The sequence below is a fragment of the Mesocricetus auratus genome, unplaced genomic scaffold (assembly GCF_017639785.1).
Source record: "Mesocricetus auratus isolate SY011 unplaced genomic scaffold, BCM_Maur_2.0 Super-Scaffold_15014, whole genome shotgun sequence".
Classification (NCBI taxonomy): domain Eukaryota; kingdom Metazoa; phylum Chordata; class Mammalia; order Rodentia; family Cricetidae; genus Mesocricetus; species Mesocricetus auratus.
This window is the reverse complement of record NW_024429186.1, coordinates 32,576,685-32,863,231: the sequence shown is the minus strand read 5'-3', so window position 1 is coordinate 32,863,231 and position 286,547 is coordinate 32,576,685. Positions and strand designations below refer to the sequence as shown.

At 42.2% G+C, this 286,547-nt stretch overlaps 9 protein-coding genes across 20 annotated transcripts; 6 read left to right on the top strand and 3 right to left on the bottom strand.

The window, feature by feature from the left end:
• The first annotated feature begins 17,865 nt into the window (after window positions 1-17,865).
• On the top strand, window positions 17,866-44,914 carry Ptgr2 (prostaglandin reductase 2). Of its 3 annotated transcripts, XM_040742773.1 has the most exons (11): window positions 17,866-18,015; window positions 21,349-21,470; window positions 22,706-22,790; window positions 24,337-24,455; window positions 28,421-28,612; window positions 31,314-31,484; window positions 35,146-35,355; window positions 37,093-37,214; window positions 37,834-37,921; window positions 40,826-40,865; window positions 44,752-44,914. In XM_040742773.1, exons 3-11 carry the CDS (start codon window positions 22,754-22,756, stop codon window positions 44,826-44,828), a joined length of 1,056 nt encoding a protein of 351 aa, XP_040598707.1. In that variant the 5' UTR covers window positions 17,866-18,015; window positions 21,349-21,470; window positions 22,706-22,753; the 3' UTR covers window positions 44,829-44,914. The 3 variants fall into 3 exon arrangements, with proteins under 3 accessions (XP_040598707.1, XP_040598706.1, XP_040598708.1); XM_040742772.1 differs by lacking the exon at window positions 21,349-21,470; XM_040742774.1 differs by lacking the exons at window positions 17,866-18,015; window positions 21,349-21,470; window positions 22,706-22,790; window positions 24,337-24,455 and adding an exon at window positions 26,407-26,520.
• Window positions 44,915-48,098: 3,184 nt separating this feature from the next.
• On the top strand, window positions 48,099-77,931 carry Znf410 (zinc finger protein 410). 5 transcript variants are annotated; one of them, XR_005876215.1, is made up of 12 exons: window positions 48,099-48,390; window positions 53,781-53,962; window positions 54,911-55,046; window positions 58,628-58,846; window positions 60,426-60,617; window positions 65,240-65,390; window positions 67,266-67,447; window positions 68,363-68,452; window positions 71,992-72,117; window positions 72,643-72,783; window positions 73,048-73,251; window positions 74,118-74,245. XR_005876215.1 is itself a non-coding variant. In XM_040742767.1 (12 exons), the coding sequence occupies exons 2-12, from the start codon at window positions 53,930-53,932 to the stop codon at window positions 77,382-77,384; spliced, it is 1,437 nt and encodes a 478-aa protein (XP_040598701.1). In that variant the 5' UTR covers window positions 48,106-48,390; window positions 53,781-53,929; the 3' UTR covers window positions 77,385-77,931. The 5 variants fall into 5 exon arrangements, 4 of the variants coding, with proteins under 4 accessions (XP_040598701.1, XP_040598704.1, XP_040598703.1 ...); XM_040742767.1 differs by lacking the exon at window positions 73,048-73,251 and adding an exon at window positions 77,346-77,931 and having other exon boundaries at window positions 48,106-48,390; XM_040742769.1 differs by lacking the exons at window positions 48,099-48,390; window positions 73,048-73,251 and adding exons at window positions 48,438-49,222; window positions 77,346-77,931.
• Window positions 77,932-79,678: 1,747 nt separating this feature from the next.
• On the bottom strand, window positions 79,679-95,384 carry Fam161b (FAM161 centrosomal protein B). The gene is made up of 9 exons (XM_005086408.4): window positions 95,223-95,384; window positions 89,542-89,861; window positions 88,003-88,553; window positions 86,880-87,229; window positions 86,039-86,166; window positions 83,062-83,226; window positions 82,742-82,841; window positions 81,011-81,153; window positions 79,679-80,425 (listed from the first exon to the last, which is right to left on the bottom strand). Exons 1-9 carry the CDS (start codon window positions 95,274-95,276, stop codon window positions 80,395-80,397), a joined length of 1,842 nt encoding a protein of 613 aa, XP_005086465.2. The 5' UTR covers window positions 95,277-95,384; the 3' UTR covers window positions 79,679-80,394.
• Window positions 95,385-95,423: 39 nt separating this feature from the next.
• On the top strand, window positions 95,424-106,733 carry Coq6 (coenzyme Q6, monooxygenase). Of its 2 annotated transcripts, none has more exons than XM_005086391.4 (12): window positions 95,424-95,737; window positions 98,600-98,734; window positions 100,072-100,130; window positions 100,529-100,652; window positions 102,953-103,083; window positions 103,680-103,787; window positions 103,866-103,928; window positions 104,206-104,313; window positions 104,999-105,201; window positions 105,276-105,391; window positions 105,510-105,676; window positions 106,603-106,733. In XM_005086391.4, the coding sequence occupies exons 1-12, from the start codon at window positions 95,566-95,568 to the stop codon at window positions 106,630-106,632; spliced, it is 1,416 nt and encodes a 471-aa protein (XP_005086448.1). In that variant the 5' UTR covers window positions 95,424-95,565; the 3' UTR covers window positions 106,633-106,733. The 2 variants fall into 2 exon arrangements, with proteins under 2 accessions (XP_005086448.1, XP_040598698.1); XM_040742764.1 differs by lacking the exon at window positions 106,603-106,733 and adding an exon at window positions 106,307-106,596.
• A 155-nt stretch (window positions 106,734-106,888) lies between these two features.
• Entpd5 (ectonucleoside triphosphate diphosphohydrolase 5 (inactive)) lies at window positions 106,889-147,039 on the bottom strand. 2 transcript variants are annotated; one of them, XM_040742299.1, is made up of 15 exons: window positions 146,956-147,039; window positions 143,435-143,504; window positions 128,094-128,376; window positions 127,016-127,095; window positions 126,088-126,231; window positions 121,350-121,425; window positions 121,003-121,038; window positions 120,382-120,470; window positions 120,028-120,107; window positions 119,364-119,425; window positions 118,425-118,526; window positions 116,653-116,793; window positions 114,942-114,998; window positions 113,665-113,780; window positions 106,889-111,444 (listed from the first exon to the last, which is right to left on the bottom strand). In XM_040742299.1, the coding sequence occupies exons 2-15, from the start codon at window positions 143,441-143,443 to the stop codon at window positions 111,358-111,360; spliced, it is 1,362 nt and encodes a 453-aa protein (XP_040598233.1). In that variant the 5' UTR covers window positions 143,444-143,504; window positions 146,956-147,039; the 3' UTR covers window positions 106,889-111,357.
• Window positions 147,038-174,448, top strand: Bbof1 (basal body orientation factor 1). The gene is made up of 12 exons (XM_013125481.3): window positions 147,038-147,223; window positions 150,111-150,339; window positions 152,149-152,214; window positions 152,783-152,926; window positions 160,815-160,895; window positions 163,829-163,899; window positions 165,255-165,399; window positions 166,963-167,456; window positions 168,343-168,444; window positions 170,368-170,439; window positions 170,598-170,709; window positions 174,002-174,448. The coding sequence occupies exons 1-12, from the start codon at window positions 147,168-147,170 to the stop codon at window positions 174,014-174,016; spliced, it is 1,587 nt and encodes a 528-aa protein (XP_012980935.1). The 5' UTR covers window positions 147,038-147,167; the 3' UTR covers window positions 174,017-174,448.
• On the top strand, window positions 156,222-157,871 carry LOC121139295 (E3 ubiquitin-protein ligase RNF113A). Its single transcript, XM_040742765.1, has one exon. The coding sequence runs from the start codon at window positions 156,618-156,620 to the stop codon at window positions 157,629-157,631; it is 1,014 nt and encodes a 337-aa protein (XP_040598699.1). The 5' UTR covers window positions 156,222-156,617; the 3' UTR covers window positions 157,632-157,871.
• Aldh6a1 (aldehyde dehydrogenase 6 family member A1) lies at window positions 171,055-190,318 on the bottom strand. Of its 2 annotated transcripts, XM_005086387.4 has the most exons (12): window positions 190,175-190,317; window positions 182,965-183,021; window positions 181,369-181,443; window positions 181,046-181,207; window positions 180,549-180,627; window positions 179,230-179,532; window positions 178,688-178,809; window positions 177,369-177,558; window positions 177,013-177,194; window positions 174,637-174,816; window positions 174,132-174,230; window positions 171,055-172,739 (listed from the first exon to the last, which is right to left on the bottom strand). In XM_005086387.4, the coding sequence occupies exons 1-12, from the start codon at window positions 190,223-190,225 to the stop codon at window positions 172,635-172,637; spliced, it is 1,605 nt and encodes a 534-aa protein (XP_005086444.1). In that variant the 5' UTR covers window positions 190,226-190,317; the 3' UTR covers window positions 171,055-172,634. The 2 variants fall into 2 exon arrangements, with proteins under 2 accessions (XP_005086444.1, XP_040598697.1); XM_040742763.1 differs by lacking the exon at window positions 171,055-172,739 and having other exon boundaries at window positions 173,964-174,230; window positions 190,175-190,318.
• Window positions 190,319-190,615: 297 nt separating this feature from the next.
• Window positions 190,616-272,991, top strand: Lin52 (lin-52 DREAM MuvB core complex component). 3 transcript variants are annotated; one of them, XR_005876214.1, is made up of 7 exons: window positions 190,618-190,845; window positions 194,509-194,583; window positions 196,441-196,478; window positions 199,105-199,171; window positions 201,849-201,932; window positions 259,906-259,966; window positions 270,141-272,991. XR_005876214.1 is itself a non-coding variant. In XM_040742766.1 (6 exons), exons 1-6 carry the CDS (start codon window positions 190,815-190,817, stop codon window positions 202,065-202,067), a joined length of 333 nt encoding a protein of 110 aa, XP_040598700.1. In that variant the 5' UTR covers window positions 190,616-190,814; the 3' UTR covers window positions 202,068-202,082. The 3 variants fall into 3 exon arrangements, 2 of the variants coding, with proteins under 2 accessions (XP_040598700.1, XP_005086443.1); XM_040742766.1 differs by lacking the exons at window positions 259,906-259,966; window positions 270,141-272,991 and adding an exon at window positions 202,030-202,082 and having other exon boundaries at window positions 190,616-190,845; XM_005086386.4 differs by lacking the exon at window positions 259,906-259,966 and having other exon boundaries at window positions 190,627-190,845.
• The last annotated feature ends 13,556 nt before the right edge of the window (window positions 272,992-286,547 follow it).

The window sequence follows — 286,547 nt, the reverse complement described above, 5'->3', positions numbered from 1 at the left end:
CCAATTAGGAAGCAATTTACATCTTTAATCGTTATCCATTATATGGACGATATTCTTATTTGTCACAAAGAGTTAGATGTTTTACAAAAGGCTTTTCCCATGCTGGTGGCTGAATTAAAACAGTGGGGATTAGAGATTGCCTCAGAAAAGGTTCAAATTGCAGATACAGGGCTCTTTTTGGGCTCAAAGATTACTCCCAAAAATATAGTTCCTCAGAAAATAGAAATTCGCAAAGACCACTTACAAACATTAAATGATTTTCAGAAACTTCTGGGAGATATAAATTGGTTGAGGCCCTTTTTAAAAATTCCATCTGCTGATCTAAAACCCCTCTTCGATCTCCTGGAGGGTGAGCCTCATATCTCCTCACCCAGAAAATTTACCCCTGCCGCCCACCGAGCCTTACAGATGGTGGAAGAGGCCTTACAGGAAGCACAATTACAACGAATTGAGGAGTCACTACCTTTTAATCTGTGTGTTTTTAAGACAGCTCAATTGCCAACTGCAGTCCTGTGGCAACATGGACCATTACTTTGGATTCATCCAAATGCTTCCCCTGCTAAGATTATTGACTGGTACCCTGATGCTGTTGCACAGCTCGCGCTTCGCGGAATAAAAGCAGCTGTTACACATTTTGGCAGGGATCCTGATTCCTTGATTGTGCCTTATACTGCTGCACAAGTTCAGACCTTGGCAGCCACATCTAGTGATTGGGCAGTTTTAGTTACTTCCTTTTCAGGACAAATTGATAATCATTTTCCAAAGCATCCAATTTTACAGTTTGCCCTAAACCAGGCTATAGTGTTTCCACAAGTGACAGCTAAAGACCCACTCCCAGATGGGACTGTGGTGTACACTGATGGATCAAAAACTGGTATGGGAGCTTATGTGGTCAAGGATAGGGTTATATCTAAACAATATAATGAAACTTCACCTCAAGTTGTAGAATGTCTGATAGTACTGGAGGTTCTTGAGGCTTTTCCAGGACCCCTCAATATTGTATCAGATTCCTCTTATGTGGTTAATGCAGTTAATCTCCTTGAGATAGCTGGAATAATAAGATCCTCCAGCAGAGTTGCTAACATCTTTCAGAAGATACAAGCTGCCTTGTTAAATAGGAGATTTCCTGTTTTCATTACCCATGTCCGAGCACATTCTGGACTCCCAGGTCCCATGTCCTTAGGGAATGACTTAGCGGACAAGGCTACAAAGCTGGTGGCCGCTGCCTTGTCTACCCATGCACAAGCAGCAAAAGAATTCCATAAGCGCTTTCATGTGACGGCTGAGACCTTGCGCCGTCGTTTTGCTCTATCCAGGAAAGAGGCTAGGGAAATTGTTACTCAATGCCAGAATTGCTGCGAATTCTTACCTACTCCCCACATGGGAATAAACCCACGTGGCATTAGACCATTGCAGATGTGGCAGATGGATGTTACTCATATTCCCTCTTTTGGAAGGCTTCAATATGTTCATGTTTCTGTTGACACCTGTTCTGGCGTAATGTTTGCCACACCCCTAACAGGGGAAAAGGCCTCATATGTGATTCAACATTGCCTTGAGGCCTGGAGTGCTTAGGGAAAACCCAGAATTTTAAAAACAGACAATGGACCAGCATATACCTCTCAAAAATTCCGACAGTTTTGTCGGCAAATGGATGTTACCCATCTAACTGGCCTACCTTATAACCCTCAAGGACAGGGCATTGTGGAACGTGCCCATCGTACACTCAAATCATATCTGATTAAACAAAAGGGGAGTATTGAGGATGTTCTACCCTCGGTACCAAGAGTTGCTGTATCCATGGCACTTTTTACCCTTAATTTCTTGAACTGTGATGCCCAAGGCCACACTGCGGCTGATCGCCACAGTTTAGAGCCTGATAGGCCAAAAGAAATGGTAAAATGGAAAGATGTCTTGACTGATCTCTGGAAAGGCCCGGATCCTATTCTTATAAGATCCAGGGGAGCTGTGTGTGTTTTTCCACAGGAGGAAGAAAACCCCCTGTGGATCCCTGAAAGACTCACTCGAAGAGCTCCTTCACAACTCCAGAATAAGAAGGATGGAGGCCAAGTGGGTGATGAAGACTCTCCTACTCGGGATGATGGTTCCTAGTATGATGGGAGAGTTACGGTGGGCCATCATGTCTACCTTCCCCTACCGATGCCAGTGATGCAGAATGCCCAGGTGTTCCCTAGATTTTTCACAAATAATAGAGAGTTGGGGCTTGCCTTTTTGCCTTTAGATCCTCAGATACAGAGTTTTCAGGATGAGAGAACCTTGTCATTAGTAGGAAGCTTGTGCTTTACTGTGATTTCTTCATTAAAGGATAATTTTATTCATATGGATCCAGAAAGATCTAATGCTAATCCTTTTGAATTAATGGAAGCTGTACTGATCTTTCTCCTATGATAGTGAGAAGGGACAGATTACTTTTGATTGGAAAGGGGCATTAGGCAACAGTCTGAGTGAGGGACAGAGCTATGGATCATCTGATTGGTCCTCCTCCAATGTTAAGTATACCCCTTTTAAGAGAACTAATTATTCAGCTGCCCTTTATTTGGGTTGTGAGTAATGATACCTTAGGTAAGAATCAGAAAGAAATAAATTGTTCTGCTTAGAATTGTTTTTATGCATTATGCTGGGATGCTATTAAGCACCCTTTTGCTTTGGTAATGCGCATGCCTCGATTTATTCCAGCTCCTGTTGAGGCGCCAAGTAATTTGAGTTTGTTTAGGGAAAAGCGAGATTTTTGGGATCTCTGCTATCATTGTGGGCCTGATAGCCACCGCCGCGGTTACTGCTTCGGTTACCGCCTCGGCCCTTGCACTTTCTGCCACTGTGCAGACAACTCAAACCATTAATGAACTATAGGCCACTGTGACCATGGTCCTAGATAAACAGGCCACTGCCAATTCTCAGATACAAGGAGGCCTGATGTTGGTAAACCAACAGATTAATTTGGTTCAGGAACAATTGGATATATTGTGGCAGATGGCCAAATTGGGATGTGAACAAAGTTGCCTGGCCTTTGTGTCACTTAGTACAATATGAGAATTTTACAAGAGCAGCTAACCTGTCAAAAGCTCTGTCTCAACATTTATTACAGAATTGGACTTTTGAGTTTGAGCAGACACTCCGTGAGTTGAGAATGGCGATCCTGCAAGTGAATTCGACGCATCTGGATCTTTCTCTGATGGAAGACCTCTCCCCCTGGATTTCATCTGCATTTTCTTATTTTAAGGAATGGGTGGGGGTAGGATCATTTAGCCTAGTTCTCTGCTGTGGAATAGTGTTGATGCTTTGGATGGTGTGTACGCTCAGAGCCCAAACAAAAGGAGAAAGTGGTGGTGGCACAAGCACTTGCTGCCTTAGAACACGGAGCATCCCCTGACATTTGGTTAACCATGTTAAAGCAATAGGTCGCTGGCCTCCCAGCTCTTGCACCCCACGAGGCTAGTCTCATTGCACGGGATAGAGTGGGTAGGCTTCAGCAGCCCAAGGAGTTGCAAGGCTAAGCACTGCACAGGAGAGGTCTGCGGTATAACGACTTTCTCCTGGGAGATAAGTCATCTTGCATGAAGGTTCTATGTCATGATCTCCTTCCCCCAGAAAAAAGACATCGGACTGGTCAGGACTTCCTCTGGGGATAAGACCCTGGAGAGGAGCTTTGTACATGTTCCGAATTTGCACATGGGGATTTGACCTCTATCTCCACTCCAAAGTTGTGGGTGTCCTATTGCTTCAAAAATAAATGAATAGGGGGAGATGTGAGGAGCCGCCCTCGCTATCGCTATTGCCGTTAGAAGATGGCGCTGACATCCACTGTCAGTTGGAGTTAACTGTCGCTGTCAGTTGGAGTTAACTGTCGCTGTCAGTTGGAGTTAACTGTCGCTGTCAGTTGGAGTTAACTGTCGCTGTCAGTTGGAGTTAACTGTCGCTGTCAGTTGGAGTTAACTGTCGCTGTCAGTTGGAGTTAACCGTTTAAACTGTGCCTCTCCCGTGACGTCATCTGGGGTGATGTGCAAACCACCAATCCCGGCTCTACACATCTCACTCGGAGCTCCTAGGCTTATATAAGGGGCTGGGTTTCTTAGCTTGGGGTCTCCCTCTAAGAAGCTGATCATCTATCTCTCAAGATGCATTAAAGCTTTACTGCAGAAGGATCCGAGTGTTCTGCGTCGTTCTTGCTGGCGAGACGGTAGCGCGGGACAGTCTAACACTGTGATTCTTTGTTTGTCTAAAACAGTGGATGGTCTAGTGAAGAGCTGAACAGCCAATAGCAAGGCACGAGACCTATAGGCAGGGCTGGCAGGCAGAGAATATAAACAGGAGGAGAAATTTAGAAAGAAGCAAGATAGACCAAGGAGAGGATATCAGGGGCCAGCCACCTAGTTACACAGCAAGCCCTGAAGAAGTAAAGAAAGGGAGATAGGCCAGGCAATGGTGGCACATGCCTTTAGTCTTGGGAGGCAGAGGCAGGCAGATCTCTGTGAACTCGAAGCCAGCCTGTTCTACTGAGCGAGTTCCAGGACAGCCAGGGCTACACAGAGAATCCCTGTCTTGAAACCACACTTCCAAAAAAAAAAAAAAGAAGAAAGGTATACAGAAATAGAAAAAGATAAAAATTCAGAGGCAAAAGGTAGATGGGATAATTAAAGAAAAGCTGGCTAAGAAATAAGCCAAGCTAAGATCAGGTATTTATAAACAAGACTCCATGTGTGATTTCTTTAGGAGCTGGGTGACCCCCCCCAAAAAAGCAAAAGAGTAAAAACAAAACCCCAGCATATTGACATTCCAATGTTGGGCTAGAGTGAAAGAAAATCCAACAACAATGGAGGAGGGCCCAGCCCATGTGGGTGGTACCATCCCTGGGCTGGTGGTTCTGGGTTCTATAAGGAAGCAGGCTGAGAAAGCCATGAAGAGCAAGCCAGTAAGCAGTGCTCCTCCATGGCCTCTGCATCAACTCCTGCCTTCAGGTTCCTGCCCTGCTTGAGTTCCTGCCCTGACTTCTTTAGATGATGAACTGTGATATGGAAGCATAAGCCAAATAAACCTTTTCCTGCCCAACTTGCTTTCGGTCATGGTGTTTTGTCACAGCAATAGTAACCCTAACAACAACAGTCTCCAACATGAAAAAGAGAGAAGAGAATAAATGAGACTAAGTGATTCCTAGGGACCAGTGTCTGGTCAGGGAGTAACTAAGCACCTTTTGTGCAATTTGCATGTAACATTACCCTAAATCCTAAGAGTCCTACAACCAGAGACATTAACAAGGAAGCCATAACACACTTATCTAACCACAGCTTTATATAATGAAGATCCAAAGACACAGAGGGTGAAGCTCAATTGGCAGAGTACTTCTGCCTAACACGTAAAAGGCTGCAGTTGGATCCCCAGCACTCCAAACAGGGCGTGGTGTGTGGTAGCACACACTTGTGATTCCTGCACTTAGGAGGTGGAGAGGGAGGTGGGGAAGTGTGGTTCAGAAGATCAAGGTTATCTTCAGTAACATTGCAAGTTTGAGGCCAGCCTGGGGTATATGAGACCCTAATCTCAGAAAACAATATCAAGAATTGTAGAGTGTAGTCTTCCTTGCCAGTCTCCTGGGCCCTGCCACGCAGTCTGAACCCCCAAATAACACACAGGACACTATATTAATTGTAAAGTTGTTGGCCGTTTGCTTGGTTTCTTACTGGCCAGCTTTGGCTTAAGTATTTAACCCATAATTGTTAATCTAAGTATTTCTCTTACCGGAGAAAGGGTCCGGACCTCTTACACCTCTGGAAGCTACATCACGTCTCTCTGTCTCTTTCCTAGAATCCTCCTTGACTCCTAGTCCCACCTATCTTGCTTCTTATTGGCCAACAGTGCTTTATTCAACAACCAATAAGAGACACATTTACAGAATGACACCTCCCATCATCTCCTCTTTTCTGTCTAAATAAAAAGAAAGGCTTTAACTTTAACATAGTCAAATTACATATAACAGAACAGTTATCAAATAGTAACTATAGTCACAATATTTAGTTCATTAACATTTAGTAAGATTTCGGCCGGGCAGTGGTGGCGCATGCCTTTAATCCCAGCATTTGGAGGCAGAGGCAGACGGATCTCTGTGAGTTCGAGGCCGGGCTGGACCGATAGCCTCCAAAACAATACAGAGAAACCCTGTCTCGTAAAAAACAAAAACAACAACAACAACAAAAAAAAACATGTAGTAAGATTTAAAGAAAATATCATCTATCCTATTTGTGTGAGTCTAAACTCTTATATGTAGCTTGTCTTTTATCATCACTTAGGAAAACTATGATTATAACTATCTGTCTTCAACTCCATCAAAGACCACAGAAGGATAATATATAAACACTAGAATTGACAGAGACATCTTGATACCTGGACAGTCACCCGAAGTTCTGCTGTAACATTGGGGCATCCATCTTCAGCCCACAGGCCACAGTGTGTCTGGAAGACTTCTCAGCAAAGCAGGAAATTTCAAGCTGTCCATCTGCATTGGCAGTCCATCAGTCATTTTCTGTGTCCTGCAGAAAGTCTGGCAGACTCTTCCATGAAGCAGGAACCCTATAGGAGTGTTTGAGTTTAGTAGTCACTTTCCTGTGGGTCCTGTTTGTCCAGTTTATACAGCAACAGTCAAGCAGTCCAGGCAAGAGCAGTTTCTTGCCCCAATGGCTAATCTTGCCATGTTGAAAGCAGACTCCATAACGAGTTTCTTCTATGCCCATTTTCCTCTTAGCCATAATTAGTGCTGCCAGGAGCAGACATTTCTCATTGTCAAGAAAAAACCCTAAACCATTTTATTTTATTTTATTTATTATTAAATATACAGTGTTCTGCCTGCATGCCAGAAAAGGGCACCAGATCTCATTACAGATGGTTGTGAGCCACCATGTGGTTGCTGGGAATTGAACTCAGGACCTCTGGAAGGGAAGCCAGTGCTCTTAACCTCTGAGCCATCTCTCCAGCCCCCCCCAAACCATTTTTAAATGCCATTTTCTGAAGGCCTTTGAAAGGTTTGAAGACTATCTATCTTAAATATAACTCTGTATCTAGAAAACCTAATTAACCTAACTATAAATTCTGACTATTATAAGTAACTACCTATAGTCTGTATTTAATTATGTTTTACGTTTTAAAAGATCAGTATAAACACAATACTTAATCAATAGGAGGAATATACATATCACAAAATTGACCTTGAATTTGTATCAATAAATGAAAAACTATACCCATACCAAGTATTCATTTCTATACCATAATCCCCCTTTTACCATTAAAAAGAGATTGGTTGTGATCATTAACCAATTATAATCAACTCCATTCAAATGAAAACAAAGATTTATAAACAATATGGGAATGTGGACATTGCTCATTCCAAACTGCTTCCTGATGATAGGGGGCATTGTCCATACCATGGTGATCATGACAAAACTCAGAAACCTGGCTAAGTCATTGTTTTTGTAGTCCATAAGGCTGCATCATCTCAGCAGTTTTAGATGTTGGATCGCCCGGGACATTGCTACAGGAGGCCTTGCTTCATCAAACCATATTAGTCTGAAGGGAATCCACAGCTTTTCATTTTCTGTGGAAACTCAAATGGAATCTCTTTTCTCAAGTAACCTGTCCTTATATTTAAATTTTGAAGTTAAAGCGTTTTCAGAAGATACAGGTTGGATTCATTCAACAGCATTGATAATCAAATGTACTTTAACAGTTGTTCCTTCTTTAGCAATCAAAAAACTGAAAAACACAATAGCATACAGTATCCAGATTCTCTGTGTATTTTCCATCTTTACGTGGCTTATATTATTCTATTTGTTCTATTTATTTTTCTCTGAGACAGGGTATCTCTTTGGAAATCTACCTGCCTCTGCCTCTGGAGTGCTGGGATTAAAGGCATGCCTTCTAACATAGCTTCAGTATGTGACGACTGAAAAGGCCTCTGGGTGCCTCCCTCACATAATACCACCAAGTAGAACAAAATTGTGTTCTAGACAGCCACCTGTGTGCTCTAAAAGCCAATTTGTCTTCTTTAAACATTTCCAAAAGATGCTGGGTGGTGGTGGTGCACACCTTTAGTCCCAAGCACTCGGGAGGCAGAGGCACGAGGATCTCTGTGAATTCGAGGCCAGCCTGGTCTGCACAGTGAGTTCCAGGACAGGTTCCAAAGCTACAGAGAAACCCTGTCTCAAAAAAACTTTTAAAAAAATTTAAATTTTTACTTGTGTGTATCGGTGTTTTGCCTGCATATATGTATGTGTCCCATGTACATGTCTGGTGTCTGTGGAGAACAGAAGAGGATTCTTGGAACTGGAGGTATAGGTAATTGTGAGACATTGTGTGGGTGTTGGGAACCAAACCTGGATCCTCTGGAAGAGCACCACTGAGCCATTTCTCCAGCCCCTGTAATTTGCCTCTTCTATCCAACACTATGTTGTTAGATCTGGTTTTATGTTCATTACAAAACAATGGTGAATGAGTAGGAGGTGTGTCTCGGGTGCAGAGAGCTTGCCTGGCATGTGCAAGGTCTTGGGTTCATCCCTAGCACCAGGAGGGTAGAGAAAAGAAAAAGAAGAGATGACTCAGAAGTGAGTAAGCTCTTTGCTTCATCTTTGTCTGTCACTGTAATGGTGCCCATGAATGTCCTAGTTGATGCTCTCATGCTCTCTACAGCATGGACAATGCCAAATAGAAAGGCAAATGTCAGACTTACTGGGCTGTGCTCCAGAGTCACCTACATCAGACACGGTGATGATGAGGCACAGTCACACTGGTGGAGCTGAGATCATCAGTACTCACAGAGCTGCAGCCATTGCTGGAAACCTGGAAGCAGTGCTAAACCAATGTGGAGTGGTTCACCCCAGATTTAATGTACAGCTCAGATCCCTGGAAAAATGGCAAAAAAGTCATTCCTATCCATCAGTCTGGCTGCTTTGTATGGGTGACCGCTGGCAGTATGGACCACAAAGAAGCAAGGGAGACACAGGGGGAAACCCTGGGATTCTTTGTTTAGGAATACAAAACACACATCCAAAAGAGGCTCATCAGTGCAAAGGAAGGGAAGAGATAGAGGGGAGGAGGCAGACATGGAGGGGAACAGGGAAGAAAGGAAAGGAGGGAATACAGGTTTGGTTGGTACCAAGAATAGGGACCACTTGCATAGCTATGGTCCATTATTATTATAAAGTTCCAGCTACCTATTCACAGAAATCACACACACATTCAAGCTCAGAGGTGATCAACACATGGCAGTGAATTTAATAATTTAGAAAAACAAAAACTCCTAAGAAAGGTAATTTTATTTAAGCAAACAGAAGGATCATTTGTGGTAATTAAAAAAAAATGAAGTCATCAATCCCTATATTGAGATTCTGAAGCAAGCCTAGGATAAATTGAGGATTCCAGGCCAGCCAGAGTGACATAATGATACCCTGTCAAAACAATCAAAAAACACAAAACTAAACAACCAAACTAGCAAAACATGGGTCTCATTATGTAGTCCAGGCTATCCTCAAACTCATATCCTCTTGCTGTAGCTTCCCAAGTACCTACAATTACAGGTGAGGCAGGAAAAAGTAAGTTTAACAATCTGGGAGTGTTCTTGGATTGCGTTATGTACAACCTCCTCTTCTAATAACATACCTGGCAACCTAGCTCCTTTACCTGCATATACTATTCATACACGTACACACACACACACACACACACACACACACACACACACACACTCTCGCTCCCACACAACCCTCTCAATAATGCACCTAGAATCTTACACACCTACCTGTATCAGACTACAATCTTCCTGAATAATAGTATGTTTCTCTGCCCCTAATGACAATCCAATTTATACTATTTCTATTCAAATTTACTTCCAATATATCCTGGAGTGATCTAACCTGATCTGGTTTGGGGTGCATGTGCAGTAAGAAAAGCTATGTCCTCAAGTAAACTTCTAGGGAAAATCTTTTATTCATTATCTTATGTCTATGCATAAAATCTGATGCATTATGGTTAAGAAGAACCACCCTCACTTCCCCTGCTAGCAACTAAACTCTCCTCCTGTCTTTTATAAAAGGATGTCCTTGAGTATCTGCTGCTTCCTTGTGTCTTCTGGTCTTTTTTATTGTGTTGCTTCAAATAAATTTTCTGTGCTACTTGGCAATCTGTGTGGGTTTTATTTCAGTTCCTTGAATGAGAGTCCAAGAATCTGGAAAACCCTCCTGCCCAGCCATTAGCCACCATGTCTAGCCTCTCTTTTCCCTTCTTTTCTGTAATGCTGGGGTTGGATTAAGGGACACTTTTTCATTTAAAAAATTATTTTGCAGACATTCTCTTGGGATATACTTCTGTTTGTTTGCTTTTTTTTTTAAGATTCTCATTATATAGCCTTGGCTGAACTTGGAACTCACTACAGAGGCATGACTGGTCTCAAACTCATAGTCACCTGCTTCTGCCTCCCAATGAAAGGTGTGCACGACCACTATACCCAGCTAGGGTACACCTCAAAAATCTCAACTTTCTCTCTAGATTATTTGAGAATCAAAAATTAATTAATCTTGTGATTATGGCCAACTGAAGAGATCAGGAAGTTCAACTCCTTAAAAAATCAAAACAATAAAGATGGTTAAGTTTATCCTGAACAGTCATCTTGTGCTCTGAAAATAGACCACATGCATAAACAATCTGAGAAGATTGTATGCCTGAAGAACCGCTGGACTCCTGCTAAGAGTCTGAGGAGTGTAAGACGTTCTGGTCAATTTCCTTCCTAACTCACTACAACTCAATGTGTAAGGTTTTGCCAGGGTAGGACGGGTCATAAATAGACAACTTGCAGGACAGTGGTGGTACACACCATTAACCCCAGCACCTGGGAGGCAGAGGCAGGTGAATCTCTGAATTTAAGGCTAGCCTGGTCTACAGAGTTCCAGGACAGCCAGAGCTATACAGAGAAATCCTATCTCGAAAAAACAAAAACAAAGAATAGACAGCTCTTCTGCAGTTGAAGGGAGTACGACTTAGAAGTAAGGGCCATGTCTACATTTGGAGACTGTCAGCTAAAGTGACATCTTACAGGCAGGTCAGCGAAAGGAGATCAGAGGGCTGATTTACTAGCCTCAGGGTTCAGTTGTGGTGGATTTGCACATTACCGAGGGTGAACAGCTGTAAAGAAGGCTGATGCACTGCTGATGCTGTGACTGCACCTGTATGATATTGATCCTAAAACCTTTTATTCAGGGTCTACTTTAAGAAACTAAATGGGGGAAATGGAACATCAAACATAAAATTGGTTAAAAATCAGAAGAGAGACTGGGTAAGTACTTCAAAAATAGAGGACACACTTAGCGCATACAATGGCACGGGTTCAGACCTCGGCACACGTGTGTGCTCACACAGGACTCAGCATCTACTTCAATCTCCATGTTCTCCCTTCTCCCATCCCCTCTCCCACTTGATGTGGGGATGCAGCAGGTATTTAGTACACGCACTTTAGTTTTTAGTCAGTTGCTGGCTCTCTCGTTGGCCTAACACAGTCTCGTGGAGAAGCTCATACAAAAAGGATCTGAGACAGGATGCCAGGCAATAAGGAACTGGACCTTCAACTAATCTAACAGCTCCTGAATAGAAGACCACGTAAGAAAGCCTGGAAGCAAATCTTCCTGAGTGTTTTCATGAGACCACAGCCGAGTTGACAGTTTGATGGCAGAGACCTTAATAGAGGTATCCAGCTAACAGTGCTCCTGGAATCCTGACCCAACCCTAATAAATGTTGATTTGTTTTGTTTTGGTTTTTCAAAACATGATTTCTCTATGTTGGCTGTCCTGGAACTCACTTTGTAGACCAAATTCATAGAGATACACCAGCCTCTGCCTCCCAGTGCTGAATTAAAGAAGTGTGCCACCACCGTCTGGCTTGAAGTGGTCTTATGGCAGATAAAATTGCCATCACTAACACAGGGGAGAGGAAAAATCCTACTGAGCTTTTGCCAATTTTGAAAACCTTTTTTTTCTTTAAGTCTAGGCATTGCTTTGTATTGGAAGATGACCTTAAACTTAGAATCATCTAATGTGCACTGCCATACCTGGTTCAAGAGTCTCGATTTTTAATTTATTTTGTTTGTTTGTTTTTTTAAGATTTCATTTATTTATTATGAATACAACATCCTGCCTGTACGCCAGGAGAGGGCGCCAGATCTCATTACGGATGGTTGTGAGCCACCATGTGGTTGCTGGGAATTGAATTTAGGTCCTCTGGAAGAGCAGTCAGTGCTCTTAACCTCTGAGCCATCTCTCCAGCCCCCCGTTTGTTTGTTTGTTTGTTTGTTTGTTTGTTTGTTTGTTTGTTTTTTGAGACAGAGTCTACATAGCCTGGCTGTCCTGGAACTCACTATATAGACCGGGCTGTCCTTGAACTCACAGAAATCTGCCTGTCTCTATCAGAGTGCTGGGATTAAAGCTGTATGCCACCGTGCCTGGCTTAGAGTTTGGATTTTTAAGGTCAAGTTCTAGATTCCATTAGTCTATCTACAAAGCGAAACGTAGGCTAGTGAAACTAAATTTTACTGGCAGAAGTAAAAGAAGAAGTGATATACTTTTATTAATAATATGGGAATGGAGAACTTACTATAATAAGTCTGCAAGACCAGTCTTGCATTAGGAGGTATGGGAGAGAAAAATTACAGTATGAATGATTAGATTCATTAATACATTGACTGACTGGAAGCAACCAGGGAGATTTCAGGTCTAATCAGGTCCAACAGGTGGCAACCCTGCGTGCTTTAATTCTAAGCTCCCACAGCCGGCTGCCTGTGGATTCCAGTTCCTGCTTTTGCTCAATCCCTCTCCCTCCTTCATGGTGTGGGTGGTGAAGGCATTCCCTAGTGAGAAGCCAGCACATTAAACTTCTGCTTAGGGCTCACTTCCCAGAGAAGGCACCTGTGACAGGCATGATTTTCTCCTAGAGGCGGACTGATTTCTGGGTCTTTGAGGCCAGCCTGGTCTAGATAGTATGTTGCAGGATATTATTTTAAGATGTATCACATGTGTTTATGCTGTGAAACATTTGTTTTAAGGATGCAAAGATGTTTTGTATTCTTTTATGTTGCATTCGTTTAACCCTGTGCTGCTGTGATTCTTGGCCTGTCTAAAACACCTATCGAGGCAGGAGAGAGGATATGCGGGACTGGCAGGCAGAGAGGACAAACAGAAGGAGACATTTGAGAGGAGGGAAGGAAGAGCAGGAGGGAACAAGGAGAGGAGAACACTAAGGGCCAGCCACCCAGTCACACAGTCAGCTTTGGAGTAAGAATGAAAGTAAGATATATAGAAGTAAGAAAAGGGCCAGGCATTGGTGGCGCACGCCTTTAATCCCAGCACTCGGGAGACAGAGACAGGCAGATCTCTGTGAGTTCAAGGCCAGCCTGGTCTACTGAGCGAGTTCCAGGACAGCATCCAAAACAATACAGAGAAACCCTGTCTCAAAAAAAAAAGTTGGTTAGAAATAAGCCAAGCTAAGGCTAGGCATTCGTAAATAATAATAAGTCTCTGTGTGTATCTATTCAGGAGCTGGGTGACAGGCCCCCAAAGAGGAAAGAATAAAAACAATCAACTACAATAGTGAGTTACAGGACAGTCAGAGCTACATAGTCACACCCTGCTTCCAAAACAAAGCAAGCAAACAAAGACAATTTTCTGGGGCTGCAGAGCTGGCTCAGTAGTTAAGGACACTTGACACTCGTTAGAAGGACAGCAGCTTGGTTCCAGCATGCATGTCAGATAGCTTACAACCATCTGTAACTCCATCTCCAGAGGGTCCAATACATAAAAATAAAAAAAATCTGGCTCAGTAGTTAAGGACACTTGACACTCGTTAGAAGGACAGCAGCTTGGTTCCAGCATGCATGTCAGATAGCTTACAACCATCTGTAACTCCATCTCCAGAGGGTCCAATACATAAAAATAAAAAAAATCTTCAAAACAATTTTTTTCCTAAATGCTCAATTTGGCCAAGACTGTACACTTAAGCATGAATTTAGAATTGTATTACATCATTTTTTCAACTATGGTACTAAGTTCATGCAATAATAAAAGATAATGTACAATCTTTTGTAATAATAATTTATGATAATGTATAAAGCAAGTCTGTGCGGACAAAGTTGTGATTAGTGGTTGCCAGGAGCTGGAAAAGGTACTTGATAGTAGGCAGAGAGTGATAAAAAAATTAGGCAATCAGAAAATGTGGATGGTGACTCAATGTTTTGAATATTCTAATTGCTAGATTGTGCAATAGGTAGAGTTTGGGCTGGAGAGAAGGCTCAGCAGTAAAGAACTCTTGTTGCTCTTGCAGAGGACTTGGATTTGGTTCCTAGCACCCACATGGTGGCTCACAACCATCCATAAGTCTAGTTCCAGGGGATCTGATGCCCTCTTCTGACCTCCAAGGGCACCATGTATGCATTTGGTATGCATACACTCAGGCAAGACAATCAAACATATAAAATAAATGTTGGCTTTTGATATGTGAATTATATCTCCATTAAAAAAATTAAACACATTACCTTTAGTATTTTCTATTCTTAGAGGCAGGGTCTCATTTTTTGTTGTTGTTTTTTTGTTTTTACGAGACAGGGTTTCTCTGTATTGTTTCGGAGGCTGTCGGTCCAGCCTGGCCTCGAACTCACAGAGATCCGCCTGCCTCTGCCTCCCGAGTGCTGGGATTAAAGGTGTGCGCCACCACCGCCCGGCCAGGGTCTCATTTTATAGCTGTCAATTGCTTCCAACCTGCAGTTGTCTTGTTTCAGCTTCCAGACTGCTAGGATTACAGTGTGTGCCTCCATGCATAGCTCTCTAGCACACATATGTATTTTTCCTACTTATTTTTTTGTGGGTACATATGTTGGTGGCCCAAGGTTCATGTTAGGAATTGTCCTTAATTGCTTTTTAATCTTATTCATTGAGAGAGGGTCTCTCAATAACTTAAAGTCTTCATAGCCAGGACTGGAGAGATGGCTCAGTGGTTAAGAGCCCTGGCTGTTCTTCCTGATGAACCCAGGTTCAATTCCCAGCACCCACATGGCAGCTCACACCTATCTGTACCTGCAAGATCTGACACCCTCACACAGACATACCTGCAGGCAAAATACCAATGCAAATGAAATAAAAGTAAATTTACTTTAGAAAAAAAGTCTTCATAGCCATTTTGCTCTCGGGATCCTCTGTCTTTCCTGCTAGGCCTACCTGGCATTTCTGTGAGTTCTGGGGAATCTGAACCCTGGTCCTCACACTTACAAGGCAAATACTTCCAACCACTGAACCATTTCCTCCCAACCAGTAGCATAAAATTTTTGACATAGTTCTTGTGAATATTATACAACTGACATTTATCAAGCACCATCTAGGCCAGATCTAATCGAAAGGAGCTGGGAGGTAGAGAACGCAAAGTCAGCAGTAGTACATGGACCTTCTCGGCATTACAGATTAATGAGAGACAGGTGTGGTTTTTGTCTCCTATTTGGGTATGCTGTTTCTTTAGAGCATATGTTTGGGTTTGCATTTGTGTCATTATGAACAATTATCACTTCCTTGAAAATGTATTTGTTTAGCATCAAATTATCTGATGCATGGAGTGCTATGTATCAAGCAGGTTGGAAACACTTTAATTCTTTCTCCTGAGTAATCTGCAATCTGGAAGGGATGACTACACAGGAAGTCAAATGAGGTCATTTTAATAAAAAAAACACAATTAGTGAATGAAAATATAAACACATCAGACTAAGTGTTTATGTTTATTACTAATGCTTGAGTGACACAATTATTACCATAGTCACTGTGCGGTAGGATGAGGTGAGAAATGTTGACACTACCCTTTAGTGAAGTCTGGAAAATATTTATCTCCAGAATTGGGTACATGATGAAGGGACAGCACAAAGACCTATGGAGAAGGAAAAGGGAATTCCGAACGCCCAGCAAGTGTAGAAAAAAGAATTAGGTATTTGGTCTCATTTGGGGACTTGTTCCTTTACTTATTAGTTACCTAGCGCTAAACTGATAACCTCCATTTCCACATTAGCGAAATGGGACTGACAGTAATACAGTAACCTTGAAAGTAAAATCAAAGCCAGTGGTGGAGGCCTGTGCCTTTAATCTCAGGACTCTGAAGGAAGACACAGGTGGATCGCTGTATGTTCAAGGCCAGCCTGGTTTACATAATGAGTTCAGGACAGAGGAGGTCTATTTAGGGTCATCCTGATGCAAAAAAAGGAAGCATGAAAATTAAATCAAAAAAGGAAAAAAAGTCGTATCACACTTGGTATTGATCCAAGTTAAACATCACACAAATGACAGCAATCCTAAGAGATAATCTAGACAGGGAAAAACAAGTGAGAATATACCGGAATGCCTCCATTTATTGTTTTAAACCTCTAGGACATGGAACTCATTCTAGAAGAAATGAGAACCTCACATCAAGAGCTCAAACCAGGTTTCTTCTCTCTGAGTCTACCTGTATTTTCTACTACCAGTTTTATTCTGTTCGAGCATTTCCTTTTTCTCCTGCTCACTCGTCCGACCACTGAGAGATCAGGACCTGCTGGGAGGTATCCATAAAGTGGTACCATTCTTCTAGCCCTTTCCTGAGGTTTTTCACACGAAGTTGCAGTTATTTGATGGCTGAGCATTCTCTGGTTGATACTCATTTTTCAGCTACTCTTTGTTTTTTCTTCGAGACAGAATTCTCTGTGTAGCCGAGGATGCCCTGAAACTCTCTCTGTAGACCATGCTGGCCTCGAATTCACAGAGCTCCACTTGCCTCTGCCTCTGGGACCAAAGGCGTGCGCCACCCACCGCCCGGCTCAACTACTTACTCTTCAGACCAGCATTAGAGCTCTGCCTTTAGCTCTTGCTGGGATACAGTGATTCCTACATCCGCCTAATTGAGAACTGTCTGTTAGGGTTTGCAGCTCCTGGAGACCCAAAGTCATCCTGGAAACAAGCCCGGTTTAATCCAGTTCAGTTTATGAAAAGGGACTTAATGGCTGAACTGAGAAATCAATACACGTTCGGTGCAGTGTGCGTGCGTGCAAAACTCCAGAACTATCCATAACCGGCTAGAAGACGGAACCACTTCCTCAAGGGACTAGTCCAGTGTTTATCAACCTATGGGTCGTGACCCCTTCGGGGTCCAATGACAAGCACAGATATTTACACTGCGGTTCATAACAGTAGCAAAACTACAGTTACGGAGTAGCAATGAAATGATTTTATGGTTGGGGGTCACCACACCATGAGGAACTGTGCTAGTGTTGCAGCGTTAGGAAGGTTGAGAACCGCTGCTCCGGTCCTCTCGGCCGGTTCCCCACCTACAAAACGAGGGTTAGGCTTGACGGTACCTGTCACTGTAAGACCTCAACCTAAGGCTCAGAGAGAGCAAGAGTAAAATTCCTCCTAGGGGCTGGGCAGTAGGTGAGTGGCAGGGCGCCTGACTCAGGACCGGGTTCGTCTCTGGGGGAGCGAGGAGGACACCCACCCGGGACTCGACGAGAAGTCGCAGGTCAAAGTTCAGCGTTTGCTCCCCGGGTCCAGGCGGCGGGGGCAGCCACGGGACACCAGCGGGCGCCAGCTTATGTATACTCCCCGCCTAGACTAGCAACGCGTCACGTGTTTCTTCCACCTCTCCCCGACTTTGGGAACGCTGGGATCTCGGCTAAACTTCAAAGTCCCCGCCCCCCAGAGGGGGCGAGCCAGGTTTAGTCCTGCGCTTGCGTAGTGTGGTTTTAGGGCTAAGGTCGCCGCCAGCCGGCCCCTCGCTGCTCACCAAATCCCGCGAGATCTGCAGCGGACAGACGCACGGTGGGTCACTGCATCGGGCGCCGCTGGAGGCTGGTTGACGCCGGCAGAGAAGGGGACAACTCCCAACTAGAGTACCTTGCGAGCGTCCTCACCGAGCTCCTGGCGACACCAGCGGTACAGCCTGGGACTCTAGACTAGCGAATGCCCAATAAGCAGGTGCTCTTCGTTTTTGAGAATTGTCAGGGTAAAACAGCATGAAGTCTGGGCATGATTGTTTGAGTTGCCACAGATTTGAACACCTAAGGAGCACCTACTGTGTGCATAAAGAGCTATACCTAAATCATGTAAAAAACCTGACGCATCTTTATACTCTTGGTGCTGAGGATCTAGGCAGTCGTGTTGAAATTCTGGTCAGGTTGTTAGTTACTTCTAGGAAAGTGGTTGTGTTTCCGAGGAAGGCGAGAACCACGTAGGAGTCTGCAGTGGCAGACTGGTTCAACAGGATACGGCCGAACGCAAGGCGTGCTTTATTCAAAGATGCCGGGTCCGGATTCGATCCCACAGCAGCGTGTTAGGAAGCGCCTGTTGTAAAGTGGTCTGTTAGAATGGGCTCAAGTGGGAATTGTGCAACCTTGGGCAAATCGGTCAGCCTCCTTATATCTTCTGGGAAGAGGAGACAGCATTTTCAACTTCATCGTGGTGACGTTTGAGGAGCGAGTTGTATTTAAGCAAGCAATTATTAATTTAGTTTCTGTGCTGGGGATTGAACCTAGGACTCCCCCTCACGCCATGCATGTTAAACAAATGTTGTCGTTGTTTTTACTACTGGGCTGTATCTCCAGTTTGTTTTTCATTTTCATTATGAGACAGGTTCTCATGAATTCACCCAGACTGGCCTTGAACTCGCCATCCCAATTCTGCCCAGTAACCGGGATTTCAAATTTACAGTACTATGTCCAGGGCAAGCAAAACTCACTCACCCAGTTTTTGGGCAGTTGGAAACATTTGGGAACTAAGCTGAAAGAAGACTTTTCCAAGGTTCTGCTTGTCCAGAAACAGAATATGTTCTCAGCTCTTGTGAATCCCTTACATTGGGCTGCTACATAGAGACACTCAGGACATTTTGTTTTTTTTAATGACTAACCAGTGGTATTATTTTGGAATAGTAACACCAGTTACAAACCCACTTACTTTAGCAGGCAAATGGGATTTGCTGAGGTCTACCCTCCCCCACCTCCACCTGGTATGTGATGACTCTTAACCCACTGCCCTTCAGATCTTGAATTTGGTCTGTCTTACTTTAGATGGAAAGTCTGTGAGTAAATCAAGGGTTTTTGTTTGTGGGTAATTTGAGAGTGTCGATTGTTGCGCTTTGAGAGATATTGCAGTTATCTTTCATTAATTGTATTTGGCACATGAAGATTCTGATTTGAAACAAAAAGAAGGAACTATAATACCCTTTTCATGATGACAAGCAGTGTTTAGGCAAACCTGCCATATCATACTCATTTCTTTATGTGGTGCCGAGTTAGTGGAATGCTTTGCATGAGTTCGGAGAGGCTTCACCACTGAGCTACACGCCAGGCCATAGATTCTCTTTTGTAGATAGGATCTCTTATGTAGTCTAGGCAGCCTTCAACTTGGATCTTCAGGCCTCAGTCTCTGGAGTCCTGGGATTGCAAACATACTGTATTATGTTGTTTTCTTGAGACAGGGTCTCTTGTAGTCCTCAAATTTTGTTATGTAGCTGAGGCTGGCTTTGAACTTGATTCTCTTGCCTCCACCTCCCAGGTGCTGGGATTTCAGGAGGAAGGCATCCCCGTTGGCTCTGTTATGCATATTTTAGAGAAATAAAGCTTAATGCTGACAGTAGAGAGTGAATAGGAAAGTGCACTGTGTGTCAGTTAACACTGATTGTCAGGATCAGGAGTCACTGGAGAGAGAGGCTTCAGTGCACACCTGTGAGGAATTAGTGAGGTTCTAAATCAGGAAGACTTAGATTGGTGGCGTCATTTCCTTTGTTGGGTCCGGGATTGACTAAAAGAACAAAGCTAGTTGGACACCAGCATCCGCTGTCTCTGGTTCTTTGTCTTGTCACCAGCTTCCTCAAGCACCTGCTGTGTCTCCCTTCGATGGACGGCGCCCTGGAATAAACCTTCCCCTCCTAAGTTGATTCTGTCAGGGGTTTCATCACAGCCACAGGGAAAGAGGCTGAGACCACTTGGAAACACACCTTTGACAATTCAGCTATCACAGTCAGACCGACTGTATTGGAATAAACTTGCTTTTCAGTTTTTATGTGAGTTCTGTACCTGGTGATTGCCCCTGGTCGTGATGAAGTGCACTTGCAGTCAGGGCTAGTCAGGAGGCTGAGGCAAGGGAAACCCTGGAATGGAGCTCAGGAAATTGAACACCTAGCAGCCTCATCTCAAAGAGAAAATCCCCACAGACTAAATGATGTGGTGAATAAGATGGACAGCACCGCCTTGAAGATTCCTGTGCCCGCCCCCCAGACAGAAGCAGAAGCACTTGCCTCCTGCCTGCCAGGAGCGGGTACAATTGATAGTAGTGGAGGGAGAGAGAGGAGTCTCACCAGGCCTCTAAGTGAGGGAAGAAAATAGAAGAAAAAGTCACGGAACGCTGAGGAACCGGTCAAGACACTCTTCAGTCAAGAGAGCGAAGCCACAAAGCAGCAACGACATAAAATAGGGATGTGAGCCCCATATGCAGTGTGCGAGCCTTGAGTCCTGATTCTGGTCCTCAGCTGTAAAAACATCCACCAGGCGTCTGGGCAGTTTGACTGAGATGTTAGGGGGCCAGAGGTTACCAGTGCTGCTGATTCTGCTAGTAATGGTGCAGTATTAGTGTTGCAGAGGAACAGCTGAAGGAGTTTTGAGTGAAACAGGATGGTGATAGGATTTGCTTTAAGGGAAAGCTGGAAGGTATCCCAAAGGAAAGAGTGAATTTGAGAGCAGCCAGCCATTTCTGCCAGCACTGGTGAGATTGTCAGTATGTACATTAGAGAAATGAAAAGGGTAGTATTTGTTTCTGTATTCACCATCCTACCTTACTGAATGTTACCAACATCAGACATTTAGTCTTTTTTTTCACTTTGGGTCCTGGGTTTCAGGCCTAGGTCCTCATACTACTCCACCACTCAGCAGTGTCTCCAGGCCTAAACACATCGTTTTTAAAAATGTACTATGAGGTTTGCCTGCATGGATGTGCATCAAGTGTGTGTCTTGTCCCCAAGGAGGTCATAAGAGGGTACTGCGTCCTCTGGAACTGGAGTTATAAATATTTGTGAGCTGCCATGTGGGTGTTAGGAACTGGACCCATGTCCTGGGCAAGAGCAGCAAGTGCTCTTACCCACTGAGCCATATTTCCAGTGCTGACATTTCGTTGGAGGAAGAGAATGGACTCTTCCAAATTGTCCTCTGACCACCATGTATACACCACAGTGTATGTGTCCCCCCATAAGAATGTAAAAAAATAAAAAAAACCAGCAAAAACCAAGCCTAAACTCATGAAAGCTCATTTGTAATCCAGGCACTGAGAAGGTGGATCTCTGGGGCTCCCGGCCATCGGCAGGGAATGGATGAGCTGCACTTCAATGAAGAGGGTCTGTCTTGGTAAACAAGATGGATGGCTCCTAGGGAACACCACCAGAGGTTAGCCTCTGTCTCCCAATATGTCTGTACACATGCATCTGCATACACACACATACACAAAAGAACCTTTGGGAAGTTGGAGTTGAAGAAGGATTTTTTTTTTTGTAATTTTGAGACAGGGTTTCTCTGTGTAGCTCTGGCTGTCCTAGAACTAACTGTAGACCAGGCTGACCTTGAACCTGTTGATCCACAAGCCCCTGCCTCTTAAGTGCTTGGATTAAAGGTGTGCACCATTATGTCTAACTAAACAGTTGTTTAAATTTTTTTAAAATTTATTTTGTGTGGGTGTCAGGACCGTCTGTATGCCTTGGCACATGTGGAGATCAAAGGTTAACTTCAGAAGTCATGTGTGTCCTGGAGATGAAACTCAGGTTGTTAAGCTTGGCATCAGGAGCCTTTAGCCACTGAGCCATCTTGCTGGTCCACGGGGTTAGTTTTTTGTCTGTGGTATCTGGGATCCCATCCTGGCTGTATATGTTAGGCGGGCGCTCTACTGCTGAGCTCTGTGTCCAGTTCCTGTGTTAGTGCTTTTTGTATATACAGCTTGACCAACTGCCTAGTTCTGGTGGAACAGGAAACGGTTGTGGATGCTTGTTTGTAATCAAGTATTAGTTAAAATACTTAACCCTGATGATATGAAGACAGATCTCCCAGAATTAACCAAGACCAAGCCACTTTTTTTTTCTCTTTCAATCTTCAGTGAACTTGATCCTATTAGCTAAGAATTCTAATTGGACTTGGTTGTTTTTCTCCATATATTTATGTTAGGATGCAAACTGACAGGAGAGTATTATATAACTTTTTAGCTTCTGCTCTTTTTAGTTCATGCGTATTAGTGGTTTGCAATGTGTATGTCTGTACACCACACACATGTAATACCTGAGGAGAACAGAAGAGGATGTCAGATCCCCAGTGCAGGAGCTGTGAGCTGCCATGTGGGTGTTGGGAACTGAAGAACCTTGAAGGTTCCTTTGGAAGAGCAGTCAGTGCTCTTAACCACTGAGCCATCTCTCTAGCTCTTTTTTAGATTCTAAATATGACTTTTTCCTCTCCACTCAGAAGCACATATGGAGTTTTAAGTTTTCTTTCCTTGGTTTTTCGAAACAGGGTTTCTCTGTATAACCCTGGCTGGCCTGGAACTCACTCTGTAGATCAGGCTAGCTTTGAACTCAGAGTTTTAAATATTTTTAATTTATTACTTCATATTTTTCTAATAATTTTTTTTCTAATTATAGGATTTATTTTATGTTGAAGTCTTGTGAGACCACTGCACAAATAGAGTGATGATTATACAAAGAGTGGTATTGAATTCCCGGCCTGGTATGTATTATTGTGTGGTAAATGAACAATTTTGGGCTCTGGTAATTATTACTTGAAATGGAAGAATAAAAACCAGCATGATATCAGTGAGGTAAACTAAGATAGTAAATTAAGATTAGTAAATTTCAGATCTCTCAGTTTGAGACCAGCCTGGTCTACAGAGCGAGTTCCAGGACAGCCAAGGCTATACAGAGAAACCCTGCCTCAAAAAATAAAAAAACAAAAAAAGTCTAGTAAATGTATTAGAGGAAACTTTTTAAACAATGCCATATTCATTTTTCAGATATTAACTTGGCAAGGCCATTTGAATCATTGTATTTGAAAGGTTATATTGAAAGTGTATAATTTTGGGTTTTTTTTCCTTGTGGTAGGTATAACTGACTATTAAACAGCCCTTGGAGAAGGCAGAGACAGGTGGATATCTGTGAGTTCGAGGCCAGCCTGGTCTACAGAGCAAGTTCTAGGACAGCCTCCAAAACAATACAGAGAAACCCTATCTCAAAAAAACCAAAACCAAAAAAAAAAAAAAAAAAACCAACCCTGACTATTAAAATTTGTTTTTCTGTTTTATGTGACATATGCCATATTATGTCAATACTGATAATCTACCTGATCATAGAAACAGAGGTGTGGAAGTAATCCAAGAAGTGTGGGCCCACTCTTCTGTGGCCCTGTTTTGTTGCTCACCTGCTGTGTTCTCTGCCCTTGGCTTTTGTGTTGAGAACAGTTAGTCTGAGACCTTTTCATTGGATCCCATCTTGGAGATCTAATGGTTCTTAAAAGGAAGTTTGTGCATATTAAACATAATTCAAGATGAATACACTTTAGTGATGATAGCTTTTGCTTAAACATTTTTCTTACACCTGGAACTCACCCTGGAGACCTTGCTGGCCTCAAATGCAGAGTAGAGGCCTCTGCCTCCAGTGCTGATATTAAAAATCTGCCCCACCACCTGACCACACAAGAGAGTGAGATTTTTTTTCTTTTCAGAGTCCTATCATTTTGAAACAGAATATGTTATTTACCTGTAGTTATTTTTAAAAAACAAAATTAGCTTACAAGAGTATTTATGAATTCAAATTCAGAAGTGATAGGAATTATTTGAAACTTTATGCTGAGTTACTCTTGTTTGAATTAAAAGGGAGTACTTTAAATCCTAGGGGTAACACTAGAAAATAATAGGTGTATGAAAAGGTAACTTTCGCCGGGCGGTGGTGGCGCACACCTTTAGTCCCAGCACTGGGGAGGCAGAGGCAGGCGGATCTCTGTGAGTTCGAGGCCAGCCAGGCTGGACCAATAACCTCCAAAACAATACAGAGAAACCCTGTCTCATAAAACCAAAAAAAAAAAAAAGAAAGAAAAAAGAAAAGAAAAGGTAACTTTCTTTTCCTGGGCATGGTGGTGCGTACCTTTGATCCCAGCACGAGATGAAGAAGCTAGTAGATCTCTCTGAGTTGGAGAACTCAGCTAAGACTACAGAGTGAGACTGTCTGAAGAAAAGGAAAAAAGCAATGCTTTAACTTCATATTTTTGCTTGAAATTTTAGGGAAAAATGGTAATCCAGTGGCAGAGAATTTCAGGATGGAAGAAGTCAGTTTACCGGATATTATCAAGGAAGGACAAGTTCAAGTCAGAACTCTCTATCTCTCTGTGGACCCCTACATGGTAAGAAGCAGGGTGTGCAAACTGATGAAAATAATTCTGTTCTTGTATTTTACCGTTGTTGCATCAGAATTTTATTGTGCTTTCTGTATGACTAATAAATATTTGAGAAATCATGTCTTTTTGTTTTTGGTGGTGGTGGGGGTTTTTCGAGACAGGGTTTTTCTGTGTAGCCCTGGCTGTCCTGGAACTTTCTTTGCAGACCAGGCTGGCCTCAAACTCCCAAGTGCTGGGATTAAAGGTGTGCACCACCATACCCAGCTTAACACTTTGTCTTTTTAACACTTATAGACATTCTGTGGGGTGTGAAGAAGTATCTCATTGTGGCTTGGTTTTTTCTTTTTCTTGATGACTAATTTTGAGCATATTTCCATGTGATCATTGGCCACTTGAATGTCTTTTTTTTTTTGAAGAAATATCTACCCAGAATACTAGAGCATCTTAAAATTGAATTATTTGGGCTGAAGAGATGGCTCAGCAGTTCAGAGCAATTACGGCTCTTGCAGAGACTTGTGTTCTATTCCCAGCACCCACATAGTAGCTCCCAGCTGTCTGTAACTCCAGTTACAGGGGGTCCAGTTCCCTCTTCTGAACTTTTCAGGCACCAGGTACATACTTGGTGCACATACATGCATGCAGGCAAAACATTCATCACATTAAAAAAAAAAAAAAAACAATAACCCGGGCGGTGGTGGCGCACGCCTTTAATCCCAGCACTCGGGCGGCAGAGGCAGGCGGATCTCTGAGTTCGAGGCTAGGCTGGATCGACAGCCTCCAAAATAATACAGAGAAACCCTGTCTCGTAAAAACAAACAAATAAACAATAAAAAACAATAAATCTGAAAAAAAAACACCAGAAAAATATCTCAAGTTTCATGGAAAAATTTAAAAAGTATCTGTATTATTGAGTTATAGTCTTTGTTTTCTAGATATAAATCCTGGTATCTCATATTTGTTCTGTAAAAATTATCTCCTAGCCAGGACAGCCAGGGCTGTTATACAGAAAAGCCCTGTCTTGTAAAAAAACGAATACAACAACAAAAAAGAAGCGTCTCCTGTTTTGTGGATTGTCTTTGTACTCTATTGCAATGACGATACACTTCTTTCTCACTGAAGCACAAAAGTTGTTCATTTTGATGACGTCCAGTTTACTACTTTTCCTTTTGTCACATATGTTTGGTCTCATATTTAAGGCTTTGCCTCACTCAACATTATGAAGATTTAACCCAAATTTTTTCTTTTAAGAGTTTTATAGTTTTAGCTCTAAAATTACACATGTAGCCCATTTTGAGTTATATGTGGTATGAGAAAGGGATCTATATTATAGTTCTCCAAGGAGATTGAAACTGTAGGAGACAGATACATTTATAGAGACATAGATAAATTAGACAGGATTTGTCAGGGCAAATTTATCAGCTACCACAAAAGTCCATCTATAAATCAGAAAACCAGAGAGGTCTGTATCCTGGCTAATCTATGTCTGAAGGAGACCTGAGAACCAGAGAAACATAAAGTTTTACTCTGAGGCCAAAGGCCTGGGAGCCTGGGAGGCTGCTGCGATTGTCTGTTGGAAATGTGAATCCCAGAGACCAAAGGCCAAAGAACTTGCAGTTCTGAAGTCTAAGGGCAGAAGAAAGGCGTCCACTCCAGATAAGGAGAGGACTCTTCCATACTCTAAGAAGGAAAGATGTCCACTCCAGATAAGGAGACGACTCTTCCACATTCTAGGGTATATTGGTTTTATCATCCAGCCCCTTGATGGTGTCTTCCTTCTTCCCTCCTTTCTTCCTTTCTTCCCTCCTTCCTTCTTCCCTCCCTCCCTGCCTCCCTCCCTCCCTGCCTCCCTCCCTCCCTGTCTCCCTCCCTCCCTCCCTGCCTCCCTCCTTCCTTCCTTCCTTCCTTCCTTCCTTCCTTCCTTCCTTCCTTCCTTCCTTTTTCTTTTCTTTTTTTGTAGTGCTGGGGAGTGAACCTAGGCCTTTGATGTCAGGCAAGCATTCTACCATTGAAGTACAACCTCTACTGGCACCCCAGATAAATCATCACAGGGTTCAACTTCAGTCTTTTGCAGGTGGATATACAATTGTGTCACTATCATTTGTTGACAAGACTATACTTTGGGCATTGGTGGGGCATGCCTTAATCTCAGCACTTGGGAGGCAGACGCAGGCCATTCTCTGTGAGTTCGAAGCCAGCCTGGTCTACAAGAGCTAGTTCCAGGACAGGCTCCAAAGCCACAGAGAAACCCTGTCTCAAAAAACAAAAACAAACAAAAAGGGGGCTGGAGAGACGACTCAGAGGTTGAGAGCACTGGCTGCTCTTCCAGAGGGCGGGAGTTCTATTCCTAGCAACCACATGGTAGCTCACAGCCATCTGTAATAAGATCTAATGCCCTCTTCTGGCTGCAGGCATATGTGCAGGCAGAACACTCTACATAGTAAATAAATAAATCTTAAAAAAAAAAAAAAGACTTTGTTGAAAATCAGTTGACCATGAACTGGACATGGTGGCTCATACCTGTGCCCCAGCATTTGGAAAGCTGAGGCAGAAAGGTCACTGCAAGTTTGAATCATACACAAGAGTTACTTGTAGACTCAAATCTTATTCCATTATTAATATGTGTGTTTATCCATATGTGTCTTACTGCCTTGATTGTTATCACTGCAGTGAGCTTGGAAAGTAGCAAGCATGAATCTTCCAATTCTGTTTTTGTTTTTTGTTGTATTTGGAAGTTTTGTTTATTTTTATTTATTTATTTTTTGTTTGGTTTTTTGAGACAGGGTTTCTCTGTGTAACAGCCCTGGCTGTCCTGCAACTTGCTTTGTTGCAGGCTGGCTTCAGACTCGATTGGCCTGCCTCTTCTTAAGTGCTGGGATCAAAGATGTGCGTCACCACTGCCTGCCAATTCTGTTTTTGTTGTTGTTTTTTTTTAATGGTTTATTATATTATTTGTGTGTGTGTGTGTGTGTGTGTGTGTGTGTGTGTGTGTGTGTGTGTGTGCGTGCCTGTGAGTTGGCTAGAGAACAACTTGCAAGAGTCTGTTCTCTCCTCTTATCATTAGGGTTCTGGGGACCAGTCTTAGGCTGTCAGACTTGGCAGCAAGCACCTTTACCTACTGAGCCATCTCACCAGCCTTATGAAATGAATTGGAGTGTTTTCCTTCCATCTTTGAGTTTGTAAACCATTTGTATTAATTATAATCACTGAGTCGTCTCTCCAGTCCCACCTTATTTTTAAATCAGTGTGTATGCATGTGCATGCATGTAGCATACATGTGGAGGCCAGACGACCACTGTGCAGTCAGTTTTCTCCTTCCACCTTTATTTGGGTCCAGGGACCAAACTTAGGTCGTCAGGCTGACTGGGAAGCAAGCCTCCAGGGTCTGCTTGGCACCAGTCCCCAGCCCCACCCGGGCAGAGGTTACAGACACACACTGCTGCACCCAACATTGAATCTTTAAAACTTCCAAAAGGAAAAACTGGACCTTAGATGGTTTCCTAAATGAATTACACTTACTTAAAAAATTAAAACTGCATTTATACGTGTGTGGGTTTGTTTGTTTTGTTTTGCCCACTTGTATGTGCTCATGCATGACTGCCATGGCTCACACGTAGAGGCCAGAGGACAACTTCTGAAAGTTGATTCTCCCCTCCTTCTGCCGTGAGAGTTCTGGGGATTGAACTCAGGTTGTCAGACAGGCTTGGTGACAAGTGCCTTTCCCTGCTCAGACATCTCAAAGGTCTTATTTATGTGCCTTTTTTAATGCCAATATCATACTGTTTTGATTAGCACACTCTATAAGAGATCTAAATTTCTTTTCAGTTGTATTTCTTTAATGGTAAGAGCTAGGTACATGGCTCCCCCAATTTTTGCAGAATTAAAAAAAAATGAAAGGGCTAGAACAAGAGAGACTTACATGCCTTTCATCAGGTAAATTAAGCTTCCCGTAATGACGACTTTCTTTTCTCCAGCGCTGTAAGATGAATGAAGACACCGGCACTGATTATTTAGCGCCTTGGCAGCTGTCCCAGGTGGTTGATGGTGGAGGTATTGGAATTATAGAAGAGAGCAAACACCCACACTTGGCTAAAGGCGATTTTGTGACTTCTTTTTATTGGCCCTGGCAAACTAAAGCAGTTCTCGATGGGAATGGCCTTGAAAAGGTAATGTGCGATATAACACTTTCTGATTTTTCTTCCTTTATTCTCATTTCTGCATTCATATTATTTTGTTAGAGAGTGAATGACATTTTCTTTTAGATAGCTGCCAAAATGTGGAATTCCTTTGTCCTTTTTACTGTTAGCTACCACTAATCACCAGAGAATGCCATAATCTCAAATTGAATGTGTAAAGGAGAGCTATAAGCACAAACATACTTAATGCTAAGAACTAGAAATACCCCTACAGTTAAATATATGCTAGAGTTCCCTGAGAAATAGCTACAAGAGGACTATATTTACTTCATGATTGAAATTCATCTCATGTCAGAAATCAGAGTTCAGCCACTGAGCCATGTAAAATGACCAGCATTGTTTTGACCTACGAAACTTCACTACTGCCGGGCGTTGGTGGCGCACGCCTTTAATCTCAGCACTTGGGAAGCAGAGGCAGGTGGATCTCTGTGAGTTAGAGGCCAGCCTGGTCTACAAGAGCTAGTTCCAGGACAGCCTCCAAAGCCACAGAGAAACCCTGTCTCGAAAACACCAAAAAAAAAAAAAAACTTCACTACTTTATGTAATCTGACCTCAGTGATGGATCATAGGGAAGATACATTACTTCTTTCAAACTCACAGACCTGCTGCCTCTGCCTCCTCAGTGCTGGGATCAAAGGTGTCTGCCACCACCACCTGGCTATATCTTATTTCATCCTATTCAAGTTTCTTTTTTTGTTTGTTTAATTTGTTTTGTCTTTGTTTTTTAGAGATAGTCACTCTACATAGCCCTGGCTGTCCTGTCACTAGGTAGACTAGGCTAACCTCAAACTCATAGTGATCTACCTCCCTCTGCTTCCCCAAGTGGTAAGATAAAAAGTGTGCACCACCATCTGGCCAAATTTCAGTGTTTTTGTTTTGTTTTGTTGTTTTTTTTTCAAGACAGGGTTTCTCTGTGTAGCTTTGGAGCCTATCCTGGCACTCGCTCTGTAGACCAGGCTGGCCTCGAACTCACAGAAATCCACCTGCCTCTGCCACCGCCACCGCTGCCACCACCACCCAGCAAAACTGTGATTTATTTTATATGTATGAGTGTTTTGTCTGGATGTGTATCTCTGCACCATTTGTGAGAAATGCCAGAGGAGACCAGAAAAGCGTCTCAGATCCCTGGAGTTACAGTTGGTTGTGAGTCACCATGTGGGTGCTGGGAATTGAACTGGAAGAGCAGAAATGCTCTTAACCACTGAACTCTCTCTAGCCCAAATTATAGTATTTTTATATAATTACAAATTCTTAAATTAGTTTGAGAGAGCTGATAATGCATGTTACCACTTTTCTTTTCCAAACTTAACAATGAATTGGACAGCCATGAAGGAAGGGCTCCCAAGAAACTGTAATTGTGATAAGAACTATTTCAGAGTTGGGTGTGGTGGCACTTATTTAATCCCAGTACTTGGTAGGCAGAGGCAGGTGGATCTCTGTGAGTTCTAGGCCAGCCAAAGCTGTATAGTAACACCTTGTTTTAAAGAGAAAAAAAGAACTATTGTAATGATCCTAAAAACCAAAGCATTGCAGGAAAGTCACCTGTGGGGAAGATGCCTACGTGTCAATTGCTGGCCTCATAGTATCCTAGGTATTGATCATTATAGTCAAGAATAACTGCCTTAAAATGACTTTCCTCATTTTTCCTTTAAAGTTCTTGCCTCAGGGCTAGAGTTCAGTTTAGTTCAGAGGTGCAGCATTTGTCCAGTTCTGGATGAGAGCCCGTGTGTAATCACCAACACTGCAAAAAGCAACAAAATGACAAAACCCTTGTCTTTTGTACTCTTTGAATGTTGTCATGAGCCATATATTAAAAATTATAATTATTTGTTTTTGTTTTGAGACAGTTTTTCTATGTAATGTGGCTGTCCTGGAACTTACTCTGTAGACCAGACTGGCCTTGAACTCACAGAGATCCACCTGCCTCTGTCTCCTGATTGCTGGAATTAAAGGTGTGCACCACCACCAACTGGCTTTTTTTGCTTTCATTCATATATATTGTGGGTCTGTGTCTGTGATGTATATAGGTGCATGTTGGTGTTCATGCACATGTAGAAGTTGGAGGACAACTTTGGGTGCTACCTTCAGGAGCGCGTTACCTCCTCTATCGCCATTTGAGATTGAGCCAGATTGAATGGCCAGTGAGCACTGGGAATCATTCCTCTCGTCTCCGGGTGTTGAAAGTGCAATAGTCTGCCTGAAATTTTTATAAGGGTTCTGGAGGTCAAACTCATATACTCATGACTGCAATGAGCCAGCCATCCCCTTAGCCCTCACTAGTTTTTACTGTTTACAAATGTGCTAGAATCTTAACAAGACCAAAGAATGGACTACTGAAAAACACCGTGAAATCCGGGTAGCAGGGACTCACTTCCTATTCTGAAGTTTAAAACCCCAAGATTGAGGTTCTGGAAAATTCGGTTTCTGGTAAGGTCTCTTTTAGCTTTCAGGGAAATGCTTTCTTGCTGTGTCATCCAGTACCCTGCCAGGCAGTGAGGAGTGTTTCATCTGTTTCTTTTAACAACATACATCTTGATCCAGTATACTTATAGGGATATAGAGACTTGACATATGAAATTAGGTGTGAAACACTATTCAGTCCATAATTCTCTAACTTCTTGGCATAAAATATAACTTCAGTATTGTTTAAAATGTACATCTTCTGTTTTAGGTAGACCCACAACTTGTGGATGGACATCTTTCGTATTTTCTTGGAGCTATAGGTATGCCTGGTTTGACTTCCCTGATTGGAATACAGGAAAAAGGTCACATATCTGCTGGATCCAATCAGACAATGGTTGTCAGTGGAGCAGCAGGTGCCTGCGGATCTTTGGCTGGGCAGGTAAAGTGTCCAAAAATTATTTGACTTTTCTAAAATAGAAGGCATGAACAGATCACAGAATACATGCATATAATTTAGAATATAAAATTGAAGACTGGTGACATAGCTCAGTCAGTAGAGTGCTTGCCTAGCATGCATGAAGTTCCAGGTTTGAGCCCTAACACTACGTAAATCAGGTGTGTGATACACACCTGTAATCTCAGCACTTAGGAAGCAGAGGAGGAAGATCAGAAATTCAAGGTCATCCTCTGTTACGTAGTGAGTTCAAGCCCAGCCTAGAATACATAAAAGTTTGTCACAAAAAGTAACTAATTAATTTTAGGTTAACCGTTTATACGTTGCCCATGATCCAGCAAATAACTGCACATGCAAGCAACACTGATTAAACTTAATGCTTATTTTCTTAAAGACATGAAAGTAGGAGGGGGCTATTACAGTAAAGAAGGAATTCCAGAGGAATGGGAGAGGGTGAGAAAGGAAATGTGGCTGACTGCAGCCAAACATAGGATACACATATATGAAGTTAAGGAGAAAATTATCGTAATTAAGAAAAGATTGGTTATTTTTGTTTGATGCTTTTGTGTGAGCACACGCATGTATGTTTGTGTGTCAGATCCCGTGGGACTGGAGTTAAAAGAGGTTGTGAGTCTCCTGATGTTAACGTTTCAGACCAAACCCAGGTCTGCTCTAAGAGTAGTAAGTGCTCTTAACTGCTGAGCCATCTCTCCAGACCCCTTATTTTAAATTTAAAATTTTTTATTATGTCATTATTTTGCACATTGTTGGCACAAATGCTATTACCTGTTTAGATTCTGTTGATAACAATATGAAAAGACAGGTTTTTGTGTCTCTGTTAACTAAAAGATGTGGCAAATAATAGAGTAATTCTGCCATCCATATAGCGATGAAAATCGTAGAGATCTGTTTGTAATTCCTTGAATTAAAAGACAGATAAGCAGGGGCTAAAGAGATGGTTCAGTGGTTAAGAATACTTCCTGTACTTGCAGAGAACCCAGGTTCAGTTCTCAGCTCCACAGAGTGGCTAAGAACTCTCTACTCCAGTTCCATGTACCCAGTGATGTCTTCTGGCTTATTGGGCACCAGATATGCACATAACGCACATACAAACATGCAGCCAAAACACACAAATAAATACATACACCTTGGGGTGATTTTTTGTTTATGATCTAACAATTAAAGCTTGCCTGAAGATCAGAGTGCAAAGCTAGCCACACTAGTTAGCCATAGAGGCCAGGCAGTGGTGGTACACACCTTTAATCCCAGCACTCAGGCGACAAAGGCAGACAGCTCTGTTAGTTCAAGGCCAGCCTGAGTGACATGAAATTGATTCAGTCTAAAAGAGAAACAGGGCTCATACAAAGGTGATCTCAGCACATGGGATCCCATGCCTTTAATCCAAGAACTAGAGAGAAATATAAGGCAGGAGGAGACAGGAGCTTAGTGCAGTCTGAAGCTTGGTGGAGACAGATGCAGTCTGGAGATACAGTCTGAGGACAGGATCTCCCCTTTGGTCTGAGCATAGGTAGAGGTGAGAACTCTCTAGTAACTGGCTGATTTGCTTCTCTGATCTTCAGCTTTAACACCAATATCTATCTCTGGGTTTTTATTACTAAGAACAATTATAATTTGTGCTACACATCTTTACAAAAAATGACAAGGAGGGATGTTGGATTGTAGTTCTAAACATGCATGAAGTTCTATGTTCAGTTGCCTGTACCAAGCAATAGCATAAAATTAAACCCTTATTTTGTTTATTTTTGAGACAGGGTTTCTCTGTGTAGCTTTGGAGGCAGTCCTGGAACTTGCTCTGTAGACCAGGCTGGCCTTGAACTAATAGAGATCCTACTGTTTGTGACTCTTGAGTGTTGGGATTAAAGGCGTGTGCCACCACCGTCCTGCTAAATTCTTTTTTAAAAGAAATTAATATGAATTCGTCTTCCTCAAGAAGGTTATTTATTTATGTATATTTTGAAACAGAGTCACTTGTCTACCCGGATGGCCCCAAACTTACTCTGTAACTTAGGCTGGCCTTGAATTCCTGTCCTCTTACCTCCACCTTCCACGTGCTGAGATAATACTGCAAAAAGCATTTATTGAATTGTAGGTATGTAATAAATGTTTTGAAGGAACTGTATAAAGTTCAATGTTTTATAAATAGTAGCTGTATTAGTCTTCTCTTTGCTGTAATAAAATGTCTGACAAAGGCAACCCAAGGAAGGAGGGATTTATTTGGTGCACAGCTCCAGGGTATGGTCCGTTATGGAGGGAACGTCATGATGGTAGGAGCTCAGGTAGCTGGTCACTTGCATCAGCACTCAAGAAGCAAACAGCAGCGAATACTTGCACTCGGTTTGCTCTCTTCTGTGTCTTCATATGGTGCTCCAGCCCACAGAATGGTACCACATTTGGTGGGTCTTCCCTTTTCAGTTAGCCTAATCTAGGTAAGTCATTACAGACATGACCAGAGGTTTGCAGTTCTACATCTTGTCACGTTGACAGTCAAGCTCAGCCATCATAGTGGCTGTGTTGCTCAGTTGGTGGTACTGTTTGGGGCTGTAGTGCTGTCTTGCTGTATGTCTGTCCCTGGGGGCAGGCTTTAAGAGTCCATGGCTTCATCATCCTACTTCAGTTTGTTTTTTCCTCTTCCTGCTTGTGGCTGAAGAAGTGATCTCTGTTTCCTGTTCCTGCCACCATTCCCACTGTTTGCTGCCATGCTTCCCTCGGGAAATGTAAGCCCAAATAATCTCTCTCTTTAAGTTGCTTTTGGTTATGGTGTTTTATCACAGCAACAGAAAGTAACTGATACAGTAGCTTTTATAGCATGGGAAACAAAGTACTGTATTTTAGCTATTGAATTATTGAATTTTAAGGGCAATATTTTGGGTCTGATTATTTATTTTGAAAATTACACTAAAGTTCTGAATTTAAAACTACATTTTATTGTTTGTTTAAGAATCACATTATCTGTTCTTAGTCTCTTTGGTTTTATTTTTTTCTCTCCTTTTTTTTTTTTTGAGACAGTGTCTTTCTATGTATCTTTGGCTGTCATGGAACTTGTTATATAGAATAGGTTGGCCTTGAACTCATTGAGATACACTTGCCCGCCTCTCCAGTGCTGGGATCAAAGGGGTGTGCCACCACACTTTAAGTTTTTTAGTTAAAAGCACTGTAATCAAGCCTAAATTGTACGAATACTATATCAGGGTTAATACTGATATGATGAAACATCATGACCAAAAGTAACTCCGGGAGAAGTCTGTTGTGCTTACATTTCCAGGGAACAGTCTGTCACTGAGGGAAGTCAGAGCAGGAACTTAAACAGGGTAGAAACCCAGAGACAGGAGCTGAGGCAGTGGCCATGGAGGAATGCTATCACTGCTTTTCATGGACTCCAGGTCCACCCCTTGCAATGGGCTGGGCCCTCCCTCTTCAGACACTTACTAAAGAAATGCCCTTACAGACCTGCCTACTGTCAGATTTTTATGGAGACATTTTCTCAGTTGAGGTTCCCCCCTCTCAGATGATGCTAGCTTATGTCAAAAATTAGCCAGGTCAGATACTGTCCTCTACGTGTGTACTTTGACATCTTTATGTTTGTGTGACTATAACGTCATTTAATTTTCAAACAATTCCTCCCTAGATTGGCCACCTGCTTGGCTGTTCCAGAGTGGTGGGAATTTGTGGAACTCATGAGAAATGCCTCATTTTGACCTCAGAGCTGGGGTTTGATGCTGCAGTCAATTATAAAAATGGGAACGTAGCAGAGCAGCTTCGAGAGTTGTGCCCAGCTGGAGTGGACGTTTACTTTGACAATGTCGGAGGTGACGTCAGTGACTCAGTGATAAGTCAGGTTGTTTGCTGATTTGTTTCTGCTTAAAACTGATACTATGTCTTATTTATTGTAATTATTTTTGGTTGATACTAAGGGGAGCTATAAAAATATGGTGTTCATTTTGATAAATAACATTATTCTATTTGTTATACAGAAGATCTTCTTGACTTCTTGATACTTTCATTTGATTACACATTTATGTTCTGATTTCAATTCCTGCTTAGCAATATATTTTCACTCTCAATTAACTTTTGTGAAAAATTAAGAGTTGCACTCTTGAAATAGTGAGATTCTGACCTGTAATTCACCATTCACTAATTACCTCACAGCCATAACCCCCAGGTTGAGTGGGGAGGTGGTTTTCATAGATTATAAATGTTATGTATTTTTATTGACAATGTAGTAAAATATCAACAGTTGATAATAAGGATAAATAGATCTTGACTGTATGTAAAATTACTTGCAGGTGAGATTATATTATTTAAGTATAAGGAAATACATTACTGGGCTGGAGAGATGGTTGGTTCAGCGGTTGAGAGTGTGTCCTGCTCTTGCAGAGGACCTGAGTTTGATTCTATGTCAGTGTCTGTGTCAGGTGATTCAAACCACCTGTATCTCAACCTCCAGGGAGAATGGACCCCTTCGGCCTTGTTAGGCACATGCCCTTAATTACATGCATGTATCTGTTGTGTGGGGGGGTAGCCACCAGAGACATCTGCTTGGACATGGGTTTAAGCCAATGAAAGTCTTTATTAGCTGCCCACTGACTACATTGGGTGTTCAGATCCCAGTGTAGCCTGGAGCCTTTCTCAGAGTGAGCTTTTAAGCACAAAAACCATGTTCTGGGTTGACACACACCGGTTAACAAGAGCAGTTAGCCAGAAGCGGAACCACAGAAGCCAGAAAGCAATGTTAGCACACTTAGAGGCTTTCCCAGAACTATGGACTTTGATGGATTAGGCCTTTGTTTTGGAAGGTGGTGCTGTCAAAGTGCTGAGCTTTACAGCCTGAATGGAATCAGTTGTGGTAAGGTCTTGTGGCCTACTGAGGTCTGGGGACCCATTACAGTACCTATACACAGACCCACACATATACATTATTAAAAATAATAAAATTAAGCTTTAAAAAATAAATATAGTACAAAAAAGCAGCAAGGTCAGTGGCAATTAATGTAGTTCTTTTGGTGATTATCAAACTTCTATTCTCCATTCCTTCAGGGTGGACTTAAAACTTGTAGAGGCTGGAGAGATGGCTCAGCAGTTAGAGTGCTGACTGCTCTTATGGAGGACTGAGTTTTCATCCTGACACCCACACCAAGCAGCTCAAAACCATCTGTAATGCCGGGCGGTGGTGACGCACGCCTTTAATCCCAATCCCAGCACTCGGGAGGCAGAGGCAGGTGGATCTCTGTGAGTTCGAGGCCAGGCTGGACTGATAACCTCCAAAACAATACAGAGAAACCCTGTCTCGTAAAAACCAAAAAAAAAAAAAAATCTGTAACTCCAGTTGTAGGGGGATCTGAGACCCCCCCTTTCTGGCCTCCACATGTGGTGAACATAAAACACATGCAGGTGCACATGCATAAACACACACTTAAAAATGTGAAAATACTTTTAAATAGATAAATCTTCAAAATAAATTAATTGGCAATAAAGGTTTAAGTGTGGTGGTTAAATAGGCTTTCATTGATGTAGTCATAAATCCATCGATAGGAAGGGTGTCTGAGGGCGTAATCATCAGCGTTTCTCTATACAGATGAATCAGAACAGCCACATCATCCTGTGTGGACAGATTTCTCAGTACAATAAAGACGTGCCATATCCTCCTCCCCTGGCCCCAGCTACAGAAGCGATCCAGAAGGAAAGAAACATTACAAGGTGTGTTCTTTACCTTTGCCCTTATTACCACTGTCACAGGGGCTGGGGTGTTAAATTTCATAGATGTGAAATGTATTCATTTATAGTTTTTTCCTTATTAAATAAAATTGAAAAGTATATATTTAAGGAGGTTCAATATTTAAATTTTGGTTAAATGGTTCTCAGGAAAATACTTCTGGTGTTGACTGGATGGGATCACGTGAGGGGAGGGGAAGAATGTTATCCACAAAGGAAAAATCACAGTACTGTTGCCAAATAGGGTTGTAAATGATAAGCAGATATAAACAGTCAGTGTTTAGTGTACTTACCCCTTACCTACACCAAAAACTGTATCTGACCAGACTCAGCATGGCTATATGCTAGTTTAAAAACTCACAGGTCTTACCATTTTGAAGGATTTGATTTTGCTGTTTTGTTTTTTATTTGTAAGATGGGTTTCTCTGTTTAATAGCTCTGACTGTCCTGAAATTCTCTTTATAGACCAGGCTGGCTTTGAACACACAGAGATCCCTGCCTCTGCTTCCCAGGTGCTGGGATTAAAGGAGTGCGCCACCTCCACCCTCGGGTTCTCACTCTTGAAATATTCTCTAATCATTATTCTTCTATTCTCTACTTGCAGAGAGAGATTTACCGTGTTAAATTATAAAGATAAATTTCAGCCTGGACTGCTACAGCTGAGTCAGTGGTATAAAGAAGGAAAGCTAAAGGTAAAACCTTTTTTGTTTTTTGAAAACAGGTCTCAAGTGACCCAGGCTGGGCTTGGACTTGACAAATAGCTGAAAATGACCTTGAACCCTTAGCCTCCTACCTCTGCTCCACTAGTGCTAGAATTATAGGCATGCTTTACCATACCAAATTGATGTGATGGTGGGCTTGAACCCAGGACTAACCAAGTCTTCTATCAACTGAGCCACATCCCCAGTCCAAATTTCTATTAACTATAAAGTATATTTTTCTTCCATTTGGCATTCTTTTATTTTATTTGACTTTACTATAGCAAACAATTGTTTCATTACAAAAAATTCTTATAAAAGATGGGCTAGAGAATTGGCTCAGTGGTAAAGAACACGTTGCTCTTGTAGAGGACCCAAGTTTGCTTTCCAGCTTGTATGTCAGGCTGCTCACAGTTGACTGTAACTGCAGCTCTGTGACCTTCTCTGGACTGCCTAAGCAACAGCACTCACGCGCGTACTCCTGTTTGAGAAACCGTTTTATTACCTTTATGCAATATTTTATTAAGCTTGGGATTGTAGAGGCTGCTCAGTGGTTAGGAGCACTTGCAGAGGACCTGGATTTGGTTTCCAGCATCCATACGGCTACTACAAGCTGTCCATAACTCCAGTACCAGGGGATCCAGTAACCTCTTCTGGCCTCCAAAGGGACCAAGCACACAGTGGTACATACATATACATACTCAGCCAGGCGTTGGTGGCACACGCCTTTAATCCCAGCACTTCGGAAGCAGAGGCAGGCGGATCTCTGTGAATTCGAGGCCAGCCTGGTCTACAGAGCGAGTTCCAGGACAGCCTCCAAAACAACAGAGAAACCCTGTCTCGAAAAACCAAAAAACCAACAAACAAAAAAAAAAAAACAAAAATAAAAGTTGTGTAAGCTCATGCCAGAACACTCTTCAAATATTCTATTTTTTATGGGAATTTGTTAAATTTTATATAACTAGAATGAGTCATTACTGCATTTTAGAAAGTACAGAAGAGTTGTAAACCCAGCAGTACAATCATGTTACTTTGGTTTAATATAACCTATTTTCTTTTAATTTTTAATATATAATTTATTTTTATTTTATGTTCATTGGTGTTTTGCCCATGTGAATGTTTATGTGAGGATGTCAGAAACCCTAAAACTGTAGTTACAGACAGATGTGAGCTGCCCTGTGGAAGCTGGGAGTTGAACCTTTGGAAAGGTGGCCAGTACTCTTAAATGCTGAGCTTTCCTTGTGATTTTTATAGATTTCAGTAAATATCTTTCTTATACTCATTTCTTTTGTGTTATTTTGATTTTAGTTGTTGGGAAAAATTAGAAGTACTATTGTTAGGGACATGTTTCTCTGTGTAGCTTTGTAGACCAAGCTGGCCTCGAACTCAGAGATCCACCTGCCTCTGCAACGAGTGCTGGAATTAAAGTGCTGGCCACTGTTATTATTTCTTTGAAACAGAGTTGTCTGTGTAGCCTTATCTGAACTGGAACTTGCTCTGTAGACCAGGCTGGCCTCTAACTCATTGAGATCTAATTTCCTCTGCCACCCAATTACCGGGATTAAAAACATGTGCCACCATTGCCTGAAATTAGAAATTATTAATCTGGGATCCAGGTAAAATGTTCTTGAAACCTTAAAAATGGTAGGCAGACTTGTAAACGTGTCTGATAATTTTTTTCCAAGAGGGCGTATATGGACTGTCGGAATAACTTGGTAAATTACTTGCTTAGCCTGCATGAAGCCTAGTCCACCCCAGCAGGGAAAAACAAAACAAAACAACCAAAAACTGGGTGTAGTGGCACAGGCTTGTCATCCCAGAACTGGGGAGGTGGGGGCAGGAAAGAATCTTAAATTCAAGGTCACAGTCAGTTTAGGAGTGTGTAGCCTGTGTAGTTTAGGAGTAGATGGGGTAGGAGGGCAGCAGTGAGATGGCTCAGTGAGTATGGACACTTGCTGCCTGGTGGGTGAATTGAGTTTGATCCCCATATGGTAGAAAAATAGAAAGAACTGGGCTGGTGATGGTAGCTGACGCCTTTAAACCCAGGAGTGAGGAGAAAAGGCAGCCTGATCTCTTTGTGTTTAAGGCTAGCCTAGTCTACAGAACAAGTACCAGTTGTCCTTGTTATGCCCAGATTGCAGAGTCCCCCAAAAACCAACAAGGAGCCCAAATCCTGTACGTAAAAGCAAAGAGCTTTTATTCAAGTTGGAACTTGGACTCTCCATGTGTCCAATGCATGGCACTATCAGAGAGCCTGGAGCTCAGTGCGGTTTTTATCATAGCAGGTAGGGGTGAGAGATTTCTAAGGTTCAGAACTCCTGATTGGCTGACATTTGTCTAGAGGTGTCTTAGTGAAAGGGATGGATGTGTGTGCTGGGCTAAGGGATATCAGGTGATCCTGTCTACAGTGATTGGAACGTTAGCAATTAGGAATTTCCTATGGAACGTTAGGTACCTTTTCCTTGGATGGTCCGTTCCTGGGTGGTCCCCGGGTGGTCTTAGTTTTCCTGGACTCTCAGGTGTTTCTTTAGGGTAAACTGAAAACTCAAGCCTACGTGAGCTTTGGCACTGCAGCAGTATAGCAAAGCGGCAGGTGTGTACCGAGTTACCCTGGGTCTTACGGCCCCAACTTCACGAACATGCTGCGACACATGCAGTCACCCACAAAACAAACAGTGTAAAACATAGTTAAACGACCGTACAACAAAAATATATGATCAGGATTTTATATTTTTGGTTGTGAGCCTAGCCTTTAACGGCTGAGCCATCTCTCCAGCCCACGATCAGGATTTTATAGAAAAGTGTGTGTCCATTTTTCTACTGTATTCCAAGTTCTAAATTCTATTGCTTTCTTTTATGGAAATCATTAATCCTAAATCTAGCTATTTTGATTTACAGATCAAAGAGACTGTGATAAATGGATTAGAAAACATGGGAGGTAAGATGAAGATTTATTCCATTCATGTGCTCAAATGTATTGATTTTTCAGGAGTTTTCTTCTTCTCATGCTGTAGAGGATGAACCTATGGTCCCTTTCATGCTAAGCCCACTTTACCAGTGTGCTAAGCCCTAGCCACTGCACCCCTTCTCTGTGGAGACAGGGTCTGTGTTAACTGAGAGACAGTGCTTTCGTTAGGCAGCCATGGAGAACTGAACCTGGAGTCCTGTGCGTGGTAGGCAAGGCCCGCAGACTGAGCTGCCTCTTCTTCCCTTTGTTTTTGCTTTTTTTCTCGTTTTTTGGAGGGAGAAGGGGAGTGGAGCAGAGCTTTTCTGAGACTGGGTCTTGTGTAGCCTTGGTTGGCTTTGAATTTGATAGGTAGCTGAGGCTGACCTTAAATTCCTGACCTCTCAAGTGCTGGAATTACAGGCGTTTGCCACCACACCCACCTTATTTTCTTGTTAATAATTTATTGCTGGGGCTGAGGAGGTAGGTAAGTTGGTACTATGAATGAAGCAGTGTATAAATCATGCATATTATCAACCACTGTAACCCCAGAACTCAGATGGTAAAGGCAGTACAATCAATTTAATATCATTATCAGCTAATGAGACTGTCTCAACAATACATAAAATAAACTGGGCAGTGGTGGCCCATGCCTTTAATCCCAGCACTCAGGCAGCAGACAAGTGGAGCTTTGAGAGTTCAAAGCCAGCCTGGTCTATAAAGCTAGTTCTAGGCCAGCCAAGGCTACACACAGAGAAACCCTGTCTTGAAAGAAATCCTAACTAAATTGATTAAATAAAAATTATCTCTTCTTGGGCTGGAGAGATGACTCAGAGGTTAAAAGCACTGGCTGTTCTTCCAGAGGGCCAGAGTTCAATTCCCAGCAACCACATGGTTGCTCACAACCATCTATAATGAGATCCGGTGCCCTCTTCTGGCATGCAGGTGTACATGCAGACAGAACACTGTATACATAATTTTTATTTATTATCTCTTCATGTGAAACTGTCCTGTATTTGTAGGTTTCCTTATGTATTGTAATCAAACACCATTAGAGTTCACTTTAATGATATTTAATATGTGTATTAGTTACTTTTTAATCATTGTGACAAAATACCTGAAAAAAATTTAGGGAGGAATTATTTTGCTCATGATTTTAGAGGGTTCAGTTCATGGTCACGTGGCTCCATGTACTTGGGTAGGGCAGATCATCCTGGTTGTGGGAGTACATAAAGGCAGTCGTCACATCATGGTGGACAGGAAACAGAAGACAGGAAGGGCCCAACTCTACTACCTACTTTTTCCAGTTAAGTCCCACTTCATAAAGTTTCCAGAGCCTCCTAAAATAGTGCCACTAGATGAGGGCCAAGCACTTAAAACATGGAGGTGCTTGTTACAGACATTTCATATTCAAACCATATCAAGAGGCAGTTTTCACATTTCAAATACATATTTCTTTGGTCTATTAGAGAGCTTTTAAAAATACAAGGCCAAGGCCTCCCTCCATTCCCAATTAAAGACATGAAGACTTCTTATTAATTAAGAAAGCTTGGCTTTTAGCTTAGGCTTGTCTCAAGTATTTCTTTTTTTGTTGTTTGTTTTTGTTTTGTTTTTCGAGACAGGGTTTCTGTGTGACTTTGGAGGCTGTCCTGGAACTAGCTCTTGTAGATCAAGCTGGTCTCAAACTCACAGAGCTCTGCCTGCCTCTGCCTCCTGAGTGCTGGGATTAAAGGTGTGTGCCACCACCACCCAGCTTCAAGTACCTCTTATAACTTAAATTAAACCATTTATATTAATCTATTTTCTGTCATATGGCCTTAAAATTCACTCATCTTGTACCTCCTGTTTCCTCTTCATCTGGCTGGTGTCTCCACCTCTCTTTTTCCCAGAGTTCTCTCTGTCTCCAGAAGTTCCACCTAACCTCTTCCTGCCTAGCTATTGGCCATTCAACTCTTTATTAAACCAATCAGAACACACATTGGCAAAGATACATCTTTACAGTGTAAACAAATATTCTGCAACAGTTTCTCAGACATAATATTAATCAAATTCCACTTTTGTTCTTGTTTTTGGCCTAACATAGACTTACATATTCTCTTGCTTATTTCAAATGAAAATACTTAAGTCAAACTGATTTTTTTCCTTTTTCAAAAAAAATATATTTCCAAACCAGTATTTTGTATTTCAACATAAATTTTACTCATTTGGCTTAGCAAGTATATACTATATTTACTCAATATAGTTAAGATTCTAAATTTTTGAATTATTTAAAATTGTTTTGCTAACATTTTAGCCCCATATTTATTTGTCTCTAATTCTGTACCTTTATATGGATACCAGTTAGATATTTCCAGTTTAGGAAGCAGTAGAGTCTTTGTTTTTTTTGGGGGGGTTCTCTGTATTGTTTTGGAGGCTGTAGATCAGGCTGGCCTTGAACTCACAGAGATCCGCCTGCCTCTGCCTCCCAAGTGCTGGGATTAAAGGCATGCGCCACCAACACACGGCCGAGTCTTTGTTGTTTTTCAGTCTTTTTGAGGCCAGGTCTCATGGAGTCAAGGTTAGGATGATCCTGAACTCTGATCTTCTTGCCCCAGGCCCCACAGGAATCACAGTCCTGGTTTATTAAGTGGTGGGGGTTTAGCTCAGAGCCTCTTGTATGCTTTGTATTTTATATTTTACTTGTATGTTTTGTTTGCATTTGTTTGAAATGTGGTCTCCTTTTTTCCCCCTCTTCTTCCTTCCCTCACATTCCAAAATACATTAACCCTTGAGGCCAGGTTGGGTCCGGTCCCAATTTACAAGCTTGGTGTTCCGATGAAATGTTTCCCCAGGTTTCTAAGATACAGCATATCTGAGGGAGGCAGTGTGTGCTCTCTCCTGTCCAACTCTTTTTGGTTGTTTTGAATCTGTGTAGCCAGATGGCCTTAAACTCCTGATCCTCCAGCCTTAGTTCTGGAGTGCTGGCATTACTGTACCTTGAGAGTGTCCTTTTGTGGGTAATATGTAAAAAGCACGGAGAGGTGGCTCACTGGTTAAAAGCACTTGCTGCTCTATCAGAGGATCTGGGTTCAGTCTCTGGCACCTACATGGCAGCTCGTCACCACTTCTAGGTGATCTGGAGCCCTCTTCCGTCCCTACTGGCACCACACACATACTGTGCACTTACATACATGCAGGCAAAACACTCATACAAATAAATCTTTCGTGTGTGTGTGTGTGTGTGTGTGTGTGTGTGTGTGTGTCTTGCCTGCATGCGTGCATGTGTACCACATACATGCCTGGTGTTCATGGAGTTCAGAAGACTATTGGATCCCCTGTAGCTGGTGCTAGGAATAGGAATGGTTATGAGACACCATGAGGGTGCTCAGAAGTGAACCAGTTTCCTCTGTCAGCAAGAGCAACAAGCACTCTCAACCACTAAGCTGTCTCTCCAGCCCCAGATAAAATTAAACTTAGGTGAGCCCCTCCACCTACAGGGTTTCTCCGTGTAGCCTTGGCTGTTCTGGAACTCACTCTGTAGACCAGGCTACTACTGAACTCACAGGTAATCCACTTGCCTCTGCCTCCCGAGTGCTGGGATTAATGGCGTGCTCCATCACCGCCGGACCCAGTGATTTCTCTATTTTAGATTTTTGCCAGGATGGTGGTAGTGCATGCCTTTAATGCCAGCACTAGGGAGGCAGAGACAAGTAAGTATATCTCTGTGAGTTTGAGACCTACTTGATCTACAGAGTGAGTTTCAGGATATCCAGGGCTAAAAAAACCAAAACCAAACAAAGAAAACTCACTGAAGAAATTATTCAAACTAATTTTGTATGTCAGACCTAACAAACATATAGTAACATTTCTCTTTTCAGACAGTCTTTTTTTTTTCTTTCAGTTGCATTCCAGTCCATGATGACCGGAGGCAACACAGGGAAGCAGATCGTCTGCATCTCAGAAGATTTTTCTCTGTAGTCATTGTGTATCTTCATCAAGGAAACCCTACATTTCCTACTGTGTACAAAGATTCTTAAGATCTATTTTAAAATAATCTTACAGCACAGATGGTTCTTGATTTAAGTGTGATCATAATACATAACTGATGGGGAAGTCCTGTGTGTATGTCAATAAAGCACTGTTGGCCAATAGGGAAGCAAGATAGGTAGGGCTAGGAGTTGAGGAGGACTCTGGGGAGGAGAAACACAGGGAGTCATCATGTAGCTGCCATAGGGGTAAGAAGTCTGGACCTTTTTCTCCGGTAAGAGAAATACTTAGATTAACAATTATGGGGTAAATACTTAAGTCAGAGCTAGCAGTAAGAAACAAGCAAGGCCAACAGCTTCATAATTAATACAGCATCTTGTGTGTTTATTTGGGGACTGCAATGTGGCAGAGCCCAGGCGACTGGTGGGTAAAAACCAAAGCGGCTAGCAAGGAAAAGGCTTCACTCAACACATAACCTTTTTATCTTCAATATCATATATTACCTATGTATCTAACGTGATTGCTAAGCATAATACAATGGTTCTCAGCCTGTGAATTATGACCTCTTGGGGGTCACCTATCAGATATCCTGAATATCAGACATTTACATTATGATTCACAACAGTAGCAAAATTACAGTTATGAAGTAACAACAAAATAGTTTTATGGTTGGGGGGGTCACGACAACATGAGGAACTGTATTAAAGAGTTGTAGCATTAGGAAGGTTGAGAACCACTACCACAATAAATTGAAATTAGAATCATCTGTTTTTCTTTTATTTTATTTTTGAGACAGGATTTCAGTATGAAGTCCACACTGTCCTCAAACTTGGGATTCTTGTGACCTGACCCTGCCTCCTGAGTGCTGGGATCACAGGCATGTACCACTATGCCTGATTTATTTTTCTTATAATAATAAATAGTGATAATAATTATTTTGGAAATGGATCTGTTAGTGTAGCTCAGGTTGGACTGATCCCTCAGGTTCCCCACTACCAGTATCTCTGGATTACAGGCACATGCTATTCACTATACTCAAATAGTAAAAAAAAAGCCCTGGATAGTTAATATGGCTGTTAATAGATCGTATATATACATCTTTAAATTATTCTTGAAACTGAGAAAACATACCACTAATTCTAAGATCAGCAGCAGTTAACATTGTTGAACTAGGGGAATTTTAATGTGCTTCTTAAAGTGAGAGTATTAGAATTAAAATGGGATTTCCATATTTTATATGGAGGAGACTTTAAAAATCCTATGTATCAGTCCGGCGTTGGTAGCACACGCCTCTCGGGAGGCAGAGGCAGCTGAATCTCTGTGAGTTCAAGGCCAGCCTGGTCTACAGAGCAAGTTTCAGGACAGCCTCCAAAACAATACAAAGAAGCCCTGTCTCAAAAAACAAAACAAAAAATCGTATGTATCTACATGACTGTCTGTACACCTCATGCATGCCCGGTGCCCGCAGAGGCCTGCAGAGGGCATTGGATCTCTTGGGACTGGAGAGAGTTTTGAGCTACCATGCAGGTGCTGGGTCCCTGAATGCAGGTCCTCTGGTAGAGCAGCAGGTGCTCTTAACTAAAGAGCTACCTCTCCCCAGCCTGACAAAAGAGAGGGGTTTTCATGGTATAAGTACATAGGGTTGGGGGGCAGCATTGGGAGTATCAGATTGTGGAACAGTTGTGGGAGTAGAGGAGCAGAAGTTTTGGGTTACCAGTGGTATGAGAAGGTAAATGAAGTCAGTTGAGTTGATGGGAAACTCAAGAGACCAGATTTACACCTAGAAGAGGATCTATTTATGTTCTGCCAAATTACTGTGTAACAAGCCTAACAAAATCTTCTATTTACTTTAAGAATACTTTTTGAGACGATCCATTACGTAGTTAGCTATGTAGCCCAGGCTGGCCTGGAACTCAAAGACCTCCACCTGCCTGTGTACCTCTGGAGTGCTAGTGTTAAGGCCCTGTACTTTAAGAAACTTATGGAGGGCAAGTAGATATAAACAGCACTTGGAATTCCATTGATTAAAATGGGCTGGAGGAGCGATCAGGGCAGAACACTGCTCAGTAGTCTAGGGGCTTTGAGGTCAGTCCCCAATAGCAACCCCCACTCCCGACAAGCCCCAAGTAAAGCTTCAGAAAATGATAGGACTAAGTAATTTAACCAATGGTTGTAGACATGAAAATTACATAATAGTGATGTTCCTCATTTGTTTTATCAATTGTAACTCGACCTTTAGAAAAGTGAATCTGAAGACGTTTTCTAAGGGTGGTTTACGGTGTACTTTATAGGTGACACTCGCAACAAACATTCAAATTGTATTAGCAATCACTCCATCCAGTTTTGCATCCATCTAACCTTGTTTACACACTTGCTTGCCCTGGACCAGCTTCTCCTTCTGGAGGGTTCTTCATCTATTCATATCCTGGTAACTCCCAAATCTACTGTGTTCCAATTCTTACTTGAACTTTAGGACCTTAGCTCCTAGTAAACATTTCCTTACCACCGTAAGGTTTTTCTCAGATACTGTGTAGCCCAGTTGTCCATATGGCAATCTTCATATGGGATTACAGACATGCTTCTCAGTGCCCAGCATGAAACTGCCTACCGAGGAGTTATTTTCACCCAGAATGTTTCGTGCCCAAACTACTACTGCTACTAGCTCGCTTAGGTTCCTGGTTTATTTCTAAACATGAAAACAAATGCTGCAAGAGAACATTAATTTACATGGGCACTATCTTTAATCCCCTACTCTTATACCACATCATGCGTTTTTGTTGTTTCGGGTTTTGACTGGGTTTCATTATGTAGCACTAGCTACCCTGGAACTCCCAAGTGCTGGGAGTGATGGGATTACAGGTCTAGGTCACCACGTCAGGTCTTCACATTTCACGCCCTCAGTCAAACACAAAAGTTTCATCAAGTGCTATTATTCAGCTTGGAACTCAGGTATTTTAGCCCTCAGGACATCCAAGATCTGGGGAATTGTTAAATGTTCCCAAAGCTGTGCATGTGCCTAAATTCATACCCATGGGCAAGGCAAGGCTTGACTGTGCAGGTCCTCTTCATGGAGTTTTGGTGTTTTGGGAGCATTGTCCCTCGTCACCTGTGTCATAAAACTCCTCAGTTCCGGAGAAAGCTGCCCACCTGTCATTTGCGCCTCGCCACCGCACACATCCACCTCAGCGGGAAGGCGGTGACGTCACGGCCAGTCTGCGCCGACCTGGTTTCAGACTCGTCCGCCCCGAGAGTCCTGAGGGCAGGGGGGCGGGTACGGGTGCAGCGGTTCCGCCGGCCACAGACTGCTGTGTGTGTGTGAGAGAGAGAGAGAGAGAGCGGAGGGGGAGACCGGCACAAGCAGCTGCCCTAGGGTCCGCACCTCGACCTGAGACACACCCGCCGGGCGGAGAAGAAAGCCGGTGGGTTCGCTCGTGGGGGGGTGGCCAAACTTCCTGTCCCGCTCTGGAGCTGCTTCCGGCGGGAGCCGGAAGACGCCGTGTGTGGACGGAATTCGGGACTGACTGACGGACGGCCAGCTGCCCTGGACTGGAAGGTGAGCTCCGGGCTGGGGCTGGCCACGCCCGCTCTGCTAGGTGGTCCCGGAGAGGAAGGAACCCCCTGCAGGCTTGGGGGATCCAGAGCCGAGTGTGCCCCCAAAGGGCACAAGGAAGCCGTCCGCACTTGGGCTTCCCCCACCCCCGGCGTCTGGCGGGCTAGGAGCGACCAGTCCTAGCCCGGCGGCTCCGGCCCTACCCGTCGCAGGATTTGGGGCGCGCTGTTTTGGTTCCTTGGCTTGTTTTTGCGGGAGGGTGCTCGGAAGCCCGATTGCCCCCAGAAACACGGAGTTAGCGAGTCCCCGAGCGGAGGCTCCGGACTGCACCCGCATCGCGGACCTTCGGGCCCTCGACCGAGGCCTTTGTGCTGGCGGGAAGGCTTGCCCGCGGTGCCTCGCCGGCATCTCTCCCACAGCTACCGGTTCCTTTTCCGGCGTCCGCCCACTGCCTTGGTCTGGAAGGGGGACGCCTGAGGACCAGGGCTGGACCTCTCCTCCACCCGCCACTTCAGGCCCGTGTGTGGGCAGCGAATGCTGGTAGCCTGGATGTGTTTTGTTCATTGAACTCGTCCTCAAGTTTCTCAGAAGAGGATCCAATTAGTTTGTTAAACTTTATCCCACTCGTGCATGAGGCTCCGAAATGTACTTAGGTACCACTTGGAAGTTAAATATTACTGAGATGGAATTCAGAATTCATACATTTACATCAGACGTTGGCACAGAAAAAAAATAGAAGTAAAGACGGACAATTCTTGGTGTTTGGCATTGAGAAATTACACTTTGTGTTATCGCAGTGTTTGGCAGAATACAGGGCAATCAAGCATCAGAAGATGTAGGTTCTGATTTAAGCATTGGCCGAGTAGGTGTCAAACTTGGGATAAATTGTGCACTTTCTAGTTTTTCTTGAGGGGGTGTGTCTGTCAATAAGGAGGTTTACCCTCATGGGTTTGACCAATATTTCTGAGATACTAAACTTTGAGTATGAGGGGTGACAAACCTGTGTCTTGGAAAAATAATGAGTGTTTGGGTAAAAGATAGATTGGGAGGAGGGATTTGTTTTGTTTTTATTTTTGGATTTTTGAGACCGGGTTTCTCTGTAGCCTTGACTCTCCGGGAACTTGCTCTGTAGACCAGGCTGGCCTCTAGCACACACCTGTCTCCGCCTCCCGAGGGCTGGGATTAGAGGTGTGTGATGTCACTGTCCTGAGAAAAGGGTAACCTTTAAAGGTGACCAGTAGAAGCCTGTTTTATTAGTGTAGTTGAAAGTTATGAGAAATCTAAGAGCATCACAGTAGGAGTAAATAAGTATTAATGGCTGGGGTCATTTATTATGGAGAGTGAGAGACACTGCTAGGTAGAATTTGCAGATGAGTGGGAAGAAGATTGGGCAGTAAATAAAAGGGATAATTCAAGAAGAACAGGTTTGGGGGGGAGATGATAATCTGGGTTTGGATGTGCTTTGGTTTGTAATGCTGATGGATATATATGTGGAATTTACTCAGCAAGTAATTCATAATCAAGGTTTGGAACTCGAAGAGAAGAGTAAAGGGGCAGGGAATTGGGTATCATTTGTCATGTTACTTTATCCTCTGTCTGAATGTCTATCCATTGCTTTTTATATGCTCACTGGGAAACTTGCATGAAGTCCTTCAGACTCGTAGTAATGACTACTTTAAAAGTGGATAGTACTTCAGGGTTTCTTTTGGAAAAATGTAAAATTAGCCAAGCATGGTGGTACACACCGTTAATCTCAGTTACCGTAAGGTGTAAGGAAGAGACACCAGAAGTTAAAGGCCAGTGTCAGAAACTTAGGGTTCCAGGACAGCCTGGGCTATGCAATAGCCTATCTGAACTCTCCCTCCTCCAAAAAGCAAACACACACAAACAAAACTGATTGTGTATGTGATTGTGCAACTATGAATATACTAAAGACAGTTTAATTGTACTTTTCAAAATGTGTGAGAGTGGGATCTGGAAAAACGGCTCAGCAGTTCAGAGCACTTGTTGCTCTTATAGAGGACCTGGATTTAGTTCCAGCACCCCACATGGTGATTCACAACCTTCTATAAATCCAGTGCCCGAGGATCCAGCGCCCTCTGCTTCCTTGGGTACTTATATACCTGTGTCATACAAACCATTTCGAGGCAAAACACCCATGCACAATAAATTAAACTAAAAATATTTTTTAAAAAGTTTTATATTATGTGAACTGTCACAGTGAAACTTTAAGACGAGGTCTCACTATGTAGCCTTGCCTGGCCTGGAACTCACTATGTAGACCAGGCTGGCCTCAAACTGCTAGAGATGTACTTATCTCTGCTTCCAGAATGTTGAAGTTAAAAGTGTGTGCCATCATGTCTTGCCCAAAACTTTTTTTTTCAAAGATTTGCATTGTCAGAAAAAACTTTACATTGCAGCTTTTGAAATGGATTGACTAGGTAATGGAATTGGAACTAGCAGCAAACCAAGCTTAAGTATTTACTGTTGTACTGCTGGCTAGTTAGTGTGCTTAGCAAGCAAGCTCTTGTGTTACAGATGAAGTCCACATAGAAGACTTGAAAACCACTGTGCTCTAGGACAGATTGTTTTCTTTTCCTTTGAGATATGATCTTGCTGTGTATTCCCTAGTCTCTTGCTTCAGTCTCCCCATTGCTGATATTACAGATGCCTGCTACCACACCTGACTCTTGAACAGATAGATTCCTGAGAGTTCAACCTTTTCTAGTGCGTTCTACTTTATTTGTTTATTAAGTACCTATACAAGCCAGAAATTTGGGTTGTATGACTGATTCGGTTACAATATACATATTGCAGTTCCAGAATAGCTTTACTTGTTTTCAAATATTATTTACTTACTTATTTGTTTGTTTATTGTATGAAGTGTTCAGTCTGCATGTGTGCCTGCACGCCAGAAAAGGGCACCAGGTTTCATTATAGATGGTTGTGAGCCACCATGTGGTTGCTGGAAATTGAATTCAGGTCCTCTGGAAGAGCAGCCAGTGCTCTTAACCTCTGAACCATCTCTCCAGCTCATTTTCAAAGATCATTAAAAATTAAAATACTAAAATCAGGAGATATAGTAGGTAACACCTAATGGTCTGTGAGCTGTCTCATTTCTCAGCGATTCTGTAATTCAGGAATCTCAAAGTTGGATGCACTTTAATGATAACCTAAACAAACATCTGGTATCATCTTGGGTTGTTATGTGATCTGGGATTGGGGAAGAGGAATTGCTAAGCCCTTGAAATTTAAGGTCAAATTTAGATGTAATCATTCCCTGTTTGTGTCAACTATGCATGCCAACTTGCTTATGCAGCTTAATAACGTGATCAAGTGATTTACTGGCCCTTGGTTTCTTCCTCTCATGAAGATGAGTGGATAAGCCCTATTAAGCTGTGGTAGTGCTTGAGGAAGAAAAATGTATGTAGGAAGAAAAATTGAGCATTTAAAATACTTTGTTTTATATAATAAGTAAAAGGAACATTTCATATATAACTTATAAACTGGATTGCAGGCTGCTATTAACATCAACAAATAAAACTTTAATTCCAGTATTTCTCCTAAAACTTAGATGTGTGCACATATGTGGGGGTCAGAGGACAACTTGTGAGAGTTCTCTGTCTATCACCTTGGTCCTGGGGATTAAATTGAGGTTGTCAGGCATGGTGGCCACCTTCACAATTGGGCCATCTTACAGGCCTAATTCTAGTATTTCTTTCTTTTCTTTTTCTTTCTTTTTTTTTTTTTTTTCGAGACAGGGTTTCTTTGTGTAGCCCTGAACTCACTCTGTAGACCAGGCTGGCCTCAGAGATCCATCTGCCTCTGCCTTCTGAGCACTGGGACTAAAGGCGTGCGCCACCACTGCCAGCCACAGATATTTCTTAATATCTAACTTTCAAGTCTACCATGGTATTAATGGAAAACTTCCATCCTAGGTACATTTTTTTAACTGTCTTTATTGATATCAGTAATTACCAGTAATTACTCCAAATTAAGTGAATTCATGTGCCAAAGCACTGGGCTAGAGGGGACTCGAGCAAGGTCTATTCTTAGCATGGATAAACCTTAGGTTCAGTCTCCAGTGGCGGCCAAGGAAGGAGGGAAGATGAGAGGGCGGGCATGGACATGGATTGCTTCTGTACTTACAGCCCACCCCACCGCTGCTGTTGTGTTGGAGGTGCTGCGCCTGTGCTCTACCGTTGAGTTACACCTCTAGCCTTGACCAAACTTGTCTTTGTTTTTCTGAGAAAGAGTATCAGTGCAGCCCAGACTGGTTGTGAATTTGCCATACAGCCCATGCTTCCTGAGTGCTGAGATTCTAGGTGTGCACCACTATGTCCCTACTAGGCTTATGTTTTAGACTATCAAGACAGCATAATTGCCTTTTAGAGCCACGAAAAGAAAAGTGAAGCCACACTGGCCTGTTACACAATATAACTACTCTCACATCTGTGTGGATTCCTTTACTTTTTCTTATGCATGTTGTAATTAGTGTTAAAATGGAAAATAGATTTGTAATCAGTTTACTCTAGGAACTTCACAATATCTGTGTGAGTGTGTGTGTGTGTGTGTGTGTGAGAGAGAGAGAGAGAGAGAGAGAGAGAGAGAGAGAGAGAGAGAGAGAGAGGAGAGGAGAGATGCAGTGTTGTGAAGCTAACCCAGGTATTTGCATATGCTAGGCAGATGCTCTACCACTGAAATATATCCTAGCCAAACTTGTATTTTGAAGTGATAATGCCACATTTAATTATATACTGTGTATGTGTTCAGGTTTTCTACAAGGTAACTGTGTGTTACTTTCAGTTTTTTGTCATTTTTGATGAACATCTTTGGGGATGTAGCTTTTCCATATTTAAGACCTTTTTATAGCCAGGTGTAGTGATATCTATAATCCCAGCACTCGGGAGTAAGAGGTAGGAGAATTGACAGTTGAAGGCCAACCTGATCCATATGTGTAGTTCAGGCCAGTCAGGGCTATGTAGCAAGAATCTGTCTTCAAAGGGGGGAGGACCTTCCTTAGAAGGGAATGGAAGTGGGGACTGAAGATGTGACACTTGCCGTTTGGTTCCCAGCACCCACATAGGGCTGCTTGTAACCACCTGAAACTCCATGAGCCCCAGGAGAATCTGATACTCTTTTGGACACTTGACATAGTGAGATATACATGCGTGAAATAAAAATAACATTTTAAAAAGTAGAAATAGTTTATCAAAGTGTAACACTTATAGGTCTTGATATCTTCTGGGCTTGTTCTATTTTAAAACAAATGTTATAGGCTGGATTTTTTGTCTACTTAGGATTTTTAGATATAAAGGCATGCCTTTGTTTATTTAGCTACATTTTCCTACTGCTCTTAATGCTGTGTCTTTCTCTTTTTTACCCTGTTTTAGGTTAAATTGATTACCAACCTAGTTCAGCATCTTACAAGAAAAGCATAATGTTTCTTAAAGGGCTATGAGTGTAACAGGAAGTTGTTATTGACTGTGAATTAGATTTGAACTTGTCTCTGAACAGCTACAGGATTTCAGAAGCTGAATCAATGTTATCAGATGAGTTAGAATCCAAACCAGAGGTGAGCCCACTTAGCTTTTTTCTTTGGTGGGTTTCCAGAATTTATTCTTAGTTCATTGGTCAGGAAACAACTTCTCTAGTGACTTAATAATAAACATTTTTGATTTTGTGAGCCAAATGATTTTTACTGTAAGTCTTAGTTTACAATTTTTCTGTTACTAGATGTTTTCTTAAAGATTTCACTGTTCTGTTTCTATCTTTTGTGGATTTTTATATTTGTCATTTAAGTACTTAATGAAATACTAAGGTACTTATATAATAAAAATATTCTATATCCCTAAAATGTATTTATATCATATAGTTGTGGTATATATGTATGTATATGTATCTTTTATTTATGCAAATTTTTAATCTTATATATAATTGAAAATATTTTCTTTCTGAACATGATTTCATTAGTTTTCCCACCTTAATTTTAGTAAATCTGTGTTCTATAATTTGGAATCATTACTTAATTTTAGTAAATCTGTGTTCTATAATTTGGAATCATTACTTAATTTTAGTAAATCTGTGTTCTATAATTTGGAATCATTATTTAATTTTGAAGACTGGCACTTTTATCTAGTATGTCACCCTAGACAGTTCAGTGTTTTCAGATTGATTCCTCATTTGTAGAATACATGTTCACTTAGGAGTTTCATGTAAGGATTAATGAACCCAAGAAAATGCTTCGTAAGACATAATCAATACAGTGTAGTTGATTTAAAAAAAGCTCATTGTTTTAAAATACACTTTCATACTTTGGTAGAACATGACAGATTAATTTATATAAATCAAACCATTATGTAGAACAAACACCTTGATAAATGTAGTCAGTTTAGTTTTTCTGTGTATATGATTGAGACCAGGAACAAGACTGAATTGTAGTCACTTGTTTGGTAAATTTAAAAGTTGAGTTTCATTCCTAGCAACCTCTGTTTCTCAGCATCGCTTCTTTTCCCTTCTTCAGCTCCTGGTTCAGTTTGTTCAGAATACCTCCATCCCCCTGGGACAAGGGCTAGTAGAATCAGAAGCTAAAGACATTACTTGCTTATCCCTCCTTCCAGTGACCGAGGCCTCAGAATGCAGTCGACTAATGGTACCAGGTAAAATATGTTCACTACAGATAGGACAAAAAAGTCTGAAGAGTTTAGCCTATTCTGTGGCAAGAGTAGATTGGATAATTGATTTTGAAAGTTAAATTTAACAGTCATGGAAAAAAGTCATAAGTGCCTAAGTAGTTTACACTGTAGGAATAAGTAGACAGAAAGGCCATTGTACCAGTGTGGGTCTCCTTTCGAAGCTACAGTGTCAGGCAAGGGGTCTGAAAAGGGGGGAAGAGTGCTAACATATAGTACTTAGATAAGTATCAGCGTAGCTAGAGGCATGGGACCCAAGGGGAATCTGTGTTAAAGGCCTCTGAGAGGCCGAGGAGGACATCATTAACACTGGCAGAGAAAGGCTGAGAAGCCTGGCTGCAGGGATGAAGAAAGGGTATAAAGTCTGGTACAGGTGAGGTAATGATGGTATAGTTTTCGTTTGGGGGTTTGTTTGTTTGTTTGTTTTGTTTTTGAGACGGTCTGGCTGTGTACCCCTGACTGACCTGGAACTCACAGTGACCTACCTGCTTCTGCCTTTGCTGGGATTAAAGGCTGTGTGCAACCACTGGTCCTCTATGGTATTTTAAAAGCTTTCATTCATTCTTTTTTAAATCTAAGCTATTTGAGGACTGTTTAGAATGTTAATGCTAATCAGAGAAGTCAGTGTTAACTTGTTGATTGATGGTTGTTTGTTAAAAAGTCTGATTACTTCCCTCTGATGATGTTCAGTTAAAACTAACTGGTATATTCAACAATAAACATTCAAGTTTCCCTATCTTGGGCTGGAGAGATGGTTTGCTGGTTAAGAGCATTTGCTGTGTAAGCATGAGGACTGGGGTTTGAATCCCCATAGAAAATAAAGGAGCTGTCACCAAGCCTGGTGACCCTGGTTTGATCCTTGGAACCCACATGGTGGAAAGAGACCTGATTTATGAAAGCTGTCCTCTGACTCCCACATACGTAGCATAGCATGAACATGCAAGCACATACTCTAAATAAATGTATGTAAGAAATCAAAAACAAGAATCTGGCCAGGCAGTGGTGGCACACACCTCTAATACCAGTACTTGGGAGGCAGAGGCAGACGGATCTCTGTGAGTTCAAGACCAACCTGGTCTACAACTACAGAGTGAATCCCAGGACAGTCAGGGCTACATAGAGAAACCCTGTGTCAAGAGGGGGAAAAAATTTAAAAAGCTGTAACTCCAGCTGCAAAGATATGATACACAGTTTTTTGAGAGGAGGTCTTTCTGTGTCCTAGGCTGGCCCTGAACTCAGAGATCTACCTTTTTCAGCTTCCTCATTGCCAAGATTAAAGGTATGAGCCAACACATGGCTTGATACCCTCTTCTGGGCTCTACTGGTGAATAGGCATGCATACCCACACCAGAGTGTGCACACACTAAAATGAATCTTTTAAAGTTTCCCTGTGTGCTCACATCATTTGCTGTGTTTATAATAACATATTGTGAGTCATGTTATCTGAATCTGTTTCAACCTGTACAGAGATTTCTAAGTGCTAATAAATCTGTTAAGTTTCCTGCCATCCTGAATATTCTGTCCCAATTTTAATTTGTTGAATAACAATAATAAAGGGAATTAAAATGGAAACAAGAAGTCCTTGCTGTGTTAGGGTGATTACATATTTTAAAAAGGCGAAAGAGAACAAATGTTGACAAGAATGTGGAGAAAAGGGAACCCTCATGTACTGTTGCAATTATGGGAAATGTATGGAAATTCCTCTAAAACAGAACTAAAAATAGAGCTCTCAGATTTGTCAGCAATTCTCTGTGTGTGTGTGTGTGTGTGTGTGTGTGTGTGTGTGTGTGTGTGTGTATCTCCAAGGAAATTAAAATCAATTGAATCAAATGTTAAATACATGTGCCATGATGTATGTGTGTGTGTGTGTGTGTATGTATGTATGTATGTATGTATGTGAGGAGGTCAGAAGACACCTTGTGGGAGTTGACTCTCTTTTTCCCCACCATACTGATCCCAGGGATTGAACTTAGCTTATCAGGCTAGGTTGTAAGTGGCTTTACCCACAACCATGCTATTGGCCCTCGTGTTTTTTGTTATGATATATGGGTGATACAGAGGAATATAAAGCCATATATGAACCACTTGAGGAATAAATGTAAGGAACTATCCATATACTGACTTCCCCAAACAAGAACAGCATTAACTTCCAAACTAATAGGCTCTCCTAGACACAGAAACTTACTTTCTGTAATATATCATCACAGTTTTTACTTTTGTGATTTTTTTATTTTTTTATTTTTTATTTTTTTATTTTTTTGGTTTTTACGAGACAGGGTTTCTCTGTATTGTTTTGGAGGCTATCGGTCCAGCCCAGCCTCGAACTCACAGAGATCCGCCTGCCTCTGCCTCCCGAGTGCTGGGATTAAAGGCGTGCACCACCACCGCCCAGCGTGATTTTTTTTAAATTAACCATCCTTGTATATATCTCTAAGCAACATATTTTAATCTTAGCTGGTTTATGACTTTAAATGAATGGAATGATATAATCTCTTTAATAGGTGTTTTTGTACCTTGTTTACTCTGTCTTTGTGAGGCTCATTCTTACTGTAGCTTGGTTTGGTAGCAGCCATCATGTCATTCCATACTTACATACCACAGTGTTTTAGTGAGTGTTTCTGTTGATGATTGTTTTCCAATATTGTGCTATGATGAACAGCTCTATTATGAATTTTATGTTTTAAAAATATTTTTGGTGTGTTTGGTAAAATAAACATGGTATAGAACTGCCATTTTAAAATTGTCATTCAGTGTATGTTGTGTGAGGTGAAGAATAGTCACATTATTGTATAACTTCATTAGACCAGCATCTAATGAAAATGGTAGTATTGTCCATTTTTATTATGATCTTATTTGTCATCTGTTTAAAAGAGAAAAAGATGTTACCTGCCTCTTACAAAGATGAATGAAAGCCTCTGGAAATATGTATACTTCATCACACAGTGTAATTCCTGATTGTGTAGAGTCATTATACCTAATTGCTAAATGTTAATTTTCATTTAAAATAGTTTATTCTTAAAAAATTTAAAAATGGGGTGTTTTTGTTTTTTTTTTTTAATTTTGTTTTTGAGGCAGAGTCTCATGATCCCCCCCTTAGTGCAAACTTCCTTTTTGGATTTTTGAGACTGGGTCTCTATGTAGCCCTGGCTGTCCTGGAACTCACTCTGTAGACCAGACTGGCTTGGAACTCACAGAGATCCACCTGCTTCTGCCTCCTGAGTGCTGGGATTAAAGGGGTGCACCACTATGTCCAGCTTAGAACAAACTTCTTTAGAGCAAGCGTTTTAAATTATCTATGTATATTCATTTTAAACCCCAAACTGAAATGAAACATACTAATTATTACAAAATTTTGGTGGTTTCCCATGCTCTTTTACCCCCTGTAGTTATTCTAAGGCAGTTTTTGTATTTGCAAAACTGAGAATGCAGTTTAGTCTCCTAAACCTCTTAGAAAGTAAGTGGAATTTAGCACTTAGGGGGTATTTGTTGAAAAGGTTTGCTCCATGGAGGTGAGAGCTACATGAAGCTGTGGTGTTTTCCTTCACTAGATGATGCTTCAAATCATACTAACTCCTCCAAGGAGGTCCCTTCTTCAGCTGTTTTGAGGAGCCTTCAGGTGAATGTGGGCCCAGACGGGGAGGAGACAAGGGCTCAGACTGTACAGAAGTCCACAGAATTTCTGTCTACTCCAGAGTCGCCTAGCTTGTTGCAAGATCTACAGCCAAGTGATAGCACTTCTTTTATTCTCCTTAACCTAACAAGAGCAGGTATGTTTTCATCTTTTCTGAACTCTACTCATTCTTTAGGGGAAAAAGTTAGAGGTGGGCCAAAATTTAATATTCATAACATGCAAAAATAATCTTTATTATTCGATGACTTTAGAGAGTTGGTATGTGGTATGATCTGGTGACCTGTTAAATATATAAAAGAAGTGCAGACTCAATGATGACTGCATTTCCTCTTGTTTAAGTTTGTGAGATGATTGGCTTTAAATTTTGCCAAGTGTAAGAATAGTTTACTCTTTGTATTTTGCTTTTATCATCGCTGTTGTCTGCAGCATGGAATGCTGTCTGCTCTTGTATGGTGTTAGATGCTGTGTATCAAATGGTAATCACCTTGGATAAGGGTGGTTTCTCTGTGAAGCACTGACAGTCTTGAAATTGGGATCCCCCTGCCTCGTACTGCTGAGCACAAGTGTAGAGTGCCAGTACACCTTCCAACAGAAACTTTTTTTTTGAGACAGGGTTTCTCTGTGAAACAATCCTGGTTGTCCTGGAACTGGAACTCACTCTGTAGACCAGGCTGGCCTCGAACTCACAGAGATCCACCTGCCTTTGCCTCCAGAATGCTGGGATTAAAGGCGAGTGCCACCATTGCCAGGGCAGAAACCTTGTTTAGAAAATTAATGTGGTACCCTTGACCAAGAACAGGTTTGGAGGAGGACGCTTAGTTCCAAGTGGGTCTGTTAGTGTTTTGATACTGGAGGTACATTGAGGAATGAGTACCTTATAGAGTGAAAAATAAGAATCCAGGGTTCTGGGGACGGTGAGGGTGTAAAGTAGGCAGAAAATGTGAAACATGGATCATGGATTCTTTGCTTATAGAGAGGTTTGAAGCATATGTAGAGAAAAGGCAAACCTAGGGCCCTGGGGAGGGGGACATTTAAGAGGACAATCGAACAACAAGGAGAACTAGGAGAGAATGGTGGGTGGGAAATGATACTATAGGATGGATTAATAATATTAAATGTCTATCTGGAGACCTTTGTAAATCGATAATTATTGGAAGATAGGTGTGGGAAGAGAATGGGATGTAACTGAATGGAAATACAAGTTGGAAGATAGAGTTGTTTTAAAGCTTAGTACATACCTGTAGCTGAAGCAGGAGGACAGGTTTGAGCCCAGCTTAGGCTGTGTTGCTCAAACAAAACCAACAAGTTGGACGTCGTGGCACTTGGGAAGCAGGAACAGCCCTGTGAGTTCAATGCCAGCCTAGCCTACATAGTGACAGCTAGGGCTCTTACTGCGGAGCCATCTTTCCTGCCCCAATGAGAGAGTTTAACTGAAGAGTACAGGAGAGAATGACTGAGCATGGGGTTGGAATATTTCAAATGGGAGGTGGCCTGGTTGCCAGGAAAGAACATTGTGCCTCTGAAACAAGAGGCAGCAGGTTAATAATTAGTGTATGGACTGAAGGAAAAAAAGATATCTTAATTACTTATAGGAACAGAAACTTGAAATGAGAAAGAAAGATCTAGAATGATTTGGTTCAGAAGACAAAAGTCTCTGGGTCAGGGCTAATGAAAGGATGTTGGCTGACTTTCCTGTATTATTGTCCTTCTTCCAGGTCTGGGCTCTTCAGCTGAGCACTTCGTGTTTGTGCAGGATGAGACAGAGGATCCGGGCAATGACTTCCTCTCTAGTGAGAGCACCGACAGCAGTATCCCATGGTTCCTCCGGGTCCAGGAATTGGCCCATGACAGTTTGATTGCTGCTACTCGTGCACAGCTGGCAAAGAATGCAAAAACCAGCATCAATGGTGAGATTCCTGTGGCTTTTTCCTTTCTGGTTTTCTGTACAGAGGTTCGGGTAATTCGATAGCTAAATTTTGAATTGTGTGTAATTCGTATTATTTTAGTGATGAGAATGGCAGCCTATATTAAGTTGTGCTATTGTATAAAGTAACTTGGCTTTATCTACCAAATAGTAAACTCATGTTTTGAACTTTCATCTTTTAAGTAATGTACAGAGTGTCTCTTAAAGAACAAGTAGGGCCTGGGGATGGTGGCACAGAACCTTAGTCCCAGCATTCATGAGGTTGGAGCAGAAAGATTTCCAAGGCCAACATTGCTCCTCTCCAAAAAAGAAGAAAATAGTACAGATTCGAAGATTCTTATCTTGAATGTTTTTATTGTAATCACCCTGAAATATGAGCCGGACTTTGGTGGCATGCGCCTTTAGTCCCAGCACTCAGGAGACGGACACAGGCAGATCTCTGTGAGTTTGAGGCCAGCCTAGTCTACAGAGCAAGTCTCAGGACAACCTCCAGAGCAATACAGAGAAACTCTGTCTTGAAAAACAAAAACAAAAAAATCCTTAAATATGTAAAGTATAAATTTTATATAAACTTTTTATATCTAAAGCTCAAAGATGTTAAAATAGTTCTATCAGTTAATAAAAATACAACTATAAAGTTATTGTTGAATCTGACTTATATTGTTTTGCTGAAACCATTTTGTTATTCATGGCAGTTTTGTTGATTAGCTGATTGTGCTAGCTATTTTATCTCTGTGTGTGTGTGTGTGAGAGAGGGGGGGGAGTATACAGACATACATTTGTAGGCTAAAGTACCTTCCCACTACTAGGATTACGCCATATTTGATAAGTGTTTTGGCCGCCTGACTTATGTGACAGGCACTTCACCCACTGAGCTGTTTTCTCAGTTTGTGGTGTTTGTTTTCAGCTTAGCATGTCTGTACAACTTCATGTGTGCTGCCGGTCATTTTGGAATACCATCCCCAAATCATCAGTATCACCTGGCTGCTTTGACGTGCAGCTGTCTTGGGTTGAGAGGAGGCTCAGCAGTTAAGGTGGATTGCTGCCTTTCCAAAGCATTGTGTTTGTTTCCAGAGGGTCCCACACACTCCTCTGGGGTCCACAGGCACTGTACTTAAGTGGTATATATGCAGACAGGCATGTTACCCTTAAGAATCATTGGTGGGGGAGGGAGACTTACCGATAACTCAGCAGTTATGAGCACTGCTCTTCCACAGGTCCTGAGTTCAATTCCCAGCAACCACATGATGGCTCATAACCATCCTTAGTGAGATCTGGTGTCCTCTTCTGGTCTGACCTACAGACAGAAATCTGTATACATAATAAGTAAATAAATCTTAAAAAGACAAAACAAAAAAGAATCATGGGTGGTGCACACCTAGCACTCAGGAGGCAGAGGCAGGCAGATCTATTTGAGTTTGAGGCCAGCCTGGTCTACAGACTGAGTTCCAGGACAGTCAGGGCTGTGATATAGAGAAAACTTGTCTCACAAATCTGGGGGCAAAAAAGTCATGGATATGTAATTTTAAACATTCTGTAGGACGTTGGTGGCACACGCCTTTAATCCCAGCACTCGGGAGACAAAGGCAGTCGGATCTCTGTGAGTTCGAGACCAGCCTGGTCTACTGAGCAAGTTCCAGGACAGAGTCCAAAACAATAAAGAGAAACCCTGTCTCGAAAAACCAAAAAAAAAAAAAAAAAAAAAAAAAAAACCAACAACATTCCACACCAGTCAAAACTTTCATTTATGTAATGTACCCTTAATTATTAGACCTTTTTTGATTAGTTCTCTTTCTGTATATTCTCATTAGCCTGTGATAATTAAGTTATTACTATTTGTGTCAATATTACCACTAGCCTAGCCAAGAATAAACAAGGAATTGTCATTCACAGCTGTTTGGAGTTCTTGCTAATAATAATCAGGAGTAAATTTATGATTATTTTAATTACTGTTCATATAGAAACAAAAAGCTAAATAATATCTCAGAGAACTTAGGGACTCTACAAATAGTAATTTCAGAATATTGCACTTTTATAAACAGTAAATCCTGCATGTATTGTTGTTCATCTCAAATAGTTACTTTGTGACTATCATAGTGCATTATAGTGCCCTTTATTTATTCTAACCATTTGAGGAGGATTTTTCCTGAGATGGCTTTTCTGCTCCTTGGATCCTGAAACCTTCACCATTCTACTTATGTTTAGAAAATAATGCAGCCTTTACCAGTGAGAAGCAGTGCAGGCCTGGGGTCCAGATGTGGCATCATCATTTTCTGATTTCTTGCCTTGCATGCTGTTAATTTTCTCATGTTCAGAACATAAAGATTAATGTCTTAACCTGTTTGAGCCATTGAGGAGACTAAATAATTAGGTATAAGCTTTTCAATATAAAGTATTCCATGAATGTTTTTTATTCTCAAAATATGTTAGCTCACAACCCAATAGGAAATGGGGTGGACATGGTCTTTAATTCCAATACTAGGGAAGCAGGGGACAGTAGATCCCTGTGTATTGAGGCCAGATTAGTCTACCTAGTGAGTTCCAGAACAGACATAGTTACATAGTAAAACCCCTCCAAAATAAATAGATAAAAAGTTACCTTCTATTCTTAACCAAGTGTCTTATTTCTGAATACAAAGTATTGTTACATAGTAAAACCCCTCCAAAATAAATAGATGAAAAGTTACTTTCTATTCTTAACCAAGTGTCTTATTTCTGAATACAAAGTAAGCACAAACATAAGACAAAAATATAGTTTCTCTGTGTGTGTGTGTGTGTGTGTGTGTGTGTGTGTGTGTGTGTGTGTGTGTGTGTGCGCGCGCGCGCCCATGCCCTTTAGGGGTTGGGAGCTGGGTCTCCTACCATGTGGGTCCTAAAAATAAAACAAGGATCTTAAAGTTTGGTAGTAAGAACTGTTACCCACTGAGTTACTTTTTTTTTTTTTTGAAGATTTATTTATTATGTGTATAGCTTTTTGCCTGCATATATGTCTGCATGTCAGAAGAGGGCACCATATCTCATTATGGATGGTTGTGAGCCACCATGCGATTGCTGGGAATTGAACTCAGGACCTCTGGATGAGCAGGCAGTGCCTTTAACCATTGAGCCACCTCTCCAGCGGCCCCATCTCCACCCCCAGTTACCTTGTTCTTAATGCATGTACAAAACTGAATGTACAAAGCTCTGGCTGTTTGCTTGTGTCACTGTCTAGAGTAGCACAGGGTTTTATAGACCTTTTGTTAGAAACTGATTAGCTGGGAAACTTTGTTATATATACTTTAGTCCTAGTTAAAGTTTAACTATTGATTACATTTTTTTTAACAAATGGAGAGCAATATTATGAAAGAAAATGTTAATGTTAGCTAGCTGGAAGCATCCAAAATTATGTCCTGACATATGTCCTAGAACAATTAGTTCTATTACTGTTAGTTTGGTAAAATACAGCAAGTAGAATGTGACGATAGAATAGAGAGAAAGATTGCTAGTTGGGACAGAAACTGCTTTTGATCAACTGTTTATAGGGACTGTGATAAGAGTACAGCACATTATAGCCTACTCTTTGATTTTCAGAGGGAAATTTGGAAATATAAATTCTATTCCTAAGTTGTATGTAATACAGAGAAATTCAGTATGCTTGTGGCAGGAGAAGTGACTATGAGTGTTTTCATCCGTTGCTGTCCAACAATATTTTGAAGCAGTGGAAGAAAAGGAGCATCACCTGCTGGCATGGAACTTGCGTTCACTGTTAAGTTAACTGACTTCTGTAATTTTAATGGAGCCTTGCTTGCTTTCTCTTTGCCTCTATGTGTGGAACACATGCCTATAGATGTTCTCTCTCATAAGAGATAACTAAAGACGGTAAGATAGTAAATTGGAAGATTGTTTTTATCCTTCAAGTGATGGGAAATGCTTAAGTTGAGTCAAAAGATGGAGATCTTAAGAGTGGTATCTGGGATAGAAATCTGCTATAAACTCAGCCCGATACATGACTATTTATTTATTTATTATTTATTTGTTTGTTTGAGATAGGTTTTCTCTGTGTAGCTCTAGCTATCCTGAAACTCACTCTGTAGACCAGACTGGCCTCAAACTCACAGAGATCAGTCTGTGCCTCTGTCTCTCAAGGGTTGGGATTAAAGGTATGTGCCACCATGCCTGACTAAAATACAGGATTTTTTTTTAATCTAGAACTTCAAGTTACCTCTGTAGCCTCCACTCTTGCTGTTACTTCTCTACCAGCTTGTGTCTTAAGAAATGGGGGGGGTGTTTTGTTTGTTTTGGAATGGGGTTCTTTTTGAGACTACTCAATCAAGCCATGCCTGGCTCCCCACAGAATAGTTTTAATTCTGCTTTCTGAAATAATGTGAAAGGGAGACATAATTGATATCCTTACATTTGTCAGAAACTTGGTCTTGTTTAATAAAACATGGTAACTGTGGATAATTCTCTGGATGGGGAATATAGATTACCCTCAATGCCTGTATATAGGAAACACAAGCAGATAACTGATTAATGATCACTAGGAATGAATTGTAGGAATTTTAATTGAATCTAAGTATCTAAGCAGGGTTCCTCCCTGAATTATAAGTGTGTCTCTTGTTACAGGAGAAAATGTCCACCTTGGTTCTGGTGATGCGCAACCCAAAGACTCTGGGCCCCTTCCTCAAGTGGAAAAGAAGCTCAGGTGCACAGTTGAAGGCTGTGACCGGACATTTGTGTGGCCAGCTCACTTCAAGTACCACCTTAAAACTCATCGGTGAGCTAATCAGACAGACTGTGGGAAAGCAGGGACTCCAGCTATGCTGACTAAAATTGTCTTCCTCAGTCAGGGGTGGTGATAAATACACACCTATAATCTCTGCCTTTAAAAGGCTGGCAAGTTTGAAACCAGTCTGGGTGATAGCCAGATCTTGTCTTAAAAACCACAATCTCTAGTTCTTGTTGTTTTTTGATGGAATCCTTTGGTTTTTTTGTTTTGTTTTTTGTTTTTTTTTCCCAAGACAAGGTCTCTCTATTGTTTTAGAGGCTGTCCTGGAACTCACAAGAGATCCACCTGCCTCTGCCTCCAGAATACTGGGATTAAAGGCGTACGCTACCAATGCCTGGCTTTTCAATGGAATCTTATGTTGCCCAAGTTGCTGCAATTTTTTTAACTTAACTGATCTTTCTACCTCAGCCTCCCAAGTGTTGGTTTACAGGCCTTCTACCTTCTGACTCGGACTTTTTCCTTTCTCTTCTGTATATCTTACTTTCACTCTTAATCCGTGGCTGGCTCGGGACTGACCCTATGGTCCTCCTCTCCTCTCCTTGCTCCTCTCTTTTTCTTCCCAGATTTCTCCTCCTATTTATTCTCTTTGCCTGCCATCCCCACCTATCCTTTCCTGCCAAACTGTTGGCCATTCAGCTCTTTATTAGACCAATCAGGTATTTTAGACAGGCAAAGAATCATAATTCACAGAGTTAAACAAATGCAGTGTGGTGGTGTGCACCTTTAATCCCAGCACTTGGGAGGCATAAGCAGGTGGATCTCTGTGAGTTCAAGGCCAGCCTGATCTACAGAGTAAGTTCTAGGACTGTTAGGGCTGTTACACAGAGAAACCCTGTCTCAGAAAACAAACAAAAACAAATAAGAATGCAATACATCTTTGCATCATTAAAACAAATGTTCCACAGCATAAACAAATGTAACTTGTCTTAAGATAATATGCCACAACACATCCTCCTGTTTGGTTTTTGTTTTTGTTGTTCTGGGATCTAAACCAGGGCTTTCTAATCTGTTAAAAAATAAACTGTTCCCTGAGCTATAGCCCTAGCCCCCTTCTTTAAATAATTTACTTTTATTTCATGTGTATTTGTGTTTTGCTTGCATGTGTGTCTGTGTGAAGGTGTTAGAGCACCCTCAACTGGAGTTCCAGGCAGCAATGCACCATCTCTTGGGGTGCTGGAAATAAAACCTGGGTCCTCTGGAAGAGCATCCAATGCTCTTGATAGCTAATCTATCTCTCTAGCCCTTACATATTAAGTTCTCAAATTATTTTGTAATAAAGCTTGAGAATTTTTGCTCTTTAAGATATTTAGGTACCAAATGTCTTATTGAAACATTTATCAGGAATGATGTAATGAGAGGTAGAGGCAGGAAAATCAGGAATTCAAAGCCATCCTTTTCTATACAGTAAGTTTGAGGCCTGCCCAGGCCACATGCATCAAATAAAATAAGTAAATAAGACGACACAATTCTTTCTATTAACATACAAGCACCTTCAACCAGGTATGGTGATGCACACTTATCTCAGCACATGGTAGGCTAAGGATTCAGTACTCTCTTCTGACCTCCTTGGGTACCAGATATGCCTGTGGTATATACATAGACATCAATGCAAGCAAAACACCCATACACATGAAAATAAGTAAAATAACAACAACAATAATAATATATGTGCCTAGACTCTAATTCTGTGACGTTAATGTTGGGTTGGGATTGAGCTTTCATAATTTCAATAAGCTGGGTTATTTTGATATATTCAAGTTTGGGATTTCTTGTGTGTCTTGAGCGTCAGTAGAAATGTTGGCTTTTCTTAGTACCTCCAGTACTAAGTGTTTTCAGGCATGGTTGCTTATGATGTCTTTACAGAAACGAGCGCTCCTTCATCTGCCCTGCAGAAGGCTGTGGGAAAAGCTTTTATGTGCTACAGAGGCTAAAGGTGCACATGAGGACACACAACGGCGAGAAGCCCTTCATGTGCCATGAGTCTGGGTGTGGTAAGCAGTTCACCACAGCTGGAAACCTGAAGAACCACCGTCGCATACACACGGGTGCGCAGCTCTGCATTCCTGGGCTCTGCTCTTGCTTGCCGTTTGCTCATACTTAGGAAAGCAATATAGGAGTAGAAATGAAGATGCAGTGTTGTTCCTAGACTCGGAAGATTTTCTTAATTTCATTATTGGTAACATTATCCACCTTCATATGTGTGTGACGAACGGACAGTATTGATGTCTGTCTCCAGAAGCCTAACTTGAGGGAAGAAATGTAAGGCAGTCATAGATAACAGTGACGCCAGGACATAATGGACAGGTCAGCCTGTTTTCCAGTCTATGAACATTGTATAGCTGCATTTATTGAGTTATTATACAGATGTTACAGAGCACTAAATCCAAGAGAAGATAGAACCCCTGAGCCTAGGTGCTTGCTGCCTTAGAGCTCACAACATGAGAAATAGAATCAATGTCAGAAGGAGAGGAGAGAAAGACAGACAGGTGCTTTTGGAACCATTGTCAGATATGGGTTTTTGCAAAACTTAATCACTGAACCCAAATCACCTGTGAGAATGTGTACCTCTTCCCTGCTTCTGTGCCGCTTTGCTCAAATGACAGGAGGTATGCTCTAAAGACATTTAGAAAATAAAGTCCAGACGCAAACCACAATTGTTCTAGACATGATTCCCTCCAAATTGGCATAACCCTTCAGTATGTTAGTGAATGAACAGTTCTCATTTCAGTGTTCTTGAAATAATAAAAGGTATTTTTTCCAAGAAAGAAATTTGAATAAAAAATTGGAAGGCTGTCTCACGGTCTGTATTCCAGAACATTGAGAGTCAACATTTCCTGGGTACCCAGTTGAAATTATATAGCACAAGTTAAAGAAACCAGAAAGAGTGATTCATTAAAATCAGAACACAGCGATGGTCCATTCTTAGAAGACTGAGCTTCTGTCTCACTTTCTGTCTCTAGGAGAGAAGCCTTTCATTTGTGAAGCCCAGGGATGTGGCCGATCATTTGCTGAGTATTCAAGCCTCCGGAAACACCTGGTAGTTCACTCAGGTACTAGAATCTGTGCTGCTCTTAGACTTCAGACACAGCGAGAGACAGGGGCGGAAGGCTGTGCAGAACTCTAAGAAACACTTTCCATCATAAGCTAATATAGCTCAATAAGGCCCGGAATAATTATATTCAAAAGGTCTTCTCACCAGTTACTGTTCTTGTCACATTTACTGAGGAACCTGCTAATGCAGACCTTTTTCTGAGATCTGTGCTTTCATATGTTAAATTCGATATTGATCCTGTATTGACATTTTCTCTCATCTGGGGGAGGATTTTAAAATCCAGAGCAAAGTGGGAAGAGCTGTGACAGTCCTGTCTTCTGAGAAGGCACTGGTGGTCCTGCTTCAGTCACCGTTCCAACGAGACTGCCTGTGCCTACTAGGGCTTCATTGTAGCCAGCAGTGCAGAAGAAAAGACTTAGTGACCTGTGTTTTGGTTTGTATTGTTAAATTCCATGCAGTTCTATCGATTTGCTTATTCTATGCAGCTGACTTAGTCTCCCCTGATAAAATTGTCTTTCAGACTTTCTGAAAAGAGTCTTTAGCAGCCAGACTTCGTAAGCAAAGTAGAACAATGTAAATTGATACTTGTCTCCCTTCCCTCCTTTCCCATCCTTCCAAACAGAAAGCACTGAGCAGGTGAGGCAGCAAGACTGATTCTGATGACGACAGCAAAGCCCCTCAGCGAGAGTGGGGATATGGAGATGACTGGTCTCTCAGGGATGGGGACTCATAGTTGAGGTCTCAGTGTGGCAGTGTTTTGGTTTTCATTTGTTGAGATGGGTCTTAGGTAGCACAAGATGATATTGAACGTCTGATCATCTTGCCTCCACCTCCCAGGTATTGGGACTGCAAGTGTGGAGTTAGTGCATGCTAGGCAAGTGTTTTAGCAGTTGAGCTCTGTCTCCAGCTGCTAAGCAGTTTTTATATAATGACAAGTTCCAAGTAAAAATGGCAGGCTGAGAGCATATGGGCCAGATGTGAACTTCACATGTGTATTGCTTGAGTCTAGCGTGTTTTGTTGTATTTGTTGTATAAAACAATGTCACCTGTATAAAAAAAGATATTTTCTTATGCCTATTAAATTTAGAAATAGCTTCTTGCTTTTATCTTATTCAGTCCATGTTCTGTTCCATCAAGTTATTTCCAAAATGATTTCAATTAATTTTTAAAATTTTATTTACTTTATTTGTGTTGTTGGAAATGGAGCCCAAAGCCTCTTGTATAATGGGCAAACATTAATTGTTGAACTGCAGCCTCAACCAGAAGGTGGTTCCTTTAAATAAGGATCTCCTGGGGTCTCATATTGCTTACTCTTGGCTATTAAATCTTCTGTGAACCTAAATATTTTTATACTGTTGTTTGTTTGATAGATTATAGAATTGAGTTACCAAGGTCCTATAGTAGCCTCTGGATTTGTCAGCTTCCTTTATGTAATGTTCCCTCAGTGCTGGAGAGTGAACCCAGGGCCTCACACAAGCTGTACAAGAACTCTACCACTGAGTTGTCCCACCACTTGCTTTTTTGTTTTACAGCTTGTTTTCCTATGCTGCTAAAAATAGAATTAAGCTCTAAGAGCTTCAAAACTTGGGGTAAGAATACATTGAATATGGTACAGTGTACTTCATTTATATCACATCAAGATCCACGCAAGGTTTGCTTGACAGAATTGATAATGGGTTCAGGTGGTATCAACTGGTTGCCCCTGCTAGTTAGTTGGTAGTTCCCCTTAGTTCTATTCTTTCACATTAGCTAGAATTGAGACTCTTCATGAAGTAGGGCTATTTGATCGTTTACACAAGTAATGACAAGCTAAATGCTTTTCATTATGAGCTTGCTTTTGGTTTGTGGGTTTGTTTTGTTTTCGTTTTTGTTTTCCTCAAGCAGGACTGGAACAAACCACATATACAGGCAGGCCTTTAACTTGGAGTGATCCTCCTGTCTCAGCTTCAAAAGTTCTGGGATTATTGACGTGCATTCCATGCCTGGTCTTCATTGTGAGCTTTCAGAATAAGGAGCTGGTGCTTTGGTTACTTCTAGTGCAAATTAAATTGGTTTCTTGACTTATTTGGGGGTTGTTTATAGGTAGAACACAGACATAGAACAGAAGGCTGGAGAGATGTCCCAGTGGTTACGAGAGTACTACTCCTATCCTTCCAGAGGACCCAGGTTCAGTTCTCAGCACCACATCAGGTGTCTGACATCCCCCTGTAACTCCAGTTCTAGGAGATGTTTGTTTTGTTTCCTTTTGAGACAGAATCTCACTATATTGACCTGGCTGATCTTCCATTCAAAGTTATAGGATTACAGGCATGTACCATCACATTCAACTGTTTGTGGCTTTTTTTAAATAAGGCTTTGGAAAAGCCTGGTAGTATATTGCATAGCACCCAGAGTCTGATAGAAAAGGAGTGCCATGAATTTGAAGCTAGCTATATATAGTGAGTTCCAGTATAGCTGGCCCTACAGAGTGAGGTGTCTGCAATAAATACCTAAAAGAAAGTAAAAGAATAGAAATGGAGGTTTCAGCTGTAATTCAGAGTGGCCTAGAACTCACTGCTGTAGCCCATGTTGGCTTTCAACATTTTTTTAAACCTTTCTTCTCATATAGTCTCCTAAGGGTTATAGGCACACAACTTTAATCTGTGAGACACTTACTTGGGTTTGTCTAATTGTTAGCCATTTAAAATAGTGGTACAATAAATAACCTATGTGTAGATTATTTCCTGTTGTAACTTAAGGGCAGATTTAGAGAGGTAGAACTCCTAGATGAAGGACAAAAACATCTGTATTGTTTCTATGTCAGATTCCCTACCATGGATGTCGTGGTTTTCTGCATTCTTATCAGCAATGAAAATTGCTACCTAATGCTTTTACCAGTTGTAAGTTGGTTCCCAGTATTTACAGGTTGGAAGATTTTATTTAAAAATCCTCAATTCTAGCTTCTTACAAGAAAAACAAAATCTGGCAGAACAAAGCTTCTGTCTACACATGGCAACACTGGTCAGAAGTGACCAGCAGCTGCCCTTGTACTGGGGAAGCATTCTCTATTAACTCCATTATCCACCTGCCAGGACCCTGGGAACATGCGTGTTTGCCCGTGGAAATTAGCTTTTGGGCTTTGTTCTGAGGGTGGTTGTCTGGGGAGGTGAGTGAAGACTATTGGAGACTTATAAACAGACGTGATAGTTCAGATCACTTATGTTAAGAAAATTGTTGGTGAATGATGAAGATCTTAAATCTTGACAGGAAATAGGATGTGGGATTTTATGAACACAAGGTTGTAACGAACTCTTGAGGTGGATATGAATTCTGATGTTGGTGGAAGACATTGGAAAAGTGAATAAATACTTTGTGCAGGAGGCTGTTTGGAAGGCTGGAGCCAGTGCATGTGCTAAGCGCTCCTGGGGTGGCCTTTGCCTTCCCTGTGACAGAGGTCGTGTGCCAAAGAGGAAACCTAAGTCTTCTGTCTGCTTGGTGGCCATCAGAACTGTATACTGTCTTTTGAGCTGTCCTATCTCAACATAGTTCTTTTTGCAGGAGAGAAACCTCATCAGTGCCAAGTTTGTGGCAAGACCTTTTCTCAGAGTGGGAGCAGAAATGTGCACATGAGAAAGCATCACTTGCAACTGGGAGCAGCTGGGACTCAAGAACAGGAACAAACTGGTGAGGAGAATGGTCATAGTGGAGAACTGGGTTAAACAACCAAGTCATTGGACTGCTTGGCTATTGGAAATGTAGTTAGGGTTAGGGTAGAGAGACTTGGTTTCATTTGATGAATTCATAGTTTGTAACAGCTGTATAGTATAATCATCTGCAAACTTTCAAAGCATGTATTTCCTTATTGTTTGTGTTAACTTGATAAATGAGATGAGTTGACAGCCTTTTACCCTACTTTAAAACTGATAGAACCTCTTTTTTCTTTTCCATGTCTTTTAAAAATTCCAAATATTCTTTCAAAGGATGTCCTCATTTGATCTGTATTATATGCTGGTGGTCACATGATAATTATCCCTAAGTATTGACTTCCCCTGTAGATTTATTCTGTTATCTGAAAGTGAGTGAAATAGGAGATGCATCCAAGACAAAAACTTACAGTTCTGAAAGAGGCAGTCAGCTACCTTGTGAAGGGAGATGAGGACCAAGCACAGCCTTTACTGCTATGTCTTTCACATACTGTTCTCTGTGCAGCTGAGCCATTAATGGGCAGTAGTTTGCTTGAAGAAGCTTCAGTACCCAGTAAAAACCTGGTGTCTATGAATCCCCAGTCCAACCTTGGTGGAGAGTCCTTGAATCTACCAAATACCAATTCTATTCTTGGAGTTGATGATGGTAAGACTTCTAGTTCTTTATTTGGGAGAAACAAGTTGTAACTCGGGGCTAAGGAGTAGATTACCTTCAAAATGGAGATTTTAATCTCTTACATGATGGTGTGACTGAATAGTATTTGAACTTATTCTCTGGGGTGGTTAAATGAATCCTTTTTTAATGACTAAATATGATGTAAACACAAGAATAAAGAAAAAAACTTAAAAGTTAAAATTATCTGTAATCCGTAGCATCCTAGCCCAACTATGTCTGTCTTTCCTGTTGCAGTTATGGAAGAGCTTAACTTTTAAAACATTTAAACAGAGCATAACCAGGTTTTACAGAGGAGATACAAAGCAGTTTGTCCATACCTTCAAAAGCCATATCTTCTGGAGAAAAGAAAGGGCTCTCTAGGAAAACAGTTGCTCCTCTGGTATAGAAATTTCACCCAGCTTACACAGGCCAGGCCCTCTTCTCTGAAAAACTTACCAGGTGAGGTCAGCATGCATTTATTCAGTGCCTACTGTGTACCTGGCACCATGGGAAAGACAAAAGTAGGAGGTAGGGACCATTTTAGTTGAGAAGTTGAAACAGCATAAATGTATGAAACATCATTGAGTAAATAGATGAAATTATATCAGTAAACATTCATTATACAGTACAGTCTCGAAGAGCAGACCAAGTTATGAAGTCTCCATCAAAAAAACACTTTTAATTTGCTTGAGGACTAAGTGGTTTATCTGTAAACTATCTCCAAAAGATTCTCATGGTGATTCCTTGATGAATGTCTACTAAGTGTGAGAACCTGTGTTTTAGTCACTCCTTCTTCACGGTCTGAGGTGTAGCTGACTGTTTTAGTGACTTCAGTGTGGAGCTTACAAAGCCACAGTGTGCTTACCCAGGCCCACCTGTCCTGAGCAGCACTAGTGCAGAGTACACCAGGAGACAGGCGTTGCATGGAGCTCTTTGCTGGCCTTGAAGAAACAAATCCAAGGGAGTGAGGGACACCAAGTATGACTTTCTAAGCCAGGATTAGCTCAGGTTCTTGACATGGACATACTGCTCAGAACCTCAGTATTGACAGCTTCCAGGGCCTGACTATGCAGTGTTTGCCCTATTTCATACAGTCTGAAAAACATAGTATCCTAAATTGTTACATTGAAAAATTGTCTTGTCTTTGACTTCCCATCCTCCTTTTGTTACTACTTTCTAAATCCACTAATGAAGAAAAAAAGAACTTGGGGTTGAATTCTTCAGGGATCAGATATTAACGTGTTTTAATGATTGGCTTGATGTAGCAGTGGGTGTACATGTGGATTCTCTATTCACTGGAGATTAATTTTCCTGTTGTTTCACAGAGGTGCTCACTGAAGGGTCCTCACGCCCCCTGTCTTCAGTGACTGATGTGACACATCACTTGGCGACCATGCAGTCGGGGAGGCAGTCCTATGAAGTTTCTGTCTTAACTGCAGTAAATCCACAGGAGGTAAAGCTGTCTCTCTCCTGCTCTTCCTTTGACTGGCTTACTTTGCTTTAAGTGTTAGTGCAGTGTGACTGTGGTCTGAGTGCTGTCTTGTGATTTGGGAGACTGATCTGATACTCTGAGGCCTGAGCACTCTTACACATAATTGTTAAGTTTATTTTTAATTATTTGTGCTCTGTATGTGTGTCCCCAATACACATGATTGCAGGTATCAGGGCCAACCTGTTCTACAAAGATCCCTCCAGGATTTGATTTTGTTTGTTTTACAATCTCTCCCCTTCCCCCTTTCCTTTCAGTATAATCTTTATGCCCTAGTAAGCCATTTATAGTATCTAAGAGTTAACCATAGGACTTTAAGCATTCATGTCAGCATACTCTTATCAGGGCTTTATATTTGTTGTTGTGACTTGTTTATTTTGTATTGAAAATTCTATTGTTGGCATCATTGGTTCTAAGTTATCCTTTGTAGGTTGCTGTCTCACTTATGCAACTGCCTCCTCTATTTTGCCTCTTCGTTTTTCTTCTTTGAAATTTATCTTATGGGGGGTTGCTGGAGAGATAGTTCAGTAATTAAGAACACTGCTCTTCCAGAGGACCCAGTTCAATTCTCAGGAGCTACATGACAGCTCACAACTGTTTATAATTCCAGTTCCAAGAGACCCGACTCCCGTGGCAAGACATCAATGCACATAAAATAAATTAAAAAAGAAACACAAATTGGTTGTTTTCTATACTGCAATCCACTTGTCTAATGATTTCTATTTTTAAAACTATCTTATGGAAATAGCTTTTATTTGGCATGTTTGTTTTGATTACATGTGTATATGGGTATCTCATGCACGCCTAGTTCCCTTGTGGGCAGAGAAGACATCAGATCCTATTGAACTGGAGTTACAGGTGGTTGTGAGCCACTGTGTAGTTACTGGGAACCAGGGTCATGTTCTCTGCAGGCACAGCAAATGCTCTTAACTGCTGAGCCATTTTTCCAGCCCCTCAGTATTTAATGTTACATTGTTTTTGTGCCAGAACATTGTAAAATATTATAGACCTCTCTATTTTTTTTAGAGTATAACTGTTAATTAAAAGATAAGGATGGGGCTGGAGAGATGGCTCAGTGGTTAAGAACACTAGTTGGTCTTCCAGAGGTCCTGAGTTCAATTCCCAGCAACCACATGATGGCTCACAACCATCTGAAATGAGATCTGGTGCCCTCTTCTGGCCTTCAGGGATACATGCAGACAGAACACTGTATATATAATAAAAAAATAAAAATTAAAAAAAAAAACGATAAGGATGACCGGGCATTGGTGGCCCACACCTTTAATCCCAGCACTTGGGAGGCAGAGGCAGGTGGATCTCTGTGAGTTCGAGGCCAACCTGGTCTACAGAGTGAGTGCCAGAACAGCCTCCAAAGCCACAGAGAAACCCTGTCTCAAAAAACAAAACAAAAAAAGATAAGGATGTAGGAAATAACTATATTTCCATCCCCAAAAAGTTGAGTAATAATTTGTAGCCATCTAATATTTAGTTGTTGTTTTTCATCTCCTGAGAAATGTCTTTGGTTGTCTGACATGAACCAGAGCCCATGTATTGTGTCTGGTTAACATATCACCTTGTTTCTGTGTTGCTGTGATTTAAACACCATGACCAAAAAGCAACGTGGGAAAGGAAGGTTTATTATAACTTAAAGATTAGAGTCCACCATGGAGGGAAGCTAGGACGGGAACCTAGAATCAGGCACTGAAGCAGAGACCAGGGAGGAATGTTGCTTACTGGCATGCTCTCCCTGTTTTCTGGTGGGGCTAGGGAGGTAGCTCATTTGGTCAAGTGCTTGCTATACAAGCATGAAGGCACAAGTTGGCTCCCAAGAACCTTTGTAAAACAGCCAGACATGGTAACACATGCCTATAATCCCAGCATTTCGGGATTATAAAAAAAAAATTCTAGGTTTGGCAACAGGTAGTATATGAACACATCAGCCAGCTGACCTTGCCAAAATCCATGAGTTTCAGGCTTCCAAGAGCCCTTGTCTCAATAAAAAACAAACAAGCAAAAACAAAACAAAAACAGGGTGGATGGCATGTGGACCTCCTTCATGTACATATATACATACACACACAGGTGGAAACTGGTTTCATCAATTATTATTCAAAAACTGTACAGTACAGAGTGGAGTATCAGTGTTTCCTACAGTCCTGTAGGAGTCCTTCAGGCCCATCTCCCTTCACCACAGGAAAGGTTTTAAGCCCAGTGAAACCCTGAATCTCTAATGGGTAGGGTAGGTTCCTGCTTCAGGAGTTGTAGTAGAAACAGCTCCCTTTCCTGGTTTTCTGTGTTTTGGATTGACACTGACTTTATAGCAGTTTTGGTTCCATCACTACTGATTTCATTTTTTGTTGACTCCTCCATCACTGACTGTCAGGTGTGAACACAGTTGCTGAGCCTGTAGATTCAGGTTATTTTATCAGGTGCTGTAGTTAATGTGGCAGCCAGGTGTGGTGGCACACACTTTTAGTCCCAGTATTCAGGAAGCAGAGATCAGCGGATCTCTGAGGTAAAGACTGGTCTGGTCTACATAACAAGTTCCAGGACAGCCAGAGCTACACGGATAAACCCTGTCTCACAAAACAAAAACAAAAGCAAGCTTTTGGGGCCTGGAAAGATGGCTCATTGGTTAAGCACTAGCTGTTCTTCCAGAGGACCTGAGTTAAGTTCCCAGCACATTGCAGCTTACAATACCCTCATGTAGACATATATGCAGACAAAATACTAATACATATAAAGTAAAAATGAATTGGTTTTTAGCTGGGCATTGGTGGTGCACGCCTTTAATACCAGCACTTGGGAGGCAGAGGCAGGTGGATCTCTGTGAGTTCGAGGCCAACCTGGACTACAAGAGCTAATTCCAGGACAGCCTCTAAAACAATACAGAGAAACTGTGTCTCAAAAAAAAAAAAAAAACCTAAAAACAAATGGATTATAAGTAAGTTTTATCCATCATCCTTTACTGAATTTATCACTCCACTCTTAATCCTTTCATTTAGCTGGTTTTTGTGCTTCTGTAATTCATCCATAACCTAAGTCTATGTTTTCAATTTTATAGTTACTAAGCCAAGGAGATTTAACTGAAAGACAGACATGACTGCTGGCTCCTAGAGGAGGAGATCTATCTGACCCGAGAGTGCATGATGGGAACAGATCCAAAGGCTCACATTCTGCCAGAACTAAAATGAATCTGTGAAGGACAAAGACCTCGCCTTGCCTGTGTTCATCCCCCTGGCAAAGAAGAGGGGTGTCTGAGGGCTTCCGTCCAACCCCATCCGGCCCAAACAGAGTGAGGCAGTGACTATGGGCTGGACACCTGTAGCTGCTTCTCTTCCTCCCGCAAAGCTTTGGGCAGACTTCTCTCAAAAGCGAGTTTAATGGTGTGTTGAATGAAGATTCTCATTGACTGTTCAGGTTTTCCTTCAAAGAGTTTTCATCCTAGACCCCCAGCTGTCTTTTCATGTTGTTGAATCATGTCCTGCTTCCAACCACAGAACTTCACCAGGACATTGAATTTTCAAGATGCCTTGTTGCTTTGAAGAAGGGAGTGATGCCAGTTACGCTGTGGCATTCTTCCCTTAGCAACCTGAGTAAGAGACTCTCAGCCATTGGGCTGTAAAAATAAATTACTTGAATCTCCCTTGGCCCAGGCTGAGGTACACCTCTTCTTGGTCATTTTTTGTTTTGTTTATGGAACTTAAAATAGCATGTTATAAGATGGGTTTTTTGTTTGTTTGTTTTTAAGTTAAAAGTCACATGATCTGGAGTTTCAGTTTTCCTTTTAAACAAAACAATGCACTCGGCTCTTTGGCTCTTGTTTTAGACCAGTGGTTCGGAACGTTCCTAATGCTGCAACCCTCTCATGTTGTGGTGACCCCTCAACATAAAATTATCTTCATTGCTAATTCATAACCTTAATTTTGCTACTGTTATGAATCGTAATGTAAATATCTGATATGCAGGATATCTGATGGGGGGGTCACCACCCACAAGTTGACAACTGCTGTTTTAGATAGATGTGTTCTTAAAGAAGAGGCCAAGAAAATAATCCAGTCTTTTTCTTTAATATAAGGCCCTGAAAAGAAAAGAGAAAGGGGCTAGGGATATGAGCTCATGCCTTTTAGGCAGTCAGATCTCTTAAGAGTTTGAAACTACCTTGTCACAAAAGTTCCAGGCAGCCAAGTCTACACAGTGAGACACTGTCTTAAGAAAATAAAAAGTACACTGATTAGCCAGATTTGGTGGTGGCCAACATTCAGAGGACAGATTTCTGAGTTTCTGGCCAGACTGATTTACATAGGGAATTCCAAGATAGCCAAGACTACACAGTAAGAACTTGTCTCCAAAAAGAAAAAGAAAGGAAAAACAGAACAGATGACTTAGCAGTTGAGAGCACCTCTTCCAGAGGAGCCCAGTTTCATTGCTAGCACCCACATCAAGCAGTTCACAACACCCTCTAACTCCAGCTCTAAGGGATCTGATGTCCTCAGCTGGCTTCTGTGGACACCTGCAGTCATGCACATATCTCCACAACACACAGCATAGACATAACCTGAAAAACAGGAGAAAACACTACTACCATAAGACAGTGCTAACTCACTTCTGAGACACTGTAGAGGTAAAGCTGAACTGAGGAGCCTTAGAAAACTGAAAACCAGGCCAGGTAGTGGTGGCCTTTATCCCAGCACTTAGCAGGCAGAGACAGGCAAATCCAAGTTTGAGGCCAGTGTGGTCTACACAGAGAAACCTTAACTTAAAAAAGAAAACTTGACATCAGTGTTTTTGTTCAGAACTGGTGAACCTAAGCTGGTGGTGGTGATGCGGAGCTCGCCTTTAATCTCAGAGCTTCTGGTGAACCTAAACTGGTGGTGGTGATGCGGAGCTCGCCTTTAATCTCAGAGCTTCTGGTGAACCTAAGCTGGTGGTGGTGATGCGGAGCTTGCCTTTAATCTCAGAGCTTAGGAGGCAGAGGCAGGTGGATCTCTGTGAGTTTGAGACAGGCTTTCTCTGTATTGTTTTGGAGGCTGTCCTGGAACTCACTCTGTAGACCAGGCTGGCCTCGAACTCACAGAGATCCGCCTGTCTTTGCCTCCCAAGTGCGAGTGCTGAGATTAAAGGCGTGTGCCACCAACGCCCAGCAATAAATGAATCTTTAAAAAAGAAAAAAAACAAGGCAAAGGGAGCTGGCAAACCTAAATTATTAGAGTACCAGACCCACCAAAAAACCCACAATGTCTAAGTCTTGGAAAATGGCAGAAATAAAGGGTAATTCAGATTCTTTTCCAGAAATGGTTAACCATGAGAAATGGGCTTGTACTAGCCTATTATCTGTCTACAGCACAATTAATTGACAAGAAAGACACACCAAAGATCACCTACTGGTACAAAATCTTAGTGATCAGAGAAGTTTTATTTAAAATCAACTTTATGCTGGTATATCCAAATAGTGCAGTGTTGAATTTGTTTTTGGCATGCACTATTATCCTTTAGTCTGAAGACCAAGTTCATAGCATTTATTAGAGGCCATTTGGCAATATCTGGAAACAGTTTTGGTTGTCAGAAACCCAAAGGGGTGCTGCAGGGCATACAATAGGTAGAGGCAAAGGGGTGAAAAAAACATCCTACAAACAATAAAAACTGACCTGCCCCTGTGTCGGATGCTAATGATAAGGCCTGTGCATAAGGTTGCAGGTGTGGACTGAGAAATGGGTTTTATTTTACACACACTATTCTGCTGCCAGGGTGCCAGATTTTGGCTGCTGCTGGGAATATGTTTCCTAGAGGTCCTGGATCTCTATTTCCTTATTCCTACCTGTTTTCTCCCTGCATCTTGTTTTCTATTCCTACTCCGTAGTGTCAATCAGAAAGCAAGAACCTTCAACATTGGGCCAGGAGCCCTCCACCCTCCGCTTTCTGTGTTGTTTTCTCCCATTCCCTAGCCGTAGCCTTGTAAATCCTCACCTAGTTGTCAGCTTGATGATCAAATGTGATAGTGATGCGTGAACTGCTTCAACAAGCAGTTTGGTTAGCTGCTCAAGCTTTTGCTTTTCCAGTTCCTCCTTGGGTCAGCTGGCTGGTCCGGAGTTTTCTAAATCCTGCCATGAATCTCAGATGCTGAGTTTTCTAGTTTCATGGATGCTGAAAAAACAGTATTTTAAATGGAAAAGATGTATAAGGCTCAAGAATGGTCTCAATGGGCTAGAGACATGGCTCAGACGTCAAGAGCACTGTCTGCTTTTCCAGAAGTCCTGAGTTCAATTCCCAACAACTGAATGGTGGCTCATAACCATATGTAATGAGATTTGGTGCCCTCTTCTGGCCTGAAAACATACACCCAGGCAGAACACTGTACACATAATAAATAAAATCTTAAAAAAGAAAGAAAAAGAAAGGTCTTAACATTTTCATTACTTTATTTGGTAGAAATGGAATTCTAAAACTACAAACAGGAATTACTTAGACTTAAACTGGAAGTAACAGTAATATTCTTCTTTTCCTCTTTGCCTGATACTAGTTATGAAAGAGGTGATGCCAGAGAGTCAGCTATAAGGAGGAGGTCTGCCAGACAAGTGGTTTCGTCATCTCACAAGTAGAGGTGTGTGGACAAGTTGTTATGCAAGTACAGGACTGTAACCTCACAATGAGTAGCTTCTCTAAGTTTGCTTCTGGTGGCATCATTGAGGATGGCAAGTTAGTGCTGTGGGCTGATAGCAGGCTCTTTACCTAGGCGAATCCTTGGCTTTGCCGTTCTCCTTGTATTGCGCAGCCTGTGTGCCTTGACTCTTGGTTTTCACGAACTCTTCCTCCAGGCCAGCCTGCCTCAGGGTGTCCCGATAGCGCTCTTCTGCTTCTTTCCTGGCAAGCGCCTGTGGAGTGGAAGCTGGCTGACTAGCAGTTTCCCAAGATTCTGAGTTACCCAGGTCATCAGTCTATAATACTGGCCCTCCCTCCACCCCACCTGCAGTGCTAGACAAAAGTTGGCACAAAAATTACTTAGAGGCTGGACAGTGGTGGCGCATGCCATTAATCTCAGCACTCAGGAGAGGCAGAGGCAGGCAAATCTCTGTGAGCTTGAGGCCAGCCTGGTCTACAAAGCAAGTTCCAAGACAGACTCCAAAGCTATGCAGAGAAACCCTGTCTCAAAAAACAAAAGAAAAGAAAATTACTTCTTTTATAGCCATAGTTGGTAAAAGGAGCCCCATGGGGATCTTGTTCAAATGTAGGTTTTCATTTCATTTCATGGGGCCTACAATTCTGCATCCTAACACTTGTAGAAGGTGTCAGCTGTTAATTAATTGAGAGCCACACCTTTGAAAAGCACCCAAACTATCATCAGGAAGACTAACATATTAAAAATACTGAGCAGAAGGAAGATGGTCTGAATGTAGCTAGAAGAAGCCTATCTTGTTTTACATATTCAAGCACAAAACTTTGTATTTTATTCTAGATTGCTGAAAGATCTGTTGGGAAAAGAAGAATTAATTTCTTTGACAAAAATGGGCTAAAGAATTCAGCCTGAGTAGATTCTAGACTACCCAGTATGGCGGAGGGGCATCTGCAGCAGCAGGAGATCCAGCATTTCCTAGGAATATCATACATGCTGTTTGATGGAGCTCCCGCCCACAGTGAACCACAGAGCCAGACAGCACATACATTCCTGAGTCTCTCTGGGCATTCAAGAGCTCCAGAGCTCTCCTTAAGGAGATCTCAACTGAACTTACCTTCTCTTAAAGTCTAAAAGCCATTTAATCTGAAGAGTCTTCTGAGGTGCTTAAAGGCACCCTGGCCCTTAAGGACCTATGTTTGGAGTAAAGCAATTAATAAAGCAAATTTCCTTTGTCATTAACTAAGTGCCTGACATCAGCCATGTAAAAAGCTGGGTGTGGTGGCAGAAGGGTGGTGGGTTCAAGTCCAGCCTGAGCTCAATGAGTTACAGGTCAACTTGAGCTACATAAAAAGAAACTCTGGCTCAAATATCTTTCTATTTTAAAAAATGAAAGTTAATACTTGTCTTGCTAATGGTTTCAGAAGTTTGAGTCTGTGGACCCTTGACTTGTCACTTTGAACTCCTGGTAAGACTGAGCACTATGGAGGTCGAAGCCTGTGTCAGAGGCTGTGCATGTGCTGGAGGCCAGGGATAGAATAGAAAGTCTGTGTGCCCTCGCCTTTTATCACGTGGCCCCCAGCCTCTGAGGTCACGCTGCCCATAGTCAGGGTGGGTCGGTCTTCCTCAGTTACTTCTTTCTGGGGACACCTGTACAGATACCCAGACATGTGCTATCATAACTTTCTGGGGCATTTAGTATAATCAAATGGAAAAGATTAACCATCATGGAGTTCAATGTAGAATATCTGAGTCCTAAGGAACTATTTAATAGTCACATAGTAAAATCTTTTCAGAGTTTCTAAGAAGCCTTGACACAAGGCCGAAAAGAGTTGAGAGTCTAGGCTTACCTTGGTAACTTGTTCGAAGAGATAGGGCCTTGTTTGTATTCTCCTCTTCATTTCCTCCAATTCTTTCTTATATTCTTCTGTTCTTTTGCGGTCATTGTTCCTGGAATTAACAAAGTTTCTAGAAGCAACCAATCTTTTTAAATCAGAAAACCATTCACGTTAAGCAGAGTCATTCCCCATGTACACTGAATTCCCACTGCCTGTGAAAATCATTGACTAACTGATGACTCAGTTTACCCTGACCCCATTTTGCTGTTTCAAAGCCAGTGATATGCTGGAACCTAAAACAGGCACCCCTCTGAGCATGGGGGGTCACTGACCGGTTCTCTTTAAGCTTCGCTTTGAACACCTCTTCCAGGCTTCTATGGGGATCCATGGCCTTTGCCCGCAAGGTCACAGATTTAGACATGGCTTGACAGTTCTTTCTGTGCATTTCCAACCACTGAATGCTCTTGTCTGCTTTGTCCTTTTTTTCAAGTGACATTCTAAAGGAGAGAGCAAAAGTAAGAGATAACCTGGGTGATTTATAAACAATCTTAGTAACTTCTCTGGAAAGTTAATTAAGTGTTTTCTTTTTTAAAGATTCTTGTTTGTTTATGTGCATTTTTGGAGGGTAGGGATGTGTGCAGGTGTGCGTGCAGGTGCCCCCAGTGTTATGAATACAGCACGAGGTGGCACTGCAGATCCCGTGGCAGGGGACAAACAAAAATGCCATCAGGCAGGACTTATGTGGAAGCTTATTGGGGAAAGCAGGGAGAGACAAAGAGACTGACCTGCCGCCTCAGAGGAACACAGGAGGGGTGGTAGGGGAGGTTTGTCTCTTAAAGGGACCTATGCACCTTTGTTCAGAGCCAGGGTGCTGCCTGCCCTGTGCACAGGTGGCACACTCTGCCAGGGCCCCAAGAAGCAGGGCCAGGTTTGCCTGGATTATAACACTCGAGGTCCAGAGAGGGCATCCAATCTGGAGCTGGAGTGACAAGCAGTTGTGAGCTGCCCGGTGTGGGTGCTGGGAATCATATTCAGGTCCTCTGCAGTATATGCTCTTAACCACTGAGCCATCTTCAGCCCCTAGCTGGTGTTTCTGTGAGTAAAATATGGTGGCACACACCCTGAGATCAGGGTCGGATGTTCAGGATGTCCCAGCTACATAGTAAGTTTGATGTCAGCCTGACCTAAATTGGACCCCATCTCAACCAACAGACAGCTACTCTGGGGTGGAAAGCAGTGGTAGATGATTCCTTTCCAGCACTGTGGGTCCTGTGATTTCCCACCAAGAGATACCCATTTTTTGAACAGAACACACAAGTTAAAATGATCTTGCATAGCTAGAACTCAATATATTGGTTAGGCTTTTCCCTTACCTGAAGTACTATAGCTACCACATACCAAGAACCAAAGACCATTACATTTCATGTAATTCTCACAAGGCCCTGACGAGGTGGACAGGCGAGCCCCCCACCCCTACCTGCCCAGACACAGGCCTGAGAGGCAGGAAGCCTCTTGTTCACAGCTACTCAGCAGATAGAGAGAAAGCCAAAACCAGAACCAGCATGGCAGTTCTCCTTGACCACTGAGCTATAAACAGTGGTCAGTCAGCAACTTAAGTTCTCAGTTCTTTGAGAGGTCAAATCCCTTTGCATAAAGGTCTGGAAACAGGCTTTGTCCAATGTAGGCAATGTGGATTTAACTTGGAGCACTTGGTTCATGTTATTCTAGAGTTCTGTGGTGCATTCCACCAAAAACACAAAATAATCAAGGCTCTACATGTAGAAATACATTCAAGCAGATCAGAAAGAAAGACACAAAAGCTTACTCTGCTAAAATGTCCACAAGTCTGTCATTGGACAGCAGATGTGACCTCCCTCTGGGCCTAGGGACACTGATACACTTGGCCTGGGGGTAGTAGCTGTGAAATCTGAGCATGTGGGGGGGCTATCTCTGTATCCAAAGTATATTCTTGCAGGGTCCTGCTATGCCCTGGGAGCCTCCTGGAGGCACTGACAACTCAGCTTCACACTAGGTCACAGCTCCCTGGCTCACTTCAGAGTCCTGGCGTAGGACTTCCTGCTGACTGGATGAGAACAGTACCAGAGTCAGGCAAGCTGGACTATTAGAAAATCCCCAGACTTGGAGTGTAACTCGTTTGCGCAAGGCCCTGAGTTTGATCTCTAGTACTGAACCAAAGGGGAACAGAAAAGGAGGGGAAGGGGAGAGAAGGAAAAGAACAGAAAAGGAAAAAAGGAACCGCTTCCCAGCAGACCTGATGTTTCCCAAGATGCGACATCTTGACTGTGGTGGGCTCTGTCCCTGCTATGATGCTTGAATCTAAATTTGTATTCCCTATAGCTACCTTTGCTTTCACACACAGGCTTTGTTTTGCTTTAGAAAGAAAAGGTTGCTGAGCACACTTCAAGAGACAGCAGGCTGGACAATAACAGACAATACTACTAATGGTCTCATAGGCAGGGTTACACAACACAGTCTCTTTCTCTGGAAAGCCCTTCTCTCTAGCCTCTGACTGACTTGTTCCTCTGCATCCTTTGGAGGGGCGGTTCTCACAGTGCACATGTAGAATTTGGGGACAACATGCAAGGGTCAGTTCTCACATTCTCCCATGTGGGTCCTGGGGTTGGACTGAGGCTGGCAGGTTTGCTAGCAAGTACACTTATCCACTCTGCCATCTGGCTGGCCCCACCTAACGTTCTGAGACAGCAGCTGCTCACTGAATCTGGAACTCCCTTTTTGGCTAGACTGGACGTCCAGCAAGCGGGAGGCTCTGCCCCTCTCCACCCACTACCGACCTGGAAGTGCAAGAGTTGTGGACATACTGACCTACTTTTACGTGGAATTTGAACTCAGGTCCTCATGCTTGCACAGCAAACGCTTAACCAATTGAGCCTCTCCCCAGTCCCTTCCTCCTTATTCTTACTTTTCATGTTTTACCTTAGACATGTGATCCACAGGTGTGGTCACTACCCCAGGCTTCCCTGTGTCTTCATAGTCCTCTCTATACTTGCACTGCTCATAAGCAGGGCAACCACCCTGAGAAACCCCACGTTTCAGACTTCACGTCACACTGTAAGTAAGCCAGGGCATCTCTGGCTTGACTCTGTGTCTTACGCCGACTAAGTCCCTAAAAGGATTTGCTGGATCAGAGTACATATTCTCGCCCCATCAGAGAATTCCTTCAGCCCCTTGAGGTGTTTCTAATAATGGCAGAAGGGGCCCAGCAGCAGGGCCAGTTCTAGTATTTGGGGCCAAAACCCGTCAGGAGTCTGCTATGGCCCCCTTACCCACCTGACTGCAGATTCCCTCTTCCTGGTGGCATCTGAGATGTGCACAGGGAGGGTGTTGGCAGAAAAGGAAGCAAGGCCACTCAGAGAATGCCTCCTTGGCGGCAGGGCAGCTGCTGGCTGAGGGGACTTCTGCAAGAAAGGAGGGCTGGCATTAGCGACAACATGTAATTAGTTCCCATCCTAATTAGGATTCTGTTTCAGTGAAGGACTAGAAATGATAATCTTTATTTCCCCCACCCCCTGGGGACAAGGAGAACAAGATCTTGTTTAGTTACAAGGTCCATACTTGCATATCAATCCTAATGTTTTTAACCAAGTGAGAAGACTTCTAGGAATTGTGTGAGTGGCTTTGTCAATTTAATACACTCTAGAACTATTTGGGAAGAGAATCTCAATATGGAACTGTCTAGACCAGGGGCCATGTCTGTAGGGGTGTGGGGGATTACCTTATTAAGGTGGAAAGACCCCCACCTGCATGAGTGGAGGAATCCAGCACAAGTGTGCATTCACTCACTTTGTTCTTGACTATAAATATGGTGAGCTGCTTCAAGTCCTGTACAGCACTGTGACTTCCCCCTATAACAGACTGCAGTCTGGGAACATAAGCCAGAATGAGCCATTTCTCCCTAAGCTGCTTTGGTCAAGGTATTTTATCATAACAAAAATTCCTCTAGGGAGATGCAAGAGGGGATGTTCTTGTTTTCAGTTTACAGGTCAATCTGTGTGCAACTGAGCAGATGTTCAAAAAATAAAGACAGAAAAATGTCAAGTGCCTTCTTTTGAGACCTGGGCCTGCTCTGTTGTACTTCAGGCCTCAGACCCCGACCCTCCCTGCTACCTGCCTGTGTTCTGGTCCTGCCTCCTTCAGCAGTAGCGGCATCACGAGATCCTGGAGTGTGACACAGGTTAGCAGTCCGGAGCAGGAAGGGCTTGTTTCGAGTGGTCTCCCGGGTCTCCCTTCTCTTGGCAACTCTTTTCTGGAAAGCCTGGTAAAGGCCCTCAAAGTCAGGGACCACGGAGTTCACCCGAGGCCGGAATTCGAACTTGGTCTGTAGGAAGCTTAGTTTTTCCTCCCGGGTTCGGGTAGCGGTGCGGGGAGCCCGGTGGCTGGTGGTGCTGAAGGGGGAGGAGGCCATCTGGAGCATGTCCATGGCTCGCATCTGGATTCGAATTGTCCTGAGGAGCTCTGCTTCTGTGAAGAGGGCAGTGAAGGAAGAGGGGAGGCAACGGGTCTGGAGAACACTCTCCCCTTCTTTTGAGACAGACTCTCACTATGCAGCCTAGATTGATCTCCAGTTTATCTAAACCCTCCTGCCTTGACCCCCGGAGTAGGTGTGATTACAGGCACAGGCAACCACAGGCCCAAACTACTCTCATTTAAACACTAAGAGTAGTCAGTATGCCAAAGCCAGTGGGAAATAGTGGGAAAAGAATTAACATTCATCCCCCAAGTGATTAGATCCTCTCCAGGATGAGGGAAGGAGGGTGGCCTTCCCAGAGGCAGCAGGCCGGACATGGCACTGGCTGATGGAGGTCCCTTATGTCGTGATCTTTGCTTCCACACTTATGCTAGTTCAGAGACCTGCAGCGTGCTTACGGAGACAGGAGGCCATCGAGCTGAGTCTGGGGGCGGGGATGGAAGGGGAGAAGTAGAGGAGGTGTTGCTGTAGGACCTCCCTATAGAGCCCATCAGGTGACCTTTATATCAGATATGTACATTATGATTCATGACAGTAGCAAATTACAGTTATGAATGAAATACTCTTATGGTTGGGGGTCACCACAACATGAAGTATATTCAAGGGTGGCAGCACTGGGGGGGGGGTCAAGAACTCCTGTGGACAGACCCAACTCTCTGCTGGCCGACATGGGTAATCTCCATAGCAGTGTAGCCACTGGTCCTTCATCCTGCACCACTGGGAACCCCAGGCCAGAGGTAGCCAGAGGTGCCGAGAGTATCCTTACCCTGGAGTTTGTCCCCGAGGGCTGGTTCCAGAATGGCCTTGGGGATCCTTCTAGTGGCCTTCTTCGGGGGGACCTTGGCCTGAGCCACTGCGGCCGAGTCTGTCTGGGCAGCAGCTTTCTTTTGCTGTTCTTTCTTTTCAAGGAAGCTGAAGGGCTTCAAGGAGGATAGAAGCAGCTCCTTCCTCTTCTGGATCCCTGCTCGCCTCCGTGCCTCGCTGCGCTCCACCATCTCCTGGTAGAGCGGGAGGTAGACATGCGCCGGCACGGGCTGGGCCCGGAACTGCCGATAGCACTCCGCCTCCTCCTGGCCCTGTTTCTGGGCCTGCAGACGCTCTAGCTCAAAGGAGGCAGGCGAGGCCAGCCACTGGGCCTTCTTCCGGGCCTCCCGCAGTGTCATGCGGAAGGGCTGAGGGACAGTGATGGAGGACGCCCAGGAGCAGACACTTCTGTGCTGGGAGGGAGGCCCAGAGTCTGAGGTCGGCGGGATCGGAGCCTTGGGGATGTCAGAGGGAAGGCTGCTCATGGAGCTGCAGCGCCTCATGGAGCCATACCTGGAGGAGAAAGCAGAACTGTGTAGGGACCCAGCTGTCAGGAGGCCAGGCTCCTCTCAGAGCCCCCTCCCCACCCTCCATGCCCAGCACATCATAACTAAGAGGCCCCAAAGGTCTCTAAGTTCTTAACCTTACCAGCTAAGCGTCCCTTCTTGCCACAGGCAATCCCATCAGCCCAATGGGAACTGCCTTCTAAGAATTCATGCAGGAAGCGGCACTTTGCATTCTGATAACTACTTAAGACAAGGAGGGTAGTGGGGGTAGTACAGGGCCCGGTCAGGGGATCCAGTTCAAACCTTGATGTGCTTGGGTTTCCACGTAGAGTGGCGAAAATCATGTCTGCTTATAAGGTTATTGGGAAGAGAGTGCATCTTAAATGAGATAAATGGTAGTGGTGGCCTGTAGCCCTTGAAAGGTGTAGCTGGGAAGTTCAGGAGATTAAGACAAGCCTGGATTACATGCGACTGTGTCTCAAAAAGAGAGAGAGGGAAAAAAACCCCAAAAAAGCACATAGGCATTTGCAGACTTGGCCACAGATAATGAACTTCGTCATTCTCACAGGAAGGACGTCCCTTTGGTCGTTTCAGTGCTTCAACTAAGTGCTGCCCAGAGTTACTTAGGATTTTTGGCTAAGACTCAAAACGTGGGCTGGAGAGATGGTTCAGCACTTAAAAGCATTTGCTGCTCTTCCAGGGGACCTGGGTTTGATTCCCAGTACCCACATGGCAGCTGTGTGTACCTTCAGTTCCAGGGAATCCAATGTTCTGTTCTCCATGGTCACTAGGCATGTAAGTGGTACGTATACAAGCAGGCAAAATACCCATAGACAGAAAATAGCATTTTAAGAAAGAATCACAAAGTATGGTTGGATCCAAGAGCTAATTCTGGGCTGGGCCTTGTAAGTGACAACTTGCAGAGTCGGTCTTACAGATATGGCATGACTGGCCTGGAGTGCTGGAGTGTGGCTGCCCAGAGTGCAGGTTCTTACCTGAGAGGTGGGGGGTCCTGAACCTGTGGTTTCCCCCTGCTCCTGTCTTGGAAGAAACTCCCCCAGTCTTCCTCGTCGTCAGAGCCATTCTGATCACTGTCTAGGTCAGACTGAAAGGGAGACTCCAACAGACTCCACCTGCCGTCCTGCTTTTCAGCCTGTAAGGTCCTATAAAAGCTCCCAGTGGAGTCAGAAGTAGAATGTGTTTCCTCCTCTGGGCTGAGGAACTCATGGAGTTTGCCGGCTCTGGGCAAAACCAGTCCTTCTCCGGCCTGCTCATCTTCTGTCTCGGTGTCTGAGGAGGATTTGGGGGGAAATATCTAAAACAACAGCAATCAGCAATAAGTTAAACTCTAGTTTCAAAGGTACTCAAAAATGACTTTAACTTTGCTTTGAATAAGCCAGTATATTAGGAACTAAGAAGGAGCAAAGAAAAGTAAGGTGTGTTCTTCACTCAGAAGACATTTCACAATACCATGTATTATGTGCCTGACTGTGGCCAGCAAAGGTGGCAGATGAGCTAACGCCAGGTCCCCGCTCCGTTCAGCACAGAGAGCACGCTGAGTACTTAATCAGAGCCACATTCTGTTCCCACTGCTCCAGGAATTCTGCCCATGACCTTGGCTACACTCTGTTCCCAGGTTTACTTGGGACTTATGTAATTGTTACCCATCTTCCATTTTCCCCCCATCAACATCCTTACTTTCCTCATATCCTAATCAATTTCCACACCGTCACCATGAATGGATGATTAACAGGAGGGATACTGTGTCTAGGTGAAAGCGCACCTCACTCTCACCACTAGACAGGACTACCAGACAGAAACTTAACAAAGAGGCAAAGGAACTAATAGAAGTTATGACCCAATTGGGATTAACAGATATCTATAGAACATTCCATCCAAATAAAAAAGAATATACCGTCTTCTCAGTGCCACATGGAACCTTCTCAAAATCGACCACATACTTGGCAACAAATCAAACCTCAACAGGTACAAAAAAAATCAGAATAACTCCATGCACCTTATCAGACCACCATGCATTAAAATTAGAATTCAACAACAATACAAATTGCAGAAACCCTACAAACTCATGGAAATTGAATAATGCACAATTGCAACATTCCTGGGTCAAAGAAGAAATGAAAAAAGAAATTAAAGACTACCTAGACTTCAATGAGAATGAAGACACAACATACCCAAACTTATAGGACACTTTGAAAGCAGTGCTACAAGGGAAGTTCATAGCACTAAGTGCCCACATGAAGAAACTGGAGAATACTTATACTAGAGAATTAACAGCACAACTGAAAGCTCTAGAACACAAAGAAGCAAACTCACCCAGGAGGAGTAGACGCCAGTAAATAATCAAATTGAGGGCTGAAATCAATAAAGCCGATACTAGGAAAACAATACAAAAAAATCAATGTAGCCGGGCGGTGGTGGTGCACGCCTTTAATCCCAGCACTCGGGAGGCAGAGGCAGGCGGATCTCTGTGAGTTCGAGGCCGGGCTGGACTGATAGCCTCCGAAACAATACAGAGAAACCCTGTCTCGTAAAATCCAAAAAAAAAAAAAAATCAATGTAAGGAAGAGTTGTCTCTGAGAAAATCAACAAGGTAGACAAACCTTTATCCAAACTTACCAAACAACAGAGTATGAACATGCAAATTAACAAATCAGAAATGAAAAGAGGGACATAACAACGGGCACTGAGGAAATCCAGAGAATCATCAGGTCATACTTTGAAAACCTGTACTCCACAAAATTTGAAAATCTAAAGGAAATGGACACTTTTCTGGATAGATATCACTTGCCAAAATTAAATCAAGAAAAGATAAGCAATTTAAATAGATCTATAACCCCTATGGAAATAGAAATAGTTATCAAAAGTCTCCCAACCAAAAAAAGCCCAGGGCCAGATGGCCTCAATGCAGAATTCTACCAGAAATTCAAAGAACAGCTTATACCAGTTCTTCTCAAAGTATTCCATGCAATAGAAGCAGAAGGGTCTTTGCTAAACTCTTTCTACGAGGCTTCAATAACCTTGATACCCAAGCCACACAAAGACACAACTAAGAAAGAGAACTTCAGCCCAATATCTCTCATGAACATTGATGCAACAATAGTCAATACTGGCAAATTGGATCTAAGAACACATCACAAAACTCATCCACCACGACCAAGTAGGCTTCATCCCAGGGATGCAGGGATGGTTCAACATATGAAAACCCATCAATGTAATCCACCATATAAACAAGCTGAGAAACAAAGATCACATGATCATCTCACTAGATGCTGAAAAAGCATTTGACAAAATCTAATACCCCTTCAGGATAAAGGTCTTGGAGAGATCTGGGATAACAGGAACTTACCCTAACATAATAAAAGCTATATACAGCAAACCAACAGCCAACATCAAATTAAATGGATAGAAACTCAACGCGATTCCTCTAAAATCAGGAACAAGACAAGGCTGTCCCTTTTCTCCATACCTCTTCAATACTGTACTTGAAGTTCTAGCTAGAGAAATACGACAACAAAAAGAGATCAAGGGGATACAAATTGGAAAGGAAAAGGTCAAACTTTCACTATGTGCAGATGATATGATAGTTTACATAAGTGACCCAAAAAACTCTAAGGGAACTCCTGCAGCTGATAAATACCTTCAGCAAAGTGGCAGAATACAAGATCAACTCAAGAAAATCAGTAGCCCTACTATATACAGATGATAAAAGGGCTGAGAAAGAAATCAGAGAAACATCGCCCTTTACAATAGCCACAAACATAAAATACCTTGGGGGTATTGCTAACCAAACAAGCAAAAGACCTGTATCACAAGAACTTTGAGTCTTTAAAGAAAGGAATTAAAGAAGACACCAGAAAATGGAAAGATCTCCCATGTTCTTGGATAGGTAGGATCAACATAGTAAAAATGGCAATTTTACCAAAGCAATATATAGATTTAACACAATCCCCATTAATATCCCAGCACAATTCTTCACAGACCTTGAAAGAACAATTCTCAACTTTATATGGAAAAACAAAACACCCAGGATAGCCAAAACAGCCTTATTCAACAAGGCAACATCCAGAGGCATCACCATCCCTGACTTCAAGCTGTATTACAGAGCCATAGTCCTGAATACAGTTTGGTACTGGCACAAAAATAGACAGATAGACCAATGGAATCAAATTGAACACCCTGACATTAACCCATATACGTATGAGCACCTGATTTTTGACAAAGAAGCTAAAATTATACAATGAAAAAAGAAAGCATCTTCAACAAATGGTGCTGGCATAACTGGATATTGACATATAGAAGACTGCAGATAGATCCATGTCTTTCGCCATGCACAAAACTTAAATCCAAATGGATCAAAAACCTCAACATAAATCCAGCCACACTGAGCCTCTTTGAAGAGAAAGTGGGAGGCACCCTTGAATGAATTGGTACAGGAGACAGCTTCCTGAACATAACTCCAGTATCACGGACACTGAGATCGACAATTAATAAATGGGACCTCCTAAATCTGAGAAGCTTCTATAAGGCAAAGGACAGAGTCAACAAGACAAAAAGGCAACCCACTGATTGGGAAAAGATATTCAGTAACCACACATCTGATAGAGGGCTGATCTCCAAAATTTACAAAGAACTCAAGAAGCAAGTCTCCAAAACACCAAAGGATCCAATCAAAAAGTGGGGTACAGAACTAAATAGAGAATTCTCAGTAGAGGAGTCTAAAATGACTGAGAGACACTTGAGAAAGTGCTCAACATCCCTAGCCATCCAGGAAATACAAATCAAAACAACTCTGAGATACCATCTTACTCTTGTCAGAATGGCTAAAATCAAAAACACCAATGACAGTTTATGCTGGAGAGGATGTGGAGAAAGGGGAACACTCCTTCACTGCTGGTGGGAGTGCCTACTGGTACAGCCACTTTGGAAATCAGTATGGAGATTCCTCAGGAAAATGGGACTCAGTCTACCACAAGACCCAGCAATTCCACACTTAGGCATATACCCAAAAGATGCACATCATACAACAAGGATGTCTGGTCCACTATGTTCATAGCAGCATTATTTGTAATAGCCAGAACCTGGAAGCAACCTAGATGCCCCTCAACTGAAGAGTGGATAGAGAAAATGTGGCACATTTACACAATGGAGTACTGTTCAGCTGGAAAAAAAACCAATGGAATATTGAAATTTGCAGGCAAATGGATGGCACTAGAAGAAACCATCCTGAGTGAGGTAACCCAGTCGCAAAAAGACAAACATGGTATGTACGCACTCATTTATAGATTTTAGACATGAATCAGGGGAGTGCTAGCATACAACCCTATTGCCAGAGAGTCTGGGAAACAGAACCTTCATCCAGTAACTGATGAAAGCAGAGGCAGATACCCACAGACAAACACTGAACTGAACTCCTGGAATCCAGTGTCAGAAAGGGAGAAGTGATGGGCAAAGGAGTTAAGACTGAGCTGGTTTAACACACAGAAACAGTTGACCTGAACAAGGGGGAACGCTTGGACCCCAGATTGATGGCTGTGTGGAAAGCATGGGACTGATCTAGACCTCCTGAATGTGGGTGTCAGTGAGGAGGCCTAGGTAATCTACGGGATAGTATTTATCCCTGGCGTACAAATAGACTTTGAGTGCCCATCCACAATGAGAGATGCTCTCTCAGCCTGAACTCTTGAAGGAGGGCCTAGACCCTACCCAGGATGACATGACAGACTCTGGAGATCCACCATGGAGTGCCTCACTCTACTTGGGGACTGGAGTGGAGATTGGGTGGGGGACTGGGGGGCCCGGTGGGAAGGGACAGGGAGGAGGGGAGGGAGAGGGAGCTGGGATTGACATGTGAAACAAGCTTGTTTATAACTTAAATTAAAAAAAGAAAACAAGAAACACTATAGCCTTTAGTATGTATTTTTTATTTCTCTTAACCCTCCCATAGCGTCTCTGACTCTGTCAGTCCTAAGCAACCACCAGTCTGCCTTCTCTCTTGATAGATCTGGGGGCAAATTGTTAAATCTATCTGCTTTCTTTTCTAGAAAATTAGGTTGATAGGAGACACAGATACAGGTTAATAAACTTTAGTATATTATCAAAGCTGCGTATTCATCACCACAGTAAGTTGTGGTACATTTTCCTTACTCTAAAACAAGCCATACGTGGTGGCGCACGCCTTTAATCCCAGAACTTTGGAGGCAGAGGAGGCCAGCCTGGTCTACAGAGTGAGTTACAGGATAGCCAAAGATACACAGAAAACCCCGGTCTCTAAACATATAAAACAAAACAACAACAAAAACCCTGGAAGCATTTAGAAGCTTCTCCCTGTTTCCTCTCCACCTCCTCGGTCCCACACAACGCCTTGCCCCTTAGATTTGCCTTTTCAGGATAATTATATGCAGATGAAGATCACTTTAATATTTTCAAGGTTAATTCGTGGTTTGTTATTGCAACGCTCCCCGACGTCAGAGCCTGGTACAAGAAGCAAGAGGCTCAAATCCCCAAGACAGGTTCTCTCAATGTCTAAGCACAGGCAATTTCAATTCCACGCCCTTCGGTGACACGCCCCTGACTCTGTCTCCACGGCAACGCCAAACAGTTTCCTCTCTTGGGGCTTCCTTTGTGAGGCATGCTGCTTCCTCCTTTCTCCTCTCACCTCACGGCTCCACTCGGCGCATTCGGGTGCTCCGGCAGACCTCCCCACAGTCATCTTCCTAACCAGAGGCAGAAGCGGCGGTGACAGCGGCGGTGACAGCTGCGGTGACAGCAGTGCGGCTGCCCGGGCACCGCTAGCAACGCCCACTCACAGCCTTAGCCTCCGATTGGCTTCCGGTGTCCAGTCTGTCAAGAGGCGCTTTGTGATTGGCTTATTCTCTTCGCCCGCCTTATTTCCGGTTCTAAAGAGAAGGCTAAAGCAGTACAGGGTTGAAGGCCTCTGCCCCGGAAGCACTATCTCGGAGGGGGTCCGTGAGGAGTCCAGAGCGCAGGCGCAGCTCACTATGGCGGCCTGCATTGGCTCGATGACCGGCTTGCTGAGCGTCCGCTGGGGGACGGCCGGACGAGGCCCTCTCGTTGCCTGCCGGCGATGGGCGGGCTCCTCGGCCGACACCGTGTACGATGTGGTGGTGTCAGGAGGAGGCCTGGTGGGCGCTGCCATGGCTTGTGCCTTGGGTAGGTGCATCTCGACAGTGGCAGGTTCTGGGCTGCAGAGGGACGATGCTCACAGGGGGAGTCGGGCGCTGTACTAAAGCCCAAGCGTGCCTGTCCCGGTGGTTTGCCCGCCATCCTCCCAGGGGCGCCCTCGGGCTCACAGGAATGAGCGTGACGCTTCGGTCCTTGGGATCAAAAGTGGGCGGGCCTTGTAAGTCAGTCTGACCCTTGAACTGCCCAGGATTTATGAGCACCATGTGAGGAGGCATTGTTAGGCTTTGTAGTATTGAATAGTCGACCAGTTTGGAGTGGAACTCACAGACATCGCCTGCTTCTTTCTCCCGACTGCTGGCATTAAAGGCGTGCACCACTGCTGCCCGGCCCCAAAGCTGCTTAAGATAGAGTTCACATGGTTGTAAGTCGTCCCGCTTAAAGCATGCAATGCAGTCCAGGGAGTTTTTAGTGCATTCGCGGAGCTATACAGTCACTACAATACGTTTTAGTACATTTTCCTTACTCTACGAAACAAAACAAGAACCTTGAAACTCGTTAATAGTTACTCCGTTTTCCCTCAGCCCTAGATAGCGACTCTTCAACTTTCTATCTGCAGATTTGCCTTTTCTCGGTAGTTATATGTAGGTGAAGATGTACGTAAGTGTTCTCAAGGTTAGTCCACGTTACGATATGTATTAGAATAGCGTTCTCTTTGAGGGCTCAAGCAATACTCAGCTGTGGGTATGTGCCACATTTAGTTGACTCATTTATCAACTGATGAATATTTGATTTGTTTTCACTTTGGCCTATGACAGGCAGTACTACCAGGGACATTCCGTGTGCAAGTTTTGATATAGACATAGTGTTGGTTATCTTGAGTCTGTTCAGTGGAGTTTTGGGGTTATGTGGTAACTGTTTAATGTTTTGAAGAGCTGCCAAACTGAGAGATTGAACCATTTTACATTATCACTAGGAATATATGAATGTTCCTGATTGGGGGTGGTGGTCCCTCTGTATGCTGTGAATATGAGTAAGGCCGTTTTGGCCAATGAACAGGCAGTATGTAGCCAGGCAGGAAGTATAGGCGGTGCTGCCTCTTCTTGGGAGAGGAATGAAGAGGAGGAGTGCGAGGGAGCAAGAGGTCGGGGCATCACCCGCAAGCCGAGACCACGTAGAGACACAGATTAAGAGAAATGGTTAATAATCTTTTTGTTTCTTTGGTTTTTGGAGACAGGGTTTCTCTGTGTATCTCTAGCTGTTCTGGAACTCCCTCTGTAGACCAGGCTGGCCTGGAACTCAGAGATCCACCTGCTTCTGCCTCCCTAGTGTTGGGATTACCCAGCCACATTATTTCTTTTTAGCTTTATTGCCAATAGCAAATTATCTTCTGGTTCTTAGCTTTCTCAAATACTGGGGAGACTGCTGTAGGGCTTCACCCAGTAACCTTTCCAAGTTCCATTTCTCACTACAGGCCAGAAGAGGGCACCAGATCTCATTACAGACAGTTGTGAGCCACCTTGTGGCTGCTAACTGAACTCAGGTCCTCTGGAAGAGCAGCCAGTTCTCTTAACTTCTGAGCCATCTCTCCAGTTCTTTTTAAATTTACTTTTTTAAATTTTATGTACATTGCTGTTTTGCCTTATTTTTGTCTGTGTGAAGGCGTCAGATCCCCTGGAGCTGGGGTTACAGACAGTTGTGAGCTGCCATGTGGGTGCTGGGAATTGAACCTGGGTCCTCTTGAAGAGCAGTCAGTCCTCTTAAACACTGAGCCATCTCTCCAGCCCCCTCTTGCCAGTTCTTAAACCATAAACTGTTTATTCTATCTTTAGGCTTCAGCGAATTTGTCACCTTACGATCCTCCATTGTTGTGTGTCTCTGTCCCCCTCCTCACTTCTGTGTGTAAGTGCTCAGCCTCAGCTTAGAGATGAAGCCCCAGGCCTGGCTCACCGGAAGCTAGTGCTGTGTGCGCTCTTGAGCCGCCTGCATCCAGGCATGAGCTGTCCGTTTTAGTGACTTCACTCTGAGGTTATGAAATAGATAGCTACATTTTATTTCTTCACTATTCTTCCTAGAGAATTCTACTTGTTAATAGTTTTTTTCCACTGTTCACGTCTTTGTGTGTGGCGTGTAGTGAACTTTATCTGGAGATGCCGTACAGTTGTGTGGAGGGTGGCTGAAATTGAGGAATTATGTTATTATTTATGATAGTGGTTTTTTCCCTCTTAGGAAATTGGAATTGTTATTTTTGCAGTACTGAGATTGAATCAGGACCTCAAATTTGATAGGCACGCGCACCACCACTGAGCTACATCCCCAGCCTAGAAACTTAATTTCCAAGGCTAAGAGACTAGTTAATCTTTTGTCTTTTTGTTCAAGTTTTGTGTTTTGTTTGCTTTTGAGACATGTTCTCATTCTGTAGCCTAAGCTGACTGCAAAGTCTTGGCAGCCTTCCTACCTTAACCTTCAGGCACTAGGATTATAGGTGTCAGCTACCGTAGCTGGTTTATATTTGTTTCTAGTTGAAGACTTAAAACATAAAATCATACTTATTAATGGTGTGTCTTGTGATCTTTTGATACATACATATGTTGTCTAATTTTAAATCTGCTTAAACATTTAACATTTATTATTTCTCTATGATGAAAACTTTCAAACTTCTAGCTTTTAGAAATGTGTAATGTGGTGGCACACTAGGGAGGCAGAGGCAGGAGGATCTCTGTGAGTTGGGGGCCAGCCTGGTCTACACACAGAGAAACCCTGTCTTGAAATAGAAAAAAAGAAAAAAGAAATGTGTAACACATTTGTTATTAGCTGTAGTTGCCCTACTGTGTAATTGAATCCTTGGCTTTCCTAAAATGATTTAAAATGTTAATTCTTTTTCCTTTTTAGGGCATGATATTAATTTTCGTGACAAGAAAATCCTGTTGCTGGAAGCAGGTCCAAGAAAAGTCCTGGATAAATTGTCAGAAACTTACAGCAACAGAGTCAGCTCCATTTCCCCCGGTTCTGCAACCCTTCTCAGTAGTGAGTAGATGTGCCTGTCTCCTGGGACCTGTCTCCTTTCTTCTCGGCTTCCCCATAGGGCATAGAGCAGTCCCATAGGATGGTCACCAGAGCCTGTGAATTAAAGCACACAGTGGGAGTGAGCAGGTGGGCTTGGTATGGTCTTAGCTGAAGATGAGGACTGCTGGAGTTGGCAGTGTGTCAAGTCTTGATCTGAAGAGGCCATCTCGAGACATGTCTCCCTCATTTATGGTGTTAGGCCATTATTAGGTCAACTACATTCCCTGTAGTCCAAGTCAGTCCTCAAGTGGGCTGGAGAGTGCATTTTACCAGCCTTTTTTGGGTGTAGATGAATTGTCTTTCTGTTAGTGCTGCATGGCACTGTCAGGCTGGTCTACCTAGAATTGAGTTCTTTAGTCACTTTACAGCTTGCTTGCCCTTTCTTTTCCTTTCTCAGTTTTGGTTTTTTGAGACAAGGTTTCTCTGTGTAGCCCTGGCTGTGCTGAAACTCACTTTTGAGACCAGGCTGGCCTCAAACTCAGAGATCTGCCTCCCCCTGCCTCTCAAGTGCTGGGACTAGAGGCGTGTGCCACCACTGCCTGGCTTCTTTTCTTTGTTCAAAGTCAGGATCTGGCCTTGAACTTGATCTTGAATACTGGTCCCTCTGCTTCCACCTTCCAAGTGCTGGGACGACATGAGGCATCACCACACCATTTTATGTGGTGCTGGGGAGGTCACCCAGTCTTGTTTGAGGATGACTGCTCAGTTCCTACAGATTTTTCTTTCTCATTTTTTTTTTTTTTTTTTTTAGTTTCTTGAGACAGGCTTTCTCTGTGTAACTGCCTTGGTCCTAGAACTCACTCTGTAGACCAGGCTGGCCTCAAACTCCCAAGAGCTAGAATTAAAGGCGTGTGCCACCATGCCTGGTCCTACAGTTTTGTATTTATGACATTCTACCTGACATTATTTTCATGTTTATGTTGTCTGTCTCTCCAGCTAAAATATCATCTGCACAAGGGAATTTGTTTGTTCTGCTCTGAATCTAAAAGTATAGCCGGCCCTTGATGCTCAGTAAATGTTTCTTCAAAGCACAAATCTACTCAGTGCCATGAAAAGTTGAAAAAAATAGTCTTTAGAGAGTTTATAACTACTAAGCTAGCAAGGCAAAAGGATGGTGCTGGTTTAATTTTTCTTCTTTGGTTTCACTGCTCTACTGCGATCTTTTGATTCTTCTTCATGCTCTATAAGCTGGGACTGAAAGCAGAAGGGCTTAATCCCCGGCAGCATGCAGCTTTTCCCTTCTGATTTTGGAGACCATTGGAGGGCAAGTCCATGAGGTCACTGTGTTTCTTTTGTAGGTTTTGGTGCATGGGACCACGTCTGCAACATGCGGTGCAAAGCTTTCCGGCGGATGCAGGTGCCTCCTTTCCCTTAACTTTATGGGGATGTCTGGGTCTGTCTCATGTTACCTTGTTAGAGTTCACTTTCTGTGAATCAAATTTTAAATTCAGTGTGTGGGGGCATTCTTGAGAATCTGCTTACTTTTTAATTAATTAATTTGGTCCTTTTTAAGTAAGGGCTCAGGCAGCCTAGGCTTGTCTTGAACTTGTGTGGTTGAGGCTTGCCTGATCAGTGCCCTGTGTCCATGTCCCAAGCATTGGGCTCACAGGTGTGCCCACTGTTCCATCCTGCCAAAGAGGCTGCCAGACTGTGAAATGCTGCCTCTGTCCCCCTCTGGAAAGCCACGTTCAACCTTGGCTTGGAATTCTGTTTCATTTTCTTTAGTGTTAATGCACTTTCCTTTTGTGTTTGCAGGTGTGGGATTCCTGCTCAGAGGCCTTGATCATGTTCGATAAGGACAACTTAGATGACATGGGCTACATAGTGGAAAATGATGTCATCATGCATGCTCTCACCAAGCAGCTGGAGGCTGTGGCAGGTGAGCTGCCATCCCCATGCCTCTGGGAGTGATTGCCTCTGTGCTTGCCAGAAGAAAACACCCTTTTATTCATAGATACCGAATAGCCTCTACTGGCAAAACGTGGTGGCAGCCAGGAGGACTGCATAGTGAGTTCCAGGCCAACCAGGGATACATAGTGAGGTCTTGTCTCCAAAAAAAAAAAAAAAGAAAGAAAGAAAAGAAAAAAACGATAAAATCCTTTTAGGCTTTCTCTTTCTTTTTACCAGCTTTATTTAAAACAAAACCCGAAAAACTTATATACCATAAAATTCTCCCATTTTATGTGTGTGACTCAATGACTTTTGTTGTTTTTATAGAGTTGTGCAACTATCGCCACAGCATCCTTGGAATGTTGCCATCACTCGGAAGGAAACCTCACACCTACTTGTTGCCATTCCTCATTCTTGCCTGAACCTGTGCTTTCATCTCTCTAGAGCTGTCTGTCCTCAGCCGCTCAGAGGGGTGACTCACAGTGGATTAGTGGATTGGTTAGATCGCTCTCAGAATGTTTATGAGAAACAGTCACATTGCAGCATGAGCTGCTAAGACACTTCTTTTTATTGTTGAATAGTGTTCCATTGCATAGATATATCAGATTGGATCTGTTTATTCACCAGCTAATAGGATTTGGGTTGTTTCCACTTGGCAGTTGGTAAATAGTGTCGTGACTGTCTTGTGTGATGGATGGTTGGGTTCTCTCCAGTGCTCAGGACTGAATGCAGGTCTTGGAAGCTAAGCAATCTCTCTACCCCTCAGCTACTTTCTCAGCTCCCTGTTACTTTTTGTTTTGGACAGGGTCTCGCTAAGTTTCTCATGCTGGACTTAAACTCACTCTGTATTCCAGGCAGTTTCTAAGTTATAACTGCTTGTCTTGCACACAGACAGCTCGCACCAGCAGGCCCAGCAGCATGTGTTCTCATGTGTCCTGGTGGGCACGTTGAGGCAGAGTTACATCGTTGTATAATACATTTGTATTTAACAATCTCAGGAATTGCCCAGATGTTCGTCATTTCCCCTCCCCCTAGGTTAAGCAGCTCAGTTTCTCCGCAGCCTTCTCAGAGCTTGCCTTCTTCTAAATGACAGCTGTCCTAGTATGGCCTGCTGTGCTCTTGAATCTTACCTACCTAAAGAGTGATAAAGTTGTATCTTCTCATGTGCTTATTTGTAATTTGCTTTGGAGAAATGTCTATTGAAAACTTTTTGCACATCTAAAAATGGGTCGTTTATGTTTCTGATTTTTCGCTAGAAGAGTTCTTTGCATATTCTTGCTATAAAACCTGGAGAGAGATGAATTGCTCTATGTATAGTATCTTGGGATTCAAGTGAGAGAAAAACTGGAAGCAATTTACATGAGTTTTGCTCTTCTTTTTTTTTTCTTTCAGTCTTTTAAGACAGGATCTCATGTAGCCCAGGCTGACTTTGAACTCACTATGCTCAGGCTCGCCGTTAACTCTTGGTCTTCCTGCCACCACTTCCCAAATGCTAGAATTAGAGGCATGTGCTACTGTAGCCAGTTTACCAGGTGTTTTATATGGGATATTGTTCATTCATTCATGTAATGGGCCACCATCTAGCTTTTAAAATAATTTTGGGCTGGGCAGTGGTGATTGTGCACACTTTTAATCCCACACTTGAGAATCAGAGGGAGGTATATGTATGTGAGTTTGAGGCCAGCCTGGTCTATAGATTGAGTTCCAGTACTACACAGAGAAACCTTGTCTCAAAAAAAAAAAAATTAGGACTGTTGGTATGATTCAGTGGTAAATCAGTTGCCTAGTATGTAAGGCCTTGTGTTCCATCACCAGAATCACAATCACACTCTGTGTGTGTGTGTGGGGGGGGGGTTTGACTCAGGATTTCACTGTGTATCTCTGATTGGCCTAGAACTCCCTATGTAGACCAGGCTAGCCTCAAACTCATAGAGATCCACCTGCATTTGCTAGGATTAAAGGCATGCTCCTCTATGCCCGGCTGGTGCTTTCTCTTTTTAACTTTCTGACATTGCTCTTTACCAGCAGGTCCTGGGCCAGAATGTTAATCATTTGAGTTAATTTTAGACCTTGCTTTTCTTACTTGCCAGTGACAGGACAGGGCTGTCCAGGGTCCTTGTTTTTAGACTACTTACAGGACAGGGCTGTCCAGGGTCCTTGTTTTTAGACTACTTACAGAGGGACAGGACAGGGCTGTCCAGGGTCTTTGGCTTAGACTACTTACAGTTTGTGCTGAGTCCTTTACCCACCTTTCTGATGTTTTGCCTCTTTCTCTTTTGACTTCTCCAGACCGTGTGAAGGTTCTCTACAGGAGCAAAGCTGTTGGCTATGCCTGGCCTGGTCCATTTTCCATGGCAGACTCCAGCCCTTGGGTCCATATTACCCTAGGTGATGGCAGCACCCTCCAGACCAAACTGTTGGTAGTTGAAGATTCTTCCTTTGTCAGGGGTCTTGCATGTCCATACTTTAAATTCTAGAGTATATTTTCAGATGAAAACCATGGGTTGACTTTAGGGTATTGTTTATAGATCAACCAGCCCCTATTCAAGGCAGCCCGAGCTAAGATGTCTCACCCCTTCTGTATGGGAAGCAAGCTCATGGTCCAGCTGAGGCTAGGGAGCCAGGCCTCCCAGGACAGGATGGAACAGGACTGTTGGGAACTCAGGCTGTGTTCTTTTTTCTGTTCCAGAAGTCCCAGTGCCATTCATCTCCTTGTGGCTCTCATTTTCTTGTTTCTGTTAAACTCCAGTGCCCACTCTGTGCCCACCTTTCCGTGTTCATGCATGGAGAGACTGGTTGAACATGGCTGTTTCTGGCACCTCTTGGTTCAGATAGCCACTTTGGTCCTATTAGCTCAGCCTGAGGTCCCATTTTGTAAGGCTATCCCTATAGGGCTGTTAGTGGAACAGGCCTAATGGTTTCCACTCCAGTTGGGACTAGAAAAGGGGGCAAAGAAACTGGAACATTTTGATTTTGAAGTGGTTGTGAGACTTAGTAGGCCCTTGTATCCATGCAGATTGGTGCTGATGGGCACAACTCAGGAGTAAGGCGAGCTACTGGGATCCAGAATGTCAGCTGGCCCTATGACCAGTCTGCTGTGGTGGCCACTCTGCATTTATCAGAGGTAAGCTCTGGAGCTGCCATCTGGGGACCTTGTCCTGAGCACTCAGTACCCCTTACAAGAACTTTCCTTTTATTTTAGGCCACAGAAAACAATGTAGCCTGGCAGAGATTTCTTCCCTCTGGGCCTATTGCTTTGCTTCCGGTAAGAGATCCTCTGGTCAGTTAGCTCAAAGCCTTGGTCTCTGACTTCACTTTCCTTCAGCTTGGTATAAAGGGACTGTGCTCTAGGCAGGCATTGTTTCTGTTTCTCAGTTTCCTTTATGCTTGGAAATGTCCAAGTTCAGAAGAGGCATGTTTTTGTTGCTGCTGTTGTTTTTATTTTAGAACTGTCCCCCAGGCTGGCCTGACACTCATCCTGCTATGTGCTGTGATTACAGGCATGCGCCACCACACCAGACTGATGCTCTTCTTTTGTACAGCTCTCAGATACCTTGAGTTCCTTGGTTTGGTCCACATCCCATGACCATGCAGCAGAGCTGGTCAGCATGGATGAGGAAGAGTTTGTGGATGCCATCAACTCTGCCTTTGTGAGTATCACCTGCCCTACTCCTGCGGTTGAGGAAAACGGAGTAATCATGCAGCTCCTCTTAGCGAGTACAGTCCTTGGTTTAGATTCTGGGAGGGCATACAGGGAATGCAGAACAATGGAACCTGGGCTGCTGTGCTGATAGAAAGGCCAGCCAAGTAAGTGGGTCATGTAGACATTCCTATGGCGTAGCCCCTTTGAGTAGTGCCTTCTATGTAGTAGGTTCTGGAGACAGACTGCGCAGACAGCCCCTGCCTCCAGGAAGTACACAGTCAAGTGAGAGGCGATGACAAGTACAGTCCAGACGGCTGTGTGCATAGGATGATGTGGGACAGGGAGGAGGGTGCAGAGGTGTTCAGTAGGTGTGCAGGGCGCTCTGTGCTTTACCTAAGCGCAGAGGCAGAAGGATAGACAGCATAGGGTGGGCTTCACTCTACTACTTGGTAGCTACTGCTGGGGACTAGTGGAAGGTAAAGTTCACTCTTGTCAGGGCCAACCTAGAAATATTGTGAGAATGCTGGAAAATGGAGTTTTGCAAGTGTTTTAAGGGCTTTGTCACTCATGAACAAGATCAGTTTAGGCGTGCTAGGATGTTAGGTAGCATCACCCTTAGCTTTGGTTATAAAGGGTTGAGTTTCTAATTGTTTACTAATAAATCTCACCATGTGGGGGCTGATGGCATGCAGTGGAGTGACGCTAACCACACAGACTTCGTGGACTCGGCCAGCACCATGATGCACTATGTTGTCTCCCTTCTGAAGCCAACTAAGTTCTCAGCTCGTCAGCTGCCCCCAAGTATAGCCAAGGTGGATGCTAAAAGCAGAGCCCTCTTTCCTCTGGGGCTGGGACATGCCTCGGAATACGTCCGGCCTCGGGTGGCACTCATTGGGTAAGACCATAATGGAGCAGGCCACTCCTTTCTGTGTTGCTGGAGGCCACACCTGAATGCTGCTTTATTCTTAGTGATGCAGCCCACAGAGTGCATCCGCTTGCAGGACAAGGAGTCAACATGGGCTTTGGGGATGTTTCCAGCTTGGTTCGTCACCTCAGTTCAGCGGCCTTCAATGGGAAGGACTTAGGTAAGGTCAGGACTGCCAAACTGTGCTTGGTAACAAATGTGGTAGTGTCCGCCGGGGGGAGGAGGTCTTTTATTACTGGAGTAGGGGTTTGAGTTTTCCTCCTGGTTTTTAACTCCAGGTTCCATGAGCCACCTTACAGGCTATGAAACAGACAGACAGCGTCATAACACTGCTCTTCTGGCTGCTACTGACCTATTGAAAAGGCTCTATTCAAGCAGGGCCACGCCACTGGTGCTGCTCAGGACATGGGGCTTGCAGGCCACGAACGCAGTGCCTCCTCTCAAAGTAAGTGGTCACTTACAGCTCTCCAAGATTCTCCTTACTGTGGAAAGACTGCAGAAATTTTAAAGTTCTTGCTTATAGCATTATTTTTATTGTCGTTACTTTTGAGGTAGGGTCTTAGTATGTAGGCCTGCCTAGCCTGGAACTGACGAGGTAGACCAGACTGTTTGAACTCAGAGTGACCCATCTGCTTCTGCCTGCGGTGTGCTGGGATTAAAGGTGTGTGCTGTCATGCCCAGCCGCTATCCTCGGTCTACCTTCCCAGCTGGTTATGAATAAGAGTATCTGCTGGGTTTGTTGGTGCCCACATCTCGGGAGTAACTTGAAATACATAGGAAGGGCTTAAGAACACAGGGCTGAGGGCTGGAGAGATGGCTCAGTGGTCAAAAGCACTGGCTGTTCTTCCAGCACCTACCCAGTGGCTCAAAGCCATCTGTAACTCCAGTCCTAGGGGACCAATGCCTTCTGGCTTGACTGGATTAGGTAAGCATGCGGTATCTAGATGTACGAGTAGGCAAACACCCACACAGATATGAATACATTAAAAATACAGGGCAGGAGAGGCGGTTTAGCAGAGAGTGCTGCTGCTCTTGCAGAGCTCAGTCCCCAGCACCCATGTTGGATGGCTCACAGCAGGCACTGGTGTTCATGGGAGTACATACGACAGCAAACATGCGGAGACTGAAGAAAACTTCCAGGAGTTCATCTCTCCTTCCACGGGGGATTACAATCATCCAACCCGATTGTCGGGCTTGTGTGGCAAGTGCCTTTACCTGCTGAGGTTCTTACAGCTGAAAGAAATCGGAGTCCTGGGAGGAGTGTGACCTGTGCCATGTTTCTCCCTTAGTCACCATGGACGTTTCATTATGAAGACACCTGTCCTCTCCCTGCCATGACCAAGTACCACTCACCCTTTCCTTTTTCTCCAGGAACAGATAATGGCCTTTGCCAGCAAGTGAGTGCTCCTCTTCTGGAGATCATGTTGATGACAAAGAACATCTATCCCCGTGTCCATCACATGTGCTCCCAAGACTATTTAATAAATTTACACTAGAACTTGTGTCTGTTTCCCTCTTCTGCTTAGTGGGCCTGTGGAGCCAAAACAGTGAGTGACAGCTAAGGAAAACCCTGGGGGAATTATTTGATTGAAAGGAGCTTTGTATTACTAAACAAATCACTGAGATGCCCTAGCCCTCATTTCACGCGGTAACAATCTTTTCTAAACAGAGTACTTTAATGCTGTCACAAATTTATACAATTATCTTGACAGAGTTAGAAATACTTGGCACATTTTGTTAGAGTGTTGTTTTAAAATTAACACCGGCATGCCAGTTACACACAAATGGCCTTGACAAAGTACACGGGGCTTTAAGGCGGAAGCGAAGACAAGTAACGGCCAGGTCTTACTCACACTATAGACCTTATCACAGTACCGCAGCTCAGCTCTGCTTACGCCTCCTCTGTGACGTCATCCTCTGTTCATCCTGCTACTAAAACAATAAACAACCACACTGCACATGCTGCTGCCGAGGCCTCAGGAACAACCCGTCCATGTGCAGGGCAGGCGGCTAACAGGGAGTGCTTTGTTACTTGGACTTTTGAAAACACTTACTGCACAGCACCAGAGAGGCCTCCAGAAGAGAACTTTACCTGTGTTACATAAGAAAGTCTTGCCCAGAAGGGTTTTGAAAAGATGAAATAAAATCTCCTTTTCAATCAAGCTAAACTGTTTTGGAATAGTTTTTGAAGGGTTAAGACAGCTGTTGCAACAAGACAGCTTTTTAAACAATATGGAAAACTTAGTACAGATGTCAGTAATGTGATGTCAGTAAACCCAGAAAATGTCCCTAGAATAAAAGATTGCAGCTGCTGGGAAAAACTAATGGCCAGAGACTATCAGGACAAGGTCACCTTTTGCAGAAAGTTGGCCCTGATAAGAATACTGACTCCAATATATGTGTGTGTGGGGGGGGGGGAGTTAAAGAGATGAGAACTTTAAGGCACACTTTCAAAAGGACATCTATAATGTCCTTCATATAATAGTGATAACACATACAACATCCACCACGTACCAGACTGCATCCCTAATAGTGAGGATGACAAGGTCGGCATCTACCATAGACAAGACTACATCCCAGGTATTTAAAATATATTTACATTTTCACAGAGATGAGACTTGCCAGCAACATCAAAACACATAGGACCCCCTTAGAAAAAAAAAGGACCATGTTGCCAGGTGGTGGCAGCACACGCCTTTAATCCCAGTATTTAGGGAGGCAAGGCAGGTGAATCTCTGAGTTCCAGGCCAGCCTGGTCAACAGAGTGAGTTCTAGAACAGCCAGGGCTACACAGAGAAACTGTTTCAAACAATAACAAAAAAAGGCCCATATCTTTTTTTTCTCCCCTAAGAAAAGTTAAGACTCCAAATTGTATTAAAAAGAACAAACTGGTAAATCTCCAGACACTGGTCAAGATTAGCAGGATATATGCAGAAAATTTCTGAGGTGACAGTCCACCAACATCTATTTAAGAGGCAGCTGGCAGTATCCAAGGTAACAGAAGGAGTCTGGGACACTATTCACTTCACAGCTGCGGTGCCTGTGTCTGAAGCTTCAGATGCCGTCTGTGGTAGAAAGACCAGGAACTCCCGTGTCAGCTGGAGCTGTCTGCTTTGTTATTTAGTGCTGGGGACTGAATCTAGGACCTAACATGCTTTGCCACTGCAGTCTTTTTTTTTTTTAATCTATGTATACAGATTTCATTATAGATGGTTGTGAGCCATCATGTGGTTGCTGGGAATTGAACTCAGGGCCTCTGAAAGAGCAACCAATGCGCTTAACCTCTGGGCCATCTCTTCAGCCCCACTGAAATCTTGAAACCCCTCTCCCTTTCAAAATTTTGAGTGTCTTACTGAGTTTCCCAATGGCTATGTAGCAAGTCTGACTTGTAATCCTCCTGCCTCAACTCCAAGTTAGTTAAAATTACAGGCTTGTGCTTATAAGGCCTGTTGTAGCGCTTACTCTTGGGGGAAGCAGCTTGGTTTCTCTCAACTGACACAGCATTTAGTGGACTATGACAAGTCTAATAAATTTTTTAGTAGACCTGGTAAACAGTCTACAAAGTATGCCTCATTTTTTTAAGCCTAAAAGCTTAGTTTCTTCAAATATTCTAAAAGGTTTTGGAGTAGGAGACAGGAGACGACGGAAGGAAAGGAGGTAGCCCTCAGCTAATGAAGCTATAAAAACCAGTGACCTTCTAAGTGGAAAGGAGCTGCCTGCAAACACGTAGCAAGTTGGATGGAGAACCCTGCTAGATACACAGAGTAGGCATTACATAGGAAATTGGATTTTATCTTTGGGCTGTTTCATTATGTGTGAGCATTGTGGGTTTCTTGTTTATTTTGTTTTTTTGAGACAGGGTGTCTCTATGTAACAGCCCTGGCTGTCCTGGAACTCATTCTGTAGACCAGGCTGACCTTGAACTCAAGAGATCCCCCTGCCTCTGTCTCCCAGATGCTGGGATTCAAGGTGTGCCTGGGAGCATTGTTTTGAAGGAGACAATAAGTGAAGGTGAACTTAGTAATAGAAGTTTGTGCCAGGTTCAGCATATAGTCTCTGCTACTCGGGAGTCTAAGGTGAAAGATCACATGTGTCCAAGAAACTCAAGGCTAACTTAAGCAACAGTGAAACTGGTCTCAAGACATAATTACAGTGTGAAAATCTGAAGAAATTCCACATTTAATCAAAATATAACAAAACTCCTAAAATTGGGGGGGTACACATTTGCCTACTTTTTTTACGCAGCAGTCAATAATACGCACTGACTGAATGCAATGGCTTCCAAAAGAAGCTTCCCAGGGCCTGCCAGGGGCCAGGCCTATTCACATCCTTGGGGAGGAGTGGAAGGGAGGGGGTGACTTCCCTGCAAAGAGAAGAGGAAGGGTAAAGTGCTGTGAGAGAGGAGCTGGGCAGCAGAGACGTTTCAAACCCAGGGCTGAGCAGGAGGCAAGCCAGTGACAGTCACACAAGAAACGGCATGGTGACTGTTTGTTTTTGTTTTTTCAAGACAGGGTATCTCTGGGCAGCCCTGACTGTCCTAGAACTCACTCTGTAGACCAGGCTGGCCTCAGACTCAGAGATCTACTTGCCTCTGCCTCCCAAGTGCGAGAATTAGAAGTGTGCGCCACCACTGCCTGGCAAAAAAATTTAAGATAATGACTTTATAATGTAGTAGAGCACCTGTGCCTAGTATGCATTTCAACCTGTGTTCAATCTCAACACAAAGCGTGGCCTGAGAGAAAAAACATGGTTCTCTAGAAGTATTAGTCCTTGTTCTGACATGGGCCAAAATAGCCAATGAAATCAAATGTTGGGTCTCACTGGAAAGGGGATATGAAATCCTGATCTAGACAATAAATTCAGAAAATAGTAGCAAAAATCGGCAAGGGCCCAGGCAGGAAAGCACTACTATTAAGAGCAAAGTGGTAGCACATTGTGCCTAACATGCAAGAAGTCCTGAGTTCAATCCCCAGCACTTTCCATACCTGACCCTCAAAAGACAAAGTGACAGTGTTGGTAATCTCTAGACTCAAACAGCACACACACTAACTTCTAACCACAGACCAAAACTACAGTGCAGATGTATTTCACAGAAATACAAAGATACTAGTTCAAACCCACTGGCCTGGGCAGCAGTGCACTGGGCATGCACACATCTCTAAGCCTGTGTGTGCACTAGCCCAGAGTGGACTGAGAAGTCAAGGTAGTAAGGAAGCAACAGCCACGCTCTGCAACAGCTGTCCCTTGCCGCTGGGTGGCCCTCTTTCTTACAGCTCTAATCTAGGCACAGTGAAAGAGGTACTTTCTCCATCTTGCTAAGATTTAACATGAGATGAGCATGATGACTCACACCGGTAACCCCAAGACTCAGGAGGCTGAGGCAGGAGAATTGATAATTCAAGGTAACCTGGGTTACACAGTAAGTACCAGCCCACCCTGGGCAACATAACATAACCCCTATCTGAAAATTAAATACCCAGGACAACTTTAAACTCTAAACTGGTTGGTTGATCTACTGTGTCATAGTCATCACATAAATTCTAATATAGTATCTTTTTCCCCTTTGATTACAGATGGAAAACAAAACTAGGTATTTCCCACCTTGGGTCTTAGGGTAGGAATGTAATAAGGGTAGGAGAAAAAATAAAATAAAATAATACCAGTATTGATAGGTTATGGGACTTCAATAAGTCAGCTTAATTTAGCTGATAAGCAAAAAACTAAAACATCCAAAGGAATGAGGCACTCCAAGGGTTGAAATGAGATTTTTCTTTGGTTCCCAATGACCCATCTCTGAACTCGCAATCTAACATGGAGTTCCAAACCTACTCTTTTTTCTTCACAGACTCTGTGACATACAAAGAATCTCAAAAGATTTGTACTCTGGCACCAGCTGTGCACCTGCCAAGTGGTTAGGGAGCTGTTCACATTAGATGTGCAAAACTGATTAAGACCAAATCACTAGGCTCAAGGGGCAACACTCATTATAAACCCCCTCCCTCCTAATAAAGCCAGTCAATGGGTTTCAGGCCAGGCTTTCGCCAGCGTAGTTCAGAAAATGCCCGAGTCCTCTCCTTCCTGTAAAAAGAAGTTCAGAAGTGCAGGTTTCCAAGGGCACGCTGAGCCTCAGCTGGAGATGCCCAGAGACTGCAGCAGGTGAAAGGTGGCCCCCAGGGCCCAGCCCGTCTCTATGTTGTTCACTTTCTTTGTGAGCTGTTGAAGAAGAAGAAAAAGTCTTCACATTTTCATCCCATTTTCAACATAAGCAAGCATGGCCTTTACCTGTAAAGAGTACTCAGGGACGCCCTAATTGCCCCCATGTCAGCGTGCTCAGGCCTGAGTACTTTGGGCCCAGGAAGCAGTACTGTCCAGACATTTCTAGATTTTGTCAGAAAAGGATTCAGGATTGCCTTAACCTGCTAAGGCAATCGTAATGTAATGTTCGTGGATGTGGTGGGAAGGGGCCTGGCAAGAGCTGGCAATGTATTTAGAGTAGAAAAGCACATTCTCAGCTTTCTGATTCTGGGTGAGGCATTCTTCACCACACTGTCTTGATAGCTCAGTGCCTTCAATGCTTTGAACACAAGTTTAGAGCTGGTCCCTCTGTTACAGAAAGGGGGATTAGGTTAGTGTTTACCAAACTGTTTTCCTAAGACTCCTTCCTCCCCTTCCTCATTGATTTCAGCACGTGCAGGCTCTGCTTCATCTGTAATAAACTACATGTAAAATAGATCTTTTAAAAAATATTTTTCAGCTTTATTATGTTTTTAAAATTATGTGTGGATGTGTCTGCCTGTGGGTATGTACTTATGAGTGCAGTTGCCTGTGCAGGTCATAGGTGTTGGATCTCTTGGAGCTGGAGTTACAGGTAGTTCTGAGCCACCTGCTAAATGCTAGGAATTAAACACTAGTACCCTGGAAGAGCACTGTCGTTGTATGAATGTAATTGGCTCCCATACACTCATAGGGAGTGGCACTATCAGGAGGTGTGGCTTTGTTAAAGTAGGTGTGGCCTTGTTAGAGGAAGTGTGTCACTGTGGAGATGGGCTTTGAGGTCTCCTATGCTCAAGTCACACCCAGTGTCTCAGACCACTTCCTGCTGCCTGTGGGTCAGATGTCAGAACTCTGAGCTCCTTCTCTAGCACCATGTCTGCCTCCATGCTGCCTTGCTTCCCACAATGACAATAATGGTTTAAATTTCTGAACTGTAAGCAAGCCACCCAATTAAATGTTTCTGGCTATGAGTTGCTGTGGTCTTGTCTCCTCACACCAATGGAAATCCTAAGACAAACAGCAATATTCGTAACTTCTGAGACAAGCAGCAAACTTCTTAATTTCTTTACAGCCTCTAAAATATACATTTTTGTTTGTTTATTTGTTTTTTGAGACAGGGTTTCTCTGTGGCTTTGGAGGCTGTCCTGGAACTAGCTCTTATAGACCAGGCTGGTCTTGAACTCACAGAGATCTGCCTGTATATTTTATATATCATGTTTTAACTACAAGTATGTATGTGTACTGTGTGTGTACCTAGTACCCACAGAGCAGAAGACAGTGTCAGATCCCCTGGAATCATAGTTACAGGGGCTGTGAATCAACATGTGGGTCCTGGGAACCAAACCTGGGTCCTCTGCAAGGGCAGCGAGTACTCTTAACCACTAAGCCATCTCTCCAGTCCCTCTAAAATATATCTTATGAATTTAATACAATTTATTTTCTTACTTTCTATACCACTATTGATTACAAATTATATTTACAAAGATGGTTAAAATGTTATCCTTGTCCTCAAGCTGCAGAGTCTATTAGAAGAGATTCAACTAACTCTCCAGCAGACTTAGAATACACAGGATATACTACATATGCTTGAGACACTGATGAGGTCAGTCACTCAGTGTTAACATCATTGTGTAAAATAAGACAAGGGGTAAAGTAAGCCAGTTACCAGGCAGGTGTATCTGCCTCACAGCCTCTCTGAATACAAGTCTGTGATGACTCCAGCTACTTTTTATCTTGTGCTCTCTTGATCAGGTGTCAGCTTAAGTTCTTACATAATCGGTGGCAGTTGAGGACATACAAACCCAAGATGAGGAACCTGGGATCCAGGAAGTGCGGCCCTTCCAACTTGCTTGCACTGTATTCTGATGTTTATTTCTCCCATCTCTTTCTCAGTGCTGCTTCTCACTGAGTTCTAAACTGACTTCATAAACAATGTGACTTGAGTACCTTCAGTGGGCTCCAAGTCTTTCTGTCCTGCAGGATACCATGCCTGGTACTACACTCAGAGACTATAACTGCATCCTAGTGTTTCATGTGTTTGTGGTATCTAGCAGGGTACCCTGGCTTCAGCCCAAACAAGAACATCTGTTACTATGATTACTAAACAAGTTCTTTCGCAAAGCAACAAGACGGTTGTAAGACTCCAGTGCTCATTCTTACCTGTAAAAGGGTGCCATCTGCAAAACCAAAGCCATCTTTTAATAAAGCCGTGATGTAACTGAGATCCATGCATAGGAAAGGACTGCCTGAAGTGAAGCTCTCCAAGTTATCACACACTAAAAGTAAGAGAGCAAACAGCATTCAAGTTTGCAACTAAGAGATGGAGGATCTTCTCTAGCTGTAGACAGGGCTTGAGTAAGCAAAAATGTCACCATTTAGGTGGTGCCGGGGCTTCCTGCAGACTAGGCTGTGTACCATACACTTCTGTATACGGTGTACTGTATACTTCTGTGTACTGAAGCAAGACCATAGCCTCTTTAGAATCTGCACATTCCTGGTAAGAAATCATCTATTCTCCAGTGGCAGTGGTTGCCTTTAATACCAGTACTCAGGAGGCAGAGGCAAGGCCAGCAAGGTCTTCAGAATGAGTTCCAGGACAGTCTGTCTTGAAACAAAACAAAAATCATCTATTCACATTTACGTGCATCTTAGTTGACTTGCCAATTATGGGTGTGGAGGGGAGAATAAGCAGGGGAAAGGCTCTGCTGGAAATCAAGCCCAGGGCCTTGCACATACCAGGAAGTTCTCAACACCTGAGTTATACTCTCAGTACCCTGCTTTTCAGATTTCTATGACATACTGTGACCACTCAATACCAAGCCCCTAATTGAGGCTCAGAGGACAGAGAAATACAATGTAATCCTCTCCTGTGGCCACTGGAAAAGATCCTTTGTATTTTAGATTTATTCTCTCAAAGATGTGCCATGCATTCTGGTGTTCAGTCTTTTATTACTGTTGATAACCCTGGTTCCAGTTTAAAGAGAGAAAGAGAGAGAATGCCAGGCTGAGTGCATAGCTACCTCAGGTGTTAGAATGACTTCGTAGCATTCATGAGTCTGGATTCCATCCCAACTATCACATTAATTAGTCACAGTGACTCATGCCTAAATCCTAGCACTTAAGAGGTGGAACAGAAGTCAAGGTTATCCTCAGCTACCCTGCAAATGTGAGGCCATCCTGAGCTACATAAGACTGTCTCAAAACAAAACAAGAGAAACACAACAGATAATAGTATTGCAATAATAACAATAGGGAAAGTGTAGAAATTTTGTTTTTTTATCTATTTCCTGAAGTGTCTTAGATCCCCATGTTCTTATTCGACAGTACCTAATGCATCTTCCAGCAGACGAGAAGGCTCAGAAGGGAGACAGTCCCAAGAGACCCTGCACTGGCAGCCACACCTGACAACTCAACTTTAAGAATTTCCTGACACTTACCTTCCCTGGCTTTTCTTTCAAAATCTTCAACTTTTAAAACACCACCCTTTTCATAATCTAAAGTGAAACAGATAGCTATTGTCAAAAACTTCAAGGAAACAAGAACATTTATCCTAGTAATAAAAACTAGAAATATACAGAACTTACAGCATAAAAGACTGATAAACATGATATCTGTACAATACAAATCATGCTGCCTGTTTTATTTTATTTATATACAATTAATGCATGTCCCATTTTGTATTACATATTTAACCACAATAAAAATGTAGGTTCATTTAAAATTTTAGCAAATGGGGGAGGGGAGGCACTGGAGAGACTGCTCAATGGTTAAGAGCACTCACTGCTCTTGCAGAGGGCTTGGATCTGATTCCAGAACCCACACCAGGTGGCTCATAAGCCCCTGTAATTCTAATCCCAGAGGATTTGATGCCCTCCAGTCTCTGCAGACACCTACACACATGGTACTTATAAAGACACACAGGCACATACACACAAATTAAAAAGTACAGTAAGCAAGGCAGTAAATCATCTCTCTCGGGTCATATGTATACTCACACCTAAACAAAAACACAACTTCTGCGATAAGAAAAAAATATTCCTAAAAGAACAGGAACTTGGGGTGATGACTGTAAATCTTGAACGCGGGGAGGTTCACAGCTACATACATGGCAAGGTTTGACAAACAGTATGAAAGCAACATGTGCACTTACTGTATGTCAATTTGTTACGATTTGGATAGGAAATGTCTCCAGTAGGTTCATGTGTTGAAGGCTTGGTCTCCACACAGTGGAGTCCCCAGTCACTCCCTCAACAAACTAAACTACAGATGCATTCATAACTTGATAGTATAATTGGGAGGTAATGGGAACTTTTGGAGTGGAGCTTAGGTGGGGAAAGTGGGTGAATAGGAATGTGTTGTTGAGGACTCTACTCTATTGAGGTCCCATCCTCTGCCTCCTCCTCCTTCCTGGCTGCCACGAGGTAAGCAAATTTGCTCCTCTACGTCCTTCCACCATTACTTTTTGCTTTACTGTCACAGAGATGAGAAAGTTGCTGACCATGGACGGAAACCTCTGAAGACATATTCCAAAAGAAACCCTTACTCCTCCAATGTTTCTCTATGTTTAGACACAATTACAAAACAGCTAACAACATATAATTTTGTAATAAAGATAAAAAGCAAGTTGGGCCTGGTAGCACAGCTACTGCAGAGGCTGAGGCAGGGGAATCATAAGTACAAGGCCTACACAGGGTACATAATCTCAAAGCCATCTCCGGCGACTTGGAGAGATCCGTGTCAAGATGAAAAGTTAAAAAGGGGGCTTGAGATACAATGAGGTGGTAGAGCCTAGCATGTGCAGAGGTTCTGGATTCAGCCCCAGTACTGAAAAACCAAAGTCAAGCATGGAGGCACATTTGCATAGCCCTAGTACCCAGAAGGCCTGGGCAGAAGGATGGCTACTAATTTGAGGCCAACCTGGGCTACATAGTAAAACTCTGCCTCAAAGGAACAGCCTTTATGAACAGTTAGGTCATTTTCCACTTCCCAAAGATCCCGAGGATATTCACCTTTCCATTCTAGTGGCTGGTGTAACTCTCCTGGAGAAGCTGGTCAATCACTCCAGCCAACACGCCCTGTAATGCTCTTGACCTTCCCGGGCATAGTCCCACTCTCCCTTCGTGGCCTGGCCCCAGGCAGGGAACTCACCAATCAAGTGCGTATCGGCAGCTCGGTCATAATAGTAGGAGAAGGCATAAAAGGAGCTTCCCCGAATCTCTTCCGGCTGGTGCAGTTTCCCTTGCACCACCCTCAGCACTTCTGCATAGCAGGGCTCGAAGCCCATCTCCCCTGCGAGGGAAAGAGTCTGTCATCTGAGAGTGAGGTGTGGCGAGAGTCACCTTCTGTGGCAGGCAGGCGGATGCATGGAGCCAGCCTTTGAGCAGCAGTAGTAGGGCCTGCACTGCTGGGGCTGAGCTTAGGCCTGAGCCCTTCCTTCACAGCCAGGAGGGCAAGGAGCTCTTGCAACAGCTGGACAATCTGAAGGGGGCGCGGACCCAACTGCTAAAGTGACAGGTGTCGTGGGGTCCAAGCTGTCCAAGGCATGAGTTGTCCACAAATGCACTGACTGGACCCTTGTAATCGTTACATTCAGAGAGAAAGGGGCAACAAGCAAAGGCCCCGGGCCTGCACTCCGGGAGGACTGGAGTCAGGTAGAGCTGGCTATCTAAGCCTGAGAAACTGAGGACAAGACGCCACAGCAGACCTCGGTAACTGCTGCAAGGATGCAGTGAAGGCCTGGGATCCCCTCAACACCAATCAGTCCCTGGGGCTGAAGGCTCAGTGAAGAGCACTGGCTGCTTGTTAAAAAGCTTATTATTTTATGTGTGTAAGTGTTTGCCTGGATATATTTCTGTGCACCACCAATTATCTGGTGCCTTCAGAGTCCAGAAGAGGCATTGGATCCTCTGGAAATGGATTTTCAGACAGTTGTGAGCCACCATGTGGGTACTGGGAATTGAACCTAGGTCCTCCGAAAGAGCAGCCAGTATTCTTAACCACTGAGGCATCTCTCCAGTCCTGCTTCCTGCTCTTGTAGAGGACCTGGGTTCAGATCCCAGCAACTATGTGAAGGCTCATAATTAACTGTCTATACCTCAAGTCCTAGGGGATCTGACTCCCTCTTCTGACCTCCATGGGTACTAGGCACACACATGGTACACATACAAACATGCAGGCAAAACACAAAACATACATACACATAAAAAATAAATCTTGAAGCCGGGCGTTGGTGGCACACGCCTTTAATCCCAGCACTCGGGAGGCAGAGGTAGGCGGATCTCTGTGAGTTTGAGACCAGCCTGGTCTACAGAGCGAGTTCCAGGACAGCTTCCAAAACAATACAGAGAAACCCTGTCTCAAAAAAACAAAAAAAAATCTTGAAAATGACAAAAACATGAAATGACTGAAGAAAACACAAAAGGTCTGATAGGTCTTAAAAGCCACCATGCTCCCGCTTGCCGTTATGTTTCAGGGTCTTTGTGAGCCATTACTCAGAAAGCTTGTTTCCTTCTCTGAGCTAACAGAATTCCCCGTCTGTGCCTTCCACAGTCCCTAAAATGAATGGTTATCACCTCAGTTTTGGTTTTACTGTAACTGAGATTGTTAAACACACACTGGACCCAAAACAGGGATTCCTACTGCAGCACTAGGCAGATCACAACAGGTCTCTACTCCTCTGATTCTCTCTGTCTCCCTCTCTCTCTCTCTCTCTGCCTGGCTATTACAACAGGTTTCTAACACCACCACGGGACTCAGAACAAGATGCTGATTAGTTGCTACCTTGCTTGCTGGTCTCTGAAAATACCAAGAGTAAGTGTTTTCAAAATAGTAAGTCTCTCCTGAGCTCTGGAACAAGTGCCTATAGGACTTTCCCAGAACATGAAGGTAATTTTAACCACGGAAGAAACACCACCATTCACCTTCTTGGTTGCCACCATACTGATATTTCACACCCCCAAAGATCCACTCTGCTTCCAGCCATCTTGGTAGACAGGCACTTCGAAAAGTATGTCCATCGGTCCCTGAAAGAACCGCAGCACAAGAAGGCAAGCGTGAGAGAGGGAGGCAGAAGCAGGCCGCACACGAGAGGCCGAAAGGAGTCAAGGCGACTGGGCCTTGAATCCTACAACATGAGTTCTTTGGCCGCATCCTGTGACGTGGATTCTCCCCGGGTTTGTGGCAGAGGTGAACCCTCTACGATCAGAGGCAAACTTTCATGCATATGCACATTTGGCAGAGGATTTATAACTTTTATCACATCCCAAAGAAATGAAAAAAAAAAACATAGTAAACTGAGTACTGAGTTCCTTTCTTTAATAGAGGAAAATTCTTCCACTGGTTAAGAGGTTAAATGGAATAGCATTGAAGATATTCAGTAAACTCTGAAATGCTATATATTCCTCATTCCAGTACCAGCTTACTGTGAGCAAGGTGCTGTTCGGAATGCATTAGATACAAAATCATGTTTAAGGGCACAGGAAGGTCAATGATTTATTCCCAATCACAAAACTGGGATTGCAGCCAGTCTGCCTGAGCCCAGCTGTGAAGACAGAAAGGGAACTGCTCAGTCATTCCACTTGGCAAATAGAACTGACCTTGTTTCCTGACAAAGGCTTGTGCAAGTTCCTACCAAACACTGTTGAGGCTTCAGCCTGCAGCCAGGTTTTTACCTCGATATAAGTAGCCCTCACCCTCAAGGTAACAAATAAATACCACAGCACCAGCCATTTTTATGTCTGTTATGCAACATTTGCATCTCAAATCAACACAGCCCTTTGCTCCAGGGGATGAGTGCCGAGGAAGGGAAGAGGCAAGCTGCATTTGGCATCAATCACTCTCACTATTTCCCTCAGACAAACCTTCTGTTTCCAGGGCTCCCAGGGTTGCCAGTCTTGCAGCTTTCAATCCAAATCCCAAGTAACTGCAAAAGACAGGATTGACCGATGTCAGGCTGTCCTGGATGTTTTCAGCCCACTGCTGCCTTTTTCAAATGTGACATGGTTTCTCTGCCTCCCTTTGAAAAGATGGAAACTTTGCCCTATCTCTGTGCCGTATTATTCACATGACCAATAAAGGAAGACTTCTGTCGTCTGGACCAAGGATATGCAGTAAACTCATAGGTGTGATGCCAAAGAATAGGATTGTTCCTCGTGGTCCAGCCTGAGAACCAGTCCCAGAAAAACTCTCATTATTTTAGTTCCTATGAATTCCATACTGGTCTGGAATCCCTGGAGCCCAGATCACATGAGTTGGTATGGAGCTCCGCTGAGTTCTGTGCCTTCTCCACAGGCTCCCATCTAAAGAAAAACTGACTCTTACAAATCACATACTTTCAGGCCAAAAATGGGGATGCCACTTAAGTTTCTCAGGTTTGGTGTATGACTTAGGTTCCAGTAGACAGGGCTTAGGGGACTGGCAGAGACTTTCTGAGGCTGATAAGACACAGTAACAAATACAAAAATGCTTTGAAAAGTTAGGAGAAGTAATGCAATATGAAATATTTTCTCCCCTACCCCTCCTCACCTATGTGTATAGAGCTTAAAAGTGCTGTTAAACATCTCAAAGGAAGTGAGGTAGTCCCTAGGTGTTTGTTCCAGGGTTTTCTGAAAATCAGAAAAAGCAAAAAGACTTCAGAATCTGCAATTATATGAAGATTTACCACTATCCACAACCCTCCCCCCCAAAATCAGAGACAGGGAAGATTAAACTGCAAGTTTCCGAGGCTTGAGGAACCAGAGACTTTCTCCTGTCATTAACTGACTACTTAGCCTGTTCACTGTAGAGATAATGTCTCAAAACAAAACAGGGTGCCAGTTTCTTATCACCACAGTGCTTTCTAGGTGTGTTGCCAACATGGCCATAATAAAAACAACTCACCGAAAACTGGGGTAGAAATGTGATCTGGGTGGAGGCACCCCCCAGGTCAAGGGTCCCCATAGTCTCCTGGCTGTGGCCATGCAGTTGACCTGTTAATGAGAGCAAGGCATGAGTGCCCAGGCCATCCAGACACTCTCTGTCTGCAGGCTCTCTCCTGCTCTTATTGCACACCAAAGGTATTTTGTGAGGGTTCACTGTTCCCTGAACCCAGAGGGTGCAGGCTAATGGAAATTCAGAGGGTCTCTTGTGGCAGCTGAAGCCTTGAAAGCACACTATAAAATTAGCTTATCCCCCTACCCTCTTCTTTTTTAAAAAAGAGATTTTTTCCATTTTAATTTTGTGTATATATAGGTATATACACATGAGTGTGGCTGTCCAGAGGCTAGAGGCCAAAAGCTGAAATTACAGGCAGTTGTAAGCCACCCAAGCATCCTTGGAAAAAACTGTAAGTGCTTTTAACTGCTGGGTCATTTCTCCAACCCACCCGCCTCTTTCAAAGAAAGAAAAGTATAGGAAGAGAAGTGGACTTTACCCTCCTGATAAATTCAAACAAACAAAGAAACAAAAACTGTAAAAGTCAGGTAAGGTAATAAGAAAAACTTCAAGATCTATTTAATTTACCTGTTAGAAAGTTCACAGTGACCCAAGCTAATATGCCTACAGGAGAGAGAAACAAAGATTACATTCTAGATCATCTCCCCCCATTCCCTTTCCTCTAAACTTCATGTCTAGATCATTCTAGATCATCTCCCCCATTCCCTTTCTTCTAAACTTCCTGTCTAGATCATTCTAGATCATCTCCCTCTATTCTCTTTCTTCTAAACTTCCTGTCTAGAGCATCGTCTCCCTGCCCCATCCCTTACTTACTCCTTTCTTTCATGCGGGAGCCTATTCCCAGATCCTTTAATTGGATCTTTCATTGACTCTACCCCCTTTCCCCAAAGGATATATTTCGCCATCTGTCTCACCTTCATAGGACCCATCCATGATGCTAACACTGTCATCTGGGACCAGGAAAGGTGACATCTTGAAGATCTCCTCTACCTAGGGAAAAAGTGGACAACCCTGGATTCTGGGAAGCAGTAAAACAAGATCAACGACCATCCCGTTGGATGTACTCTCTAGAAAACAACCCTTGTTCTTTTCCCTAGATAAAGTCAGCAGCATTACTCCTTTCCCCAGTGAAGCCAGAGAAGGAAGTAGGCAAAGAACTGTCCTTTTCTTGGAAAAACATAAGCACGTGGATTCCTTAAGAGACCCATCTAAACTTATTATCAATGAATTGGAACTAGGGAAGAACACACATTTGACCATTTCAACTCAAATCAAGAACCTGTAGTTTTGTTAGCATCCTAACTAACTCCACCTGGACATGCAGCGAACACTGATGAGCCTAAAAAGAGCCAAGGCACTCTACTTCTGCTGGGCTCTGGTGCACAGCTAGGACTATAGCGACTTAGGGGGACCTCAGACCTAGCCCTATGGAGGTAGGATTGAAGACCTTACACAAATGCTCCCGACTCGATAGGCCACTGATACATGCATTATGGCCGTAAGATGTTTTAAAATGACATTTATGGACTTTTGTGTGAGTGTGCAAATATGTGTGCATTCATGTGGGCCTGTGCATGCCACAGCACATGTCTGGAGGGCAGAAGACAGCTTTCAGGGGTCAGTTTGATCCTTCTACCATGTGAGTCCTGGGGATGAAACTCAGGTCACCAAGCATGGTGGCAAGCGTCCCTAAGTAGAGTCATCTACTGGCCTATATTATAGTTTATTTTTACATTACTATTATAGGTGGGGGACATTCCCATTATAAATAAAAAAGATTCTACTCAGGTTGCTGTTCTCAGGTCAGATGGGATGAAACACATCAAGCAGTGACCCTGTTTCAACCAACAAAACTGTCTAGTTGAGTGACCTTAGACAGGCTTTAAAGAAGAAAAGCATGCAAACAGAATTAAGCAGATTCTTCTCTAGTCTTCTCCACTCCCACCGGTTAGTATTCAGGATACACCTCAGCTGCAGCCACTAAGAGCTCCACCTGTGCACATTCACTATGTTCCCTTTTGAAAGGGCCCTGCCCACCCACCCCCCAATAAAAAAACCCTCCACCCAAGCTCTGTCGTCGCAGGGCGTCTTTCTCTCATGTGCTGCCTTTTAAAATTATATGATCATCTTCTGCTGAGTTTATTCTCAATGCAGCAGCCAACATGGTATTTGTTTATTTATATGTATTTGTGTATGAGCACGTGTACGGAGGCCAACCTCGAGTGTCTTCTTCAATCACTCGCCACCTTATCAAATGAGACAGTGTCTCATGAACCTGAGGTCAGTGAATGGCCCCCCCTGCCTCTGTCTTCCCAGTGGGGTCACAGGTGCACACTGCCATGTCTGCCTTATGTGGATAAGAGAAACAGGAACTAAGGCCCTCACGCTCGCACTGTTTCCAGGATGGTCTTTTAAACTGTACAACAGATTGTTTATCCTGATAGCTTCCTTTACAAAAAACAGAACACAAACAAACAAAAAAAGGCCAGGCTGGAGAGATAGCTCAGCAGCTAAAAACACTCGCTGCTCTTCCAGAGGACTGGGGTTCAATTCCCAGCAACCACATGGCGGTTCACAACATATATAGATAAATAAAGAAAAAAGACTATTTGTCTTTTAGTACTGATGATTACTCCCTGTCACTCAGCTTCCTAACTGCCTCCCTTCCTCTCATGCCAGCCACAGGACTTCCTGGAAGCTGTTCCTGACCCCAGGCTTTGCATCTGCTTTTGCTTTAGTCTGCAATAGTCTTCTTACAAATGTCTTATATTAATTTGTTGGGCCCCAGCCCCACGGGGTCTCTGTGAGTTGCTGGTCAGCCTACAAGTGCAACTTGTTTTCCAGTCCAAGTGCTTCCTGTTTTCTAGTCCTGGCTTACTGCCCTGGCCTTGACCCTCTGACATCAACATTCAGCAGGAGGCTCGTCTACCTGGGGTTTTTCCACTGTGCTGTAAACCTGTATATAAAGCTCCTCCCTCCTACAAGGGAAAGACCTCTTAGCACTTGCAATGAAGAAACACACACACACACTCTCCTGGCAATAAAGGCAGCACATGCATTCTCTTAGTACAAACAAGTGGACGTCTGTCTCTCTTTTCCTGATACCTCGGACTTGCTTGTGGCATAGGCAACACATTAATTCTCCTCAGATCTCTGATCAAAGTAATTGTATCTAAGAGATTTGGCTAGAGAGATGGCTCAGTGGTTAAGAACACATATTTCAAGGAGCAGTGGTGGCTCACAAACTTTTAATCCCAGCACTGTGGAGGCAGAGGCAGGTGGATCTCTTTTTTTTTTTTTTTTTTTTTTTTTGGTTTTTCGAGACAGGGTTTCTCTGTAGCTTTGGAGGCTGTCCTGGAACTCACTTTGTAGACCAGGCTGGCCTCAAACTCACAGAGATCCGCCTGCCTCTGCCTCCCGAGTGCTGGGTTACAGGCATGCGCCACCAACGCCCGGCTGCAGGTGGATCTCTTTGAGTTCGAGGCCAGCCTGGTCTACAGAGCGAGTTACAGGACAGCCAGAACTGTTACACAGCGAAACCCCTGTCTCGAAAAACAAAAACAAACAAAACATACATATTGCTTAAAGAGATCTTTGCTCTAATAAAAAAACAAACCCCAGCATGCTTTACCCTTCTTATATCTTTCCACAGAAACTACAGTGCATGAAGTACTATATATTTTGTAGCTTTTTTTTTTGTCTTCCTAAAACTAGAATGTAAGCTCTATGCAGGCACTGACTGTATCCTTTTTGTTCCTTGTCTATAACTTCAGTAACTTCACTTGTGCCCAAAACATGGCCAGCACTCACTAAGTAGATGAATGAGTGGATGAAGATGAAGAATTGAGATCTTAGCAGTTGAAGAGGCGAAGAGCACTTGTTGCTCTTGCAGAGGACCAGATTCTATCCCATCACCCACACAGTGGTTCACAACCATCTATTACTTCAGGTTCAAGGGATCTAACCCCCTCTTCTCACCTTCAGGGGAACCAGCCTTGCATTTGGTACACAGAAATGCATGCAAGCAAAACAATCATAAAATAAAGAAATCTAAAAAAAACTTCTCAATAAGATTTAGGATTTGGGGGCTGGAGAGATGGCTCAGAAGTTAAGAGCACTGACTGTTCTTCCAAAGGTCCTGAGTTCAATTCCCAGCAACCACATGGTGGCTCACAACCATCTGTAATGAGATCTGGTGCCCTCTTCTGGCCTGCATGTTAACAGGCAAAACACTGTATATAGTAAATAAATAAATCTTTTAAAAATTAAAAAATATTTAGGTTTTGAATTCTCACAGACATGCATGGACAAGGAAGGGACTTAAACCCTATGTGCTGAGAGTCAAGAAAACCTGTTAATAATAAGACCTTGTTAATGACTCACCACAAACTGGAGGCTTCTTTAGAAGGCAGAATCCCACTCTACTGTGATTTTTGTTTTAATTATAATGAGATTCTGCCTATAAATGTTCTTTACAACATGGTATCTAATGTTTATTATGTCTTGTAATATGTTTATTATATAAGTACATATATAAAATATTATACTTAAATTTTTTATTTGAAGGACAATGTTTTAAAAAATATTCCCAACATTTTATGTAGAGGTCAACTTTTGAGTTTCCTTTCTTAAGGTCTGTCACCTTTTTCTTTTTTCTTTCTTTTTTTTTTTTTTTTTTTTTTTTTGGTTTTTACGAGACAGGGTTTCTCTGTATTGTTTTGGAGGCTGTTGGTCCAGCCTGGCCTGGAACTCACAGAGATCCGCCTGCCTCTGCCTCCCGAGTGCTGGGATTAAAGGCGTGCGCCGCCGCCACCACCACCCGGCCTGTCACCTTTTTCTGAGGCAGTACTTCTCACTGGAGGATTAGATTAGGTTGGCTGGCTAACAAGCCCCAGGGATGCTGTCTCCATTTCCCCAGCACTGAGACCTGGAGCGTGTGCCACCATGCCTGATATTTTTATGTATGAGCTGGGGATCCAATGCTGAGACCTTGGGCTATCGGAGCTCTATAAATAGGCACATTTCATTATACATAAAGTTTCTTCAATAGAGTTTATTTAAAACCATATCTATATTATACTTTCAGAAAATTCAAATAAAGAATATATATATAAAGAGTATCTTGGAGGGCAGGTGAGGTGGCTTAGTGGGAGTAGACACTTGTCACCAAGCCTGATGATCTGAGTTTGATCCCTAGGACTCACTTGGTGGAAGGTGAATGAAGTGCAAGTTGTCCTCTGACCTCCATGCTGTGCTGTGACACATGCTGAGTGCACACACACAAACACATTCAAAACAAACAAATAAATCCCAGAAAAACATCATGGAGGGAAGTGCACACAGACATTCAAAGCAAACAAACAAATAAATGCAATAACACTATGGAAGGGAGTGCAAACACACAAACACATTCAAAACAAAAGCAAAAACATCTTGAAAGGGAGCATTTTGAACTTGTTTACGGAAACATCTTTAACTTTAAAGGTGACAATTTAAAATGTAAATGGTCAGCTACTATCCCAGGCACCACGGTGATTGAGCAATGATGGGATACTGAAAGCAACAGTCACTCCAAAAGACTTCTTAGAAGAAGAAGAAAAAACAACCCAAACCAAAAAATAGCATTATCCAAGACTCAGATTCAAAAGTCACCTCTAAGAGCAGAGCCTGGGCCTTCTGTTCAGGCAGTAAACGCAGTCCAGCTGTTGCTTTCAGAACCACTGGGGTCCTTTTCCAGTGACTTCTGGGAATTGAGTCTTTGGCCACCTCTAAGAGTGCATGAACAGTCTGAGCACCCTTTAAAAGAGAAAATGCGTTAATCCAATGGCAGGCCACTTAGCAGCACTGGTCTATTCCTTTCCAGTGAAGCCACAGAAGTAATTTGATAGTGAGTGCTCCACCCCTCTATCTGCAGAAGCAAAACCTAGAGAAACCAGGATAGGGGTTGAGGAGAGGTATAGGGGTGGGGAGGGGGGAAGTAGGGGTGGAGTGGAAAGCTTTTAAAGGAGACTCCATTTTTCAAGAGGCATAATTAAACTTAATCTTTAAAAATTATTTATTTTTATTTAATATGCATTGGTGTTTTGCCTGCATGTATGTCTAAGTGAGGGAGTTCGATCTTGGAGTTACAGACAGTGGTGAGCTGCCATATTACTGAACAGCATGAGATGTTTAATGATAGAGGTGTTGTAGACTTATCAAGACAATGAGACCCTAAACATCAAATTAGCCAGGCCTATGGGTCGGTGGGGGGTAGGGGAGGAGGAGAGGGAGAGGGAACTGGGATTGACATGTAAAACAAGCTTGTTTCTAATTTAAATTTAAAAATGGGAAAAAATTAGCCAGGCCCAGTTTTGTTGTCCTGGTCACAGCTATTCAAGAGGGTGAGACAGTAGGATCACAATTTTAAGGCCTTGTAAGGCCACTAAGTGAGTTCAAGGTCAGCCTTGTCAACTGGGTGAGATGTCCCAAATAAGAAGTGAAAGGGTTCTTGGGCAGAGCTCAGCCACAGAGCATTCACCCTGGGTTTGCTCCCTAGCATCTATAACATGGAAATAAACCTGTCAATCATAACACTCACCTGCTTGGGTTGGTCTGCAAAAGCAGAAAGTCCTGGCTTCACAGAATCAAAAATTTCACCTTCCAGAAAGGGGAGCTGTCCTATTTTGTCCATGGAAGAGAGAGAGGGAAGGAGAGGGAAGAAAAAGGAGAAGAAGGGAGAGAGAGGGAGGAGGAGGATTACCAAATATTAGACTGCTTCAGATGCTATTATTCTCTAGATACTGCTGTATGAATTAATAGACTAAAACAGTCTCCATCCGAGCAGAAAGGAATGCTTTGCAGAAGTGTTAGGAAGGGAGACCACGGGGTAATGCAACCCTAGAGGGTCTCTGGCTTTTTCTCCTTGCCCCAACTCTCTATTTTTTTCAAACTGCTAATAAATTTTAAGACAGGGTTTCACTATGCAGCCCAGGCTGGCCTTGAAGTCCCTATACAACCTCAACTGGCCTTGAATTGTGGTCCTCCTGCCTGAGCTCCCTGGGCTCTTCAGATAACTCAAGGAAAGAAAACTGACAATTCAGAAAAAGTCAGTTTTCAAGGTCCCCTGGGTCCCCTTTCCAAGGATGACAGTGAAGACTCACACAGATCCTTCTCCCCAGAATCACCACCAACATTCTCAATATTCTGGGCCTCTGGGGTATTTACCTTTAGAGAAAATGAAGGACAAATTACAGCTACAGTTGGGTAAAACTCTGTCTCATCTTTTTGAGACAGTGCCTGTTGTGTTGCACACTGGTCTCAAATACCCTGTGTGGTTGAGGATGACCCTGAACTCCTGATTCTCCGCTTTCACCTCCCAAGTGTCTGGATTACAATCATGCATCACCATGCACAATTTATGTGCTGCTGTGGATCAAACCCAGGACTTGAAAGGTAGGCAAATGCTCCCCCAATTGAGCTACTCCCCTGGTGTGTCCCACATGAGTGTCTCTTAATACCACATTAAACTAAACTATGTGTTCATTCATATCTCTGAAGAACTATATCCAACACCTGGAAGGTTCTCTACACCACGACACGCCCAGCACATCTGTTTCTGGGAGAAGATGCTAAGGTGTAGACACATACAGACTGCAAAGGGTCCCAGCTGCTCTTACCTGCTGCTTTCTGCACGAAAGTATAAACATGAATCCGAGTTCCCGTGCTGCCCGCATCAAACATAATTCCATAAAAGGTGCTGGCACTGACATTAGCGGGGCACATGGAAGACAAGAAGACGCCCTCGAACCAAGTCTGCTGTTCTCTGTAGAAGACAGTGCTGCCAGCACAGGCTATCATGAGCAGGAAGAAGACAGCACCCCAGGGAGTGGCCATGTCCTTCCCAGGATGTGGGCCTGAGCCTTTGCTGCTGCAGCAGTGTTGCTCACACTCCTGTAGAGGCTTAGGGAACAACGACACGTGGGTTAGTTGATTGGCTTTCATGGTTAACCTATTTAAAAACAAATAAATATATAAATAGCTAGCGCATTATGGAAATCCTACTGGTCTTCAAGGTGAGGGTTCCCTCTCTATTTCTCATAACCAGTACAACAAGCTAAACCAGGGCAACACAGGCTCTTAGGCCCTTCTTCTGAAGAGTATCTGATTCCAAGAGGAAACTGGGATTTAAAATATACTTTCCCACACTTTGTCTTGAATTGTACGGTGGTTTTCACATACTCAAAAGCTGCCTTCTTCCCTGCTTCTATATGTTTTGGCTTAATGTTTTCTTTCCAATGTGACAAATTTGCTTTTATATCACACAGTTGCACGCCTCCCTCCTCTTGGTTTTCATCGTCACATAAGAAGCCACATTCAACTGGGTCTGATGGTATAGACCTCTAATTCTAGCCATTCATGAGGCTAAGGCTGGAAGGATCACAAGTTTGGGGCCTATCTGGGCTACAGAGCAAGTTTAAGGTCAGCCAACTTAAGTAGACTATCTCAAAGTGCAACATTTTTAAAGGGGGGCAGAGGTCAATAAGCATGCTTGACTAGCATGTATAAGTCCCTGAGCTTGATTCTCAGCACCACATGAACCAGGCATGGAAGTACAAATTTGTCAACTCAGCACTCAGAAGTAGAAGCGAAAGGGTCAGAATTTGAAATCACCCTTGCCTACTGTGGTTTTTTTGAATAGGTATGCTCCCACCCCCATAGACTCATGCGTTTGAATGCTTGCCTGTAGGAAGTGGCCCTATTAGGAGGTGTGGCCTTGTTGGGGGAAGTGTCTCTGTGTGGGTGGGCTTTGAGGTCCCCTGTGCTCAAGCTACACTCAGTGACATAGTTCATTTCCTGTTACCTTTGGATTAAGATGCAGAACTCTCAGCTAACTCTCCAACACCATGTCTCCCTGCATGCTACCATGTCCTACCATGATAATGAACTAAACCTCTGAAACTGTAAGCTGCCACCTCAATTAAGTGTTTTCATTTGTAAGAGTTGCAAAGTGGTGTCTCTTCACAGCAATAGAAACCCTAACTAAGTCACCTACACTATAAGTTTGAGGCCAGCCTGGGATATATGTCCTAAAACGAGACAACAGCAGTGGTGGCGTGGAGTTGCTGGGGATATTTCCTATTATTCAAGAGGCCCTAGATTTAGTCCTTAGTGCTGAAGAAAAAAATGCTTAACTTCTAAATTAAAGTTGTAAAGATAGTAGAAAGTTCAGGACTGACGGGCAGCTCAGTTGGCAAAGTGCTTGCACAGTGTGCATGTTTGATCCAGACACCACATAAGCCAGGTGTCAGTACACGCCTATAATCCTAGCAAAGTCAGGGAGGTCAAAGTAGGAAGATTAGTAGGAGTTCGGGGTCATCCTCAGCTAGGTAGTTCATTTGAAGCCAGCAGGGCAGGATGATCAAAGTTCAAGGTCAGGGAGGCTGGGGCAGGCCTACCTCTGTGAGTTTGAGGCTAGCCTGGTCTATACAGTGAGCTTCAGGCCAGCCAGAGCTACATAGTGAGAACTTGTCTCAGAAAAGAAAGAAAAAAAGAGTAAGTCCAAGGTCATCCTCAGCTGCAGATTCGATTTAAGTCAGCCTGGAATCAATGAGACTTTGTCTCAGTAACAGAAAAGTTACATAACCTCCATCTTTGTGTTTATGGCCTTCAAAAAGTAGGTCACTGAACTGCCACCTGTTATCAATATTGATAGTGGCTTTCATGTACATTTTAAGGAAATAAATCAACATAATTTAAAAATACCTAACAAGACCACCATGGGCTTTAAGTTTCAGATCATGTTATTGTCATGAGAACTTAGTGAATGGACAAATTTCTCATGCGTTAATCTCTTTTGCCTGTATACAGTTCTGTGTCCTATGTTCGTGCTCCATGACCAGGGAGGCCTGAACAGGAGTCAAATAACCTGGAACTGGAGTTTCCCAACAGTTGTTCACAGCCCTGTAAGTGCTGAGCATTGAACCTGGGTCCTCTGGAAGCACAGCCTGTGCTCTAACTGCTGAGCAGCCTGTGAATAGACCAATTCCTCCATCCTCTGAATAGACAAATTATGGTAGAGAGAGTCTATGTCATGCTGGAAGTCATAAAGCAATTCAGTGGCACAATCCTGACCAGAAATCAGATGTTTTCTTTTTCTGATTTCAAACTCTCCTCTTTTGGCAAATGTATGTGTTCATGTGTTAAGACTGGATCTATTCAGCCCCTAGGCGTCCTGGAATTCACTATATAGACCAGGTTGTTCAAAAACCTACAGAGACCCACATGCCTCTGCCTCCCAAGCACAGGGATCAAAGGGTGTGCCACCATACCTGGCCCTAGCAACCGCATTTTAAAATGTGCCCTCAGAAGAGACAAACCAGTAAAGGGTTAGATAACTGTTTTGATTTGTTCAAATGCTTCTGGAAACCTAGCATAAAGGCATGGAACACAGCAGAGAGAGCACAACTGTCAGGTCGAGTCCTGGCTTTCAGTCTGGCGCTTGTATCTACTGGGAGCTACACAATCCTGAGGGAGTCCCTCAGCCTGAGCCTTCCCTGCCTTGTGAACAGGAGAGTAAGAGCAAGCGTTCTGTTTTCTTCCGTTTTTGAATCACAAGATACTGTCTGAAGATTGATTATATAGTATCTTCTAATCTTTTCCTAGGACTGATGTTATGGGAAATGGGAGGAGACAATGGATTTGTTATTATTATTGTACTATTATCAGTTATTATTATTACAAGAGACTTTCTTTTTTCATCATAATGCATCAAAGCCATTGAAGGAAGTTGTGAATCTTCTTGAGATCTGTGGAGAAATCACTCAGTAGCAGGGTTGGAGACACGGCTCACATGTTAAGGAAACAACTGTCTACATTATTACAGAGGGAGGACCTGAGTTCAGTTCCCAGCACCCACATAGTAGGGTATTTTATAGCTGCCTGTGATTGCAGATCCAGAGGATCCCACTCTCGTGCATGTACTCACGACAAAATCTCATTCCAAACCTCAAACCTTTAGTAGCAGCATTCAGTGGAACAATGGAGTCTATTCTATCTGGTCGTTTTAAACATTTATTCCTTCCTACATGGACATTGCATGAAAACCAAAACAAACAGGATGCTGTTTTGGTGACTTGTAGCTGACCTAAACTGTAAAGAGAACAAGAGGCCTTCACGTTGGGGTCTCTCAGCCTTGGCACTAACATCTGGGGCTAGTGGTTCTTAGTCACAGGCTGTCCTGTGTATAGTAGGTTGTTGAGCAGCATCTCCGGCCTATACTCACTAGATGCCTGTAGAAGGCCACACTGCAGCCCTCCCTAGCATACCAACTGTGACAACCAGAAGTGACTCTGGACATTTCTAGCCATCTCCTGGCTGTTTGCTCATGCGTTAGGTCATACATTTTCCTGGTAGTAAAGAAAAATGCTACAACTGTCCTCTACAGTTAAGTCTTGCTTAGTCTGCTATTATGTATTTACTCCCAACAGTTCTGAGTCTTTTTTGTTTGTTTGGTTGGTTGGTTTTGCTGAGACAGGGTTTCTCTGTGTAGCTTTGTCTATCCTGGAACTCACTCTGTAGACCAGACTGGTGTCGAATTCAGAGATCGGCCTGCCTCTGCCTCCTGAGTACCGGGATTAAAGGTGTGTGCCACCAGTGGCCAGCACCAGCACCAGCACCACTGCCCAGCACCACTGCAAGGCCCAGGTATCAGCTTTCTCAGTCTGTCACTTAATTCTTTCCAGGGTCACTCAGATTTTCTGTATTACCATGGTTTCCATAAACCTCTCCAGCAAACCTCTCATTAAGCAAACATTTGTTTTCTTCCAGAAGAGATTAAGAAGGGGGAGACACTCGCTAAGTAGATCTGTTTTCAAGGAGTGAGAAACTGCAGAGTCATACTTGTGTAAGCAGAAAGTCAAGCAAGGGTTTACAAGGAAGCAAGAGGTCACACGGGGTGCCCTTTGCCCTCACCACCTTCCTTTGAACACCTTCCTTTTAGCACCTCCCTTTTCTCTAGGACGTTGAAAATGGTGTTAGATGGGCTTTCAGTGTGGGAGTTACAAAAGGCGCTGCATTTCACAAGACTTGCTTGCACAGCTTGCTCATCCACTTTTTAGTAGACTTAACTCACATGTCACTTTCTCAGTGAAGTCCTCCCTGCCCTCCTGTAGAAACAGTGCAATTCAGGTTCATTCTTTCTCTGTTTTTCTTCCCAGTGATTTTCTCCTCCCAACACCCACTCTACTTCAATTTCCATGTCCCTCCTTTCTCTACATCTGTCCTCCATGTGAGCCTCCCACCTACAGGGGTTTTGAGTTTTGCTTCTGATGTGTTTATTGCTAGAGCAGTGATAATGCACAGTAGGTGCTGGATAAATGCCCTGAAGGGAGAAAGGTAAACCTAATAGCTCAAACGCAGGTCTGGACCGTCCAGCACAGTATAGGAGCTTGACTTCTTTCCAAAGGATTAATCACCCCACACCGGATATGATTCCCAGCTGACTATTTTTCCAAATGTGTAGATTACACAGAGGTTTCATTTTGCCCAAATGAGTTAAGTTTTGTATGCTACTCAAAATAATGTAGACAGTTGTTTCCTTTTACAATATATTTAAACCCTCGTTTTCCAGAATTGTTTCCTTCAATAATCTGTTCCTCATTCTCTTCTCCGCAACACAGCCCCTTCAGCTGCTCTACGCCTTTGGTACCAGGTATTGTAAGCCCCTCTCCTGTTGCAGGCTTTTTGGTTTGTTTATGATAAGGTCTCGTTATGTGGCTCAGGCTGGCCTCTAAGGCAGATCCTCCGGCCTTCACCTCCTGAGCTCGCTGTTTCTTGATAACCAGCACAAACCCCTGCCCAGCCTTCCCGGAGCTTCCCTTTTTTGCTTCTTCCCATCTTCTGGGCCCTGTACAATTGGGAGGCCCTGGGCCCTGAGGTACTCACCAGATCCTGTCTGCCGGTGCTGTGAGTGCCTGCGCTCACTGTGGACTGCCTGTGCTCTTTGCTCCTTGTGGAGCCCTTCTGAAACCAGCCTTGCCTCACAAATGAGTCACCCTGTGCTCGTTTGTAACTATAGACTTTTGCTAACTCATTCCCCTTTATCTTTCATCCTTACCTTGGCCACCTTTTCTTTTGCATACATGATTGGTTCATTTACTTCTGTAATTGCTAAATACCAACCAACAGAAAATTCTCTCTCTCTCCTCTCTCTCTCTCTCTCTTCCCCTCCCTCTTCCCCTCCCTCTCCCTCTCCCTCTCCCTCTCCCTCTCCCTCTCCCTCTCCCTCTCTCTCTCTCTCTCTCTCGACAGGGTTTCTCTGTGTGGTCCTGGCTATCCTGAAACTCACTTTGTAGTCCAGATTGGCCTCAAACTCAGAGGTCTAACTCTGTCTCTTGAGTGCTTGGATTAAAGGTATGTATCACGACTGTCAGTCAGGGAAGAAGTTTGTTTGTTTGTTTCTTTTTTACTCCAAACATTTATCCCATTACCCAAGTATAATGTGCTGAAGATGTATTTTTCCCACTAAATCAGATTTATGTTCTTTAAAAAAAAATCAACTGACAACATTCATACATACATACATACATACTGTTATATGTCATATGCCACATATTACATATTAGGCCAGGCTGGTCTCGAACTCACAGAGATCTGCCTGCCTTAGCCTCCCGAGTGCTGGGATTAAAGGCGTGAGCCACCGCTGCCCAGCAATATACCTTTATTCTTATTTTCCCAATTTTTTAACTATTTGTTTTCAAAATGAGGATTTTTTTATTCTCTACCCATTTCATGCATAGATCTATTAACAAATTTTCATCACCTTTAATGTCACATCCTGCCTTTATAGTCATATTAATTCTCCATCCATCACACTGACTCCTGAAAACCACTAGGATTTCCATGTCTACAATTTTATAATTTTGAGGATGTTACATAAGTTAAAATGTACTATATGAACATTTAGAGAAAGGTCACTTTTACTTGTAATAAGACCATCGAGATCCCTCTGAGTTGCTGCAGATATATATAATTCATCGATTTTTAGTGTTGATGGCTATTTCTAATATTTTATTAATTTATTTTTTATGTTTCAATCCCAGCTCCCCCTCCCTTCTCTATTCCTGTCCCCCCCCCTCTGTTCCTCGGAGAGGGTAGGAAGAAGTTTCTTAGGAACTGAATTTTAATGGGGCTTGGTAGCACAGGGCTACAGCCTTAGCACATGAGAGGCTGAGATATGAGGACTGCAAGTCTGAAATCACCTGAAGATAACAGAGTTCAAGGCATCATCAGCTAAGTAATGAGATCTTGTCTCAAAACATAAAACAAATAAAAATAAAACAAATTCTTGAAATTTGTTTTTGAACATTTTATTTTTTACTTATGTGTATGTGCCCACCTTGTTGGATATGCCATGTGTTTGTGGATGCCCACAAAGGCCAGAAGACAGCACTGTGTGCCCTGAAACTGGAGTTCCAGATGGTCATGAGCTACCACATGGGTGCTGTGATCCAAACCCTGGATTCTCTATAAGAGCAACAGGTGCTCTTCACCTCTGAGTTCAGCCGTTTCTCCAGCCCTGGGTTGTTTTTATATTAGATAAATGGTGGGAAAGTTAATGATGGTTTCCATTCCTGGGATGGTCTCTAGAAAGCTGGGCACTGGTTTTCCAACTAAGTGTTTAGTACATCAGCATCAGGCTAGGGTCTAGATCTATACAGGGTGTCAGTTTTTACTGGGGAGACTTAAACAAACAAACAAACAAATCAAAGCCTGCCAGGTGTTGGTGGCTCATGCCTTTAATCCCAGCATTCAGGAATCAGAGGCTGGTGGATCTCTGTGAGTTCCAGACCAGCCTGGTTTACAGAGTGAGTTCCAGGACAGCCTCCAAAACAATACAGAGAAACCCTGTCTCGAAAAACCAAAACCAAAACCAAACCACACAACAGATGGGTAAACTAAGCTACAAGGTGTTGGGGTAAGTTCTCTGGCAGAAATAAGTGCAAGGTGCTAAGGAGGGGATGAGGGACGGGTAACTGCTTAGGAGGGGGAGGAAAGAGTAGGTGATGAATGGGAGGCTTCTTAAAGAATGAAGAGGCCAGGGACTGGAGAGATGCCTCAGAGGTTAATAACACTGACTGCTCTTCCAGAGGTCCTGAGTTCAATTCCCAGCAGCCACATGCTGGCTCACAACCATTTGTAGTGGGATTGGATACCCTCTTCTGCCCTGCAGGTATACATGCTGATAGAGTACCATTCCTAAGATACACACACACACACACACACACACACACACACACACATATATATATATTTTTTTTAATGAGAGGCCAAGGTAGATCCTGAGACATTAACTTGAAGAGGTGACACATGGGAAATTCTGAGAATCTCAAGTATGCCTAGAAAATACAAGTGTTCCAGAATAGAGGCCAAATGTGAGGAAGGATAGTTCTGGAAGCACTAACCCTGAGTTTTAAAGCAGTAGCTTTATTTTTCTTGTATGGTTCCATGGTAAAACCCTAAGGTAATTATTTAGGTTTTTCTATTCACTCCCTAAGCAAACAGCAATATTGACTAACTTGGATAAAATGACAATATTTAGCCACAACTACAAGTTAGAATAGCATAAGAGACTAGAGGAGTCCATCTGAAGTTCTGAAACAGTGATGTGTAAAACAGCCTACTGCCAATTCCTGTGTCCACAGCAAAGCTGTCTTTAACAGGGTTAAACATTAAGCATAGGACAAGTTTAAAATGTAACTTGGATAACAGCTTTGAACAGTAAACTTAACTATAGGACTAGATATAGCCAAAGTCACATCAAGCAAAGAGGAGGTGGGTCTCCTGAAGTCAGTGTGGGGAGTTTAGCAGTGAGATGTCTCATGGGGGGTGGGACCTGACTGACACCAAGGGTCAGAGCCTTGGACTACCTGAGTATCTGAAGAATGTGGGCATGCACAACACCTTTTAGGTTCTCAAAGCCAAATGTAGGGCTTTAGACACTAACGAATGCATCCCAAATGGGCTAAGGGAGGATGTAATGGAGAGAGGGAGTACCCGCAAGGTCTTACTATGATTACATCTTGGTGAGATCAGGCCAGTATGGTTTACCTAGCCAGTTCCAGAGTTACATGGTGAGAGCCTGTCTCAAAAAAAGAAAAGTGATAAAAAGAAGAAAATTAGTAAAAATTATCACTGGTTTTTAAAAACCCTTGAATCTTTCTATTTTTTAATAGTCTCATCATATTAGGAAAAGAATCAAAAATTTAAAACTATACACAATATTCTGCTCATTTCTTTTTATTTTATTTATTTATTTATTTGGATTTTTCGACATAGGGTTTCTCTGTGGCTTTGGAGGTTGTCCTGGAACTAGCTCTTGTAGACCAGGTTGGCCTCGTACTCACAGAGATCCACCTGCCTCTGCCTCCCGAGTGCTGGGATTAAAGGCATGCCCCACCACTGCCCAAAATCCTGCTCATTTCTATAAGCAAAATCGAATTAAAATTTCAAATAAAAATGAAATACATTTCTGAAAGAGTAAGAAGAAAGTAAGTAAGCCATTATTTCTACCAGTAAATAATCGGACAATCTACTGAAACTAAATATTCAGAGTAATAATGTAAACATGAAAGGAACTAATTTTACGTAACCATAGAGTACTAGATTAACAAGGTATTGAAGAGGTATTGGTGGAAAGGAGTACTACTGACAACCAGCACAGCTCTGAAAAATCACAAAAAGGCCTAACCTCATGTCATTTGAAATGTCAATAAAACTAGTAAAAAGGCTTAATGAAAAATCAGTGTTTGCCGGGCATTGGTGCCGCACGCCTTTAATCCCAGCACTCTGGAGGCAGAGGCAGGCGGATCTCTGTGAATTCGAGACCAGCCTGGTCTACAAAAGCTAGTTCCAGGACAGCCTCCAAAGCCACAGAGAAACCCTGTCTCGACACCCCCCAAATAATATCAATGTTTATTAAATCACCAAAACGGTGTTTGGAAACAGCACACCCAAAGAGGAAAACTCCCAGTGAGGTGCTTCGACTCACGATGGTGGGGAGAGGAGGCTCCTTGCCCCCAGGTCTCAGCCAAAATCTCACCATGCTAGTCAAGGAGGAATCCCATCAGAAGTAGTGAATCACAAATTCTATATGTTCCTCCAGTCCTCAAATCAAAGACATAACTCCCATTAAAGGATCAGAATTGGTGCGCTGGTAGTGCAACAATATAAAGTTCTTTCTTATACACAGATTCCTTCCTTCTGTATTTTGTTCCCATCAGAGCAGCATTAGACATGTAGCCCACTAGTACAATGACACCATGCAGGTGTTATATCAAAATGAGTGCGGCAGAACAAGCCTTCACATGCCATTGCTTTAATCCTGATTGAGTGAGCTACAGTGACTACCTTCCAGAGATGGCTGTTGTTATTGCTCCCTCCTTCACAAGCACAAGGTCTTTTCTTAGCCATGCATGAAGAATCAGTCTTTTTTATTATTTTACTTGTTTATTGTATATACAGTTATCTGCATGCATGCTTGCACACCAGATAAGGGCACCAGATCTCATTACAGATGGTTGTGAGTCACCATGTGGTTACTGGGAATTGAACTCAGGTCCTTTGGAAGAACAGCCAGTGCTCTTAACCTCTGAGCCATCTCTCCAGCCCAAGAATCAGTCTTTTAGATAAGAATACATCATTACTTGGAAAGGGGTTTATACTGCCCAATAAACAAATATAGTAAAAATATGAGGCGATAAGCTATCTCTACCTCAAAAACACATATCAGCTGTGGGAGACATTTACAGAAACCTCTTTATCCATGGTTTTGCTTAGCAAAGTTTCAGTTATCCACAGTTGATTGTGGATGGAAAACACTAACGTGGAAAATTCTAAAAATGAACAATTTGTAAGTTTCAAATATCTTTTTTCAAAGCATACTTATATCTATTCTATATTTATCAGGTATTATTGTGAATCTCTTATTGTACCTCACTTATAAATCAAACTTTCTCACAAGTAGGGACATACAGGAAAACATTACATAACATTATACACATAGGGCTCAGTAACCTTTGTGGAGATAGGGTTTCACTATGTAGCCCTCAAAACAGTAATTACTAAAGGTCAGTGCCCCAGTGGGAACACATGCCTCTCAGTGCGTGTGTGTGTGTGTGTGTGTGTGTGTGTGTGTGTGTGTGTGTGTGTGTGTGTTTGTAGGATGACACTTTCTACTTTGCTGAGACAGAGTCTTTCACTGATTGTAGAGTTCACTGTTTCAACTGGAATGACTGCCAGCAAGCCCCTGGGACCTGCCTGCCTCTGCTCCTCAGCACTTGAGGATAGAGACATGTGATTCCATTCATGGCTTCTTGTGTGGATGCTGGCAATCCAAACTCAGGTCCTCATGCTTACACAGTAAGCACCAAGTCAAAACCTCACATACCTAGTCATTTCCCTAAGTCCTTAAATGAGATTTTTCTTATCTTTGTTGACTATAAACACTTTTTCTAACATTCCTTATAATCCTAGAACATGGTAGGATTTCTTTTAAAAAACACAAACACTTAAGAGCTGGACAGATGACTCAACAATTAAGAATTTTTGCAGTTCTTGCAGGGGAACCAAGTTTGAATTTTTTTCCATAGGCTTGCAACTGCCTGTAACTCCAATTCTAAGGAATAGAACATCCCTAGCCTCTTCCTGTATTTATGTGTATATACTCACAGACAGACAGACGTACGGATGGATGGAGGGACACACACACAAATTAAATTGCAAGCTGGATGGTGGTGGCACACACCTTTAATCTAGCACTTGGGAGGCAGGGACAGGTGGATCTCCGAGTTCAAGGCCTGCATGGTCTAAAGATCAAGTTTCAGGACAGCCAGGGCTATACAGAGAAACACTGTCTCAAAAAAAAAAAAAACAAAACAAAACAAAAGCTGGGGGGCATTGGTGGCTCACGCCTTTAAATCCCAGCACTAGGGAGACAGAGGCAGGCAGATCTCTGTGAGTTGGAGGCCAGCCTGGTCTACAGAGCTGGTTCCAGGACAGCCTCCAAAACAATACAGAGAAACCCTGTCTTGAAAAACCAAAAAAACAAAACAAAACAAAACATTAAATTGCATTTACCCAAGATAATGATTCAAAACCTGAGACACTTCAAACTGGCACGTGTATAGTGCCCTCCAGCCCTGTCCACACATACACAGACTGCACGTCTGTAGCGCCCTCCAGCTCTGTCCACACGTATACAAGATTAAACAGATTCTTTTATTAATCTCCCTCTTTCTCAGTGGCACCACAACTTTCCCAATATGAAACTCAAAATGATTTTAGTTTTTAACTTTACTCTCTTGCTTTCTGTATTCAACATTCTTATCAAGTCTTTGTTTACAACACCCTTCCCATCTCTTCCTCTTTCCTCAAAGTTCTGCTGATAACAATTCTGGTCCTTATTACTTCAGACCTGAAGTGCCCAAACTGGTCTATCAGCCACCATTGTGCTTTTGAAATCCATATGCTACCATCTTCCTAAAATACTCTTTTCATCTTTTCCCCACTAAAATAGTATACTAGTCATTGCCAGGGCTCAGTCATCTTTAACAGTAATTACTGTGCACAAAACAACCTCATATATGCTTAATGAACTGTTTATTGAATAAATATATAAAAAATGTGACTCTCCTTAAAATGTTCAATTTCAGCCGGGCGTTGGTGGTGCACGCCTTTAATCCCAGCACTTGGGAGGCAGAGGTAGGTGGATCTCTGTGAGTTCGAGGCCAGCCTGGTCTACAAGAGCTAGTTCCAGGACAGCCTCCAAAGCCACAGAGAAACCCTGTCTCGAAAAACCAAAAAAAAAAAAAAAAAAAAAGAAAGTTCAATTTCTCCCTATCTACAACAGAAGTTACAAGCTCAAATGCAGAGACCATAAAGGAAATGTAATGTGTAAAAATATATGTAAAACCACAGGGTGTGATGGGGATTGTGGCGGATGGGAGAGCACACATTCACTAGCGGGGCAGCTTCTTTGCTATTCCCACTGATCGGTACAACAGTGGAACACAGCCCCGTATTTCTATTCCATCCGACTGTGAAGACAAGCCAGGTCAGAGAGAAGGCTCACTTCAGTCCGTGCTGCCGTGTCTGACAACCTGAGTCTGATCCCCAGGCACCACATGGTAGGATGAAAGAACAGAATCCTCAAGCTATCTCCTGACTGCCACACCCACCACCCCTCCTACATAAGTAAATGCCATTTTTAAAGGATAATCTAAAAGCACAGATTTATGAAACTTGCTGGTTTTTAAATGGTGACAACTAATTCCTCTTTAAAATCTAAAATTATCACTATTCCCCTCAGCAATTCACCCACCAACCAATCAACCAGGTTATATAAGTTAAAGCAAACACATTTATGGACTAAGTCTAACCCTCAAGTCCCAAGTTGTTATCTCTAATATGCAGAATAAAGAACAAACTCCAGTCTTTCTAGTTTCCTTTTCATTGGTTTTATTTATGTGAGACAGGGTCTCTCTGGACCAGAATGTCCTTGAACTCAGAGATTCACTCTCCTCTACCTCCTAAGTGCTGGGATTGCAGCTGTGTGCCACGGCACCTGGCTTACACTACTGCCAGCAGTTTTCCCCCATGTGGAGGGGAATATGTGCACGTTACTGAGTATGGAGGTAGAGGATAACTTGCGGAGTAGGGTAACTCTCTACCACACGCATTTTTTGAGGCAGAGTCTCATGTCGCCTAGCCTGTCTTCATTTTTCACTTTAATATGTAACAGAAGATAATCTCGAACTGCTGATCTTCCTACCTCTGTCCCCGAAATGCTAGGATTACCAGAACATGACACTGCAGCTTCTAAGTCCTTTACTTTGAGTTACTAGGCTACCTTTCCAGAATGTTTTGCCTACATCCAGACAACAACCCACTGTTGTCCTCCAGTGGTTCTCAAACTGTCAGGTCATTTTAACAACCTGGCAACTGGGTATAAGTAGCACATGGCTGTAATCTTAGCACCTGGGAGGCTGAAACAGGAGAACCAAAACTTTAAGGTTGCCTGGGCTACATAATGACTTTGAGGCACAGCAAGACGTTGTTGCAAACACATCCACATCCACACACATACCACAAACACCAAAACCTACCCACCCACCCTCCCTCCCCCCCTCACTTCCTTTCCTTCTTTCTTCCCAAACCTCCACTCCCCTCTCTTTTGGAAACAGGATCTCACTACGTGGCCTTGGCTATACTGGACTCACTATGCAGACCAGATTGGCCTTGAACTCATAAAGATGCACCTGCCTCCCTAGTGCTGAGATTAAAGAAAGATATGCACTACCACACCTACCCAGGGATAGTTTTCTTAAAGAATGGACTTTCAGTTTAGGTTCATAGTTGTGTTTGGAGAAATAATAAAAATACAATATTTTGGAGGCTGGAGAGATGGCTCAGAGGTTAAGAGTACTGGTTGCTCTTTCAGAGGACTTGAGTTCAATTTCCAGAAAACACATAGTAGTTCAGAACCATCTAAAATGAGATCTGGTGCCCTCTTTTGGCATGCAGTTATACATGCAGGCAGAACACTGTATATATAATAAATAAAAGTTTTAAAAATACAATATTTTAGAAAAAGCTAACAGTTAATTAGTTAATAATATCTACAAGAATACAAGACTTAGAGGCAGACAGATCTCTGTGAGTTTGAGGCCAGGCTGGACCGACAGCCTCCAAAACAATACAGAGAAACCCTGTCTCGTAAAAACAAAAACAAAAACAAACAAACAAAAAAAGAATACAAGACTTGGAGCTGGGCATTGGTGGTGCAAGTCTTTAATACCAGCACTAGGGAGGCACAGGCAAGAAGATCTCTGTGAGTTCAAGGCCAGCCTGGTCTACAGAGCGAGTTCCAGAGTTCCAGGACAGCCTCCAAAACAATACAGAGAAATCCTGTCTTGAAAAACAAACAAAAAAAAAAGAAAACAAACAAGATTTTTGAGACAAGGTATCATGTAGTTTAGGCTGGTCTTTATCCTTGTAGCTAAGGGTGACCCTGAACTTCTGATTTTTCTGTTTCTACTTTCTAAAATCTGAGATTACAGGCATATGTTATTACACCCAGTATATGCAGTGCCAGAGATCAAACTCAGGTATTAAAGCATGGTAGGCAAGTACTCTACATCCCAATCCTAATACAACTTTTATACAAATAAAACAGTGAATTTTAATTTACCTAATTGGTAAGATTAAATTTTAATTCTTCTGGATTACTTACAGTGCTCCTGTAGGGATGTGAACTAACCACACACAAAATAATGTCCATTTAATAGAATTCTATACATACATAGACCTGAGTTCCATCCTCCAGAAACCACAATAGAATGAGAAAACCAATTCCATGTGATTTAAAAAGTAGGATAAAACTAACTCATTTCTACAATATCCAGAAACACAGATCAGTCCCTTTGGATATAGGCTTTTTTTATTCGTTTCTTGAAACAGGGTTTCTCTGTAGCTTTGGAGACTGTCCTGGAACTCTGTAGACAAGGCTGGTCTCCAGGTCACAGTGATCTACCTACCTCTGCATCCCAAGTGCTGGGATTAAAGGCGTGTGCTTTAATCCACCACCCAGCAGACATAGTTTGTATAGTAACATATTTACCCAGGATTCTAAAGGCTGCATGAAATCAAAATTAATTTTATTATCTCTGAAGTAAAATCCAGTAAAGTCACAGATCATTAATGACTGAACAGTTTTGAAAACACCTGGGGAAAATTAGGAATAATACTGATACAAAACAGTACTAAATTGAACTCATACCTGATAGTAATATAATCACTGAGAAAGAAAAAAATCTATCTTTTGGCAACAGGTGGTCATATTCAAGAATGGCATAGAGCAGACATCTCCTACCGGGAGGCAGAAGGGAGGCAGAAGCATCTGAGGTGCATATTCAGCTGTAATTTAGCAGACATGATACCTACATCTGGATAATCTACTTACCAGGATCATAATGATCCCTTCTGTTGGAACATTCAGCCAAGATACTTGTCATCTCTGTGTCAACCAAGAACTGTGAAAACGGAGCATAAAAAGTCAGCAAGTCCAAGTCAACAAAATACTAAATGACTTATGTCTTAAAAGCATTTAATGTTTCCAACAATGAAACAAAGCAAATTCATGAAACAAACTCTTTCCCTAAAACTTAAAAGTAAAGCTACCCACCAGCAATTCCAGAAAGAAGTAACAGATAAGCTTCTGAACAGAAACTCCCTACTGTACATTCTTTACTCCAGTTGCTCCTTGTCAACAGACGACTAATAAGGCATCCATTAGTATCCCAATGCTGGCAAGATGGCTCAGTGATTAAGAGTACTTGCCATGCAAACTTTGTGACCTGAGTGGGATTAAAGGTGTACACCACCACCACTGCCCGGCTTTTAAATATTTTTAAAATGTATATTCATGATGGACCACCTGGTACTGAATAACCAGTGTGGGAGGCGGGCTCTTCTCTGGGGAAGACTATTGTCTCCTGCCCTCAGCATCCCTTAGCTGCTGGTAGTTCTTTGTGTAGGTTGGGGCTTTGTGAGCTTCCCCCTGCCGTGTTAGAAAGTCTATTGGAGCTACCTTGCTCAGGTCTTGTTTAGATAGCCCTGGAATTATATACATACAAGTAACATAATATGGACTGAGCCTGTAATTATTTATTTGGGAATATATATGCACGCGCGCGTGCACACACACACACACTCACTCACTCACTCACAATAAAAAAATATATGTACCAACTGTTAAAGAAAAAGAAGCCATAAAGAGAGGGAGGGAGGAGGGAGGGAGGAGGGAGAAAGGTGGGAGGGAGGAGGGAGAAAGGCGGGAGGGAGGAGGGAGGGGGCTACATGGGACTGGCTTCAGCTGGATGGAAGAAAGGAAACGGGAAATGGATGCTATATTTTAATTTTCTTAAAAAGCAGTTTTTGTGGTATGGAGAGATGGGTCAGTGGTTAAGAACACCGGTTCCCAGTATTCACATCGAACAACAAAAATAAAAGGCAGGCTCACAATCATTTGTTATTCCAGTCCCAGAGGATGGAGCATCCTGCTCTGGCCTCTGTGGCTATGGTACATAGACATACATGTGTGGGCAAAATACCCGATCACATAAAATAAATAAGTAACTTGTAAAAAGGTGATAAGATGGGAATCAAACTTTGAAAAAACACACTTGACTAATAAAGAAGACAGACTTTACATAAGTCTGGGAGGAGGAGGAGGAGGTGGGGAAAAAAAGCAGTTTTTGCCGGGCAGTGGTGGCACAGGCCTTTAATCCCAGCACTCGGGAGGCAGAGGCAGGTGGATCTCTGTGAGTTCAAGGCCAGCCTGGAGTTCCAGGACAACCTCCAAAGCTACACAGAGAAACCCTGTCTCGAAAAACCAAAAAAAAAAAAAAAAAAAAAAAAAGCAGAGTAGAGCTGTGAAATACCAATAGGTCTAGGTAGATCTTGAAAAACTTATATATATTCATGTCATACATTTTAAGCTACAAAAATAAGTTTATAAAATAGACATGAAAAGGTAAAAATCATTTAATTTTACCATAATCTCAAAAACAGATATTTTATGCTTGATAAAATAAATTATAAAGTATTTTAAAGCACTGTGTTCTTTACCCAGTGTGGTGGTGGCCCAAGCCTTTAATTCCAACACTCTGGAGGCAGAGGCAGGCAGATCTCTTTGAGTTCAAGTCTAGCCTGATCTACATTGTGAATTCCAGGTTAGCCAGTGCTAGATATGAGTCACTGCCTTAAAAAAAAAGATTAAAAATAGAGTACTATACATATAATTAAGAAGCAATCCTTGCCAGGCATGGTGGTACACATCTGTAATTCCAGCACCTGGAGGCAAATGAAAGCAGATCTTTATGAGTTCTAGACCAGGCCAACACATATAGTGAGACCCGATATTAAAAAAGGGGGTAGGGTGGGTCTGGAGAGACAGCTCTGAGGTTAAGGGCACTGGATGCTCTTGCAGAGGACCCAGGTTTGATTCCCAGAACCCACATGTAAGTTCACTACCATCTGTAACTCCAGTTCCATTATCCTGTCTAACCTCCACAAGCACTGCAAGCACGGGGCACACAGACACACAGTTGCAAGCAGAACACTCAGATACATAAAATAAAAATAAGGGTAAAAAAAAAACAACAAAAAAGAAGCTATCTTGTTGAAGTAAAAATTTTGTATTCATGGGTTTGTCAGTAGACTTGTGTTCAATGGTAAATTTAGGACTGGCTTTTATTTTCAACCACGTTTTTGCAATGAAATCTAAATATACACCTTATGACAGAAGATGCCCTACTCCCTTTCTGCTTGCTATCCACAGGGTGTTTTATAGATTGCCTCTCAGAGGTAATGTGATTCTGCTCATGGGTCTACTGGTGTGTCACACACAAGGGAGAATGCACCAGAAATACAGTCAAAACAGATGTTAGCAGATGGTTCAAAATAGTTTTCAAGATTCTTTACCAAATCAACGTGCTAACTCTAACAGCAAAATTTACAAACTACAAAAGCCACGCCTCCACGGGTGAGGTGGGACTTTACCTTATAGTTAAAGGCGTACTAATAAGTTTTCCCTAGAGGGTGGGGGGGGAGAGCGGGTGTCTAACAATGATGTTTCAAATAAATGTTAAATGCTAATTTGAAACGGAGGATAATGCGAAACAGAGCTTTCACTCACAAGTCTCCTAACCACTGACTTGGCAGTCACAATACCTGTCTTCCTTAATGACTCACTCACTCTCACTGAATGAAGGCGTAATCACAGGGCTCCTCCTCTGAACAAACTAGAATACTGGAGTACTCCTTTTCAGGATCCGGGATGCGAGGCAAGCGCTTGCAACTTTATGCAACTTGCAGCAAAGGGACTAGACTGGGTCACCAGAGGCTGCGGGCGGAACCGGGGGGGGGGGGGGGTCGGCTGGAGCCAAGCACCTGCCACCGCAGACACGGGGGCGGACGACCCTCCCCACCCTCCCCGCCACGTAGCTCCAGGCAGGGAGCCGGAGTCGGAGCGCGCCGACCCCCGAAGGCTGACAGCCTCGCCCCAGGCACCGCCCTCGGAAAAGTCAACTGCCTCCCTGAAAGCGTTTGGCCTGGGACGTCCCCGGGTGCGCAGTCCTCTACGGAGCCCGCGAGACCGAAGCCGGGATGGAGGGGAGGGAAGCATGAGTCGCGCAGCGCGGGCGCCCCGGAGGCAGGAGCAGCGGCGCTGGAAGGACCGCCGCGGTGGCCGCGCCGGAGGCGTGGAGGAGCCGCCGGCCCGACTGGACGTGCTTCACGCCCCACAGGCGCCTCTCGGATGCGCGCGTGGCGGTCGGAGAGCCGCTGGGAAGCGAGCCTCCTGAAGCGTGAGGCCAGTCTCTTGAGGCTGGGACGCCGCGGACCCGCTCCCCGCTCCCGCCCCTCCCGGCCTCCCGGCCGGCCCCAACCCCGGGAGCGCCGCCGGGGCTCGTGCACACTCACCGCGCGCGCCGCCCCGGCGCGGACGCCAGCCTCTTCCGAGCGATCTCCGCCCCGCCCCTCGCCGCGGTCACGTCACGCGCGTACGCCCTCCGCGTGCCCTCAACGGCACGGAGGACGTTAGCCCTTCGGCGTGGTGGTTTCCTTAGAGACAGAGTCGGCCCAGGTGGCGGCCACCAGGAGACCAAGACGGTGAGACTCCTGGAGAAGTCAAAATGCCGGCAAAGGACAAGAGGAAAGGCAAGAACAAAGGCAAAGAGAAAGACAAAAAGTAAGCGCTGCGGCGCCGCGGAGCCCCCTCTCCCCGGGCCTGCCCTCGGGGCCCTGTGAGTCCAGGAACGCGCCGACTGCCTCCGCTTGCCAGGCTTTGGAGGACAACCCCTGCTGTCCATTCTTTCTTGACCCTACCCTCCGAGAAACCTCCATTATGAGACTGATGTGAACTGGTGTAGTTCTGTTCTAGCTCTAGTCTTGAGTGGTTACTTGGGCTTTTCGGGAATCCTTTTTGGATCAAAGGGAGACCACAAGAGTATTTGACCATACTGGTCAGATCTCCCCACTCCAACCCCCATCCCACACTGGTACTGCTCTAGCACTAATTCTGGGGTGCCCTGAGTTGCTGCTAGGACGTCAATAGACTCACTGGGCTACCCCCCGGAAGTCCCTCAAGACTTCGGAGGCACACATAGAGTTCAACACCACCATACGTGGGAACCGCAAAGGAATACCATAAACTTGTGATTATACAGTGAATTCTTTGGAGACAGGTTCAGTAAATGCACACCTGCCATCAGTGCTCTGGAGGCTGAGGGAAGAAGATTACAAGTTCTAGGGCAGCCTGAGTTACACAGAGAGATCTTGTATTTAAAAAAGAAGGGGAGAAAAGGGTGGGGGGCTGGTGAGATGGCTCAGTGGTTAAGAGTACTGGCTGGTCTTGCAGAGGACCGGGGTTCAATTCCCAGCACCTACATGACAGCTCATAACTGTCTGTAGCCACAGTTTCAGGGGATCTGACACGTTCACACATGGAATAAAAGTAAATAAATCATATTTAAAAGAAATGATTGTCTGGTCTGTAAGTGTAGCTCTATGATAAGAGTGCTTGCACAGGGTCCTAGGTTCCATCTCCAGCAGAGTAACTTAGAGTAAGTTCATACTCAGCACAGAAAGCTTGGGAGATATGGGAAGTACTAAAGGAGAAAGAAAATTACCTGTCATACCACCGTCCACAGTTAACCACTACCATCATTTTTTTTAGTCCCCCCCCCCCCCCCGTGTAAAATGATGGGTTAATGATTCGTAGATCCACTACCCCTACCCCAGGGATCAAACTCAGGCCCTCTCCAGATAAGCAAGTGTTCTAATCTCTGACCTCTTCTACACAGTGATCGAGTAAACAAAATACAACTTTCCAGTCTAGCACATTCTAAAAATTGCCAAGGGCTTATCACATTCTATCAACTCACAGCCATGTTTTATATTTTTGGCTCTTCTTCAGGGCATATGTGAACAAGAAAAAACAATAATATACTTTGTATTCCATGAATATTCCATGGCTCATTGTTGAGAAACCCTCCTTTGTTTTTCCAGTCACTTAGTGGGCTTTTTCTTAGAGGCATAAAATTGCTTGCATCAATTCTTGATACTCTCTGGTAGTAACTGAAGATTGAGGCAGGGCATTCTATTATAGTGTCTAAATCACACTGGAAAGGGAAAGCAAATTCTATGTTAGACTGGAGAATTGGGAATGGAGCTGCCCTGAATTTGAAGACAACAAAAGGTAGGTGTGCAAAGGGACTAAGAATTGGGAGTTGAGAGGATATGGTCGGTGACAGTGTAAGGAAGAAAGATCTACTTATATACTTTCTGGAGACTATTTAGAATCCAAACACAGGTGAAACTTTTTATGCACTTTTTACAAGCACTCTATCATAGAGCTAGTGCCTATCATAGGGTAGTGTTTTGTTAATGCTAATGCAATTTTCATTTTGAAGAACCTCACCTTTCATCAATAAGGCTTTGAATCTACCCTTTATTGATTTTTTTATGGTTCTGGGGATCAAACCTAAATAGACGCTAAACATTCATTCTACTGCTGCCAGCTTTCATCTCCAGAGCCTTACTAAGAATTTTTTCCATCTCTGAATAAATGATTATGGTGTATGTTTTTCAGGCATCCTTAAAGCTTGGTAGACTGTGGTACCAACAAAGTATTTAACATACTTGTCCAAGTAACTTGATCCTTTGTTCAAGAACTAGCCAAAACAAAACAAACAAAAGAAACTCTAGGGGTGGAGACTATAGGTACACAATCAAAAGTGTCCTCATGTAAAATGTAATCACAGGGAGAGGAGTGAACCAAGGTTCACATCTGAGTGAAATAGTGGAAAAAATTAGAAGCTGTAGCTCATTTGTAGAACACTTGCCTAGCATGCTCTAGATCAGGTCTGATACTCAGCACAGCAAAGATGAGCAAATAAAAAATACGGAACAATGACTGGCATACAAATGGACTTTGGCTGCCCATCCCACAATGAGGGATGTTCTCTCAGCCTGGACTCCTGTGGGAGGGCCTAGGCCCTGCCCTGGATGAAATGACAGACTCTGGAGATCCTCCATGGAGGGCCTCACCCTCCCTAGGGAACGGAGTGGAGATTGGGTGGGGGACTGGGGGGTCTTTTGGGGGGGAGAGGGAGAGGGAGCTGGGATTGATATGTGAAGCAAGCTTGTTTCTAATTTAAATAAAAAAAGGAAGAAGAAAAATATGGAATAATGAAATAAATAAGAAGGTATAGAGCTTTAGGAAATGCATTTGGCCTCTTATTTCCGTTGTTTCTCCAATCCTTTGAAGTCATACTCCAAAGCACTCCTCTTACATGAATACAAATGTGTGTTTCTTTTTCTGTTTGTTTGTTTCTCAAGACAGGGTTTCTCTGTTCCTTTGGAGGCTGTCCTGGAACTAACTTTTGTAGACCATGTTGGCCTCGAACTCACAGAGATCTGCCTGCCTCTGCCTCCCAAGTGCTAAATGTGTATTTCTTATTAATTCATTTTTGCAATAGTATGCACTTTATGTGCTAGGCAATGCCAAGCACAGCAAAAGAAATGGTGCTAGCAGAGTGAAGAAAGTTACATACTGCCAATGTCATCTTCTGCAGGAAAGTAGTTAAAGTAGAGGACCATGTGATTGAACAAGCCAAGGCCAATGCCTCTCTTTGGGAGGCCAGACTGGAAGTCACAGAACTCTCTAGGATTGAATATCGTGATACTTCCCGAAGACTGGCAAAACACAATGAAGACTTAAAGAAACAGCAGTATAAACTGGAAAAAGACACTATGTCTGTATTAAGCTACTTGAAGAAGCAGGATCAGGAGAAAGATAATATGGTAGGTAGGTAGAAAACAACCTCATAACCTCCCTCTGTATTTATGTGACATGGTTATATTTTTTGGAGTTTTGTTTTGTTTTTTGAGATAGTCTATCTAGCCTGGGCTGTCCTCAAACTCCCAGGCATCTATTTGCGTCTGCCTTTAAATACTGGGATTTTATTTTAAAAGATTATAAGACCTTGAAATCTCATCACATGGTTAACTTTTAACTCTTCTTGAAGAAAGCTGTTATTTCAGAATAGATTTGCTATCATTGGCTCTTTCTTCCTTTCTTTCTCTCTTTTAGCATTATTTACATTAACAGAGATGAAAGCAACTTAAAAATAGTACTGGAGTGATGACTTAGCAGGTAAGAATGTGTCCTGTTCTTCAGAGGACCTCAGTTTGGTTTCCAGCACCCACATCAGGCAGCTCACAACTGCCTGTACCTCCAGCTTCAGGGAGATCTGATACTTCTTGACCACCACACATGGCCATATTCAGACACAACACATAATTTAGAAAAAAAACTAAAAAAAAACCCTGACAACTTAAAAACCTATTAAAAATAAATGGATAGAGAAAATCAAATGAGGCTGGGTGTGGCTGCACACATTTTAATCCAAGCACTCCTGGGAGGCAGGTAGACCTCTGCGTGTTTGAGACTAGCCTGGCAACAAACCCAGTTCCAGGACAGCCAGGTCCACACAGAGAAACCTTGTCTCTACTCTCCCATCACTCCTCCCCAACGAGAAGTGTTTACATATCTATGGACAATTGTATAGCCTTTTTTTTTTTTGGTTTTGTTTTGTTTTTCAAGACAAGGTTTCTCTGTGGCTTTGGAAGCTGTCCTGGAACTAGCTCTTGTAGACCAGGCTAGTCTCGAATTCACAGAGATCTGCCTGCCTCTGCCTCCTGAGTGCTGGTATTAAAGGCATGTGCCACCACCACCTGGCAACAATTATATAGACTTAAAAAAAAACCCATGTAGCATGCTACAGTGTAGTAAACCTCAAGGATGTTATGTTATATGATATAAGCCAGTCACAAGAGGTCAAATGCTGTATGACTCAGTCATCTGAAACATACAAAGGGTTCAACTTCACAGAAACACAGTAAAAAGTGATTGCCAGAGGCACAGAGGAGAGGAAAAGGAGAACTGCAAAATGAAAAAATTGTAGAAATCTTTTAGGTAACAATATGAACAAACTTAGCACCCTAACCTGAACATTTAAAAATGGTTGACAGAGCCTAGCAGTGGTTACTCCCAGCACTCATGAGGCAGAGGCAGGTGAATATGAGTTCAAGGGCAGCCTGGTCTATACAGTGAGATCCAAGACAGCCAGCACTACCCAGTGAAACCCTGTCTCACAAAAATCAAATTTTAAAAAATGTTGACAGTAAATTTAATGTAGTGGTTTTGTGTGTGCCTGAGCATCGCATTCATGCAGGAGCCTGCATTGAGGCCAGAAGATATTAGATCACCTGGAACTGGAGTTATATGAAGCTGTGAGCTGCCCCGTAGGTGCTAGGAATTGAGTTTGAGTCCTCTGCAAGAGCAGTAAACACTCTGAACAACTGAGTCATTTCTCCAGCCCAATACTGTCTGTTTTACAACAATTAAAAATTATCCACATAATTCTGATGATAGCTAGATCTTAGGAATTGTCAATAGCAGATCAAGTATACAAGGAAAACCCTGTCCCCTCCTTCACTGTCTTTCCTGGTTACTGGCTTTAGTATTATATAAAATAAAAAGCATATGACTAAAAATAGGATACAAAGTAATTCTATGTCATCCTTACTCTGGCAATTTATCTTCTATAGATAGAAAAACTGAAACAGCAATTGGTTGAAACAAAGGAAAAAGCCAAAGAAGAGAAAGAAAAATTGGTGAGTACTAAGTTTACCTATTAGGGAATCAGATTTCTAGTGAATTTGGTTATTTTAGGCCCAAGAAGAATAAGGAAACCTGGGTGGTTCTGGTGATGTATGCCTTTAATCCCAGCATTCAGGAGGCAAAGGCAGATGGATCTCTGTGAGTTCAAGGCCAGCCTGGTCTACAGAGCGAGTTCCAGGACAGCCTCCAAAGTCACAGAGAAACCCTGTCTCAGAAAAAAAAATGTGTTGCCAACTAACACAAAAGCTTTGAGTTCTAGAGGTGTCTTATTTGGTTTGAATTTTATTTATTTGCTACTGGGGACTGAACCCAGGGTTTCACATACTAACCATACATGCTACTCTATGAACTACATAGACAAAACAATTTCCTGAATTTGTTTCTTATTTAAAGCTGTTGGCATCATTTTACAGAAATTAAAATTTTATGCAAAAATTATAACTATGCAAAACAAAGATGGGAGAGTTGTTTCAAGAAGATACACAAATGGCTCAGACTTCAGATAAAGCATGGTTCTATGGAACGCTTGTCTTTCCTTACTCACTGCTCTTTTGAATACAGGAACAAAAGTATACCGTGCAGATAAATGAATTGGAGGGACAGTTTTATCAAAAAGCCAAAGAAATTGGCATGATTCAGACTGAGCTAAAGACAATGAAACAATTCCAGAAGAGAAAAATTGAAGTGGAAAAAGAATTAGATGAGGTAAGTTTCTTTCAATGTCTTCTTTTTAAAGAAAGATTTGTTTTATGTGTATGCATGTTTTGCCTGCATGTGTGTAGGTACACTGAGTGCATCCCTAGTGCTGGAGGAGACCAGAAAAGGATGCTGGATTCCCCTGAACTAGATGACTGACGGTTATGAGCCAGTACATGGGTGCTAGGAAGTAAACCCAGGTCCTCTGTAAAGGCAGTAAGTGCTCTTAACCACTGAACTATCTCCCCAGTCTCTCTTTAAGGAGATTCCATTAGCAACTTAAACTCCCTTCTCCCCCCCACAAAAGTCTTCACATTTATTCCTGTGAGACATCAGGACATTTAGAGAAGGGAGCATTGTTTTTCTTTTTTTGTTTACCTATATGTCTGGGTTTTTTTGTTTGTTTTTGTTTTTGTTATTTGTTTTTTTTTTTTATTTTTGAGGCAGGGTTTCTCAGAGGCTTTTGGAGGCTGTCCTGGAACTAGCTCTTCAGGCTGGCCTCGAACTCACAGAGATCCGCCTGCCTCTGCCTCCCGAGTGCTGGGATTAAAGGCGTGAGCCACCAACGCCTGGCTACCCTATATGTCTGTTTTTTATATGTGTACGTGGAGTGTACTATGTGCATGTCAGAGCAGGGGTGGTTTTTTTGTTTTTGTTTTTGTTTGGTTTTTCAAGACAGGGTTTCTCTGTATTGTTTTGGAGGCTGTCCTGGAACTCCCTCTGTAGACCAGGCTGACCTCGAACTCACAGAGATCCACCTGCCTCTGCCTTCCGAGTGCTGAGATTAAAAGTGTGAGCCACCAATGCCCCAACCAAAAGGAGGACATTTATTTTTAAAGATTTATTTTTATTTATTTATTTTTGGTTTTTCGAGACAGGGTTTCTCTGTGGCTTTGGAGGCTGTCCTGGAACTAGCTCTTGTAGACCAGGCTGGCCTCGAACTCACAGAGATCCACCTGCCTCTGCCTCCCAAGTGCTGGGATTAAAGGCGTGCGCCACCAACGCCTGGCTAAAGATTTATTTCTTATGTATCGTAAGTATACAGTATTCTGTCTGCACGTATCCCTGCAGGTTAGAAGAGGGCACTAGATCTCATTGTAGATGGTTGTGAGCCACCAGTGGTTGCTGGGGATAGAACTCAGGACCTCTGGAAGAGCAGTCGCTTCTCTTAACCTCTGAGCCACCTCTCCAGGCCGAGGAGGACACCTTGTAGATGTCAGTTCTCTCCTTCTACTGTGTGGGTCAGAGATCAGCTCAGGTGGTCAGGGTTAGTGGCAAACACCTTTATCTGCTGAGCTAGCTCACCTGACTGACAGAGGTCTTTTTCTAGGTATTGATTTCTTTGTGAACCTGGCAGGTCTTATCCAACACACCTTCTCATGTTAGTCGGTAGTTAAACCTTTGAAGTAAATTGAAGCAAACCACCAGTTCCTAGGAATTGCTAGTAGGAAAGTAGCAGAGTTCTACAGGAAAATATGTTTAGGATGATGAGAGACAATTGTAGGAAAAATTAGAAGGCTTTATGGGTAGAGATGAGTGGGGTGAAGAACACTGAAGTTTCCTGAAAGGCCTGTTTTATACTATTTGCTGATTTCCATGGTATAGCTAGGCATAGAGTCACCCGAATGCTTAACCGAAGCTGAAGAATTTGCTTCCAAAGTGGCACATTCATATGGCTGTGTAGGTGTTGTCAGTGTGGTAGGCCTCAGCATCGTTCACCTGGGCCCTTAGTAAGCTGTCCTTGTTGTATGTTGGTGCATGACATGGAGATTGAGTAAGAATTCAAGAGCTGTGCAGAAGCTATCTTTGTGCGTGTGTGCACAGGCATGTGTTGGTAGGGATGGAATCCAGGACCTTATGTAGGCTATGAAAGCACTCTACCACTGACCTGTATCCCCAGTCCAGTGACTTTTTTTCATGACCTATCATTGCAAGGAGCATAGCAACATTTCTGCCATAGTCTGTTATTTGGAACTGAGTCTCTAAGTCAGGTCCACATTCTAGGGGTGGAAATAAGGTTCCATCATTTGAAGATAGTGTCAAAGAATTGTAAACATACTTTAAGAGGCACCCCCTTGTAGCCATAAGTATACACAGCTACAGTAGGAATATTGGTTTACTTCAGTTGCTTGAAACACAATCTTGTTATATAAAGGCTGACCTAGAGCTTTCTGTATACCTAGGCTGTCATCATGGTTGAAACAACATCCCTGCCTCAGCCTCTCAATTGCTAGAATTACAGGCATAAGCCTCCTGGACTTTATTCTGTTTTCATTCTTCTTTTCTCAGGGATTTTATTTTTAGTTATCTGGGTAAGTGTTGGGTGTGGGTACACATGTGTGAATATACCCAAATAGGTTAGAATAGGGTATTGGAGCCTCTGGAACTGGAGTTACAGGCAGTTGTTAGCCAGCTGATGTGGGTATTGAGAACTGAACTCGGGTCTTCTGCAAGAGCAATACATGCTCTTAACTGCTGAATCACCTCTCTAGGCCCCATCCTAATTTATTTTTGAGAAGGGTTTCATGTAGCTCAGGCTTACTCTGAGCTCCTGATCCTCTTGCCTCTGCCTCCCAAGTGTTGGGATTATAGAAATACTTCAATCCCATTAGGAATCTTTTAATGTCAGTTCTGATAATGTTCTGATCATTTCCCTCAAGAATCTGTATTTCTAAGCTGTATTGTCTAGACATTTTACTGTGTAAGTTAAGATTATACAATACCAAATTTTAATTTTTTTGTTTTTTGACACAGGGCTTCTCTGTATAACAACTTTTCGTGTACTGGAAATCACTTTATAGATCAGGCTGGCCTCAAATTCACAGAGATCCACCTGCCTCTGCTCTCAATTGCTGGGATCAAAGGTGTGTGCCACCACACGGGGCTTAAATTTCAACCCTTTACAACAATACATTTACACCAATACATGGTTATCCTTCAGTTTACTCAAATTGGATATTCATATAACTCTGAAGTCTTCTCCTTTATTTTGCTGGCTTGAATCCAGAACTTTGGTCATGCTAGACGAGCAATCTATTACTGAACTACACTCCAGTCTTTGTTTTTCTTGCTTTGTTCTGAATATTTCTTAGTATGAATAAATTTGATAGATCTCTATCCATTAAGCTTCAAAGACTTTTGTTTTTGTTTGTTTGTTTTTGGTTTATCAAGACAGGGTTTCTCTGTGGCTTTGTCCTGGAACTAGCTCTTGAAGACCAGGCTGGTCTCGAGGTCTCGAACTCACAGAGGCAGAGTCTGCCTCTGCCTCCTGAGTGATGGGATTAAAGGCATGCGCCACCACCACCCCCCTAAACGATTACCTTAAATGCACTTTCTTCCCGAGGCCTTCCCCCAGAGTCCTGTTTAACCATTCCTTATAACTTTCCGTAGGATTTGGTACAGAACACATCGTGATTTACCTTATCTTCCCTACTAGATTGTAAATTCTTTGAGCCGGGAATTGTGTATGTATTTGTTGCAATACAAGACCCACAAGAGCAGTTTACTAAATAAAGACCGAGGGCATCTTTCTCTTAGACCTTTGATGGCTGGTGCATGCGCACTGACGTTCTCGGGCCCCCGCGGCCGACAGAGCGCGTCTCAGCAGTGACGTAGCTGCGCTGCTCAGCAGTGACGTAGTTTCCCCGTCACCCAGCACTCCACAGCCACTGCCAGCCGTTTCAGCGCTCGGGAGTCGAAGATGGCAGAGCAAATTTCTCAGGAAAAGTCCGCGGACCAGGTGTGCTCTTTCCTCTTCAAAAAGCCCGGGCGGAAAGGGAGTGCTGGCCGCCGAAAGCGGCCTGTGTGCGACCCGGCCTCCGGGGAAAGCGGAAGCAGTAGCGACGAAGGCTGCTCGGTGGTGCGACCCGAGAAGAAGCGGGCCACCCACAATCCAATGATCCAGAAGACGAGTGGCAGCGGTAAACAGAAGGCGGCCTACTGTGATCTGAGCAGCGAAGAGGAGGAGAAGACGGAGAATGAGAGTCTAGGCGTAGTCTACAAGTCCACTCGCTCCGCTAAACCGGTGGGGCCCGAGGATATGGGGGCGACAGCTGTCTACGAGCTGGACACAGAGAAGGAGCGAGACGCACAGGCCATCTTTGAGCGCAGCCAAAAAATCCAGGAGGAGTTGAGAGGCAAGGAGGATGACAAGATCTATCGTGGAATTAATAATTATCAGAAATACATGAAGCCCAAGGATACATCGATGGGCAATGCCTCCTCCGGCATGGTGAGGAAGGGCCCCATCCGAGCCCCGGAACATTTACGTGCCACGGTGCGCTGGGATTACCAGCCTGACATCTGTAAGGACTACAAGGAAACTGGCTTCTGCGGCTTTGGGGACAGCTGCAAATTCCTCCATGACCGTTCAGATTACAAGCACGGGTGGCAGATAGAACGTGAGCTTGATGAGGGCCGTTACGGTGTGTATGAAGACGAAAACTACGAAGTAGAAAGTGATGATGAGGAAATACCATTCAAATGTTTCATCTGTCGCCAAACCTTCCGAAATCCAGTTGTCACCAAGTGTAAGCATTATTTTTGCGAGACCTGTGCACTGCAGCATTTCCGCACCACTCCACGCTGTTATGTTTGTGAGCAGCAGACCCATGGGGTCTTCAATCCTGCAAAAGAATTGATTGCTAAACTGGAGAAGTACCGTACAGCAGAGGGTGGTGCTTCCAACGCCCCAGAAGACCCTGATGGGGTCTAATTGCCGTTACTTAGGTGTTCCATAATTGTCAGATCTCAAAGTACTTTTTGTTTTGGCCACCTCAAAACCAACCATAGTTGAAAAAATATTAAGTTTTCTAGGAAGAATATCCAAGTTTTGTTTTATATAACAATGCTCATATTGAATCAATGCAGGTAACTTATGGAACTCTCAGACTACCCATCCTGTGTATAGCTAGCTATACATTCTAAGTTAAAATAAATTAAGAACTAGTTCATACTATAGTGCCCTGATGTGATTTTTCTTTTTGAAAGAACGATGTCGCCATCTATTGGAGAAGTAGATTTTAGACATTTCAAAGAGGGCTGTTGAGGAACACTTAAAATTCAAGGGCAAAGTTACTGCCTTACTGGGGGGAAAAAAAAAAAAACCTATAGGGCAGTTCTGTGGAATCTCAAATGTAGAAATGAGGCAGATGTGAGGGACCTATATGCTTAAAATTGCAATGTATACATTGAGGTTTTTATTTGTGTAGACTTGAGTCTAAATACATTTAGCTTATGAAAAGGAACTCAAGTCATGTATGTTAAAGGAAAAAACATGAAAGCCAGATTAGTGTGTTTGTTGTGTGTGTGTGATGTATGTAGGAGTGCTCCTGCCTTTGTGCAGTAAGGAGGTCAGAGGACAACTTTGTGGAGTCATCTCCATCCACTTTGACTAATAAAACTGACTTAAGGTGACAGCCTGTGTGACAGACATCTTTACCGTTTTTTTCTCCTGAGCCATCTCATCTCATTTGCCCTTGTTTGGGTTTTTGAAACAGTCTTTCTGTGTCTCAGCTTATATATTCCAGGCAGGACTTGACTTTGGAATTCTTTTTCTTCAAACTTCCAACTGCTGGGATTACAAGTGTGAGTCACTATGCTCAGCCACTAATTTTCACCTTAAGTTATTTTTGTGTGTGTGTGTGTGTGTGTGTGTGTGTAAGTCACAATAGCAGTCAGTTCTTTTTGCTGTGTGGATCCAGGGTATCTTTACCCATTAAGCCATTTCGTTGGCCCCACTAATTATCTTTTGAAAAATGTATTGATATATAGATTTTGGGAAGTATAATGATACATCAAACAAAGATCTATTTCCAGGCACCTGGATGGGGGAATGTTTGAGCCATATATGAACTGGTATGTTGACATTAGTTTTGAAAGTATGACAAAATAAGCCATTTCAAAAATGTAAGAAACAGTAAGAAAGAACATCTGAAAGAAATCATAGAATAGCCGGGTGTTGGTGGCGCTCGCATTTAATCCCAGCACTCGGGAGGCAGGGGCAGGCAGATCTCTGTGAGTTCGAGGCCAGCCTGGTTTACAGAGCCTGGTTTGGAGCCAGGACAGGCTCCAAAGCCACACAGAGAAACCCTGTCTCGAAAAACCAAAACAACAACAACAAAAAAGAAATTATAGAATGAAGACAGTACATTAGAACAGATTATAATATAGAAAATTGTTAAGCTATAGGTGAAAGAATATTAAGACATTAAATATTTACTGTGCTGTCCTTATATTATTTAAGTCTTACCTATGACAAAAGCAACATAAGGGAGATTTTGGCTCACAATTTGAGTAGTCCATCATGATGGGGATGTCATGACCTCACGAATGTGAAGCAGCCGGGCACACCCACACTTAGGAAGCAAAGAATGAGAAGTGCTGGTCCTCTGTGTGCTTTCTCCTCATTCAGTTCTGGGCCCAAAACTACTGGATGGTGCTGCCCACACTCGGGCTTCTTGCCTCTTGAGCTGAGCCTTTCTGTTTTCAAAAGATTGTTTTTATTTATATATAATATATTCTATTAAGTATATCTGTGTTTGTGCCCATGGAGGCCAAAAGAGGATGTTAGATTGCTCAAAGCTGGAATTACAGGCAGGTGTAAACAGCAAACATGGATGTTAGAGACCAAGCCTCTGGAAGAACATTGAATGTCCTTAATCACTTAGCTATCTTGCCAGTCCCCTGAACCTTTCTCAAAACAGCTTCATAGACAATATCCAGAAGAGTGTTTATATGATAATTCTTGTTTTGGTTTTGTTTTTTACACAGGGTTTCTTTGTATAGTCCTGACTGTTCTAGAACTTGATATATAGACCAGGCTGGCCTTGACCTTGTGATTCACTTGCCTCTGCCTCCAAGTGCTGGGAACAAAGGTGTGTGCCACCCTACTAGGCCCCAGGTAATTTTATTATCTTTTTTCTTTTATTTCATGTGTGTGTGTGTGTGTGTGTGTATGTAAGGGTGTGTGTACATGCGTGTGGAGGCCTACGGTTGGTGAGGGGAATCTTCCCTCAATCACTCACCTTATTCTTGGAGGCAGAGTCTCTCAACCAAACCCAGGGTTCCCTGATAATACTAGTCTTCCAACAGGCATTGGTGGCGCACACCTTTAATCCCAGCACTCAGGAGGCAGAGGCAGGTGGGTCTCTGTGAGCCTCCAAAACAATACAGAGAAACCCTGTCTCGAAAAACCAAAAAAAAACAAAAAGCAAACAAACAAAAAAACCCCACAACAACAACAAAACAGAACTAGTCTTCCTAGCTAGCTTGTTCTGAGGGGTCCTTGCCTTCCATCTTCCAGCTGGAATTATAGGTAGGTGCCACAGCCACCTGTCATTTACATGACTTCTAGGGCTCTGAGCTGCCTTCTCTTGCTTGGAAGTGCTTTAGCTGCTGAGCCATCTCCCCAGTCCACTATCTGCTTTTTTATATTTGTATATTTTATACTGTATTTTGTGATTCCATAGTTCATATATCTTAAGAGAATATATCTGGGGCTGGAGAGGTGGCTCAAAGGTTAAGAGTGCTGACTGCTCTTCCAGGGGTCCTGAGTTCAATTCCCAGCAACTGCATGGTGGCTCACAACCATCTACAATTCAATCTGGTGCCCTCCTCTGGTATGTAGGCAGAACACCGTATATGTAATAAATAAATAAATAAATCTTTAAAAAAAAGAGAATATATCTGAATGCCCTGGGAACTGTTACTCATGAAAAGTCATTAAGAAACTCAGTAACAACCTAGTAAATCTATAGATGGTTAAGGAAAATGTGCTCAGAGGAGATGACATTGATTTTGTGTTTGTGTTCAAGATTATATGTTATACAATATATTTTCAAAATTTTCTATGAATATGTCCCACTCAATCTTTGAACAATTTTTTTTCCTTTTTAAGCTGAAAGAAAATTTAAGGAACTCGGAGAAAAAACATCAGGAGACTCTTAGAAGACTAGAAAACAGATTTTTTGAAGAAAAGGTATAGAATATTAATATTAAGAAATGCTTTGTTTACTAGAATAAAAGTATGTTTGTATGCATTCTAGCATTCCATTTGGTATCTTGCTAGAAAATGTTAAGTAGCAAAAAATAAGTTTAGTGGTGTGCACCCATAATTGTAGCACTTAAGATGCTGAGTCAGGAAGACCTTGAATTCAAAGCCAACTCTGAGCTCCATGTCAAGGTCTGTACTAGCCTGGGCTACATGGAAGCCTGGGCTACAGGACTTGTCTAAAAAAAAAGTAGAATACAAAAGAGCAAAAGCAAATCTCCATATTCCAGTGTCTAGTTCTTTTCCACACAGAGATTTCTTCTTTAATCTTTAAGTGATATGTAAAATTAAATTTGACCAGGTTGTGGTGGTGGTACATGCCTTTAATCCCAGCAGAGGCAGGCGGATCTCTGTGAGTTGGAGGCTAGCCTGGTCTGCAAAGCAAGTTCCAGGACAGCCACAGCTGTTACACAGAGAAACCCTGTCTTAGAAAACCAAATAAGTAAATAAATATGAAATTTGTATATACTAATAGTGTACCATGGAGTTTCTCAATATATTTATACATGTTTTGATTTTGTTTTTTTGACACAGTGTTTCTCTGTGTAACCGTGGCTGTCCTGGAACTTGGCTTTGTAGACTATGCTGGCCTCAATCTCAGAGATCAGCCTGCCTCTGCTTATACAATGTAAGTTAGGTTAAATATATCTTTTCAATGTGTTCCTCACTTTTTTTTTTAAGATGAGGTCTTAGGTAGACCCAGACTAGCCTTAAACTTGCTATTAATGGGTCCCTGCCTTTAACTCCTGACTTTACCACCTCCACTTCCCAAGTGGTGGGATTACAGGTATGTTTATCACGTCTCAGTAATAAGGACATCTATCTCCTCTCGTAAGTACCACTTACAATGAGAGGAAGGAACTTCAGTTGAGAAGATGCCTCCATAAGATTGGGCTGTAGGGAAGCCTGTAGGACATTTCTTAAATAGTAATTGCCCAGTCCATTGTTTATGGTGCCATCCCTGGGCTGGTGGTCCAGAGTGCTGTAAGAAAGGCTGAGTAAGCCATGGTGAGCAAGCCAGTAACCAGCATTCCCCCATGACCTCTGTATCAGCTCTTGTCTCCAGGTTCCTGCCCTGACTTCTCTCAGTGATCAACTGTGATGTGTAGGTGTAGGCAAAATGAACCCTTTCCTTCCCAAGTTCACCTTTCCTGGCCTCCATAACTATCATTCCAATCTCAACTCCCATAAGATTATCTCTCTTCCATTTACCTATTTTGTGGTGCCCTGGATTGAGCATAGGACATCACACTTGGTAGGCAAGCTCTCTATATTGCATTATCCTTCAGCCAGATATCAACCTTTATTTCTGAGGGAAATCATGCAGTACTTGTCTTTCTGTGCCTTACTTATTTCACTTAGCACAATGACCTCTAGTTCTGCTAAAGCTGCTACAAATGACTGGATTTTGTTCCTGTTACGACAATAGCATTTCATTATGTGTATATTCACCAGTTAGTGGGTAGGCACTTAGGTTGTTTCTATTCAGGAGTCTTGAAATATCCTCATCTTGTGAAGGCTTAAGACCTCAGCTAGTCCCTTCTTTTCTTCCTTCCTTCCTTCCTTTTTTTTTTTTTTTTGGTTTTGGTTTTTACAAGACAGGGTTTCTCTGTAATGTTTTGGAGGCTGTCGGTCCAGCCTGGCCTCGAACTCACAGAGATCCGCCTGCCTCTGCCTCCCAAGTGATGGGATTAAAGACCTGCGCCACCACCACCCGGCCTTTTTTTTTTTTTTTTGAGATGGGATCTTACTATGCAGCCTTGTCTCACCCAGAACTCAAAATGTAGATCAGTCTGGTCTTGAACTCACAGAGATGCCTCCTGAGTGCTGGTTATTATAGGTGTGTGCCATCCTGCCCTGTACATTCCCCAATTTTAAAATTAGTGATGTTCATCAGGTTTTATTTAGCAAAAATATCTTGCAGCTCTGCTTTCTAAGATAAATGTCTTGTTTCCTGATTTATGCATATGTCATTATTCTATCTTGCATTTATGTTGCTATGTTAGTCACCACGACCAAAAACAACTTGTGGAGGATAGAGTTCATTTCCACTTACAACTCCCAGGCTACAGTACAACCCTGAGAGAAGTGAGGGCAGGACCTCATGGCAGACACTGAGGCGGGGACCAGGAGAGACTAGTGCTTATTGGTTTGCTCCCAGAATTGTGTTCTGCTACCTTTCTTATTAAGCCTAGGTACATAGGGGCCTCAGCCCTCCCACATGGATCAGCCAGCAATCAAGACAATACTGCAGATGTGCCCACAGGTCAGTCTGGTGGAGGAGTGCTTCAGTTGGGGCTCCCTTGTTCCAGGTGTACAAGCTGACAACCAAGATAGGCCATAGAGTATCGCTGCCTCAATGAGAATTTGTTTTTTGAGACAGGATTTCTCTGTGTTGTTTTGGAGCCTGTCCTGGAACCCCCCTCTGAAGACCAGGCTGGTCTCGAACTCACAGAGATCCGCCTGCCTCTGCCTCCTAAGTGCTGGTATTAAAGGCATGCGCCACCATGTTCTTTATATCAGGTCACATGAACAAGGTTTTTTTTTTTAATCTATTTACTTATTTAATTTTATGTGTATGTGCCTGAGAATATGCATGTGTGCCTTGTGCATGCAGGAGCCTATGGATGTTGGAGGAGGTGTCCGGCACTGAAACTGGAGTCGTAGATGGTTGTGAGCCACCATGTGGTGCTGGGAGCTGAACCCAGAATGCAAGAGCAGTGAGGGCTTTTACGAGCTGAAGCATCTCTCCAGCTCCTGGACAAAGGACTCTATATGATGCTCAAGTAATTACTTTGTGTATGAAAAACCTACTTTAGAAGTAGGGTTTGCATTTAAACTTCCCATCTTGTGTTTTTTAGCACCGTCTGGAACAAGAGGCTGAGAAGAAGATAGTAATGCTGGCCGAGAGAGCCCACCATGAAGCTGTGGTGTAAGAGTCTGTTGCTTCCTTCCTTGTTGTCTAGTTTATTCTTAGCTTATCTTCCCTTTCTCTGTATTGTTTTGGAGGCTGTCCTGGAACTGGTTCTGTAGACCAGGCTGGCCTTGAACTCACAGAGATCCGCCTGCTTCTGCCTCCTGAGTGCTGGAATTAAAGGCATGTGCCACCAACGCTCCACTCTTTTTTTTTTTAATTTAACTTTTTACACATGTTACTCTCAGTTGGAAAAATTCTTAAGAAAATAAATTTGATGAAAAAAAAATAGGCCGTCCAGACCTGGTGGCACTCACTTAAAATAATGCCAGTGCTTAGGAGGCTGAGGAAGGAACTTCACCAGTTCTAGGCTAGCCTGAAGTGCCTAGTGAGACCCTGTTACAAGCAGACCTAAAGTAGGGCTGTAGAGCAACTGTGTGGGATTGTCAGAAGATTTATGTGTGATACCCAGAGAGTGTGTTTATGTTTGTGTCAACAGCGAACCCCAGGTCTCCATGATTTATTTCTTGTTAATGTAATGATGACTCTGGCAGCTTTCTTTGGGTGGGGATTCACCTTGGAGTTCTCGAGGTCCTCATACGGATATGGATACACGAGGACATAGAAAATTGGTGGCACTTTACTGTGTGTGAGGTTCTAGTAGTTGAAAACCCAGACTTGCACATCCATTACACCTCAGAGCTACATCCCCAGACCTTCCCTTCACTTTTTGAAACAGCCAAGGCCAGCTCAAGCAGACCATGAACTTGCCAGCCTCCTGCTCAGCTTCCAGAATAGCTAGGATTAAACATATGCTACTATTCCTAGGTTGTGTGTGTTTGTTTGTTTTAAGAGACAGGGTCTTGCTATCACTCAAGGTGTCAACCAATTTGTACCATCATCACCAGCTAAGACATGTTTTTCACTTACTGCTGAGGAAGATCTTAGTCACAAGGTCTCCATTGACCTATTGAGTAGTTACTCATAAGTTAAATTGTGGTAGTGTCTTGTGTGTCCTGTGTTCTGCCCTTCCCCAGACTCTGGTGCTAGGGGGTTAATCCCAGGGACTTGCACATGCTCAGCAAGTACTCTCTCACTGAACTACATCCTTGGCATAGTGATGATCTGTATGTTTGGAATGTAAAGATGCCATTGTTCTCTTAGGTAGTATTTAAAACTTAGACATGAGCCAGGTGTTGTGATGCCTGCTTTTAATTCCAGCACTCCAGAGGCAGCGGCAGGGGAATCTCTGTGATTTTGAGGCCAGCCTGGTCCACATAGGGTGACCCTGAATCAAATCCTCCCTCCCCCCACACAAGAAACTTAGGCCTATATTTTGGGTTCTTAAATATATATGTATGTACATCTTTCAGGCAGTTGAGCACTGCTGGAAGAAATGTTTTTAAAGAGAATGTGTATCTTCACAAGGCTCTTACATACCACTTGAAGGACGCTGAAACACGACAGAAAAACTCCAAGAAGTTGCAAGAAAGTCATTCCTGCCTTTTACATCAAAAGGTTCCCACTCTAATTTAAATTGTCTTTCTTCTCTCTCTCTCTCTCTCTTTCTTCTTTTTTAAAGATTGTGTTGGTAAATACCAAGAATTGAGCATAATAATGGTAGATAAGGACAACAGTAGTATTTTCTTTCTGTCTTAATAATTGTCTTATCTGAAAAGATTGTTAAATAACTTTAAAGACACATTATGTATGATTTTACAAATAGAAATATAAACATGACTCTTGTCCTCTAATATCTTAGAATACTCATTTTATTTTATTATTGGCTCATAAATCATGTAGGAACTGGTTTGACTGTGACAGACCTCACATTAGTGATATCACTATATAAGGTTTATTTAGTCTTTTACCTAGAGGATGTTTGAAGGAAAGCAATCCTCAATTCTTTGCAACATGTAGCTTATATATATAAATATTTTTTTTTTGGTTTTTTGAGACAGGGTTTCTCTGTGGCTTTGGAGACTGTCCTAGAACTCGCTCTGTAGACCAGGCTGGCCTTGAACTTACAGAGACCCGCCTGCCTCTGCCTCCCGAGTGCTGGGATTAAAGGCATGCGTCACCAACGCCCAGCTGCAGCTTATATTCTTAACAATTAAAAAGCTGTGTTTTATTTGGCACACATGGTGTTTGCCCTCATGCAGTGCCGTGGAGACCAGAAGAGGCGTCAGACTCCCTGGGACTGGAGTTATTGATAGTTGTGAGCCGCTTTATGGGCGCTGGGATCCAAACCTGGTTCCTGTGTAAGAATAGCAAGTGCTCTTTACTGCTGAGCCATCTCTCTAGCCCTCATCTTAACTTTTTTTTTCATTTTAGTGGTTTTATATGTTGAGAACCTCATGGCCAGGGTGGCTGATAGAGACCTAAGTGTTACTCCAGACAACAGGAGGAAAGATAAGAAACAAAACAACAACAAAAATGTGGCTCCTTTCAAAATCTTCCCAAGTGTCCTATTTCCACTTATGTCTCAGCCAGCTGGTGTGGCACATGCCTTCAATCTCAGAACTTGGGAGACAGAACAGGCGGTTCTCTTGAGTTCAAGGCAAGCTTGGTCTGCAGAGCAAGTTTCAGGACAGCCAGGGCTACACTGAGAACTCCGTCTGGAATTAAAAAAAAAGCAAGCAAGCAAACAAACAAACAATAAATCCACTGGCATTGCTGAACTGCAAGGGAATCTGGAATTTTCAGCTGGCTTGAAGGAAAGGGAGAATGGATGTTAGGATAAACAAATAGGGGTCTGCTACAGTTTTCTTTATAGACTTGCTAGTCGCTTTTGTGCAGTTCTATTTATTTTAACAATATAAAATACGTAACCTTATAAGTTATAAAGGAATTACATAAGAATTATAAAGGAAGTCTGAAAGCTTCCTAATTAATAAAATCAGTGGATTGTCTCAAAAGGCTAGGCAGGGACTCAAGGATGTATTTTTCTGTCCACAGAAATAACCAAAATAATTGCCTTATCCTAACATGAAGCTCAGATCCCCTTAGCTAATAGAAATTATTGAGGGACTTTTAAGTTCTAGAATGTTTAAAGAAAAAAAGTCACCTTCTGTTTTTTAGGAAATCAATGAGCTGCTTGTTAAGGAAAAGATTTTGCAACTTACCCAGCAGAAATCACAAATCCAAACTCTTCAGAAGAAGGTGGTAAGCTTGGAGAATGCACTGACTTATATGACCACAGAGTTTGAGACTGAAGTTTTGAAACTACAGCAAAAGGCAATTATAGAGAACCAAGCAGGCCAGGTAGAAATTGACAAATTGCAGCAGCTTCTTCAGCTGAAGGACAGGGAAATGAATCGAGTGAAGAAGCTGGCTAAGAACATCCTGGACGAGAGGACAGAAGTGGAGCAGTTCTTTCTAGATGCTCTATACCAAGTGAAACAGCAGATTCTGATGAACAGGAAGCATTACAAGCAGATAGCACAAGCTGCTTTCAATTTAAAAATGAGAACAGCATGTGTGGGAAGAACAGAGTATCCCAGAATCAGGACCTTTGATGGCAAAGAACACAGTACCAATAGTGTGAATCAGGATCTCATGGAGGCTGAAAAATGGTAATGCTGTCATATATTGTCTTTCTGGGCACTTGTTTTCTTATCCTTTAAAAAAATGTGAACTCAGAAGGTTGTGTTTGCTCATGCCTGTAGTATTTCATGGCTATTATACTGTGACTATTGTTACTTTCTTTATCTTTTTTTTTTTTTTGGTTTTTCTGAGACAGGGTTTCTCTGTATTGCTTTGGAGGTTGTCCTGGAACTCGCTCTGTAGACCAAGTTGGCCTTTGAACCCAGAGATCCACCTGCCTCTGCGTCCCAAGTGCTGGAATTAAAGGTGTGCCCCCACCACATCTGGCTAGGTTAAACATTTTTTAATAAGTATACTTTTCAGTTCCTTTTATGCTATTCCTTTACTATTCTGAGGTAAAAACTAATAGGTAACAATAATTACATAATTTTAAAAAATGAATATAATAATTGTTTGTAATGACTGTCTTACAGAAATGTTCCATGGATTGGAGGGCATTCAGTAATGCTCTCTACATCTCTGTATTAGCCAAAAGTCTCAACATTTCCAAAGTGTCTAGAGACTTTCTCATACTGTGGCAAGTGGGATGTCCGTGGCAGCTTAGACTGTGTTGGAGATGCATTCGGTTTCTCTTTAGCACTGTGCTTTAATAGTCTGCCCACTATAACCTGCCAATGTGGATCACAGTACATTTTGTGTTTCTCAGTTCATTTTATGATGACAGAACATTTTGGATTGGGTAGCATGATGGTAATCCTTTTCAAATTTTATAGTTTTGTAATGTGTATAGTTTGCTTTGAAATCATTATATAGTATCTGGTTATTCTATAGAAATTTTCTATTTATATACTTTGTATTACTTAAAGAAGATAAGTTTACTTTGATCACGTTTTTTTTTTCTTTTTAATTCTTCAGGCCAAGTACTCAAAAAAATGTGGATATTGGAGATTTGACCTGGGAGCAAAAGGAGAAAGTCTTAAGATTGCTTTTTGCAAAAATGAATGGTATTACTGCTAGGTAATTGTCCATTTGTGTAATGAAATGTCACCTTGTCAAACCTAGAAGCCACATAGGAACAAGGACTGTATTGCCATCGAGAATTAAAGGAAATATATTAAGTGACCAGAAAGGCCTTAGCTACTTTCTCAGCTGTTGCAACTTTTAGAGACAAAGACTGGAAGATGAACAAATAGACATAAAAACAAACGGAGATGTGGAAATGGGAGATAGAGAAAATACATCTCTGATGTTTAAGGTGATGCTTCCAAAGGATCATTGAATGTATGGCACCTTCAGGGAAACTTAACTATTGAGCCTGTATTGGTTTGCAAAGATGAGTAAATTATTTTAGGCTGATGTTTGTTTTGTAGCAGAGTGTCATGTAGCTTAGGCTGCTTATATCTCACTTTGTCACAGAGGCTAGTCTTGAACTCCTGATCTGCCGCCACCTCCCAAGTAAGAATAATAATTAGGAACTTGGTAAAAGTTCATAGTTGACTATGTATAACTGAATCAACAGTAAAGTATTTCGTAATTGACCTTAGTCAGAGGAGTATAAATAGTAAACAACTAAAATAAATGACTTAGCAATCACTTAGCCTCTGCTAGTGTTTTGCTAAGGATTTTTTCATGTTTAACTACCAGAGTTTTGACTGTTGCTACTATTTGAATAGATTTATGCTGTTTTCATTGGACTTGCTTAAGTCAAGTTTAAGAGTGGCATATGTGACTTTCTTGAGAAGTCAGCATGTGATATTTTTATCTCTATAAACTCATGCATTCAGAATAGACAATCAATTACATTCCATTTCCTGTTTATTACCCTACACTTTCTGAGGTACCCTGGGCCTGTACCACTGCCTAACTGTTCTGTGTCTATGTGCTCTGCACACACTTCCTCCCTTTCTGCTCTGTTAACCTTGGATATTAGCCCAAGCTTTTCCTTTGTCAGACCTTTCTTGACCTTCACAATGAAGACAGAGTCCCTAATCTAGGTCTTCATACCTTTATATAATTTCTCTTATATCCAGAGGTGGAAGGAGGAGGATCAGGAGTTCAGGGCCATACTCAGGTATTTCCCTATCTCAAAACAACCAAAAGCCATTCACTTGACATAAATTCTTTTTGTTGTTACCTTTAGTTCCCAGGATCTACCTGTGTCCTCCTCCAAATGCTAAATTTGAACTCTTGTCTTCTTGCTTTCTCAGCTAGTACTCCTACTCACTGATCCTTCCTCCTACTTCCATGAGGTTCATCTGTGGGAAGGGAACTTTGTTGGGTATTTTATTCAGTTCTCTCATTCACCTTGCCTTTAGACATTAATCACTGTTCATGAGTACCTTCATTATGGTTGTCTCCATAAATATTTGTTTCTTGAATTCAACATGTCTCAACTTTACATTTGGGGGCTGGAGAGGAGGCTCAGTAGTTAAGAGCACTGGCTGCTTTTCCAGGGGTCCTGAGTTCAATTCCCAGCACCCACATGGTAGCTCATAACCATCTATAATGAGATCTGGTGCACAGGAATACATACAGGCAGAACACTGTATACATAATAGATAAATAAATCTTTAAAAATAATTATATTTGATTACTTAATACATCATATTTTAATATTTTAACTAGGCAGTGGTGGCACATGCCATTCCAACATTTGGGAGGCAGAGGCAGGCAGATCTTTGTGAGTTCTAGGCCAGCTTGGTCTACAAAGTCCCAGGACAGCTAGTACTATTACGCTGAGAAACCCTGCCTTGAAAAACCAAAAACAAACAAGCAAGTAAACCAAACCAAACCAAAAATAAACTATGTGTGTGTATAAAACTCATTCTGATAATGGAAACCTTACCCAGCTGAAATTTGACTCAGCATTTTAAGGGTATTGAAATAGGAAGGCACAAGGAGACATTGCCTCATTTGTCTTTTGATGTTTATCTATCACAGGAAATACAATCAGAGTTCTAAGCCTCCTGTTCCAGACTATATTTCTGACAGTGGAGAAATGAAAGAAACTGGGTAAGATTTTTCCTGCTAGATTTATGAGCAAAAGCCTGATCACAGAGTATCTTGTGGATATTTTATAGCTGGAGTTAAATGAAAATGATTTAGCAAGTGTGTTGTTTTTGAACCAAATTCCATGCATGACTGTTGACAGCACTATTTTGTTATTATAGGGGAGAAATTAACCTTCCAGATGAAACCTTCATCACCCAGCAAGTTCCAGTGTCAGACTCCAATAAAATGATGTCACCGGGTATTCCTAAAGGATTACAGGACTCTGACATAGTAAGGAATCTACTATCTGGTCAGACAGTGCACCACTGGTACCTTTCACTATGTGATGTCTTTTTGCTAGTTCACAGAATTTTTTTTTTTTTTTACGAGACAGGGTTTCTCGGTATTGTTTTGGAGGCTGTCAGTCCAGCCTGGCCTCAAACTCACAGAGGTCCACCTGCCTCTGCCTCCCGAGTGCTGGGATTAAAGGTGTGCACCACCACTGCCTGGCTATCCTGTCTTTTATAGAAGCACATACTGCCTTTGCAATTCTTGGCTTTGAGGATAGGTCAGAAGCACAAATCAGTATAACCTAGAGAACAAAGGAAGGAAAAGACCATTTTTTTTTCCCAAAACTGTGTTTTCCCCCCAAGGGTTTTTTATTTGTACTTGGTTATACATAATTAGTACACAATCTGACAAAATTCAAATGAGGTCATAAAAGAGCAAAAAGGGAAAATTCTGGTTTTCTGTTTTAGTTACACTAACCTGAATATGACGGCAGATTTCATCTAAGAAATAAACTCTTTGAGCACAGAAAGCTGACCAGATCAGTTTATTCTAATTAGAGTGACACAGTTCTGATCAGTCAGTGTTTTTAAAAAGTAACTTCCTTCATATCTAAGAAAAATGTTAGGAGTCTCTGTGACTAAATGCTACTTGGAATTTAGATGATAACCATTTTTCAACCCAATTCAAAATTACTGGGTTGTAATCACAAACTACAAATTTCCTCTTGGCTTTATGATGGGAAACAGAAAATCAGAGTGACTGAAGGCTCTGAATTCTACCCGAGGAATTGTAAGGTTTTTCCCACCTTCACTTGAACTCACCGGCTAACCTGATGGACTGCAGAGCAGCGCAGTGAATGACCAGCACCACATCGTACTGTGCACTGGAGACTTGGCTAGCAGAGCCAGCAGCCATCTAGTGCAGAAAGCCGGGCTTGACACAGGACAGACCAGCTATTGTGTCCAGCACATCAGCCTCTTCTGGCTTCGAGTTGGAGCATCAGAGAAGCAAGGTTAAAGCCTGTGATCAAGTGGTGGCACTGTGAAGGCATGGAAACTTAAGTTTCTGGTAGCCCGGCCAATTCTGCTGTGTGAAGAGATCTTTCATTAAAGAGTAACAACTAATGAGAAGTACTGGCAAAAGAAAGAATAGCATAAATTTTGGCAAATAATAGGTTAAGGCAAAGTATCTTACCCACATTCGTAATTGGAACATTCTTTGATTGCTGGGTCAAAAATAACTTGTGAAATAATTTTTCTAAGGATTTATTTGCATGTGAATTAATGGCTGGAGTATTAATGATTGCTAAAGCAAACCATGAAAAATGGCACACATAATGAAAAGCTGACATATCACTTGCATCCTGAGGTATCTGAGAAGCATTTTAAGAAAAGAACATGGACAGTGATAGGATTAAATAGTGGTCATGAATCAAAAGAAGGTGGCACCAAGCAGAAAAGAAGCAGGTGTCACAATGTGGGGCAAGTAAAAGTAGGTTACATCTTTGTAGTGTGGGAATCAATGGAGGGCTGTGTTTGAGGCTCAAGTAGAGGGTGAACTGTGTCCATCCCATTTCCCTATCCAAGAGATCTTGCAATTACTGGAAGATCTGTCCCTATACTGACATTGCCCTCCAAGTCATCAGAAGACGAGAACTGTTAGAAGATGGTTCTAAGCTCTCATTCCAGGTCAACACTTCACAATTACAAGTTACCCCCAGAACAGACATATGAAGAGCAAGTGCAGAGCAAGTGCATTACATTAGTGTTTCCCTGCAGTCTCCCTATTAATGTGAAGGAACTGACAGTTGTGAGACAGAGTTTGACTTCAACTCATGGATCTGATTTGAGCAAAGATGGCAAGGGAGGGTGGCCAAGAGTGAAGGGAAATTACTGCGGTTGAACTGACTCTTGAAGAACGTGTTCCTAACGCCCCATGGTAGGCATGACTACAGAAGGTGAGGAAAGAGTGGCATCCTCTTCTTTCCACTGAGATGTGATAGTCTTTAGCTGAGTGTAAAACTGGATGCCCTAAAATGGACAAAGAGACACAGTCAGCTTATACTCTAGGAGTCTAGAGCTTTAAATTAATGTTTGAATAATTGATGCCACAAAATCCAATGTTCATGAGATACCTAAAACATTTATGGGAATGTAGAGAGATGGTTCAGCTATTAAGAGCACCTCTGGAGCCGGGCGTTGGTGGCGCACACCTTTAACCCCAGCACTCGGGAGGCAGAGGCGGATCTCTGTGAGTTCGAGGCCAGCCTGGTCTACAGAGTGAGTTCCAGGACAACCTCCAAAACAATGCAGAGGGTGGTAGAAATAGAAGATTCTCAGCAAACTCAAGGGCCAGCTAGTCTGGCAAATGACAAGGAGTCAAGGTGGCAAGGACCAACACCCAGTGTTGTCCTCTGTCTTCTGCATAGATATCCCCTCCCTACCTCTCACACAAAGAATTAAATAATAAAAACACTTACAATAATACCTGCCACATAGTAAACAGTCAATCCTTAGACATCATTAATATACTGAAGTTGGAATTTTAAGTATAAGGGTATCAAAGTAGACAAACTGAACAATGTAATCTTGTTAAAATTTCAGGCCACGGGGGCTGGAAAGATGGCTTAGAAGAGCACTGACTGCTCTTCCAGAGGTCCTGAGTTCAATTTCCAGCAACCACATGGTGTTTCACAACCATCTGTCAAGATCTGGTGCCCTCTTCTGTACTGCAGGCATACTCGAAGGCAGAACACTGTATACATAATAAATACCTTTTAAAAAAAATTCAGGTCACTATTTCGGAGCTGACTGCAGCAAAGCCAACAGACTTTGCTCAAATCCTGCTTTTACCCTTGAGCCCTGTCTGTGATACTAACTTACCTTGTATCAATGTTGTAAGGAGAAACTGAAATAATATGGCAAATAACTGGTATTCAACAATTTCTATGTCTAGTAGTCAGTGATAATGTGCTACATTATATGAAGTAGCAAACCTAAAATAGTATATGGATCCACTTCTAAATCACCAAAACCTTTAGTACACTTAAGACTGTGTAAGACCTGTGTTCAATCCCACCCCACCTAATATATGTACAATTTGTTGTAGAAGAATAAGCAAGACATGATAAATGGATAGAAGTCATTCAGATGATGGAGGATCACAGGAAAAAGAAATGATCTGTACAGAGATTTGGATTTCCTTATGCTCGCTCCTCTAAACCCATTGCCTTGAGTTACTCATGAAGAGACAGGTTTGGCAAAATTTTGTTAACTTTTAAATCCTTTTTTAGGGGCCGGAGAAATAGAGCAGAAAAGATGACTCCATAGCAGATACCAGCCAGTCCTTCCATATGTAATCTTGCTCTGAATATGTTCAAGAAAATTTCTCAAAGGAAAAGAGGATTCCAACTCAAAAGTTACCTGTTTGCCATAGAAGTTGGTGTCTCCCCTGAAGGAAGATCGAGAACCGGTGAAGGAAAACATCGGCAAAGGCACTGGAATGGGGACGTTAACGCCCACCTGAAAAGAACAAATGCGCTTCAAGTACTGACCAAAGGCTCAAACACAGAGTTCAATTTTACTTTTTTTTTTTTGGTTTGTAGATTTTGTTTGGTTTGGGTTTTTGGAGATAGCAATTTTAAGAAGTCATCTTGTACCTTTTGCTCCACCCTAAGAACCTTTATTCCTGAGGAAGGAATGGGGAATTATGGGCAATTAAAGGTACAGTCTTCAAACAAGTTGCAGTTGACTGATGGTTGTTTACTGGTTCCTCCTTTTAGCGGTAAGGATCTTCAACCCCCCCCACCCACACCCACACACCCACACGCGCGCACACACACCCACACGCGCGCACACACACCCACACGCGCGCACACACACCCACACGCACACACACACACACACACACACACACACACACACACACCTGTCCGACATCCACCATGTGAGAGTATTTGCGTGCAGTGGCTCCATTGGTGGTGAAGATGGCAGTTCCATTTCCATAGGGGTTGTCATTTACGATCTTGATGGCTTCATCCAATGTCTCCGTCTCCAGAACCACAAGAACTGGACCAAAAATCTCCTCCTTGTAACAGGTCATACTTGGCTGTCAGGAGAGATGGATCCAGAAAAGAAGTCAGCTTTTTGAACTGAGTATTTTATGCTTTTTTGGCACTCTGACTCACTACCCATTGTCTCCACATGCATCTTTCATCTTCTCTTACTGCTGTGCCACCATATAAATAACTTGGAATTCTCACACTCATTGCTTCTTAGTACTCTATTTCACATTCAAGACCCATCACCAGCTTCTTTTTTTTAAAGGTTATTATACATACAGTGTTCTGCCTCCATGTACACCTAGGCCAGAAGATGGTAGCAGATCTCATTATAGATGATTGGGAACCACCATGTGGTTGATGGGACTTGAACTCAGGATGTTTGGAAGAGCAGCTAGTGCTCTTAACCTCTGAGCCATCTCTCCAGCCCCCACCAGCTATCTGTTTAATACCTGTATAACTTGTTTCATAAATTGTTAATGAAAATTACATGAAAAGTTTGTTTGTTGAGACAGGGTTTCTCTGTGTAGCCTTGGCTGTCCTGGAACTTGCTATGTAGACCAGGCTGGCCTCGAACTCACAGAGATCCGCCTGCCTCTGCCTCCCAAGTGCTGGGATTACAGGCATGTGCCACCACTGCCCTGGGAAAAGTCATTTTTATGAATCAAGTATATTAAGTACACCAGAGGCTGGCGTACTACAAGAGCTAGTTCCAGGACAGCCTCCAAAGCCACAGAGAAACCCTGTCTCGAAAAACCAAAAAAAAACAAAAAAAAAAAAAAAAAAAACTTTTCCAGAAACTTCTTATTGAATGCTCTGTAACAAAATATCCATTCTCATTCATTCCTTTGCTTCCAAATACATCTCCAATTTTGATATTGGGTTCTAGTTAAACATTCAAAACATCCTTCACTGTTGCACCTAGTCAGCTGTGTTTGTTTTTAGTAAGTTTTTCCTTTGAAATTCTGTGGCAAAAAAACTTCAACCTGTGATCTTTCAGGATTAGTGAAGACATACAACAAAAAGCTTGCCTCAATTTAATCATGAAGGTTAGATGAGAGACTTTCAAATTTGATCAATAAAAGTTAATAGATGATTTCTTTTTCGTTTGTTTCATTCTGGTAAAGAGGAAGTAACTTTTGGGCACAGGGTAAGATCTTCTACTGGGTAGTTAATATATTGACTGGGGCACTACAATAGCTATGAGCAAGTGGAAAAGGCGACGTAAGACAAGGGCTTAACATCTGTCTGCAGGCCGGATGTGGCAGCTGATTGTTCTTATACAACCCACGAGCTAAGAATAGTTTTTACCTTTTTTTGGTTTTTTTTTTTGTTTTTTTTTTGTTTTTTGTTTTTTGAGACAGGGTTTCTCTGTATTGCTTTGGAGGCTGTCCTGGAACTCACTCTTGTAGACCAGGCTGGTCTCAAACTCAGAGATCGTCTGCCTCTGCCTCCCAAGTGCTGGGATTAAAGGTGTGTGCCACCTCCGCCCCATGTCTTTACCTTTTTTTAATGGTTAAGAAAACATTCAGAGGACTATTCATGACATAAACTTATAAAATCCAAATGTGTGTCTGTAAATAAAATTTTACTGGATAACAGCATGTATGTGGTTGATTTTATACTATACACCAGAGTAGCTGTGACGGAGGCTGCATCTCAGCAAAGCTGAGGATCTTTACCCAGGGAGAGTCTACTGTAGTGGTTGGTTTATGTCATCTTGACATGCCCAAGCACCTGGGATAAGGGAACCTTAACTGAGGAAATGCCTCTATTAGATGGGCATGTGGGCATATCTATGTTGTATTCTCGGTTACTAATTGGTTAGAGAGGGTCAAGCCCACTGCGGGTGGTGCCATCCCCGGGCAGGTGGCTCTGTGTTGTATATAAAATCAAGGTAAACAATCCATGGGGATCAAGCCTGTAGGCAGCCTTCCTCCATGGTCTCTGCTTCAGTCCCTGCCTCCAGGCTCCTGCCATGAGTTCCTGCCCTGAGTTCCCTCAGTGATTGGCTGTGATCAAGTATACCCCTTTTTCCCTAAGTAGCTTTAGTCATGTTTTATCACAGTCACAGAAAGCAAACCAGGCATGTACCTTATAGTGAAAAGAGCTCTGGTTGGGAATAACTGAGCAACCCTGGTGAGAGTTACAGTTTTAAATATCTTCACTTATAAATTGGAGATTCCATAGGGTCTAAGGTGTCTTCAGCTCTTGCGTTTGCAAAATAATCCAGAGTTGTTTACCTTGACATTAGAGATGATGGTTGGCCCAACAAAGTTACCATTTTCATAGCCTTTGACTCTAATTTTTCGCCCATCCAAAAGGATGGTGGCTCCCTCTTTTGTTCCACTATCGATCAGACTGCAGACTCGCTCTTTGGCCTGGGGGGTGATCAGAGGGCCAAGATCAGCTCCAGGCTGGTCCCCTATGAAACAAGGAGACGTGTCTAAGGTTTTACCAAAATAAAATCTAACTGATGAAATAAATGACAAGTAGAGTTAAAGAGAGGGAATAGTATTAGTATACACAGCTGCTTCCCTGGACAAGGCCAATGCTAAATCTAAGAAGTTAGTGCCACAGAAGCAAAGTCTAAAGTTACCTGCATTGACTCGCAGATTTTTGGCACGCTCCACCAACTCTGGCAGCCACTTTTTAGCTTCCCCGACAAGGATGGCTGTCGAAAGAGCCATGCAGCGTTGGCCAGCAGCTCCAAATGCAGCTCCAACCAGTTGGTTTAGTGTATTTTCCTTATTGGCATCTGGCATGACTACCCCATGGTTTTTGGCTCCCTAAAGAAATTCAGAAAGTACACAGATCATCTTAGCTAAATTCAGGTAAGCCAAAAACTTAAGCAAAGAATCTAATATATATGAAATGAGAATTTAAGGAAGAAAGACTGTATCTTTTGTTATTTTGAACAAAGATTTTTTAAAAATTAATTTTTAAATTTTGCAGTATTGGGAATTGAATCTAGGTCTCATGCATGCCAAGGAAATGTCAGTCACTGAGGTATATCTCTCTTTTAAAAACATTTTATTTGACATAGAGTCTCACTAAGTTGCCAAGGCTAGTACTGAACTCACTCTGTAGCACAGAGATCATTTTTAATACTGCTGAAGTATAAGCACTACTAAACAGGGCTCTTATGTTATTTCAATCTCCTTGGGAAACTGATACGAATTTATTTAGGTCGAAACCATTTACAAGGTGGTGGTGGGGAGGGGACTGTTACTTTCAAATTGACAGATTAAGAGAATAGTAGAAGCTGGGCAGTGGTGGTGCACACCTTTAATCTCAGCACTCAAGAGGCAGAGGCAGAGGCAGGCAGATTTCTGAGTTTGAGTCCAGCCGGGTCTACAGAGTGAGTTTCAGGACAGCCAGGACTATACAGAAAAACCCTGTCTCAAAATACCAAAACAAAACAAAAAATAATAGAATACAAAAGTAAACTATGTATTATATGAGGACATATGAACCAGTGCCTTACATGGACTTTGGCCCCTTTCCAATTCCTTAACAAACTGGTTTTGTAAAGATAAAACAACCTCAGGGATAACCATAGCTTTATCATATTTTTAAGCCATATCATTAGCAGTTAGGTTACACTAAGGTACAATAAAGTCTAGAAAGAGAAACTGAACTGTTAATGCTGAAGACTAAAGAACTTAAGCAACATTTTTTGAGGAGGAATATGCCCTTTGTCACCAAGATTAATCATATATGATAAAAGATTATTGATAACTACAACAGAATAAAACTTCACAAGGTTCAGGCACTAAAGGAGAAGACATTCAGGATGGAATGACAAATACTGGCCTTCATGGGACATGGGATGAGTGGCCCATCTACTGAGGACAATCCATAGTTCTTACATATTCACATAGCCAAATTTGAGGAGCAAAAGAAATGAGAAGTTACCATATTGGCTTGAACCCTCTTGCCATTTCTTGACCCTCTTTCAAAGATGTACTCTCCTGCCTGGTTGGAGCCCACAAAGCTGATTGCTTTGATGTCTGGATGATCGCAAATAAAATTGACAGCTTTAAAAAGAAAATAAATGATTACCAAAAAGAATAAAAACCCATAGTCTTATCAACATAAATCTCCCTTTCCCCCAGACTGTGAATTAACATTCATACATCTCTACATGGAAATCCCACTGTGATGTGCTCTTATTTCTCTTAAATTATAATTTGGCTTTTGTTTGTTGGAGATTTTTTTTGTGTTTTTTGTTTTGTTTTTCGAGATAGGATTTTTCTGTGGCTTTGGAGCCTGTCCTGGAACTCGCTCTTGTAGACCAGGCTGGTCTCAAACTCACAGAGATCCGCCTGCCTCTGCCTCCCGAGTGCAGGGTGACTCACAAAGAATCACATGCACATAAATAAACATTAAAATTACCAATCAATACTGATCACCTGCGTTTATTTGGGAGTCGGTAAGTAGCCACATAAAAAAGTTACCTTCATGCTGTCCATGGATGATGTTCAGTGCTCCATCCGGGGTACCAGAATCCTGAAACAATTTTGCAAGAAGCATAGTTGCTCCAGGTACTCTCTCTGATGGCTTCATTAGGAAAGTGTTTCCACAAACTATAGCCATGGGAAACATCCAAAGGGGGATCATAGCAGGGAAATTAAATGGTGCAATGCCTGCACACACACCCAGAGGCAGACGGTAGGAATAAAGGTCCATGTCTTTGGTGATAGATGGCATGGTCTCTCCCATCAGAAGGGATGTCACACTACAGGCATGTTCAACCACCTCTGGAAGACAGAAGATGAAGACTAAATACTACTTATCTCTGTCAAAGGTACCTAACAAGTATTGCCTTTAAGAATGTTTTTAAAGGTATTGCTGGGTATGGTAGTACACACCTTATAATTCTAGCACTTGGGAGGCTGAGGTAGGAGGACCATGATCAGAGCCAGCCTTGGCTACCTAATAAGTTCCAAGGCAGTTGTGGAATATTTCTTTAACTATGTAAAGGTGTGTTACATTCATTTATGCTGCATTTGTTAAACAATGTAAAGATGTGTTACATTTGTTTGTTTTTTGTTTTTTTCAAGACAGTGTTTCTTTATGTAGCCCTGGCCGTTCTGGAACTAGCTCTGTAGACCAGGCTGGCCTCAAACTCAGAGATCCACCTGCCTCTGCCTCTCAAGTGCTAATATCAACATCAGGCCTGTGTTACATTTGTTTATGCTGCATTTGTTTAATGATGTAAAGATGTGTTGCTGCCTGCCTAAGGCACTTCATTGGTCTAATAAAAAGCTAAACAGCCAATAGCTAGGCAGAGGTGGGGCTGGTGGACAGAGAGAATAAGTAGGATGAGAAATCTAGACTTGGGGTAGAGAGGGAGAGGGAGAGAGAGAGAGAGAGAGAGAGAGAGAGAGAGAGAGAGAGAGAGAGAGAGAGAGAATATGAGGGAAACATCCAGGTTCAGCAAGATATAGAGTAGGACATACAGAATGAAAGGTAAAAAGACCTGAGGCAAAACTTAGATGAAAATAAACAGTTTAAATTAAGTTATAAGAGCTAGTGGGATATGTATTAGATAAGGTTGAGCATTCATAACTAATAATAAGTCTGTGTTATGATTTGGGAGCTGGTTGGTGACTCAAAATAATATTACAAAAACAAAACAAATCACAACTAAGAAGAAAAAGAAAAAGTTACCACTGGATAGCAAAATCTACATAAGGAATCAATGTGCCCATTCTGTGGTGTGTCCCATTTCTTTTGACCTCTCCCACAAGTCTCATGAGGGCTCCCAGCTTACGAAGGCCTCGGAATACATCTCCTTCAGCATCAGCTAGAGTCTTCCCTTGTTCCAATGTGATTAACTTGGCAATTTCTTTCTACAGAGAAAACAGAAATAGAAACTAATCCAAGGATGTTCCTTTATTTCCTGGCATTGGAGATGTACATCATGATTTTGTTGATGATGATTTTTTTTTTGAGACAAGGTCTCATGTAGCCCAAGCCAGCCTCAAACTTACTTTGCAGTTGAGGCTGGCCTTGAAATAATGATCTTCATGCCTCCACCTCCCAAGTGCTGGAGTTACAGGTATGAACCATCATGCCACGCTGAATCCGGGGTCTTGGTCATATTCACTAAGCACATATTCTACCATTGAGCTCTACACCCAGCCCCTATTTTCCTCCAAGGGCAAACAAAACTGAGAAACCTCATGAGTGAAAGGGTCATGATCAGTCTTTGAAGAGATGACCAACATACCCTAGGAAACAGGCTAGAAAGCTAGGCAAATTTCTTACCAGGTTTTCTTTAATAAGTTGTTGATAGCGGAGCAGGACCTGCTGACGGCTTAAAATGGATGTGTCTGCCCATGCAGGGAAAGCACGCTTGCAGGCAGCAACAGCTGCCTCCATTTCAGCTTTGGTGGACTGAGGTACCCGACCGATGATCTCATTGGTAGCCTGAAAAGAAGCCATCACATATTGCCAGTGCCTCACCTTCCCACACTGAGCACTCACAGAGGGTAACACTGTGCTTTGTGGCAGAGCCCCAAGCCCCCACCTGTTCCTTGCTCCCAAAGTTCTAGGCTAGTAAGTTTGAGTCCCAAAAGAGTTTTGCTTACTGGGTTGTGGATGTCAATCCATTTGTCACTTTTGGATTCAACAAATTTCCCATCAATGAAGAGTTTTACAGTTGGCTAGAGGAAAAAAAAACACAAACCAAAAGTGTTTTTTAAAATATTACTTTGCTTCTCTTTCTGTGAGGAAGGAACTCTGGTGGATAATTGGATGTTCTTCCCAATCCATCTCTCTAGATCTTTCCCCACCAAAAATGAAAACTTCCAATAGCAATGGAAATATTTATACCTTATAAGAGTAAAATTCAAGACAAAAATATTCAAGACAATATTTAACAATTTTATTTATTTATTTTATGTATATGAGTGCTTTATCTGAATGTACGCCTTTATTCCAGAAGAGGGCATCAGATCCCACTGTAGATGGTTGTGAGCCACCATTTGGTTGCTGGGAATCAAACTCTGGACCTCTGGAAAAGCAGTCAGTGCTTTTAACCGCTGAGTCATCTCTCCAGCCCAAGAATTAAAAAAAAAAAAAACAAAAAAATACAACAATATATAAGAATGCTTATTTTACAATATTGAAAAACTGAAGCACACTAAAAGTTATATGAAGAAAATCAAGTTACATACACAGGATGGAATATTATGCAGCCACTAAAAACTGTAACTGAGCTGGGCCTTCATGGTGCAGAGGCAGGTGGATCTCTTTGAGGTTGAGGCCAGCCTGGTCTACAGATCGAGTTCCAGGACAGGCCTCAAAGCAATATAGAGAAACCCTGTCTCGAAAAACCAAAATAAATAAATAAAATAAAAGACCCAAACAAGCAAACAAAAAGCCTGTAATTATAAGAATATCTTGCAGCTGGGCGGTGGTGGCACACGCCTTTAATCCCAGCACTCGGGAGGCAGAGGCAGGCGGATCTCTGTGAGTTCCAGGCCAGGCTGGACCGATAGCCTCCAAAACAATACAAAGAAACCCTGTCTTGTAAAAACCAAAAAAAAAAAACAAAAAACAAAAAAACAAAACCATAATAGATACAGTAACAGATAAGAAAACCAAGGTAGAAAGTTTTTCTGGGCATGGTGGTACACATCTGTAATCCCAGCACTTCAGAGGAATTGAGGCAGGAGTTAAGGCCAGCCTTATCTACATAGTGAGTTCTGGTCAAGCCAGGGCTATGCAATGAGACCTCTTTTTTGTTTTGTTTTGTTTTGGAGACAGGGTTTCTCTGTGTAGCCCTGGCTATCCTGGAACTCACTCTGTAGACAGGATGGCCTTGAATTCAGAGATTTACTGCCTCTGACACTCTAAAGGCATAAGACTTATTTTTAAAAACACAAAACGAGGGGCTGGAATGTGGCTTGACAATTAACAGAGTGTGGGTTCCTTCCCAGTATCCATTCAACAACCATCTGTAACAGCTCCAGGGAATTCATCATCCTCTCCCAGTCTCTGAAGGCAATAGGCCCACATGACCCAGGCATACATGCAGGCAAAACACCCATAAATGCATTTAAAAAACAATTTTAAAAATGTAAAAGTTACATACATTTTTGTTACAATACTATAATAAAGGAAATGCCTGAAAATTAAACATTCCTTCTCAGAAGTCCATCTTTAGCACTCCAAATACTCACCACTGATGACGAAGAAAAGGAAGATGCTGGATGCCACGTGTTTACTTTAGAAGAAACCTATGGGATTAAAAAGTATCTGATAAATGCCAGATGTTGTGGCACATTAATCTCAGCACGCAGGAGGCAGACAGGCAGTCTCTGTGAGTTGGAGACATCCTTGGTCTACAGAATGAGTTTCAGGCCAGCTATGGCTACACAATAAGACCCTATTTCCACAAAACGAAAATCTGATAAATGTTGGGCAGTGGTGGTACTTGCCCTACTCCTAGCCCTGGGGAGGCAGAGGCAGGAAGACCTCTGTGAGTTCGAGGACAGCCTGATCTACAGAGAGAGTTCCTGGACAGCCAGAGCTTCACAGAGAAACCCTGTATCCAAAACAAAAACAAACAAAAGCAATTAACCAAATGAAAATTCTAACAAGAAACTGGATACACAGAGTTATGGAAACAATAAATCAAAAGATCATGTCCTGGATTTCCAGGAAGTCTTGATTTAAAGAATCTTTTTAGTCATTGTATCATATTTTGCAAAATAGAGTCGCCACAAATCTAACAAAAGTACTTATTACGATATCTAAAGTAAGTATTAAATGTCCTATAAATCAATGTTAATGTAATAAATAATATTGTATATGGTCAATGTGAATTCAGATTAAATAGTAATAGAACATAAATATGTATCCACATACTTGAATACAAATGTTTATAACATCTTTACTTTCACTAACGCCAAACTTGGTAACGATTCAAATGTCCACTCTTAGATAATATGATCAATGTACATATGTATGAAAATAACATACTGGGCAGCTGGAGAAATGGCTCAGCGGTTAAGAGCACTGTCTGTTTGTTCTTCCAGAGGACCTGGGTTTAATTCCCAGCACCCACATGGCAGCTCACAACTGTCTGTAACTCTAGTTCTACAGGATCTGTTACCTTCACCCCAGTGCATATAAAATAAAGGTTAAATAAATTAATAAAAAGAAAATAACATAGTGGAACCCATTTTTTACAGAATACATGCTGATAGAAAAATTTTAAGAATGCAGTAGTTGAGTATGGAGATGCACTTCAGGAAGCTGAGGAATCAAATATTCAGTATCAGTCTGGGCTACCAAGTGAGACTCTGTTCCAAGGGGGGGAAATGAGATGAAACATTAGATGATTTAATTTACATGAAACTAGGTGATACAAGCTCACCTACAGCATCATCAGATCCATAGTTACCCAAGGATGAAAAGGACAGCAGTAAGGACAGCTAAAAGGAACATTTCGGGGTAATGGATATTTTTATTATTTTGTGATACTTTCACAGGCATTAAGGCTTACCAAATGATATATTTTAAATATGTACAGATTATTTTGTGGCAATTTCACTTTAATGAGGCTATGTTAAAATGGTACAGGTACCCCATGGCAGGGTAATATGTTGATATTTGGTAGGGTTAAAAAAAATCAGGGAATTAAGGAATTATAATAATGTTAAACCTCACATTGTAGTTCTAAAAAATATTCAACATGCCACAAAAATTGACTTAAGAAATACTCAAGGAAGCTGGGCGTTGGTGGCACACACCTTTAATACCAGCACTCGGGAGGCAGAGGCAGGCGGATCTCTGTGAGTTCCAGGCCAGCCTGGTCTACAGAGCCAGTTCCAGGACAGCCTCCAAAACAATACAGAGAAAGCCTGTCTCGAAAAACAACAACAAAAGCTCAAGGAAAAGAAAGCTGGAACGATGGCTTCTTTGTCCACTGTCCAGTCTTAATTCTTGAGAATGTGGTTTATGACCACTGTCCCCTTGGTCATTGTCCACTTTCACCAATAGAGTGCTTCCCTCCTGTCTGTCCTGTCCTGTCCTGTCCTGTCCTGTCCGGTCCTGTCCTGTCCTGTCCTGTCCTGTCCTGTCCTGTCCTGTCCTGTCCTGTCCGGTCCTGTCCTGTCCTGTCCCGTCCCGTCCCGTCCCGTCCCGTCCCGTCCCGTCCTGTCCTGTCCTACACTATACGTGTCCCTCTTGAATTCTTTTGCTGGAGATCACAAGGATCAGGGAGCTGAGGTGAGCAAAGCGAAATCCCAGTGACTGTTGGGGTTTTTTCATCTTCACCATGAGATCTTTTCTTTTTAATTTATTTTATTTTATGTACATCAGTGTTTTACCATGGGTGTCGGGTCCCTGGGAACTGGAATTACAGACCGTTATGAGCTGCCATGTGGGTGCTGGGAATTGAACCCTGGTTCTCTGGAAGGGCAATCAGTGCTCTTAATCAGTGAGAAATCTCTCCAGCCCCACCATGAGGACTTGGATATTGCCAATTGGGTTTCTTATCCTAGTTATCTTTATTATCCTATCAACTCTTTAATCTACTCCAACCTTCATGACTAATTATCAGTGTTTTCATATATCCTTTAAGTAGTCCTTAGACCTGACCTCACAGCAAAAGTGACACAGTTAATTACTCTCATTTCTTGAAGTCCTTTCACTTGTCTCCTGTGCTGCCCTGGCATCTTATCTATCCCCACCCCCACCCCCAGGCTGCTCTCTCCCTTTGTATTCATTCCCTATCTCTTTTGCTGGTCGGCCCTCATCTTCCTGGCCATTAACTCGGTTGCCCAAGGCTTAGTCCTTGACTTACTTTCTTCTGGCTCTCAACACTCTCCTTGAGAGATCCCAATTCTCCAGTGGCCTCATTAGACCCCACGTCTGCAGTTCTCAGGGAATACTCATGTAACTATTTTTACACCTCCATTTAGGATCATGTTGGAAAGCTGAACGCCTCACTTTCCTTCCATTAGTCTGCTTTACTTCTCACAACTTACTTATCTGAGCAATGGAGTCCTTGTTACCTGACTGACCATGTCTTATCCGTGAACCAGACCCATCCTGGCAATCTATCTTCCTAGAAGTCTCTGAACACATTGCCTCTCTTTTCCCTGTCATTTTCCAAGCCAGTGTCATCTCTGTCTCTCCTTTAGATTTCGATAGTGGCTTTCCAGCAAGTCCCATAGCTTCCAATCTTACATGTTCTGAATCCAGTTTCTTTTGTTTTGTTTTTGAAACAGGGTTTCCCTGTGTAACTCCAGCTTCAAACTCATAGAGATCCTCCTGGCTATGCCTCCCAGGTGCTAGGATTAAAACACCACCACATCCAGTTTTTTTTTTTTTTTTTTTTTTTTGGTTTTACGAGACAGGGTTTCTCTGTATTGTTTTTGAGGCTGTCGGTCCAGCCCGGCCTCGAACTCACAGAGATCCGCCTGCCTCTGCCTCCCGAGTGCTGGGATTAAAGGCGTGCGCCCGGCTCACATCCAGTTTTGAATCTAGTTTCTCTTCCATAATCAGAGGGTCTTTCTAAGAGGAATTAGATTAGACTACCTGCTTATGCCAAACCCTTCCATGGGTCTGGCAGAGTAGCTCAGAGGTAAAGTAACTAGCATGTACAAGTTTCTGGGTTCTATTCTTAGCAATGCAAAACAAAACTGAAAAAACAAACAAAAAACAAAACCCCCAAACCAAACCAAACCAAAAAGCCCTCCAAGCCCTTGAAGCAATCAAGATTAACTTCCCTGGTGTTGTTCAGAAGACCACATAGTACTTCTTTTTCTCTAGTTTCACAGTGGGATTAGTACTTCCTCCTTGTTCTCTCTTCTAAGCATTCCGGAGTTGTCCCAAGATTGGTCAAGCCTTCTGGACGTGTTCTATCTTCTTGCCTTTTGTATATGCTGACCCATCTTGTCTGACATTATTTCATTCTATTTGCCTGGCTCATTCTTAACAGTTTCAGGCTTTTAGTTGGCCGTTATCTTTTCATACCCCTCAGGTACGGGCTAAGTACCTAATTGTTGAGTTCAAAAAGAACCAAATTCTTCTATTTTTCATTCCACATTACAGGATAGCAGCTTGTTTAATCATTAAATGTTTCTCTCTTTAGATCACTAGACCACTGTGTCCTCTGCCCCTAGCCTAATCCCTGTAACAGATGGAGGATTTGTTAATATTTTGCAGGAGCAAGGGATGAATACAAGCAATGATTTGCTACTAATATTGTTTCATGTGTTCTCCCTTAATGATAGAAAGCGCACAGATCAGTTACTTTAAGCATTCTAGGTCAGTTAAACTTTATGTTTTAACTTACACACAGCCTTCCTCATGTGAAGAAGATAAAGCAGACAGTGCTTCACTTTAGTGAAATATCATCATGTAGTTTTTACAGGGTTAGACCTCATATGTGTTTTGCATTTCCTAAGAAATACTCATTAGCACTATTACTGATGAAACTCATGTCCAACTTTCACTTTCTAGACCAGTGGTTCTCAACCTTCCTAATACTGCCACCCTTTGATACACTTCCTCATGTTGTGGTGACCACCAATGATAAAATTATTTTCATCACTACACCATAAATGTAATTTTGCTATTGTTATGAATCATAATGTAAATATCTGATATGCAATCCCTGTGAAAGGGTTGTTTAATTCCAAGGGGTCACAACCCACAGGTTGAGAACCATTGCTCTAGATATTAACTTCTAACTTGCTGTTTCCTTTGTCTTCTCCCCTTTGCAAGTACTAGACTTGCTAGTCTTGCAGCATTCAAAGCCAGAATCAGCCCTTTCAGAAGCTTGTGCTGAATTAGACAGCTTGCGTTTGGGACTGTTTCCCTATGTCCCTCAGTACTCTGGGCACTTTCCTTGCATTACAGTTGTGAATATGTTAAAAGTCTAGGACGGTGCAAGGGAAGAAAGTCATGCCAAGATCTGAGTCCTAACTTCTCAGCTCCATCAATAACTAACTAGGTAATCATGGGTTAGTGACCTGAAGTGTCAGCCAATTTACTTCAGTGCACTTTTCAATTCTAATCTTCACAGATATTCTTAAAACTAGAAAGTAATGGAGTTAGGGTTAAATGTACAGATTAGCATGGCATCAAGGAGGCAGGTCACTGGGTTTCTTTAAGACTGGTTTTCTTATCTCTGGATGGGAAGGATAATATTACGCAAAGCAGAGAGAGTCTAGGTCATGCTCTACTAATCCCCAAACAGAAAAGATAGACTGAGTACTTAAAATAACTGAAAACTCACCCATCACTTTGTATGCTAGCCTAAAAAGTAAATTAAAAGACAACTCTGAAAACATGATTTTGATTCTTCATAGGTTCTTCTGCTAGTCCTCTAATAGTCATGGCTGTCAGAATTTAGACAATTTTCTCTTTCCTGTTTATTTTTCTTTTCTTTTTTTTTTTTTAATGAAAGGGACTTAGTATGTTACCCACATGTTTTTTGTTGTTGTTTCTGTTAAGGGTTTTTTATTTTTAAATTTTTGTAAGTATGTGATTGTATACAGCACATGTATGGTAGGTACCTTGGAGACCAGATGGCATCAGATCCCCTACAGCTGGAGTTAGAGTTAGTTGAGAGCTACCCAGCATGAGTGCTGGAACTGAACACAGTTCTCTAAAGAGCAGTAAGCACTCTTACTTAATCTTTGAGCTAGCTTTCCAGCTTCCAGTTTTGCTTTTCAGTAACCATTTACAAACTAATAAGTTTCATTAAAGCATTTTCAGGCATGCTACTGTACTGTGTTGCTTTTCCTTTTCTTCTTCAGTTGACCTCCTCATCTCCCCCCCTGCTCTCTGGCTGGTTCCCTTCCCAGGCTGCATCAGTTTCTGCGGGGCCTACATACATATGCCACCGTGCCCACTTAGACTAGCCTTTATCAGGGTGTCATGTTACAAATAATTCCTAATTGTCTAAGAGCTATTTCTGGTCTTTTTCCAAGTCAGTCCAGAGGTTTATTCAAATTGGTTTTTGAAAAGAAAAAAAAAGAATATCTGTTTCAAAAATAACATGCATGGGAAGAGAGTTTTTGCTCCTTTGTGCAAAGGACAAAATACCTTAAGATTCTCAGTGATTCATGCTGATAGGGGTATCATGATTGGGGATGGGGGCAATTTCTATAAAGAATCTTAAGGGGTTAGTAATGGAAAAATGTAGACTGGAAATGTTGTCCCTGTTACTAGAAAAAGATACCAGATTAGAACTAGGGGAGGGAAGTCATGCCAATCCTCCAAGGCCTCCAACTCATTCCCCTCACTGTCCCATTAAATAGCATAGTCAAACCTGAAACTTCGGTGACTCCACCAATAATCAAACAAATGAACACATTTCTGCAGTAGAACTCATGAAACCCGATGAACAGAAATAAAATTTTATATAAGTGTAAAAGTATAGAGGATATCCCCAGACAGGATGAGTAAGAAGGAGACAATGTTGCTTAATGCAGGATTATGAATCTTGACAGTAACAGTATCTTGCCTCATGCTCTAAGTCCTTGCTAAGGCGCAAGCTCACAAAAGGCTATCAGCAAAGCTGGGGATCACAGGCTTGCAGCTTCCACAGCTCTACAACTGCCCTTGGGCTGTCTTCTTCTGGGTTCCAACCCCAGTCTGGCAGAGTGGGGGGAGTTGTGTTGGCACTTGAGGAGCTGACTTTGAGAACATGTCTTCCTAGGCTTTCATTTTCTACCACCTGTTTGGGAAATATTGAGTCCTTTGAATGAAGCAGTATTAGCATAACGCGCCCTTATTTATCTCCAAAAGTTAACTTTGTTGAGAAAGTTTAACTTGGCCCAGAGCTTGTGGAAAACACTAGGAGCTATCACAGTTTGTGAAAACAGCTAGCAAATGGCTGCCTTTGATGTGAAAACCTAGGGTACATTTTTCTAGGCGATTCAGAGTTCCTTTCTGACCCTAGTTGCTCGACCCTAGGGAGCTCCCCTCCCTCTTCCCTTACCTCAGATTATGAATAGAGGTTGGGTGGGGGAAGGGACGCTCCTAAAGGAAAGTATTCTGAGAAAGGTGACCAAAAGGGGTAGCTTCTGGGGAACAGAGGTGGCTGGTGCAGAGGTGACAAAGAGACCAGAGAGAGAGAAAGCAAGCCACAGAATGTCAGCAGGCACTGAGCCAAACTGGAGGTGGGTGGGTCAGAGCCAGAAAAGGAAAGGCTCAGGAGCAAAAGGAGGGAGAGCCAGGCGTGACGGTCTGGGACTGGATCCAAGGCCAGAGACGGTACAGAGTGACAACCGGACGCTCGGGGCTGGTGGAAGAGGGTCGGCAAAGGGGCTGGGCCAGCTAAGTCTGTCCGGCAGAAGCACGGTTTAGAGACGGGGCTGTAAGGACCCACTCCTAACATCATGGTCCCTCGTCGCCACCCTCACTCGCCTGCAGGATCCGGGTCCGCACAGCTGCCGCTGCCGCCACCGCCGCCGCCATAGCTCACCACCTCTGCCCAGCGCCCCGAGCCACGGCTGCCAGAGCCTCCCCAAGAAGTCACACCGCTAGGCCACGCCCGCCACACGGCCCGGCCTCTCCATTGGAGGAGAGGGCCACTTCTAGTAACCAATCATTTGTCAGAACTCTTGACTCCCACCCGTCACTCCTAGTCTTGGGGACATATGATTGGTCAGGAGAGGAAGCGTTCTCGCCCCTCTCACCTCAGCCGATTTTTGTTGGCGGAGGCAGGGAGACGCCCCACCCCGACCTGGTCCTGCATATTAAGCACCCAGCGGAGATAGGGAAGACGCCCCCCTAACCGGGAGCTCCGATTGGCTACAGGTAGGCAGCCTCGAGGTCTCGCCCCCCTCGCTAAGGAAAGTAAATAAGGCCCTTGGAGAATTCTGCCTGCGTTCCACCTTAACCACCGCGCCACGGGCGGGGCTGTTTTCTGGGGTGGGACTAGGCAAATATTACCCTATGGGCTAGGGTAACCAGACCCGGTCGCGAGTTGAGGATAGGTTATTTCTGTAGGGGCGTGGCTTGTGGGTCTTCGCTTTCCCGCCGACGGTTGGCCACGTCACGTGACATGGGCTGGAAGATGGCGTCTCCCACGGACGGTAAGAGCCGGCTTGGAGATGGTTGCCCTGTAGTCTCTTTATTTGCTTCTCTGGGAACTTCCGATGTCTTCACGCTTACACTTCTCTCTTGGGCTCCTCTCCTTTCTCTCCCACTTCTTCCCTTTGGGGTATGTCGGGTTTTCAGCCAGCAGGGTTTTCCCAGCGTCTCCGGAGGTGCCAATACCAGGTCTCCCTGTGTACTAGCTGGGTGGAGGAGGCCACTTTACAAACAGACCCTTTCCCGGAAAAAGAACAGAGGTCGTCCTGGCCCATCGGTGATGCCGAGGGCTCAAACAGGGTTTGAGGGGAAAGGGACCTTTCTTTTCGGATCAGCTCATTGGAGTGTCGGTTCTGTTCTCATCTCAGAAGAGCTAGAACGAGTCTCTCAAGTCCTAGCTGTGGCTGGTGCCTGACATGAGGTTTCTAGTTCATCCCTAGATCGAGCCGGGAGAGAAACACACGTCTCCTTCTCAGTTTAGGTCCGTTGCCCCGGCAGCAGGAGAAGCAAGGACCTGGTTTCCTGGCTCTGAGTCCCGAGGGAAATGAAAATTAGGCTTGTTAATATAGTTCGTAATGTCTCACACTCCTCTATTTTATGCGTTGTTTCCTTAGGCTGAGAGCAGAAACAGTTCTTATATGTCACCTAAGATGCAATTAGGTATTTTCGTTATACCTGTATGCTTTTGCTAGAGGTTCTGTTTCAGTATTTGGAATTGCCCTTCAGTCATTATTCAGTATCTCAGTATATTCATTGTCAGCATAGTTATTTTGTTAACTTTGCCCAGGCAGTCACACCCAATTATAAATTCCAAGTCTGTCTTATTTCAGAGTTTAATCCTAGGTTTCATCATAACGCCTGCAAAGCATTTGGCCTTAAGTTATCGTTTGTCAAAAAATGAAACTGGCCTTGGTGTGTGACCTCTAATTCTAGCTACTTGGGAGATCGAGGCAGGAAGATTGTTGCTTCAGGCTTGCCTAGGCTACAGAGGGAATTGTGGGCAAAGTATGTCTCAAAAGGGTGTTTTGTTGTTGTTGTTGTTGTTGTTGTTGTTTATTTTTTTAGACAAGGTTTCTCTGAAACCCTGGCTGTCCTGAAACTCATTCTGTAGATCAGGCTGGTGTGGAACTCAGCCCCTCCTGCCTCTACCTCCTGAGTGCTGTGATTAAAGGCGTGTATCACCATGCAGTCCATCTGACCTCCATGGGCATCAGGCATGCATATGGTGCACATAACATTCAGACAACAGTAATACAGATAAGTAAATCTAAAAATAAAAAGTGTGTATATATGTCAGTGGGAGAGAGCTTTGCCTATCATGAACAAAGCCCTAGGTTCAGTCTCTGACACAAATCTGAGCTAGTGGAAAGTAAATAATTAAAAGGATTTTTGCTTTTAAAGAATTGGGGTTTGCCGGGTGGTTGTGGCGCACACCTTTAATCCCAGCACTCTGGAGGCAGAGGCAGGCAGATCTCTGTGAGTTCGAGGCCGGGCTGGTCCAACAGCTTCCAAAACAATACAGAGAAACCCTGTCTCGTAAAACCAAAAAAAAAAAAAAAAAAAAAAAGAATTGGGGTTCATGATGTTGCAGAGTCTCAATATGGAGAGGATTGGGAAAGTGCAGTTTTGAACATAGTGGGTTTACGGGATTTTCCCTTCATGTAAATGCGAAAGACATCAAGTAGCCTCTTGGACATGTTATTCTAAAGTTCAGGAGAAAGGTTGAGACTGGAAATACAGTCGTTGGTACATAATAGTGAAAGTTGAGGAGAGGAAAGCTAGTGTAGGGTGAGGTTAAGTGGAGACTGAAGAAGGAATAACTAAGACAAGAGCCAGTATGGAGCATAGAAGCATCACGTGCTATTGAGAGGTCACGGAAGAAATGCCTGGGAGGGCTTAGCATAGACAACCTTGATAACAGTAGTTTAATGTGTGCACAGACAGAATCATGATTTTTTATAGGTTAAGGAGAGAAAGTAGGGTCTGGGGAGGTGGCACAGTATGTAAGCGTGCTTGCTCTTCGAAGATGAGGACCTGAGTTCAAATCTCAGGCACTCAAAGGTTAGGTATGGGTGCATTTGCCTGTAATCTCAGCATCTCGGAGAACAGAAACACTCAGTTATACCCATATAGCCCCTCCCCCCACAGGAATGTGAGGTGCAGAAATAAGAACAGGATACCCACGAGGGAGGTTATGAGTTTAAGGGGAGAGTTTGCATGTTTATTGTGTGTGTGTGTGCATGTGGCTACCAGTGCATGTGTGTGCTTACATGTGGAGACTAGTTAATCTTAGGTGTAGTTTCTCCAAAGCTATCCACCTTGTTGAAGTAAGACCTTTCATTGACCTCAAAGTAGTAGGCTAATGGCTAGCTAGCAAGGTCCAAGAAGCCCTTAGTGCTGGGATCACTAACACTGTGCTCACTCTTGTTTTTTCATATAAGTTCTGGAGAGCAGACTCAGGCCCTCATGCTGGCCCTCATGTTTGCTCAATAAGCAGTTTACTGACTGAGATCTCTCAGCCTTCCCCCCTTTTTTTTTTTCAAAGGAGGGAAATTCTGAGCTAATGAGATGGCTCATCAGGTAAAAAGAACTTGTCACCAAGACTGCTGACCTGAGTTTGAACCTGGGATCCATACGGTGAAGAAGAGAACCAACCTCTTGAATTGTTATGGCACAAACACGAACCCAATAGATAAATATTATTTTACTTTTTTAAATAAATGCTCTCTCTTTTTGGCTTTTTGAGACAGGGTTTCCTGGAAGTCACTCTGTAGACCAGACTGGCTTCAAACTCACAGGAATTCACCTGACTGTCTCCTGAGTGCTGGGATTAAAGGTGTGCACTGTCTCTTCCTGGCAATAAATGCTCTTTTCAAAAGTCAAAACGTAGAGAACTTCTAGAGCAGGCTTGCTTGATGAGTATGAGAAACAAATAGTACAAGAAGTTTGTTTGAGGTGCAGAAGACAGCGGTCTACAGTCTTAGTAGAGATGGTCTTTCTTTTTTCCCGGCACAGGGTTACTCTGTATTATTTTGGAGACTGTCCTAGAACTCGCTCTGTAGACCAGGCTGGCCTGGAACTCACAGAGATCCGCCAGCCTCTGCCTCCCGAGTGCTGGGATTAAAGGCATGCGCCACCAACACCTGGCTGAGATTGTCTTACATAGATTTGCTGACACTCTTTTTTACACAGGGTTCTGTTGTGTAGTGTGGGCTGGCCTGGAGCTCTCAATGCTCCTGCTTTAGTCTCCCAAATGCTGGGATTATAGATGTGGATCACCATGTCCAGCCAATACTCATTTTTCTAAGCAGTTCTTAATTTTCTTTTTTCAGTTTTATGTGTATGAGTATTTTGCTTGCTATATGTCTCTGTACTACATATGGTGCTGGGAATTGAACCAGGGTCTTCTGGAAGAACAGTCAGTGCTCTTAACCACTGAGCCATCTCTCCAGCCCTAACTTTCTTTAATATTCTTATTTGGTAGAGTGGAAGACTGAGTTTTGATGAAGGAGAATCAAATTTATTTGTATTACATCATGCCCCAATAGCATCAGTAATTCAGATCCAATTTCCAGTTGAGTTTTTCAGTTTATGTTCTTTGAGATTAAAATATAATAAAATATTAATGAATGTGTTTCTCATCTCATCTTGGTGTTTGGTTGTAGGGACAGATTTGGAAGCATCTTTGCTAAGTTTTGAGAAACTTGACCGTGCCTCGCCTGATCTTTGGCCGGAACAATGTAAGTTTTTACTTTTCTCATATCAGATAGGTGCAGGAGTCAGTGCTCCCATGGGAGACTTTTGAAGAGCTATTGTGTATCTGTGATGATTAAAGTTTTTATTTCACTTCAGAGAGAAGAGATTGATGTGCAGTAAAAAGAGGGGCTTTTTGTGAGACAAGTGATAAGGAGCTTTTAAATAATTATAGTTTTAAAGCTACATTTGTAATAATTTCAGATATTTTTGAGATGCACAAAGCTTTTCCTCATCTCCTTAATACTACTAATAATTTTGTGCAGATCTCTTTGGAGTTTTTAATGCTTATACAGATACACATGCACACACACACACACACACACACACACACACGGGTGGGGGAGTTCATAATAATGAAGTCATATGTATAGAGCCTTCATCTTATTTTAAATAAATTAGTAATTCGATGTATCTTTCCATGTTGCTCTTTGTAGGTCTACTTTTTTCTTTTAAATATATTATAGTGGATATTCTAGTTTACATTCTGTTTGGAAACCTGTCATCTGGTTTTTATTTCATAGGCAACATATTAATGATTACATATATGTTCATTGTTATGTTTAACTTGCATTTCTTTTTTCATTTTTTAAAAATTAAATGACATTCATTTATGTATTGGGTAGGGGAGACCCATGTGGCATGATGTAGAGTATGGAAGCCAGAGGACAACTTATGGGAGTCAGCTGTATGCTTTTACCATGTCCCTGGGAATCCACAATTCAGGTTGTTGGGCTTGTGGCAAGTGCCTTTCCCTAGTGAGACGTCTAAACCAGCCCTAGTTTGTATTTCTTTTCTTTGGTTTTTCGAGACAGGGTTTCTCTGTATTGTTTTGGAGGCTGTCCTGGAACTCTCTCTGTAGACCAGGCTGGCCTCGAACTCAGGGATCCACCTGCCTCTGCCTCAAGAGTGCTGGGAGTAAAGGCGAGTGCCACCAATGCCCGACTACCTAGTTTGTATTTCTTAGTATAATTGAACATTATTTCACTTTATGTAATTTGTGGGGTTTTTTTGTTTTTGTTTGTTTGTTTGTTTTTGAGATAGGGTTTCTCTGTTAAACAATCCTGGCTGTCCTGGAACTCACGCTGTAAACCAGGCTGACCTGCCTCTGCCTCCCAAGTACTGGGATTAAAGACGTGTGTTACCACCATCCAACCTTTGCTTTTGCATTTTGATGTGATACTATATATGAGGCATTTGAGTATATAATTTGATTAATAGGACAACTGAAAAGGAAGTTTACTTTGCTTATTTTTATTTATTTGTTGTTCTGGGGATTAAACCCAGGGTCTTATGCATGTTAGACAAGCACTCTACCATTGTCTAAATCTCATTCCTGGAAAGGAAATTTAAACTTTCTGACAAGAGACAAGTTTACTATTCTCCAAGCCAAATCCTGGTTACTTAAAACACAAGGCATTGGTGCTCAGAGAAGCTTTTCCTGACTCATCATCTGATTTAGACTTCTATTTTTTGTCTTCCTATAACACCTAACATCAAATGCTAAAGCAGTGTTAGTGATTTCTAACTTGTCTTCCTCTATGTTGTAAGCTCCCAGAAGGTGGCAGGACTTTGGTGTTTTGGGATTGCTTACTTGCTTGAGACATGGTTTCTCTGTGTAGTCCTGGCTGTCCTAGAACTTACTTTGTAGACCAGGCTGACCTTGAACTCACAAAGATCCATCTTTCTGTCTCTGGAGTGCTAAGATTAAAGGTATATGTTACGACAGCCACCACCATCTGGTAAGACTTTGTTTTTTATTATTTAAATCCTCTATGCCTGAACCCACAAATGTTTCTTGCATGAATAACACTTTTTTGTTGTTGTTCTGTTTTCTTTTCTAGTACCAGGTGTTGCTGAATTTGCAGCTTCTTTCAAAAGTGTAAGTAATACCTTATGCCTATGGAAGTTTATCCAGTGTTTGCCCTTGGGTAAAAAGCTCAAATCTTTTTTTTTTTTTTTCCATTTTTTGAGACAGGGTTTCGCTGTGGCTTTGGAGGCTGTCCTGGAACTAGCTCTTGTAGACTAGGTTAGTCTTGAACTCACAGGGATCTGCCTGCCTCTGCCTCCCAAGTGCTAGGATTAAAGGCGTGCGCCACCACTGCCTGGCAAAAGCTCAAATCTTTATTTTCAAGAATAGTTCCATGGTCTTTTAATCATGTTTTGACTGTGGACCTTTAAATATGTTTATTATTACCACAGTTAACTGTTGATAGTCCCTCTGTTCAAATTCTGTATTTTGACATTCTGACCCCTGTCTATTAGCCTCTTTTCTCGGCTCAACTATATGTAATTTTGAAGCTTTTTCCCCCCCTTATTTGTGTGGGACTTGGTTTCCTCCTTTTATCATGTGGCTCCTGGGCTTTGATTCAGGTCATCAGGTTTAGCAGCAAGCTCACTTACCCATGGAGCCATCACTCTAGCCCAAGGTGATGTTTCTTAACCTTTGTTTGCATGGCAGAATTGTCAGTGTACATACAGCTGCAAATCTTTGGAAGTTTTTGTTTTGTTTAATTCCTTAGCTCTATTCTTGATATGCTGATTCAGTACATCAGGGAATGTCCAGGATTTGTTTTTTGCTCAGGGTAAAGGGGAAGATGATCTCACTGTGTAGCTGTCTAGTCACTGTTCTATTGCTATGAAGTGACCCTGTGACCAAGGCAACTTTAAAAAGAAGGTTTTTAATTGGGGGCTTGCTTATACTTTCAGAGATCATGATGCTAGGGGTCGGGAACATGGCAACAGGCAGTCAGGCATGGTGCTGAAGCTAAGAACTTAAATCTTATCCACAAGAAGCAGGGGGGAGAGCAAGAGAGACCACGTGTGGGCTTTTGAAACTTCAGAGCCAACTCTGGTGACACACCTCCTCCAACAAGACCACACTCCTAAACCTTCTCAAACAGTTCTACCAACTAGGGACTAAGTATTCAAATATACGTATGCTCTTACAGTGGCTGTTCTTGTCAAGCCACCACAGTAGCCCAAGCTGACTTTGAATTTACCATCCTTTTGCCTCAGCCTTTGCTCGGATTACAATTGTATCCCAACTATATCCACTAATATTTATTATTTTTTAGTTATCAGGGTGATTCTTATATGCAACTACACTTAAAAACGAGCTTTCATAATATAATGAGCTTATAAGATAATTTAAATGCTGCCGTTGGTGGCGCACGGCAGGCGGATCTCTGTGAGTTTGAGGCCATCCTGGTCTACAAAGAGTCCCAGGACAGCCAGGGGCTATACAGAGAAACTTTGTCTTGAAAACAAAAAACCATTGTGTAATGGTTAGCACTCTGGACTCTGAAAACAAAAAACGAAAACCAAACAAAAATGAATGATGAAATCTCAAGTGATGACCATTTTATTCTTTTTCTGATTCTTCTGTCAGAGGCTGTTACTGATCATTGTTTTAAAAATTCAGTTGGAGTCTTTGATAGTAATGGAATTTTTTTTAAAGATTCATTTATTATCACATATGTAGTGTTCTGCCTACATGCCAGAAGAGGGAACCAGATTAAATTGTAGATAGTTGTGAGCCACCATGTGGTTGCTGGGAATTGAACTCAGGACCTCTAGAAGAGCAGTCAATGCTCTTAATCTCTGAGCCATCTCTCCAGCCCCCAATAATGGAATTTTAAATAATTTCATTGCTGAACTAACTCATGGCTTGAATTAGTAATAGCAGCCACATCAAAGTTCAGCCAACACTACTTGAGGCCAACTTTAAAATTGAGCAGCAGGATTTTTTTTTAATATAAAAAATTTATTTTTCATTTTACATACCAACCCCAATTCTTCCTCTCTCCTCTTCCCCCACTCCCTCTCATTCACTCCTCATAGGGGGTAAGGCCTTCCTTCGGGAGTCAACAAAGTTTGACATGCCAAGTTGAGGCAGGACCAGGCCCCTCCCCCCTACCATCATGCTCCTGGGAGAGGTCATGGTGCCTAAAGTGAATTTTTGAATTAAAAGCTGAACCTAAATACCTGTTAGGGTTTTTTGTTGTTATTGTTGGTTTTTGGGTTTTCGAGTCAGGGTTTCTCTGTGGCTTTGGAGGCTGTCCTGGAACTAGCTATTGTAGACTAGGCTGACCTTGAACTCACAGAGATCCACCTGCCTCTGCCTCCCGAGTGCTGGGACTAAAGGCGTGCGCCACCAGTGCCCAGCTTACCTGGTTTTTAAGTTTTACTTATTTACATATTTTATGTATATGGGTATTTTGCCTGAATGTATGTCTTTATACCATATATGTGCTGGTGCCTGAAAAGGCCAGAAGAGGGCATCAGATCCCATGTGACCGAGGATACAGATAGTTGTGGGTACTGGGAATCAAACCTGGGTCCTCTAGAACAGTCAGTGCTCTTGCCTGCTGAGCTACCTCTCCATTCAGAAAACCTGAATTTTTCAGAGTGTAGTTTGCCAGGAGTTTGAATCTGAAGACTGTGTGACAAACTGCATTCTCATGGGAAGGATGTTCCTGAATGGATGTATTCTTATTTTCTGACAGCCCATCACTAGCTCTCCACCCAAATGGATGGCTGAAATAGAGCGTGACGACATCGATATGTTGAAAGGTATGTGATGCTGGTGTCTTCTATCTTTGGTTTTGGGTTTGGTTTGGTTTTTTGAGACAGGGTTTCTCTGTATAGCTCTGGCTGTCATAGAACTTACTTTCTAGACCAGGCTGGTCTCAGACTCAGAGATCCGCCCTCCTGCTGCAGTCTCCCGAGTGCTGGGATTAAATGCTGTGCCACCACTGCTTGGCTTGTTTCTGTTTTTAATGTGGTCTCATCCCGTTGCTCAGTTTGGTTCCTGAGTTGATGAGTCCAACTCATCCTCTAGCTCAGCCTCCTAAGTGTCTGCAGAGGACTGCAGACAGCCGCCAAACCTTGTCCTCTAACTTGTCCTGTCCTATTACATCTTCCCACAAACCACTGCAGTTTTCCGTCACTACTTCCTGACGAGACAAGGTTCCTTCACATTATTCTTTTTAATGTGGACTTAATTTTGTGTAATGCTTACAGTAGACAGAAAAAAAAACCTTACATAAATTTCTCACTAACTTATAAAGGCCCTGTTAGGTATAATACTAATTATGCCTGGGTTTAGAGATAAAATGGCTAGTATTTATAAAATTTAAATTCTGATCTTCTACGGGTGTTGGTGGCGCACACCTTTAATCCCAGCACTCGGGAGGCAGAGGCAGGCGGATCTCTGTGAGTTCGAGGCCAGGCTGGACTGACAGCCTCCAAAACAATACCAAAAAAACAAAAAAAAAAAAAATCCTATAAATAAGGCACTTCTATTATAGTGAAGACTAAACTTTAGAAGATCAGAATTTTTTTTTTGTTCTGTATTCTTTTTTTTTTCTTTTTGGTTTTACGAGACAGGGTTTCTCTGTGTAGCTTTGGAGCCTATTCTGGCACTTGCTCTGTAAACCAGACTGACATTGAACTCACAGAGATCCGTCTGCCTCTGTCTCCCAAATGCTGGGATTAAAGGCGTGTGCCACCAATGCCCGGCTAATTTAAGATATAAAGATATAAGATTTAAAGATATATATTGTCCTTGTTAGTACTTTAAAATGACAACCCCTTAGTGCAGTGGTTTTCAACCTGTGGGATGTGGCCCCCCCTTGGGGATCTAACTACGCCTCACAGGGTCCCATATCAAATATCCTGCCTATCAGACATTTACATTATGATTCATAACAGTAGCAAAATTATAGTCATACAGTAGCAATAAAATAATTTTATAGTTGGGATCACTACAACATGAGGAACTGTATTAAAGGGTCACAGCTTTAGGAAGGTTGAGACTCCCTGCCTTAGTTGATTAAGACTAATCTTTTATTTCTTTCTGTCCTTTCAACTTCTTCCATCAAGTATTCTATGAGCAGTGAATACTGTTGCTTGATAAATGATTTGGAGTTCAATGAAAATAGAAATTTAAATTAAAAAATTAATTTTATGATTTTGCCTTTAACAAAATCATTCTTACAATATTCAGATTCATGGCGGTTGTAAGGAATAGACTGAAATTAAGATAAAAAATCAGAGATTCTTGAGCTATTTAAGCAGCTGAACTAGTCAAGAGAGTCACATATGGTTGATTCAGGTAAGACTGCAGGATGATGATAACTGGAAGACTAGAACTCCTTTATGTGATTTCAGAAGTAAATGACTGTCTACATGTTTAAATGCTGATTCCCTCCCCTACCATGGAAAAATTATCTCAAAGGCATCTTAGATTCATTGTCCTGATATTCCAAAACTATTTATGTAATAAATAATAAGCATGTATTTCCTAAGAAAACTTCAAATTTTTAGTGAGAGTTCACATAGCATTATGTTTCATGTAAAGTGACCTCTATTTTAAACAAGGATTTAGGTGCTATTTAATGAAAATCTGGGGAGTAACCTTTATTTTAAGTAAAATTAATTGTAAATAAAATAAGCAAAAATTGAATTTGAAGGGAAAGTTCAGATTTCTATTTAGTTTTTGTTTTCTATAGTTGGGGACACAGGGACCAGTGTTTTGTTGCTATTATTGCTCCTATATTTGGTTGAAATTATGGGGCTTATAAATGGAGACAACATCTGTTTTACATGACCAAGATGTGTCTGCAGGGTTTTCTCAGTGACATCTCACATTGAAAGTCTTCCTATTTTAGTGGTGTGTTCATTTTGTATGATAGGCAGAAATGAATGCTATAAACAGAACTCTGGGTAAAAGCCTTGGGCAGGTGAGATGACTCAGCTGTAAAAGTACATGCCACCAAGCCTGACAACTGGAGTTTGCTCTCTAGAACCCACATGCTAGAAGGGAAGAATCCATCAAATTGTCCTCTGATAGCCATGTAGTAATGTGCCCAAACATACATTAAAATTTTAAAAATGTAAAATAAATATTTTAAAGCACACTTAATTTGTTGAGTATAATGCTGAGTTTTTTTTTTTTTGCAGTGGTAGGAAATGTCACTGTTTTCGCTGAAGAATGTATAAAATTGTAGGAAAAGAAATAAAGGATCTGTATTTAATCAATAAGGAACTTAAGCTTGAAATCTTCCTTACTCTCTCATTGTTCTGGTGATCAAATCCAGGACTTCCTACATGCTAGACAGGCGTTCTAACATTCAGCCATAACCCCACCCCAGGCAGAAACCTTTTATTACTAGAACTATCAACCAAATCAATTGTTACTTGAGACCAGTGGAAAGAAGTGATACTGAAATAAAGTCTTCTATTTCAGAACTAGGGAGCCTCACCACAGCTAATTTGATGGAGAAGGTACGAGGCCTCCAGAACCTGGCCTATCAGCTGGGGCTGGATGAGTGTGAGTACCCAATTAATTTTATACAAGGTTACATGTTGTATATTTCACAAAGAGTTCTATTTATAACTCATGAAAATATACTTTTCATTTTACCAAGGCAAAGACAAGCCATCTGAAGGTAGGAACTCGGTGTGACTTTGTGCTTTTTATGACAGAATGTGCTAGTCTTTTGATTGGACTTAAAAGGTGAAAAACTCTTTGTGCAATACACATCTTTTAGAACTTTTTTCTTTTAAGTGCTAGGACATCAACTAAAACTAGCTCGATCTAAAGAGAGACTTTGTTAGCTTGCATTCAGTTATTAAAGTCTAAGGCTAGAAATAGCTTTGAGGTTATCTAGGTCTGTGACCATAATGATGTCATTGGTGGTGGTTTTTTTCTTGCTGTTGTGTATCCAGGCTCCACTTTACGTTCCATTAGTCCTAGAGTCTTTGCTGCTGCCAATAGCTTTTTCTCAGCCCTGGGAAAGGTGAGCAAAAAGATACCCAATTTGTCTTTTTGAATATCATGATCCCAAGGGAAGGAAGAGTGTATTTCTGGGAAAGACTTTAGCTGTGCTGTACCATTGCACACACTTGCATGGCAGAGTCAGAGGACAGCTTGGGAGAGCTGATTCTCTGCGTTGCTTGGGTTCCGAGGAACTTGAACTCAGGCAGTGTGTTCTCTTACCCACTGAGCCATCTTTACTGCCAAGTATTTGTATTTTTAAGAGCTGTAACATGGGATTGGATTAGCCGCCGTCAACTAACCCAGCCATCTTAATCACTGAGCTGAAGCTGACAACAAAGACTGTTCCTGCCAGTGTGGGCAGGAGTGCTCAGTAGAAACAGACTGTGATACTTCATAATTTAGCTGTCTCAGCTTCTGTAGCAGGACTCTGTAACTTACTGCCATTTCCTTGGTCATAGGGAATTTATATGAGGTAAGAAAATATTTTAAGTTAGAAATTGAAATAACATTGATATGTATTGGATTTCTTGGATACAACCTCTTTGTTTTAGTGTGCACAGTGTATTTTCATAAAAACATCTTTTTTGTCCTCTTAGATTATTCATCTACTCTAAGTGTTGTCTTTCATGTGATACCTTAATCTGGTATTTCGAGGTCTCGGTATTTTGTTCCTGCATTATTTGAAAGGATGACATGTAAAAAATAAGCAGTAGGACTTGATGAATCCCAGGGGACTAATGATACCATTTTCATGCAAATATCCGCCTTGATAAAGATGATGAGATGAAAAAAGTGCAGAAAATATTTAGCCTCAAAACATGATTGTCATTTTCACAGTATTGTTAAATGTTAGTATTGGAATAACAAGAGCCTTCTAGGACTGTTAGTAACTAGATTGTATCTTGGGTGAACTTTATGTTACCCTTTGATTTGGTACATGGTTGTATGTCAGATAACTTTTTTGGCGCACAGATTTTAGAATATAACTTTTATAGATTTGTTTAATTTTTAAGGTACTTTTTACCATTCTTGGAAATTTGTTTTAGCCCTTGGGTTAAATGTAACTTTTCAAGATAAAAGTCATTTTTTAGACTAGCTTTGTAGTCTTTGGATCAACTGACATTAGCAAGTTTGCAGTGTGTAAACATTTGCCAGTGGAATGAATGAATGGTCAGTTATTGATGCCCCTAGATGGAATGACACATTATGTCTAATGAAGCTCATTGACTTAAAAGTGAAAGGATAAAAGCTTCTGAAAATTGCTCTAGTTTTAGGTAATTGGTGTTTTAGTGATGGGAAGTAATGTTTGAAGAGCGCATGATATTTCCTTCTCTTGTAGCATGATTATAGAGTACATATAACGTGAAGTGTGTTAATTGTTTGACTGTATGTGCTTGAACCCTGCCTCATTACCATGATGATGTGGGTGGGATGCTGACTTAGCCCTGTGAATTGCAACAGTAGGTTGTTGCCTTTATTCTTGAGACTCATTTAATTGTAGTGAATTCTACTACTGATTCTCTGCAGTTTTTACCCTTTTTTTATTTTATTTTTCTTCATTCTGAAGGTGACAAGTTTTTCAGTAGTCAAGTAAACATCTTACTTATTGAGCACCACTAACTTGGAAATAACTGAAAATAGGCTGTAAAACTTTGGAAAACTGGGACCATGTCTTTGCAACTAGAGCTAAACCTTGAGCCTCTGATGTATTTGTTTTTACTGCAACAACTTTATTGAGCTCCTGTTCATATTCCTGTAATTCACCTATTTATACTGAACAATTCAGTTCTCAACACAGTCAAGTCTATCACCCCAAAACCATGGGCACATTTGCCTTACTCTTCTCACGCTCCTGGCGGCTTAGCCACCATTAATCTGTTTGATGTCAGCATAGATTTGCCTAGTTTGGAATCATGTAGTGTGTGTGTGTGTGTGTGTGTGTGTGTGTGTGTGTGTGTGTGTGTGTGTGTGTGTGTGTGTGTATATATATATATATATATATATATATATATATATATATATAGTCTCTGTGACTGGAGTCTCATTTGATTTTTCTCTCTCATCTTCATTGTCTCTTATTTGAAGTGCTGGGTATCAGACCCAGAGCCTGCACACTACTAGATCACTCCAGCCCTGAATTCTTTTACTGAAATAGTATTTTCAGTGTTCAGCTGTGTTATAGAATGTCAATTCCTCCTTTTGTATGTGCAAATAATATTTCTTTGGGTAGGTATATCACATTGTATTTATCACCAATTGAGAGGCATTAGATTGTTACTACTATTAGACTTGATGGACAATGCTGCTCTGATAAGCCATGTATAAGTTTTTGTATAGACATGCATTTTCATTCTCCTGTGTTTATAACCAGGGTCATATGGTAGCACTGTATCTTGCTTTTTTGGTTTTAGGAGACAGGGTTTCTATGTATAGCCCTGGCTGTCTTGGAACTCACTCTGTAGACCAGGCTGCACTTGATTCCACAGAAACCTTATATTATATAGTGTAAGTTTTAGTGGTTGTACCAAAGAAAAACCAATGCTTCCAAACTCTTCTATGAGGACTCTCTAGGCATGTACTTTTGAAAAGTAACTAATTACATTGAGAAATTACTCCCCATCTATATTTTTTGCTTGTGGAAGAGGATGTTGCTGTATAGCCCAGGCTGGCTTTGAACTCATGGTGATCTTCCTACTTGGAGTTCCTAAGTGTTGGGATTTACAGGCATGGACATCTAGCTCTAAATAAATCTAATAGAGAGTTAGCTCTGTTGAGTTCTACTTTTAGTCTGTGCCTGAAGGAGAGAATAACTGTGACCATACTCTAGGTGTTCTTTGTGCCCTGGTGTCAAGGTTCTTTGTCTGGCTTTTATAATAAGGCCTGGTTAGTAACCTCTGTGTCTGTAACAAATTATTAGTCCTTAGTGAAGGAGAGAATTCATCTTACATGTGACCTCTAGGTGGCAGCATAAGTCTTACAGTACTTCTAATTCTGGCATACTGCTTGAAGTAGGTTTCTGGTGTGGGTAAAACCAGTATTTTGTGTGCTTAACTTTCTCCCTCCTTCCTTTCCTTCCTTCCTTCCTTCCTTCCTTCCTTCCTTCCTTCCTTCCTTCCTTCCTTCCTTCCTTCCTGCCTTCCTGCCTTCCTGCCTTCCTGCCTTCCTTCCTTCCTTCCTTTCTCCTTCCTTCCTCTCCCCCCTCTCCCTCCCTACTTCCCTCCCCCCTTTCTGAGACAGGGTCTCTGTATGTGGCTGTCCTGGAACTCATTATGTAGACCACACTGGCCTCAAACTCACAGGCCTGCCTCTGCCTCCTGGGTTCAGGGATTAAAGTCTGTGCCAATATAGCTTGCCTTTCAGCTTCTCTCTCCCCTTCCCCCCCCCACTGTCCTGGAACTCACTCTGTAGACCAGGTTGACCTCAATCTCACAGAGATCCACCTGCCTCTGCCTCCCAAGTGCTGGGATTAAAGGTGTGCGCCACCATCAGCCTCTACCTCCAGGCCAGAAATGATTTCCTAAAACAACAGACACTATGTTTACTTTCCTCTTTTTCTACCACTGAAGGTTTTTAATAGGTCACATACTCATAGGAGGCACTGGTTGATACAGGGTGGAGTGAATTTTGAGAGACCAGAGGCAGGTAGTTAAGGGGGGTGCCAGTGAGAATGGAGGAGAGAGCAGTTGGAGAGTGCATCCTCTAGTTTTGTAATATTCAAGAATGGGCAGATGCCTGGGTACGTGCGAAATTAGCGTTTCTCATGCTATGGTTTTTGTTTTGTTTGAGGCAGTCTCATGTAACCCAGGCTGACCTTAAACTCACTATGCAGTCATGGATGATCTTGAACTTTATTTTCCTGCCTCTACATATTGGTAGTGGGATCTCAGATATGACCACCATGCCCAGTTAGAGTATGTGAAGCTGGACATTGCACTTAAGGCCTTGTGTGTGCTAGGCAAACGCTGTGTCAAATGAGCCATGTCCCCTGTCCCCCATGCTGTTGATGATAGGGAAGTGAGAAAGGGAGATAAGATACTTGATTAACAACAAGAACAAAACCATCTGATTCTTTGCTATGCCTTTCTGTAGGCAAAACACCTTTTATTTTTACTTTTCGAAATAAGTAAAAGTTATGTTTTCAAAATGGATTTTACTATTAGTATGAAGCAATGATCTTGTATAGTTGAGTCTCACCAGGTGAAAAACAAATAATACTTCAGATGGATATAGTAAGCCCTTTACATATATGATAGATAACTCTTTGCTAACCAGTAAAGGTTTTGGAAATTTAAATTTGAAGAATTAACTGGCACCAAGAAAATTGCTTTTGTTGCATAGCTATCTTTAGATTAAATTTCCACCAGGTTAGTTCATTTCAAGAATGAAGACCACCATTTTGTGTGTAGCTAGGGAATATGTGGCTATCTTATCTTCCAGAAGGGTGCTTCCCACCTCTCCTTCCTTCTAAAACCAAGAATTAGAATTTTTTCATTGTTGATTTGGTAGGGAAAAAGCAACTGTGAAAGTGAGTTTCATTTTCGCATATATTGAGCATATCTATTGTTAAGGCTGCAGAATCAAGAAAATATAAATTTAGATCTGGACATGGTAGTGCACATCTCTAAGACTCAAAAGGTGGAAGCAGGAAAGTGAAGAGTTCAAGGTCAGGCTCTGCTGTCTGTTGAGTTTCAGGTCAGCCTGGGCTATATGTGACCCTGTTTTGGGGGAAAAAAGGGATAAACTATTATAATCTAAAAGTATAAATTCAGGAAATTTGATTCAGAAGCACTGTAAGAACTATGGATATTTGTTTTTCTCAAATATCATTAAAAACTTAACCTTATTTCTTTTGTTTCATGCATTACCATAACATCCTGTTTAGATAATAATACAGTATAAAAATCTAGGACCCCAACTTTGAAAGGATCAGGGTTATTTCTTGTAATTAGAAATTGTAAATTTAGCTTTTAAGTATTCTGTTTAAAATGTATTATGATAATGGGAAATAAAACATGCCAGTATTTTTCATTTTTCTCTTGGCTAACAAATTAGGATACACAAATCCTTAAATTACCTGTAAGGCTTATAAGCATTCATATCTTTTATCCATTAGTCAAGTTATTTCATAAACCCAACATTGCCTCTGAAATGGTTTTACTCACAAAGAGGATTTTGCCATAAAATGCTTCTGGTAGTTTATTCTCTTGTGATTTGGGGAGGAGGGACAGGATAGAGGAGACCAGACAGGCCATAAATCAATTAGGATAAGATTGCTTTCAGAATATCATTTTGTATAATGTATGCTAGATAAGAAGATGTATATTTAGGAACTAGTGTGTGTATGATTTATATCAGTGATAGAATATAAGTCCCTGGGTTCAGTTCCCAGCACTACAAAAACACCAAATAGGTCCACAGACATTAAAAGGATAACCAAGTAAACTGTTATATACCCCTAAAGGATAATGCAGCCATTATAAATAATGCTAAAGGATGAGAGAACATCCAATGACAGAAAAATACTCCCATGTAAGGACAATATCAAACAAAAAAGGCTCAATATCCGTCAGTGAGGTAGCTCAATGGGTAACTATGTTTGCTGCCTGACAACCTGAGGTTGATCCTTGGAATGCACATGGTGGAAGAGACCCAACTTCACAGGTGGTCCTCTGACCTCCACTGCACCACAGCGTGCGTGCGTGCGTGCGTGCGTGCGTGCGTGCGTGCAAAATTTAGACAGGGCCTTCTTAGGTAGCCCTAAGTGCCTGGAACTCCCTGTGTAGATCATGAGCTGGCCTTGAACTCATAGAGATCCTCCTGCTTCTGTCTCAAGTGCTGAGATTAATATTCTTATTAAATAAATAAGAATATTTTTTAAAAAGGAGATCATAAAATCAGCAGTTTAGTTTTGAGAGTAGGAATAGTTTAATGTCAGGAAGGAAATGCAAATATATTTAAATTAAATTACAAGTGATTTTATATTACATAGGAAAGATACTATTAAAAATGAAGGAAAGTTAAATAACCATTTTAGAAATAACTGGAGTTATTTAAAACATGCATCCCGGGGCTGGAGAGATGGCTCAGAGGTTAAGAGCACTGCATGTTCTTCCAGAGGTCCTGAGTTCAATTCCCAGCAACCACATGGTAGCTCACAACCATCTATAATGAGGTCTGATGCCTTCTCCTGGGGTACAAGCATGTACACAGATTTAAAAAAACTGTATGCATAATAAATAAATAATTAGAAAAAGATGCATCCCTTGTTTTCCTGAGAGGTTTTTAACTCTAGACTGTTCCTAAGTAAGAGTCATTCTGTCAATTAAAAACAGCTTGCCAGCTTTCACAGTCACTAGTGAGGTTAAAAAGTAATTGAGGCTTTTTGTTTCCAACTTTGGCGTGTCTTTGCAGAAGTAGAGGTTTGGGAAAGAAGTGCTAAGCTGTTCGTCAAGGGCAAAGGATGATTTGGTTGGCACCTTTTGTGCCAGCCATGGTGGCCCACTCTTGGCATTCTAGCACTCAGGAGGTTAGAGGAGGAAGATCATGAGTTGCATAGCAGACTAATTACATAGCAAGACAATAGCTCAATAATAACTTAAAGTGACTGTAGAGATGGCTCAGCAGCTAAGAACACTTGCTGCTCTTGTAGAGGACCTGGGTTCAGTTCCTAGCATCCACATGGCAACTCACCTGTGACATGAATTCCAGAGAATCTGATGCCCTCTTCTGGCCACCTTGGCACCAGCTATACACATGGAACACATACATACATGCATGCAAACATTTTTAAACATAAAAAGAAATACATTTTTTAAAAGCTTAAAGAAGCATCTTTTATTAAGCAAACATTGGCCAATTTTGTCAAGTTTTATTTCAGGATATCTTGCCTGTAGTTGGAAAATTAAACACTTAGTATTTTGGAAGCAAAGAGACACTTAGAATGCTTGGCAGTCTAAAGTGAAGCTGCAGCCACTTATTTGAGAGATAAAACTGGTAAGGTTTATTAAATTTTTTTTTTTGCAATAATTCCAGTAGGGTCCGTGGAATTTGATTCCTTCCTAGGCTTTGAATTTAGGAATGACTATGTACATGGGGAAATAAATAGGTACATTCTGTTTTTGCTTGCTTTTTTTCAACTTAATATATTTCCTGTTTTGGATTAAAGATCAGTTGTCCCTTGTTTTATCTACTGGTTTATGTTGAAAATATAATCTGGGAAGAAGTTATATTACATGGGAATTTATAAGTAAACACAAAGGACTTTGCTGTGGGTCCTAGAGAAATAATGACTTTGACATATATAAATGAAAAGTGTCTCCAACCATTAAATCTAAGTTAATAGTTTGTTAAAGGGTCTTTCATGTAACTACAAAAATCTCTTGATTAGGAAAGTAAAACATTTGGTTTCCTGTTGTAAGAGGTTAAATTTAAGACGGTGTTTGGGTAGGATGTCATTCAAGAGGACAGTTGACCCTGACAAGTTTGTTTTGGATATGGAATGAGAAAATAAAGCTAAAGTGATAGTTCTGGCATAGAAATATTCTAGTATTCCCCATTTGTTTTGTTCTTTAATAAAGATTTAGAACTGGAGAAGGAGCTTAGTCAGTAAAGTTTCTGCAGGCAAGAATGAGGACCAGAGTTCCATTCTCAGAAAGCACATTTTACAAAAGCCTGTGCTGAGGAGGTAAAGACAGACAGATCCCTGGACTCACTGGAGGCCAGCCCATCCTACTTGACAGATTCCAGGCTAGTAAAGACCGTGTCTCAAAAACAAAGTTGACAGCTCTTGGGGAATAACACCTAAAGTTACCTCTGGCCTCCACATAGAAATTTTAGAGGGGTGGAGCTGAGGCTCAGTTGATAGAGTGCTGAGCTCCACATAAAACTGGACACAATGGCTCACACCTATATTCTCAGCAGTTGGGAAGTAGATGCAGGAGTCTGGAGATCAAGATTATTCTTGTCTATATAGTGAGTTTGGGGCCAGCATAGGCTACATGAGACCCTGTCTCAAAAACAAATAGAATGTATAAACAGAAACAAACATTGTAGTGTATATCCCAAGTTTTATAATATAAACAACCTCATATAACTGTTGTTCAGAACCTATTTAAGATATAGGACTTTCACAATATACAAAGCCTTCTTCATGCCCATCCCAAGATTTCTCTATCCTTCCCCAAAGTTAAGTAGTACTTGTGACCCATACAATCTTAGAAGGATTTTGATTAATTTTGGACTTTATGATATAATCATAAATGATGTCCTTTTTATATGTCTGGCTTCCTAAACATTTTATTTTGTTTTAAGACAGGGTCATCTCTCTCTGTAGCCCTGGCTGTTCTGGAACTCCCTATGTAGGCCAGGCTAGCCTCGAACCAGATCAATGACACTTTGCAATGAACACTTGCAAGTAAAGTTACATGGATAACAGGGTTTACTGTGTGGCTCACTCTGCTGCACTACAGTTTCCATGATGAGGTTCTCCCCCCTTTTTTGCTTTCTTTTAAATTTTATGGGGGTGGTGTGCTACAAGGGCTGAGGGTGGATACACAGGAACAGGAAATGAATTGGATGAGATTTGTGATGTGAAAGACACAGAATAAATAAAAAGAAAGTAAAAACAAAAGAAGTGCCTCTTGGGACTAGGTAGATGGTTCAGCAGTCAAGAGCACTGGCGCTCATGCAGAGGACCTAGGTTCAGTTCTTAGTACCCTCCCTCATCAGGTGGCTCACAACTGCCTGTAATTCCAAGTTTGGGGCATCTGATAGCCATCTGACCTCTTGAGGGCATCTGCTTGTATGTGGCATACACACAGACACATATACAAGTAAATGGGGCTGGAGAGATGGCTTTGTTGTAAAGAGTACTCACTGCTGTGGCAGAGGGCCTGGGTTCAGTTCCCAGCACCCACCTTCCAGCTCACAACTACCTATAACGCCAGTCCCAGGGGATTCAGTACCCAAAGGCACCAAACATACATGTGGTACACATATATACTTATATGATGGCAAGTATTTATGCACATTTTGAAAACTTTTCAAATATAAGTAAATGAATAAATGAATAAATAGAGGTGCTTTTGACGAAACTAAGGTTAATGAGGGAGGTGACAGCTTGAATGTGATGTAAGAGAAGGAATAATCTCGCTTGAAAATAAGTGTCAGTTAGGTGAAGTACAGCCAACATTAAGGACTATAGAGTAAGTGAGACTGTGGTCTTTGCAGTCTTAACAGCTTCATTATGAGAATTCAATGTAGCTGGGCATGGTGGCATACACTTTTAATCCCAGTACTCAGGAGACAGAGACAGGCAGATCTCTGTGAGTTCAAACCCAGCCTGGGCTATATAGTGAGATTCTGTCTCTTAAAAAAAAAAAAGATATAGCAATAAAATCTAAGCCATACTTAATGTTTTATAGTAGTAAGTCTGTAAATAGCCGAATATGAGGGGGTGATAATGGAAATAGAATTTGAAAATAAAGGATAGGGTTTAGATATCTGGGTGGTAGAATGCAAAGTCTTGGTGACTGGTTGCATGACTTCTAGTTGGAGAGTTCTGGGAAGAATAAAAAATAACTCTTTGGTTTTGGAGTGGGAGCAGATACTTATAATCCCAGTACTTGGGAATTGGATGGAGAATCAGATTAAGGGTCATCCTTGGCTTAGTGAGTTCAAGGCTATGTGAGAGATTTACTTCTGTGCTTAAAGTTTGAGTAAATACTAGTAAAGAACAATCTGTGACAAGTTTGGAGTAATTTAGTTACAAGTGTATGTATAGGCTATCTAGGAGAAAATAGAGTGTGTAGATACAGAACCCAGGAAACAAATCTGGATGTTATCAACTCATGGGCTCTAAATAAAGCCACATGTGAGGAGACCCCCCCCCTCCCCAGGAGGCATGTAGCACATTCAAATGAATCCTGGTGTGTTAAGAACGAATTTGGCTAAGTAGAAATGGTTAAAAGGAAGATGGGAAAGTGGATGAATCGGCTCAGTGGGTAAAGGTGCTTGCGACATAAGTCTGTTGATCCGAGTTCAATCCCTGGAGCCCTTGTAAAGGCAAGAGAAAATCGACTCAACAAAGTTGTCCTCTGACTCACACATACATCATGTGCAAACATATACAATAATAACAATATTAACATTATTTCAAAATTTTAAAGAGGAAGGCAGGAGAGAAGTTAGAATAACTAATGTCATTGCAATAGCCAAGACCTAAACTAGGGTACTATTAATGAGTGTGGAAAAAGGTAATTAATTTGAGAAAGCTGTAAGACAAAGACAAATTTTGGCCGGGCGTTGGTGGCACACGCCTTTAATCCCAGCACTCAGGAGGCGGAGGCAGGCGGATCACTGTGAGTTCGAGACCAGCCTGGTCTACCGAGCGAGTTCCAGGACAGCCTCCAAAGCCACAGGGAAACCCTGTCTCGAAAAAAAACCAAAAAAAAAAAAAAAAAAAAAAAAAAAAAAAGACAAATTTTGGTGGATTTGCTATGAGAGATGAGGGAGAAAGTTGTCTGGCATGGCTTCTGGATTTCTCTCTAGAGCATGTTAGCTCGTGGTATGTGCACAAAGGAAAGCCCAAACGACATATCAGGTTAGAGTCATCTTGTGAGAGATAAATGTTTAATAACAAAATAAAGGGGAAGTGCGTTCATAATACTGGACATTAGGTAACAAGCAACAGCACCCTTTGATTGCCGCCGCTTACTGCTCTGAGAGTTTCCAGTCATAGTGTCAGGAGAAGGCCTTCAGGCAGAGTCAGCAGCTGAGGAGCTCGAGTTCCAGGGACAGAATGCCAGACAGACGAGAGCCCTTGTGGAGTCCATCGAGGACTGATCTGTGCATTCCTGTGAGGAGAAGAAAGCCAGGTGGCTAGGCTGCGGAAGCCCGCAGAATCCAGCTCTACTGACTTCCTACCAAGGTTCAGGTCAGTTGCCTCGGGCAAGCAAAAGGGACTTAGATGATTTCTAGTCTAGAAGGTATCGGAATGAGCTCACACATGTGCTGTTCAAGTCATGTTCTTTATTCTTTATTTCTAATTCTCTTGTCCTAATTGTCTATAATTTACTATCTCTAATTCTTTAGTTCGAATTCTGTATTTCTAAATTTTGATTTCAACTCTGTTTTAGTTCTTTGTTCCAATTCCCTGGCTTCTCTGTTCACCTAGCTTAAATACCTTCTCTTTACAGGAGGCTTGAAGCAAATAATAAAAAATACAAGAGATACATGTCATTGGTCAAAAGCACATTCCTTTGGGTAAGCGGTAAGGGCAGAGTCCTTTACGGTGGCAATGCAGAGTTTCGAGGTTTCTGGAGTAAGACCCTGGCCAGCTACAAGCCCAGTGAGACAAGCTTTGAGACATAGGTCTTATCAGCCAGGTTCGGCAAGTGAAGAATTGGCATGAAATTTTTTGGCTTCTTTGTGTTAATAACCTTGGTCAGACACCTGTGATACTGACCTTGTGCATAACTGTAAAGTTTTTAACTTAAGATTTATTTACAAAAACCTTCAGTCTAGTTTGAACTTGCTCTGAGGTAGAAATGAGCTAATTGTGTGCAGTTTGCCTTAGACTGAGGAAAAATTGTTACATTCTTTTATTAGTCTGAGTAAAAAAAACAAAGCAGGCTTTAAGAGTCTCATAGCCTCATGGAACAATAGATCTAGTTATGAAGCATTTCCTAGTATATTTTCTATATATCAGAATTATACCGATTTATGAGAAGTCATCTTTCTGACCATCCACAGATTTTATTTTATTATTTTTTTAAAGATTTATTTATTCTGTATACAGTCTTCTGCCTGAATGTATCCCTGCAAGCCAGAAGAGGGCACCAGATCTCATTACAGATGGCTGCGAGCCATCATATGGTTGCTGGGAATTGAACTCAAGACTTCTGTAAGAACAGCCAGTGATCTTAACCTCTGAGCCATCACTCCAGCCCCTGACCATCCACAGATATATGTGTGCCCAGTAGATGGAATATTTTCATGAGATTAAACACACACGCAGTGGGAGTACATCCAAACTTTGTTTTTTTCCTCTGTGTAGCTTTGGAGGCTGTCCTGGAACTAGCTCTTGTAGACCAGGCTGGTCTCAAACTCACAGAGATCTGCCTGCCTCTGCCTCCCGAGTGCTGGGATTAAAGGCGTGCGCCACCACTGCCTAACTCCCAAACTGTCTTTTAGGGAAGAAATGAAGTGGTACCTGAGAGAAATTACAGATACAGGCAACCAGTTTTCAGAGTCAGTGGTCCTGTAAGCCTTGCTAGACAGGATGGATTATCTCTGTCAGAGCACTTGGAAGCAGGAGGATCAGGAGTTCAAGGTCTTCTTACGTTACACAGATAATCTGAATAGTACCCAACACCATAGGATCAGCGTTAGTGCCTACTTATACCAGCCAGACTGGAAAGATGACAGGATCAGAGGATATTATAGAGAGGAAAGGAGAGAGAGAGAGAGGGAGAGAGAGAAAGAGAGAGAGGGAGAGAGAGAGAGAGGGAGGGAGGGAACGAGAGAGGGACAGGGAGAGACAGGGAGGGGGGGAGAGAGGAGAGAGAGTATAAAGAAAACAAAAATTACCTAAAATTAAACCTTACTAAAATAGTCATTTTGGTAAACATCTTGCCAAGCCCTCTAAACATATCTTCTAAGTTATCTATTGAAAGACATATATGACATATATGTGCACACATGCTCATACATGTTATGCAGATATATAATTTTTATTACTGCTTCTCTAACATGTTTTTTATGTAATATGCTGTGAACAAACTGCAGAATAGCAGTGTATAACCATTTTCAGTTTATTGGAATGATTATTTCAGTTGTCATTTAGGTCATTTTGTTAGCATCTCACTTAATGTAAGGCATGCTGCAATAATTATCCTTTCTTAGGTCAAATTAGATGTGCATCTAAAATTTGTAGATATAGAGGCTGGGGGTGTAGCCCTAGGAAGAGTGCTTGCCTAGCGTGCACAAAGCCCTGGGTTTGATCCCTTGCACCACATAAACTAATGGTGGTGGGACATGCGTGTAGTCCAAGCACTTGGAAGCAGGAGGATCAGGAGTTCAAGGTCTTCTTATGTTACACACAGAATCTGAAGTCAGCCTGGGATGCGTGAGAGCCTATTTCTAAATAAACAAATAAAGTTTAACTGATTTGCTCAGATTCATGCAATATTGTAAATAATAGGATTAGGCTCCAGGTCTTCTGGCCTGATTGAGGGTAGTCTTGCTGTCAGCAGAGGAACAGAGCTTATGTTTCTTGGCTTCACTCTAATACTCACTTGATAAAATATGATTTGCTTCTTGGAGCTTGTAAATAAAACTGCTTCTATTTAGCAGTCGCTGTTGATACCAGATTCTGATTTGATGCTATGACACTTAGAAGCTTAAGGTACTTTTCATTAAAAGCAAAAACAGTTCAGAGAACATGCCTTTACTTACTGAATAAATAAGACTTGAGAGACATCTTATAGATAGGACCTGAGTTTTTCTGGTAATGATTGTGTGAGTTGAAACTAGTAACAGTTTCTTAGAACTATTTTTACTCGAGAGAATAAAATCTTAATATATAAGATGAAATGACATTTGGGTTCTCTGAAGTGTAAAATGAACTTGAATTCATCAAGGGATCATATTGGAACAAAATCGAAGACATGTCAACTTCATCCTCCAAATCTCATAATTTTGAATTATATCAGAGCTAATTTGGCTGGAGATTTGTCCTATATAGATGCAGAGTGCTTAGTATTGACTTGTACCTGACCCCATTGTCAGACTTGTTTTTGTTTGGTTATACAGAAGTTAGTTGGTAAAATCCATGTTCTTATTTCTACTTTAAGAGAGAGCCTAATGTTTTTAAAGGCCACTATTGCATCTGAGTAAGTTGGGGAAGGTGACAAGGGAGTGCATGATAGAATTCTCCTTTTCCCTTCATCTGGGATTTTAAAAAAGAGAATAAAGGGACCTAAAATCAAGTCTCTGGTCGTTAGTGGTAGGGTCTCCTTAATTCTTACTGTTAAAGAATAGGCATTACTTCTCTGGAAGTTTTCTGATGTGCTTTATTGAAATGAGTTGCATATCAGTCAGCACGTGCGGGGATGCTTGCATTATTGTGAGCCATTAACTCGTCCACTGTTGAAAAACAAGTGCCCAGAAGTGATTCTCATTCTAGTATCAAACATTACAGTCCATTAAGGTCCCCTTTGGAATGTTGGAAAGAGATAAAATGAAAACCTCAGAATGGTTATTTATTGGGGAACAAGAAACCTCCAATTTTATTCACTCATTGTAGCTCTACTTTCTCATTTTAATGCTCAGTCCATGGTCATGGCGGTAAAAGATGTCCTGCACCTACAGAGATGGCAGTAGGAGAGGGGACATCACCTTCCCCTTTATTGCTTGTTGCAATTTGGCCTGTTTACAGACAGAATTGCTCTGTGGGTGCTTCTAGTGGAGAGACGAGGAAATCAAGGAAGCAGCAAGAAATCAACCCTTACACATGACCTATGAATTAGCTAATTTTTAACATGCACTTAGTTAAGAAATGATTGCAGCCTGAGGAGTCATGACCTCAACTTTTCATCAGCTCCATTGGATTGTGCCTCAGTTTGGAAATGAAGAGGTATATGGGAAGTTTTAATTGTACCTGTGTGATTTATCCCTAGTCAGCTCTTTAATTTCTTCTGGCTGTCTGAGGTTTCCGACATGCTGTAAATTTCCCCAACTTTTTCATTATCTGCAATTTCTTTATGACTCGTGAATCGGAGTGGAGAGAGAGTGTGGATTTACAGCGGAGATAAACATGTCCATAAAGTCTGTATCTGTGTCAGTAATTGTACTGCTGTCAGTGACTGTCCTGTTTTACAGGCCTCTCTTGGGAAAGGTACAGGCTTCACTACCAGCAGCACTGAAGTGTTTGCTTTGATTTGCATTAGCTTGCTAGATTAGGTGGGGATGCTTGAATGGGAATTGATGCTGGACCTTGGCCTCTTGTTTGCTTACTTGCTTGTTTGTGGTCAAATGACTTGCCAGGATAAGGCAGCGCTGAAGATGGAATATGGACTAGTAATGTTACTACCTAAGTGAAGACAAACTTCGAATGGTAGTAATTTCATATTAAATATGAAGAATCCTTTCTAACTTCATTTCTATACCACCTTTAAGATGCCTCCCCTTTCCTGTCACTGCTAGGTAAACTTCCCTGTCCCCATTTTCCTTTTCTTACATTCTAGATGCAGTTTCTCTTTCAGAACATTCATTTCTAACTGAAGGTAAGATGAAGACTGTCTCCGCCATGTCTTCTCAACTACTTTCCAATTACCTAAAATGCTTTGCTGGCAGCCATTCACCATCAGAAAGGCAGTCTTAGAGAAAATTTCTCAATATACCTGCCTTTAAGAAGGCTTTTTTAGAGCTTGGCAAGGTATGGTGATCCACGAGTTCAATTCCAGCATGCTCTTGGGAGGCAAAGTAGATCTCAATGAGTTAGAGCTGCCTGGTCTAAATAGTGAATTCCAGACAAGCTAAGGCTGCATGGTGAGACACTGTCTGAGAAAAGGGGTGTCAGGGGTGATTTTTAGAATCTCTTCAGTATTGTGTTTTGTTTTTTTAATAACAGTTTGGGAACAAACTGAAAATTAAGGAACTTCCCTTTAAGTAGGCGGAACCACAGACCAACGGTTTTTCCTTCCAGTGGACTCGATATTTAAGCAGACCCTCAAATCAGAACTCCCTTGCATGCATTGAGCCTTCTGTGAGTAGAAGTACCTTCTAGTGAGTCGCAAGTCCACATGGAATGGGAGTCGTCTGACTGATTTCTCCATACCTTTGAGCTATTTATTCTGCTCGCAGGCTTTTTTTTGTCCACAGCCGATCACAGTCACACCTGTGGATGGGAGTGGGAAGATTTTTTTTTTTTATTTTGGTTTTTTGAGACAGGGTTTCTGTGTAACCTTGGTTGTCCTGGGACTCACTCTGTAGGCCAGGTTGACCTCAAACTCAGAGATCCTCCTGCCTCTGCCTTCTGAGTGCTAGAACTAAAGGTGTGCACCACCATCGATCGACCTGGGAGTGGGAAGATTAATGGAGATACAGAATTGTTTGACTTCCTCCCAGAAACCATGATGAAAAATATACTAAGTGGGATTGAAAGTATCTGGGGACTGGGTGTGGTAGCTCACAGCTATAATCCCAGTACCCAGGAGGAACAGGAGTTCAAGGCCAGCCCAAGCTTTGAAGCAGATTCGAGGTCAGCCTGAGCTACATATAGTAAGACTCTGTTTCCAAATCATATCTGAAAGTTTGAATTGGTAACTCTCCTTTGGCCTTAGTGTAGTTTCTTCTTAATCATCAATGGGTTACAGGTTGTGTTGGGTTCAACCTATGTCTTCAGTTTGCTTTGACCTCCTGCATAACAGGAGGACCCCCTTTTAGTTAGTTTTTTTTTTTTCTTTTGTTTTTTTTGTTTTTCAAAACAAAGGGTTTCTGTGTGGCCTTGGCTGTCCTGGAACTCACTCTGTAGACAAGGCTGTCTTCTAACTCAGAGATTCGCCCGCCTCTGCTTCCTGAGTGCTGGGATTAAAGGCGTGTGCCACTACCCCCTAGTTCCCTTTTGGTTTTTAACCCCTTTTCTTTCTTATCACATCAGCATTATTCCTCATGGTATAGACTTGTGAAATTACAGTGTCACCTAATTCTAGTTTTTGGAAAAGTTGTACTGTAGGGCTACCATATCTTACAGAACACAGTAATCCAAAAATAACTAGATAGTATCTCACTATTTAACTTGTTACCCACATCCCATTTTGTTTTATAAATTTAAATTGTTTTCCTTGTTGAACATTTGTGGGTTTGTGGTTGACATCCATTTTGATACAAATTTTCTTTTTTCTTATGCAATCTGAGTGTAAGTACAGAAAGTTAGGGCCAAGTTTATGTCGCCTATTACGTCTACTCAAATCAAAAGAAGATGCAATTTCTAGATATGTCTGAAGGAAATAGGCTTTGCAATTGCTTAGGTTAAGAAGCTTGTTATTATTAAGAAAATTTCTTACAAGAAAATAGTTTGATGATGGAAAAGTGCATAGCTACACGAGGAAGTAGAGAAAATTGTCTTCTTTCTGCTGCTGTCAGCTGTCAAATACAGTAACACAAGGACTTAATTAGACGCAGACTCATGAGCTGGAGAAAAATGGCATTTAAAAGAACAACACACTTTAAAAAGGTATTTCAATGCTAGTGTGCATGCTATGTTCTTTGAATGGGCTCTTTCCGTGGCCTTGTATTAAACTTAAAAAAATACAGATGTTGAGAAGTGTTCAGTCATGTGTCTCCATCTTGGGATTGGACAGCCAGCCTCTTCAATCAGGTGGAGAATAGTGTCCAGGAGCAGCCCGGTTTGACACTAAAGCTACAGATGCAGTATTGATCTGCAGACCTCTTGTAGGGGGATAGTTTTTAAGTGAATCTTGACTGTGTTTTTTTGTTTGTTTGGTTGGTTGGTTTTTCAAGACAGGGTTTCTCTGTGTAGCTCTGACTATCCTGGACTTGCTCTGTAGCCCAGGCTGGTCTTCAACTCAGAGAGCAGCCTCTGCCTCTGCCTCCCAAATGCTGGGATTAAAGGCATGAGCCACCATCACCTGGCTGGTGTTTTTCTTTTTAAGACCCTAAAATTCTTGGGTTTAGAAAGAAGTTTTTAAAATTATTTTCAATTATCAAATAAATGAGTTAATGTCAATATCACAAATAAGTCAAGAGAGAAACCCTGAGGAAATGCCACGAAGACTTATTTTCCTTCAGTTATGTTATAAGAAAACATAAGACACCCAGTGAACCACCGCTGTGTGCGTGCAGGTGTATTCTCCCTCTCCCCAACCATTTGGAAATAAATTTTAAACACCATGGCATTTTACCCTTAAATAGTTCTAATAAGGCATGGTTTGCCTAAAAAATAAAAAAAATGGTTCTGCACAACCTTTATGACACCTCAGAAAAATTACCTTTTCACATTTTCTTTTGATTGTCCCTAAAAATCTTGGATTTTTTTCCATTTTAATCAATTTCCATTGATTAAAATATAATTACATCATTCCCCTTACCTCTCAAATTCATGGCCTCTTTCTTCATTAATGTTGTATGCATTTCTTTATTATTGCTGTTTCTTTATTGTTGTACAGATAAAAAACCTTGCTGATAGGTTCATTGTTGCTTGTGTGTATGTTTTTAGGGCTGATCACTTGGTATTGAATAACCATTTAGGTTGCTTATCTCTGAGGGAGACTGATTTTCCCTCCTTCAGTAGTCATTAATTTCTTGTAGCTCTTCTTCTAGGTGTGGGGGTGTCTGGGATTGTGTAACATTTTTTTCCTGTTAAATCTAATTGTATAATGCCATTGCATCTTGATAAAACATTAGTACTAACATATGAACACCAGCTTTCTTAACTGCTTGTTACTTTTTCCTACAACAAATATATATTCACCCAATTAACCATCATTTTCCTCCAGAATATTGTCAACTCGTTTCTTGACAACAAGCTTTATCATGGACTCTTTATTTTGGATATTCTCTTCTTCCAGCCAAATTAATTGTAGAATTGATCTTTTCTCCAATATTTACTACATTCTACAGCTAGATTATTTCTGAAACACAAATTGATGGGCGACCCTATTTCCTTTGCATAGTGGTTCTGGGTTGTTCTTAGGATAAAGTCAAACTCTTTAACTTGGCCGTCTAGCTCTGTTCCCCCTGGCCATCTCACACCCATGCTCTCTTTCTGAGAATGGTTTTGCAGTTTCTAAAGGAGGAAGTGGTAAGGTCAAGAATCCAGGAAAACTCAAGAGAGACTTGAAGTAGCACTTGACATTTGTGTGTCAGTGAACTGAGTATACTTTAGACTGGGAAGGACTAAAAATACTAAAAAGCTGAGAAAATCGAGGAGGAGTCAGATTGTGAAATCGTAAATGACCACATGGAAAACGGTTCCCTAAAGCCTGATAGCAACCCCCAGAAAACACTGAAGGGGTGACGATGAGCCTCAGAGATGGCAAGGAAGCTGCTGAGAAAGGAGCATTGGGACCTGGGAGGGAAAATAGTTAAGCATTTTGGGAAAAATAATTGACACCAAAGAACCAAAGAATATCAGGATTATAAGCATACTAGCAAGATACAATTTAGGATGGAGCTGGGAAATGAGGTATAAAACTTCAGTTTTCTTTGTTGGAGTATTGTACAATCTCAAGTAGTGGACAACCTAAAATTCTTGTGTCTTACATGGGCAGATTTTAAAAACAAACAAACAAACAAACAAACAAACAAAAACCACGAAGGAAGACTGGAAGAAGATAAGCCAAGGCAGGTCATTGAGCTTCATACTGTCATTAAAAACTGAAGGTTTCCATCTTTTCCACTGTACTTTGTTAGTGTGTAACTTTATCCTAAAGGGTAGCCAGTGGCTGGGATTTCAGCCATCCCAACTGAGTTTTAGGCCCAGTTAGGAAAGGAAGAGGGCAAAGCAGGAATCTCACATAGCTGGTGTTTTCATGTAGTCTTCATGAAGTCCATAGACTGACTCAGGTCATCTGACTATAGAATAATGTAATGTGGGTCATAGTTTGACTGGACAGAAATCTGGAATTATATGAATGGACAAGGAGAAGAGATGCTGTTTGAAAACACAGCCAGCATAATTGAAGTTTTTAAAAAGGTTTATTTATTTATTTATTATGTATACAGTGTTCTGCCTGCATGTATGCCTGCACACCAGAGAAGGACACCAGATCTCATTGTAGATGGCTGTGAGCCACCATGTGGTTTCTGGGAATTGAACTCAGGACCTCTGGAGCTATCTCTCCCGCCCCCTGATTTTTAAATCTTATTTATCTTATTTACCTTATGTGTACTCTGGTATTCTGTAAATGAGTGAGTATATGTCCAGTACCCTCCCTACTTATGCTTTAGACACACATTCTACCGGGTCTCACAGAATGCCTTTTCAAGGAATTTTTCAAATTTCTTGTTATTGTTTAGTTTCCAGTTTTTTTCATTGAAAATAAATATGGGAAAAAAACAAATAAAACAAAACAATTTGACTCTTTAATTTTTAGGGAATAAGCCACTATTGCAGAAATATTCAACTCTTTTAAATTGCTGGGGGGAAAAAGCTTATGATAGATATTTGAATCATGTAAAAGAAGTTTTGGTTTTCTGATTTCTGTATATTTACTAAAGCAGATTCTAAGATATTAGAGAGAGGGGATTGGTAATGTTTTGATTACACAATTAGCAGGGATTAATGAGCCAGGGGTTAGACTTTATTTTTATTGTGTTTGACATACATAGCCTTGCCTACAAAAGGCTTTTAGTATTATTGAATGATCGATTGAACAATTATGGAAGCTCTATGTGAAATTTAGAAGTTAGAGGCAGTCTTCGACATTTAACAAAATAAAATGTGATTTGTAGATGAGGCACTTTAAAAAGATATCATTGTGTTTAAAATATACTATAAATATATGTAATTTTTACTGTAATATTTTAATATAAAGTAGTTTATAATAGACTTAAATTAGCAATAAAGCTAGCAAGAACAGATTTCAGACAAACACATGAAAGTAGGTAGCTTCACTGAGAAATACTTAAAAAAAAAAAACCTAAAAAAAGTATCTGAAGTGCCAAATGAGTTTATGCTGTTCACAGTGGGGAAGAGCATCTTCCTCCTGGTTTCTAACGGCAACTCCTTACCTTGTTTGTAGCATTCTGCCTGCTGCACACTGTGCATGATTCTGTACTGCTTACTGTGACTGGATTCTCATCCTCCCAATAAGATCAATATTAAACCAGCCGTCTTTACCTCCTCGATCCATATTAAACCTGTCTTGGAGAGAGTCTGTTTATTGGATAATATAGCTACACCGGGACTCTATGACAATATCTTTTGCTGCCTCATTAACTCTTAAGCTTTAGAACAAGATAAAAATGCCTTAAAGCCTCTTATCTGATGTCCGGTGTAACCTGCGGAAAGCCGGAGTGCCATTAGTTTATGCTAGAAATCTAATGGCCCTCTGCAGAGCAGGAAGTGCTGATGAAACCTGAAGTATCCCTGGAGAACTCTACAGCTGTCAGAGGGGTGGCAGCCGTCCCTCATGAAAAGGGAAATCTGGGCCGGAGATCCCAGTGGGGTGGTGCTTTGAGAGCTGGCACGTGGCTGCCCCAGCTGTTCTGCTTTGCCTAATGAATTGTTTTACAAGCAGAGGCTGGGTATTATCATCACAAGCTGCCTTCCTGAGGGACTGGAATAGGCCACATAATAAGTAATGTTAGTGATGGTAATTGAAATGTGATGGCTCTCCTGAGATCTCTCCAGCCCAGGAGCTGGTTGGCACTTGTGGATTGTCTTGTCTACCCAAGTCCTATTTGAAGTGTGCCCTCCCTCCCTTCCTCCCTCCCTCCCTCCAGTTTCATGCCACTGTTGTGTAATTTTTTTTCTCTCCTGCCCGCCATGGAAATTCATCAACAAAGGCAGTGTTTGAATGTTATAATGGCTTCAAGTACAAAAAGAATCACATTGACTTTTTATTTAAATTATGGACACTGCAACAACAAAGAGGAGCCCGTTGTTCCTTTTGAAGGAACCACTTTGGAGATCTCTTTGGGCTCTAAAGGGACTATCATAAACCTATGTGAGTAATACAAGCCCTTCATATTGAAAAAATTTAGATAACACGGAATAATGTAAAGTCAAAAGAAAAATACCTGTGCTGAATTCATCAGGGGTCACCAGTAATGCCACCAGCGTCTCCATGGCTTACAGACATGTTCTGTACTTGGATTTATATTTATTACACAGCTGTAAGATCATATTATGTACATGTGACTTCATCCTGCACTATATCTCAGATAGCTTTGCTTAGGTGTATAGGCCCACTTCACTGTTAATTGCTGTGTAGAATTTCATTGTGTTGCTATAACAACTGGGTAATTTGGCTTGGACATTGTAAGTGAATACTTACTGTCACATTTGGTTGCATTCATGATTTGGGCTCTGTGGTTCAAACTCTGATTTCTCAGTGGTTTTCGTTTCTTCTGGGGGTATTCTAAGATTGTTTTAATAGGAGATATTGAAGGCAAAACTTTTAGGGGGTTAGTAGGAATATTGTCATCAGCGAGGTATTTATCTGCTGATATGTTCTTTGCTGCATATTTTCTGTTCTTTACTCTGGTAAATGAAAAGTATTCAATACCATATATGTAGGAGAAACAACTTTGACTGTAATCCAAGGCATCTACTAGAGGCATCCTTTAAAATTGAATCAGTTTTCTCCCTTCATTTTCTGTTTCAGAAATCCCATGAATTAAGTTTTTAGATACAACAATGAACTTGGGAATTTTTAACACAGGGAAATGAGGAGTTAAGTTTCTTGTGAAACAGCTTGACTAACAAAGTTAAGTTGTATCTCATAAGCTTTAAGGGCCTGCAGGGAGTGGCAGTGTAAGGAATAAATAGACTCAAAGTGATTTCTGGGAGCATTTCAGGTCAGTGATAGGAGAAATTAGTTGTCTTCTCGGACTAACAGGCCTAATTTTAGTTGCATATGACTTCAGTAGAAGAATCTGTTTACAAGTTGAAGAGTATTGAAGAGTGTAGAAGTTCATATGTGTTAAAATTGTTTTTCTTGTCCTTGACATTTGAATAGTGTATAGCCCTTAGTTTAATAATAATAATAATTACTATTTATTCTTGTCTAAGCCTTCAGTCACTTCATCAGTAACAGGCATAGAGATTTCTGCGACTTCTCTGGGTGTTGGAGGTCCTCCAAACCTGTGCTGTTCAAAATAGTCACCACTAGCCACACATGTTTGTTCAAAGTAATTAATTAAATAAACTTTAAAATCACTCAGCCACAGTAGTAGATACTCTCAGTGCTGGGGATTAGTGCTGTACCACTGCTCTCAACTTATTTTGGTCTTCAAGAAGAACAAAGCAAAAAGTTACCAGTGATATTCTCAACATTGAGAAATACTCCTTTTTTGTTGTTGTTGGTTTTTTTTTTTTTTGTTTTTCGAGTCAGGGTTTCTCTGTGGCTTTGGAGGTTGCCCTGGAGCTAGCTCTTGTAGACCAGGGTGGTCTTGAACTCACAGAGATCCGCCTGCCTCTGCCTCCCGAGTGTTGGGATTAAAGGTGTGCACCACCACCCGGCTGAGAAATATTCTTTTTTTTTTTTTTTTGGTTTTTGAGACAGGGTTTCTCTGTATTGTTTTGGAGCCTGTCCTGGAACTCGCTCAATAGACCAAGCTTGGTCTCAAACTCACAGAAATCCACCTGTCTCTGCCTCCCAAATGCTGGGATTAAAGGCGTGCGCCACTGCCGTCCGGCGAGAAATATTCTTTGATAAATGTATAACTAATAATTCTTCATTAAATGGAAGGTCCACAAAGTCTCCCTTTAAAATGAGCATCTGGAGCTTTTGGGACAACTTAGAGAGTTAACTTATTGCTTTCTACATAGGACCTGAACATTCATGATGAATTCCAAAGTTCGTAATAACCCTGAACATAGCGTTTTCTTCAGTATAGTTGGTGAAAGTTTTGTTACATCACATTTGGGCCTTTATGTGAATCATTCTATAACTAGAGGTAACTAAAGTGGTTTTCCCATCAAAAGAAATGTTTTGGTGAGCTATGTTGAATTGCTAGTAAAATTTTAAATTGAGTTTGTCTGAATCTTTAAACTCAAAAGAGCTAGGTGCCAAATTAGTAAGGGCTGCTGCTGTAGGTCACTGAGTGAGCTAAACAGAAAAAGTCACGTTTCAACAGAACCCTGAAGGACAATGGTTATGAAATGGTATTTCCAGAGACTTCTTCAGGAAACAAAAGCTTCCTTCAGCTGAATCAGTGAATTGTAGCAGGGCTTGGTTTTCACTGAAAGCTGTACTGGTCACGGTTGGTTCTGGTGACGGCCGCTGCTCATGTTCAAGCTCAAGTCCTCAAGGTTCTAGTCCTTCAGTATATGCATCTGGCATTCTGTGCCAACCTGTCTTGCAGCCCTCTTGCTCTTTAAGTTCTTTGGTGTCACCTTTATGTGTGTCCTCTAAACTTTTGCCTCACCCCTTTCCTTGTCAAGACTAAATTCAGAATCTGTGAAAATAAAATCTCATTGAAACCCTCCTTCCATAAGGCATGACGAGTGACTTCCTTTGGATCTCCTGATTGCCAGTAAAGGATCTGATTATTAGGGGATCACAGAGGGACCTCCCTAGGGCTTTAACAGGCCTTGTCCTTAGCATTATATGATGCTGGAGAAAAGATGGCAAAGTCACATGGTCTTCCTTAAATATCTGTTCTCCAGGTGACAGTATGATGTAGAAAGAAAGGCACCTTAGGATTTGGAGTTATAAACTACAGCCATTACAAAGACCTTCTCATTATACATGATGGGGAGAATCCCAAAGTCAAGCTTTTGGGAAGTTAGACATTTTTCACTTTCAGTTTCAAAATATTTATAAAAGCTGTAAAAAAACAGAAAACCTTGTCCTTGCATGGTGGCATATACCAATAATCCCATCACTTGTATTTGAGAGACTGAGTCAGGAGGTGGGTCAAAGACTAGCCTGAAATATTTAGTAAATTCAAACCCAGTCTGGGCTGAATTACATAGCAAGATTCCTTTTCAAAATAACAGAGAGATAATAAAAATGGTATGTGTGGAGAGGTGGCTTGTCCTGTGTCTGAGACTTTTTTTTTTTTACCTGAATTGGCTTACCACCATTTGAAAAGGCATTTTCTTTAGTGCCCTATGACTCTCAGATTAGTAGGGAATACTCTTTTTCCCCCATATAGACTGGACATTGCTTGTGTTAGCTGTAGGAAAACATCCCAGAGAACTTAGAGGAAGAAAGTGTTACGGAAAGTTATGGCAGCCAGAAAGCAGAGACAGAGACAGTCAGTAAGAATCTGGAAACAGCATATACCCTGCAAAGCTGTGCCTTATAGACTTCCTAAGAGCCCTTTCAGCTATGACTTGTCACTATGTTAAGTCACTGGTGAGGTTAAGTGTCCTGTGATATGATCCTCTCTCATTAGTGCCAACTAGCTAGAGGTCAAGCTTTTTGTGTATTGGGAAAATACTTAGTATCCAGACCATAATGTTACCACAGTGTGGAAGAGTCAATCTGTCAGCTCTCAAAGGCTATCTGCTTATCTGGGATTTTCACCACTACATTGCAAACACTTAGCATAATTAGGACATTATAGATAACCATGTCTGGTACATGCTTTTTCTCTTTTGTGATTTATGTAAACAAAGGCTTTTTCATTTGTTGTAAGTCAGTCATATTGAGGCTGGGAATATAGCTTTTTAGTAGAGCATTTGCATGGCATGGGCAAACCCCTGGATTTGATCCCTTGCACTGTGCTCCCTATCCCCTAAAAAAATGAAAGGTTAATGGGAGGTCAGTTTTTATATTTGTGATATTGTTGGGAAAAGAATATGAGGTTTTGCCATAAGTGAGATCTACTATTTTTCTCTACTGTTCTTAGAAACTACATTGGTTTCTACTTCTGTTGTTCACTACCAGTGTGTGAGTGTATACATGGTGGACTGTTATCCACTGAATGAGCTTTGATTTTTTGTTTGTTTGGTGGATATAAACAAGAGGGGAATACTAGCAGGTCTGAAAACTATATACTGTCTTACCTAAGGAAACTACCCTTGTCCTTTTGTTTTGTTTTTGCTTTTTTTTACATTTATCTTTATGTGTATATGAACAGAGTTATGGTAGCTTGTGGACATGTTAGAGACAATTTAGAGTCTGGTCTTTCCATCCTGTGGATTCCAAGGTTGGACTCAAGTCATCAGACAGATAGAGCACAGCAAATGCCTGTACCATTGAGCTGTTTCGTTGGCGTCTTGGTTTTTATTTTTTGTCTGTCCTCTAATTTTATCAAAAATGAAGCTGGTTTTGCAGAAATTGGTAAGCAAATCCTTGGGGTCACATTCTATTACAACATGTCCAGAATGGCTAAACAGTCTTGGAAGATAACAAAACCAAAGAGCTCCTGATTCTTAGTTCCACAACTTCAAAGCTGTTGTCAGCGATGGCAAGGACAGAAAGGCATAGTGACACAGCACTGTGCGGTCTCCTGCAGCTACCTAAAGAATTCCCTTAGCCCTGTAGGGGGCCTCAACTCAGGTAAAACTGGATCGTTGGCTTGTAAAGAATTTCAAGCAGTGTCAAGCAGAGTTGAAGTTCATTAAAAATAGAAAGGTACTCAAGGAAGAGTAAGGCACATTCAAGGGAGTGGGTGTGGATTTCTCAGAGATTTGCCAGTAAGTGTCTTAGGTATGCACACATACCTGTTTTGGTAGTTTTCAAGTTACATCCTAAAGGGTTGCTAAGAACCACCTCCACTCCCTCACCCCCACACATTCTTTCCATAAATGAGTTATAGAATATCTCTGGAGGTATCGTCAATGGGGTTGCAATTTGGGGGGATTTTGCTTTTGTTTTTTGTTGTTGTTGTTTGTGTGTTTGTTTTTGTTTTTCAAGACAGTGTTTCTCTGTGTAGCTCTGGCTGCCCTGGAACTCTCTTTGTAGACCAGCCTGACCTCAAACTCACAAGATCCATCTGCCTCTGCCTCCTGAGTGCTAAGACTAAAAGTGTGCGCCACCTGGTGATGGGTTACAATTTGATAAACTAAGACCACAGAGCCTCTAAGGTTGCACAAGGGATCATGGCATGTCCTTTTAGTAAATGTATTTTTTGAGATTTCTAGAAAATTGTAGGTTTACAGCTTGGTTGGGAGAAAGATCATACACACTTGGCCTTAAGCATGGTTCGTTCCTGTTAAAACATTCTTACATGAACTCTTTCTGTATAGAGTGAATCTTGTCTCTATTTTAGCACTCTTCACAGCACTTTACGTTGTAGTTTATACTCTTGGCTGACAAGAGGCTCCAGGATAAAGTGTTCATGTCTCTTCCCATGTCCCCAGAATTTTCCTTGTCTTTCTTCCTGCTGCAGCTGTAGCAGTCATTGCATGTGAAAGTGGCATGGAGGGGCTGGAGAGATGGCTCAGTGGATCAGAGCACTGGCTGCCATCCCAGAGGACCTGGGTTCAATTCTCACTACCCACATGGCAGCTCACAACTGTCTGTAACTCAGTTCCAGAGGATCTGATACCATCAAACCAATGCACATAGAATAAAATAAATTGTTTTAAAACAAAGAAGGTGGCATGGAGATAGCATTTAGATGAATGGAACAGAATCAAGAACCTGGGCATCAGTCTTTAACATTTACAGTCACTTGGGTTTTGACAATATTTCAGAACTACTTGAAAGGAGGACTATAGTCTCTTTAACAAATTATATAAGGACTGCTGAATAGCTATCAGCAAAATTTAAGACCATAGCTCACTCCTCCCTTACAATATACAAAAACTAACTGAAAATTTATCATTGTCTTAAATATTAGGGTTGAAACTTTGAAACTCTTAAAAAGAAATTGGAATAAATATTCATGACCTTAAGGGATGTGAGTCTGTTTCATAAGCTTGCTTCTAGGTGAAGGATTTTTTTCTTTAACATATGCAGATTTTATTATTCTTCAAGTTATGAATGAGTCTTGTTCACTTCTTTTCCTTGTATCTTTCAAAATGGGTATGAAATTATCTCTACCAAGTGTTAACATCTATTTCTTCGGATTTGAATATTATAATAAGGATAATAAGTAGAACATTTATTATGGACTGTTTTGAAAAGCAGTGTGCTAGACCGTGGGTGTCAAATACATGGGCATCTCTCAAAGCAATAATGACCTTGTTAGGGAAAAAGGCTCTTTAGAAAGGTTGTTCACAGTGACAACTGTGCTAAGTACAAGGTGCTTGACTAGTATAGTTTACAGGCAGGAGAGAGAGTAGTCCATGGGGAAAGTAAAATAAAAGAAACAAATGCTTATCAGTGGTAAATTGGTTCCATCCTCACTGTCAGATTCTGTGTAAAATACATCATTCTATAAAGCAGTTGCTATTACATTGACCAGCTCAAATCATTTTATTCACATCCATGTCTGTTGTTGGCAGTCCAGTAAAAACCATTGCTCGTTTGTCTGTTCTTGCACATATAAATCAGTAATTAAACAGTTAGAGAGGCAGATCATGTGGCATAATTTGGCCATTGAACTGTGTGGTGCCTCTCTGTGTTTGTTCTATTAAGCCTGTGAGTGGCAACAAAGAATGGGAAGTCATCACTGTTGTGCATCTCTGGCCTAGTGAATTTGACCTGTACCTTAACAATGATTTTGATTATTTTTGCTTTTTGTGTTGAATGGATTTACTACTCATCAGAGTCTAAAAGACCCTTCTTTTTAAAATAAATATCCTTTTATTTTTTAAAATGCCTTTCCCATGTCAAATGTTTACTTCTGTATGACATGCAATGATAGTTTTAAATATTCAGTAGGCACAGCTCATTGTTAAAACCCTGAAGCAGTTAGCTGCTACTACTACAGCTAATTTTTTTTAACTATTCAAGAATCCTTTAAAAATATTAGCAAGAACAGTGTTAAAAATTCACAGCAGCTCTGATATATATCAGTTCTGGCTTGGCAGGCTTTGACCCAGGACTGTGCAATGTTTTATTACCCTCAGCTATATAAGGACACATACTTATAGCACCACTTTTGTAGCAGATATGTTTATAACTCTACAAAATGATTAGACTGACATAAAGCAATTCTCTAAATTCATAGGTATTAAAATATTCTGGCAGCTGTCTCCTTTTTGCCCTTAAGTTGAGACATCATGATGAGATAAGACTGCACCAGGCCTGATTGTTACATGAATGAGGTTAGGCACAATATTCTCACATTATTGACAAGGGTCTTTGTCACTACAAATAGGAGAAATCTTGGGGGAGAGGTTCCAATTATAGTAATTCCATTCGGGTCTAGTAATAGTCTCGATTTTAAGAAAGTACTTCAAACACATTCCATATGATCATGTAAGAAGGAAGGGTATAAAAATGTCTTTGAATTCTAACTAAAATAACTTACTTGATATTGAAAAACATGCCATCTAAAATAGATGTGATATTTCACACACACAGAAACAGTTCCAAGGAGGTAGAAACAGGAAGATTGTTAGTTTGAGGCCAGCCTGGGCTATAGAATGCATTTGCAACCAGCCTAAACTCTATGATATGACTTTGTCTCAAAAAGTCAAAGACCTAAGATGTATGGTGGCTGTGGCCTGTAATTCCAGCATGTGAGAGTCTCTGGTAGGAGACTAGTGCTAGGAGTTTAAGGCCAGTCTGGGCTAAAGGTGGGAGACACTGTCTGAAAAGCACAAAAAGAAAGCCAAGAGCGGGAATGTAGCTTAATTGATCTAGCATGCGCAAAGTCCTGAATTCCACCCCCAGAATCACAAAATAAAAAAGAAATGAAAAGCATAATCTCTTTAGGAGCTCGAGGTTCTGGTTAGGGTTAAGAGAGTGTTAAAGAGACTAGAATAGATCTTCAGGCATTGACACAGGCTTTTCTGTCCTCAAACTGGGCTTCTAGTAATCCATAAACTCCAGATCCAGGTGGGAGCCTCAGAGTCTGGGAGGTATAGTCATCTCAGCAGCTTTCTGACCGCTTTCCCTGAGCACTTTGTGCCTGCTTCATATTGCTTCCGATTCTCTTAACGTCAAACAATTTGCAGCTTGAAATATTGTTCCTGAATTAGCAAGTCACTTACTGTTACTCCATAAAAGGTTATAGCTCTCAGTTCTGAAGGGTTGAAGTTAAAGTTGGATATGTTGTACATTTGGTAAAAACCTCCTGCCGTGTGTTAATATATCAGAAAAGCAACGGAGAGTATGCAGAGGAGGTTAAAAAGTAGGAGTGGCCTTACTTTGTAACAATTCCTTTGCTGATAAGTATGAACATTCATGTTACCATTTCAGAAAACTGGTAGGCAATGCCTGATGAGGCTGTTCAGACGTGTACCCTGTGGCTCCATGGTTCTAGTGCTAGATAGATATCCTAAAAATAGAAAAGCATAGATTTGTGTATCAAAAGATGTATACAAGGTTTGGGAGATGGCTGGTGATAATCTTAAGTGCATTGACAGTAGCTTGAATAATGTAATCATTTGTTGGCAAGGATGTAATGGAGGATCAAGAGGTGGCTCAGCAGTTGAGATCACTTGGAGACCCAGATTTGGTTCCCAGCACCCACGTGGCAGCTCATCGACACCTACAACTCAGTTTGCAGAGTCCTTTTCTGATCTTTATGGGCTCCTGAATGCATGCAGTGCACATAAACACACTCTCACATGTATACACAGTAAATAAATGATAATTTTTAAAAGAATATAATAGAATATTTATAGCTATGAACTGTTAACTGTACATAGTAGTACAAGTCATCGTAGGAACCTTGAGTGATACAAAAATACAAAAGAACACGTTATACAGTCTCATTCATATAATGTTCAAAGACACACAGTTGAGACAAAAATAAGGGTTGCCTTAGGATTGTGATGGCTGGGAGGACCCACAACAGAGAGGCTTCTGGGTGGCTGCAGTTATTGTCTTTATATTTTGTTGTTTCATGAATATATGATTTTTTAAAGTTTCTTACATTTACTTACATAGTTTCCTGTATATGTGTTATACTTCTAAAATTAAAAGTTTGTAAAGACAAAAGATAAAAATTGAAATAAGTTGATCAGAGTTCAATAGCCAGTTTTCCCTTAAGTTGAAATATCATGAAAGAAAGGTGCTGTTAACAGCAGTGGTTCCTAGCTAGATAAGAAGAGAGCATGAGGACAAGGAAGGGAACCCACCCTCCACCACCCTCCAGACTTCAAAACATTTTCTTAGCAAATTTATAAAATGGAGTAAGAATAATCAAATGATTTCTGGTGTGTTTTTGTCACTGGCAGCTGTTAATGTTTTTTAATGTTAATGTTTTTGTGAAGTTTTGAGTTTGTTTTTATTTGGTTTTTGTTTGTTTTGACTTTTGAGACAGAGTCTCACTATATATAGCCTTGGCTGACATGTAGACCAGGCTGGCCTTGAACTCATAGAGACCTGCCTGTCTCTGCCTCCCAAGTGCTGGCATTAAAGGCATGTGTCAAAATGCCTGGCTGGTTGTGGTTTTTTTTTTTTTTTAACACAAACATCCTTAATAATAAAATGTGGCTCAGAAAATAAAATAAAATGTGGCTCACAGTGCATCATTAAATGAGGTGTCGCTGGATTACAGAAAGGACGATAATGAATGTGATTCAGTAGATGGCAGCATTTCCTTTCAAGATTTTAGTTAAAAGGTAGTCACATGGGGTGAATCTTAGCAACTTTTTCTTTTCTTTTGTTTTTGTTTTTTGAGACAGGGTTTCTTTGGCTGTCCTGGAACTAACCCTGCAGACCAGGCTGGCCTCGAACTCACAGCAATCACCTGCCTCTGACTCCCAGGTGCTGGGATTAGCAATTTTTTCAGTAGGAATGAAAAAGGGTCCCATAAGTGGGACAAGTAGACAAAAATGTTTTTCATTTGCTATGTTATTATCTTAAATGAACCAATGAAATTTAAAGTCCAAAAACAACTAGAAGATACAGTTTTCTATATAAAATCATAAAAATAGCCCTAAGAAATTTGTTTACTATGGATTACTTCAGGGAGTATTAGTATTTAGGAATATCTATATATGTTCCAAGATTGAGATTATTACTAACTGCTTTGGGCAAGTATGTTGGTGAAATTTTCTGACACGGAATGTAGTTGAACAGAAATTAAAAAAAATAAAGTTGATCTGTTTTGCTGTTCATTTTTAAATTTTTTTATTTTCTCTGTGTGGGTATTTTGTCTGCATGTTCATAGGTGTGTCACTTGCATGCCTGGTTCCCACAAAGACTAGAAAAGGGGTCAGATTTCCTGAAACTGGAGTAGCAAATGATTGTGGGCCTTCTTGTGGGTGCTGAGACTCAAACCCAGGTCCTCTGGATGAGCAACAAGCACTCTCAACGACTGAGGTGTCTCCCTAGCACCTGTTTGTTTATTTTATTACAAATAAAATGGTATTTGAATAGTCTTTCTTACTCAGTTTTCCTTAAATGATGGTGCTGGAGGAAGGCATTAGATTTAAGAACTCTGATATATAGGAGCTCTCATTGTAAGGAGTTTTCTTTAGGTTAAAAATGAGATGAGATAGATATCAAGAATTATCAGCTAGAAGGTTAGAGAAATGGCTCCGTGGTTGAGGGCACTTGCTGTTCTTGCAGAGGAAGAACAACTTGGGTCAGCCTCCAACATCACATGGTGACTCACAACTTGCTATAACTACAGTTCAGGGGTTCTGACATCTTCTTCTGACCTCCGTGGCCACCGGGCGTACATGTGGGGCACATATATACACACAGGCAAATTCTTACAAAATAAAAGCAGATCATTGTTTTGAATATATTTATTTATTGTTATGTATATACAAGTTTTTCCTGCATGTGTGTATGTGTACCACACATGTGCCTGCCTGGTGCCCACAGAGGTCAGAAGCCTCTGAACCTCTGGAACTGTAGTTACATAAGGTTGTGTGGTTGTGAGCTGCCATGTGGATGATAGCAAGAGCAGAAAGTGCTCTTAACACTGAGCTATCTCTTCCAGGCCTTAAAAAAAAAAAAAGAAAGAAAAGAAAAGAAAAGACAAAACCTTTAAAAATTATCAGTTAATCAAAAGACAAAACCACCCCTATTAAATAGACTTCACAAGCTAAGAACTTATAGTCTGAAGAATTATACTCATCTTGACTTTGCACTGTATCAGCTAATAGCCTAAATTTTCCTTTTCCAGATGGTAAATAATAACTTCTCAGCATTCCTTATAGGTTGTTGAGTGTACAAAAAGGATGGATTGTCTTTAGGGCACTGTGTATAGTGCTACGATGTGTTCATACTGTTGAGTTGTTTCCTGGAGTCCTATAGTGAAAACTTACAGCTTTAACAGCATTACTGCTTGAGTCTTTACCAATAGGCACTGCAGAGAATGCACTCACATGTTTTGTCTCCAAAGACTCTTGACCCCATTTTACAGATGATGAAGAGCTGTGGATCAAGTCTAAGCCATCGGACTACACAGCCATTACTTTTAACATATAATGCTCTGGTTACCAGGATGTGCGTGTGCGTGTGTGCAGGGAATGAGATCAGAGAACAACTTGAAGGATTCAGTTCTCTCTTTCCACTGTGTGGGTACAGGGGATCTAACGGAGGTTGTCAAGCATGATAGTTGGTACCTGCTGAGCCATCTTGCTGGCGCTCATGACACACTTAAGTCTTGGCTTTCCCATTTGTAGTATTTAGAAGCCAGAACATTTTTAAATGAAGACATTGGTCCTTAAAGGAAAATATGTTTCACTTGGGGATTATTATAGAATCCTAATGCTTGCAATGACTAATTTGAGAGGATAGGAAGTTTATGCTTCTGACTTAACCCTGTACTTTCTCTTTAGAGCACAGGCAAATAATTTCCAGAAGATTCAGCTTAAGGAGAGGAATAAAGAGGGATATACAGTCTAGAGTCTTACGCTGTCCAGGTTAAGCATGTGCTAACTTTTTATTTACAGACACCTCTTCTAATTGCATTTTAATATTAGAGCTGACTTCACTTTTCCTTTCTTCTTACATATTGTGCCCATGCCGTTTTAAAGCTGTTTCTGTTTACTGTAATTTATGTGTTAATAATATCTCATAGAGAATGCATTCAAGATTGATAACTAATTAGCAACTTAATTTACTTTTGTTATTCCTGTTAGGCAAAAATAAGTTTATGTGATTTTTTAAATTTATAAATGTTATCTTTCAGTATTTCGAAGATAATTTTTAGTGGAGAGTGATTTTTTTTCAAAAGCATATCTTGTTCTGTAAATACATAAAATTACTATTCTTGTTTTGGCTACTTTTTGATCTAGTCTGTAAGTTGCCACTATTTTTTAAATAAACATTTTATTTTAGTTTTATATGTAAAAGGGAGTTCTCATATCATGTATATCCATTTTCCCCTATTATAGTTAGTGTGGTACATTTGTTGGTGAAATGGCTCAATGGGTTAAGCCTTGGCATGTTAGCATGATGACCTGAGTTCAATCCCTGGAACGCAACATAAAAATGGAAGGGGAAGGGGTTGGAGAGATGGCTCAGCAGTTAAGAGCATTGGATGTTCTTCCAGAAGACCCAGGTTCAATATCCAGCACCCCACATGGCAGCTCATAACTGTCTGTAACCTCACTTTCAGTATATCCAACACCCTCTTACATGCAGGCAAAACACCAACGCACATTTAAAATAAAGTTTTAAAACATGGAAGGTGAGAACCACCTCCACAAAGGTGTCGTCTGTGGGATGTGTGTCTTCCCACACAATAATAAACAATTCTCAATTTAAAAGTTAATGACTAAGCTAATAATAATAATAGTAATAATAATGATGAATCAACAAAGTCCATTAATTTAGGTTTTCTTAGTTTATTCTTAATGTCACTTTTTCTATTCCAAGGTACCAAATTACAGTTAGTAATCATACCTACTTAGGCTCTTCTTGACAAGGCAGTTTCTTGGGTTTTCCTTGTTTTTGAAGACTTGATTTTTTTAGAGGTACTGGAAGTCAGCTGATGTGAGACTCATAGTTATGGTTTGTCTTCCACTGTATACATTGTGTTATACATAGGGGAAGGCAGATGAGAACTTGAACATATTAATGGTGGATAAGTAAAAATAAGCATCAACTGTGTTCTTTGCTGACACTGAAATATTGACAATACTCCTTGCATTTTTAAAAACATTCTTATTATTTTTCCTAAGAAGTCAATTTAATTCTGCTAGAAGCAGGAATCTTGGTGATAGAATCTACTTCTTCCCTAAAGTACTTTCTTCTCTAATTTCGCCTACCGGGGGACATTTTGGATACATTTAAGTGTTACTCTTAAGAGCTTTGTTTAATCTGCATTGGCCTCTTAATCCATAATGGACAATTTTGGATGACTTGTTAATTGATTGAAATTATGGAAATTATATGCCAAGCTATTTTGTCAATGTAGCCTAGAGTGGAATAAGATTAAAACAGGATCTGGTTTAGTTACTATTCTAAGGTGAATGCTTCAGAAATTTTGTGTTAATGGTTTTTGTTTGTATTCTAGCCTGGTTTAAACTCTGCTAAGAATTATTGTCTTTTAAATCACTGAGGTCCTCAATTCTACTCCATTAAGGGCCACTTTTCTGCCAATCAAAAAGCAGCATCCCTGAGATTGATTTTTTTGTTACACTGTATAGTTATAACTGCCTAGTGACAGCATTTCCAACTCTTCTTTGTAAACAGAAAGCAATCAGATAAGCACTAATCCAAGGATTATGGGGACCCAAATCTGGGGCCAGAAGAATCTCTTCAGTGTATGTCACTGGCTCTTTGCCTTCTAGTGTCGAGCAATGTCTCTTTCCTGGAAAGCCTGCTTTGCTGCTTGTGCTGCCTGTTAGATGTCTGTATGCTAAAGCAAAACACCTCGCAAGTCCTGAATGGAATTCAAAAAGGCACCCACATTTCCATAAATAAATTAGGAATTCAGCGGTTTCTTCGGGCTAATCAGGGCAGGCTGATAAACCTTGCTAGCTGTTTAATAAATGAATTGTGACTGATTACCTATTAATATGGACGCCTCAGGAATTCACCCTGGGGGAAGCAGAGCAGTGAAATAGAGAGGGGCATGGCCCCTTGGGAAATCAGGGCTTCATGTTTGCAGCTTAAATATCTCTGTGAAGTATCAATAAGGAGGTAATTGAATTTTGAACACAAACATGAGTGCTAGATGGATGAAAGGGGGAGGGGGACCAGATCGGCTCTTCTCTGCCCCTGCATTCTCCCCTCCCCTTTTCCTTAGAGACCACTCTAGTAGAGATAGATGCTAAATCCATTAAATAAAGATTAGACTCTGTCGTTGTAGAAAATGGCAGCTTAGCTGGATCCCTGGGCAAATTGGGGCCTTTTGCAATACAGAAAATTAAAATATACATTTTTAACAAGTACGTTATCCTGTTGGCAATAATGCCAGGCTAGCTTGTGCTCTTCCTTTGGATTGGCTTTTGTTTGGACACATCACTTTCTCTTGTATTAGTGCCAATCTTTTCTGTATTCTGGGAGCAGAAGGGGCTGGGTTTATTTATTTATTTTTAAAGCTTCTGTTGAAGCCTTTCTCTAGCATCCTGCTTGTTTGTAATCAGAGCAGTGGGAAGGAGATTACTGTCCCATGAATTGACGGTAGATAAATGTCCCCTCCCCTTAACTGGTGGGCCCAGAAGAGCCCAATCACTTGTATTTCAGGGATGATTGGAGACTGTACAGCTGAGCAAGAAAGGGCTAAAGACTGACATAAACATTGATGTTTTGGGTGCAATTTTACTTGGCTTTATTTCCTCTAGATAAGGTTATTGATTTGCTTTGTCCTGCTAGTTTAAGCCAGATAAAGTCATACTAACGTAGAGAAAGAATTGGCATCATTTGGTTATAAATCATACGTATTCCTTTGTTAACAATGACAAAAGCCAAGCTGTAAGTACTTTTCTTTTTCATGTGATTGGGTTTTAGATTTATCTGTTTCTTTAACATGGTTGTGTGTGTGCCTGAGTGTTTGTCTGTGCATCATGTGTATGCAGAAGCCGGTGGTGTCAGATCTTTGGAACTGGATTTACAGACAGTTGTAAAACACCTGGTAGATGCTGGGAACTGAACTGGGGTCTCCTGCAAGAGCAGTGATTGCTCTGAACCTCAGTGCCATCTCTCCCTTAAATACTTTCCTTTAAAAAATATATTATTGAAGTGTTAATCCAATTAATCTGATCAGTAAAAACCAGGAGTCAGATATTGGGGCAAAAACCTGAAAGATCAGAGAAGCAAGGAGCGGCACAGCACCAGTGTATCTACCTCTATGGTTCCTCCGACCAAAAGGGCCAAAATCCTTTCTGAGCCCCGCCTTACCACTTCCTGGCCCCTCTCTACAGTCTTCCAAACCTCTGTGGTCAGCTAGTGGCTGGCCCCGCCCTCTGACTCCAAGCAAGCTTTATTTGTCAAAACACAATGAAAGTGTCACACTACAGGCCGGGTGTTGGTGGTGCACGCCTTTAATCCCAGCATTCGGGAAGCAGAGGCAGGTGGATCTCTGTGAATTCGAGGCCAGCCTGCTCTACAGAGCGAGTTCTAGGTCAGCCAGGGCTACACAGAGAAACCCTGTCTCGAAAAACCTGTATGTATATCACACAACGTAATGCATTTTATTTGTTTTGTGTCTGTGGGAGTGATTAGATTTCAGGAAAAAATTTTGGGAGTTAATGTCTCTCCTTCCACCTTGTAGATCCCAGGGATTGAACTCAGATTGTAAGACTTGTTGGCAAGCACCTTTTTCCACCAGGCCATCTTTCCAGGCCTAAATAATTTTCTTTATGTGAATACTCAATAATGGCATTTTGGACTAAGGTTTTAGTTAACCACTGTTATTATCAGATATTAATTGATTGTTAAATGGCATGGTCAATGGTGAAAAAAATGTAACTTTTTTAGTCTCAGTGTTTCTTTTGAAAACAAATCATTTAATGCTATTATTTATAAAATTCCTTTTTCTCTTTGAATTCTACAAGATAAAATTTAAATTCCTTAGGCCATCATGAAAGGCAAGAAACTTCTACTTATCTTTCAAAGAACTTGAAATAAATTTTTGTCGTTCATGACAGCGTCTATACTTGACTTTAAGGCTTTGCCTCAGAAGAAAAAAATATACAGCTCATTAGTCCCTGGTAATCAAGGACAGCATTTGCCTGATGGCGTTTTGTTGTCGTTGTTTTGTGTGGCTTTTTGTATGTGTTTGTTTTTAAGAGAGATCTTTACCGTGTGTCCCTGACCATTCTGGAACTCACTATGTAGACAAAGCTAGACTCAGATCACAGAGATCTTGCTGCTTCTGCTTCTACCTCCAGAATGCTGGGATTAAAGATGTGCTCCACTATGCTCTTCCTTTACTTCATAATTATCTGTTTCTTAAGCTTTCTGGGGATTTTAACATAGCTGTCATTCAGTAAGGTATTTCTTGGCTTTGTGTATTCATAACCCGAAAATTATCTGCAGTGTAACACTGCTTTTTTTCACTTTTATTGAAAACAGCTTTTTTTTTCTCACATAATTTATCCCAATTACAGTTTCCCCTCCCTCTCCTCCTCCCTGGTTCACCCCCTGTCTCATTTCTCATTTGAAAACAAGCTGACTTCTAAGGAATAATAATAAAATATAAGATAAAACAAAATTAATACATCAGAGTAAACAAAACAAACAAAAAGTCAAGAGCCCAAGAAAAGGCACATGAAACAGATATGGATGCAGAGACCCATTCATTTATATAGTCCAGAATCCCATAAAAACACTAAACCGGAAAAATATATATATATAAATATAAAGAATACCCTTTCCACTTCCTCTTCTGCAGAGTTCCCTGAATCCTGAAGGGGAGGATTTGATAGAGATAGAGGCATTCTATTTAGGACAGAGTGTTACAAGTTCTCTCTCTCTGCATAATGTCTGACTGTAGGTCTCTGTATTTGTTCCCATCTGCTACAGGAGGCTTCTCTGGTGATGGCAAAGGAAAGCACTCATCTTTGAGTATAGCAGATTGTCATTTTATTGCTACATATTTTTATTTATTAGTTTGTTTTTAACAGTAGTATTTGGTTTTACCCTAGGTTCCTAAGCTGTCCAGTCTGGGGTTCTTGGTCACCCAAGCAATGTCAGATATGGGTTCTGTCTCCTGGAGTGGGCCTTAGGTCAAATCAGATATTGGTTGGTTACTCCCACAAACTTGGCCACCATTGCACCATCAGGTGCAGGCAGGACAGCTTCAGATTCAAGGTTTATAAAATAGCTTCTTAAAGTTATTCATTTAAGTTTGGCTGTGTGGGTAGTGCTCAAGGGTGTTTTGTTTAAGTAATTTCAAGAATGATTTAACCTAGAGTTCATGAGTTTTCCAGATCACAAAAAAATATACGTGTTGTATGTGTGGAGTAGTCATAGCTGTTATCAGATACTTAAAAAGAATTGTGTTCCCCACCACAGCCTCCGAATGTGACCTTATTTGGAAACAGAGTCTTTACAGAGGTAGTCAAATTAAAACAAGGCTTTTAGTTTGAGACCTAATCCAACATAGTTTACAAAAGGGAAGTGAACACAGAGGAAAGGCGCTGTAGCCAAGGAAAGAGACGTGGAACAGATGCTTCCTTCAAATCCCTCAGAAGAAACCAACCCTGCCAGTCCCTTGATCATGGCTCTTGATCTTGGGCATCTAACCTCCAAAACTATGAAAAAATAGAAGTGTCGTATTTAATCCACTGACTTAGTTGTTTGTTGTGGTAGCCATAGCTAACTAATATAGTCTCTTAGCTGTCACGGTGCTTATATCTGCAAATTAGAGAACCTCAGCTACTATGGCCCGAAGGCTGAGATGCTCCACCTAACAAGTGGGTCAGAGGTACTTGGTTTCCAAGATTGGTTTTCAGCAACTCAGCAATGGAGACCCATATTAGTTTCCCCTTCAGTGTGCTCTGTCATATTTTCAAAATGGCCAATACAGGTTTTACATCATATGCTGACAATAGTATTCTAAGAAGAAAGATTTCTCCCTCTGAATTCTTTTTATCAGTGAGAAACTATCAGAAGCTTTAAGGTAGATCCCCTCATGTGCCATTGAACGATGTTGGTCAAATTCCCATGCCCAGATCTTTCCCTTTCAAGGAAATGAGATGGTCATGACTGACTTAGATGGACCAATAAAAGGGCTTATCCTTTGGGGTTAGAAGGACCCCAGCCACCCCTGAACATCCTGTAAGCACTCTGTATTTGAATAAATCCTCAGTTTGGGCTGGGCTGTAGCTCAGATGATGTAGTGTTTGCTTAGCATAGACGTAAGCCTAGGTTCAGTTCCCCAGGCAAATGGATCAGAAGTTCAAAGTCATCCTTCACTATATACCAAGACTGAAGCCAGACTGGGATACATGAGACCCTGTCTTAAAAAAAAAAAAAAAGAAAAAGAAAGAAAGCCTGTAGGTGGTGGTACACACCTTTGATCTCAGCACTGAGGAGGCAGAGACAGGCAGATCTCTGTGCGTTTGAGGCCAGCCTGGTCTACAGAGTGAGTTCCAGAACAGACAGGCTCCACAGCTACACAGAGAAACCCTGTCTGAGGGAGAAAAAAAGAGGAAAAGTTGGTTAGGCAAGATGTGTGGTGACAAATTTCTAACATCAGAAGGCAGAGATAGAAAGATCATGAAATAGAGACCAACCTGGGCTACATAGCACTGACTGCTCTTCCAGAGGACCAGAGTTCAACTCCTAGTACCCACATACAAGCTCCCAATGGTCTCCAGTCTCAAGGGATCTTACGCAGTCTTCTTGATTCCCTGGGCACCAGGCAGGCATGTGGTGTACAGACATGCAAGCAAAATACCATGAGCATTTTTTAAAGGAAATGCTGGCATTAGTGAAAGCTGTTGTATGACGTAGCTGGACATAAGATTGTTGGTTTTGGTTTTGGTTTGTCTTATTTTGTTCTTTATGTTTTTCTGAGACAGGGTAGCCCTAGCCGTCCTGGAACTCCCTCTGTCGACTAGGCTGACCTTGAATTTAGAGATCTGCTGCTTCTGCCTCCTGAGTCATACACCGCCGCCGCCACCACCACTATCCAGATTATTTATTGTGGTTTTGTTTTTAAGGTTTATTTATTTTTATTTTATGTGTATGAGTGTTTTACCTGAATATATTATGTATGTATACTGCATATGTTCCTCATGTCTGTGGAGGCCAGGAGAGTGTTGGAATCCCTGGAATTGAAGTTACAAATGGTTGTGAGCCAAGTGGTGCTGGGAACTGAACCTCTTGGGTCCTCTGCTTATAATCACTGAGCTCTCTCTCCAGCCCTGCACAGGATTCTTCATAGACCCAAACACTCATCTTTCTGTGAGGCATTAGGTCTCGGGGTGGGGGGTAGAGGTTGGGGAATGGGGGAGGTACTGTTCTTCCCCATCCCCTTTACATAATCCTTTATGTATAGGGCTTGGTGAAAATTCATTTTGCATTCATTATTTATAATAAAAGGAAACAATTTCACTTTTTAAAGGTTTTTTTGTGTATCTTTCCCACTTTTAAAAATTCTCTATACTGTAGGTAATGCTTGTTTTCACAGATGTCTTCTAGTTAATGTATACTCAACATTAATTAACTTACTCTTTACTCTCCCAATCTAATGGAAATACTAGATTATAACCAATCTAATACTCTGTGGAATTCTACCAGACACTTTGCTTAATGTGATTTAAGGCCGTGTATAATCACTCCTTGCAGTCTTAAGGCCAGTTTTCAATTCATGAGACTCATATATCCTGTCTAGTTTTAATTAATTTTGCAAGGAAGATGCCAGGAGAAGCAGTATTAAATGCTTTCATATAATCGGTTATTTCATCTGTTGGATTCTTGTCAGCCACTCACCCTGTAACCTTATCATAACAATATAAAGGGTTTCTGATGTAGTTCTTACATGCATGATTCGAGTAACCTTACTTAGGGTTGTCTCACTCAGAATAGATATTAGAGAATTTCTTTCAGTAATTACTAGTTTTATTTGTTTGGGCTTGGGGGTTTTCCGTTGTTGTTGTTTTGTTTTTAACTAGGATTTGGGGAGGGGCTTTAGTTGTCATCAGGTGCCACACAGTGGAACTGGTAAGACAAGTGTAATATATAAAAACTGAAGCGCACGTCCGTGGTTATAAACTAAAAGAAGGCAGGAGCAGGAGAGCCCACTGTGACAAAGGAAAAAAAAAATAAGAAAAGAACAATACTTGAAGAAAAATGAAGCAGAAGGAAAAAAAACTACTCACCAAAAAAAATTAAGAGAGCTCAATATGACTATGGGACTAGGAGAGTTATTAACATTGTGTTTTGACGTCTTGAGGTGTCTATTGGGCTTTTTTCTAATTTTGAATTTTGTTAAAACCTAATCTTGAAGTATGGAAGGTAGTCCTTTTGGTAAGGTGCAAGCACAAGGAGCAGAGTTCAAGCCCCAGAACCCACATTTAAAAAGTGTGGTGTTTGTACCCCTGTAGCTCAGTACTGGGGAAGAGGAGATGGAAGGATGCATGCCATGAATCGGCTTTGCAGGCCAGTCAATCTAGCCAGATTGGTGAACTTCAGGTTCAGCCAGCAACCTTGCCTCAGAAATTAAAGTGGTTGAGTCAGTGTGATGGGTCAGTACAAGCATGTTGGGCATTTACATGCAGAAAACCACTCATACACGTAAAATTACTTAATTAATAAAAAACTTCTATGGGAATCTGATTACCCAGGTTTGATCTTCAGAGCCCTCATGAAGGTGGGAAGAAAGAAGTAGTTCCACAGAGTTGTCTTTTGACCTCCACAGGCACGCCTGTGCTACACATGCCACATACTCCAGATGGTGGTGGTGATGCTGATGCTGATGATGACATTCAATTCTTTAAAGTTGTGAGTCACTGAAGAAGACAACCTCACATCAACCTCTAGCCTCCCCATCACAGACATTCATGCATACATACATACACAAGGGTTGGGGTCTGTACTGAAATACTGTAAATTATGCGCACTGCAAGGTAAGTCTTCCCTTCCCCAGCTAGGTCTTCAGCTACTTGGAAGAAACTTCTCTGAGGAATCTGACGTCTTTGGGGAATCCGACCAGCCCAAGGACAGTAGTGACTGATGTTAGACGTTCTCCAGCTCAACAGTGTAGTCACAGTCAGCAAGCCCAAACACTATTCCTAGACTTTGCAGGGAATGTCTTGCCTTTTTTGTTTGTTAGCATATTTACTTGTTTTAGATTGCTAGTATTTGAGAAAATTTTTTGTTTTTTGTTTGTTTTTCATGACAGGGTTTCTCTATATAACTCTGGCTCTCCTGGAACTAGCTCTATAGAGCAGGCTGTCTTTGAACTCAGAGATCCACCTACCTCTGCCTCTGCCTCCCAAGGGCTTGTATTAAAGACATGTGCCACCATTGCCTGGCAAGAAAATTCTTAATATGAAAACTAAAGAAAAAAAGCAACAACAACAAAAAAACACCTTGGAGAAAGTAGAGTTTGTTTTTAGGAAGGTGAAATTAAATTTCATGATACATTTTGATATTTTTTCAAAGATTTAGACAACAACATAGATTCCATAGTTGAATTAGAAATAAATAGAAGCAAAATCCCAGGGAAATGTACAAATATTCCAGGAAGGAAAAGAAAATAGCTTATTTTACTATGTGGTAAGACTATTGTAGCATTTATATAGTAATGTAGAAGTTCTGCCATATAACAATCCTTTAGGTCAACAATGGACAATGTATTCAACTGATTGCATAAGATTGTAATGGAACTGAAAAATTCCTATTGCCTAGTTACATGACAGCTGTCATAACACCATAATAAGATGTGTTGTTCCTGTGTTTATGCTGCTGTAACAAACCTGCATGGATAGTAATGAAAATACAGCAGGTGAGGAGCCAGCTTACCAGTTCCACAAGTAAAAGCCCTGCTGTGCAAGTCTGATTCCATGAGTTCAGTCTCTGCAACCCAGATAGAAAAGGAAGGAGCTGACTCCCCAGAGTTACCCTCAGACCTCCATACTTGCACCATGGCACACATGCATCCCACATAACCATAATGGTAATAGTGAGTAATATTGTATAAATAGCAAATATGATGAAGTACAGAACATAGTACTTGATAACTGTGATACATGATTGTGCTATGTATGTATTTACTATATTAGATTGTTGGTGGTTTAAAAGGATACTCCAGTATATATATATATACTGTAAAGTATGCCATGTTATGCCAGCAGTGCTCTCATATATTTTGTATTTACTTTATCTTTGATTATATTGTGCTTGGTTTAAGGTTTAAGGTTTAATTCTATTATTTCATTCGTCATAGCCCTAGAGTAATAAGATGCACCATTTAGCCCTGGTATATAGTAGGCTGGAACAAGTATGTTTGTAACTATATTCTAATGTTTACATAAAAACAAAAAACTCACCCTAGCGAAGCATTTCTTTGAATATGTCACTGCCACTAAGTGACACAAGGCTGTAGAGCTCTGAGAAGATAATAGTATTAGAATTAAAAGCAAGGGAATATGTGGAAAACAGCTAAAGCATCACTGTCTTTATTGGAACAAGTTGATAGATAAGGTATCAAAGTGGAAGAAAAAACAATAATATAGCATATTATTTAGTTATTAAGAGACATTGAGGTAATATAAAATAATACACTGAACAGGGCAAAAGTGGTTGCCACTGGAAGGTAACTAGTGGGAACTGTGGGTTTTTTTTCCTTCTGTCTTTTAAAACCATTTAGAATTATTTGACTTTTTTTAATTTTATGTATTTATGATGTATACAGTGTTCTGCCTGCATGTATTCCTGCAGGTCAGAAAAGGACCCCAGATTTCATTATGGATGGTTGTGAGCCATCATGTAGTTGCTGGGAATTGAACTCAGGACCTCTGGAAGAGCAGCCAGTGCTCTTAACCTCTGAGCCATCTCTCCTTTTTGAAATATGTGCACATATAACTTTGTTGTTAGGTGAAATTGCCATGTGTAGTGGTCCCAGCAGCGAGGAGGCAGAGGCAGGCAGATCCCTATGATTTGAAAGCCAACCTGGTCTACATAGCAAGTTCCACACCAGCCAGAGCTATACAGTAAGACACTGTCTCAAAAATAAACATACAAACAAAAAAATAGGTGACATTGGCAATAGGGAGGACAGAGGACAGCTATTACAACATTTAAATATATAGGCTAAGTGATATTTAATAGCAAAATAAATGGAAAACAAAATAAACAAAGAGCATATGTGTGCCAAAGATAAAAGACTACTTTTCTTTGTTTATGAAAAAGAAAGCTAATTATTGTGAATTAAAATGTGGTTGTTTCTGTGTTATAAAATCTGTGACCAAATATCACTATAATCCAGAATAAATAATTCACAGTTTCTGATGAGAAACAACTATTTCCATTCAGTGATGTGGAAATGAAGCCCCAAATTTAAGTCATTGGCAAGATGTCGGGGACAGATTTGAGTAAGAGATTTTATTTCTTTCTGACTTTCTTGTCTTGATAAAAGTGATACTGAATCCATATTTAAGGAAGTTGTAACCTCATTTGGAAAAATAAAATTATGTAATAATTCCCATTAATATACTACTTTAAATATTGACCTGGTTGCTGATGGGTAGCTTTTTTTTTGACATGACATTGAATTAAGCATTGGGTCTGGGTGATGTCTCTAGGGAAGGTGAAATTGATGGATCCCTCTTCAGTCCCAGGTGGCTGGTCGGGAGAGCAGGTGTTGCTGGGATGGCGCATGCATTCAGCAGTCATAGTGCAAGTCTGATCAAGGCATGTATTCCCCAAACCACTCAGGCTAGTGTCTCTCCTGGGGAAGAGGCCAACACTGGCCTCCTATGCTTTTTTGTCTTGTTTTTAAGGGAAAAAGAAAAACTAATTATCAACCTACAGCATATGTCATTCACTCAAATCCCCGAAGGATGAAGGCATAGGTGACAAATGTTCCTGGAGAGAGGGTTGAGCTGTCACTTGTCTTTCTAAGGGATTATCCATGTTTGGATATAGTATTGCATCCCATTTCTCCTTGTTGTGTGTTTTGTTTAGAGAAATATTTAAAGTGTCTCTAATCATAAAAGACTTGTACACTTTCTAGAAACCTTTTTTGGGCTTGAGCAGCAGCCTCGTTGGAATGGTTGAAGGGTTGGTTTCATTGCGCTAAGTGTTCAGGGTTTGCCCAATGACTTAAATGTTACTGACAGGTCACCTACTTCCCTTTGCTTTGGGCTAACTCCTTGTATCCCATTTTCCTCCCTTGACTAATTGAGCTTGGATCTTTGCTCTATCCAAGAGGACAGAGATTGGTACAATGAGAAGTTAGAGAGCAGCTGCATGTTTACTTATGTATTTGCCACACCATAACAGAACTTTGAAGCCACGAGTGGTGGTATCTTAACTCCTGCTGCTTGGGTGGCTGAGGCAAATGGGGTGCTACAAGTTTGAGGCTAGCCCAGACTGTAGAGCAAGTAGCAGGCCAGCTAGGGCTAAGTAGCAAAACCTATCTCAAAAAGAAAAACAAATAAGTTAAGTTCTGTTTTGGTTTTATATATAGCAGTATGAGTTTAATAACAGTCAAAAGTCAGGGGGTTAATTTTCTTTCCTACAGTTTGTAGCTGAAGAGTGCACTTTCAGAAAAGAAAAGAGACCAAAGTGCAATCACGATAAAAGGCTACAGTCTGAGGAGAGTAGGAAGAGAAAGGGAAGATATGGATGGATTAGGTGTGCATCATTTATTTTTATGATCAAGCATCAAATTGAGAAGGAAAACTGTCATTTTCAATCTCTTATTTTTACTAAGAGCTACAATGGAGCACTTAAAACTCCAAGCCAACTTCTAAAAAGTAGAATATTATAGAATTTGCCTCGCCAAATGTATTTTTATACTGTTTTGCTTTAAGATTATTTGACAAAACACAGCATAACAAGTTCCAGGAGGTGATCAAGTAAATTTATTTCAGCAACCCTTTAAGAAGAAATACCTACCCGCAATAAGGCATGAGAAGCTTTAGGGGACACGAGTACTAACAGTGGGGAAAGCACCAGTCTTAATGGAATTTAGATGGAAATTACCCACTTGCTCATTGTTAGTTGGCTAGATGACCTCACTCTTCACAAGAGGGCAGCAAGAAGCTTTCTAGTTTCTTAAAAGTCCTATTTGAAAAGCACATTGAGATTTCAAGCTACCGTACAATTATTGAGGCCACCTATAACAACCTTATGTGTAAGGATATTTTGTCAGTGTTTGTATATGTGCAGTGTGTGCCTGCCTGGTGCCTGTGGAGGCCAGAAGGCACTGGATTCCCCTGGAACTGGAGTTACAGACCATTGGCAGCCTTAAAGTCAATTTTGTGTCTATATTCATGCTGACTCCAATAAAGGAATATCCCTATAACCAAACATACCATCCTGCCAGCTCCCCACTAAAGTATTCTTTTGTAAGATACAGAATCTACAGTTTTCAGGATTTTCCCAAAGGTTTGTTTGATAGACTATTGACTTTGAATTTGGGGGTGTTGAGAGTTATTAGAAATCAGCCAGATCAGATATTTACTTGGTAAGTGGACTTTAAGATTTGTCTGTTTGGGAGCTGGAGAGATGACTTTGCCAGTACAGATAGATGCCTCTTGTGCAAAGCCCATTGACCTGAGTTAAAAAGCGGAAGGAGGCGGAGGCTTGGAGTGGTGGTGGTAGCTGCGGTGGTTCTCCCTGCACTTCCTGAAGGTTCATTTCAAACATCATTCCCTTCCTAAAGTTTTCCTGTACATCCAATCTCACCCTTGGAAGAACTCTCTCCACCTCTGCCTTCACATTGCATTCTGTACTCCTCTTAAAGCTGCTGTGCCATTGTTCGACAATTACCTCTTTCCCAACTTTTGTTCTGCCAAAGTTAGAGACTTAATATTAAGCCCATGGATGACAGTGGAGCTAGAAGCTAAATTTGGTAAAAATTCTTATCCTGAGCTGGAAATGTAGCTCAGCGATAAAGCCCTTGCCAAGCAGAGTGAGCCTCCGGGTTCTATTCCCAGCACTGGGGGAAAAAAAATCAATGAAAATCTAATTTTATGACTAAATGTTAACAGAGCCCTTTGTTGCTGTGTTTTCTGAATGATAGTGTCTCTCTTTTCCCTTTACTGTTTTAGGATAAGAAGTATCTATATTCTTTTACCATAGCTAGGAATATAGTTCAGTTGACATTTACCTGGTATGAATGAAACCCTGGGTCCCATCCCTAACACCACATAAACCAGGGTGGTAGTGCATGCCAGCAATCCCAGAAAGGAGATAGAGAATACAAATGTCAAAAGTCATCCTTGGCTGCATAGCAGGTTTGGGGCGAGTTTGAGCTACAAGAGACTCTGTCTCAAAAAGAAGTGTGGTTTATGATCATAATACTGATAAAGTTAAATCTTGCTTATATTAGTAATGAATTTGAGCTACAGGGAACTGAAAATAAAATGAAAACTCATGGATAATATGGGTTAGTGGTTCTTGAGCACTAACATACATTAGAATTACCTCTGTGGCTTATTAAAATATGGATTCCTGGGCCCAGTTTCCATCTAAATTTTCCTGTTTCAGATCTGAAGGAAAGCTTAAGAATTTACATGTCATAACAAGTTTTCAGGTAGTGCTGATGTGTTGGTCCAGGAACAACATTTTGAGAACCACTTACACAGCTTTAAATGCTAACCTTCTTATATACTCAGTGTCTATGTAGTTAAGCCTCTGTTGCTCTGATAAAACACCATAACCAAAAGCAACTTGGGGAAGAAAGTTTATTTTATCTTTCAACTCTGAGGTCACACTCGATCACTGTGGGAATTCAGGGCAGGAACTCCTGGAACCACAACTCATGCAGAGGCGGTGGAGAGGAGTACAGCTTACTGGTTTTTCTCCCAGTGACTTGTTCTTACAGAACCTGGGGCTACACAGCTCACAGGAAGCTGGGCCCTCCCACACGGATGAAGAAAATGTGTCGCAGGCTTGCCCACTGGTCAGCCTGATGGGGACATTTCCTCAATTGACCTTCCTTCTTGCAAAGTGACTCTAGCTAGAATCCAGCACACACAGTCTACCCAAATAAGATGGTTTCCTGACCTCCCCATCCAACCCCTCTTCAGGTGTTGGGGAAAGGCTATTCCATAGTCACTAAACTGTGCATAGATATTGTGTTTGTACAGAGCACCAACTCCTGAGAAAGTCAGTACCCAAAGAATAGGGAGGCCCTTTTTAAGGGAGTGTTAGTTTCTTTTAGTATCTAATCACCCGAAGTCGTGCACATATAATGAACATGAAGAAAGAACTTGTTAATTAGGGACAGGGCAGTGGTGGTAGCACATGCTTTTAATCCCAGCACTCGAGAGGCAGAGGCAGGTGGATCTCCGTGACTTCAAGACCAGCCTGGTCTACAGAGCTACACAAAGAAACCCTGTCTCACAAAAACAAAAAAAGAGGCCTGGAGAGATGGTTCAGTGGCTAAGAGTGTAGGCTGCTCTTCCAGAAGTCATGAGTTCAAGTCCCAGCAACCACATGGTGACTCAACAACCATCTAATGAGATCTGGTGCCCTCTTTTGGCCTGCAGACATACATGCAGGCAGAACACTGTATACATAATAAATGAATAAATCTTAAAAAAAAAGAGTCAACTATTATTAAAAAAGAGCTTGTAATTAGACAAGTAAAATAGTTTTTTTATTTTGAGTCCAGTGATCTAACATCTGTACAATTATTCTTTTTACCCTCACTTGTATATTAGTTTGAATGTTAATAAAATGAAAGTTTAAATTTAATTAAAAATTATAATAAATACCTGCATAAAATCTGATTAACATTTCCCTTATATTCTGTTTTGCCATATTGCTTACACACAAGCAACTTTTAAGATTGTAAATTATTTTTTATTTATTTATATTTTATGTATATGTGCTGTGACAGAAGAGAGCATCAAATTCTATTATAGATGATCATGAGCTGGGACTTGAACTCAGGACCTCTGGAAGAACAGACAGTGCTCTTAACCTTTGAGCCATCTCTCCAGCCCCCCGATTGTAAATTATGTTTTAAAAAATTCTCCTGTAACGGGGGAGGGCCTAGGCCCTGCTCCAAATGATGTGACAGACTTTGAAGATCCCCCTATGGAAGGCCTCACCCTCCCTGGGGAGCAGAAAGAGGATGGGATTGGGGATTGGTGGGGGCAGAGGAGGGGGGGGGAAGTAGTGGGGACTGGGATTGACATGTAAAACAAGCTTGTTTCTAATTTAAAATTTAAAAAAGAAAAAAATATGCTCCTGTACTATTATGTAAGAGAGTATTTTCTCTCACTACACAGCATCAATTAGCTAGGTGCAGACTTAGCTCTGGAGCTGAGTGATACAGACTGCTTATGTGGTTTAGTTTGTTTTCTTCTGGCTAAGGATGTTTTTTGTATTCTTATTATTTCAAACTCATAACATATGGATATTAAAATAGGGTTACTTAGAAACATCAAAACAGGATATTCTGGGGGAAGACACAGATTTAACCAGCTATTATTTCTAATCACAGGGAAAATAATCTTATCTGATTGTATAAAGAAAAACTTTTAAATTTAAGATTACTGGGTACATTTTTCATCTTTTCAAGTTCACTTAACTCAAAAAACCATCAATAAATTTATTTTCTAGCCCATTTGGACAATGGAGCATATATATATGTGAGTAATCTGTTTTAAATCGACTAAGTCAGGGGATTGGAGAGATGGCCCTGCAATTAAAGACCACTTGTTGCTCTTGCAAGGGACCTGGGGTTTGTTCCCAGCACCCCACATGGAGCATCCAACAGCCACCTGTAAACTCCAGTTCCAGGGAACATAATGCCCTCTTCTGGCCTCTGTGTGCACCTGCATCCATGTAGTGCACTTACGTCCTGGTTAGTTTTAGTGCTCTTCCATGGTTTCTGCTTCAGTTCCTGCCTCTAGTTCCTTTCATTCCCTGCTTGAGTTTCTGCCCTGATTGCCCTCAGTGATGCGGACCTGTAAGCTGGGATAAAGCCTTTCCTCCCCAAGTTGCTTTGGTCATGGTGTTTCTTCACAGCAATAGAAACCCTAAAACAGCATACATATACACGCATGGCATGCACCTAAACTCATAAAGTAAAACAAATCTTTTTTAATTGGAAAAATCTATGAAGTAATAGAACGATCAAAGTAAAGTAGACTTAGCAAGGTCATCATTTATGTGTGTAGTTATTAACAGTGTGGAAGTTTAAGTTAAGTTAGTCTCTTTTGTATCTTGCTAAGTTAGTCTTATCTGCTGTAGCCGCTTCCGAGAGATTCAATAAATAAGTGGATAAATAGCCAAGGACTGGTCCTCTCTACCTTCCAAGAATCTTGTAGAGACATGTTGACCCAGTGGGCTTCTTTTATAGTCATGCTGTGGACAAAGTGAGATATTATGCTGTTTATCTGTGTGATTTCTTAAGTAATTGAGAGGTGGGCCAGAAAGTAGCATTTCTTTATTACTAGACTAGACCTAACCTGTGTTCAATGTGTATTTTAAAAATAAATAATCTGCTTTTGACCATTGATCATATCTAATTTGTTTCTCATTCAAAGATCTTAACGGTGAAAATAAATATTCATGACATGAAAAATTATCTCCTTCCTAATACTTTTCCTGTCTAGCCATTTCCAAGCTTTCTGCAGAATTAATTATCCCCATCTTTTCTCTTGGTCTGCCCTTCTGTAAGTACTCATCATGGAGCTTCTAGAATTAGAATGATTTGAATTATACTGTGATATGCAGTGATAAGTGTGTCTTTTAAAGCATGTATTAACTAAAGTTAATGCTATAATGAACCCCACACTCATCTCCCACATCCCATAACGGTCAGCTTTCTGCTATTGTTAGAGCTGCACCCACTTATTTTTTGGTTTTGTTTTGTTTTTGTTTTTCGAGACAGGGTTTCTCTGTGTAGCTTAGGAGCCTGTGCTAGAACTTGCTCTGATATCACATTTTTGCTGTTCCTTTGTTCACTGAAAGCAAATCCTAGATGTCATGTCATTTCTTCTAGCTTTTGTATGTATTTCTAACATTTTAAATGATACATTTATCACATTGGACAAAATAATATAGCTCCTTAACAATGTCTTCTGTAGTGCATTCCAATTCACCTCAAAATTGTGTTGTCATTGTTGCTGTCTTTTTTATAATTTCTTTGTTTGAATTAGTATCCAAATATTATGTTTTGTTGACATGAATCTAATCAATTTTAATCTTCCCTTTAACTACACACCCGTACATGTACACACACACTCGTACACCCTTATCTCAAGTACATGTTGTGCATTGTTTATTTGTTCCAGTTTGAGTGAAGGTTAATGTGTTTGTGCTTATCAGCCTTATCTCTTTCAAAAATCAGCTGTTACCTTTTTATCCTACTAAATGAGCATTTATTGTGCTTCCCTGAAATCCAGTCCAAAAAGACTACAGAGAAAATAGGGGTTTTTTTTTCTTTCATCTTTTTGTCAGTTTTCAGAATAATGAATCAAAATGACCAGTGGATTATTTTTAACATTACAATTGTTTGGATTCGATGTGTTTTATTTGTTATTACATGTATTTGTTCATTGAAGCAGAGGCATGTGTGGAGACCTCAGAGGACACTTGCAGGAGTTAGATGTTCATCACCTTCTGCTATGTGGGCTGCAGGGATCAAAACTCAGGTGGGCCAGTTGAGTGACAGACCCTGTTATTGCTGAGCCACCTTGACTGGGCCTCAATGTGCTTTGGTCTGTTGTGACCATTACTCCTTTTTTACTCTAGACTATCCCACCTTTCATGGACACCTCTTTGAGTTCGCCCCATGTCTTTTGACATGCCTTTAGTAACATTTGGTAGCTTCCTTGTTTTCAGCCATGTCATTTACTTCTCCAGACTCGAAATCTCTTCTATCTCTCCAAGGAATCGTGATTCCTTTCAGTAGAAACTGAAACACTAATCATATTCATTGGTATTCGTATGTTTGGGGTTTTGGTGTGGTTTGGTATGACCTAGTTTAGGTTTTTTGTTGTTTTGTTTGGAGACATGTTTTCATTGTGGAGTTTAAGCAGCCTGAAATTCTTTCCTGTGTGAGTTGTGTATGTATGTGATCTATGCAAGTGTGCGTGTGCACCCAAGCATGCATGTAGACATCAGATGTCCTGTTCTATCCTGCTGAACCTAGAGCTAGGTAGGCTAGTGACCAGCAAACTCCTTAAATCCTCTGGTGTCACAGTACTAGAAATGATAGTGTGTAGCTGTGCCCAACTGTTTATGCAGATACTAAGGACTTGAACTCAGGTCCTAATACTCCCACAAAAAGCCCTCTTGCCTGCTGAGCTCTCTCTCCAGCTCCAGAATTCCTGCTCCTCCTGCCTTAGTTCCCAAGCTGCTAGGATTAAATTTTCATTACTTTATTTGTGTATGTGTGCCACCCTGCACATGTGTCAGAGAATACCTTGAGAGTCAGTTCTTTCCTTGTACCATGGGGGATTGAACATGTCATCAGGCTTGGAGCAAGTTCTTTTTTTTTTTTTTTTTGTAAGATCTATCTATTTATTTATTGGTTTTTCAGGACAGGGTTTCTCTGTAACTTTTGAACCTGTCCTAGAACTCAATCTGTAGACCAGGCTGGCCTCAAACTCAGAGAGATCTGCCTGCCTTTGCCTCCCAAGCGCAAGGATTAAAGGCATGGGCCACCACTGTGAGGCTAGATTTATTTATTTATTATGCATACAGCATTCTGTTTGCATGCATGCCTACATGCCAGAAGAGGGCATCAGATCTCATTATGGTTGGTTTTGAGCTGCTTTGTGGTTACTGATAGTTGAACTCAGGTCTTCGTGAAGAACAGCCAATGCTCTTAACCTCTGAGACATCTCTCCAGCCCTGTCCCCCATCCCTACCAAGTTCCTTTTTTTTTTTTTTTTTTTTTTTTTTTTGGTTTTTATGAGACAGGGTTTCTCTGTATTGTTTTGGAGGCTGTCGGTCCAGCCCGGCCTCGAACTCACAGAGATCCGCCTGCCTCTGCCTCCCGAGTGCTGGGATTAAAGGCGTGCGCCACCAATGCCCGGCCCAAGTTCCTTTTTTAACCCACTGAGCTAACTCTTTTGAAAAAAAGAGGAGGAAATTAAATGTTCTTGTTAGTAACATGTCCAGTCAAATTGAAGGGGTTTTACTTAGTGAGTCTTATTTTATAATCATCTCCCCTCTGAAAGTCTTGGTTCCTAATGACAAACATAATCATTTGCTTTAACTCACAGTAAAAAGTATCTCCAAAAGCACTAATTGTTTATAATAAGAAGACTGAAGGTGCGCTTTAAGTTGCCTTGTACTGTTAGGATATGCACTTCTAAGGATAGATATGACTGCACATATAATTTTAGTATGCCTTTGAAATTTTACTTTGTACCGTGTAGTTATGCCATACTTTATAGATTTGGTATTCTGTTTATTTCAAATCTCTCTTTTTTTAATTAATTTTTTTTCTTTTTTCAAGACAGGGTTTCGCTGTGTAGCCTTGACTGCCCTAGAACTCACTCTGTACATCAGGCTGGCCTCGAACTCACAGAAATCTGCCTGCCTCTGCCTCCTGAGTGCTGGGATTAAAGGCGTACGCCACCGATGCCCGGCTCCTTGCTAAATTTGCTTGTCAGGTAATAAGGCCAGATGTGGTGACGTGTGAAGGCAACATATCATATACATGCTGTACCTTGCTGTTATTATTTAACAATGTTTTCTAGAGTTCTCTCCCTTAATAGTAAATGGATATTTCCCTCATTCCTGGTTGAAGAGTATGTTCCACAGTATGGTATGTTATAGTTTATTCAACCAGTCCATTTCCTGTTGGGTGCTTAGGTTGTTTCTTAACCTCATTATTATGAAAATTACTGAAGTGAATGAGCATACAAACACTCTGTAGTAGAACCCTGGCTCAAAGGCAAATGTGGAAGTGATTTTACATGTGCAAAATTTTTTAATAATGTATTTGATTTTATTTTATGTGCATTTATGTGCCTGCATATCTGTGTGAGGGTGTCAGATCCTTGGAACTGGATATATAGACAGTTGTGAGCGAACATGTGGGTGCTGGGAATTGAACCCAGGTCCTGGCAGAGCAGTCAGTGCTCCTAACCGTCTCTCCAGCCCTCCCCCCCTTTAATGTTTTACTTATTCTTATTTTGTGTATATTGGTGTTTTGCCTGCAGGTCTGTCTGTATGAGGACATCAGATTCCCTGGAACAGGAATACAGACAGTTGTGAGCTGCCATGTAGGTGCTGGAAATTGAGCTCAGGTCCTCTGGAAGAGCAGCTGGTACTATTAACTGCTGAGCCATTTCTCTAGCCCCAACATGTGCAAAAGTTTTTTTATGCACAGTGTTCAGAATAAAGCTGGAAGTACACCCCTACAATCCCAGCACTTAGGAAAATGAAGAGTTCAAGGTCATCCTCAATTACTTGATTACTTTGAGGCCTCTGAGCTATATGAAACTGTCTCTTTTTTTTTAATATTTATCATCATTATTACATTTTATTTTTTATATGTTTATTAATTTTGTATACAGTATTCTGTCTGCATGTATCCCTGCAGGTTAGAAGAGGGCACCAGATTTCATTACGGATGGTTGTAGGCCATCATGTGGGTTGCTGGGAATTGAACTCAAGACCTCTGGAAGAACAGCCAGTGCTCTTAACCTCTGCTCAGAGGTTAAGAGCACTGACTATTCTTCCAGAGGGCCTGGATTCGATTCCGAGCACCCACTTGGCAGCTCACATCTGTGTGTAAATCCAGTGCCAGGAGATCCAGTGTCCACTTCTGACCTCTGTGGGCACCAGGTGGAGCAGACATTCATACAGGCAAACACTCATACACATTAAATAATTAAAAATAGTAATACTAATAATAATGAAAAGGATATAAAATTCTCTTCTCACAAGTAAATAAATGTTGACCAGCTGCTATATGTACAGTATTGTACTCTTGTTTTGTTAACAGGGTCTGTCCATGTAGCTCTAGCTGTCCTAGAACTATGTAGACAGGCTGGTCTTGAACTCCCAGAGATCTTCATGCCTCTGTCTCTGAGTGCTGTGATTAAAGGTGTGCGCCACCGTGACTATCTCATATTACATTAGTTGCTGCAAGGGCTTCTGCAGAACTTCATGAAACAAGAAAGATAATTTCTGATTTTTTTAAGTGCTGTGAAACAAGTAGGTTGAAATGGAAGTGAGTAAAATTGACAAGGTCTTGATTTAGTTAGACTTATCAAGGAAACCACTCTGAATTGAGAAATTTGGGCTAAGACATAAAGGATAAAAATGATATCTACCATTTATTGACTTGCCAAGCAGTACTTTTTTTTTCTTTTCCTTTCTTTCATTTTTTTGAGACAGGAGCTTGCCACATGTATGCCTGGATAGCTTAGTACCCAGGCTTGCCTCAAACTGGTGACAATCTCTGGCTTTAGCCTCCTGAGTACTGAAATTACGAACTGGGATTGCCACACAGTCAGCTTCCTTCTTTTTAAAAATCTCTGGTCTAATCTTAAAACTATAGTTTCTAGTTTACAAACAAGAAAACTGATGCTCATGAGCATAACTTATTTTACTTGTGGTCATTTGTTTTTTTGAGGCAGAGTTTTACAGCCCAAACTGGTCTGCAACTCACTATGTAGGTAAGGATGACCTTGACCTCTTAGTCTTCTTGCCTTCACCTGTTAGGTGCTAGAATTACTGCTATAAGCCACTATAGCTGGCTGCTTGTAGCCTTTACATTTTGAGATCAAGAGGCTAAGACAGGATGATTGTAGTGAGTTCAAGGCCATTCTAGGCTACAATGTTAGACCCTGTCTCAAAACAGCAACAACAAAAATAAACCTATTTATATAATAAATCTAAACCTGTACCTGTCTAACTCCAAAGCTAGATGAAATAAACCATTTTCACTGTATTACATTGCCTGTCTAATCCGGAAAGAGACCAGAGAATGTTGAATTAATAGAGTAAAAATAATTCCCTAACCACAGTAATTTTTGATAGCTTCCTTTTCTTTTTGAGTTAAAAACAAAACAAAACAGATTTTTACTCTATTAACTGGCAGTATTTGTTTTGCTTTTTCAAATTAAAGTACTGTTCAAATTTGTTACTAATTATAAATTCAAATGTATGTGCTTGGTTTGTTTCATAATACTTACATAGGAAAGTAGGTAGGGGCTAAGAGCTGCCTGAGAAATTGAGAGCATTTAGTGATCTTGCAGAGGACCTAGGTTTAGTACCTAGGAACCATATGGTTCCTCATAACCATCTGTCACTCCAGTTCCAAGGGATCTAGCATTATCTAACCTCTGAGGGCACCAGGCATTCACATACATGATGGACATGCATACATGCAGGAAAAACATGCACACATATATAATTTTAAAAAAATCTTTAAGAAGAAGAAAATAGAGAAACATACCTATTGTCCAAGCTAAATAAAACAATTTCACTATCCATTTTCATTTTTTTTTACTGGGAGCTCTGCCTTTACAATTCCCTTGCACGAATATCCTCTTATCTTTTTCAAATTATATACCAAGTATCCTGTTTATTTATCTCATATATATTTTTAAATTCTCTATGCAAGGTACTTTTCAAATGTCTGTTTGATTAGTTTAAGTAAATGGAGTGACCATAACATTGTACAGGGCTCTGTAGATAACATAAAGTTAGTGTTGGGAGAGGCAGCATTGCTTTAGTGTACGTGTTTTGTTATCTATTTTCTTGCGCCAGCACTTATTGAACGTGTGTCTATCTGTCTGTAGTTTACAGATGAAAGAACTGAGGCACAGAGAATCTACATGCTTTATCTGCAAGAACCATCTAGTAAGTTCTAGATTTAGAGCTAGGTTTTTTGTTTGTTTGTTTGTTTTTGTTTACTCTTTCACATCATGCGTTTCCACCCTACTCATTTCCCTGTCCCTTCATATCTGTCCTCTGCCCTTACAACCTCCCTCTCAAAAAATAAAATGAAATTTAAGAGAAAGAAAAGAAGAAGGAAAATCACTCTCATCATGGAAGCGGTAGTGTGACATAGTAAGTCACACAGTAAGTCCTTCTATCCACGTGTCTTTACTTGCAAGTGTTCATTCAAAGAGTCATTGGTTGGGTTGAGGCCTCTGGTTTCTACTACACTATCAATGCTGGGTCCTCACTGGGACTCCTCTTGCTTTTCCTGCTGTTGCCCTATGTTGTGGGATCCTACAGCTTTGGGTCTCCAGGACCAGTCCCTTCCATGTGTTCTAGCAGATCACAGATGGGGTGGATGTTGGGGTGGTTAACACGTAACCCTGGTAGAACCAAGTTTTAAATCCTGTGCAAAGGTTTTCTATCGTAAGTGTTTAAAGCTCCTTTCAGGCAACAGAAAAAGTAATAAGAAAATAGTATTAGTATTTTCAATAGAAACAGTTATAAGGAAATAGTGTTATATTCTTCCTTGCTAGTGTTTTAAATAAACTCTGTACTGTGGTCCAATGAACCATGTATAAGAGTTACAGACCTCTATTTTCTTTGACAGCTTAAACTAGAACTAGTTTCAGTTAAAACTCAAGTTATAAATTTATAAACAAGGCTACTTCTAGCAACATTAAAATAAAGTTGTATTTTGGGTGTAAGGAATTCTCCGGGAGCTATGGGAATCCTTGTAGTATGAAGGAAGACAGCAGCTTCCATCTCTGCAGGCCATGTGCATACTGTTACTGCAGAAAAAGCAGTAGCATGGACGGTACATGCCCACAGCCCCACATGCTTGATGGATCTTGGACCTTGGGTTTTGCTGGATTTTGTAATTTCGTGAGCAAGATTTTTATTTTTTAAAGTTACATATTTCTGTGCTTTGCATTGGATATCAAATCTGTATTCTTAGGTTGTAGGGTTCCATCAAAATAAATAAATAATCTCAGCCCCTCCTTCCTCCACCCCCCATGCTCATTTTGTATAATATGGTAATGATATCACCGTAGCTGTAATTACGGGTCATCTTCATTTCTTTCATCTCTGCCTGTTCTGATGGCTTCATTCCTTTGACGGAAAAGATTTGGCTCTGGGTGCTATGATTATTTTGTTAAGCATTATTCGAATAGACAGGAGTGAGAGAAATTAATCAATCCAAATGCAATTAGCATCATGTTTAACCCAGTGATGGACGTCTCAAGGTGAAACAGCCAGGGGAGTTTCAGACATTATTATTCAATCTAGTAGTTCTTATCTAAATTATAATCAAGAGAGGTTCTATTGGCTTCTCAGTGTGAGGATGTAACTCTTTCCCTGCCCTAGGGGTCACGAAGACTAGTCCTTCTTTCTCCTCAGACTTAAGCAGCACTTAGGAGTGGCATGGACTTAGAAGGGAATTGTTGCCATATCCAAGTTGAGTGGAATGATGTGTACTGTGAGCTTGGCCTGCTTTCCCTAATAGTAGAGTAATATGAATAAGTTACCCTGACTTGGGGCAGAATATTTTGTGTGCTAATAAGGTACTTTGGCTAGTTGTTCTGTCTTAACCTAGGACTATGGGTTATTCCTGTTCACACTTTGAGTGAGATTATTACCCTTGTGAAGACTTGAAGTCATCATTTTCACCAGGATGTATTACTATGTAAAGCCCTGAAGCATGAGTATTCTACACAAATTTGTGAGTATTTAATAAAGGTTCTAACCCCCAGACTATTAATTCATTACTTTGTTCTCATTGTTTTTCACACAGTTGAACTTTTTTTTATTTTTGGTTTTTCGAGACAGGGTTTCTCTGTATTGTTTTGGAGGCTGTCCTGGAACTCGCTATGTAGACCAGGCTGGCCTGGAACTCACAGAGATCCTCCTGCCTCTGCCTCCCAAGTGCTGGGATTAAAGGCGTGTGCCACCAACACCCGGCTCACACAGTTGAACTTTACCCTTGAGAGGAACCATATGAGCAGAGCATAGTGACACCCACTATAATCCCATCAGCCCACAGGAGGCAGAGGCGGAGGATCAAGAGTGTGACATCCTTGGTTCTTGGCTGCTATACAGAAAGTTGGAAACTAGCCTGGCCTACATGAGACCCTATCTGAAAAAAAGGGGAGGGCGTACTAGAGATCTAGCCTAGTTGGTATAGTGCTTGCTTAGCATGCGCCCTTGCTTAGCCCTGGGTTCGGTCCCCAATACTGCATAAGCCAGGCTTGATAGCATGTACTTGTGATCCTATCTCTCTGGGGGTAGAGGCAAGAAGATCAGGAGTTCCTCAGCTACGTAGCAAATTTGAGGCTATCCTGGGTATGAGATCCAGTCTCAAATACATAAGAAGTAATTAGCTCTCATTTCTGGAATACAAATCTTTAAGATTTTTTTGTTTGGGATTTTTAGTAAGGAGAAGGATGTTAAGATTGCATATTTGAAATCTAGTCTTGTTTAGCTCTTAAAAGTTCTGAGCAAGCAGAATGGATGAAGAAACAGGCTTTCTCTTGCCAGAAGACAGCATTTTTCAAGTGCCTGACAATTAAGATTCTTCTACTTCTGCCCTCAGTCATCAAGCATCATGGCTGACACGTCTCATATTTTATGTTCCTGCTTGATGTTTATATTCTGAACAATAAATCTGTTGACTGGGCATTTCTGTTCTTTTTTTCCCCTCCTTCTGTTATGAAACACTATTAAAGTTATTTTCCATATTGGAACTGTCCAGATTTGTTTACCTGCTCATCAAGTCCTGACTTTCCTTTCTGCTATTACTTCTTGAATTAAACTTGGGTTATTGATAACTTGGTGTTCCTGTCTGTCCAGAGAAGATCTGACACTGAACTGGAGCTTGGTGAACAATCTCAGGCTGGCAAGCAGGAATTAATTGCTCTGTTACATACCGTTACAGTAGGAAAACGTCCCAGTTCCCTCAAAATCGAAATCAGCATTAGAATTACCCTTGGCATCTGTTTGTTCTCCTGCTACACCAAAATATCAGTTAACACCTGGCTTCACCTCCAAGGCAGTAGGCTTTCCAGAACAGTCTCTTAGAAAGCCTAGTAGGCACTCTGCGACTGAATTCGCTGATGAGCCCCACGCCCTCCATGCTTTCGGCATAGTACATGCTGATGGCCAATGAGGGATCGATCGCTCTTGTCATAGCTTTTAGAGAACATTCAGGGTTTCAGAGTCAAAACAGTCATTAATAGCAAACTGAACCATTCCTACAAAACATCTTTGCAAAACTAGTTAAGTAAACAAGCTTTTAACATGTTGAGTTAAACTAAATTAGGCTTTTATGTGTTCTGTTCTAAGTAAATCTTAGTGTAGGTAAAGAAGGTAACTGCCTCTAATACCCAACATGAGTCCAGTAAGGTTGTAAGATTTGGGTTTTGTTTTTGTTTTGTTTTGTTTTTCTGTTCCTATCATGTTTGCTTATTATGATAGAAGAGATGGAAGCAAAATATGATACACAGCTAAGAATGTTTGTCAAGAATATTCTAGGGCTGGAGAGATGGCTCAGAGGTTAAGAGCACTGGCTGCTCTTCCAGAGGTCCTGAGTTCAATTCCCAGCAACCACATGGTGGCTCACAACCATCTGTAATGAGATCTGGTGCCCTCTTCTGGCATGCAGGCAAAACATATAGGTAGAACACTGTATATATTATAAATAAAATCTTAAAAAAAAAAGAATATTCTAGCCCTTTGACTTTGGGGGAGTTATAAAGTGGGTGCTGGAGTGTAACTTGAACCTTCTCTTCAGGATTATTGAAGTCATCCATAAGGCCATGAAAGGCCATCAGCATTGTGACTGACAGAACTGCTCCCAGCGCAGTTCAAACCTCCAGAGTATATGTGCCATCCAGATGTGTGGTGTGCCAGTTACTGGCTTACAGCTAATAAATAGGGGGTGGGGAGATGGTTCAGCAGTTAAAAGAACTTGTTGTTCTTACAGAGGACCAAGCTTTGATTACTAACACCCACATGATAATCCATAACCATCTGTAAGTCTAGTTCCAGGGGATCTGATGCCCTCTTCTGACCTCTGTGGGCACCAAGCAAGCACATGGTGAGCAGAAATATGCAGGCAAAGCTCACGTAAAATGAGTAAAATTAATTTTAAAGTATTTATTTTAAAAAGAAGAATAATAAGCTTCCTTTGCCTGTCCTCATGCTGTGTGTTGGTTTATTTAGTACAGACATGGTACCTCTTATTTATGGGCAGCTAAGAAAATGCTGATGCTTGCCAGGACTGACCAAAAACCCAGGGAAGGAATTTCCGACTGAGAACAAAGGACACATGAGTTTGAAGGTGGTAGAACAGTATGTTTCTATGGGGCAGCTGAAAGATGGCACAAGATGTAATGACAGTAGGTTGCACTTAGGAATGCCTGTGTGACCATTGTACTAATTCCACCTTGAACAGAATCTGAAGTTTCCCAAAGATAAACCAGGGCTTGCCCACCAGGGTCCAGGTTCAAAATAGGAATTGAGTTTGAAGTCTAAGCCTGTTGAATACAGAAGAGACCTGCCCTGTCTTGGTATTATGTTGTCTCCTTTGTTTTCGTGGCTGCTCATAGTAGAAACTCCTAAAAGCTGCTGGTTGTTACTCTTCTAGATGAGGAAATAGCCAAGATGGGTAGGGAATAACTCTTCTCCACCTTGCAAATGTTTTTAATTACATTGCAGCACCAAAATATTTAAAGGAGATTAAAATTGAAACCCAAACATTTTATGAGTTTCTTCTATTTCATTAAAAAGTTGCTTAATCTTTACATTGTTCCCTACATAAAAAAGTCGAGCAGAATTTTAGCAGGCAATTGCCTCAAAGTTATAATCTGAAAAATCTTCCTGTAATGAAAGCCATATGTCATGGACAAAAGGTACAAAGCTCTGGCAGAGAGGGCTGGTCTCCAGAGAGATTCTGCACCCAATCTCGTTAACCAGGGGCCTCTGGTAATCCCTCATCCCCTCACTGGTGAGAAATCAATCTGTACTACTGAATCTTTTCACCCAGCCACCAGAAAATTTACTGCAGAGAAGGCAGTTTGGGGCTAGTCATTGTGGAATGGGAACTAGAGGCAAGGCAAAATGGAAGATGGGGGAATTGAAGGATCTGAGGAAAGAGATTATATTAACCCCACACCTATTTCAGAGTACACAGGATAGCATCCTCCCTTCAGCCGTGACCTCTTTAAGTGTACCCAGGTATTTACAGCTACTATGAACCTGACAGCCTGAGAGAAACTACAAAGGGGATAGAAGCAGCATAAACCTGGGAGTTGATTGTAGTCCAGCCACTTGCTGCCTGTCTGTGTGTACAAGTGGCCTCCTCCCCACACTCAGCAGCAGTTCACGTTAACCCTGCCATGACAGTCTTGTTGTGCTTTTCTCCATTTGTGATCTGTGTGCTCTCTAGGAGGGCCTGTAAATCACCATGTGACATTGTGTCATGCTTCTCATCACATATTCCCCTGGCTAATGACCAGTGGGCCCCTCTTGCAAAGTACGTAAGTAATATTGCCTTCCCATTTGAGCTGGTAGTTCTAGACAATAGACCCTAAAAGAAAAGTACAAATTTCACCAACGAGTACAACTCTGTCTGGCTGCTGTAGGTCTCTTCTCCTCTCCCTTTCCCCTTTTTCTTATATATGTGTGGTGCAAGGTATCAAACCTGCGAGGCAGCAGTCTACCATTGAGCCGTAGCTCTAGCTTTTAGGATTGTTTCTTTTGTGCACCAAGTATATATGTGTGTGTGAGGGTGTGTGCACACATGTGCGTGCAAAAGCTAGAGGAGAGCCTCAGATGTTCTTCCTCAGGCACTGCCCATCTTGTTACTAGTCCTGAACTATTGCTTCCTGTTGTAACACATTGTAGGCATTGGGAAGAAGAACCAAGAGAAAATGGAGGAACTACAAGTGCCAAGCTCAAGAAGGTAGATCCTACCTTGGCCATTTATCCAGAAAACAAAAACAAAAACAAACTATAACTACTGGGAAGGAGAGGAGGGGTGGAGGTAGGCAGGAGGTGACAGCTAGCTTCCTTTCCCCTAAAGGAAGTAGCAGCTCTGAAGACTCTTCCTAAGAGAGAGTTGAAATCTTTTGGTGAGAATACAGTAGCAAAAAACATTTACATATGTAACCCCTCCTAGAAGAAAGGGGTGTGTGTGTGTGTGTGTGTGTGTGTGTGTGTGTGTGTGTGTGTGTGTGTGTGTGTGTGTGTCTGTGTCTGTGTCTGGATAAGGAATATGAAACAGTAGCAGAAGGCTGTCTCTTTACTCCTAATGGGATTTTGTAACAGCATGTGCAAGTTTGTTTCAGAAGTCAAAAATGAACAGATGTTGGTATAAATTACCTCTGTGTCTGATGTCTTGCAAATTAAAAGCGCGGTTGGCATCACTAAACAATTTCACTAGGTTTGGGGGGGTGCAGTATGCGGGTGATGATTACAGTAGAAGGTTGGGTAAAAATCTTCACACTGCAACAGATCAAGAGAGCAAGGCTAAAGAAATGGGGAATAAAAAAAAGGGCTGTGTGAATTAATCAGAAATGTTAACATTCCTGATGACAAGTGAACAGGAGGGCACTTGCTCTGGAGCAGCCCCTGACCCATAGCAATTTCCCTGTGCACAAAAAGGGGTTGGTGCTTAGGATCTGATTTATAGGACACAGCCCTCTTTAGGGAGCGGCTATGTCATACATTCGTATATCTCCTATATGGGACTGGCAAGAAGGGAAACTTTCTCCCCTCCCATGTAGAAGATGATGTCTTTTGAATTGCTTTTACTTTTACAGTGGTTTCCTGCAACTCTGTGTACTTGGATTAGGTTGAAGGGGGAGAGATGATTGAGTGGAAAAGGAGTTGTTACGAAAAGGGATTGGTTAAATTCAAGGAAAATTTACCACTGAGAGACTTCAGAATCTCTGCTTATTTTTCCTTTTAGACTCTTGAGCCCTCAAATATTTGAGTCTTTAAAATTCTAAGTCTTAACCATCCAGGTCATTCTTTCACTCTGGGTTGGGACAACAGTAAGAGGCAAAAAGATGGTTTGGTGGTTAAGAACACTTTGTGCTCTTACACTGGATCTGGGTTCGGTTCCCAGCATCCACATGGCAGCTTACAACCGTCTATAACATCAGCTCCAGGGAATCTGACTCCCTCTTCTGTCTTCTTCAGGTGCTAAACATGCATACATACAGCTAAAACACACACATAAATAAAAATCCCTATTTTACATAACAGTAAGAAATTGGGAGGTTTGAAATCAGGGTGTGTCAGGGTTCTGTGTTACCTGTTCCTGGTTGCCACACTGCAGGCTCATGCTGCTTGAGTTACCCTCAAGAGTAAGCAGTTAACCCCTGTAGCCACTCTACCCCAAAGAGTAAGTACATTTGTAAAGGTTGGGTTAAGCTAGAGATTCCACTCAGTGGAGTTTTGAGATACCTGACCTCCCTCATCATCATTGATCTATTCATTCACTCAGAAAATGTGAGGGGTAATAAAACTTGTCCTCTCTAAAGATGATTGTGTTAGTGATTGCCACTATATTGACAGTATCCAAGAGAAGGTAGAGATGGGCTCTGCTTGCTCCTGTTGTAACAGGAAGGTGAGGCTTACCCAGCGACTACATACTTGAGCTAGAAATGAGTTCAAATTCTTTGTTCTCTTTGATTTTTCCCCCCCTATAGTCTCCCTGGTCTCTCACTCACTCTGTAGCTGAGTACAGCCTTGAAGCTCTGGCCCTCCTGTGTTGTCTGTCTCCAGAGTGCTGGGATTTCAGACATGCACCCCCATGCTCAGTTTATGTAGTACTAGGAAAACAGTCTACCACACAGCTCCAAATCTCAGATTCTCTATAAGGTATCCTTGCTTTCTCCCCTTAGCTAAGTAGTTGATTGAATTTCTTCTAGAGTAGTTAGTTCTTGACCCCTGATCTCCATTAATTTGGCATTACTTCCATCAAATGGCTCAGATGCTTACAGTCTGAATTCAGTCCCTTAAACCCAGGATAGAAAGAGAGAACTAACCCCACAAACTATCCTCTGGCTTCCACATGGGTGCTGTGACATGTGCACACACACACACACACACACACACACACACACACACACACACACACATAAAATAAAGTCTATTGTTGTTTACTGGGGATGGTAGGTGCCTTTAATCTCAGCACTTGGGAGACAGAGGCAAGTGGGTCAGTGAGTTTGAGATCAGCCTGTCCTATCTAGTGAGTTCCAGGCCAGCCAGGGCTACATAGAGACTTTGTCTCAAGAAAAGAAAATGAAATAATTTTCTTGAAATAAAAATAAAAACATATCACAGAGAGAATAGTTCACCGAAAACCACTGTCTAGACTTAATTGACTTTAGAGGAAGCATTAGCACTTCCTGTGTTCCTATTTTTCTTTTCATATTATTGTTTATGTAACCAGCATTATTCAATTTAGTAGAAGAAACAGGTACAAAACTTGAGTAAACCCACCAAGATTTGGGCTTGGGCAGCCTTTGCAGCACCGAGACACTCCCCCTGAACTTGCATACCTAGCTGACAGAATTTCCTCCTTTTGTTGGATCTCAGGAGCTAGTGAACACTGGGAAGGGTGGGCCGGTGACCCAGAAGCCTCCTTGTCATGACAGATTGTACATATAAGGAACGAGGGTATGGGCAGGGACGCTGGGGACTGTTTCTGCCACGCTGGTGATTGGACCTAGAGCCTGCTACACTCTAGAAAGTACTCTGCCAACTGAGTTACATCCCCAGGCCTTATTTTATCTACTTTATCTTATGACTAGGTCTGTGACTGGCCAGGATTCTAGGCCTTTACCACCAGGCCTGGCAAACAAGCAGCTGTTAAGTTTTGGTTGATGGAGTGGGGGATCTGTCTCATCATTTGCTCTGTCCCAGATAAAGGCAACAAGAAGATGGGGCAAACATCCTTTTCATTGCTGTAGGCACCTCCCTAGCTACTTCCTTTCTTTAGCCAAGAACATGTTCTTGTGAGGCAGTGAGAGACCGCCTGTCCTATGTCCACTGCATAGTTCTGGAAGACTCCTGGCTTTCCAGCCTAGCCATCAGAAACTTTCAGAGCTGTTAAATCCACTTAAGAGATCTAGAAATTGCTTTGTGGAGTGAAGATGGGGTTAAAGCGGGATGGGGTTACATTGCACGCACATGCTTATTGCGATGGGGGGCTTCTAGAATGGTGCCACTTTTAATTGGGAAATGTTCTACTTTTACTTTGGAGCCTTCCTTCCATACAGGAAAGTAGCTGAATAAAGCTAGCAGTAACTAGGTTTCAGAGATTGATGGTGCTGAAAGTCAGAGAAAGACACATAAACCTTGCCTGGCTATATTAAATACCTACGGACTGACAATGCCAAGAGAGAGAAGACCAAAGCTCTATAAACCCTGCTTTATTACACCATCCCCAGATGAACTGCACTGAGGGAATATAAACCCTGGTATATTACAGCACACAGGGCCTCCACTGCTACGTGATGACTGGTTTTGATTTGAGTTTATAAATGTGCAGAGACCAACAGTCCAGACAAGATTCTAATCTTGGCTGGATTTTAGCCTCCCAGAACAAACTCCAGAAGATAGTGAACATGCATGCATATTAGAGTTGAGAGACAGAGAAACAGAGAGGCTTACTGGGAATTCCCTTAGGAGTTTTTGTAAGGATAGCTGATAGTCTCCCCTGCCCCCCCCCAGCCACCATCTCCTTCATCTATACTTAAACAGTTGCCAACTTCAGATTTGCTGTCCAGTTCTAATTGTCAGTAGTGGTTTGTTTGCCTCTTTTAGAGCACTAGTGATGATTGAATTTGTTGGGGTAGCAGTTTGGTATACAATTTATTTAACTATGTACCAATTGATTTAATTACCAATATACTTTTTATATTAACATGTAAGTGCAGGTGCACAGGACAAGGGTGGAAATCAGACACTTTGGGGAAGTTGGGTCTCTTGTTCCAATCTGTGTTTTTAACTTAAATTTTCCTGTACTCCCTTTTTTCTATTTTAGATTTTCATTAATATTTTGTTTACTTTGTGATTTCAGCCAGAGAGATGACAAGAGGCAAATTCCTGAACATCCTAGAGAAGCCCAAGAAGTAGCAAACGCTCCTGCACAGGTGTCCTGAAGACCATAGCCAAGTTCCCTTCCCAGTGTAGCTCTGATGAGGCACACCACATGCTTGGGAAAGACTGGAGCCTGAACTTCCTACTCCCCTGCTCCTGGCACTCTGCACCTGAGGACATTTGGTAGCCAGAGAAGAATCTGTTCTACCCAAGGATCATTGCCATTCACCGAGCCGGCTTCGCAACTCTGTGTATTGGTAACATAGAGTCCCTGTCATTCTGGAAGGTCCTTTCCAGAAGTAGTGCAGGAGTCCCGGGACCTTGGAATGACCCTGATTCTGTAATGGCAGAGTCAGTGTGACATGGGTTACCGGGCTCTGTTGAGCTGTACTTGATCTCTTAAGAAGCACTCACGATGAGGACATCAGAGACCAACTGCATTCTGGACCAGACCTGGGAATGGTCTCAGACCCGACAGAGTCTGTGACTTCCATTTCTGAAGGAAGCTCTTCTGGAAATGTACGCCTTCCTTTTAAGTCTATACCTCCAGGGACACTCCTGCCCTAGCGCTGCCCCTTCCCCACCTCCCAGGCCCACCTTGCAGGGTCTAACTCCAGACCAGTGGAGCTCTTGTAGTGGCTGCCTTCGTGGGATTGGCTTGTAGAGTGAAGGGCTCATGCTGTGTCACCCCGAGTTCTAGACCTCCAGACTAGTATGAAGATAAGAAAAAAGTTAGGCTGTTGACATGTGTAAGTAAAAAAGTAAGTGTGACTTCTAGTGGGAGGACATGGTTGTGAGAGTCCCCATTTGACTGACAAGAAGCCCTCCCTGACTTAGTGTGTGCAATCGAATGCTAATAATGCTTTGTCCCCCTTTTCCTCCTCTCAGCCACGCATCAGATACTTCGCTTATATGATAAAAACACACCCATAGGAAAATATTCTGGCTTAAATACAGCTCTCACAGACTTCTTTGCTAGTTGTATGTGTCTGCCAAACTCTGAAAATCTTGCCCATGGGTAAGATGGATTAGACTAGTCTTTCACATTTTGAAAAGCTCAGAAAGTTCCCTCGGTATTATCAGAAGAACAGCTCTGTGGCAGTCATCCAGTGGGAGTTTGGGCACAGGAGAAGCTGTGGCCAAGTCTGGGCCACGCATCTGTTAGGGCACAGTACTCTTGAGGTTCATAGCAAGCTCCTTGGCCATTCTTGACATTTGTGCCTAACGCTAGAATTGCTGTTCCATTTTCCCCTTTATTAGTGCTATTTGATCAACACAATCTTACTTTTTGAAAGGAAAACGCAATGAAATATGAACCACAGTAGGTAAGTATGAGAAGAGAAGCATTCTGCTGGAGTACTCCCTAGAAGGGAGTTGATTTTAAGCTTAAGTCTGTGATTGACATTTTTTATCTCACTAAATGCGGTTAAAGTGGGTGTGTGCGAGTGATCAGAAAATAATGCCTTATGTCAAGTTTTTCTTCACTCTGTTTTTGAGAGTTGATGACATCAGGCACTTTTCAGAGTTTGGGGACATTGAAAAGTATGTGGAGAATACTGGGATAGCTCCCCCAAACCAACTCGTCTGTAATGGGAAGCCAGTAGTTGGTGTTTTGATCTGCTATGGCCTCCTCCTTTTTACTGTCATCCTATTCACCAGCACTTAAATTAATGTAAGTAGATGTTTTAGAATTGTGATATTTATTGTTTTTGTATTTGTCATCCTTAGAAATGTTAATGATGTATTTTTATATTGGTAATATAAATTTATGTACAGTATATATATGTATTTTAGAATGTTAGAGGATTATACTTTGTGTATAATGTGTCTTCATAATAAATATGTCCCTTGTATAGGAGGTTGAATTTTTCCCTTAAAGGGCCAAGCTGCATGTTTAAAGCCTAGACTCATTAAAAGTACAACTCAGGTGACAAGTCCAAATCAGCCATCCTGCCCATTACTGCTAAATTCCCTGTCCCAGTAGGAACCTTTAGAAACCTTTGGTACCACCTTGTATATTGTCAAGGATCCATCTCTCTCCTCCAAACAGTGGACAGTAACATCCTATTGATCCTTCAGTTTGGATTCTTTCTTCTCACACATAAAGTCTCTCGTCCAGTAGGAATTGTTCTTACTCCGAGCAGGTCCTAGTGCCTTATGGGTCCGAGCCATGGAGTCTCATAAAGCCTCCATTACATTTCCACACACCAGACCTCTTTTTCCCATAAGACCTTGGTGACCCCACTGGAGATGTGCCATTCCTGTGACGATGATCACACCCGATCACAAGATCACACCTAAGTGATGAGTCCAGATCTTGCTGTCCTTTGTCACAGGCTCCCTGGGATTATGTCTCCCTCCTGCGTGTCTAGGTCTCCCATGTCTTCATGGAAGACCTCTTCATCTGCTTTAGTATGAGTTCCTTGTTTGAGACCCAGAGAAGTACTCACCTGGGCTCTGTCCCATGCTAATAGTGGATTTGTCTTCACCAGAGCCTGTCCTTCTAGAGAAAGCATTCCATTTTGTTGTTGTTATTTTTCTTTTTGTTGTTGTTTTTCAAGACAGAGTTTCTTTGTGTAACAGCTCTGGCTGTCCTGGAACTCAGTCTGCACACCAGGCTGGCCTTGAACTCACAGAGCTCCTCCTGCCTCTGCCTCCTGAGTGCTGGGATTAAAGGCATACGCCTCCACCGTCCAGCGAGAAAACATTCCATTTTAAGGAAAACAAATTGATAACACAGCTCACATAGGATACTAATTTTGTTAATTACAAAGCACCCTTGTTAATTTTCTTTATCTTTTTAATATAAAACATGTTTCCCATAATTTAAACCTTTGGACATTCATTGTGTGTGTTTTCATGAACAGTCATGTGTGGAGGTCAAAGGGTGACTTCTGGAAGTCCTCTCCTTCTACCCTGGAGGTCCAGGACTTGAACTCAGAACATCAGGCTTGGCAGTAAGTGCTTTTACCCACTGAGCCATCTCACTGGCCCGTATAATCCATTTCTTTTTCTTTTTACAAAAACAGGATTTCATCACGTAGTACTAGCTGTCCTGGAGTTTAACATGTATGCCAGGCTGTCCTCTAACTCACAGAGATCAGCTTGCCTCTGCCTCCAGAGTGCCGCCACTTGTGGCCCATCCTAGAATTTTAAGCTGGCATTTGCCAACTGCTCCTTGGTGTTTGGTCTTGTTATTGTTGTAGCTCTTGTGGTTCACTCAGATGAGGACAAGGACGATGCGGCTGGTGAAATGACTCCCAGATCACAGAGCAGCATTTGGATTACCCATGAGTGTCTTGCAGTGAAGCCCCTCTCCCCCAGCATTAAGGCATTGCACGAAAATGGGCCGCAGGTTGGAAAGAAGGCAGGTTGGCCAAGGTAGCTGGCTCCAGGGGTCAAATAAGTGGTTTCTTAGCAGCTTAAACTTGGCCTATCTTTATTTCCAAGCATGAAGTCATGTTGTCTGTTTTATATCTTCTCCATCCTTTGAGAGATCCAAGACCACCCTAGCGCAGCAGCCCATTGAATGAGCAGAGATCTCTCCAAGTTCAGTTCATAAGTTCTGACTAGCCTGTAACTGGCTGCTTGTATCTATTTAGAATCAGTCTTTGCCACTTTGGAAGTGTGTCCCTGTGTCTGAAAAGGCCTTCAGCCTTCCCCATCTTTTGTCGGGCCTTTTTTCTTTTAGATCAAGGACAGTTGGAGGCTTCAGGTGATACCAGGTGCAACTGTGAGGCCCCTGGTTGGCACGAGTGAGTGCAGTTAATTTGCACAAGAACACCCCCATGCTCCATTAGCCAGGCCAAGCATTCGGAACTTCCCTCCTGGGGGCCTCTTCCTCCTAATGAGAGCAGGAGAAGGGCTCTTACAAAACATTGCCTCAGAATAATATTCTGCTTTGTCCCCACCAGTAACCAGGGCTGACAGGATCACTCTGTCCATTTCTCTTCTAATTAGCACAATTCCAGCATGGCCTGAGCCAGCAAATAGAGAAAAGCGATCAAAACCGATCGGACAACCGTACCGAATCACAAACACAGAGAGAGCCGTTCCCTGTGATTAGGTGAGACAACTCCTCAGTCCTTTCTCGGCTGGAGTTTGCTGCTAAGACTCTTGTTGTTTGGGTCCAAGCAGCACAAGTTACATGTCTCCCTGGGACACTAATAAGCCCCAAATTGTCTTCCGCTTCACACGACTCTAACCAGAGGACAGATGCAGGGAGGAGGAGGGAGGAAGACAGAGTCTCTAAACAAAGCAACTTGTGAGAGGTTTCCCCAACCCCAGAAGGCAGAGGAGAGCTACACTGGGCACGGCCTGGGTTCCATCCCTTAAGCACCTATGCCCTGACCTTGCAGGAAGCCCACTCTGCTAAACCTTGCTGTGTTTATTCTCCCTCTGTCCCCTCGCTCCTTTTCCCATGTGTCTGCTCTAGTCTGGCTGTGGTACCCGGACCTCCACTGAGCTTCTTCAGGCCATGTCAAGGAGGATTTACCCACAGCCTGCACGAAGATGCTGCTCTCAGAGAGCCCATGGCCTGCCGGGGACACTGCTCCTCATCCTGCTTGCCAGCATGTCTAGCCCCTGTCACCTTCCAGTCCCCGGCTCTTCCCCTGCCTCCTGGCCCTAGCTCTCCTGGATGGTCTCTTTGAAAAAACAGAAAGAGAACCTGTTTGCCAAGGCAGGCAGTCATGATTAGCTCATTCTACGTGACTCGGGTTGGCTGGTTGATGAAGAGAAATCCAGCCCCGTGATTGCAACCCATGTCAGAAGTATCTGCGGTGATGCAGTGGTAAACTTGACTGTCACCCGGGACAAAGGGTGTGGGGAGAGTTTCTGTGCGAATCTGAACCCTGAGTTCTAAGCAGAATTGGTTCACAGTTTTTCATCTTTATTTTGATCTATACCTGATATTTTTGGAGGTGACCTCCAATAACCAAAATGCTTAATTACATAGGATCAAAGGAACCAAAACTCTCAGAGTGATTCTGTTTTCCCGTCTTTACTGTGCAATAGACAGTGGTAACAATACCTGACTCTTCAGTAGCCTTCGGGAGGTGTCGAAGGAAGTCCAAGTGTGTTGCACTTCACACGCAGTCTCTTTGGTAAGCAGAATGTAAAACAGTACATGGCAGATAGCACTTAGGAATTCCCCCATGTCTGTGAGGTGCCCAGCAGGTGAAGATACCAGAAGAGCTGAGTGGACCCTGGGGCCTACACGGTGGAAGGCGAGCATTGCCTCCTGGTAATTGTCTTTGTCGGCACATGGGCTCCACGGCATGGGCACGTGAACTCTCTGTCTCTCTCTCAGTAAATGCAAAAATAAATAAAATTTGTTGCTGAGTGGTGGCAGCACACACCTTTAATCCCAGCACTCGGGAGGCGGAAGCAAAAGGATCTCTGTGAGTTCAAGGCCAGAAAAGTTTCAGGACAGCCAGGGCTACACAGATAAACCCTGTCTCTAATAATAATAACAATAATTTGTTTTAGCTGGGCATGATCACAAGTTCAAGGACAGTCTGAGCTGCATAGCAAGACCCCATCTCAGAAATAAAAGAAAAATCCCTTAAATTCCTAGAGAGATCGGGATGGATTAGGCAAGTCACTACTCTCCTGTCTCCTTAGACTCTTTCCCACTTCAAAGAAACAGGCCGATGACCTGGTACAGATTGAAGACAGAGTGCCATGGCCCAACTCCTGCTCCAGCCAATACTAGGAGTGTGACTTTGGGTAGATTAACGGACCTCTGTACCTTGCCAATGACATGGGTCCAATAGTAGCCACTAACTCCTAGAGCAGTTACAGCAACTGAGTGAGAAGTGGTGCAGGCCGTGCAACCATTGTAGGACTACTTGTCGGTTCTATTAAAGATGGACTCGGCATATTTAATATTTTTCTACTCACATTTTTAAAATTGTTGACACTTTCAGGGGAAATATGGTAACCCTGGAGTAATAAATGCAGAGTAGCATCTCTTACCCTTCCCTCCCGCCTTCTACTTCCTGAGGTAACCGCTGGCTAGCATGTGCACTTGGTGAATTCAGTTGTTGACTCTGGAAGACCATTCGAGGCTAAAACACACTTAGAGGGAAGTCTGTCCCATGACCTTGAAAGGTGTCTGAGCTGATGTTGGGCTTACCGTGAGTGTCTAAGCCCTTTGTCACACTGGTCTTCATCCTGAGTTTCTGATGTTATTCCAGTCACTCCCCAGGAATGCATTCCCCTGCTTCATGATGCCCTGGCCTTTGCTCGCTCCACATTCCTCCAGGGGCTTTCCAGGTATAAGGTTAGTCAGGGTCTCATTCTCTTCCCTGGACTGAGCAGGGCCCACTGGGGCCTCCCCCACAGCTTCCTCAACCCTTAGGGTCTCAGGTCAAGTGAGGCTGAAGGTCACATCCTGGGGTCTTCCTGGATGCAGCCAAGCTCCGGGAGCCACAGTGGCCCCTGCCCTCAGCTCCACACAAAAGAGCAGCAGGGAAGAATCAAGTTAGAAAAGTCAGTGACTTACGGTAGAATGCAGATTAGAAGAGCTGGACGCAATGACCAGGGGAGCCTTGGTCAGGACCACGGGGGCCTGGAGCCAGAAGTAGTCTACACACACAGGGCAGCTCAGAAGCCAACTCAAGAGCCCTCTATTCACACTTACCTCCCCCCCAATCTGTCACTGCTGCTTTGCCGTGCGTGCTTGAGAGAGAGAGAGAGGGAGGGAGGGAGGGAGGGAGGGAGGGAGAGAAAGAGAGAGAGAGAGAGACAGAGAGAGAGATTACATGACCATGTATGCCTGTGCATAGTCCAGAGAGCAATGTTGGGCGTCTCTCCATTGCTTCTCCATCTTATTTTTTGAGAGAGTTCTCACTCTAGAACTGACCAACTAGGTTGGCTGACCAGCCCAGCCTGAGGAATCCTCCTATCTCCACCTCCCAGTGCTGAGATTGCAGGTACGCCCAGCTATGCCTGGATTTTACACGGGTCCTGGGAATCAAACTCAGGTTCTCCCACAAGATGAGATGTTGAGGGAGAAGACAGGAGCACCGGGGCAGAGATGGAGAGTAGCAGGCCTTGTCCGAGAAGTGATAACCCGCCTCAGCCTTGCCGGCTGGAACATCAGGCCCAGGAGCCTTCGTAGGCCCTGGAGGATCCTAAGGAGTGTTGCCCTATGTGTCAATAGAAACAGATGACATGGTGAGAAGTGCAAAGCCCAAAGTAGACACATCTGCTCGCTCCGCTGCCAGAATGTGCTGCTCGTTTCGTTTACCCAAAAAGTGCAGCTCAAGACACAAAGAGGGGAACATGGCAGCCATGTGCAACCCTGAGTCCTGCCTGGCCATTGCTGTAGCTCTGAGGCTTCCTGCCAGCCAAGAGGGCTGGCTGGACCCCATACCCCCCTCCCCCAGGAGACAGGAGCTCTCCAGAAGAGCAACTGAAGCAGTTGTAACTACAAGAGGACTGTAGCGCGGATGGCGCTTCCCAAAGCACCAAAGATTGATGCAAATTGGTTTGGTTCTGACCCTGTCACACAGGGAAGGATAATGATTCCAGCACAGACAAGGGAGGGGCACCTGGTGGGGGCTGTGAGGATTGGTGGCACACTTCACATCTTCATTAGTGGTCTGAAAGACGGGTAAACAGCATGCTAATGAAACCTGCGGATGATTGGTGTTAGAAACCCCAGAGAGGACACGAAACCCGCACAGCAAGACCCAGCGAGCTTAGAAATATGGGCAGGAGATTGTCAAATGATTCGTCCTAGGAAAATGAAAGTAGACACGTCAAGGGAAAATGATGGAGGTGCCTCTGGGTGTGGGGAGGGCTGAGTGCCGGTAGGCAGGTTTGGAAGGTTAAATAAGGGGACAGATAAGCAGGAAAGCATGGAGGAGGTGGCCTGGAGGTCTCAGGAACAAACAATGTTCCTACCGGAGCTGTGTGGGCCCAACTGTGCACCTCAGGGTCATGCCCACTAGGGTGTGTCAGCTCCTAGATGCTTCTACAAGGCTGGGCTCTGATGTGGAGCGGTGAGCTGACCTTATTTACAAGTAAGCCATCAAGGGTTTGGGGGACTGAGGAGCCATTTTGACCCATTAGGGGAAAGAAGCAATTTACCATCTTCACTGTTGTCCCAAGCATATATAGTAAGCACTCAAGTGTGGGGGTTTCATGGTACTGTACTCTAATTTTATTTCCTAAGCTTTAATATTCATTTTTCAAATAAATTATCTATCCCCCACCTTGACACAGAGTCTCCCTGTAGACCTAGCTGTCCTAGAATTCTGCCTTTGCCTGCTGAGTGATGGGATTAAAGGTGTGCTCCCTTAGGACTGGAGAGATGACTCAGCAGTTAGGGGCACTTGTTGCTATTCCAGAGGACCTGGGTTCTGTTCCCTGCACCTGTATCATACTGCCTGTATGTAACTGGTGTCCTCTCCTGACCTCCATGGTCACCCACATACCTGTAGCATTCATTTACACAGACATACATGCACATAAAGTAAAAATAAATCTTGAAAGGTACACAGCACCGTACACAGTCAACTCTCGATCACTTTTTTAGAGTAACAAACACAATCCTAGTATCAGAGGTTTGGAAAAGTAAACCATTTCTGCATGGATCTGTGTTAACAGGGTCTGCACTGTGTCTGATGAAACATTAGACCAAAGCAATTCCCAGCCTGAGGACGAAGAAGCCAACTTTTCATTGCAGTCCATTTGTGGGGGAAGGTGTCCTCTTTCTCTCTTGTCTTCTTTTTTCTTCTGTTCCTCCTCCTCCTCCTCCTCCTCCTCTGTCTCCTCCTCCTCTGTCTCCTTCCTCTTGTGGGAGAAGGTCTTATGTATCCCAGGCAAGATCCAGAGGCTGTAACAGGCTGGCCGTGGGCCTTCTGGTCCTCCTGCCCTCATCTCCTGAGTGATGAAGTTCCAGGCCTGCAGCACCTGCCTCAAGCCTCATGTACGCTAGGCAGTCGGCCACTCTACAACTGATCCCGAATTAGAGTCACTGTCTAGTTTGCTGTAAACCCAGCGGTGTCCTAAGATGGGGACAATCTAAAAATGGGACAATTGACGTTTATTTTGAACCCACATTTTTTTTCTTTTGAGACAGGATCTTACTCTGTAGCTCTGGGAGTCAGGCATGGTAATGTGGGCCTGTTCTAACCTTACAAAGGCTGAGGCAGGAGGATGCTGAGATTGAGGCCAGATTGGGCAATATAACGAGATCCTATCTCAAAAGAACAATTTTAGTGCAAACTTGGTTAATTCAGCTTCTAGGTATATGCCCAATAGAAATAAGTGTCCACCAGCAGATACTGGCAAGAATATTGGTAGCCACCTCATTTGTGTAAATTTTTTAAAATGACAAAAAAATTTCAAGCAAATGAATAAATTTTTAAATCTTTTATTACATTTTATGTAGTGTGTGTGTGTGCCTTTGGTTCACAAATACCACGTACAGGTCAGAGGACAGGGACAGAATGGCAACAGCCAGAAAGAGTGCATACACTGACTCTATGTCTGAAGTTCCACAACACTCTGGAATGGTCGACTTCAGAGCAGTTGTTACTGGAGTATTGGCTAGAGAAGACACAGGGTGGGCCTTGAGTCAACGTGGCTGTAATGTCTGCGAGCCTTCAGGAGTCGGCAGTAAGCTTTGTGCACCTGACCACCTCCAAGCTGTGCTTCAGAGCAAAAGGATGTAAGGTTCTTTGCGTCTCCAAAGGGAAACGTCCGTGAAAACTGATGCTTTTACTATTTCCAACTACAGACGCATGGGAACTCTGGGGCAACACACAAGCTCTCAGGTCCATCGTGAGCCTTAGAGATGTGGGCACTGGGAACCAAATTCGCCCTCTGCAAGAGCAGTGCCTGCTCTTAACCATCTCTCTTTTCTTTATTTATAAAGAAAGAAGCAACATTTCAAGGGCTCAATAGCCACACCTGGTTATTGGCCACCATGATTGTCAGTGTAGAATGACACATGTTGCTCTGTCATCAGAGGCCAGCACTCGATTCTAGGAGGTCCTCAAGATCCTTGAAGAGACAAGAGGAAGGAGCAAGTGGATAGGACTGAGCCACAGCCTTCATTCACGTAGCTACTCTGCCTTTATCAGCAGATGCTGTTAGGCTTACTGGGGTGAGGGGTTAAATTGTAAACTGGTTTTTGAAAAGGTAATAAATATAAATATAAACCATATTTCAAATGAACAGATTATGAAAATATATATCTTCCCATTTCCTAGACCTTAGGCCACTGACCTACTCCCCAAGCCCCATTTAATGCATTTTGGATCTTGTTCATTGTGGTATGTGTAGATTCAACAGTAATGTACTACTCTGCTATGGGGACATACCATAATCTGTTTAGTCAGTGATGGACTTTTAGGCCATTTCCAGTCTTCTTCCAACTGCGATACACAAGGAGGTTCTGCAGACTGTGTCGTGAGGTGTTTAAGTCCTTGTGCATGCATATAAACCCTCAGGGTGTGCTACCAGTGGGGAACTCAGGTCAAAAATCACATATATGTCTTAACCTTAATACATATCTCTAAATCACCCCTCTAAAGAGGCTGCAACAAGAAGGTCTTTTCCCCACACCCTCAAACACTGTTGTGGTTAGGAATGCAGATTTCCACAAGTTAAGTAGTTCTCCATTGCCTCCCATGCCCCAAGGCCCATAGGTCCTCTTAGACTGCCTTGACACTTCTTCCCGCTGCCAAGGACAGTTAACATTGCTTTTAGTTTTACTTATTCTTATCATCATCATCATTATTATTGTGTGCGTGTGTGTATGCGTGTGTGTGCGTTTGTGGGTGCAATGTGTGTGCGTGTGTATGCGTGTGTGCATGTGTGTGTGCGTATGCGTGTGTGCGATGTGTGTGCGTGTGTATGCGTGTGTGCATGTGTGTGTATGCGTGTGTGCGATGTGTGTGTGAGAGAGCAAAGGGAGGTGTTTGCCACAGCACATCTGTGGAGGTGGGAGGGAGCTTCCGGAGTCGGTTCCCTCCTTCCACCCTGGGTTCCAGGGACCAAACTCGGGGCCTAGTGTTTGCGCAGCAGGTGCTTTTACCCACTGAGTCACCTCACCAGCCCAGTAGTTAACATTTAATTGAGCGTCTACTAGGCCCCTGAGTATTGGTCTGAATCCTTTCTTTGCTTCAGTGTCCCATGAGCTGTTCACAATAACCTCTTTCGTGAGGTCAGTAGACATTGTTACTCCTGTCTTACAAATGAGTCTAAGGCTTAGAGATTAAATAGCTCAACTGTAGCCACCTGGTTTCAGTGGCAGAGCTAGGACTCAACTACAAGCAGGCCTCTCTTCAAAGCCTATACCTATTACCAACAGGCCTCCACTCACTTGCTCCCCCTAGCCCCTCCCCACAGTATGAACGCCGGACCTTTCTTTTCTCCAGCTAGGACCCCCGCTCTTGGGTGATTTTGCCCAGTATACTATGTCCTGCATTCCTGCTCGCTCTCCTCCTTCACTTGGGGCTCTTCACCCCTCAGCTGCACATTTTCCTGGACTCTTGATCTTGGGACCGCCCTACCTGAACCCCAGGGTCTGCCCCGCCCTCCTAGGTGATGCCTCATTGGAGCTGGAAGAGCTGGGGGGGGGGGAACGCAACGGCTACCACCACCTAACCATACTCAGCCAATTCACAAAGACAAGATGTCAAGTTAATGAGCCTGTAGGCCTCTAATTAGCTGTCAATTACCTCAAATTAATCAACTCCTCGCCTAATTAAGCATTATCGGCAGGTGGGCACAAAGCAGACCATTATGTGGGAGCCATGAGAAAAGCTGGGCTGGCAAACTTGGTTAGGATCAGCGCTGTGCACTGCACCAGCCTCCCTATAGCTCTGAGCCACCAGCCCAGCTATGGGGCACCAGGGCCCTCTGTCCCCAACACTGGGGTCTCCGGGACCTCCCGGGAAGCTGGGTGAATGATGAGAGGGAGCTGGAGAGCTTAGAGGCAGGTGGGAGCTTATGTCAGGAGCCGAAAGCTATGGAGAACTCAGGAGCAGCCCCTGACACGAGGTCCTGTGCAGGAGCAGAGCCAAGAATGCACAGAGAGAGGTTGGAGGTTGAGGCTTCTGGCTGTTATGAGCTCTATGATGCAGGAAACAGCTTCACTTCTTTGAGCCTCTGTTCCATTCTGAAAATTGAGAATCGTTTTCCTCAAGGCCTTCCTGGGTCTCTGTGGGATTCTGCATGTGAAGTGCCCAGCACACGCTGGCCTGTGTGTTTGGTAGTGGTGACAGTGGAGGAGAATGGGTCACGACTCAGGTGCTCCACCTAAGAACCGCTCAAGCTGTAGAGATCCCCCGAGTGCGAGCCTGCTGATGGCCCCCAGCTTTCAGTGCACCCTGAAAGTTGTGAGTTGGCTGTCTGGAACATGCCAGGTGCCGGAGGCTGGGGGTTCATCACATCTGCATCCCCATCTCCCTACACGTTTGGGTACCCAGGGCTCAGGTGTCCTCCACTCACAAAGAGCCCTGGGTGCCATCCACCACCACCTGTGAGGAACCGCCCGACTCTAAAGCACTGGAAGAGGAGGGCGGGTAAGTCCCGGATGTGGATGTGGCCCTGGCAGCTGCCTAGATCCTGCCCTCGTGGACAGGACAGGGTGAGCTTGACAGCTCCGACTCCAGTGATGCTCAAACTCCAGCACACCCGTGCAGAGTCTCCCACCGCTCATCTCCCCTGTGGCTTGTAGTAACCATCTCCACCCCGGCACAGGACATCTTCCTCACTTTGCGGGCAATGGAGGTCACTTGTCTTCTCTTCTGGGAAAGCTTGGGAGCATTCTCTCACCCCTACTATAAGTCAATCGCTCATCAAACACATCAAACATTTACTGTGCCTGCAGATCAAAGCTCACAGTGGGGAGGGAGATGGCCGTGTGAACACAATTGTTAGCGTGTGCTCTGGAGATGCAAGGAACATTAGGCTCTAACTAAGCACCTACTGTGTGCGGTCAGGAATGGCATATAAGAAATTCAATGAATATGTTATTTGCATATAGTGTTATGTTTAATGCATTGTTTATTTATCAAGACAGATACAAAAAAGAAAAAGAAAAAAGCTGGGCATTGGTGGCGCACGCCTTTAATCCCAGCACTTGGGAGGCAGAGGCAGGCGGATCTCTGTGAGTTCCAGGCCAGCCTGGTCTACAAGAGCTAGTTCCAGGACAGCCTACAAAGCCACAGAGAAACCCTGTCTCGAAAAACCAAAAAAAAAAAAAAAAAAAAAAAGACAGATACTATGTATACATTGTTTGTTTGTTGTTTAGACAGGGATTCAGTGTATAGTCTGGGCTGGCCTTGAACTCACAATACTGCTCCCAAGGGCTGGGTTTTTTGTTTTCTTTTTTTGAGACAGGGTTTCTCTGTGTAACTTTGTAGACCAGGCTGATCTCAAACTCACAGAGATCCGCCTACCTCTGCCTCCCATGTGCTGAGATTAAAGACGTGCACCACCACTTCCTGGCTAGGCTTATAGACATGTACCACCAAACCTAATACATATTCCTTTTTGTCTTTGTTTGAGTTTGGTTTAGATTGTTGTTGTTGTTCTAAGGCGCTGTGGCCCCAGGCAGTCTGGAACTCACTGTATGCCCACACTAGCTTGAAATGCTCTGCAGTACTCCTGCCTTAGCCTCCGGAATATTGGCATTTCAGGTGTAGGACCAAGTTCAACTACGTAAAGTTTCCTTTTCTTTTAGGTTTATTTTACTTCGTGTATATGAATGTTTTACCTGCATTCATGTATGTGAACCACATGTTTTACCTGTGTATGTGTTTGTATACCACATATGTACCTGTTAGGTCCCTGGAACTGCAGTTATGGATGGCTGTGAGTTACCATCTGGGTGCTGGGAATCCTACCCTGGTCCTCTGCAAGAGCAGCCAGTGCTACTAAGCACTGAGTCATCTCTCCAGGCTCTCCGGTCAGTTTTTTGTATGTTTGATTGTTTTGTTTGAGACAGAGCCTCAGTATGTACCTGTGACTGGCCTAGAACTTGTCATGTAGGTTAGGCTGGCCAAAATCTCATAGACATCTGCCCGCCTCTGCCCTCTGAGAACTGGGATTAAAGGCATGCGCCACCATGCCCGACTCTACAGTTTTTGAAACACCGTAATACAAAAAGAACAGAATAACCTTCGTGTTTCTCCTGTACCAGTCTCTAGACGTCTATCTATTCCTTTCCCCACAACCAAGCAGTAACCAGTTGTCTCACACACTCTGTAAGAGATTAAAAAGCATTCCCATAGGTTAGGTGGTGGTGGCTCACGCCTTTAATCCCAGCACTCAGTAGGCAGAGGCAGGCAGATCTCTGTGAGTTCGAGGTCAGCCTGGTCTACAGAGTGAGCTCCAGGACAGGCTCCAAAACTACATAGAAATCCTGTCTCAAAAACAAAACAAAAGTGTGCCTCAAAATTTTTTTCTTAATGAAGGAAACAAAATTATATAAAATCATCACAGCCCACGTGATAATGCTGACAAATGTAAGGTGACATCCTGCGACAAAAAAAAAGGCATTAAATAAAACTAGAGAAATTTAAATTAAAACATGAACTTTAGTTAGGGATAGTGTATTTTAGTGTGTGTGTGTGAAATTGTTCTATTTTTCTTCATTAGTCATAACTTTTTATGTTAAATTATAACAGGAAAACAGGAAATCTTGATGCAGGGTATAGGAACATGCTATAGGCTTTTCACTATATATACATTTATTTTAAAATTTGTTCTTGAATAATAGCAAAACATACAGAATCTGAGATTAACAAAGTCTTAATTCATATAAAAGAACTTCTAGTGTGGGGGCCGTTGTTACATAGGCTCCTGAGTCAGGTGTGAGAGGTGAATATGAGAAATCTGTGTGTTTTCACTGACAGTGGTTCTTAGGACTGAAAAGTTGGAACTGCTGCTCTGGTCTGCCTGTGGGCAGACCAAGAGGGACGTGCGCTGGTCACAGAGGGACTGACTCACCTGTGGTCCTTGATTTCCACCCCGGTTCTTCTAGATGGCTCCAGCTCTCGGCAGATTAGCATCAGCTGTCCACACCTGCAGACACTGACGCCCTCCTCCCTCCTCCCTCCTCTGTGGGACTACTGACAGACTACTGAAGGAGAGATGGTCCTTCTGGTGCATGCCAGCATTAGTTAAGAAGGGAAGCCTTTTTGGTACCCCTGCCAGCTCTTCCCTGGGAGCCGTGAAGGGCGCGGGCATCTCCGGTCAACGTCAATGTCACCATGTCTGGCCCAAGCCGAGGTGCCCGCGACCGTGCTATTCGCTCCATCACCACTAGAGGGAGCCACGAGTGGCTCTCCGCGGCCTATTCCCCGTGCTCTGCCCTCCGCGCGAGCCTTGCCTAAGAAAGGTCTCTCCCTCGATGTCAGAGTGTGAGTAGGGCTAATTAGGACGATGATCAACGGGAGTGCAACAGGTGAGGTAATGGAAGGGTGGATATGATAAAAACATATATAAGGCTTAAGGTTGTATATATGAAAATGCCGCAATAAAAGTCATTATTATATATAATTAACATACGCTCTGCTCTCTCCTGTGAAAACCATGGTATGCTGTTGCTCCCATTTTGTCAATTAGAACAGAGGGGCTAGCAAACCTATCCAGGGTCACACAGCTGTCAAGCCCAGGTACCTGGCTCCAGAGCTCCCTGCCTCACAAGTTCTCTCAGAGGATCCAAAGTATTACCACAGCCTTCTGTCCCGGGAAGCCAAGGCCCAGGGCAATGCCAGAGCACAGTGTGTGGGTGGCCCCATCTGTCAGGGGTGAACAGAAGACTAAGCTTCAGAGGCCAGACCCTTGGCAGATGACCACAGCAGGAATGCCAGGGGGTACAGAGAGACAGGGGTGCCAGCCTGCCCCGATGGCAGTAGGGAACTACTGGTAGCTCTCCCAGGCATGGGTGACAGCTGCCATCTAGGGCAGGACAGAGGCTCCACATGGTAACAACTTTCACTCATACTGTCTGGGGCCTAATCTCATTACTCAACATGGACCCCTGGGACCACCCTCCCTGGTCCCTTTTAATCCCCTGCCTGGCTCTGGGAGTAGTCCAAGGTCCTCCTCTTGCCAGTCCCTGCAGATCCAGGCACGTGCAGTCCCGTCCTTCAGGCTTTGTCAGGCCACCTGTGCCCCATTTCTGTGGTCCCCAAGGGAGATCAGGAAGGCGGAAGGTCTCCCCTGTACTCCAGTCCCCCACAAACAGCCTCCTGAAATGGCCTTCTGGGCTCCGTGTTTCAGGAACCTCTTGTGGCTTTTGTTTTGTTTATTACCCCGTGGGCTGAAACGGGAACCCAGAGCCTCTACAAGAGTTCTACCTCCGGCTCTCCTTTCTAAGTAACTTCCAAAGCTTCTGTTTGGGTTTCTGTTT

Coding starts and splice junctions, on each gene's coding strand:
- LOC121139295 (XM_040742765.1), top strand. CDS start 156,618: ATGGCAGAGCAAATTTCTCAGGAAAAGTCCGCGGACCAGGTGTGCTCT.
- Ptgr2 (XM_040742772.1), top strand. CDS start 22,754: ATGATTATACAAAGAGTGGTATTGAATTCCCGGCCTG. Junction 22,791..24,336: donor GGTATTGAATTCCCGGCCTG/GTATGTATTATT, acceptor TTGAAATTTTAG/GGAAAAATGGTAATCCAGTG. Junction 40,866..44,751: donor TGGATTAGAAAACATGGGAG/GTAAGATGAAGA, acceptor TTTTTCTTTCAG/TTGCATTCCAGTCCATGATG.
- Bbof1 (XM_013125481.3), top strand. CDS start 147,168: ATGCCGGCAAAGGACAAGAGGAAAGGCAAGAACAAAGGCAAAGAGAAA. Junction 152,215..152,782: donor AAGAAGAGAAAGAAAAATTG/GTGAGTACTAAG, acceptor TTTTGAATACAG/GAACAAAAGTATACCGTGCA. Junction 160,896..163,828: donor ACAGATTTTTTGAAGAAAAG/GTATAGAATATT, acceptor TGTGTTTTTTAG/CACCGTCTGGAACAAGAGGC.
- Aldh6a1 (XM_040742763.1), bottom strand. CDS start 190,225: ATGGCGGCGGCGGTGGCGGCAGCGGCAGCTGTGCGGACCCGGATCCTG. Junction 180,628..181,045: donor AACTTATTAAAGAAAACCTG/GTAAGAAATTTG, acceptor TTTTCTCTGTAG/AAAGAAATTGCCAAGTTAAT. Junction 179,533..180,548: donor AGATGTATTCCGAGGCCTTC/GTAAGCTGGGAG, acceptor TCTGTCTTCCAG/AGGTGGTTGAACATGCCTGT.
- Znf410 (XM_040742767.1), top strand. CDS start 53,930: ATGTTATCAGATGAGTTAGAATCCAAACCAGAG. Junction 55,047..58,627: donor CAGTCGACTAATGGTACCAG/GTAAAATATGTT, acceptor TTCCTTCACTAG/ATGATGCTTCAAATCATACT. Junction 74,246..77,345: donor CTGCAGTAAATCCACAGGAG/GTAAAGCTGTCT, acceptor TCAATTTTATAG/TTACTAAGCCAAGGAGATTT.
- Entpd5 (XM_040742299.1), bottom strand. Junction 120,108..120,381: donor CATTTCTACCCCAGTTTTCG/GTGAGTTGTTTT, acceptor TCTGATTTTCAG/AAAACCCTGGAACAAACACC. Junction 119,426..120,027: donor TTTAAGCTCTATACACATAG/GTGAGGAGGGGT, acceptor TGTCTTTTGCAG/TTACTTGGGATTTGGATTGA.
- Coq6 (XM_040742764.1), top strand. CDS start 95,566: ATGGCGGCCTGCATTGGCTCGATGACCGGCTTGCTGAGCGTCCGCTGG. Junction 100,653..102,952: donor GCAGCTGGAGGCTGTGGCAG/GTGAGCTGCCAT, acceptor TGACTTCTCCAG/ACCGTGTGAAGGTTCTCTAC. Junction 105,677..106,306: donor ACGCAGTGCCTCCTCTCAAA/GTAAGTGGTCAC, acceptor GATGGCTCACAG/CAGGCACTGGTGTTCATGGG.
- Fam161b (XM_005086408.4), bottom strand. CDS start 95,276: ATGACTGTGGGGAGGTCTGCCGGAGCACCCGAATGCGCCGAGTGGAGC. Junction 88,554..89,541: donor CAGGACCCCCCACCTCTCAG/GTAAGAACCTGC, acceptor TTTCTCCTCCAG/GTATGGCTCCATGAGGCGCT. Junction 82,842..83,061: donor GCGAAGCTTAAAGAGAACCG/GTCAGTGACCCC, acceptor TGTTAATTCCAG/GAACAATGACCGCAAAAGAA.
- Lin52 (XM_005086386.4), top strand. CDS start 190,815: ATGGGCTGGAAGATGGCGTCTCCCACGGACG. Junction 190,846..194,508: donor GATGGCGTCTCCCACGGACG/GTAAGAGCCGGC, acceptor GTTTGGTTGTAG/GGACAGATTTGGAAGCATCT. Junction 199,172..201,848: donor CGACATCGATATGTTGAAAG/GTATGTGATGCT, acceptor CTTCTATTTCAG/AACTAGGGAGCCTCACCACA.